This window comes from Euprymna scolopes, chromosome 33 (assembly GCF_053919585.1).
Source record: "Euprymna scolopes isolate OS-2025 chromosome 33, ASM5391958v1, whole genome shotgun sequence".
Lineage (NCBI taxonomy): Eukaryota > Metazoa > Mollusca > Cephalopoda > Sepiida > Sepiolidae > Euprymna > Euprymna scolopes.
In genome coordinates, this window is record NC_136514.1 from 76,520,361 (window position 1) to 76,751,584 (window position 231,224).

General features: G+C 38.6%; 403 non-coding genes across 403 annotated transcripts; all 403 read left to right on the top strand.

Annotated features, from left to right (window-relative positions):
• The first annotated feature begins 73,544 nt into the window (after positions 1–73,544).
• Positions 73,545–73,660, top strand: Trnaf-aaa (transfer RNA phenylalanine (anticodon AAA)). The gene is made up of 2 exons: positions 73,545–73,582; positions 73,615–73,660. It is a non-coding gene; the product is annotated as a tRNA-Phe (tRNA).
• A 97-nt stretch (positions 73,661–73,757) lies between these two features.
• Positions 73,758–73,873, top strand: Trnal-caa (transfer RNA leucine (anticodon CAA)). The gene is made up of 2 exons: positions 73,758–73,795; positions 73,828–73,873. It is a non-coding gene; the product is annotated as a tRNA-Leu (tRNA).
• A 522-nt stretch (positions 73,874–74,395) lies between these two features.
• Trnal-caa (transfer RNA leucine (anticodon CAA)) lies at positions 74,396–74,511 on the top strand. The gene is made up of 2 exons: positions 74,396–74,433; positions 74,466–74,511. It is a non-coding gene; the product is annotated as a tRNA-Leu (tRNA).
• A 520-nt stretch (positions 74,512–75,031) lies between these two features.
• On the top strand, positions 75,032–75,147 carry Trnal-caa (transfer RNA leucine (anticodon CAA)). The gene is made up of 2 exons: positions 75,032–75,069; positions 75,102–75,147. It is a non-coding gene; the product is annotated as a tRNA-Leu (tRNA).
• Positions 75,148–75,243: 96 nt separating this feature from the next.
• Trnal-caa (transfer RNA leucine (anticodon CAA)) lies at positions 75,244–75,359 on the top strand. Its single transcript has 2 exons — positions 75,244–75,281; positions 75,327–75,359. It is a non-coding gene; the product is annotated as a tRNA-Leu (tRNA).
• Positions 75,360–75,455: 96 nt separating this feature from the next.
• Positions 75,456–75,571, top strand: Trnal-caa (transfer RNA leucine (anticodon CAA)). Its single transcript has 2 exons — positions 75,456–75,493; positions 75,526–75,571. It is a non-coding gene; the product is annotated as a tRNA-Leu (tRNA).
• Positions 75,572–75,667: 96 nt separating this feature from the next.
• On the top strand, positions 75,668–75,783 carry Trnal-caa (transfer RNA leucine (anticodon CAA)). The gene is made up of 2 exons: positions 75,668–75,705; positions 75,738–75,783. It is a non-coding gene; the product is annotated as a tRNA-Leu (tRNA).
• Positions 75,784–75,878: 95 nt separating this feature from the next.
• Positions 75,879–75,994, top strand: Trnal-caa (transfer RNA leucine (anticodon CAA)). Its single transcript has 2 exons — positions 75,879–75,916; positions 75,949–75,994. It is a non-coding gene; the product is annotated as a tRNA-Leu (tRNA).
• Positions 75,995–76,301: 307 nt separating this feature from the next.
• Trnal-caa (transfer RNA leucine (anticodon CAA)) lies at positions 76,302–76,417 on the top strand. Its single transcript has 2 exons — positions 76,302–76,339; positions 76,372–76,417. It is a non-coding gene; the product is annotated as a tRNA-Leu (tRNA).
• Positions 76,418–76,513: 96 nt separating this feature from the next.
• On the top strand, positions 76,514–76,629 carry Trnal-caa (transfer RNA leucine (anticodon CAA)). Its single transcript has 2 exons — positions 76,514–76,551; positions 76,584–76,629. It is a non-coding gene; the product is annotated as a tRNA-Leu (tRNA).
• A 95-nt stretch (positions 76,630–76,724) lies between these two features.
• Positions 76,725–76,840, top strand: Trnac-aca (transfer RNA cysteine (anticodon ACA)). The gene is made up of 2 exons: positions 76,725–76,762; positions 76,795–76,840. It is a non-coding gene; the product is annotated as a tRNA-Cys (tRNA).
• An 86-nt stretch (positions 76,841–76,926) lies between these two features.
• Trnal-caa (transfer RNA leucine (anticodon CAA)) lies at positions 76,927–77,042 on the top strand. The gene is made up of 2 exons: positions 76,927–76,964; positions 76,997–77,042. It is a non-coding gene; the product is annotated as a tRNA-Leu (tRNA).
• Positions 77,043–77,562: 520 nt separating this feature from the next.
• Trnal-caa (transfer RNA leucine (anticodon CAA)) lies at positions 77,563–77,678 on the top strand. Its single transcript has 2 exons — positions 77,563–77,600; positions 77,633–77,678. It is a non-coding gene; the product is annotated as a tRNA-Leu (tRNA).
• Positions 77,679–77,774: 96 nt separating this feature from the next.
• On the top strand, positions 77,775–77,890 carry Trnal-caa (transfer RNA leucine (anticodon CAA)). The gene is made up of 2 exons: positions 77,775–77,812; positions 77,845–77,890. It is a non-coding gene; the product is annotated as a tRNA-Leu (tRNA).
• A 96-nt stretch (positions 77,891–77,986) lies between these two features.
• Positions 77,987–78,102, top strand: Trnal-caa (transfer RNA leucine (anticodon CAA)). Its single transcript has 2 exons — positions 77,987–78,024; positions 78,057–78,102. It is a non-coding gene; the product is annotated as a tRNA-Leu (tRNA).
• Positions 78,103–78,197: 95 nt separating this feature from the next.
• On the top strand, positions 78,198–78,313 carry Trnaf-aaa (transfer RNA phenylalanine (anticodon AAA)). Its single transcript has 2 exons — positions 78,198–78,235; positions 78,268–78,313. It is a non-coding gene; the product is annotated as a tRNA-Phe (tRNA).
• Positions 78,314–78,409: 96 nt separating this feature from the next.
• Trnal-caa (transfer RNA leucine (anticodon CAA)) lies at positions 78,410–78,718 on the top strand. Its single transcript has 2 exons — positions 78,410–78,447; positions 78,673–78,718. It is a non-coding gene; the product is annotated as a tRNA-Leu (tRNA).
• Positions 78,719–78,814: 96 nt separating this feature from the next.
• Trnal-caa (transfer RNA leucine (anticodon CAA)) lies at positions 78,815–78,930 on the top strand. The gene is made up of 2 exons: positions 78,815–78,852; positions 78,885–78,930. It is a non-coding gene; the product is annotated as a tRNA-Leu (tRNA).
• A 307-nt stretch (positions 78,931–79,237) lies between these two features.
• Trnal-caa (transfer RNA leucine (anticodon CAA)) lies at positions 79,238–79,353 on the top strand. The gene is made up of 2 exons: positions 79,238–79,275; positions 79,308–79,353. It is a non-coding gene; the product is annotated as a tRNA-Leu (tRNA).
• Positions 79,354–79,449: 96 nt separating this feature from the next.
• Positions 79,450–79,565, top strand: Trnal-caa (transfer RNA leucine (anticodon CAA)). The gene is made up of 2 exons: positions 79,450–79,487; positions 79,520–79,565. It is a non-coding gene; the product is annotated as a tRNA-Leu (tRNA).
• A 96-nt stretch (positions 79,566–79,661) lies between these two features.
• Trnal-caa (transfer RNA leucine (anticodon CAA)) lies at positions 79,662–79,777 on the top strand. The gene is made up of 2 exons: positions 79,662–79,699; positions 79,732–79,777. It is a non-coding gene; the product is annotated as a tRNA-Leu (tRNA).
• A 520-nt stretch (positions 79,778–80,297) lies between these two features.
• Positions 80,298–80,413, top strand: Trnal-caa (transfer RNA leucine (anticodon CAA)). The gene is made up of 2 exons: positions 80,298–80,335; positions 80,368–80,413. It is a non-coding gene; the product is annotated as a tRNA-Leu (tRNA).
• A 96-nt stretch (positions 80,414–80,509) lies between these two features.
• Trnal-caa (transfer RNA leucine (anticodon CAA)) lies at positions 80,510–80,625 on the top strand. Its single transcript has 2 exons — positions 80,510–80,547; positions 80,580–80,625. It is a non-coding gene; the product is annotated as a tRNA-Leu (tRNA).
• A 96-nt stretch (positions 80,626–80,721) lies between these two features.
• Trnal-caa (transfer RNA leucine (anticodon CAA)) lies at positions 80,722–80,837 on the top strand. Its single transcript has 2 exons — positions 80,722–80,759; positions 80,792–80,837. It is a non-coding gene; the product is annotated as a tRNA-Leu (tRNA).
• A 731-nt stretch (positions 80,838–81,568) lies between these two features.
• Positions 81,569–81,684, top strand: Trnal-caa (transfer RNA leucine (anticodon CAA)). Its single transcript has 2 exons — positions 81,569–81,606; positions 81,639–81,684. It is a non-coding gene; the product is annotated as a tRNA-Leu (tRNA).
• Positions 81,685–81,780: 96 nt separating this feature from the next.
• Trnal-caa (transfer RNA leucine (anticodon CAA)) lies at positions 81,781–81,896 on the top strand. The gene is made up of 2 exons: positions 81,781–81,818; positions 81,851–81,896. It is a non-coding gene; the product is annotated as a tRNA-Leu (tRNA).
• An 84-nt stretch (positions 81,897–81,980) lies between these two features.
• On the top strand, positions 81,981–82,096 carry Trnal-caa (transfer RNA leucine (anticodon CAA)). The gene is made up of 2 exons: positions 81,981–82,018; positions 82,051–82,096. It is a non-coding gene; the product is annotated as a tRNA-Leu (tRNA).
• A 518-nt stretch (positions 82,097–82,614) lies between these two features.
• Trnal-caa (transfer RNA leucine (anticodon CAA)) lies at positions 82,615–82,730 on the top strand. Its single transcript has 2 exons — positions 82,615–82,652; positions 82,685–82,730. It is a non-coding gene; the product is annotated as a tRNA-Leu (tRNA).
• Positions 82,731–82,826: 96 nt separating this feature from the next.
• On the top strand, positions 82,827–82,942 carry Trnal-caa (transfer RNA leucine (anticodon CAA)). The gene is made up of 2 exons: positions 82,827–82,864; positions 82,897–82,942. It is a non-coding gene; the product is annotated as a tRNA-Leu (tRNA).
• A 96-nt stretch (positions 82,943–83,038) lies between these two features.
• On the top strand, positions 83,039–83,154 carry Trnal-caa (transfer RNA leucine (anticodon CAA)). Its single transcript has 2 exons — positions 83,039–83,076; positions 83,109–83,154. It is a non-coding gene; the product is annotated as a tRNA-Leu (tRNA).
• Positions 83,155–83,250: 96 nt separating this feature from the next.
• On the top strand, positions 83,251–83,366 carry Trnal-caa (transfer RNA leucine (anticodon CAA)). The gene is made up of 2 exons: positions 83,251–83,288; positions 83,321–83,366. It is a non-coding gene; the product is annotated as a tRNA-Leu (tRNA).
• Positions 83,367–83,461: 95 nt separating this feature from the next.
• Positions 83,462–83,577, top strand: Trnal-caa (transfer RNA leucine (anticodon CAA)). Its single transcript has 2 exons — positions 83,462–83,499; positions 83,532–83,577. It is a non-coding gene; the product is annotated as a tRNA-Leu (tRNA).
• Positions 83,578–83,672: 95 nt separating this feature from the next.
• Trnal-caa (transfer RNA leucine (anticodon CAA)) lies at positions 83,673–83,788 on the top strand. The gene is made up of 2 exons: positions 83,673–83,710; positions 83,743–83,788. It is a non-coding gene; the product is annotated as a tRNA-Leu (tRNA).
• A 96-nt stretch (positions 83,789–83,884) lies between these two features.
• On the top strand, positions 83,885–84,000 carry Trnal-caa (transfer RNA leucine (anticodon CAA)). The gene is made up of 2 exons: positions 83,885–83,922; positions 83,955–84,000. It is a non-coding gene; the product is annotated as a tRNA-Leu (tRNA).
• Positions 84,001–84,096: 96 nt separating this feature from the next.
• Positions 84,097–84,212, top strand: Trnal-uaa (transfer RNA leucine (anticodon UAA)). Its single transcript has 2 exons — positions 84,097–84,134; positions 84,167–84,212. It is a non-coding gene; the product is annotated as a tRNA-Leu (tRNA).
• Positions 84,213–84,942: 730 nt separating this feature from the next.
• Trnal-caa (transfer RNA leucine (anticodon CAA)) lies at positions 84,943–85,058 on the top strand. Its single transcript has 2 exons — positions 84,943–84,980; positions 85,013–85,058. It is a non-coding gene; the product is annotated as a tRNA-Leu (tRNA).
• A 95-nt stretch (positions 85,059–85,153) lies between these two features.
• On the top strand, positions 85,154–85,269 carry Trnal-caa (transfer RNA leucine (anticodon CAA)). Its single transcript has 2 exons — positions 85,154–85,191; positions 85,224–85,269. It is a non-coding gene; the product is annotated as a tRNA-Leu (tRNA).
• Positions 85,270–85,365: 96 nt separating this feature from the next.
• On the top strand, positions 85,366–85,481 carry Trnal-caa (transfer RNA leucine (anticodon CAA)). The gene is made up of 2 exons: positions 85,366–85,403; positions 85,436–85,481. It is a non-coding gene; the product is annotated as a tRNA-Leu (tRNA).
• A 96-nt stretch (positions 85,482–85,577) lies between these two features.
• On the top strand, positions 85,578–85,693 carry Trnal-uaa (transfer RNA leucine (anticodon UAA)). Its single transcript has 2 exons — positions 85,578–85,615; positions 85,648–85,693. It is a non-coding gene; the product is annotated as a tRNA-Leu (tRNA).
• A 96-nt stretch (positions 85,694–85,789) lies between these two features.
• Positions 85,790–85,905, top strand: Trnac-aca (transfer RNA cysteine (anticodon ACA)). Its single transcript has 2 exons — positions 85,790–85,827; positions 85,860–85,905. It is a non-coding gene; the product is annotated as a tRNA-Cys (tRNA).
• Positions 85,906–86,001: 96 nt separating this feature from the next.
• Positions 86,002–86,117, top strand: Trnal-caa (transfer RNA leucine (anticodon CAA)). Its single transcript has 2 exons — positions 86,002–86,039; positions 86,072–86,117. It is a non-coding gene; the product is annotated as a tRNA-Leu (tRNA).
• A 96-nt stretch (positions 86,118–86,213) lies between these two features.
• On the top strand, positions 86,214–86,329 carry Trnal-caa (transfer RNA leucine (anticodon CAA)). Its single transcript has 2 exons — positions 86,214–86,251; positions 86,284–86,329. It is a non-coding gene; the product is annotated as a tRNA-Leu (tRNA).
• A 731-nt stretch (positions 86,330–87,060) lies between these two features.
• On the top strand, positions 87,061–87,176 carry Trnal-caa (transfer RNA leucine (anticodon CAA)). The gene is made up of 2 exons: positions 87,061–87,098; positions 87,131–87,176. It is a non-coding gene; the product is annotated as a tRNA-Leu (tRNA).
• A 96-nt stretch (positions 87,177–87,272) lies between these two features.
• On the top strand, positions 87,273–87,388 carry Trnal-caa (transfer RNA leucine (anticodon CAA)). The gene is made up of 2 exons: positions 87,273–87,310; positions 87,343–87,388. It is a non-coding gene; the product is annotated as a tRNA-Leu (tRNA).
• A 96-nt stretch (positions 87,389–87,484) lies between these two features.
• On the top strand, positions 87,485–87,600 carry Trnal-caa (transfer RNA leucine (anticodon CAA)). Its single transcript has 2 exons — positions 87,485–87,522; positions 87,555–87,600. It is a non-coding gene; the product is annotated as a tRNA-Leu (tRNA).
• Positions 87,601–87,696: 96 nt separating this feature from the next.
• Trnal-caa (transfer RNA leucine (anticodon CAA)) lies at positions 87,697–87,812 on the top strand. Its single transcript has 2 exons — positions 87,697–87,734; positions 87,767–87,812. It is a non-coding gene; the product is annotated as a tRNA-Leu (tRNA).
• A 96-nt stretch (positions 87,813–87,908) lies between these two features.
• Trnal-caa (transfer RNA leucine (anticodon CAA)) lies at positions 87,909–88,024 on the top strand. The gene is made up of 2 exons: positions 87,909–87,946; positions 87,979–88,024. It is a non-coding gene; the product is annotated as a tRNA-Leu (tRNA).
• Positions 88,025–88,119: 95 nt separating this feature from the next.
• Trnac-aca (transfer RNA cysteine (anticodon ACA)) lies at positions 88,120–88,235 on the top strand. The gene is made up of 2 exons: positions 88,120–88,157; positions 88,190–88,235. It is a non-coding gene; the product is annotated as a tRNA-Cys (tRNA).
• A 731-nt stretch (positions 88,236–88,966) lies between these two features.
• Positions 88,967–89,082, top strand: Trnac-aca (transfer RNA cysteine (anticodon ACA)). Its single transcript has 2 exons — positions 88,967–89,004; positions 89,050–89,082. It is a non-coding gene; the product is annotated as a tRNA-Cys (tRNA).
• A 96-nt stretch (positions 89,083–89,178) lies between these two features.
• On the top strand, positions 89,179–89,294 carry Trnal-caa (transfer RNA leucine (anticodon CAA)). Its single transcript has 2 exons — positions 89,179–89,216; positions 89,249–89,294. It is a non-coding gene; the product is annotated as a tRNA-Leu (tRNA).
• A 96-nt stretch (positions 89,295–89,390) lies between these two features.
• Trnal-caa (transfer RNA leucine (anticodon CAA)) lies at positions 89,391–89,506 on the top strand. The gene is made up of 2 exons: positions 89,391–89,428; positions 89,461–89,506. It is a non-coding gene; the product is annotated as a tRNA-Leu (tRNA).
• Positions 89,507–89,602: 96 nt separating this feature from the next.
• On the top strand, positions 89,603–89,718 carry Trnal-caa (transfer RNA leucine (anticodon CAA)). The gene is made up of 2 exons: positions 89,603–89,640; positions 89,673–89,718. It is a non-coding gene; the product is annotated as a tRNA-Leu (tRNA).
• Positions 89,719–89,814: 96 nt separating this feature from the next.
• On the top strand, positions 89,815–89,930 carry Trnal-caa (transfer RNA leucine (anticodon CAA)). The gene is made up of 2 exons: positions 89,815–89,852; positions 89,885–89,930. It is a non-coding gene; the product is annotated as a tRNA-Leu (tRNA).
• A 95-nt stretch (positions 89,931–90,025) lies between these two features.
• On the top strand, positions 90,026–90,141 carry Trnac-aca (transfer RNA cysteine (anticodon ACA)). The gene is made up of 2 exons: positions 90,026–90,063; positions 90,096–90,141. It is a non-coding gene; the product is annotated as a tRNA-Cys (tRNA).
• A 731-nt stretch (positions 90,142–90,872) lies between these two features.
• On the top strand, positions 90,873–90,988 carry Trnac-aca (transfer RNA cysteine (anticodon ACA)). The gene is made up of 2 exons: positions 90,873–90,910; positions 90,943–90,988. It is a non-coding gene; the product is annotated as a tRNA-Cys (tRNA).
• Positions 90,989–91,084: 96 nt separating this feature from the next.
• On the top strand, positions 91,085–91,200 carry Trnal-caa (transfer RNA leucine (anticodon CAA)). The gene is made up of 2 exons: positions 91,085–91,122; positions 91,155–91,200. It is a non-coding gene; the product is annotated as a tRNA-Leu (tRNA).
• A 96-nt stretch (positions 91,201–91,296) lies between these two features.
• Trnal-caa (transfer RNA leucine (anticodon CAA)) lies at positions 91,297–91,412 on the top strand. The gene is made up of 2 exons: positions 91,297–91,334; positions 91,367–91,412. It is a non-coding gene; the product is annotated as a tRNA-Leu (tRNA).
• A 96-nt stretch (positions 91,413–91,508) lies between these two features.
• Positions 91,509–91,624, top strand: Trnal-caa (transfer RNA leucine (anticodon CAA)). Its single transcript has 2 exons — positions 91,509–91,546; positions 91,579–91,624. It is a non-coding gene; the product is annotated as a tRNA-Leu (tRNA).
• Positions 91,625–91,719: 95 nt separating this feature from the next.
• On the top strand, positions 91,720–91,835 carry Trnal-caa (transfer RNA leucine (anticodon CAA)). Its single transcript has 2 exons — positions 91,720–91,757; positions 91,790–91,835. It is a non-coding gene; the product is annotated as a tRNA-Leu (tRNA).
• A 96-nt stretch (positions 91,836–91,931) lies between these two features.
• On the top strand, positions 91,932–92,048 carry Trnal-caa (transfer RNA leucine (anticodon CAA)). The gene is made up of 2 exons: positions 91,932–91,969; positions 92,002–92,048. It is a non-coding gene; the product is annotated as a tRNA-Leu (tRNA).
• Positions 92,049–92,144: 96 nt separating this feature from the next.
• Trnal-caa (transfer RNA leucine (anticodon CAA)) lies at positions 92,145–92,260 on the top strand. The gene is made up of 2 exons: positions 92,145–92,182; positions 92,215–92,260. It is a non-coding gene; the product is annotated as a tRNA-Leu (tRNA).
• A 96-nt stretch (positions 92,261–92,356) lies between these two features.
• Trnal-caa (transfer RNA leucine (anticodon CAA)) lies at positions 92,357–92,472 on the top strand. Its single transcript has 2 exons — positions 92,357–92,394; positions 92,427–92,472. It is a non-coding gene; the product is annotated as a tRNA-Leu (tRNA).
• Positions 92,473–92,782: 310 nt separating this feature from the next.
• On the top strand, positions 92,783–92,898 carry Trnal-uaa (transfer RNA leucine (anticodon UAA)). Its single transcript has 2 exons — positions 92,783–92,820; positions 92,853–92,898. It is a non-coding gene; the product is annotated as a tRNA-Leu (tRNA).
• A 308-nt stretch (positions 92,899–93,206) lies between these two features.
• Positions 93,207–93,322, top strand: Trnal-caa (transfer RNA leucine (anticodon CAA)). Its single transcript has 2 exons — positions 93,207–93,244; positions 93,283–93,322. It is a non-coding gene; the product is annotated as a tRNA-Leu (tRNA).
• Positions 93,323–93,418: 96 nt separating this feature from the next.
• On the top strand, positions 93,419–93,534 carry Trnal-caa (transfer RNA leucine (anticodon CAA)). Its single transcript has 2 exons — positions 93,419–93,456; positions 93,489–93,534. It is a non-coding gene; the product is annotated as a tRNA-Leu (tRNA).
• Positions 93,535–93,629: 95 nt separating this feature from the next.
• Trnal-caa (transfer RNA leucine (anticodon CAA)) lies at positions 93,630–93,745 on the top strand. The gene is made up of 2 exons: positions 93,630–93,667; positions 93,700–93,745. It is a non-coding gene; the product is annotated as a tRNA-Leu (tRNA).
• Positions 93,746–93,841: 96 nt separating this feature from the next.
• On the top strand, positions 93,842–93,958 carry Trnal-caa (transfer RNA leucine (anticodon CAA)). The gene is made up of 2 exons: positions 93,842–93,879; positions 93,912–93,958. It is a non-coding gene; the product is annotated as a tRNA-Leu (tRNA).
• A 96-nt stretch (positions 93,959–94,054) lies between these two features.
• Trnac-aca (transfer RNA cysteine (anticodon ACA)) lies at positions 94,055–94,170 on the top strand. Its single transcript has 2 exons — positions 94,055–94,092; positions 94,125–94,170. It is a non-coding gene; the product is annotated as a tRNA-Cys (tRNA).
• A 96-nt stretch (positions 94,171–94,266) lies between these two features.
• Trnal-caa (transfer RNA leucine (anticodon CAA)) lies at positions 94,267–94,382 on the top strand. The gene is made up of 2 exons: positions 94,267–94,304; positions 94,337–94,382. It is a non-coding gene; the product is annotated as a tRNA-Leu (tRNA).
• A 310-nt stretch (positions 94,383–94,692) lies between these two features.
• On the top strand, positions 94,693–94,808 carry Trnal-uaa (transfer RNA leucine (anticodon UAA)). The gene is made up of 2 exons: positions 94,693–94,730; positions 94,763–94,808. It is a non-coding gene; the product is annotated as a tRNA-Leu (tRNA).
• A 308-nt stretch (positions 94,809–95,116) lies between these two features.
• Trnal-caa (transfer RNA leucine (anticodon CAA)) lies at positions 95,117–95,232 on the top strand. Its single transcript has 2 exons — positions 95,117–95,154; positions 95,193–95,232. It is a non-coding gene; the product is annotated as a tRNA-Leu (tRNA).
• Positions 95,233–95,328: 96 nt separating this feature from the next.
• Positions 95,329–95,444, top strand: Trnal-caa (transfer RNA leucine (anticodon CAA)). The gene is made up of 2 exons: positions 95,329–95,366; positions 95,399–95,444. It is a non-coding gene; the product is annotated as a tRNA-Leu (tRNA).
• Positions 95,445–95,540: 96 nt separating this feature from the next.
• Positions 95,541–95,656, top strand: Trnal-caa (transfer RNA leucine (anticodon CAA)). Its single transcript has 2 exons — positions 95,541–95,578; positions 95,611–95,656. It is a non-coding gene; the product is annotated as a tRNA-Leu (tRNA).
• A 96-nt stretch (positions 95,657–95,752) lies between these two features.
• On the top strand, positions 95,753–95,868 carry Trnal-caa (transfer RNA leucine (anticodon CAA)). The gene is made up of 2 exons: positions 95,753–95,790; positions 95,823–95,868. It is a non-coding gene; the product is annotated as a tRNA-Leu (tRNA).
• Positions 95,869–95,963: 95 nt separating this feature from the next.
• Trnal-caa (transfer RNA leucine (anticodon CAA)) lies at positions 95,964–96,079 on the top strand. Its single transcript has 2 exons — positions 95,964–96,001; positions 96,034–96,079. It is a non-coding gene; the product is annotated as a tRNA-Leu (tRNA).
• A 96-nt stretch (positions 96,080–96,175) lies between these two features.
• On the top strand, positions 96,176–96,291 carry Trnal-caa (transfer RNA leucine (anticodon CAA)). The gene is made up of 2 exons: positions 96,176–96,213; positions 96,246–96,291. It is a non-coding gene; the product is annotated as a tRNA-Leu (tRNA).
• A 96-nt stretch (positions 96,292–96,387) lies between these two features.
• Trnal-caa (transfer RNA leucine (anticodon CAA)) lies at positions 96,388–96,503 on the top strand. The gene is made up of 2 exons: positions 96,388–96,425; positions 96,458–96,503. It is a non-coding gene; the product is annotated as a tRNA-Leu (tRNA).
• Positions 96,504–96,599: 96 nt separating this feature from the next.
• Positions 96,600–96,715, top strand: Trnal-caa (transfer RNA leucine (anticodon CAA)). The gene is made up of 2 exons: positions 96,600–96,637; positions 96,670–96,715. It is a non-coding gene; the product is annotated as a tRNA-Leu (tRNA).
• Positions 96,716–96,811: 96 nt separating this feature from the next.
• Trnal-caa (transfer RNA leucine (anticodon CAA)) lies at positions 96,812–96,927 on the top strand. The gene is made up of 2 exons: positions 96,812–96,849; positions 96,882–96,927. It is a non-coding gene; the product is annotated as a tRNA-Leu (tRNA).
• Positions 96,928–97,234: 307 nt separating this feature from the next.
• Trnal-caa (transfer RNA leucine (anticodon CAA)) lies at positions 97,235–97,350 on the top strand. Its single transcript has 2 exons — positions 97,235–97,272; positions 97,305–97,350. It is a non-coding gene; the product is annotated as a tRNA-Leu (tRNA).
• A 96-nt stretch (positions 97,351–97,446) lies between these two features.
• Positions 97,447–97,562, top strand: Trnal-caa (transfer RNA leucine (anticodon CAA)). The gene is made up of 2 exons: positions 97,447–97,484; positions 97,517–97,562. It is a non-coding gene; the product is annotated as a tRNA-Leu (tRNA).
• Positions 97,563–97,657: 95 nt separating this feature from the next.
• On the top strand, positions 97,658–97,773 carry Trnal-caa (transfer RNA leucine (anticodon CAA)). The gene is made up of 2 exons: positions 97,658–97,695; positions 97,728–97,773. It is a non-coding gene; the product is annotated as a tRNA-Leu (tRNA).
• Positions 97,774–97,869: 96 nt separating this feature from the next.
• Trnal-caa (transfer RNA leucine (anticodon CAA)) lies at positions 97,870–97,985 on the top strand. The gene is made up of 2 exons: positions 97,870–97,907; positions 97,940–97,985. It is a non-coding gene; the product is annotated as a tRNA-Leu (tRNA).
• A 96-nt stretch (positions 97,986–98,081) lies between these two features.
• On the top strand, positions 98,082–98,197 carry Trnal-caa (transfer RNA leucine (anticodon CAA)). The gene is made up of 2 exons: positions 98,082–98,119; positions 98,152–98,197. It is a non-coding gene; the product is annotated as a tRNA-Leu (tRNA).
• Positions 98,198–98,293: 96 nt separating this feature from the next.
• Positions 98,294–98,409, top strand: Trnal-caa (transfer RNA leucine (anticodon CAA)). Its single transcript has 2 exons — positions 98,294–98,331; positions 98,364–98,409. It is a non-coding gene; the product is annotated as a tRNA-Leu (tRNA).
• Positions 98,410–98,505: 96 nt separating this feature from the next.
• Trnal-caa (transfer RNA leucine (anticodon CAA)) lies at positions 98,506–98,621 on the top strand. Its single transcript has 2 exons — positions 98,506–98,543; positions 98,576–98,621. It is a non-coding gene; the product is annotated as a tRNA-Leu (tRNA).
• Positions 98,622–98,717: 96 nt separating this feature from the next.
• On the top strand, positions 98,718–98,833 carry Trnal-caa (transfer RNA leucine (anticodon CAA)). Its single transcript has 2 exons — positions 98,718–98,755; positions 98,788–98,833. It is a non-coding gene; the product is annotated as a tRNA-Leu (tRNA).
• Positions 98,834–98,929: 96 nt separating this feature from the next.
• Trnal-caa (transfer RNA leucine (anticodon CAA)) lies at positions 98,930–99,045 on the top strand. The gene is made up of 2 exons: positions 98,930–98,967; positions 99,000–99,045. It is a non-coding gene; the product is annotated as a tRNA-Leu (tRNA).
• Positions 99,046–99,141: 96 nt separating this feature from the next.
• Positions 99,142–99,257, top strand: Trnal-caa (transfer RNA leucine (anticodon CAA)). The gene is made up of 2 exons: positions 99,142–99,179; positions 99,212–99,257. It is a non-coding gene; the product is annotated as a tRNA-Leu (tRNA).
• Positions 99,258–99,353: 96 nt separating this feature from the next.
• Trnal-caa (transfer RNA leucine (anticodon CAA)) lies at positions 99,354–99,469 on the top strand. The gene is made up of 2 exons: positions 99,354–99,391; positions 99,424–99,469. It is a non-coding gene; the product is annotated as a tRNA-Leu (tRNA).
• Positions 99,470–99,565: 96 nt separating this feature from the next.
• Trnal-caa (transfer RNA leucine (anticodon CAA)) lies at positions 99,566–99,681 on the top strand. The gene is made up of 2 exons: positions 99,566–99,603; positions 99,636–99,681. It is a non-coding gene; the product is annotated as a tRNA-Leu (tRNA).
• A 96-nt stretch (positions 99,682–99,777) lies between these two features.
• Trnal-caa (transfer RNA leucine (anticodon CAA)) lies at positions 99,778–99,893 on the top strand. Its single transcript has 2 exons — positions 99,778–99,815; positions 99,848–99,893. It is a non-coding gene; the product is annotated as a tRNA-Leu (tRNA).
• Positions 99,894–99,989: 96 nt separating this feature from the next.
• Positions 99,990–100,105, top strand: Trnal-caa (transfer RNA leucine (anticodon CAA)). Its single transcript has 2 exons — positions 99,990–100,027; positions 100,060–100,105. It is a non-coding gene; the product is annotated as a tRNA-Leu (tRNA).
• Positions 100,106–100,200: 95 nt separating this feature from the next.
• On the top strand, positions 100,201–100,316 carry Trnal-caa (transfer RNA leucine (anticodon CAA)). Its single transcript has 2 exons — positions 100,201–100,238; positions 100,271–100,316. It is a non-coding gene; the product is annotated as a tRNA-Leu (tRNA).
• Positions 100,317–100,412: 96 nt separating this feature from the next.
• Positions 100,413–100,528, top strand: Trnal-caa (transfer RNA leucine (anticodon CAA)). Its single transcript has 2 exons — positions 100,413–100,450; positions 100,483–100,528. It is a non-coding gene; the product is annotated as a tRNA-Leu (tRNA).
• A 308-nt stretch (positions 100,529–100,836) lies between these two features.
• Positions 100,837–100,952, top strand: Trnal-caa (transfer RNA leucine (anticodon CAA)). The gene is made up of 2 exons: positions 100,837–100,874; positions 100,907–100,952. It is a non-coding gene; the product is annotated as a tRNA-Leu (tRNA).
• A 96-nt stretch (positions 100,953–101,048) lies between these two features.
• Trnal-caa (transfer RNA leucine (anticodon CAA)) lies at positions 101,049–101,164 on the top strand. The gene is made up of 2 exons: positions 101,049–101,086; positions 101,119–101,164. It is a non-coding gene; the product is annotated as a tRNA-Leu (tRNA).
• A 96-nt stretch (positions 101,165–101,260) lies between these two features.
• On the top strand, positions 101,261–101,376 carry Trnal-caa (transfer RNA leucine (anticodon CAA)). The gene is made up of 2 exons: positions 101,261–101,298; positions 101,331–101,376. It is a non-coding gene; the product is annotated as a tRNA-Leu (tRNA).
• Positions 101,377–101,472: 96 nt separating this feature from the next.
• On the top strand, positions 101,473–101,588 carry Trnal-caa (transfer RNA leucine (anticodon CAA)). Its single transcript has 2 exons — positions 101,473–101,510; positions 101,543–101,588. It is a non-coding gene; the product is annotated as a tRNA-Leu (tRNA).
• A 96-nt stretch (positions 101,589–101,684) lies between these two features.
• Trnal-caa (transfer RNA leucine (anticodon CAA)) lies at positions 101,685–101,800 on the top strand. The gene is made up of 2 exons: positions 101,685–101,722; positions 101,755–101,800. It is a non-coding gene; the product is annotated as a tRNA-Leu (tRNA).
• A 96-nt stretch (positions 101,801–101,896) lies between these two features.
• Positions 101,897–102,012, top strand: Trnal-caa (transfer RNA leucine (anticodon CAA)). Its single transcript has 2 exons — positions 101,897–101,934; positions 101,967–102,012. It is a non-coding gene; the product is annotated as a tRNA-Leu (tRNA).
• Positions 102,013–102,108: 96 nt separating this feature from the next.
• Trnal-caa (transfer RNA leucine (anticodon CAA)) lies at positions 102,109–102,224 on the top strand. Its single transcript has 2 exons — positions 102,109–102,146; positions 102,179–102,224. It is a non-coding gene; the product is annotated as a tRNA-Leu (tRNA).
• A 96-nt stretch (positions 102,225–102,320) lies between these two features.
• Trnal-caa (transfer RNA leucine (anticodon CAA)) lies at positions 102,321–102,436 on the top strand. Its single transcript has 2 exons — positions 102,321–102,358; positions 102,391–102,436. It is a non-coding gene; the product is annotated as a tRNA-Leu (tRNA).
• Positions 102,437–102,532: 96 nt separating this feature from the next.
• Positions 102,533–102,648, top strand: Trnal-caa (transfer RNA leucine (anticodon CAA)). Its single transcript has 2 exons — positions 102,533–102,570; positions 102,603–102,648. It is a non-coding gene; the product is annotated as a tRNA-Leu (tRNA).
• Positions 102,649–102,744: 96 nt separating this feature from the next.
• Trnal-caa (transfer RNA leucine (anticodon CAA)) lies at positions 102,745–102,860 on the top strand. Its single transcript has 2 exons — positions 102,745–102,782; positions 102,815–102,860. It is a non-coding gene; the product is annotated as a tRNA-Leu (tRNA).
• An 86-nt stretch (positions 102,861–102,946) lies between these two features.
• Trnaf-aaa (transfer RNA phenylalanine (anticodon AAA)) lies at positions 102,947–103,062 on the top strand. The gene is made up of 2 exons: positions 102,947–102,984; positions 103,017–103,062. It is a non-coding gene; the product is annotated as a tRNA-Phe (tRNA).
• A 96-nt stretch (positions 103,063–103,158) lies between these two features.
• Positions 103,159–103,274, top strand: Trnal-caa (transfer RNA leucine (anticodon CAA)). Its single transcript has 2 exons — positions 103,159–103,196; positions 103,229–103,274. It is a non-coding gene; the product is annotated as a tRNA-Leu (tRNA).
• Positions 103,275–103,370: 96 nt separating this feature from the next.
• Positions 103,371–103,486, top strand: Trnal-caa (transfer RNA leucine (anticodon CAA)). Its single transcript has 2 exons — positions 103,371–103,408; positions 103,441–103,486. It is a non-coding gene; the product is annotated as a tRNA-Leu (tRNA).
• Positions 103,487–103,581: 95 nt separating this feature from the next.
• On the top strand, positions 103,582–103,697 carry Trnac-aca (transfer RNA cysteine (anticodon ACA)). Its single transcript has 2 exons — positions 103,582–103,619; positions 103,652–103,697. It is a non-coding gene; the product is annotated as a tRNA-Cys (tRNA).
• Positions 103,698–103,793: 96 nt separating this feature from the next.
• Positions 103,794–103,909, top strand: Trnaf-aaa (transfer RNA phenylalanine (anticodon AAA)). The gene is made up of 2 exons: positions 103,794–103,831; positions 103,864–103,909. It is a non-coding gene; the product is annotated as a tRNA-Phe (tRNA).
• Positions 103,910–104,005: 96 nt separating this feature from the next.
• On the top strand, positions 104,006–104,121 carry Trnal-caa (transfer RNA leucine (anticodon CAA)). Its single transcript has 2 exons — positions 104,006–104,043; positions 104,076–104,121. It is a non-coding gene; the product is annotated as a tRNA-Leu (tRNA).
• Positions 104,122–104,217: 96 nt separating this feature from the next.
• On the top strand, positions 104,218–104,333 carry Trnal-caa (transfer RNA leucine (anticodon CAA)). The gene is made up of 2 exons: positions 104,218–104,255; positions 104,288–104,333. It is a non-coding gene; the product is annotated as a tRNA-Leu (tRNA).
• Positions 104,334–104,429: 96 nt separating this feature from the next.
• On the top strand, positions 104,430–104,545 carry Trnal-caa (transfer RNA leucine (anticodon CAA)). Its single transcript has 2 exons — positions 104,430–104,467; positions 104,500–104,545. It is a non-coding gene; the product is annotated as a tRNA-Leu (tRNA).
• Positions 104,546–104,853: 308 nt separating this feature from the next.
• Positions 104,854–104,969, top strand: Trnal-caa (transfer RNA leucine (anticodon CAA)). Its single transcript has 2 exons — positions 104,854–104,891; positions 104,924–104,969. It is a non-coding gene; the product is annotated as a tRNA-Leu (tRNA).
• A 96-nt stretch (positions 104,970–105,065) lies between these two features.
• Trnal-caa (transfer RNA leucine (anticodon CAA)) lies at positions 105,066–105,181 on the top strand. Its single transcript has 2 exons — positions 105,066–105,103; positions 105,136–105,181. It is a non-coding gene; the product is annotated as a tRNA-Leu (tRNA).
• Positions 105,182–105,277: 96 nt separating this feature from the next.
• Trnal-caa (transfer RNA leucine (anticodon CAA)) lies at positions 105,278–105,393 on the top strand. The gene is made up of 2 exons: positions 105,278–105,315; positions 105,348–105,393. It is a non-coding gene; the product is annotated as a tRNA-Leu (tRNA).
• A 96-nt stretch (positions 105,394–105,489) lies between these two features.
• Trnal-caa (transfer RNA leucine (anticodon CAA)) lies at positions 105,490–105,605 on the top strand. Its single transcript has 2 exons — positions 105,490–105,527; positions 105,560–105,605. It is a non-coding gene; the product is annotated as a tRNA-Leu (tRNA).
• A 96-nt stretch (positions 105,606–105,701) lies between these two features.
• On the top strand, positions 105,702–105,817 carry Trnal-caa (transfer RNA leucine (anticodon CAA)). The gene is made up of 2 exons: positions 105,702–105,739; positions 105,772–105,817. It is a non-coding gene; the product is annotated as a tRNA-Leu (tRNA).
• A 96-nt stretch (positions 105,818–105,913) lies between these two features.
• On the top strand, positions 105,914–106,029 carry Trnal-caa (transfer RNA leucine (anticodon CAA)). The gene is made up of 2 exons: positions 105,914–105,951; positions 105,984–106,029. It is a non-coding gene; the product is annotated as a tRNA-Leu (tRNA).
• A 96-nt stretch (positions 106,030–106,125) lies between these two features.
• Trnal-caa (transfer RNA leucine (anticodon CAA)) lies at positions 106,126–106,241 on the top strand. Its single transcript has 2 exons — positions 106,126–106,163; positions 106,196–106,241. It is a non-coding gene; the product is annotated as a tRNA-Leu (tRNA).
• Positions 106,242–106,337: 96 nt separating this feature from the next.
• Trnal-caa (transfer RNA leucine (anticodon CAA)) lies at positions 106,338–106,453 on the top strand. Its single transcript has 2 exons — positions 106,338–106,375; positions 106,408–106,453. It is a non-coding gene; the product is annotated as a tRNA-Leu (tRNA).
• A 95-nt stretch (positions 106,454–106,548) lies between these two features.
• Trnac-aca (transfer RNA cysteine (anticodon ACA)) lies at positions 106,549–106,664 on the top strand. Its single transcript has 2 exons — positions 106,549–106,586; positions 106,619–106,664. It is a non-coding gene; the product is annotated as a tRNA-Cys (tRNA).
• A 96-nt stretch (positions 106,665–106,760) lies between these two features.
• On the top strand, positions 106,761–106,876 carry Trnal-caa (transfer RNA leucine (anticodon CAA)). The gene is made up of 2 exons: positions 106,761–106,798; positions 106,831–106,876. It is a non-coding gene; the product is annotated as a tRNA-Leu (tRNA).
• Positions 106,877–106,972: 96 nt separating this feature from the next.
• Trnal-caa (transfer RNA leucine (anticodon CAA)) lies at positions 106,973–107,088 on the top strand. Its single transcript has 2 exons — positions 106,973–107,010; positions 107,043–107,088. It is a non-coding gene; the product is annotated as a tRNA-Leu (tRNA).
• A 96-nt stretch (positions 107,089–107,184) lies between these two features.
• On the top strand, positions 107,185–107,300 carry Trnal-caa (transfer RNA leucine (anticodon CAA)). Its single transcript has 2 exons — positions 107,185–107,222; positions 107,255–107,300. It is a non-coding gene; the product is annotated as a tRNA-Leu (tRNA).
• A 96-nt stretch (positions 107,301–107,396) lies between these two features.
• Positions 107,397–107,512, top strand: Trnal-caa (transfer RNA leucine (anticodon CAA)). The gene is made up of 2 exons: positions 107,397–107,434; positions 107,467–107,512. It is a non-coding gene; the product is annotated as a tRNA-Leu (tRNA).
• Positions 107,513–107,608: 96 nt separating this feature from the next.
• On the top strand, positions 107,609–107,724 carry Trnal-caa (transfer RNA leucine (anticodon CAA)). Its single transcript has 2 exons — positions 107,609–107,646; positions 107,679–107,724. It is a non-coding gene; the product is annotated as a tRNA-Leu (tRNA).
• Positions 107,725–107,820: 96 nt separating this feature from the next.
• On the top strand, positions 107,821–107,936 carry Trnal-caa (transfer RNA leucine (anticodon CAA)). The gene is made up of 2 exons: positions 107,821–107,858; positions 107,891–107,936. It is a non-coding gene; the product is annotated as a tRNA-Leu (tRNA).
• Positions 107,937–108,031: 95 nt separating this feature from the next.
• On the top strand, positions 108,032–108,147 carry Trnal-caa (transfer RNA leucine (anticodon CAA)). Its single transcript has 2 exons — positions 108,032–108,069; positions 108,102–108,147. It is a non-coding gene; the product is annotated as a tRNA-Leu (tRNA).
• A 96-nt stretch (positions 108,148–108,243) lies between these two features.
• Trnal-caa (transfer RNA leucine (anticodon CAA)) lies at positions 108,244–108,359 on the top strand. Its single transcript has 2 exons — positions 108,244–108,281; positions 108,314–108,359. It is a non-coding gene; the product is annotated as a tRNA-Leu (tRNA).
• A 96-nt stretch (positions 108,360–108,455) lies between these two features.
• Trnac-aca (transfer RNA cysteine (anticodon ACA)) lies at positions 108,456–108,571 on the top strand. The gene is made up of 2 exons: positions 108,456–108,493; positions 108,526–108,571. It is a non-coding gene; the product is annotated as a tRNA-Cys (tRNA).
• A 96-nt stretch (positions 108,572–108,667) lies between these two features.
• Positions 108,668–108,783, top strand: Trnal-caa (transfer RNA leucine (anticodon CAA)). Its single transcript has 2 exons — positions 108,668–108,705; positions 108,738–108,783. It is a non-coding gene; the product is annotated as a tRNA-Leu (tRNA).
• A 95-nt stretch (positions 108,784–108,878) lies between these two features.
• Trnal-caa (transfer RNA leucine (anticodon CAA)) lies at positions 108,879–108,994 on the top strand. Its single transcript has 2 exons — positions 108,879–108,916; positions 108,949–108,994. It is a non-coding gene; the product is annotated as a tRNA-Leu (tRNA).
• A 96-nt stretch (positions 108,995–109,090) lies between these two features.
• Trnal-caa (transfer RNA leucine (anticodon CAA)) lies at positions 109,091–109,206 on the top strand. Its single transcript has 2 exons — positions 109,091–109,128; positions 109,161–109,206. It is a non-coding gene; the product is annotated as a tRNA-Leu (tRNA).
• A 96-nt stretch (positions 109,207–109,302) lies between these two features.
• Trnal-caa (transfer RNA leucine (anticodon CAA)) lies at positions 109,303–109,418 on the top strand. Its single transcript has 2 exons — positions 109,303–109,340; positions 109,373–109,418. It is a non-coding gene; the product is annotated as a tRNA-Leu (tRNA).
• A 96-nt stretch (positions 109,419–109,514) lies between these two features.
• Trnal-caa (transfer RNA leucine (anticodon CAA)) lies at positions 109,515–109,630 on the top strand. The gene is made up of 2 exons: positions 109,515–109,552; positions 109,585–109,630. It is a non-coding gene; the product is annotated as a tRNA-Leu (tRNA).
• A 96-nt stretch (positions 109,631–109,726) lies between these two features.
• Positions 109,727–109,842, top strand: Trnal-caa (transfer RNA leucine (anticodon CAA)). The gene is made up of 2 exons: positions 109,727–109,764; positions 109,797–109,842. It is a non-coding gene; the product is annotated as a tRNA-Leu (tRNA).
• A 308-nt stretch (positions 109,843–110,150) lies between these two features.
• Positions 110,151–110,266, top strand: Trnal-caa (transfer RNA leucine (anticodon CAA)). Its single transcript has 2 exons — positions 110,151–110,188; positions 110,221–110,266. It is a non-coding gene; the product is annotated as a tRNA-Leu (tRNA).
• A 307-nt stretch (positions 110,267–110,573) lies between these two features.
• On the top strand, positions 110,574–110,689 carry Trnal-caa (transfer RNA leucine (anticodon CAA)). Its single transcript has 2 exons — positions 110,574–110,611; positions 110,644–110,689. It is a non-coding gene; the product is annotated as a tRNA-Leu (tRNA).
• A 96-nt stretch (positions 110,690–110,785) lies between these two features.
• Positions 110,786–110,901, top strand: Trnal-caa (transfer RNA leucine (anticodon CAA)). Its single transcript has 2 exons — positions 110,786–110,823; positions 110,856–110,901. It is a non-coding gene; the product is annotated as a tRNA-Leu (tRNA).
• Positions 110,902–110,997: 96 nt separating this feature from the next.
• Positions 110,998–111,113, top strand: Trnam-cau (transfer RNA methionine (anticodon CAU)). The gene is made up of 2 exons: positions 110,998–111,035; positions 111,068–111,113. It is a non-coding gene; the product is annotated as a tRNA-Met (tRNA).
• Positions 111,114–111,208: 95 nt separating this feature from the next.
• On the top strand, positions 111,209–111,325 carry Trnal-caa (transfer RNA leucine (anticodon CAA)). The gene is made up of 2 exons: positions 111,209–111,246; positions 111,280–111,325. It is a non-coding gene; the product is annotated as a tRNA-Leu (tRNA).
• A 96-nt stretch (positions 111,326–111,421) lies between these two features.
• Trnal-caa (transfer RNA leucine (anticodon CAA)) lies at positions 111,422–111,537 on the top strand. The gene is made up of 2 exons: positions 111,422–111,459; positions 111,492–111,537. It is a non-coding gene; the product is annotated as a tRNA-Leu (tRNA).
• A 96-nt stretch (positions 111,538–111,633) lies between these two features.
• Positions 111,634–111,749, top strand: Trnal-caa (transfer RNA leucine (anticodon CAA)). The gene is made up of 2 exons: positions 111,634–111,671; positions 111,704–111,749. It is a non-coding gene; the product is annotated as a tRNA-Leu (tRNA).
• A 308-nt stretch (positions 111,750–112,057) lies between these two features.
• On the top strand, positions 112,058–112,173 carry Trnal-caa (transfer RNA leucine (anticodon CAA)). The gene is made up of 2 exons: positions 112,058–112,095; positions 112,128–112,173. It is a non-coding gene; the product is annotated as a tRNA-Leu (tRNA).
• A 307-nt stretch (positions 112,174–112,480) lies between these two features.
• Trnal-caa (transfer RNA leucine (anticodon CAA)) lies at positions 112,481–112,596 on the top strand. Its single transcript has 2 exons — positions 112,481–112,518; positions 112,551–112,596. It is a non-coding gene; the product is annotated as a tRNA-Leu (tRNA).
• Positions 112,597–112,692: 96 nt separating this feature from the next.
• Trnal-caa (transfer RNA leucine (anticodon CAA)) lies at positions 112,693–112,808 on the top strand. Its single transcript has 2 exons — positions 112,693–112,730; positions 112,763–112,808. It is a non-coding gene; the product is annotated as a tRNA-Leu (tRNA).
• A 96-nt stretch (positions 112,809–112,904) lies between these two features.
• On the top strand, positions 112,905–113,020 carry Trnam-cau (transfer RNA methionine (anticodon CAU)). The gene is made up of 2 exons: positions 112,905–112,942; positions 112,975–113,020. It is a non-coding gene; the product is annotated as a tRNA-Met (tRNA).
• A 95-nt stretch (positions 113,021–113,115) lies between these two features.
• Positions 113,116–113,232, top strand: Trnal-caa (transfer RNA leucine (anticodon CAA)). Its single transcript has 2 exons — positions 113,116–113,153; positions 113,187–113,232. It is a non-coding gene; the product is annotated as a tRNA-Leu (tRNA).
• A 96-nt stretch (positions 113,233–113,328) lies between these two features.
• Positions 113,329–113,444, top strand: Trnal-caa (transfer RNA leucine (anticodon CAA)). The gene is made up of 2 exons: positions 113,329–113,366; positions 113,399–113,444. It is a non-coding gene; the product is annotated as a tRNA-Leu (tRNA).
• Positions 113,445–113,540: 96 nt separating this feature from the next.
• On the top strand, positions 113,541–113,656 carry Trnal-caa (transfer RNA leucine (anticodon CAA)). The gene is made up of 2 exons: positions 113,541–113,578; positions 113,611–113,656. It is a non-coding gene; the product is annotated as a tRNA-Leu (tRNA).
• A 96-nt stretch (positions 113,657–113,752) lies between these two features.
• On the top strand, positions 113,753–113,868 carry Trnal-caa (transfer RNA leucine (anticodon CAA)). Its single transcript has 2 exons — positions 113,753–113,790; positions 113,823–113,868. It is a non-coding gene; the product is annotated as a tRNA-Leu (tRNA).
• Positions 113,869–113,963: 95 nt separating this feature from the next.
• Positions 113,964–114,079, top strand: Trnal-caa (transfer RNA leucine (anticodon CAA)). Its single transcript has 2 exons — positions 113,964–114,001; positions 114,034–114,079. It is a non-coding gene; the product is annotated as a tRNA-Leu (tRNA).
• Positions 114,080–114,175: 96 nt separating this feature from the next.
• On the top strand, positions 114,176–114,291 carry Trnal-caa (transfer RNA leucine (anticodon CAA)). The gene is made up of 2 exons: positions 114,176–114,213; positions 114,246–114,291. It is a non-coding gene; the product is annotated as a tRNA-Leu (tRNA).
• A 306-nt stretch (positions 114,292–114,597) lies between these two features.
• Positions 114,598–114,713, top strand: Trnal-caa (transfer RNA leucine (anticodon CAA)). Its single transcript has 2 exons — positions 114,598–114,635; positions 114,668–114,713. It is a non-coding gene; the product is annotated as a tRNA-Leu (tRNA).
• Positions 114,714–114,808: 95 nt separating this feature from the next.
• Positions 114,809–114,924, top strand: Trnal-caa (transfer RNA leucine (anticodon CAA)). The gene is made up of 2 exons: positions 114,809–114,846; positions 114,879–114,924. It is a non-coding gene; the product is annotated as a tRNA-Leu (tRNA).
• A 96-nt stretch (positions 114,925–115,020) lies between these two features.
• Positions 115,021–115,136, top strand: Trnal-caa (transfer RNA leucine (anticodon CAA)). The gene is made up of 2 exons: positions 115,021–115,058; positions 115,091–115,136. It is a non-coding gene; the product is annotated as a tRNA-Leu (tRNA).
• Positions 115,137–115,232: 96 nt separating this feature from the next.
• On the top strand, positions 115,233–115,348 carry Trnal-caa (transfer RNA leucine (anticodon CAA)). Its single transcript has 2 exons — positions 115,233–115,270; positions 115,303–115,348. It is a non-coding gene; the product is annotated as a tRNA-Leu (tRNA).
• A 96-nt stretch (positions 115,349–115,444) lies between these two features.
• On the top strand, positions 115,445–115,560 carry Trnal-caa (transfer RNA leucine (anticodon CAA)). Its single transcript has 2 exons — positions 115,445–115,482; positions 115,515–115,560. It is a non-coding gene; the product is annotated as a tRNA-Leu (tRNA).
• Positions 115,561–115,656: 96 nt separating this feature from the next.
• On the top strand, positions 115,657–115,772 carry Trnal-caa (transfer RNA leucine (anticodon CAA)). The gene is made up of 2 exons: positions 115,657–115,694; positions 115,727–115,772. It is a non-coding gene; the product is annotated as a tRNA-Leu (tRNA).
• A 96-nt stretch (positions 115,773–115,868) lies between these two features.
• Positions 115,869–115,984, top strand: Trnal-caa (transfer RNA leucine (anticodon CAA)). The gene is made up of 2 exons: positions 115,869–115,906; positions 115,939–115,984. It is a non-coding gene; the product is annotated as a tRNA-Leu (tRNA).
• A 96-nt stretch (positions 115,985–116,080) lies between these two features.
• On the top strand, positions 116,081–116,196 carry Trnal-caa (transfer RNA leucine (anticodon CAA)). The gene is made up of 2 exons: positions 116,081–116,118; positions 116,151–116,196. It is a non-coding gene; the product is annotated as a tRNA-Leu (tRNA).
• A 95-nt stretch (positions 116,197–116,291) lies between these two features.
• Trnal-caa (transfer RNA leucine (anticodon CAA)) lies at positions 116,292–116,407 on the top strand. Its single transcript has 2 exons — positions 116,292–116,329; positions 116,362–116,407. It is a non-coding gene; the product is annotated as a tRNA-Leu (tRNA).
• A 96-nt stretch (positions 116,408–116,503) lies between these two features.
• On the top strand, positions 116,504–116,619 carry Trnal-caa (transfer RNA leucine (anticodon CAA)). Its single transcript has 2 exons — positions 116,504–116,541; positions 116,574–116,619. It is a non-coding gene; the product is annotated as a tRNA-Leu (tRNA).
• Positions 116,620–116,715: 96 nt separating this feature from the next.
• On the top strand, positions 116,716–116,831 carry Trnal-caa (transfer RNA leucine (anticodon CAA)). The gene is made up of 2 exons: positions 116,716–116,753; positions 116,786–116,831. It is a non-coding gene; the product is annotated as a tRNA-Leu (tRNA).
• Positions 116,832–116,927: 96 nt separating this feature from the next.
• On the top strand, positions 116,928–117,043 carry Trnal-caa (transfer RNA leucine (anticodon CAA)). Its single transcript has 2 exons — positions 116,928–116,965; positions 116,998–117,043. It is a non-coding gene; the product is annotated as a tRNA-Leu (tRNA).
• A 95-nt stretch (positions 117,044–117,138) lies between these two features.
• On the top strand, positions 117,139–117,254 carry Trnal-caa (transfer RNA leucine (anticodon CAA)). The gene is made up of 2 exons: positions 117,139–117,176; positions 117,209–117,254. It is a non-coding gene; the product is annotated as a tRNA-Leu (tRNA).
• Positions 117,255–117,350: 96 nt separating this feature from the next.
• On the top strand, positions 117,351–117,466 carry Trnal-caa (transfer RNA leucine (anticodon CAA)). The gene is made up of 2 exons: positions 117,351–117,388; positions 117,421–117,466. It is a non-coding gene; the product is annotated as a tRNA-Leu (tRNA).
• Positions 117,467–117,562: 96 nt separating this feature from the next.
• Positions 117,563–117,678, top strand: Trnal-caa (transfer RNA leucine (anticodon CAA)). The gene is made up of 2 exons: positions 117,563–117,600; positions 117,633–117,678. It is a non-coding gene; the product is annotated as a tRNA-Leu (tRNA).
• A 308-nt stretch (positions 117,679–117,986) lies between these two features.
• On the top strand, positions 117,987–118,102 carry Trnal-caa (transfer RNA leucine (anticodon CAA)). Its single transcript has 2 exons — positions 117,987–118,024; positions 118,057–118,102. It is a non-coding gene; the product is annotated as a tRNA-Leu (tRNA).
• A 95-nt stretch (positions 118,103–118,197) lies between these two features.
• Positions 118,198–118,313, top strand: Trnal-caa (transfer RNA leucine (anticodon CAA)). Its single transcript has 2 exons — positions 118,198–118,235; positions 118,268–118,313. It is a non-coding gene; the product is annotated as a tRNA-Leu (tRNA).
• Positions 118,314–118,409: 96 nt separating this feature from the next.
• On the top strand, positions 118,410–118,525 carry Trnal-caa (transfer RNA leucine (anticodon CAA)). Its single transcript has 2 exons — positions 118,410–118,447; positions 118,480–118,525. It is a non-coding gene; the product is annotated as a tRNA-Leu (tRNA).
• A 96-nt stretch (positions 118,526–118,621) lies between these two features.
• On the top strand, positions 118,622–118,737 carry Trnal-caa (transfer RNA leucine (anticodon CAA)). The gene is made up of 2 exons: positions 118,622–118,659; positions 118,692–118,737. It is a non-coding gene; the product is annotated as a tRNA-Leu (tRNA).
• Positions 118,738–118,833: 96 nt separating this feature from the next.
• Positions 118,834–118,949, top strand: Trnal-caa (transfer RNA leucine (anticodon CAA)). The gene is made up of 2 exons: positions 118,834–118,871; positions 118,904–118,949. It is a non-coding gene; the product is annotated as a tRNA-Leu (tRNA).
• Positions 118,950–119,044: 95 nt separating this feature from the next.
• Positions 119,045–119,160, top strand: Trnal-caa (transfer RNA leucine (anticodon CAA)). The gene is made up of 2 exons: positions 119,045–119,082; positions 119,115–119,160. It is a non-coding gene; the product is annotated as a tRNA-Leu (tRNA).
• A 96-nt stretch (positions 119,161–119,256) lies between these two features.
• Trnal-caa (transfer RNA leucine (anticodon CAA)) lies at positions 119,257–119,372 on the top strand. The gene is made up of 2 exons: positions 119,257–119,294; positions 119,327–119,372. It is a non-coding gene; the product is annotated as a tRNA-Leu (tRNA).
• Positions 119,373–119,680: 308 nt separating this feature from the next.
• Positions 119,681–119,796, top strand: Trnal-caa (transfer RNA leucine (anticodon CAA)). The gene is made up of 2 exons: positions 119,681–119,718; positions 119,751–119,796. It is a non-coding gene; the product is annotated as a tRNA-Leu (tRNA).
• A 96-nt stretch (positions 119,797–119,892) lies between these two features.
• On the top strand, positions 119,893–120,008 carry Trnac-aca (transfer RNA cysteine (anticodon ACA)). The gene is made up of 2 exons: positions 119,893–119,930; positions 119,963–120,008. It is a non-coding gene; the product is annotated as a tRNA-Cys (tRNA).
• Positions 120,009–120,104: 96 nt separating this feature from the next.
• Positions 120,105–120,220, top strand: Trnal-caa (transfer RNA leucine (anticodon CAA)). The gene is made up of 2 exons: positions 120,105–120,142; positions 120,175–120,220. It is a non-coding gene; the product is annotated as a tRNA-Leu (tRNA).
• A 520-nt stretch (positions 120,221–120,740) lies between these two features.
• On the top strand, positions 120,741–120,856 carry Trnal-caa (transfer RNA leucine (anticodon CAA)). The gene is made up of 2 exons: positions 120,741–120,778; positions 120,811–120,856. It is a non-coding gene; the product is annotated as a tRNA-Leu (tRNA).
• A 96-nt stretch (positions 120,857–120,952) lies between these two features.
• Positions 120,953–121,068, top strand: Trnal-caa (transfer RNA leucine (anticodon CAA)). The gene is made up of 2 exons: positions 120,953–120,990; positions 121,023–121,068. It is a non-coding gene; the product is annotated as a tRNA-Leu (tRNA).
• Positions 121,069–121,164: 96 nt separating this feature from the next.
• Positions 121,165–121,280, top strand: Trnal-caa (transfer RNA leucine (anticodon CAA)). The gene is made up of 2 exons: positions 121,165–121,202; positions 121,235–121,280. It is a non-coding gene; the product is annotated as a tRNA-Leu (tRNA).
• Positions 121,281–121,376: 96 nt separating this feature from the next.
• Trnal-caa (transfer RNA leucine (anticodon CAA)) lies at positions 121,377–121,492 on the top strand. Its single transcript has 2 exons — positions 121,377–121,414; positions 121,447–121,492. It is a non-coding gene; the product is annotated as a tRNA-Leu (tRNA).
• Positions 121,493–121,588: 96 nt separating this feature from the next.
• Trnal-caa (transfer RNA leucine (anticodon CAA)) lies at positions 121,589–121,704 on the top strand. Its single transcript has 2 exons — positions 121,589–121,626; positions 121,659–121,704. It is a non-coding gene; the product is annotated as a tRNA-Leu (tRNA).
• Positions 121,705–121,800: 96 nt separating this feature from the next.
• Trnal-caa (transfer RNA leucine (anticodon CAA)) lies at positions 121,801–121,916 on the top strand. The gene is made up of 2 exons: positions 121,801–121,838; positions 121,871–121,916. It is a non-coding gene; the product is annotated as a tRNA-Leu (tRNA).
• Positions 121,917–122,223: 307 nt separating this feature from the next.
• Positions 122,224–122,339, top strand: Trnal-uaa (transfer RNA leucine (anticodon UAA)). The gene is made up of 2 exons: positions 122,224–122,261; positions 122,294–122,339. It is a non-coding gene; the product is annotated as a tRNA-Leu (tRNA).
• A 517-nt stretch (positions 122,340–122,856) lies between these two features.
• Trnac-aca (transfer RNA cysteine (anticodon ACA)) lies at positions 122,857–122,972 on the top strand. The gene is made up of 2 exons: positions 122,857–122,894; positions 122,927–122,972. It is a non-coding gene; the product is annotated as a tRNA-Cys (tRNA).
• A 96-nt stretch (positions 122,973–123,068) lies between these two features.
• Trnal-caa (transfer RNA leucine (anticodon CAA)) lies at positions 123,069–123,184 on the top strand. Its single transcript has 2 exons — positions 123,069–123,106; positions 123,139–123,184. It is a non-coding gene; the product is annotated as a tRNA-Leu (tRNA).
• Positions 123,185–123,492: 308 nt separating this feature from the next.
• Positions 123,493–123,608, top strand: Trnal-caa (transfer RNA leucine (anticodon CAA)). Its single transcript has 2 exons — positions 123,493–123,530; positions 123,563–123,608. It is a non-coding gene; the product is annotated as a tRNA-Leu (tRNA).
• Positions 123,609–123,704: 96 nt separating this feature from the next.
• On the top strand, positions 123,705–123,820 carry Trnac-aca (transfer RNA cysteine (anticodon ACA)). Its single transcript has 2 exons — positions 123,705–123,742; positions 123,775–123,820. It is a non-coding gene; the product is annotated as a tRNA-Cys (tRNA).
• A 96-nt stretch (positions 123,821–123,916) lies between these two features.
• Trnal-caa (transfer RNA leucine (anticodon CAA)) lies at positions 123,917–124,032 on the top strand. The gene is made up of 2 exons: positions 123,917–123,954; positions 123,987–124,032. It is a non-coding gene; the product is annotated as a tRNA-Leu (tRNA).
• Positions 124,033–124,552: 520 nt separating this feature from the next.
• Trnal-caa (transfer RNA leucine (anticodon CAA)) lies at positions 124,553–124,668 on the top strand. Its single transcript has 2 exons — positions 124,553–124,590; positions 124,623–124,668. It is a non-coding gene; the product is annotated as a tRNA-Leu (tRNA).
• Positions 124,669–124,976: 308 nt separating this feature from the next.
• On the top strand, positions 124,977–125,092 carry Trnal-caa (transfer RNA leucine (anticodon CAA)). The gene is made up of 2 exons: positions 124,977–125,014; positions 125,047–125,092. It is a non-coding gene; the product is annotated as a tRNA-Leu (tRNA).
• A 96-nt stretch (positions 125,093–125,188) lies between these two features.
• Trnal-caa (transfer RNA leucine (anticodon CAA)) lies at positions 125,189–125,304 on the top strand. Its single transcript has 2 exons — positions 125,189–125,226; positions 125,272–125,304. It is a non-coding gene; the product is annotated as a tRNA-Leu (tRNA).
• A 96-nt stretch (positions 125,305–125,400) lies between these two features.
• On the top strand, positions 125,401–125,516 carry Trnal-caa (transfer RNA leucine (anticodon CAA)). The gene is made up of 2 exons: positions 125,401–125,438; positions 125,471–125,516. It is a non-coding gene; the product is annotated as a tRNA-Leu (tRNA).
• A 96-nt stretch (positions 125,517–125,612) lies between these two features.
• Positions 125,613–125,728, top strand: Trnal-caa (transfer RNA leucine (anticodon CAA)). Its single transcript has 2 exons — positions 125,613–125,650; positions 125,683–125,728. It is a non-coding gene; the product is annotated as a tRNA-Leu (tRNA).
• A 307-nt stretch (positions 125,729–126,035) lies between these two features.
• On the top strand, positions 126,036–126,151 carry Trnal-caa (transfer RNA leucine (anticodon CAA)). Its single transcript has 2 exons — positions 126,036–126,073; positions 126,106–126,151. It is a non-coding gene; the product is annotated as a tRNA-Leu (tRNA).
• A 306-nt stretch (positions 126,152–126,457) lies between these two features.
• Positions 126,458–126,573, top strand: Trnac-aca (transfer RNA cysteine (anticodon ACA)). The gene is made up of 2 exons: positions 126,458–126,495; positions 126,528–126,573. It is a non-coding gene; the product is annotated as a tRNA-Cys (tRNA).
• Positions 126,574–126,669: 96 nt separating this feature from the next.
• On the top strand, positions 126,670–126,783 carry Trnal-caa (transfer RNA leucine (anticodon CAA)). The gene is made up of 2 exons: positions 126,670–126,707; positions 126,738–126,783. It is a non-coding gene; the product is annotated as a tRNA-Leu (tRNA).
• A 308-nt stretch (positions 126,784–127,091) lies between these two features.
• On the top strand, positions 127,092–127,207 carry Trnal-caa (transfer RNA leucine (anticodon CAA)). Its single transcript has 2 exons — positions 127,092–127,129; positions 127,162–127,207. It is a non-coding gene; the product is annotated as a tRNA-Leu (tRNA).
• A 97-nt stretch (positions 127,208–127,304) lies between these two features.
• Trnal-caa (transfer RNA leucine (anticodon CAA)) lies at positions 127,305–127,420 on the top strand. Its single transcript has 2 exons — positions 127,305–127,342; positions 127,375–127,420. It is a non-coding gene; the product is annotated as a tRNA-Leu (tRNA).
• Positions 127,421–127,516: 96 nt separating this feature from the next.
• Positions 127,517–127,632, top strand: Trnal-caa (transfer RNA leucine (anticodon CAA)). Its single transcript has 2 exons — positions 127,517–127,554; positions 127,587–127,632. It is a non-coding gene; the product is annotated as a tRNA-Leu (tRNA).
• A 95-nt stretch (positions 127,633–127,727) lies between these two features.
• Positions 127,728–127,843, top strand: Trnal-caa (transfer RNA leucine (anticodon CAA)). Its single transcript has 2 exons — positions 127,728–127,765; positions 127,798–127,843. It is a non-coding gene; the product is annotated as a tRNA-Leu (tRNA).
• Positions 127,844–128,149: 306 nt separating this feature from the next.
• Trnal-caa (transfer RNA leucine (anticodon CAA)) lies at positions 128,150–128,265 on the top strand. The gene is made up of 2 exons: positions 128,150–128,187; positions 128,220–128,265. It is a non-coding gene; the product is annotated as a tRNA-Leu (tRNA).
• Positions 128,266–128,361: 96 nt separating this feature from the next.
• Trnal-caa (transfer RNA leucine (anticodon CAA)) lies at positions 128,362–128,477 on the top strand. The gene is made up of 2 exons: positions 128,362–128,399; positions 128,432–128,477. It is a non-coding gene; the product is annotated as a tRNA-Leu (tRNA).
• A 1,364-nt stretch (positions 128,478–129,841) lies between these two features.
• On the top strand, positions 129,842–129,957 carry Trnal-caa (transfer RNA leucine (anticodon CAA)). Its single transcript has 2 exons — positions 129,842–129,879; positions 129,912–129,957. It is a non-coding gene; the product is annotated as a tRNA-Leu (tRNA).
• A 97-nt stretch (positions 129,958–130,054) lies between these two features.
• Trnal-uaa (transfer RNA leucine (anticodon UAA)) lies at positions 130,055–130,170 on the top strand. The gene is made up of 2 exons: positions 130,055–130,092; positions 130,125–130,170. It is a non-coding gene; the product is annotated as a tRNA-Leu (tRNA).
• A 96-nt stretch (positions 130,171–130,266) lies between these two features.
• Trnaf-aaa (transfer RNA phenylalanine (anticodon AAA)) lies at positions 130,267–130,382 on the top strand. The gene is made up of 2 exons: positions 130,267–130,304; positions 130,337–130,382. It is a non-coding gene; the product is annotated as a tRNA-Phe (tRNA).
• Positions 130,383–130,685: 303 nt separating this feature from the next.
• On the top strand, positions 130,686–130,801 carry Trnal-caa (transfer RNA leucine (anticodon CAA)). The gene is made up of 2 exons: positions 130,686–130,723; positions 130,756–130,801. It is a non-coding gene; the product is annotated as a tRNA-Leu (tRNA).
• Positions 130,802–130,897: 96 nt separating this feature from the next.
• On the top strand, positions 130,898–131,013 carry Trnal-caa (transfer RNA leucine (anticodon CAA)). Its single transcript has 2 exons — positions 130,898–130,935; positions 130,968–131,013. It is a non-coding gene; the product is annotated as a tRNA-Leu (tRNA).
• Positions 131,014–131,109: 96 nt separating this feature from the next.
• Positions 131,110–131,225, top strand: Trnal-caa (transfer RNA leucine (anticodon CAA)). Its single transcript has 2 exons — positions 131,110–131,147; positions 131,180–131,225. It is a non-coding gene; the product is annotated as a tRNA-Leu (tRNA).
• A 96-nt stretch (positions 131,226–131,321) lies between these two features.
• Trnal-caa (transfer RNA leucine (anticodon CAA)) lies at positions 131,322–131,437 on the top strand. Its single transcript has 2 exons — positions 131,322–131,359; positions 131,392–131,437. It is a non-coding gene; the product is annotated as a tRNA-Leu (tRNA).
• A 97-nt stretch (positions 131,438–131,534) lies between these two features.
• Positions 131,535–131,649, top strand: Trnal-caa (transfer RNA leucine (anticodon CAA)). Its single transcript has 2 exons — positions 131,535–131,572; positions 131,604–131,649. It is a non-coding gene; the product is annotated as a tRNA-Leu (tRNA).
• Positions 131,650–132,168: 519 nt separating this feature from the next.
• Positions 132,169–132,284, top strand: Trnal-caa (transfer RNA leucine (anticodon CAA)). Its single transcript has 2 exons — positions 132,169–132,206; positions 132,239–132,284. It is a non-coding gene; the product is annotated as a tRNA-Leu (tRNA).
• A 305-nt stretch (positions 132,285–132,589) lies between these two features.
• Positions 132,590–132,705, top strand: Trnaf-aaa (transfer RNA phenylalanine (anticodon AAA)). Its single transcript has 2 exons — positions 132,590–132,627; positions 132,660–132,705. It is a non-coding gene; the product is annotated as a tRNA-Phe (tRNA).
• Positions 132,706–133,437: 732 nt separating this feature from the next.
• On the top strand, positions 133,438–133,553 carry Trnaf-aaa (transfer RNA phenylalanine (anticodon AAA)). Its single transcript has 2 exons — positions 133,438–133,475; positions 133,508–133,553. It is a non-coding gene; the product is annotated as a tRNA-Phe (tRNA).
• Positions 133,554–133,649: 96 nt separating this feature from the next.
• On the top strand, positions 133,650–133,765 carry Trnal-caa (transfer RNA leucine (anticodon CAA)). Its single transcript has 2 exons — positions 133,650–133,687; positions 133,720–133,765. It is a non-coding gene; the product is annotated as a tRNA-Leu (tRNA).
• Positions 133,766–134,698: 933 nt separating this feature from the next.
• Trnal-caa (transfer RNA leucine (anticodon CAA)) lies at positions 134,699–134,814 on the top strand. The gene is made up of 2 exons: positions 134,699–134,736; positions 134,782–134,814. It is a non-coding gene; the product is annotated as a tRNA-Leu (tRNA).
• A 1,355-nt stretch (positions 134,815–136,169) lies between these two features.
• Positions 136,170–136,285, top strand: Trnaf-aaa (transfer RNA phenylalanine (anticodon AAA)). Its single transcript has 2 exons — positions 136,170–136,207; positions 136,240–136,285. It is a non-coding gene; the product is annotated as a tRNA-Phe (tRNA).
• A 96-nt stretch (positions 136,286–136,381) lies between these two features.
• Trnal-caa (transfer RNA leucine (anticodon CAA)) lies at positions 136,382–136,497 on the top strand. Its single transcript has 2 exons — positions 136,382–136,419; positions 136,452–136,497. It is a non-coding gene; the product is annotated as a tRNA-Leu (tRNA).
• Positions 136,498–139,134: 2,637 nt separating this feature from the next.
• On the top strand, positions 139,135–139,250 carry Trnaf-aaa (transfer RNA phenylalanine (anticodon AAA)). The gene is made up of 2 exons: positions 139,135–139,172; positions 139,205–139,250. It is a non-coding gene; the product is annotated as a tRNA-Phe (tRNA).
• Positions 139,251–139,558: 308 nt separating this feature from the next.
• On the top strand, positions 139,559–139,674 carry Trnal-caa (transfer RNA leucine (anticodon CAA)). Its single transcript has 2 exons — positions 139,559–139,596; positions 139,629–139,674. It is a non-coding gene; the product is annotated as a tRNA-Leu (tRNA).
• Positions 139,675–140,827: 1,153 nt separating this feature from the next.
• Positions 140,828–140,943, top strand: Trnal-caa (transfer RNA leucine (anticodon CAA)). The gene is made up of 2 exons: positions 140,828–140,865; positions 140,898–140,943. It is a non-coding gene; the product is annotated as a tRNA-Leu (tRNA).
• A 730-nt stretch (positions 140,944–141,673) lies between these two features.
• On the top strand, positions 141,674–141,789 carry Trnaf-aaa (transfer RNA phenylalanine (anticodon AAA)). Its single transcript has 2 exons — positions 141,674–141,711; positions 141,744–141,789. It is a non-coding gene; the product is annotated as a tRNA-Phe (tRNA).
• A 96-nt stretch (positions 141,790–141,885) lies between these two features.
• On the top strand, positions 141,886–142,001 carry Trnal-caa (transfer RNA leucine (anticodon CAA)). Its single transcript has 2 exons — positions 141,886–141,923; positions 141,956–142,001. It is a non-coding gene; the product is annotated as a tRNA-Leu (tRNA).
• A 96-nt stretch (positions 142,002–142,097) lies between these two features.
• Trnal-caa (transfer RNA leucine (anticodon CAA)) lies at positions 142,098–142,213 on the top strand. Its single transcript has 2 exons — positions 142,098–142,135; positions 142,168–142,213. It is a non-coding gene; the product is annotated as a tRNA-Leu (tRNA).
• Positions 142,214–142,308: 95 nt separating this feature from the next.
• On the top strand, positions 142,309–142,424 carry Trnal-caa (transfer RNA leucine (anticodon CAA)). The gene is made up of 2 exons: positions 142,309–142,346; positions 142,379–142,424. It is a non-coding gene; the product is annotated as a tRNA-Leu (tRNA).
• A 96-nt stretch (positions 142,425–142,520) lies between these two features.
• Positions 142,521–142,636, top strand: Trnal-caa (transfer RNA leucine (anticodon CAA)). The gene is made up of 2 exons: positions 142,521–142,558; positions 142,591–142,636. It is a non-coding gene; the product is annotated as a tRNA-Leu (tRNA).
• A 96-nt stretch (positions 142,637–142,732) lies between these two features.
• Positions 142,733–142,848, top strand: Trnay-gua (transfer RNA tyrosine (anticodon GUA)). The gene is made up of 2 exons: positions 142,733–142,770; positions 142,803–142,848. It is a non-coding gene; the product is annotated as a tRNA-Tyr (tRNA).
• A 95-nt stretch (positions 142,849–142,943) lies between these two features.
• Trnal-caa (transfer RNA leucine (anticodon CAA)) lies at positions 142,944–143,059 on the top strand. Its single transcript has 2 exons — positions 142,944–142,981; positions 143,014–143,059. It is a non-coding gene; the product is annotated as a tRNA-Leu (tRNA).
• Positions 143,060–143,155: 96 nt separating this feature from the next.
• On the top strand, positions 143,156–143,271 carry Trnal-caa (transfer RNA leucine (anticodon CAA)). Its single transcript has 2 exons — positions 143,156–143,193; positions 143,226–143,271. It is a non-coding gene; the product is annotated as a tRNA-Leu (tRNA).
• Positions 143,272–143,367: 96 nt separating this feature from the next.
• Trnal-caa (transfer RNA leucine (anticodon CAA)) lies at positions 143,368–143,483 on the top strand. Its single transcript has 2 exons — positions 143,368–143,405; positions 143,438–143,483. It is a non-coding gene; the product is annotated as a tRNA-Leu (tRNA).
• Positions 143,484–143,579: 96 nt separating this feature from the next.
• Trnaf-aaa (transfer RNA phenylalanine (anticodon AAA)) lies at positions 143,580–143,695 on the top strand. Its single transcript has 2 exons — positions 143,580–143,617; positions 143,650–143,695. It is a non-coding gene; the product is annotated as a tRNA-Phe (tRNA).
• Positions 143,696–143,790: 95 nt separating this feature from the next.
• Positions 143,791–143,906, top strand: Trnaf-gaa (transfer RNA phenylalanine (anticodon GAA)). The gene is made up of 2 exons: positions 143,791–143,828; positions 143,861–143,906. It is a non-coding gene; the product is annotated as a tRNA-Phe (tRNA).
• Positions 143,907–144,002: 96 nt separating this feature from the next.
• Positions 144,003–144,118, top strand: Trnal-caa (transfer RNA leucine (anticodon CAA)). The gene is made up of 2 exons: positions 144,003–144,040; positions 144,073–144,118. It is a non-coding gene; the product is annotated as a tRNA-Leu (tRNA).
• Positions 144,119–144,214: 96 nt separating this feature from the next.
• Positions 144,215–144,330, top strand: Trnal-caa (transfer RNA leucine (anticodon CAA)). The gene is made up of 2 exons: positions 144,215–144,252; positions 144,285–144,330. It is a non-coding gene; the product is annotated as a tRNA-Leu (tRNA).
• Positions 144,331–144,425: 95 nt separating this feature from the next.
• Trnal-caa (transfer RNA leucine (anticodon CAA)) lies at positions 144,426–144,541 on the top strand. Its single transcript has 2 exons — positions 144,426–144,463; positions 144,496–144,541. It is a non-coding gene; the product is annotated as a tRNA-Leu (tRNA).
• A 96-nt stretch (positions 144,542–144,637) lies between these two features.
• Positions 144,638–144,753, top strand: Trnal-caa (transfer RNA leucine (anticodon CAA)). Its single transcript has 2 exons — positions 144,638–144,675; positions 144,708–144,753. It is a non-coding gene; the product is annotated as a tRNA-Leu (tRNA).
• A 96-nt stretch (positions 144,754–144,849) lies between these two features.
• Positions 144,850–144,965, top strand: Trnal-caa (transfer RNA leucine (anticodon CAA)). The gene is made up of 2 exons: positions 144,850–144,887; positions 144,920–144,965. It is a non-coding gene; the product is annotated as a tRNA-Leu (tRNA).
• A 298-nt stretch (positions 144,966–145,263) lies between these two features.
• Positions 145,264–145,379, top strand: Trnaf-aaa (transfer RNA phenylalanine (anticodon AAA)). Its single transcript has 2 exons — positions 145,264–145,301; positions 145,334–145,379. It is a non-coding gene; the product is annotated as a tRNA-Phe (tRNA).
• Positions 145,380–145,687: 308 nt separating this feature from the next.
• On the top strand, positions 145,688–145,803 carry Trnaf-aaa (transfer RNA phenylalanine (anticodon AAA)). Its single transcript has 2 exons — positions 145,688–145,725; positions 145,758–145,803. It is a non-coding gene; the product is annotated as a tRNA-Phe (tRNA).
• Positions 145,804–145,898: 95 nt separating this feature from the next.
• Positions 145,899–146,014, top strand: Trnaf-gaa (transfer RNA phenylalanine (anticodon GAA)). Its single transcript has 2 exons — positions 145,899–145,936; positions 145,969–146,014. It is a non-coding gene; the product is annotated as a tRNA-Phe (tRNA).
• Positions 146,015–146,110: 96 nt separating this feature from the next.
• Trnal-caa (transfer RNA leucine (anticodon CAA)) lies at positions 146,111–146,226 on the top strand. The gene is made up of 2 exons: positions 146,111–146,148; positions 146,181–146,226. It is a non-coding gene; the product is annotated as a tRNA-Leu (tRNA).
• A 96-nt stretch (positions 146,227–146,322) lies between these two features.
• On the top strand, positions 146,323–146,438 carry Trnal-caa (transfer RNA leucine (anticodon CAA)). The gene is made up of 2 exons: positions 146,323–146,360; positions 146,393–146,438. It is a non-coding gene; the product is annotated as a tRNA-Leu (tRNA).
• A 95-nt stretch (positions 146,439–146,533) lies between these two features.
• On the top strand, positions 146,534–146,649 carry Trnal-caa (transfer RNA leucine (anticodon CAA)). Its single transcript has 2 exons — positions 146,534–146,571; positions 146,604–146,649. It is a non-coding gene; the product is annotated as a tRNA-Leu (tRNA).
• A 96-nt stretch (positions 146,650–146,745) lies between these two features.
• On the top strand, positions 146,746–146,861 carry Trnal-caa (transfer RNA leucine (anticodon CAA)). The gene is made up of 2 exons: positions 146,746–146,783; positions 146,816–146,861. It is a non-coding gene; the product is annotated as a tRNA-Leu (tRNA).
• Positions 146,862–146,957: 96 nt separating this feature from the next.
• Positions 146,958–147,073, top strand: Trnal-caa (transfer RNA leucine (anticodon CAA)). The gene is made up of 2 exons: positions 146,958–146,995; positions 147,028–147,073. It is a non-coding gene; the product is annotated as a tRNA-Leu (tRNA).
• Positions 147,074–147,169: 96 nt separating this feature from the next.
• On the top strand, positions 147,170–147,285 carry Trnal-caa (transfer RNA leucine (anticodon CAA)). The gene is made up of 2 exons: positions 147,170–147,207; positions 147,240–147,285. It is a non-coding gene; the product is annotated as a tRNA-Leu (tRNA).
• A 95-nt stretch (positions 147,286–147,380) lies between these two features.
• Positions 147,381–147,496, top strand: Trnal-caa (transfer RNA leucine (anticodon CAA)). Its single transcript has 2 exons — positions 147,381–147,418; positions 147,451–147,496. It is a non-coding gene; the product is annotated as a tRNA-Leu (tRNA).
• A 96-nt stretch (positions 147,497–147,592) lies between these two features.
• On the top strand, positions 147,593–147,708 carry Trnaf-aaa (transfer RNA phenylalanine (anticodon AAA)). Its single transcript has 2 exons — positions 147,593–147,630; positions 147,663–147,708. It is a non-coding gene; the product is annotated as a tRNA-Phe (tRNA).
• A 96-nt stretch (positions 147,709–147,804) lies between these two features.
• On the top strand, positions 147,805–147,920 carry Trnal-caa (transfer RNA leucine (anticodon CAA)). Its single transcript has 2 exons — positions 147,805–147,842; positions 147,875–147,920. It is a non-coding gene; the product is annotated as a tRNA-Leu (tRNA).
• A 96-nt stretch (positions 147,921–148,016) lies between these two features.
• Trnal-caa (transfer RNA leucine (anticodon CAA)) lies at positions 148,017–148,132 on the top strand. The gene is made up of 2 exons: positions 148,017–148,054; positions 148,087–148,132. It is a non-coding gene; the product is annotated as a tRNA-Leu (tRNA).
• A 95-nt stretch (positions 148,133–148,227) lies between these two features.
• Positions 148,228–148,343, top strand: Trnaf-gaa (transfer RNA phenylalanine (anticodon GAA)). The gene is made up of 2 exons: positions 148,228–148,265; positions 148,298–148,343. It is a non-coding gene; the product is annotated as a tRNA-Phe (tRNA).
• A 96-nt stretch (positions 148,344–148,439) lies between these two features.
• On the top strand, positions 148,440–148,555 carry Trnal-caa (transfer RNA leucine (anticodon CAA)). Its single transcript has 2 exons — positions 148,440–148,477; positions 148,510–148,555. It is a non-coding gene; the product is annotated as a tRNA-Leu (tRNA).
• A 96-nt stretch (positions 148,556–148,651) lies between these two features.
• On the top strand, positions 148,652–148,767 carry Trnal-caa (transfer RNA leucine (anticodon CAA)). The gene is made up of 2 exons: positions 148,652–148,689; positions 148,722–148,767. It is a non-coding gene; the product is annotated as a tRNA-Leu (tRNA).
• Positions 148,768–148,862: 95 nt separating this feature from the next.
• Trnal-caa (transfer RNA leucine (anticodon CAA)) lies at positions 148,863–148,978 on the top strand. Its single transcript has 2 exons — positions 148,863–148,900; positions 148,933–148,978. It is a non-coding gene; the product is annotated as a tRNA-Leu (tRNA).
• Positions 148,979–149,074: 96 nt separating this feature from the next.
• On the top strand, positions 149,075–149,190 carry Trnal-caa (transfer RNA leucine (anticodon CAA)). Its single transcript has 2 exons — positions 149,075–149,112; positions 149,145–149,190. It is a non-coding gene; the product is annotated as a tRNA-Leu (tRNA).
• Positions 149,191–149,286: 96 nt separating this feature from the next.
• Trnal-caa (transfer RNA leucine (anticodon CAA)) lies at positions 149,287–149,402 on the top strand. Its single transcript has 2 exons — positions 149,287–149,324; positions 149,357–149,402. It is a non-coding gene; the product is annotated as a tRNA-Leu (tRNA).
• Positions 149,403–149,498: 96 nt separating this feature from the next.
• Positions 149,499–149,614, top strand: Trnal-caa (transfer RNA leucine (anticodon CAA)). The gene is made up of 2 exons: positions 149,499–149,536; positions 149,569–149,614. It is a non-coding gene; the product is annotated as a tRNA-Leu (tRNA).
• A 306-nt stretch (positions 149,615–149,920) lies between these two features.
• Trnal-caa (transfer RNA leucine (anticodon CAA)) lies at positions 149,921–150,036 on the top strand. Its single transcript has 2 exons — positions 149,921–149,958; positions 149,991–150,036. It is a non-coding gene; the product is annotated as a tRNA-Leu (tRNA).
• Positions 150,037–150,131: 95 nt separating this feature from the next.
• On the top strand, positions 150,132–150,247 carry Trnal-caa (transfer RNA leucine (anticodon CAA)). The gene is made up of 2 exons: positions 150,132–150,169; positions 150,202–150,247. It is a non-coding gene; the product is annotated as a tRNA-Leu (tRNA).
• A 308-nt stretch (positions 150,248–150,555) lies between these two features.
• On the top strand, positions 150,556–150,671 carry Trnal-caa (transfer RNA leucine (anticodon CAA)). Its single transcript has 2 exons — positions 150,556–150,593; positions 150,626–150,671. It is a non-coding gene; the product is annotated as a tRNA-Leu (tRNA).
• Positions 150,672–150,767: 96 nt separating this feature from the next.
• Positions 150,768–150,883, top strand: Trnal-caa (transfer RNA leucine (anticodon CAA)). The gene is made up of 2 exons: positions 150,768–150,805; positions 150,838–150,883. It is a non-coding gene; the product is annotated as a tRNA-Leu (tRNA).
• Positions 150,884–150,979: 96 nt separating this feature from the next.
• Trnal-caa (transfer RNA leucine (anticodon CAA)) lies at positions 150,980–151,095 on the top strand. Its single transcript has 2 exons — positions 150,980–151,017; positions 151,050–151,095. It is a non-coding gene; the product is annotated as a tRNA-Leu (tRNA).
• Positions 151,096–151,191: 96 nt separating this feature from the next.
• Trnal-caa (transfer RNA leucine (anticodon CAA)) lies at positions 151,192–151,307 on the top strand. The gene is made up of 2 exons: positions 151,192–151,229; positions 151,262–151,307. It is a non-coding gene; the product is annotated as a tRNA-Leu (tRNA).
• Positions 151,308–151,403: 96 nt separating this feature from the next.
• Trnal-caa (transfer RNA leucine (anticodon CAA)) lies at positions 151,404–151,519 on the top strand. Its single transcript has 2 exons — positions 151,404–151,441; positions 151,474–151,519. It is a non-coding gene; the product is annotated as a tRNA-Leu (tRNA).
• A 96-nt stretch (positions 151,520–151,615) lies between these two features.
• Trnal-caa (transfer RNA leucine (anticodon CAA)) lies at positions 151,616–151,731 on the top strand. The gene is made up of 2 exons: positions 151,616–151,653; positions 151,686–151,731. It is a non-coding gene; the product is annotated as a tRNA-Leu (tRNA).
• Positions 151,732–152,039: 308 nt separating this feature from the next.
• On the top strand, positions 152,040–152,155 carry Trnal-caa (transfer RNA leucine (anticodon CAA)). Its single transcript has 2 exons — positions 152,040–152,077; positions 152,110–152,155. It is a non-coding gene; the product is annotated as a tRNA-Leu (tRNA).
• Positions 152,156–152,250: 95 nt separating this feature from the next.
• Trnal-caa (transfer RNA leucine (anticodon CAA)) lies at positions 152,251–152,366 on the top strand. The gene is made up of 2 exons: positions 152,251–152,288; positions 152,321–152,366. It is a non-coding gene; the product is annotated as a tRNA-Leu (tRNA).
• Positions 152,367–152,462: 96 nt separating this feature from the next.
• On the top strand, positions 152,463–152,578 carry Trnal-caa (transfer RNA leucine (anticodon CAA)). Its single transcript has 2 exons — positions 152,463–152,500; positions 152,533–152,578. It is a non-coding gene; the product is annotated as a tRNA-Leu (tRNA).
• A 308-nt stretch (positions 152,579–152,886) lies between these two features.
• Positions 152,887–153,002, top strand: Trnal-caa (transfer RNA leucine (anticodon CAA)). Its single transcript has 2 exons — positions 152,887–152,924; positions 152,957–153,002. It is a non-coding gene; the product is annotated as a tRNA-Leu (tRNA).
• A 95-nt stretch (positions 153,003–153,097) lies between these two features.
• Trnal-caa (transfer RNA leucine (anticodon CAA)) lies at positions 153,098–153,213 on the top strand. The gene is made up of 2 exons: positions 153,098–153,135; positions 153,168–153,213. It is a non-coding gene; the product is annotated as a tRNA-Leu (tRNA).
• Positions 153,214–153,309: 96 nt separating this feature from the next.
• Trnal-caa (transfer RNA leucine (anticodon CAA)) lies at positions 153,310–153,425 on the top strand. The gene is made up of 2 exons: positions 153,310–153,347; positions 153,380–153,425. It is a non-coding gene; the product is annotated as a tRNA-Leu (tRNA).
• A 96-nt stretch (positions 153,426–153,521) lies between these two features.
• On the top strand, positions 153,522–153,637 carry Trnal-caa (transfer RNA leucine (anticodon CAA)). Its single transcript has 2 exons — positions 153,522–153,559; positions 153,592–153,637. It is a non-coding gene; the product is annotated as a tRNA-Leu (tRNA).
• A 96-nt stretch (positions 153,638–153,733) lies between these two features.
• On the top strand, positions 153,734–153,849 carry Trnal-caa (transfer RNA leucine (anticodon CAA)). Its single transcript has 2 exons — positions 153,734–153,771; positions 153,804–153,849. It is a non-coding gene; the product is annotated as a tRNA-Leu (tRNA).
• Positions 153,850–154,793: 944 nt separating this feature from the next.
• Positions 154,794–154,909, top strand: Trnal-caa (transfer RNA leucine (anticodon CAA)). Its single transcript has 2 exons — positions 154,794–154,831; positions 154,864–154,909. It is a non-coding gene; the product is annotated as a tRNA-Leu (tRNA).
• A 96-nt stretch (positions 154,910–155,005) lies between these two features.
• On the top strand, positions 155,006–155,121 carry Trnal-caa (transfer RNA leucine (anticodon CAA)). The gene is made up of 2 exons: positions 155,006–155,043; positions 155,076–155,121. It is a non-coding gene; the product is annotated as a tRNA-Leu (tRNA).
• Positions 155,122–155,217: 96 nt separating this feature from the next.
• On the top strand, positions 155,218–155,332 carry Trnal-caa (transfer RNA leucine (anticodon CAA)). The gene is made up of 2 exons: positions 155,218–155,255; positions 155,287–155,332. It is a non-coding gene; the product is annotated as a tRNA-Leu (tRNA).
• A 96-nt stretch (positions 155,333–155,428) lies between these two features.
• Trnal-caa (transfer RNA leucine (anticodon CAA)) lies at positions 155,429–155,544 on the top strand. The gene is made up of 2 exons: positions 155,429–155,466; positions 155,499–155,544. It is a non-coding gene; the product is annotated as a tRNA-Leu (tRNA).
• A 96-nt stretch (positions 155,545–155,640) lies between these two features.
• Trnal-caa (transfer RNA leucine (anticodon CAA)) lies at positions 155,641–155,756 on the top strand. Its single transcript has 2 exons — positions 155,641–155,678; positions 155,711–155,756. It is a non-coding gene; the product is annotated as a tRNA-Leu (tRNA).
• Positions 155,757–155,851: 95 nt separating this feature from the next.
• Positions 155,852–155,967, top strand: Trnal-caa (transfer RNA leucine (anticodon CAA)). The gene is made up of 2 exons: positions 155,852–155,889; positions 155,922–155,967. It is a non-coding gene; the product is annotated as a tRNA-Leu (tRNA).
• Positions 155,968–156,063: 96 nt separating this feature from the next.
• On the top strand, positions 156,064–156,179 carry Trnal-caa (transfer RNA leucine (anticodon CAA)). The gene is made up of 2 exons: positions 156,064–156,101; positions 156,134–156,179. It is a non-coding gene; the product is annotated as a tRNA-Leu (tRNA).
• A 96-nt stretch (positions 156,180–156,275) lies between these two features.
• Trnal-caa (transfer RNA leucine (anticodon CAA)) lies at positions 156,276–156,391 on the top strand. Its single transcript has 2 exons — positions 156,276–156,313; positions 156,346–156,391. It is a non-coding gene; the product is annotated as a tRNA-Leu (tRNA).
• A 96-nt stretch (positions 156,392–156,487) lies between these two features.
• Trnal-caa (transfer RNA leucine (anticodon CAA)) lies at positions 156,488–156,603 on the top strand. The gene is made up of 2 exons: positions 156,488–156,525; positions 156,558–156,603. It is a non-coding gene; the product is annotated as a tRNA-Leu (tRNA).
• A 96-nt stretch (positions 156,604–156,699) lies between these two features.
• On the top strand, positions 156,700–156,815 carry Trnal-caa (transfer RNA leucine (anticodon CAA)). Its single transcript has 2 exons — positions 156,700–156,737; positions 156,770–156,815. It is a non-coding gene; the product is annotated as a tRNA-Leu (tRNA).
• A 96-nt stretch (positions 156,816–156,911) lies between these two features.
• On the top strand, positions 156,912–157,027 carry Trnal-caa (transfer RNA leucine (anticodon CAA)). Its single transcript has 2 exons — positions 156,912–156,949; positions 156,982–157,027. It is a non-coding gene; the product is annotated as a tRNA-Leu (tRNA).
• A 96-nt stretch (positions 157,028–157,123) lies between these two features.
• On the top strand, positions 157,124–157,239 carry Trnal-caa (transfer RNA leucine (anticodon CAA)). The gene is made up of 2 exons: positions 157,124–157,161; positions 157,194–157,239. It is a non-coding gene; the product is annotated as a tRNA-Leu (tRNA).
• A 308-nt stretch (positions 157,240–157,547) lies between these two features.
• On the top strand, positions 157,548–157,663 carry Trnal-caa (transfer RNA leucine (anticodon CAA)). Its single transcript has 2 exons — positions 157,548–157,585; positions 157,618–157,663. It is a non-coding gene; the product is annotated as a tRNA-Leu (tRNA).
• A 96-nt stretch (positions 157,664–157,759) lies between these two features.
• On the top strand, positions 157,760–157,875 carry Trnal-caa (transfer RNA leucine (anticodon CAA)). The gene is made up of 2 exons: positions 157,760–157,797; positions 157,830–157,875. It is a non-coding gene; the product is annotated as a tRNA-Leu (tRNA).
• A 96-nt stretch (positions 157,876–157,971) lies between these two features.
• On the top strand, positions 157,972–158,087 carry Trnal-caa (transfer RNA leucine (anticodon CAA)). Its single transcript has 2 exons — positions 157,972–158,009; positions 158,042–158,087. It is a non-coding gene; the product is annotated as a tRNA-Leu (tRNA).
• Positions 158,088–158,183: 96 nt separating this feature from the next.
• On the top strand, positions 158,184–158,299 carry Trnal-caa (transfer RNA leucine (anticodon CAA)). The gene is made up of 2 exons: positions 158,184–158,221; positions 158,254–158,299. It is a non-coding gene; the product is annotated as a tRNA-Leu (tRNA).
• A 96-nt stretch (positions 158,300–158,395) lies between these two features.
• Trnal-caa (transfer RNA leucine (anticodon CAA)) lies at positions 158,396–158,511 on the top strand. The gene is made up of 2 exons: positions 158,396–158,433; positions 158,466–158,511. It is a non-coding gene; the product is annotated as a tRNA-Leu (tRNA).
• A 96-nt stretch (positions 158,512–158,607) lies between these two features.
• Positions 158,608–158,723, top strand: Trnal-caa (transfer RNA leucine (anticodon CAA)). The gene is made up of 2 exons: positions 158,608–158,645; positions 158,678–158,723. It is a non-coding gene; the product is annotated as a tRNA-Leu (tRNA).
• A 96-nt stretch (positions 158,724–158,819) lies between these two features.
• Positions 158,820–158,935, top strand: Trnal-caa (transfer RNA leucine (anticodon CAA)). The gene is made up of 2 exons: positions 158,820–158,857; positions 158,890–158,935. It is a non-coding gene; the product is annotated as a tRNA-Leu (tRNA).
• Positions 158,936–159,031: 96 nt separating this feature from the next.
• Trnal-caa (transfer RNA leucine (anticodon CAA)) lies at positions 159,032–159,147 on the top strand. The gene is made up of 2 exons: positions 159,032–159,069; positions 159,102–159,147. It is a non-coding gene; the product is annotated as a tRNA-Leu (tRNA).
• A 96-nt stretch (positions 159,148–159,243) lies between these two features.
• Positions 159,244–159,359, top strand: Trnal-caa (transfer RNA leucine (anticodon CAA)). Its single transcript has 2 exons — positions 159,244–159,281; positions 159,314–159,359. It is a non-coding gene; the product is annotated as a tRNA-Leu (tRNA).
• A 96-nt stretch (positions 159,360–159,455) lies between these two features.
• On the top strand, positions 159,456–159,571 carry Trnal-caa (transfer RNA leucine (anticodon CAA)). Its single transcript has 2 exons — positions 159,456–159,493; positions 159,526–159,571. It is a non-coding gene; the product is annotated as a tRNA-Leu (tRNA).
• A 96-nt stretch (positions 159,572–159,667) lies between these two features.
• Trnal-caa (transfer RNA leucine (anticodon CAA)) lies at positions 159,668–159,783 on the top strand. Its single transcript has 2 exons — positions 159,668–159,705; positions 159,738–159,783. It is a non-coding gene; the product is annotated as a tRNA-Leu (tRNA).
• A 96-nt stretch (positions 159,784–159,879) lies between these two features.
• Trnal-caa (transfer RNA leucine (anticodon CAA)) lies at positions 159,880–159,995 on the top strand. The gene is made up of 2 exons: positions 159,880–159,917; positions 159,950–159,995. It is a non-coding gene; the product is annotated as a tRNA-Leu (tRNA).
• A 96-nt stretch (positions 159,996–160,091) lies between these two features.
• On the top strand, positions 160,092–160,207 carry Trnal-caa (transfer RNA leucine (anticodon CAA)). The gene is made up of 2 exons: positions 160,092–160,129; positions 160,162–160,207. It is a non-coding gene; the product is annotated as a tRNA-Leu (tRNA).
• Positions 160,208–160,303: 96 nt separating this feature from the next.
• On the top strand, positions 160,304–160,419 carry Trnal-cag (transfer RNA leucine (anticodon CAG)). The gene is made up of 2 exons: positions 160,304–160,341; positions 160,374–160,419. It is a non-coding gene; the product is annotated as a tRNA-Leu (tRNA).
• Positions 160,420–160,516: 97 nt separating this feature from the next.
• Positions 160,517–160,632, top strand: Trnal-caa (transfer RNA leucine (anticodon CAA)). Its single transcript has 2 exons — positions 160,517–160,554; positions 160,587–160,632. It is a non-coding gene; the product is annotated as a tRNA-Leu (tRNA).
• Positions 160,633–160,728: 96 nt separating this feature from the next.
• On the top strand, positions 160,729–160,844 carry Trnal-caa (transfer RNA leucine (anticodon CAA)). Its single transcript has 2 exons — positions 160,729–160,766; positions 160,799–160,844. It is a non-coding gene; the product is annotated as a tRNA-Leu (tRNA).
• A 96-nt stretch (positions 160,845–160,940) lies between these two features.
• Positions 160,941–161,056, top strand: Trnal-caa (transfer RNA leucine (anticodon CAA)). The gene is made up of 2 exons: positions 160,941–160,978; positions 161,011–161,056. It is a non-coding gene; the product is annotated as a tRNA-Leu (tRNA).
• Positions 161,057–161,152: 96 nt separating this feature from the next.
• Positions 161,153–161,268, top strand: Trnal-caa (transfer RNA leucine (anticodon CAA)). Its single transcript has 2 exons — positions 161,153–161,190; positions 161,223–161,268. It is a non-coding gene; the product is annotated as a tRNA-Leu (tRNA).
• A 95-nt stretch (positions 161,269–161,363) lies between these two features.
• Trnal-caa (transfer RNA leucine (anticodon CAA)) lies at positions 161,364–161,479 on the top strand. Its single transcript has 2 exons — positions 161,364–161,401; positions 161,434–161,479. It is a non-coding gene; the product is annotated as a tRNA-Leu (tRNA).
• Positions 161,480–161,575: 96 nt separating this feature from the next.
• Positions 161,576–161,691, top strand: Trnal-caa (transfer RNA leucine (anticodon CAA)). The gene is made up of 2 exons: positions 161,576–161,613; positions 161,646–161,691. It is a non-coding gene; the product is annotated as a tRNA-Leu (tRNA).
• Positions 161,692–161,787: 96 nt separating this feature from the next.
• On the top strand, positions 161,788–161,903 carry Trnal-caa (transfer RNA leucine (anticodon CAA)). The gene is made up of 2 exons: positions 161,788–161,825; positions 161,858–161,903. It is a non-coding gene; the product is annotated as a tRNA-Leu (tRNA).
• A 96-nt stretch (positions 161,904–161,999) lies between these two features.
• Positions 162,000–162,115, top strand: Trnal-caa (transfer RNA leucine (anticodon CAA)). The gene is made up of 2 exons: positions 162,000–162,037; positions 162,070–162,115. It is a non-coding gene; the product is annotated as a tRNA-Leu (tRNA).
• A 96-nt stretch (positions 162,116–162,211) lies between these two features.
• Positions 162,212–162,327, top strand: Trnal-caa (transfer RNA leucine (anticodon CAA)). Its single transcript has 2 exons — positions 162,212–162,249; positions 162,282–162,327. It is a non-coding gene; the product is annotated as a tRNA-Leu (tRNA).
• A 97-nt stretch (positions 162,328–162,424) lies between these two features.
• On the top strand, positions 162,425–162,540 carry Trnal-caa (transfer RNA leucine (anticodon CAA)). Its single transcript has 2 exons — positions 162,425–162,462; positions 162,495–162,540. It is a non-coding gene; the product is annotated as a tRNA-Leu (tRNA).
• A 96-nt stretch (positions 162,541–162,636) lies between these two features.
• On the top strand, positions 162,637–162,752 carry Trnal-caa (transfer RNA leucine (anticodon CAA)). The gene is made up of 2 exons: positions 162,637–162,674; positions 162,707–162,752. It is a non-coding gene; the product is annotated as a tRNA-Leu (tRNA).
• Positions 162,753–162,848: 96 nt separating this feature from the next.
• On the top strand, positions 162,849–162,964 carry Trnal-caa (transfer RNA leucine (anticodon CAA)). Its single transcript has 2 exons — positions 162,849–162,886; positions 162,919–162,964. It is a non-coding gene; the product is annotated as a tRNA-Leu (tRNA).
• A 96-nt stretch (positions 162,965–163,060) lies between these two features.
• On the top strand, positions 163,061–163,176 carry Trnal-caa (transfer RNA leucine (anticodon CAA)). The gene is made up of 2 exons: positions 163,061–163,098; positions 163,131–163,176. It is a non-coding gene; the product is annotated as a tRNA-Leu (tRNA).
• Positions 163,177–163,272: 96 nt separating this feature from the next.
• Positions 163,273–163,388, top strand: Trnal-caa (transfer RNA leucine (anticodon CAA)). The gene is made up of 2 exons: positions 163,273–163,310; positions 163,343–163,388. It is a non-coding gene; the product is annotated as a tRNA-Leu (tRNA).
• Positions 163,389–163,484: 96 nt separating this feature from the next.
• Trnal-caa (transfer RNA leucine (anticodon CAA)) lies at positions 163,485–163,600 on the top strand. The gene is made up of 2 exons: positions 163,485–163,522; positions 163,555–163,600. It is a non-coding gene; the product is annotated as a tRNA-Leu (tRNA).
• Positions 163,601–163,696: 96 nt separating this feature from the next.
• Positions 163,697–163,815, top strand: Trnaf-gaa (transfer RNA phenylalanine (anticodon GAA)). Its single transcript has 2 exons — positions 163,697–163,734; positions 163,767–163,815. It is a non-coding gene; the product is annotated as a tRNA-Phe (tRNA).
• Positions 163,816–163,908: 93 nt separating this feature from the next.
• Trnal-caa (transfer RNA leucine (anticodon CAA)) lies at positions 163,909–164,024 on the top strand. Its single transcript has 2 exons — positions 163,909–163,946; positions 163,979–164,024. It is a non-coding gene; the product is annotated as a tRNA-Leu (tRNA).
• A 96-nt stretch (positions 164,025–164,120) lies between these two features.
• Positions 164,121–164,236, top strand: Trnal-caa (transfer RNA leucine (anticodon CAA)). The gene is made up of 2 exons: positions 164,121–164,158; positions 164,191–164,236. It is a non-coding gene; the product is annotated as a tRNA-Leu (tRNA).
• A 96-nt stretch (positions 164,237–164,332) lies between these two features.
• Trnal-caa (transfer RNA leucine (anticodon CAA)) lies at positions 164,333–164,448 on the top strand. The gene is made up of 2 exons: positions 164,333–164,370; positions 164,403–164,448. It is a non-coding gene; the product is annotated as a tRNA-Leu (tRNA).
• A 308-nt stretch (positions 164,449–164,756) lies between these two features.
• Positions 164,757–164,872, top strand: Trnal-caa (transfer RNA leucine (anticodon CAA)). Its single transcript has 2 exons — positions 164,757–164,794; positions 164,827–164,872. It is a non-coding gene; the product is annotated as a tRNA-Leu (tRNA).
• Positions 164,873–164,968: 96 nt separating this feature from the next.
• On the top strand, positions 164,969–165,084 carry Trnal-caa (transfer RNA leucine (anticodon CAA)). The gene is made up of 2 exons: positions 164,969–165,006; positions 165,039–165,084. It is a non-coding gene; the product is annotated as a tRNA-Leu (tRNA).
• An 86-nt stretch (positions 165,085–165,170) lies between these two features.
• Positions 165,171–165,286, top strand: Trnal-caa (transfer RNA leucine (anticodon CAA)). The gene is made up of 2 exons: positions 165,171–165,208; positions 165,241–165,286. It is a non-coding gene; the product is annotated as a tRNA-Leu (tRNA).
• A 96-nt stretch (positions 165,287–165,382) lies between these two features.
• Positions 165,383–165,498, top strand: Trnal-caa (transfer RNA leucine (anticodon CAA)). The gene is made up of 2 exons: positions 165,383–165,420; positions 165,453–165,498. It is a non-coding gene; the product is annotated as a tRNA-Leu (tRNA).
• A 96-nt stretch (positions 165,499–165,594) lies between these two features.
• Positions 165,595–165,710, top strand: Trnaf-gaa (transfer RNA phenylalanine (anticodon GAA)). The gene is made up of 2 exons: positions 165,595–165,632; positions 165,665–165,710. It is a non-coding gene; the product is annotated as a tRNA-Phe (tRNA).
• A 96-nt stretch (positions 165,711–165,806) lies between these two features.
• Trnal-caa (transfer RNA leucine (anticodon CAA)) lies at positions 165,807–165,922 on the top strand. Its single transcript has 2 exons — positions 165,807–165,844; positions 165,877–165,922. It is a non-coding gene; the product is annotated as a tRNA-Leu (tRNA).
• A 96-nt stretch (positions 165,923–166,018) lies between these two features.
• Trnal-caa (transfer RNA leucine (anticodon CAA)) lies at positions 166,019–166,134 on the top strand. Its single transcript has 2 exons — positions 166,019–166,056; positions 166,089–166,134. It is a non-coding gene; the product is annotated as a tRNA-Leu (tRNA).
• Positions 166,135–166,230: 96 nt separating this feature from the next.
• On the top strand, positions 166,231–166,346 carry Trnal-caa (transfer RNA leucine (anticodon CAA)). The gene is made up of 2 exons: positions 166,231–166,268; positions 166,301–166,346. It is a non-coding gene; the product is annotated as a tRNA-Leu (tRNA).
• A 308-nt stretch (positions 166,347–166,654) lies between these two features.
• On the top strand, positions 166,655–166,770 carry Trnal-caa (transfer RNA leucine (anticodon CAA)). The gene is made up of 2 exons: positions 166,655–166,692; positions 166,725–166,770. It is a non-coding gene; the product is annotated as a tRNA-Leu (tRNA).
• An 86-nt stretch (positions 166,771–166,856) lies between these two features.
• Trnal-caa (transfer RNA leucine (anticodon CAA)) lies at positions 166,857–166,972 on the top strand. Its single transcript has 2 exons — positions 166,857–166,894; positions 166,927–166,972. It is a non-coding gene; the product is annotated as a tRNA-Leu (tRNA).
• A 96-nt stretch (positions 166,973–167,068) lies between these two features.
• Positions 167,069–167,184, top strand: Trnal-caa (transfer RNA leucine (anticodon CAA)). Its single transcript has 2 exons — positions 167,069–167,106; positions 167,139–167,184. It is a non-coding gene; the product is annotated as a tRNA-Leu (tRNA).
• A 308-nt stretch (positions 167,185–167,492) lies between these two features.
• Trnal-caa (transfer RNA leucine (anticodon CAA)) lies at positions 167,493–167,608 on the top strand. Its single transcript has 2 exons — positions 167,493–167,530; positions 167,563–167,608. It is a non-coding gene; the product is annotated as a tRNA-Leu (tRNA).
• Positions 167,609–167,704: 96 nt separating this feature from the next.
• Trnal-caa (transfer RNA leucine (anticodon CAA)) lies at positions 167,705–167,820 on the top strand. Its single transcript has 2 exons — positions 167,705–167,742; positions 167,775–167,820. It is a non-coding gene; the product is annotated as a tRNA-Leu (tRNA).
• A 96-nt stretch (positions 167,821–167,916) lies between these two features.
• Positions 167,917–168,032, top strand: Trnal-caa (transfer RNA leucine (anticodon CAA)). Its single transcript has 2 exons — positions 167,917–167,954; positions 167,987–168,032. It is a non-coding gene; the product is annotated as a tRNA-Leu (tRNA).
• A 96-nt stretch (positions 168,033–168,128) lies between these two features.
• Positions 168,129–168,244, top strand: Trnal-caa (transfer RNA leucine (anticodon CAA)). Its single transcript has 2 exons — positions 168,129–168,166; positions 168,199–168,244. It is a non-coding gene; the product is annotated as a tRNA-Leu (tRNA).
• A 308-nt stretch (positions 168,245–168,552) lies between these two features.
• Trnal-caa (transfer RNA leucine (anticodon CAA)) lies at positions 168,553–168,668 on the top strand. The gene is made up of 2 exons: positions 168,553–168,590; positions 168,623–168,668. It is a non-coding gene; the product is annotated as a tRNA-Leu (tRNA).
• Positions 168,669–168,764: 96 nt separating this feature from the next.
• Trnal-uaa (transfer RNA leucine (anticodon UAA)) lies at positions 168,765–168,880 on the top strand. Its single transcript has 2 exons — positions 168,765–168,802; positions 168,835–168,880. It is a non-coding gene; the product is annotated as a tRNA-Leu (tRNA).
• Positions 168,881–168,976: 96 nt separating this feature from the next.
• Trnal-caa (transfer RNA leucine (anticodon CAA)) lies at positions 168,977–169,092 on the top strand. Its single transcript has 2 exons — positions 168,977–169,014; positions 169,047–169,092. It is a non-coding gene; the product is annotated as a tRNA-Leu (tRNA).
• Positions 169,093–169,188: 96 nt separating this feature from the next.
• On the top strand, positions 169,189–169,304 carry Trnal-caa (transfer RNA leucine (anticodon CAA)). The gene is made up of 2 exons: positions 169,189–169,226; positions 169,259–169,304. It is a non-coding gene; the product is annotated as a tRNA-Leu (tRNA).
• Positions 169,305–169,400: 96 nt separating this feature from the next.
• Positions 169,401–169,516, top strand: Trnal-caa (transfer RNA leucine (anticodon CAA)). Its single transcript has 2 exons — positions 169,401–169,438; positions 169,471–169,516. It is a non-coding gene; the product is annotated as a tRNA-Leu (tRNA).
• Positions 169,517–169,824: 308 nt separating this feature from the next.
• Positions 169,825–169,940, top strand: Trnal-caa (transfer RNA leucine (anticodon CAA)). The gene is made up of 2 exons: positions 169,825–169,862; positions 169,895–169,940. It is a non-coding gene; the product is annotated as a tRNA-Leu (tRNA).
• A 96-nt stretch (positions 169,941–170,036) lies between these two features.
• Positions 170,037–170,152, top strand: Trnal-caa (transfer RNA leucine (anticodon CAA)). The gene is made up of 2 exons: positions 170,037–170,074; positions 170,107–170,152. It is a non-coding gene; the product is annotated as a tRNA-Leu (tRNA).
• A 96-nt stretch (positions 170,153–170,248) lies between these two features.
• On the top strand, positions 170,249–170,364 carry Trnal-caa (transfer RNA leucine (anticodon CAA)). Its single transcript has 2 exons — positions 170,249–170,286; positions 170,319–170,364. It is a non-coding gene; the product is annotated as a tRNA-Leu (tRNA).
• Positions 170,365–170,450: 86 nt separating this feature from the next.
• Positions 170,451–170,566, top strand: Trnal-caa (transfer RNA leucine (anticodon CAA)). The gene is made up of 2 exons: positions 170,451–170,488; positions 170,521–170,566. It is a non-coding gene; the product is annotated as a tRNA-Leu (tRNA).
• Positions 170,567–170,662: 96 nt separating this feature from the next.
• Trnal-caa (transfer RNA leucine (anticodon CAA)) lies at positions 170,663–170,778 on the top strand. Its single transcript has 2 exons — positions 170,663–170,700; positions 170,733–170,778. It is a non-coding gene; the product is annotated as a tRNA-Leu (tRNA).
• A 96-nt stretch (positions 170,779–170,874) lies between these two features.
• On the top strand, positions 170,875–170,990 carry Trnal-caa (transfer RNA leucine (anticodon CAA)). Its single transcript has 2 exons — positions 170,875–170,912; positions 170,945–170,990. It is a non-coding gene; the product is annotated as a tRNA-Leu (tRNA).
• A 96-nt stretch (positions 170,991–171,086) lies between these two features.
• On the top strand, positions 171,087–171,202 carry Trnal-caa (transfer RNA leucine (anticodon CAA)). Its single transcript has 2 exons — positions 171,087–171,124; positions 171,157–171,202. It is a non-coding gene; the product is annotated as a tRNA-Leu (tRNA).
• Positions 171,203–171,298: 96 nt separating this feature from the next.
• Trnal-caa (transfer RNA leucine (anticodon CAA)) lies at positions 171,299–171,414 on the top strand. Its single transcript has 2 exons — positions 171,299–171,336; positions 171,369–171,414. It is a non-coding gene; the product is annotated as a tRNA-Leu (tRNA).
• A 308-nt stretch (positions 171,415–171,722) lies between these two features.
• Trnal-caa (transfer RNA leucine (anticodon CAA)) lies at positions 171,723–171,838 on the top strand. Its single transcript has 2 exons — positions 171,723–171,760; positions 171,793–171,838. It is a non-coding gene; the product is annotated as a tRNA-Leu (tRNA).
• Positions 171,839–172,146: 308 nt separating this feature from the next.
• Trnal-caa (transfer RNA leucine (anticodon CAA)) lies at positions 172,147–172,262 on the top strand. Its single transcript has 2 exons — positions 172,147–172,184; positions 172,217–172,262. It is a non-coding gene; the product is annotated as a tRNA-Leu (tRNA).
• Positions 172,263–172,358: 96 nt separating this feature from the next.
• Positions 172,359–172,474, top strand: Trnal-caa (transfer RNA leucine (anticodon CAA)). The gene is made up of 2 exons: positions 172,359–172,396; positions 172,429–172,474. It is a non-coding gene; the product is annotated as a tRNA-Leu (tRNA).
• A 96-nt stretch (positions 172,475–172,570) lies between these two features.
• On the top strand, positions 172,571–172,686 carry Trnal-caa (transfer RNA leucine (anticodon CAA)). The gene is made up of 2 exons: positions 172,571–172,608; positions 172,641–172,686. It is a non-coding gene; the product is annotated as a tRNA-Leu (tRNA).
• An 86-nt stretch (positions 172,687–172,772) lies between these two features.
• Trnal-caa (transfer RNA leucine (anticodon CAA)) lies at positions 172,773–172,888 on the top strand. The gene is made up of 2 exons: positions 172,773–172,810; positions 172,843–172,888. It is a non-coding gene; the product is annotated as a tRNA-Leu (tRNA).
• Positions 172,889–172,984: 96 nt separating this feature from the next.
• On the top strand, positions 172,985–173,100 carry Trnal-caa (transfer RNA leucine (anticodon CAA)). Its single transcript has 2 exons — positions 172,985–173,022; positions 173,055–173,100. It is a non-coding gene; the product is annotated as a tRNA-Leu (tRNA).
• Positions 173,101–173,196: 96 nt separating this feature from the next.
• Positions 173,197–173,312, top strand: Trnal-caa (transfer RNA leucine (anticodon CAA)). Its single transcript has 2 exons — positions 173,197–173,234; positions 173,267–173,312. It is a non-coding gene; the product is annotated as a tRNA-Leu (tRNA).
• A 96-nt stretch (positions 173,313–173,408) lies between these two features.
• On the top strand, positions 173,409–173,524 carry Trnal-caa (transfer RNA leucine (anticodon CAA)). Its single transcript has 2 exons — positions 173,409–173,446; positions 173,479–173,524. It is a non-coding gene; the product is annotated as a tRNA-Leu (tRNA).
• Positions 173,525–173,620: 96 nt separating this feature from the next.
• Trnal-caa (transfer RNA leucine (anticodon CAA)) lies at positions 173,621–173,736 on the top strand. Its single transcript has 2 exons — positions 173,621–173,658; positions 173,691–173,736. It is a non-coding gene; the product is annotated as a tRNA-Leu (tRNA).
• A 308-nt stretch (positions 173,737–174,044) lies between these two features.
• On the top strand, positions 174,045–174,160 carry Trnal-caa (transfer RNA leucine (anticodon CAA)). The gene is made up of 2 exons: positions 174,045–174,082; positions 174,115–174,160. It is a non-coding gene; the product is annotated as a tRNA-Leu (tRNA).
• A 307-nt stretch (positions 174,161–174,467) lies between these two features.
• On the top strand, positions 174,468–174,583 carry Trnal-caa (transfer RNA leucine (anticodon CAA)). Its single transcript has 2 exons — positions 174,468–174,505; positions 174,538–174,583. It is a non-coding gene; the product is annotated as a tRNA-Leu (tRNA).
• A 96-nt stretch (positions 174,584–174,679) lies between these two features.
• Trnal-caa (transfer RNA leucine (anticodon CAA)) lies at positions 174,680–174,795 on the top strand. Its single transcript has 2 exons — positions 174,680–174,717; positions 174,750–174,795. It is a non-coding gene; the product is annotated as a tRNA-Leu (tRNA).
• Positions 174,796–174,891: 96 nt separating this feature from the next.
• Positions 174,892–175,007, top strand: Trnal-caa (transfer RNA leucine (anticodon CAA)). The gene is made up of 2 exons: positions 174,892–174,929; positions 174,962–175,007. It is a non-coding gene; the product is annotated as a tRNA-Leu (tRNA).
• A 96-nt stretch (positions 175,008–175,103) lies between these two features.
• Trnal-caa (transfer RNA leucine (anticodon CAA)) lies at positions 175,104–175,219 on the top strand. Its single transcript has 2 exons — positions 175,104–175,141; positions 175,174–175,219. It is a non-coding gene; the product is annotated as a tRNA-Leu (tRNA).
• Positions 175,220–175,527: 308 nt separating this feature from the next.
• On the top strand, positions 175,528–175,643 carry Trnal-caa (transfer RNA leucine (anticodon CAA)). Its single transcript has 2 exons — positions 175,528–175,565; positions 175,598–175,643. It is a non-coding gene; the product is annotated as a tRNA-Leu (tRNA).
• A 307-nt stretch (positions 175,644–175,950) lies between these two features.
• Positions 175,951–176,066, top strand: Trnal-caa (transfer RNA leucine (anticodon CAA)). The gene is made up of 2 exons: positions 175,951–175,988; positions 176,021–176,066. It is a non-coding gene; the product is annotated as a tRNA-Leu (tRNA).
• A 96-nt stretch (positions 176,067–176,162) lies between these two features.
• Trnal-caa (transfer RNA leucine (anticodon CAA)) lies at positions 176,163–176,278 on the top strand. The gene is made up of 2 exons: positions 176,163–176,200; positions 176,233–176,278. It is a non-coding gene; the product is annotated as a tRNA-Leu (tRNA).
• Positions 176,279–176,374: 96 nt separating this feature from the next.
• Trnal-caa (transfer RNA leucine (anticodon CAA)) lies at positions 176,375–176,490 on the top strand. The gene is made up of 2 exons: positions 176,375–176,412; positions 176,445–176,490. It is a non-coding gene; the product is annotated as a tRNA-Leu (tRNA).
• A 96-nt stretch (positions 176,491–176,586) lies between these two features.
• Positions 176,587–176,702, top strand: Trnal-caa (transfer RNA leucine (anticodon CAA)). Its single transcript has 2 exons — positions 176,587–176,624; positions 176,657–176,702. It is a non-coding gene; the product is annotated as a tRNA-Leu (tRNA).
• Positions 176,703–177,010: 308 nt separating this feature from the next.
• Positions 177,011–177,126, top strand: Trnal-caa (transfer RNA leucine (anticodon CAA)). Its single transcript has 2 exons — positions 177,011–177,048; positions 177,081–177,126. It is a non-coding gene; the product is annotated as a tRNA-Leu (tRNA).
• Positions 177,127–177,222: 96 nt separating this feature from the next.
• On the top strand, positions 177,223–177,338 carry Trnal-caa (transfer RNA leucine (anticodon CAA)). The gene is made up of 2 exons: positions 177,223–177,260; positions 177,293–177,338. It is a non-coding gene; the product is annotated as a tRNA-Leu (tRNA).
• A 96-nt stretch (positions 177,339–177,434) lies between these two features.
• Positions 177,435–177,550, top strand: Trnal-caa (transfer RNA leucine (anticodon CAA)). Its single transcript has 2 exons — positions 177,435–177,472; positions 177,505–177,550. It is a non-coding gene; the product is annotated as a tRNA-Leu (tRNA).
• Positions 177,551–177,646: 96 nt separating this feature from the next.
• Trnal-caa (transfer RNA leucine (anticodon CAA)) lies at positions 177,647–177,762 on the top strand. The gene is made up of 2 exons: positions 177,647–177,684; positions 177,717–177,762. It is a non-coding gene; the product is annotated as a tRNA-Leu (tRNA).
• Positions 177,763–178,070: 308 nt separating this feature from the next.
• On the top strand, positions 178,071–178,186 carry Trnal-caa (transfer RNA leucine (anticodon CAA)). The gene is made up of 2 exons: positions 178,071–178,108; positions 178,141–178,186. It is a non-coding gene; the product is annotated as a tRNA-Leu (tRNA).
• Positions 178,187–178,494: 308 nt separating this feature from the next.
• Trnal-caa (transfer RNA leucine (anticodon CAA)) lies at positions 178,495–178,610 on the top strand. Its single transcript has 2 exons — positions 178,495–178,532; positions 178,565–178,610. It is a non-coding gene; the product is annotated as a tRNA-Leu (tRNA).
• Positions 178,611–178,706: 96 nt separating this feature from the next.
• On the top strand, positions 178,707–178,822 carry Trnal-caa (transfer RNA leucine (anticodon CAA)). The gene is made up of 2 exons: positions 178,707–178,744; positions 178,777–178,822. It is a non-coding gene; the product is annotated as a tRNA-Leu (tRNA).
• A 96-nt stretch (positions 178,823–178,918) lies between these two features.
• Trnal-caa (transfer RNA leucine (anticodon CAA)) lies at positions 178,919–179,034 on the top strand. The gene is made up of 2 exons: positions 178,919–178,956; positions 178,989–179,034. It is a non-coding gene; the product is annotated as a tRNA-Leu (tRNA).
• Positions 179,035–179,130: 96 nt separating this feature from the next.
• Trnaf-aaa (transfer RNA phenylalanine (anticodon AAA)) lies at positions 179,131–179,246 on the top strand. Its single transcript has 2 exons — positions 179,131–179,168; positions 179,201–179,246. It is a non-coding gene; the product is annotated as a tRNA-Phe (tRNA).
• Positions 179,247–179,342: 96 nt separating this feature from the next.
• Trnal-caa (transfer RNA leucine (anticodon CAA)) lies at positions 179,343–179,458 on the top strand. The gene is made up of 2 exons: positions 179,343–179,380; positions 179,413–179,458. It is a non-coding gene; the product is annotated as a tRNA-Leu (tRNA).
• Positions 179,459–179,554: 96 nt separating this feature from the next.
• Positions 179,555–179,670, top strand: Trnal-caa (transfer RNA leucine (anticodon CAA)). The gene is made up of 2 exons: positions 179,555–179,592; positions 179,625–179,670. It is a non-coding gene; the product is annotated as a tRNA-Leu (tRNA).
• Positions 179,671–179,766: 96 nt separating this feature from the next.
• Positions 179,767–179,882, top strand: Trnal-caa (transfer RNA leucine (anticodon CAA)). Its single transcript has 2 exons — positions 179,767–179,804; positions 179,837–179,882. It is a non-coding gene; the product is annotated as a tRNA-Leu (tRNA).
• A 96-nt stretch (positions 179,883–179,978) lies between these two features.
• Trnal-caa (transfer RNA leucine (anticodon CAA)) lies at positions 179,979–180,094 on the top strand. Its single transcript has 2 exons — positions 179,979–180,016; positions 180,049–180,094. It is a non-coding gene; the product is annotated as a tRNA-Leu (tRNA).
• Positions 180,095–180,190: 96 nt separating this feature from the next.
• On the top strand, positions 180,191–180,306 carry Trnal-caa (transfer RNA leucine (anticodon CAA)). The gene is made up of 2 exons: positions 180,191–180,228; positions 180,261–180,306. It is a non-coding gene; the product is annotated as a tRNA-Leu (tRNA).
• A 96-nt stretch (positions 180,307–180,402) lies between these two features.
• Positions 180,403–180,518, top strand: Trnal-caa (transfer RNA leucine (anticodon CAA)). The gene is made up of 2 exons: positions 180,403–180,440; positions 180,473–180,518. It is a non-coding gene; the product is annotated as a tRNA-Leu (tRNA).
• A 96-nt stretch (positions 180,519–180,614) lies between these two features.
• On the top strand, positions 180,615–180,730 carry Trnal-caa (transfer RNA leucine (anticodon CAA)). Its single transcript has 2 exons — positions 180,615–180,652; positions 180,685–180,730. It is a non-coding gene; the product is annotated as a tRNA-Leu (tRNA).
• A 94-nt stretch (positions 180,731–180,824) lies between these two features.
• On the top strand, positions 180,825–180,940 carry Trnal-caa (transfer RNA leucine (anticodon CAA)). Its single transcript has 2 exons — positions 180,825–180,862; positions 180,895–180,940. It is a non-coding gene; the product is annotated as a tRNA-Leu (tRNA).
• Positions 180,941–181,036: 96 nt separating this feature from the next.
• Trnal-caa (transfer RNA leucine (anticodon CAA)) lies at positions 181,037–181,152 on the top strand. Its single transcript has 2 exons — positions 181,037–181,074; positions 181,107–181,152. It is a non-coding gene; the product is annotated as a tRNA-Leu (tRNA).
• An 86-nt stretch (positions 181,153–181,238) lies between these two features.
• On the top strand, positions 181,239–181,354 carry Trnal-caa (transfer RNA leucine (anticodon CAA)). The gene is made up of 2 exons: positions 181,239–181,276; positions 181,309–181,354. It is a non-coding gene; the product is annotated as a tRNA-Leu (tRNA).
• Positions 181,355–181,450: 96 nt separating this feature from the next.
• Positions 181,451–181,566, top strand: Trnal-caa (transfer RNA leucine (anticodon CAA)). The gene is made up of 2 exons: positions 181,451–181,488; positions 181,521–181,566. It is a non-coding gene; the product is annotated as a tRNA-Leu (tRNA).
• Positions 181,567–181,662: 96 nt separating this feature from the next.
• Positions 181,663–181,778, top strand: Trnal-caa (transfer RNA leucine (anticodon CAA)). The gene is made up of 2 exons: positions 181,663–181,700; positions 181,733–181,778. It is a non-coding gene; the product is annotated as a tRNA-Leu (tRNA).
• Positions 181,779–182,086: 308 nt separating this feature from the next.
• Positions 182,087–182,202, top strand: Trnal-caa (transfer RNA leucine (anticodon CAA)). The gene is made up of 2 exons: positions 182,087–182,124; positions 182,157–182,202. It is a non-coding gene; the product is annotated as a tRNA-Leu (tRNA).
• Positions 182,203–182,298: 96 nt separating this feature from the next.
• Trnal-caa (transfer RNA leucine (anticodon CAA)) lies at positions 182,299–182,414 on the top strand. Its single transcript has 2 exons — positions 182,299–182,336; positions 182,369–182,414. It is a non-coding gene; the product is annotated as a tRNA-Leu (tRNA).
• Positions 182,415–182,721: 307 nt separating this feature from the next.
• Positions 182,722–182,837, top strand: Trnal-caa (transfer RNA leucine (anticodon CAA)). The gene is made up of 2 exons: positions 182,722–182,759; positions 182,792–182,837. It is a non-coding gene; the product is annotated as a tRNA-Leu (tRNA).
• A 96-nt stretch (positions 182,838–182,933) lies between these two features.
• Trnal-caa (transfer RNA leucine (anticodon CAA)) lies at positions 182,934–183,049 on the top strand. Its single transcript has 2 exons — positions 182,934–182,971; positions 183,004–183,049. It is a non-coding gene; the product is annotated as a tRNA-Leu (tRNA).
• A 307-nt stretch (positions 183,050–183,356) lies between these two features.
• Trnal-caa (transfer RNA leucine (anticodon CAA)) lies at positions 183,357–183,472 on the top strand. Its single transcript has 2 exons — positions 183,357–183,394; positions 183,427–183,472. It is a non-coding gene; the product is annotated as a tRNA-Leu (tRNA).
• A 96-nt stretch (positions 183,473–183,568) lies between these two features.
• On the top strand, positions 183,569–183,684 carry Trnal-caa (transfer RNA leucine (anticodon CAA)). The gene is made up of 2 exons: positions 183,569–183,606; positions 183,639–183,684. It is a non-coding gene; the product is annotated as a tRNA-Leu (tRNA).
• Positions 183,685–183,780: 96 nt separating this feature from the next.
• Positions 183,781–183,896, top strand: Trnal-caa (transfer RNA leucine (anticodon CAA)). The gene is made up of 2 exons: positions 183,781–183,818; positions 183,851–183,896. It is a non-coding gene; the product is annotated as a tRNA-Leu (tRNA).
• A 96-nt stretch (positions 183,897–183,992) lies between these two features.
• On the top strand, positions 183,993–184,108 carry Trnal-caa (transfer RNA leucine (anticodon CAA)). Its single transcript has 2 exons — positions 183,993–184,030; positions 184,063–184,108. It is a non-coding gene; the product is annotated as a tRNA-Leu (tRNA).
• Positions 184,109–184,416: 308 nt separating this feature from the next.
• Positions 184,417–184,532, top strand: Trnal-caa (transfer RNA leucine (anticodon CAA)). The gene is made up of 2 exons: positions 184,417–184,454; positions 184,487–184,532. It is a non-coding gene; the product is annotated as a tRNA-Leu (tRNA).
• A 308-nt stretch (positions 184,533–184,840) lies between these two features.
• Positions 184,841–184,956, top strand: Trnal-caa (transfer RNA leucine (anticodon CAA)). Its single transcript has 2 exons — positions 184,841–184,878; positions 184,911–184,956. It is a non-coding gene; the product is annotated as a tRNA-Leu (tRNA).
• Positions 184,957–185,052: 96 nt separating this feature from the next.
• On the top strand, positions 185,053–185,168 carry Trnal-caa (transfer RNA leucine (anticodon CAA)). Its single transcript has 2 exons — positions 185,053–185,090; positions 185,123–185,168. It is a non-coding gene; the product is annotated as a tRNA-Leu (tRNA).
• A 307-nt stretch (positions 185,169–185,475) lies between these two features.
• Positions 185,476–185,591, top strand: Trnal-caa (transfer RNA leucine (anticodon CAA)). The gene is made up of 2 exons: positions 185,476–185,513; positions 185,546–185,591. It is a non-coding gene; the product is annotated as a tRNA-Leu (tRNA).
• Positions 185,592–185,686: 95 nt separating this feature from the next.
• Positions 185,687–185,802, top strand: Trnal-caa (transfer RNA leucine (anticodon CAA)). Its single transcript has 2 exons — positions 185,687–185,724; positions 185,757–185,802. It is a non-coding gene; the product is annotated as a tRNA-Leu (tRNA).
• Positions 185,803–186,110: 308 nt separating this feature from the next.
• Trnal-caa (transfer RNA leucine (anticodon CAA)) lies at positions 186,111–186,226 on the top strand. Its single transcript has 2 exons — positions 186,111–186,148; positions 186,181–186,226. It is a non-coding gene; the product is annotated as a tRNA-Leu (tRNA).
• A 96-nt stretch (positions 186,227–186,322) lies between these two features.
• On the top strand, positions 186,323–186,438 carry Trnal-caa (transfer RNA leucine (anticodon CAA)). The gene is made up of 2 exons: positions 186,323–186,360; positions 186,393–186,438. It is a non-coding gene; the product is annotated as a tRNA-Leu (tRNA).
• Positions 186,439–231,224: the final 44,786 nt, after the last annotated feature.

Consider the following 231,224-nt stretch of genomic DNA (forward strand, 5'->3'; position numbering starts at 1 on the left):
TGTATATGTATATGTGTATGCATATGTGCATATGTATGTGTGTATATGTATGCATATATATGTGTATGTGTGTGTATATGTGTATATATCATCTATTTTCCATTTTGTTTGTGTGTGTGCGTATGTGCGTGTTTAAGTGACTGAATACATGTATGTGTGTGTGTGTGTCTAGATTGCGAATCTACCTTATACCCATCTAGATATTCTGTCTTTCTCCATCTTACACGCATGACCATGGGCGCGCACACCCGGGCGCAGACACACACACAAGCACACATATGTGGAAAAAAAATCACAGATCTTGGCCCACCCGCATTCACGCACGTACAGCACACAATTCTTGCCTTAATACACAAGCACACACTGACACACACATACACCCACATCAAAAAAGGAAAGAAAATCATAAAACCCCATAAAAAAACATGTTCCAAATAAACTCAAAACCTCCTCCACCCACTAAATGAACTTAACTCAAACTGATTGAACTTTGGACCAGCAAACACAATCAGTGTTGCCAGTGAAAAATATCTTCCAAAAAGACATTAGCTTAAAAAAAAAACTATATATAAAAATATTTGAAAACAGCTGAACAAGACTTTAAACGCGCTATAAAAATATTTTAAAATATTAAAAAATTATAGAAATCTGAAAAACCTACAATTGTTGATGGTTACACTCTTAAATATACATGTTTTCTGTTGTTGGAACTACACAACCGTCACTTTATATATATATATATATATATATATATATATATATATATATATATATATATATATATAATAAAAATTACAATAAGTTTACCAAGGTAATCAAAATGGTAAACTTAAAATATATTATAAATATTAAAGAGTTAATATTTACAAGTAAAATAAACTCAGCCAGATGTAAAAGCTCAATAAAACCGAAAAGGAAATAGAGCTTATAATATGAACAAATGATTAACAAAGCATGTTAATAGACATCTTCAAAAAGAGTTAAAAACATATTTAATTTTAAAAAATGGAAACACAAGATAAGTGGATAGTCCTTAATCCGCGGAGTTTCGAAGAAATACTCTCCTTCTCATCAGAGGGCAGGAATTGGCAAAATGCAGGATCGGATTTTGCATATAAAAGTATTTTATGAAACTACAAGTAAGTCACAGATCTTACTTGGTTAAAAAAGGGTTAGGTAAGGGGAACAGGAGGCAAAAGAAAAATAATAAAAAGATTTCACATGTGAAGGGTAAAAATCCAAAAATGGTAAAATCCAAAACGGTCGAATTTAAAATTTCAATCCAATGGGTAAATTCCAAATGGTTCAAAATAATCCAAAAGGCAGAGAAACTCCGCGGATTAAGGACTATCCACTTATCTTGTGTTTCCTTTTTTAAAATTAAATATGTTTTTAACTCTTTTTCAAGATGTCTTTTAACATGTTTTATTAATCATTTGTTCATATATATATATATATATATATATATATATATATATATATATATATATATATATATTGGCGATCGGGTTTCGATCCTGGCTTGAGGTAGCTGCTTGTCTAACCGCACTGATGAACTGTGAAACAGCAAAACGGTACTGTACGTGAATGAGTATAATGCTCCCTATCTTAGGTTGAGCGTTTGAGAATTACAATTAGCGTATGACGCGATGCTCTTTGTGTAAACAAATTGAGCTTAGATATTTGGACAATGTCTAAACATTGTTAATTCAATGCCCGCATAGCAGCAACCGTATAGCGCAACGGTTAGAAGCTCCGACTGTTGTGTGGGCGATCGGGTTTCGATCCTGGCTTGAGCTAGCTGCTTATCTAGCCATACTGATGAGCTGTGAAACAGCGAAACTTTACTGTATGTGGATCACACACACACACACATATATATATATATATATATATTAATTTCTACATTAACTGTATAATCCATATATTTTAAATCAAATTTGTAAAATTTCATTATGTTTGTATCTATTCCCAAATTAACAGAACAGCTGCCACAAACATTCCGTTATCTCATTAATATTAGCACATAAACAACAAAAACCTCATATTTAAGATATATAAATGAATAACAAAGTTTATCATTTTATTCACGTCCAAATGAGTTATTTCTTCGATTGAATATAACGTAGACATTTATGTCTTTTTCTTTTCTTATAAGTTTCTTGCATAAATGTACATTCAAATATTTATTCGTGGCGTTGTTTCTTATGGTTAGCTACCACTTGGCCATTGTCTTTGTTTAGAAGTTTCTGTCTCTTACTCAAAGATGCCATTTATTAAATAATATGTCTACTTATACTGTGTAAAGACCTGGCCTACAAAGCATCAAGTGGTCGTGTTGTAATTTCGAAACAAAAAAGTTCTGAAAGAAACTGTTAATTGCCAACACGAAACTAATTGAAAAAAAAAGAACAAATTACCGTTTGACAAACTTTCTGCTTATCTGGCGACACAACTGTGTAATCTTCTATAATATAAATCTCACCTGTCTGTTTAAATGTATGTATGTATGTATGTATGTCTGCCTAAAACTTTCGACAGAGATGACGGGTTTCACGAAATGGATACCGTTTTGAAGCTGAACTATTCGGCCGCAAATATGGAAAAATTGGCTAAAAATAGTCATTCCTTCGCCCTCAATTAGGTACAGTTTTACAGAGAGGGCTCGCTGTTTTCTGCGATATTTTCGAAAGTCATCCTCTCTTTTCGATTGATTGGCCTTAATTTACACATTCGTCACTTCCGGTTTGGTGATGGGCGCAACAGCAAAGACGTCACGTTTTTTTCACGTTTTTTCCTTCTTCGCGGTACGAGTTCGAGCTTGCTTTCCTACTACCACTTTTATTTTTCTCAACACACACCTACAAACACCCGGGCAACGCCGGACACCCAGGCTAGTCCATTATATAAATCTCACCTGTCTGTTCAAATGTAAATGCCGTCGCATAAAAGGTGTTATTTCTACCGCCCGTGACGTCACAACCGCGGTAGCGCATCGCCAAAAGCTTTTTTTTTTTATAGTTTTTATTTCACCTCTTTTTCCTCTTACGAGTAATGGGTTCGAGTTTGCTTACTTCTCCTTTTTCTTTTCTTTTGCGCTCGCAATTTTCATTCTTATTTGCACAAGCAACACCCTTACACATACGTCCACTTTCTTTTCCGCTTTCGCGTCACGAGTTCGAGCCTACCTGCCTACTACAACTGTTTTTTTTTATCTCAACACACAACTCCAAATGTCTGGACAACGCCGAGCACCTAAGCTTGTAATAAAATATATTTTTTTTATGTAAGAAAAAGAAATAAAGTATGCGATACGTACAGATATGTTCAGCCTTCATTGTAAGCTTGACCAACAGAAACAAGAATTGTAATTATGGTCAAAAGTGTCGGTAAAAGGATAAGAGATTGTTATAGAATTTACGAAATGCCTCCACTAAGTTCCAGACTTTTTGTACAGGCATTTAAAATTGTAGCAGACTCTTGAACATTTAATATGTTTTTGCTATACATTTTATGATATGACTGCCCATTTTTTATGATTTCAGGTCTAAGTAAACAGCCACAGTAGGCATTGGGATACACCATACTAAAGCCTGATTGTCACAGGAGATGAATTTAAAAAATGCAATCTGGACACGCGGACATTTTAGAAGAACGATATGCAATAGAATTCTGTTTTAAAGTTCGGAAAAAATGCCGCAGAAACATATGGAATGCTTTATTCTTATTTTGGACAATCTTGCATGAATCGAGCATCAGTTTGTTAGTGCCATAAGAGATTCAAGTTAAGCAGGAAGTCTATGAGGGATAGTGAGAGGTGTGCGAGCAGTAAGGAAGTTAGAACACCGTAGTTGATTAAGCAAATTAATAACTTCATGGATAAGGATCGTAGTGTGTCTATAGAGACAATAGGTGCACAGTCTGATGTCAGTGTGGGAACTGTACGCACAGTTATTTGTGAGGGACTGAAGAAGCGGACGATTTGCGAGAATACACCAGTCCACAATTTCATCTTGTCACAGACCAATAGCTCGAAATTTGCTCGAGATGTGTAACATTACACAGGGAGGAGTATTTTCTATCTTTGTATGTGTTTTTTCTTTATTATTCTTACGTGTCTCATAATATGTGTCCATGTATGTCTATGTATGTGGTCGTGTTACCTCTAGTGTGTGTATATATACATATACAAAGATAAAGTTTCCATACTTTTTTTCTGTTTCTTAATCTTCTCTGATCGATTCTTCCCGTCATTGGTCGATGCTGTAAAGGAGCATCTGACGAAAACATAATGCCGATTTTCTGGCATGGATTACTTCATTTGTCTACGAGTGAACTGGGGGAACCATCGCATTGTTGACTCACTTTTTTGCGTTTATTTCTTTGACCCATTTATGCGTCTAACTCGACACGTCTGTTTCGCCCAAAATTGGAAGTCAGACTTCCCTTGCATTACTTTTCACGTTTTCTTTCACACGAACCGAATGACATTTCAGATGACATCGTCGACTCTAGCTACAGTGTTTGACATACGTCAATAAATTAACCGTTTGAAGTTTTTTTTTTGCACTAACCAAACTGCATAGCAAAATCACAATTTCCAACATGCCGGCGTAATTCGGGATATATTATATATAAATGGATATCAAGACAGTTTCTCGTCCTCCCTATAGCTCAGAGCTTGCTCCCTGTGACTTTTTGTTATTTCCCAAGCTCAGGGAAAACCTTAAGGGCTGTCGTTATCAGACAATTAGGGAAGTGAAAGAGGGAAGTGAAAGAGGGAAGTGAAAGAGGGAAGTGTCATTGACACGCTCACACAAGAGGAATTCCATGGTGTTTTCAGAAGTTTTGGTAAAATTCATTGCAGACGGAGTTTACTTCAAAAAGGACTAGATTTTCATGACCCTGTGGCGCAGTTGATAGAGATGTTGAATCTCTACGGTTCCAGGTGATGATCGTCTGAAGATAGCGGTTTCAATCCTACCCAAAGCCGGCCAGAGGCTTACTTGGCCAAAAACGTGGTGAGAGGACAAAAACTACGGATGGCAGTGATTGCTTAGAATGCAGTTAGGGGAGTCGAAGTTCCTATCCGTCGCGGTTACCACCTGATGAAGGCCAGAGGAATAGTTGGCCGAAACGTCGTGAAACAACAACTAATAAAGATTAGAATAATAGTCCGCAATAAACAAATTAGTATAAAATGTTTTTATTCCATCTTTATCGACATTATATGACGCTACTAATTATCTTCGCTTTCTGTTAACATAGCGCGTACGGCTATATGCTAATGCATGCGAAACTAAATCACCGGCAAACGAAAAAATGACTATAAAAAGGAAAAAGAGGAAAATCACGTGAGAGACGTGGAGCACGGAACGAAATAACGTTCGAGATTATGTGGGTTACGTAACAATGAGGAAATATATTTCGTTGTTACAAAAAGAGGCGAGTTGAATTTTGTTTTAGTTTCTTAGTTTTATTTTCGACTGAGGTTACAACGTGTTACATTTCTTCTACTGGTTGGTATACAAAGAAAGTTCCTTACATGCAGGGAAAACACGAGGGGACGTTCGCTGAGAGTATCTTACACGTTTTATTTTGAAAGAAAATTGATAAAAATCCAGAAGATTGCTAAATAGATATATATATAGAGAGAGAGAAAGCGAAAGATAGAGATAGAGATAGATAGAGAGAGAAAGAGAGAGAGAGAGGGGGAGAAAGAAGGGTCTTTCAGTTAATTATTTAGTTAAGTTAAACTAATTGAAACGGCGACATGCGAACATCGAGGTAAAATTTCGCACTTAGCGATTACCAAAGGTGTCTACACTATTATCTGCAGTTTGTCTTGTATGGCTTCCACATACAAACATATTTGATTTTTTTTTGCTTTCATCAGCTTGAAAAACCTGACGTCATTCGTAACCTCAACTTATATCTCTGTTTTGTCTTACTGACGTGACATCTCATCTTTTTAACCTTCATATCAGCCATCTTTCATTCAACCCTGGCAATGAGTCTATTTTTTCACATTGGAGTCATCATGACATGCACTTAATCTACTGGCTAACCTAATCACCATTGACAAAGGTTCTCTAATATATAACAATTTGCTTCCGTATATATTTCCAAATTAATCTCAACATTTTCCAATCAATAAAGTTTTCCTATCCACTTGCCTTCCTATCTACTCTAAAAAAATAGTACATCTGCCCGCGGATCATAAACTTCCAATTAAGCAAGAAGCGATCATTACATTTGCCTTACGCATAATTATATTCACAGGATGGATGTTGTTTTCCAGTTAAGATCTGTTCTAGTGATTCTTTGCAAATATGTTCATATCTGCCTCAATTTACCCTTGATTTAGTGACGCCATCTATTTGATTAACGTAAACGTACGTATATTGACCGATGAGAAAATAGCAACTATATGTTACTTGCGATTGCATATTTTGGATAGACTGGAAGAACGGTATAATTGTAGAACTATTTACATTAAGCCCCCAAAAGAGTGTTATATAGGGAGCGATAAAACGTGTGATATGTTATATATAGTGGAATAATGAGTGACGTGGTAGATATTCAAAGGACAATATTTTCTTATAACATCTGATATAAACGTATAAATTGTATGTATGTTTGTTTAGCCAGGAGGATACGATATCGACGTATCAACTGAGTCATGTTGTATCAGAGAGTTATCACACGAGTATGTATTACAGTTCATATATAAGAATAATAATATATGCTTTAATCCTTCTTTCTTCGTGAGTTCTTCTCCTTTCCTGCTGAGCTCCGTGACGAACCATGAAATGACCAGCACCATCCAATTGAGACATCTGTTCTTCCTTCTCTAGTGAAACCATAGAACGACACTTTATATTTTTATAATATAAATTTATTTCAGTTGTCTTAAATGGTCTTCACAAAGAGTCTGCTTACGTATCTATATGCTTGTTCTTACAGCCCGCTTCCTGGCTAAAAGTACGTCCATTCACCTGCGTGACTGGACTCCAACTCCCGACTCTTCGACTGACTAAAACTCCCGACCTCTTGACCTCTGTTCCGGTGACGTAACCGATTAATAGACACGTCCCCTTAACATTATCTTTCCGTCACGTACGCCCGTTCAAGGTTGTTTTGTTTATATTAGACCTAGCTAATTTATATAAACATCTTCAGCTAAAACCCATTGCTACACTTTATTCTATAAACAATAAATAACTCCCAATATAAACTATTTTAAGAATATCATTGAATAGATAGTTAAATAGATAGATAGACAGATGGATCGATGATAGCTAATTAACTTTTAACAATGTTAATTACGACTCAATGTCTGGGAGGACAATATTCAGGCAAACGCAATTGATATTAAACTATTGCAACCACAAACACAAGCAACAATGAAGTGACGATGGCTAAGTGTTTAACGACACAGACTGATAACCTGGGTGTGCCAAGTTCGCGCTATATAATCACTTTATCTCAGGGATGTTGGCAACCTTGATGTGGCCTCTTCTATACTTACCTGATATCTTTATATAAAGAATTCAAACTGAAAGGATTTTGGTGAAATTAATACCATCAATAAAATAATCTGATTCATACGAAATGAATGACTGATATCCTCAAACAACAGCAACCACCAATACTACCACTAACAAAAATTGCACCGTTAGGAACAAACATAATATTACAATAGAAAAACGCGAGCATGAAAAGTAATATGGTTAAGCTTAAACATGGAAAAGTAAAGGACTAGTTGTTAAAACTGGAAAAGAAAAGGACAAGATATTCCAGTAAAAAATATAATGAATCTTTAACTTAAAATATTGCAGCATTTAAAATTGATTATATAATGTTAAAAATTGAATTTAAAAACATTCTTAATGCTGCAATATTTTAAGTTATAGATTTATTATAGTTTTATTAGAATATCTTGTCCTTTTCTTTTCCAGTTTTAACAACTAGTTTTTTGTTTTTTCACGTTTCAGCTTAACCATATTACTTTTCATGCTCTCACTTTTCTATTTTAATCCACGAATTTTTCAAGGTTTCCAGTAAATTCACTTGTTCTTTGTTTAATTTTAGTCTTATTTTTAGCCCTTATAAACATACACAATTGTAATAACGATGTACGGCACTCATCTGCTTTCAATAAAATCCCCCAATTATCTCCCTTTCATGCTTTTATTCTCTCTGTTTCACTTGTTATTTTTCTTTTCGCGAGAGCGGTGAATGGGTAGTAACAGTAGTCGCAGAGTCGACGTGGTTGCTATGAAAACCAGTCATAAAAACGTCGCTCACCTCCTTACATATTTTTAAGATTTTGAACATATATATATATATATATATATATATATATATATATATATATATATATATATATATATATATATATATATATCGAAAGAACAACAAAATACATAACTGTTGTTCCTAACATATTGTTTTCAAAAATCAGTTAGTTTTTATTGTTTAACTAGCCTGGTTGGCCGGCGTTGCTCGGGTGTTTGGAGGTGTGTATTTAGTAAAAAGAAAAAAAGGGGTAGTATGCAGGCAGGTTCGAACCCGTACCACAAAAGAGGAAAAGAATGTGAACAAAAAAACGTGACGTCTGTGCCGTTGCGTCTATCGCCAAACCGGAAGTGGCGAAGGTTTAAATTAAGGCTAATCAATCGAAAAGAGGGGATGACTTTCAAAAATATCGGCGAAAAAAGCGACCCCTCCTCGTAGAAATCTGTCCAGTTGAGGATGAAGGAATTAATATTATAAGCCAATTTTTCGACATTTGTCGTTCGAATGGTCGAGCTACAAAGCGGTCCCAATCTCGTGAAAATCCGTCGCCTTTATCGAAAGTTTTATGCAGACATGCATACATTTAAACATACAAGTGAGATTTATATTATAGATGTTAATAGTAGCATTAGTAGTAGCATTAATAGTAGCATTATTAGTGTATTAATAGTCGCCATGTCCGCAAAATTATTCTTACTATTCGTTTAGTATCAGCAGCTTACTCTCTGTCTCCCCCGCTCTCTCTCTCTCTGTCTCCCTCTCTCTGTCTCCCCCTCTCTCTCTCTCTTTAATAGAATTTCTATTCTTGTTCCTGTACTTTAAGTACTTTAATGAAATCAGCTCTTACAAATTCGAAGCATTTGTACAAATGTTCCTGACTAACGCGACACGCAGCAAAGTCCAACTTTTTCACTATAAATGCAAGGCAATTTTCTACTCCAATAATTTTTTTCCTCAAACTGGTCGACTTTGGAATATTCACCCCGTTTACGTTTTTTTTTTTTTGTCGTATTAGCATTCACATACTAACAAACGACACATGCTGATTTCATGATGGCACAAGGTTTAGCGTATATAATTAACAAACTACGGATCTTGGGAAAATCGCGTGGGGCGCAGTCCATCACTGCATTCGTCTCCACGCATATCGGTTTGAATTCAAATCTATAAGAAGATAAAAATATTTTGATTTTCTGCAGTTTTCTGCTGATATTGAATGTTCTGCTAGATTCTATTAATGATAAGAGTCCAAAGCGTCGATATATGAGGTGCCTTAAATAAGTGTCGAGACTTTTTTGTATGCGCAATTTTATTGATAGTACACCTATGAAACTCCAGTTCTATTCGAAGTAATCTCCTTTGGCTGCAATGCACTTGTTGTCCCGTTCCAACAACTTCTGGAAGGCCCCATGTTTCTCTTGTGTGAGCGTGTCAATGACTCTCGTCACAGCCTCTTTCATCTCCTCAATTTGTCTTATAACGACAGCCTCTAGGGTTTAACTTGAACATAGGGAATAACCAAAAGTTACAGTGAGCAAATTTTGGACTACAGGGAGAGTTAGGAACTGTCTTGGTGTCCATCTTTGTCAAATAGTCTGTAACAAGGATGAAACAATCTTGAGAACAAACTTCGCATGAATCGTCCGCATCTTCAGTTCCTCGCGAATAATTGTATGCAAAGTTCCCACATTGACATCAAACTGAACTTTTTGTCTTTATATGAAACAACGATCCTATTACATGAAATTTTTTATTTGTCTAATTAACTTCGGTGTTCTGACTTGCTTATTCCTCGCACACCTCTCATCACCGTACGCAGACTCCCTGCCTTCTATGAATCTCTTATGCTACTCAAAAACTGATGCTGCATCATTGCAAGATTATCCAAAAGCAGTTGAAAGCATTTCATACGTTTCTGTTGCCTGTTTATAAGTTCTAATCAGAAATTCATTGCATATTGCGCTTCTAAAGTGTCTTAACGTCCAGATTTAATTTTGGAAATTAATCAACTGTAACTGTTCATTTGAACCTGAAATCATATAAAAGATATATAACAATAACATACTGAATTTTCAAGAGTCTTCAACAATTTTAAATGTCTATACAAAAAGTTTAGAAACGCCTTGGAGTGGGTTGCTCTTTGTAAAGAGCAACACAGTCGAATCATCACGCCATTTGCCATACCCTATGTCGAAAAAAGTTACATAGTGTAACATAAACATCCCGATGAGTTTTTAAAATTTTATTTGAGAGCATACACGCTTCCAAATTGACAAACACATTTGCCAATCAACATCTTTTCACATTTATTTACGATCACAAATATACGAGAGTAGTTAAAAAAAATAAAACTACCTACTTTTTGTAACTTACAAGGTGAAGAGCTAGGAAGACGGTAGTTACACCATGAAAACAAGCGACATTTTAGTGTTGAAGAATTTATTTCTCTACATAATAACAACTAAACTCAATGCGCTTTGCCACATATAAACGATGGCTGTGCATGGTAATCCGAGGCTCGATTTTTCAGTCGCGGGTAGTCCCCAAAACAAAGCTTCTTGTTTTTTAAACTAAAAACATTGAAGAACTACGAAGACGGGAGTGATATAATTGAAACAAGCGGCGTTTTGTGCCCTAGAATTTTATTTTCTACAAACTAACCATCATTTTCTATTAACTTTAACTAAAAATTCAATGACGTATCTCTGCTTCTAACAGGGCCTGCTTTCTTAGAATCTCACATCGTCCATATCGGCAACAGGGAGATTAAACTTTCAAGTCATTAATGCATACGTTTAATAATCATAAAAATACAATTTGCAATCCCCTTTGATCCATTCGGTCGAAATAAAAAAAATCGAAGACATTACTTTTGAAACGTCCCCTGAAAATAAAAGGTACAACAGACGCCCATGCCTTCAAAAACAAATTAAAAGAAAACCTTTCTTGTTCTATGCTCCCAAAAGCCAAATGGAAGGCGCAAAATAACCGATACTGTTGTAGACCGAACAAAAGTAGATTCTCCCTAACGAGAACAGGGCCTGTCGACCAACCAAGAGACACAAAATCAGGCAGGGTACTCTATCGACAGTACTAAAGCGCTGACACCCCCGCCAACCAACCTAGTCGTAAATATTTATGCGACTTCAGGCGATTTTTCACCGGATACGAACACGTTAGCTACACCGCAACAGGTACCAGTCAAAACGTTATTTTTCCTAGTATTGGAACATTATTTACAGAAAGTTAATGTCACTCAAAGATATTACGTGCAGCAAAATAATAGCACTTAATATGTTTTTCCACAATATGGAACAACTGCGGGGTGTTTTACTCGGCGTCTTTTCAAAATAGACAGTTAATCAGGTTAACAACCCTAGTGGAACCCCTGTGACAATATCGTCTGATGGATTATTACAAGCGGGGTCTTAGGTGAGATTTATTAACACTTAATTACTTGTGGCGACGTTCGAGCAGGAAACGGAAAATCACCGAGCCGTTCACGACCTACCCAAAGAGGAAAAAATGCTGATACATTGTCTGAGGTTATCAGCTTGGGAGGAAGTGTTGTGGGGGGAACTAACCTATGTTACCTACTAATAGACTATTCCAATCTCAATAAATACAGGAAGACTAAGCCGTAAAGTATCAGTCGATATCCGAGAGACAACCTAGGTCGTTCACACCGGCCACCCCTCATATGCTTTGCAATACATGTTGTTACTTTATTTTGACGTTCTGTTTTTCTTTGTAACCCTTTAACAGGGCTATAAAATTTAGTTTATTGATTTATTTTTTTAATAATTAAAGATAAAATCTACACTTTCGTATCTATATGTATATTAAATTAATAACCTCTCATTAATTAATTAATTAATTAATAGCTTTAGTTTCGTATATTTCCTTATTTAAATCTACCGATTAGCACATAGATTAGTTTCTATTTTCTTGTTATTTATATAAATCACTAGAAAAAAAAAGATTATTTAAATCACTTTTAAATTATGTTTAATCTCTAATCATACTAACTCTGCATTTAAATTATATGATTAATCTATAGTGTTCTACATTATTTAAATTAAATCAATTCAAGCATTAAGTTAGTCGAAGAAGAAGGACTCCTGTGGAACTACATTATTCAGTTTCATTTTTTAATCACATTTTATTCTCATTACTAAAAATATGGTCGTATTTTATCATTTCTTAACTTATTAATAACTTAACTTTATTAATAAATATTATCATCACACTATGATCTTTAGGTTATTTAGGTTACTTTTTCACTTAATTTACTTATTATATATATAATTGTGTAGTCTAGTTAAATCTACTATTACCGGTTTGTATTGAAATTAATTATGAATTGCTTTCTTCTTCCTTTAATATATACATATATCGTCAATCTTCATCTTAAAAATTACATTTTCACCCAAAACAAGACACATTGCCACTTTGTCGCAGGGGGCAACTATCAAGGACATAGGCATCAGGGGAACTGTGTAGGGAGTTGGGCAGCAAGATGTCGGCTCACGTTGCACTTGAACTTTTGCATGTCAGTACAGTTGGGGAAGCAGGGACCCGGAAGGGAATTCCAAAATCTAACTGTCCTGGGGAAGAAAATACTGGAGTAGAATGCTCTCTTACATCTAGGGATCTCTATTGTGAAGGGGTGGGATTTAGCTGCTTGTCGGGTTTGTCGGGGGTATTTATGTCGAGGGGCACAAGTGCTTGCAGTTCGTCAGAGCATTCACCGTTAAAGTACTTGTAGAACAGGCAGAAGGGTGCAAAATTTTGTCGATCGGACAGAGGCTGAAGTTCAGATGACAGTTCAGGACCTATCAGATTGGCGACTCTCTTTTGAACCTTGTCTAGGAGCGAGAGACTAGTGGCAGATGCACCAGCCCAAATATGACAACAATACTCCATACATGGGCGAATCGTGGCCCTATAGAGGTATAGGATACTTTCTGGCGTTAGTATCTTTTTAGCACAGTAGAGAGAACCTACCTTCTTCGCAGCGGTCCTGGCGATACTCTCAGTGTAATTGTTCCAACTCATGTTTCCTGTGAGCGTTAGGATGAGGAGTTTAAAAAATGTTCTTTCAGATAAAGAGTCATTGACCATTGCTATTGGTGGTAGAGAAGGTTTCTTGTAATTATTGAAGGAAACAAGTTTAGTCTTGGCAGCATTGAATGTGACAATCCATTTATGTCCCCATTCCACTACAGATCGGAGGTCATCCTCTAGTGTTTCTGCCATTTCTTTAGATATGTGTTCATTTGTTTTCCTGTCGTGTCTGTTATAGAGCGTGGTGTCGTCAGCATATATACCCATCTCACTGGCAATTTTGTCAGGGAGGTCATTTATGAATATTAGGAATAACAGAGGTCCAAGGATAGACCCCTGAGGCACTCTCGCATTTATATCACACTGTTTAGATGTACGACCGTCGAGGACAACCTGGATTTTTCTCTTATCTAAGAAGGATTTAATTATGTTATGTATTCTTCCAGTGATACCATATGATCTGATTTTCCTGAGAAGACCTTCATGCCATACCCTGTCAAAAGCCTTAGATATATCTAGAGCTACCGCCCTACCCTCTCCCCCGCTTTGTCCAGTGACTGCTATATACGTTCTGAGATTACAGTTAGGATGTCTGCTCTGGAACGGGCTTGCCTAAATCCATATTGTTGTTCAATCAGAAGTTTAGCATCTGTAAGATGATGGACTACAGCTTGGTTAATTATGGTCTCAAATATTTTGTCGAAAAGTGGGAGGAGGCTAATGGTGCGGTAATTTACTGGGTCAGTTCTTTCGCCAGATTTCTTGTAAAACTGGTACTACAGGAGCTATTTTCCAGCATGCAGGAAAGTATAAGATTCATTAAGGCATTTGTTGTAAAGTTTGGAGATGATTTGAGCTACTTCGGCTGAGCACTTTTTAAATAGCACAGCCAGGATGAGATCAGGTCCACATGCTTTTGCAGTGTCAAGATTTCTTATGATAGCATGCACCCGAGAAGGGGTTATTTTCAGATCGTCTAGTGTGGCGTCTGTCCGCAAAGGAAAGTCAAGGAGGGGTGGTTAGCAGGATCCAGTGTGGAGTTGAAGGCAAACTGACTGTCAAGCATGTTAGCTTTCTCAGTCTAAGAGCAAACAACCTCATGATTGTTGGATATAGGGGGAATTGTTGATTGCTCATTATTTGCTACACTGTTGTAGATTTTCCAGAAGTCGCGAGTTCCTAATTTATGTGCTTCGATGTGTGTGTGTGTGTTTTTGTGGTTTCTCTCTTAGCTGTCGCTATTTCTTTCTTACAGTTACTTCTGGCTTCTATATACTTCTGCCTGTTTGAACTGGACTTATGTCGGTTAAATTTGCGGCACGCATGCTGCCTTTGCGCTATTTCAGCTGCACAAGTAGAAGTACACCATTGGGGAGAGTGGGGCTTGCTATAAAATTTGCGCGTGGGGAAATGTGCTTCAATTGCCGTTTTGAACCATTCAGTGGTCTCATTTGCACAATGTTCAGCAGGAAGTGAAAAAATATTTTGCCATGGCGCGTTACTAGTGAGATCCCTGATGGCTTCCCAGTCAGCCTTTTTATAATATCTTTTTTTGAGCGGTGGCTCTTCAGTTTTGGTTCTAAAGTTTAGGGCTATTTCAACCATTACCACTGCGCGATCGTCGTCCACAAGTGGGCTGTGGGCATTAGTTACAGTCATCGGGAATTGTGGTCAGAAACAGATCTAGAAGTGATGCGTGTTGTTCTTGCTGATCTGGGAAACGGTTTGGAAACGTAACCATCTGTGATAGGGAATGAAATATAGAGAAGTTATGGGGTGTGGTACCAGCTGCGTCTGTGTGAGTAGAAAATCCAAGCCAGTTGCTGTGGTGGACACTGAAGTCACCAAATGCATGCACTTGTGCGCTAGTGTCGACGGAAAGTGCTGTATCTATACTGTCAGAGACTTTGTTTATTAGGGTACAGTCCTATATCGAGGGGATCGGTAGAGAAAATAAAAGAAGCTAATCTGATGTTGCATGCATAGTCTAAAGCACATAAAGGCTTGATCGTCCGATTCTAGTTTACTTTCTCTAGTCAAGGGGAGGGTGTTTCGAATATATACTCCAAGCCCGTGTATATGTCTGTCAGAGTCCTTACGGCGGAGTGGGAGATATCCAGGCATGTTAAAGTAGTTAGAGAGGATGGAGGAGTGTAGGTTAGTCTCACTTAGTGCTAAGATACCCGGGGTGTTTGTTAGGAGAAATGCTTCAACATCATTTAAATTAGTCTAAGCCCACGGATGTTCGTAAATGCAAGCTTGAAGGGAGAAGGCAGGTTGGTTTTGTTTGAGTTTGGGCCTTGTTTTAGCGTAATTATTTTATTGTACTGTCATCATTTTTTAAGAGTTTCAGTTTTGGTAAGGGGTGATGAACCCCTTACCTAAACTGAATACCAGACATGCAACACAAGCAGACCATCAGTTGTCCTTCCATCTACTAGGATTGTGGCCTCGGAACAGCCCACCGGGGATGAGTGCAGGGTCCCTTTCCATGCGCGACATGGCACTACAAACAACCCAATTTTATACAACTGTTGATGGAGCAGCCGCTCTTAGCGCTACCAAAGAGTTTGGCCGCCTGTACTACCAGTCGGGAACAACAGCCAGGAACTTCCTATCCGGTACCCTCAACCCATCATGGCCAACCCAATCTACTTGTACTAGCATTAGGGAGTAGGGAAAACGGCGTTCATTGCCCTAGTCAGGAAACAAGATCGACCACTGAAGGTCTGTCGACTCCCTGTGATTCGACCTCTATGCCGTGTTAATAAACAAAAAGGAGTATGGAAGCCGGTCGATAGACAGTGCCTATTTACTCCTTAAGCAGTTTAGGTTTGCAGACCGGTGATTTGTTTGAGTCACCAACTCTAGGAAGGTTGTCATCCAAGACTGGAGAGGCCTTCCTCCCCTTAGGTTTAGCTTTCGAGTTTTCCTTCTCCTAGACGGATGACCTGGGAAGATCTACGGGTCCATCAGCACCGAGAGAGGTTTCCCCGCGCCTGAGTCCTAATCCAGGAATTTCTGCGACCCCGCGTTTGTGGTTAATCTTACTGGGTTAGTTTACTGAAAAATTATACTCATCAAAGTGATTACAGGACATTGATATTTCATTGTTTGTTACTGGAGGAGTGAGTGAGTAAGAGTTCATGCAGTGGAAGCAGCATAATTTGCAAACAGGTCTGTTGGCAGGAGTTAACACGGTTTGTGTTTTTAGATTTGGAAAAAATTCCTTTTATTTTTATGTTGGCTTAGGAATAGGATAATGCGTTGCAGAATGGCATGATATTAACTAGAAAGAAATTGTACAAGCTCTGGGTATTTTAGATGGCAGAAGGGTTAAGTTGTATATTCAATAGATACAAGTAACGTCATTTTTGATATGAAGTACATTACATTACAGGTATAATTGGGAGTAAATTATGTCGTATACAGTATGTATAGTACAATAAATAGATATATGGGCAAATTTCCAGTAAATGCGAATATATGGAGATTGTAGGTATTAAGTAGGTTACCATTTCTTATGAAGATATCTTCAGCTTTCGTTTAAAAATAGGAAGTTGCATTTTCTATTATAGAGTATCGGTTCAGTTTTTGTATTTAACATTGGAAAGCTAAGGAAGGGACATCTATTGCTATGTAATATAGACAGTTGTAAATCTAAGTACAGACTGTTGTTAGTAAGTATCTACCTGGATAAGAATAAACTAATGCATGCCTAAGGGGTAGAAATGTACAAATGTTTAGTGATCATGACTTCCAATCGGGCAGCATGCGAAGGTTAAGGGTTGAAAGCTAAGGATGATCATCCAAGCCGGGTGTAATGTATGAGTGTTAGTGGCAGCTTGGGGAGTAGAGCAGATTGTTGGTTTTCAGGAGAGGATTAAACTTACAGAATACCGTAGAATTAATTATTAAAATTTTGAGTGCCAATAAAGTTTAGTTTGAAAAAAGAAAAAGATTTTTTTTTAATTTTAACATGCAAATCAGACATAGGCAGTCGTCTTGGAGGCAAAGTAAATATTGGATATACGTAGCAATCAAGCAGGAGGGATTGTACCGTAATGAGAGAAACTCATACATAGCGCGTCGTAAGTAATAATTGATGCAGTTTGGTCAAGCTCAAAGCATTGTGTATCTATTCAGTAATAGTCCTAGCGAGGTAGCTAATTTCACTGTGAATTTTAGCTTCAAATATAATTGAAAGTAAGACAAACTATATTCGATGGTTTGATTAGCTAGCAAGGAAGCAACATTTTCAATACAAGCAAGCTTATAGCAATAATAGATATTAAATATATTACTTAAATAAAGTCATAACATTATATAATATAAAGAGAGTAATTCCCGTTTTTTATGGCTAGTTTACTTGAATATAGCATGAGTGAGCAGTGTTTTGCCTGTTCGAGTAGTGGTCGAGAGGGGACGAATTTCATCTTAGAAAAGTTGCAAAACAAGAAAATAGAGACAAATAAATAAATAAATATACATAAATAAAACAAGGAAAACAAAAATTAAACGAGGCAAGATGAAATACATTTGTTAAGAGTTAAGATGAATTTAAAAATTAATACTTAACGTCCGTTTTGGTACAATGGTTTGGCGTCCGTTTGTTTTTTGCCGAATGGGCCATGTCTTTTTAGAGAGGAAGAAAATTTCTATTTCCGGATGATTTGTGAACGTGTGCCTATCTATTTATAGAATAATAGTCGTTACGTTCAAGTGTGTAAATATGTTAATTTTATTTATTCATTTTTTTTTACAATTTTTTTTTATTATTTCATTATACGTTACTGTTATTACTTCTATATATTTAATATATTTACTTTCTAGTTATTTATTTATATATTTTTATACTTTTTAATTTTTTATTTCAATTATTCTTTACTTTATTACTGCAAAAACGGTTTACATTATTAATGAACATTTGATTTATCCACATTAACTACAATAATACTTCAAGTTTATAAATATTTGTCTATTTGTTATACTTAATATTCAAATTATGTCTAGTATTTTAAACTTTTATTACATCTTATTAATGTTTTTTACGTCTAGTTTTTCATTACTGATTTATTTTATTATATTTATATGGATACCTTTACATGCATTCGTATATTACCCGTTTACATATACACATAGATTGATATTTAAACGTGTTTTATCATTGGGTACGCCGCACGGCATGTAACGATGCGATAATTCACCTAATAACATTTGATAGACAGTAATCGATAGATATTCAGCCATTACGGTAAAAATGTCATTGAAGGTCAACAATTGTTGAAGGTCAAACGATGACTAACTTATTTTTACGAAGAAATGGCGAATACATTATTTAAAAAAAATGCTTCGGATGCACAAGTCTCGTTATAAATGTATTTATTTTTAAATGTTTTTTTGTCTTTTTATATTATTTACGACTTGAAAAGAAACTGGAATTTTAAGCTCCCCACGATTCCAGAAATTATAAAAGCAAGCGGGCACACGAAAAGAAAAGAAGGATTTATAAAAACCAAACGGCAAAAATATTCGGAGAGCGATGCAAGCAATTACACTTAAAGGGACGGATAGAATCTTAAAATATATCTCGATTGAAGGGACCTTTGTAAAACTCAATATGCCTACCTGTCTGTCTCTCTCCCATTTTCAAATTGCATTTCCTCCACAACGGTAGGTTGTAGAACGATGCGAGACGGCTCAAATGGTTGCCTTTTTGTCGACAGTTTTTTATGGGTCTTTTTGAGGGGTCAAAATTGAAAGAAATTACAATTTGCCAAGAGTGAGTAAATTAAAACTACTGTTATACGCATGCGCAAATCGTCATACATTCACGTTAGTTTATTCTTAATGATGATGATGATGATGATGATGATGATGATGATGATGGGGCACATCAGAGACAGGTCAGAGTGACCTGAGATTGGCAATGATATCTATGAGGTGGATCCACATTTTCCGAAGCTGCCACCGAGCGCAATTGAAGGTCATACTCTCGACCCTTATTCAATGAATGGTCCACATATAAGATGTCTCTCCCCACTCCTACGGCGAGAAAGTATGACACAAGATTCGGAAAGTGGAATTTAAAAAGCCGGTTCCCTAGCGAAAGGACGCTCTGGCTTGTAAAAAATCTTTGATGGTAGCCCAATAGCGGGAAATCATATCCTGAGAGCGTTGCCGTCCTAGAAGTGCACAGGACTATAACTCAGCGAAAAGGAAATAAGCTACTTCAACAATGGCCTAGACACTAATGATTTTGAGGCTGAGAAAAAGCCGCTAATGATGTACAACTATGATTTTTCACTTCATGTAACGTTTAATGTAACGTTTAATGTAACGTTTAATGTAACGTTTTAACGCGAACATCACGATGATATTTCTCTTGTGTTCACTGTCATTGTTTTCTCCTGTGGTTGAAGTCTCCTAACTATCATCTAAAAATCCCCCCCCTTCACTGCGAATCTTTTTCTTGTCTTTTCTTCGTCCTCTCAAAGTCAAATGTCGAAATCCATTTCAAAGTTGACTCAGGTGACTACATGCTTGACGGGACCGTTTCTTTTCTGCCATCTTTTTTCATAAGCATGATAGATGGGATACACATCTTCAATAAACAAAGAACGCATTTTGTTTATATTACTTGTATTGATCGAACTACTGTTTTCATCTTGAGTGTTATTTGTGAAACCTTTCGGTCGGATTGTTCTTCGACCGTCTTCATGAATGCTGGTTGTTGTTTGGAAAATAAAAAAGAAAAGTTACTGGTTCCGTAGTAATTTTTGTATTCTGTGAGTTAGTCTCTGTTTTGTGGTTTTAGTTTCGAATTTGTGAAAAAAATTGGTTGTCAATAGGGGGGACCACTCTAAAAAAAAGATCTGTATAGGATTATCTCCCTTTCATCGCCAAAATTTTAAGGTTGTACAATGTTTTTTTTTTTTTCTATAAGTTGAGGATTCCAAAAGTTACTTAATTTCTAGGTTTGGTCTTTTTAGTAATTTTTCATTTTTTTAGCATATGTGCTGCCTCATTGAGTCAACCGACTCTCCCCTTGAATCCCTGTAATTATTTTGACCTCGTTCCACAAAGGGAAGTGTATTCCTTGTTTTTTTTATATGTGATCAACTAGTCCCGATTTTTCAAAACTCCCCCACCGTGTTACGGCTACACGGTGCTCTTTTAGCCTTACATTTAGGGGACGAATGATCTCACCTTTGCATAGTTTTCTGCATTTGCATAAAATCTCATATACTCATTCTTTTTTGTAATGAGATTTTTGGTCGGGAGTTTAACTCTTACCAGATGATTTTTGAGAGTCGAACAACTCTTGAATATTGTTTTGATGTCATGTGAACTGTGTATTTTTTTCGGACAGGCCCTTTATGTATGGTGTACACATTGGCAAACGTTGCATAAATACCCCTCAAGATGAGAAACAATAGTCCAATCAATACAATTAATATCAATAATCAGCCCTCATATAAAAAATTCAGAATTTTGAGCACATTCTTAATTGGTATTTTCAAAAATATGATCGAAAAGCGAAATCAAATAAAAATAATCGAAATGCTTAAATCGATTAACATATAAGATTGGGATTAAATTCTTTTGCTAACAATCAAGGACACGTCGTAGATAATCGTTCCAAATGTCGTCTCTCACTTTTTATTAAAAAAAGTTGAATAGCTACGAAAACAGAAGCGATACCATAAACACGGGCGACATTTTGTGCTCCAGAGTTTATTTTTTTTTACATAGTCAACACCATTCTCAATGCACTTTTGCCAGCGATGAACGAGAGAATTGATGCTTCGATTGTAAAGTCAGCTCCTGCCGAGGCGGTCCATATTTTCATGGTTACGATTCCGGGTTTGCTGTTAGAGAAATGTCCACGTAATGCGTCTTTTAAAGATCAGAACAAGTGGAAGTCTACCGGCGCTAGGTCGAGGTGAGTGAGACAGCCCCGTTCAGCTAAACATTGACACATACGTGGTCGTCAAATTTGGCATGGCGTTGTTGTGTTGTTAACGTAATGTTTCCCTTTTCTCTGGCCATACACAGGCAATTAAGAACTTCAGCTTTGTCAATTTCTAACGTAACGGTATGAGTTGATAGTCAATCTTAGGTTCAAGAAATCTAGGAGGATTACCTTTTTCCTGCCTTAAAAGACGGTGCACATCACTTTGCCTGCAGGTGTCTGCGATTTGGACTATTTTGCACTTCATCAATTGACGTTTGAACTCCTACGGTAGTTCTACGATATCTCATTGCCAATGGTGATTCGGTCCAAGAATTCATCATTATCGGTTTCCGGATTAAGCTGAGCAGAGTAATAGACGCAAATGTATTTCCAAACAACAAAAAAAACAAAAAAAAACAAACAGACCGAATATATATATATATATATATATATATATATATATATATATATATATATATATATGTTGTGGCGGAACACATTCATTTGCATATGTGGATATTAATTACACATAAATAGGAAGACTTAGGTTTTGGTTGGCTCTTTTTTCCGACTAGTATTTTAATAAATAAAATACTATTAATCGAGGTTACTTTTTATTTAACCTGAATGTAGTTTTTTTTCTTGGAATTTGGAAAACAACCGTTTCTTTCTTTTAGTGTTGTACTTCGCGAGGAAAATATTTTACAGTTTTCCAATGTTCGCTGAATTATTCATTTTTTCCGCTTGAGTCGAACTTCTCTTTAGCGTAAAATCCGTTTTTACAACTATTTCGTTCGTCAAAAACTTGTATTCCTTAGAAACCGCTGCGTTGTACTTTTTTTTAGTGAGTTCTTTCCATTTCTTCGACAAACTGTTATATTTGACGTTCATCCTCGTAGTAACTGTTAAGTTTGCAGGTTGAAACAAGTAACGTAGAAAGCAATACAAATGACGACTCAACAAACAAAGGTAGATCAAATAAGAAGTGTATTAGGAAAAGGTATATTTACAAGATATTTACATAATGGTGTAAAATAAGAAAGTCTTTGCTGGAGAAACATATCTGCTCTCGGCGGCCTTCAGTGGCTTCTGGTGAACACACACTCAGACTAACTAATTCTTCCTATTTATGTGTAATTACTATCCACATATGCAAATGAATGTGTGCCACTACAACAATTATTATTACTATTATTATTATTACTATTATTATTAATATTATTAATATTACTGTTATTATTATTACTGATATTATTACTACTATTATTACTATTATTAATTCTATTATTAATAATATTATTGCTACTATTATTATTACTATTATTATTACTATTATTACTATTACTATTATTACAATTATCATTAATATTATTATGATTACTATTATTATTATTACTATTATTATTACTATTATTATTACTATCATTATTGCTATTACTATTATTATTACTACTATTACTGTTATTATTACTATTTGTATTACTATTATTACTATTACTATTATTATTATTACTATTATTAGTAGTATTATAATTAATAATCTTATTATTATTACTACTATTATTACTATTGTTATTATTACTATTATTATTACTATTATTATTACTATTATTATTATTACTAAAATTAATAATATTATTATTACTATTATCATTATTATTATTACTATTATCATTATCATTATTACTATTACTATTATTATTACTATTATCATTACTATTATTCTTATTACTATTATTATTACTATTATTATTACTATTATTACTATTGCTATTATCATTACTATTATTATTACTATTATTATCATTACTATTCTTATTACTATTATTATTACTATTAGTATTACTATTATTATTACTATTATTACTATTATTATTACTATTATTATTACTATTATTATTACTATTATTCTTATTACTATTATTATTACTATTATTATTACTATTAATGTTATTATTATTATTATTTTTACTATTATTATTCTTATTATTACTACTGTTATTATTATTACTATTGTTATTATTATTACTATTATCATTACTATGATTATTACTATTACAAATATTATTACTATTATTATTACTATTACTACTATCATTATTACTATTATTATTACTATTGTCATTACTATTATTATAACTATTATTATTACTATTAATATTTCTATAATTATTACTATTATTATTGTTGTTATTATTACTATTATAATTACTGTAATTATTTCTATAATTATTACTATTATTATTACTATTATTATAACTATTATTATTTCTATTATTATTAATATTATTATAACTATTATTATTGCTATTATTATTATTATTATTACTATTGTCATTACTATTATTATAACTTGTATTATTACTATTATTATTGTTATTATTACTATTATTATTGTTGGTTTTATTACTATTATGATTACTATTATTATTTCTATAATTATTACTATTATTATTTTTATTATTATTACTATTATTATTGTTATTATTATTATTAATATTATTATTACTATTATCATTTCTTTTATTAATAATATTATTACTAGTATTATTATTAATATAATTATTACTATTATTATCACTATTATTATTACTATTGTCATTACTATTATTATAACTATTATTCTTACCATTATTATTTCTATTATTATTTCTATAATTATTACTATTATTATTGTTATTATTATTACTATTATTATTACTATTATTATTTCTATTATTATTGTTACTATTATTATTTCTATTATTATTAATATTATTACTACTATTATTATTACTATTATTATTATTACTACTATTACTATTATTATTACTGTCTCACCTGGAGCTTTCACACAGATCCACAAACGATATAATTGGAGAACTGTGGTGTTTTCGGGAAGCTGAATGACAACAAGTCTCCCCAGACGTCCAGCTCTCTCCAACTCCTTCGATAGTATTTGCAAATAAATTTGCACCATCGCAACAGTCGCTTACCATTGATTTCTTGCTGGCAGTAGCCATTGCTTTGTACTGGAATTTGAGTGGCACTAAGCCTCCTCAAGATCCCAGTTCTCTTCACACTTGTCCAGAGGAGGTCTGGCCATTGCTCTTTCCTCGGTCTTTCCATCCTCCTTGATCCTTCTCGGCTCTTTTTTATCACTTTTTGTTTGGGGGGGGGCGGTGGTGAAACAATGGAGAGATGCATGATGGTGGGTGTAGACACATGTAGATCTGCAGCTTCAGTGTTCTTCATTCCCTGTAACGCTTCTTCGTTATATTGTCTTGTGTTATTCTCCGCATTCAAGGGTTTTCCTTAATATTTCATTATCGTTAGGAGTTGTATTTTTGTAGCTATTTCTCTGATTCCAATTTCTGACATTATTTTTTCAAGGTTTTTCGGGAGTGCTCCTACTATTATCGGTACTATTTTGATTTTCTTCATCATCCAAATCCCTTTCAACTCTCTGGCTAGTTCTGTGTATTTGCTTCGTTTCTCCTTTTCTTTCATACCCACCCTGTGGTTAGCTGGGACAGCAAAGTCTACGATTTGACAGGATTTCTCTTTATTGTTAATTATTACGACATATGGTCTTCTTGCTTGGATGGGTTTGTCCGTCTGTATTTCCATGTCCCATAGGATTTTGTGGTTCTCGTTTTCGAATGCTGTTGCGGGTTTATGCTTGTACCATTTAGCTGTAATGTAAAATGTAAAAAAAACAACTTCCCATGTTAAGAAGAGCTTTCGGAATATCCCCTCTCAATTTTTAATACGCAATAGTTTTGTTATTTTTTTCAATAACAGATGAATATTTGGGGGGAGCTTGTTTTGTTTTCAGTATTGTTTGGTACTTTGCTCTTTTATTTTCCAATGAATGATCAATATTTGCTGTTACTTACGCACTTACGTTACCGTGATTAAATAGCTGGAGTAAGGGAGGGTGTTTTGTAATTATAATGTACTCTCACCTAACAATTTAATAAGAGAAGTTGAAGTTAAGTTAAAACAAAATTATTTTTTTTAAATATCACGGTAACATAAGTACATAAACACCTAATTGTTTTAATTGTCCTTATTTTTTTAGTTGAAAGTACAGTATGTATTCAAGAAAAAAAAATAGCACAGTGGGTACTGCCGTAAAAAAATACTCAATTTTTATGATGCTAATTTTTTTTTTTCACTGGAATAACATAGGTTGGAGAGGTTGTTTTGTACGTATACTGTACTTTCACTCAACTATTTAATTAAATTAGATATCGTAAAACTCGAAGTAAAAAAAAATACTATTTGAAAAAATAGCGCGGTAACAAAAGTACAGAAACATCTAATTTTTTGTATTCATATGTAAATTGTTAGGTGAAAGTATAGTATTTATTCAAGAAAATAAAAAAAATAGTACGGTGATACTGGCATAAAAAATAATCAATGTTTTAATAAGCAAATGTTTTGTTTGCTTTTTTTATATATTTTTACCACCTGCCCCAGCGTAGTATAAACACCCCCAACCATCCCATGTTAAGAACGGCTTTCGGAATAAACATCCCCCAATCATCCCATGTTGAGAATGGCTTTCGGAATAAACACCCCCAACCATCCCATGTTGAGAACGGCTTTAGGAATAAACACCTCCCAACCTCCTCATATTAAGAACGGCTTTCGAGGATAAATGTTTTTTCCGAAAGCCGTGCTTAACATGGGGAGGTTGGGATATTTATAATACGCTGGGGCTCGTTGTAAAAATTTACCATTTTTTTACAAGAAAATATGTATATTTATTGGTACCCTGTTGTCTTTATTAATAGAAGATGAATATGTTTTTGGTATTTATCAGCATATATTACCTTGCTGAAATAATAATGTAAATAATTAAAGAAATATTGTTTACATACATAAGTACACAACCACCTATTTATGTTTATTTATCCGTAAATTGTTAGGTGAAAGTAGAGTATCTATTTAAAAAAAATAGGTATTTTTGTTTATTTATAGGAAATTGGCACAACACATTTGTTTGTCGAATGTAAGCATGAGCTTATTTTTTATAAGAAAATATTAATTGTTATAGAAACAGTTAGGCGGAAATACAGGAATTTGTTATTTCTAGGACATTTACAAAGTAATGTTCTCTCAGCAAATGTTAGAAAATAACCGACCACCCCCACATCCTAAAAGAAATAGTTAAAAAATTTTGTAAACAGAAAACAATAACAAAATTTTGATTTAGCGTTTTAACATTTGAACAATGATCGGCTTATTCATGTCTCGTATGTTTTTAAAAGAACGTTTCCTTTTTCTATGAGATATTCTTTCATGTACCGTTCCTATCCACTGCTCTCCCCACGAGTATCATAGCAGGAAATACACGTTGCGCCTATACAAAAAAAAGTAGTCATAAGACAGCGCCGTATTTGAATTCAACGTAAGGTGTTTTCTAAGTGTTCTGTAACGTAATCCCCCATTGAGGAGCGTTAGAACTACGCTGAGGAAGCTTGTATTCCCGGGTGACGCCAGATAACCCAAGGATTTAGGATAGAGAAGATTAATATACATATTTTATTTTACGTAAAAATAGATATTGTTTGAAAACCAGAGAAATATATTTTTTATGGCTAAAACTCAACAACAGGAAATGCGAGTATGTTAGACGGACATATTGTACTGGCTGAGTGATGGTTGGTGACCTCGAGGTTATGTGATTTTTAGTCTTGAATGGGGTCTCAGATCGTTGGGGCTTAGCGTAATTTGATTGGCTGCGAAGACTTCCACCCCACCACATCGGGTTGATGCGCTCTAAAATTGAACAGATTGCTCGTTGAATTCGGGGAGAACAGGTCGTATAAACCCGCCGTTCCCTGGGAGAGAGGACCCCTCTCCACCTCATCCATCCGTCAGTCGCTGTCTGTGAAGAGAGTTGAGACTTTGAAAAGAACTTACAAAATCTGAATGAGAACTGTAAAAACATTTGTACATAATTTTTTAATAAGCTTTTGTAGATAGACTACAATCGTTGTCTTTCTTCCTGCCTGCCGCTTCGATATTCGCTTTCAGCATACCAGATTATGTAACAACCTCCGAGGAGCCTAGATGACCACGTGCCGAGATCCAGTGAAATGAGAGTCCTAGCAACCTCCTCGAACGAGGCGTTAGAGTTCGTTTTTACAACAGAATTGCCATTTGGAATAACGGAATCCATAAATTTGGCCAATCAGATCTCGTAAATGTTTGCGGCAGAGAGCAAGGTGCCAATCATTGCGCCCGTGTATTAATAGGCGTGGCGAAAGCATAATGTCTGGTAATGTTCGAATGAAATAAGAGCAGTAGAAGTTCACTGTGTAGTTTTTGCCTCCAGTGAGTAATGGGTCGGGATGAGGACTAATTATTTAGAGAGGGGCAATTATGCGACTCCCTCTAAATGTTGCTTGCATTAAAGAATGACCACGGATGGAACTGAAATAGAAATTTACAGTAGCGATTAAATTGGAAGATGTTTACGCGGATCGATGGAGAAATGATATGCAACTAATGCGGACATACTGTAATTTTATGTGGCGAGCGTGTTTCGAAAACTACAAAGCAATTTTCTAAAATAGAATTTCTGCGGTCAAATTATTATAAATGCATATATATATATATATATATACATATATATATATATATAAGTAAGCGTTCGTGTATGTGTGTGTACAACTCCCAATGACCAATGTGTATACACCTCTCCTGCTCAAGAAATATTAATGCCCATATAAGGATATTTCTGTCAAAGGAGGCATTATATTGCATACGGACTTTCAATACATAGCATTCTTCAAACCACATTTACATTATTGAGTTACGGTCATAAACATATCACATTAAATTAAATCTATTTTAATAATTACCTCGTTGACATTACTTATTCGACATAATAGCATTGTTTCAACTGTACTAATTAAAAAAATATTTATTTTATTTAAACTTCAAGTTATATTTGATTTACCTGATTTTATCTGAAATATGAAACCGTTTTATTTTGAAAGCAAAAACCAGAAAACCGAAAGGGGAAATAACTATGCTAGTTTAATTGAAACGGAGCACGTTATTAAATATTTGTTTTCATTTCGAAATATTATTCTAACCTGAATTATTATTTTTATTTTTAATTCTGAGGAAATTTTTTTTCGCTTATTCTTAATTTTTAAGTAACCTTTTTTATTTGTTAGAGAAAAATAATTAAACCTAATGTCTTCATTTACTTGCAGAGTAAGTCAGACACATGTGAACAAAATCCATCATCCTCTGCTCTTTTTGTTTATAAAATTTAATCGGTGTTGCCCAGGAATTATTATAATGATTATACCATAACAAGTGTGTTTAATTGCCTGCTACACAGATTTTCTTTATAATTTATTTAATATCTTAAATTAAAAATGCTAAAATTTTATGACGTGACCCAGCGTCGTTAAACCCCTAGAAAAAAATGGTCCATGTCAAGTTTCTTTCCAACTCCCCAAAAAACTTGAAAATGACAACTTTTAATGGTAAACGTAAAATGGGCACCCACTTTCCTACCACCTAATAATTTCTTCATATCATAAAACAAATTTAACTGTGATATTCGTTTTCAGCACCACCGAAAACCGGCGCTGTTTTTTTTTACTGAGAGATTCGTTTCTGTTTTCATAATGTATGACGTAAATAATGCTGTCAGTATGCTTACATGAGCAGTTTACAAAAAAAATATATATTTTTTTTGAGGTGGGTATTCAATTATAGAATTTGTATAGTTTTTATCAGGTGCTCCTGTACTTTACTTAACCGCTTCCTAATGTAAACATAATTTTTGTGAAATGTTAAACTGCAGAGGCACCTGTTAACAACTATACTAGTTTTATAATGAAAAAAGAACGAAGAACAAAAGTATTCTTTTGTTCTTCGTTACAAACAGCACAATTAGCGGCCTAAATTATGAGATGAAAAAAATGAACGCATCTCTTAATAAAAATAGAAACAGCACACAATTTTCGGGAGTACTGAAAACGAATATCACAGTAAAATTTGTTTTGTAATATGAAGAAATTACTAGGTGACCAGAAAGGGGTGCTCATTTTACGTTAAATTCATATAGGAAAGCGATCCCCCACTTTTTGAAAAAGTAATTTCTTCATATTTTTAAAACTACTTATCTGCCCCAAATTTAAACGTAATATTCGTTTTCAGCACCACGGAAAACCATCAAAAGTTGTCATTTTAAAGTTTTGGGGGAGTTGGAAAAAAACTTGACATTGACCAAAAAAATTAACACCCGATTTTGTGTGGCCTAATACGGTCAATCAGTCTTTATAAACATTATGGAAGAAGAAATTTTGAAAAAAAGAATTAACATTTTAGCGTGGGTGATAACTTTTCTATTTAACGTAAATGAGCACAAACGTTTTGGCCACAAAGCATTCAACCAGACATGCCATCTCTAGCATTTTTTCAAGTTATGTCTCATAGGATTAGTGCATCTCTTGACAAAGGCTTCCTTTCTAGAGCAATTGCTCTTGACATATCAAAGGCTTTCGATAAGGTATGGCATTAAATCATTTCTCTCCGATAGGCTTATAAGAGTAGTGGTCGATGGACAAAAATCAGAGGCTTTCAGTATTAATGCTGGAGTCCCTCATGGGTCCATCCTGGGCCCAACTCTCTTCCTGATCTACATCAATGATCTCCCAAAACACATACTTAAAGCATTCGTTGACATCTATGCTGATGACACGACCATCTACGGCAGCACATCAAAGGCTGTAAATGACTAAGTTCTCTCTGATTCTCTCTCCTCTGATCTCGAGCGCGTGGTTCAGTTACCTTTAATGCATCTAAAACCAAACTCCTATCTTTACATCATCAACTCTCTGATTCCCATCTGGCATCAATTGAAATGGATATCTCTCGTCTAGGAGAAGCCCCATGTTTTGACAAGCTTCTGGGCTTAACCTTTCCTCCTGATCTGAAATGGAACACGTACATCAAGTCTGTTGCCAAGGTCGCTGGAAAGATGGTGGAATCCTTCTACCGCTCCAGAAGATATCTCACTACTGATGCAATTCTCTATCTATATAAAAGCCAAGTACGTCCAAGGATTGAATACTGCTGCCATATCTGGGCAGGAGCTGCTAAAAACAGCCTATCCTGCCTTGACAGAGTACAAAACAGACTTCGTTGATTAGTGGGGGATGCCCTTTTCTCTACCCTGCAACCTCTCTCCCACAGAAGAGACGTTGCGAGCCTATCTTTGTTTTACCGTTATTTCCATGGGAGATGCTTGTCTGAGTTCCAATCTCTGGTCCCCCCTCGCCAATCTTTTACGAAAAACACCCGTCAAGCTGAAACCACTATCAAAAATTTTCACCACTCTTTATCTGTGCCTAAATCAAAACGTAGATTCCATGAACAAAGCTTCTTTCTTAGAACTGCACGCCTGTGGAACTCTGTTCCGTCTGCCTGCTTCCCACCTGACTACAACCTGGATGTCTTCAAGTCTAACGTAAACAAATTCCTGATGAACCGCCCCCTTAAGTAGACACTTTATTAAATCTTCACACTAACGTACTGCACATGCAATAACCATTATACCTGAGTGGCTTCCGGGCCTTGATAAGTGGTGACCACCTTGTACAAAAAAAAAGTTTGGCGATCGAGGGAGGGACAAAACATGACAAATACAAAAACTTTTGTTTTTTTGTGGTGGTGGGGGCAGGAATTACATTTGAAACATAAAATAACGATAAATTTAATTAATTTTTATGAAACCATTCTGTACTATCACTTAAAATTTTATAAACAGAACGAACCCCAAAATATAAAAAATTCATTTTTTTTTTGGGGGGGGGATTACATTAGAAATATAAAGCTACGAAAAATGTCATTTAATTGTTTTTGGAATTAATTCTTGGTAGATCATTTTTTTTTTCCTTTTTCTTTTTTTTTGCGATCGCACGGGCATTCACTGCTATTTTTATTAGAACAAAAGTTGTAATGATTTATGTTTAATTATCTTTTCTTTGCAGGTGGAAGTCTTTCCAGTGCTCAATACCCGGAGAATAGTTTCTTCTCTTTGTAGCCCTGCTGCTGAAATATCTGGTATCACGTACTTCTTTTTGGGGGCGATTACATTTACATATTTTCATCCGTTCTTTTATTTTTGGTTGTGGGGGGTATCCACGTTGCCCATGATGAAAATGATTAGTATACAGATGTGTTTACAACAGAACTTCATGTCAAGCCAGCCAACGCTGGGTATCTATGCTAGTATATATCTATATATCCATATATCTATCTATCTATCTATCTATATATATATATATATATATATAACGGAGAAATATCTTAGCGACTAATCAAGTCTAAACATAAAATAATAAAATACACTGCCTTTGTGGGTTATTTCTACTACTTCAGATTTCTGATTGCTGTTGTGAGTGTCTGTTCCTTGCTGTGTCGTCACGTATATCGATAATTAGCATATACCACTCTGCAGGAACTAAGAACATGTTCCATAGTCTGTGGTTCTCCGTTGCATAAAGTAGTATATATATATATATATATATATATATATATATATATATATATATATATAAAAGTTACGATAAGTTTACTAAGGTAATCAAAATGGTAAACTTAAAATATATTATAAATATTAAAGAGTTAATATTTACAAGTAAAATAAACTCAGCCAGATATAAAAAGCTCAATAAAACCTAAAAGGAAATAGAGCTTATAATAATATAGAGCTTATAATAATATAGAGTTTTTTGATTCATCCAGCCTAGACAGACGTGTTTCAAATATTATCTCTAGTACTTTTCTTTTAATGATTTGGAATTCATTCCATTTGCGCTTTTTTCCAAGGAACTTTGCCTTTTGAATGATTTTGGACCATTTGGAATTTACCCAGTGGATTGAAATTTTAAATTCGACCGTTTTGGATTTTACCATTTTTGGATCTTTACCCTTCACCGGACTATCCATTCATGTGAAATCTTTTTATTATTTTTCTTTTGCCTCCTGTTCCCCTTACATTACCCTTTTTTTAACCAAGTACTTTGACTTACTTGTAGTTTCATTAAATACTTTTATATGCAAAATCCGATCCTGCATTTTGCTAATTCCTGCCCTCTGATGAGAAGGAGAGTATTTCTTCGAAACTCCGCGGATTAAGGACTATCCACTTATCTTGTGCTTCCTTTTTTAAAATAGAATATGTTTTAACTCTTTTTCAAGATGTCTTTTAACATATTTTATTAATCATTTGGTCATATATATATATATATATATATATATATATATATACTAGCAGGTTGTACGGCATTGCCCGGTCGTAAAATATGGTTAAATATGATATTTTCATTAATACAGGTTCCGTATTTATTATTATATTATATTAGACCCGATATATAGTAATGATTTAAAAAGTTAAAAAAACAACATGACTTGTGCGCCATAATCTAAACTTAAACGCTAAGCTTACGATTTATTTTTTCCTTTGACGTTAATGGTTGTACTATGAAAACAGGTTTACTGTAAGGCTAAAAATTAATACATGAACCAATAGCTATTACATCACGCATGCATATTCGTAATGCCGTCATTCGATCTTCACCTGTCAAATTACATTTTTTTAAATTTTCACACGTTTGTACCGATTTTCCCTGGCTAAAACCCAAATATAACGTTTCGCATACCCTATATATAAAGTTTCATGTCTGTAGACCAAAAACTGACGGGGGAGTTTGGTAGGAAAATCTTTTTAAACAAGTACATACATAGATATATACAGAAAGAGCATAATGTGTTACTATAAACTTTTTACGCAAATATTATGCAAGTATAAATCATGTAGAATATCTGCATGAATATAATTGCACGTAATAGCAGAGGTACCCGGTCGTAAAATACGTTTAAATATAATATTTTAATATTTTAATTCACGAAGAGTTCATATATACTATTACAGTGTCAATTCTCTATCGATTATTATGTATAATGATGGGTAGTGATATTCAATGATTTTTCCACGCACAGTCGGCCGGTGTAGTATCTGTTTCTTTAGCTATTAAGTGTTGGTTTTGTAGCGGTTTGTAACTTCGCATTGAATTACTATCTTGGCATAAACTTGTTAGTTTTTAGGCTTATAATGATTTTCATTGGTTGAATAACGACCAAGTTCTCCCCGATTCTCTCTCCTCTGATCTTGATCACGTTGTACAATGGGGAAAAGAGCGGCTGGTTACTTTTAATGCATCTAAAACTAAGCTTCTATCTTTACATCATCAACGTTCTGATCCCCATCTGGCATCAATTAAAATGAATGGCTCTCGTCTTGGGGAAGCCTAAAGTTTTCACAAGCTTCTGGGCTTGACCTTTATTCCTAATGTTAAATGGAATACGTACATCAAATCTGCTGCCAAGGCCGCTGGAAAAATGGTCGGATCCTTCTATCGATCCAGTAGATATCTCACTGCTGATGCAATTCTCTTTCTATATAAGAGCCGGATACGTCCAAGGATGGAATACTGTTGCCACATCTGGGCAGGAGCTGCTAGAAAGGACTTGTCCTGACTTGATAGGGGTCAAAATAGACTTCGTAGCCTCGTAGTAGATGTCCTTTTCTCTTCCTTGCAACCTTTATCTCACAGAAGAGATGTTGCGAGTTTGTCTCTACTTTATCGTTATTTTCATGTTCGACTGAGCTTCAATCTATAGCCCCCCCTCGCCAAACTTTCACAAGAAACACTAGACTAGCTGAAAGCACTATCAATAATGCCTCCCACTCTTTATCTGTGCCTAAACCTAAACGTAGATTCCATGATCAAAGCTTCTTTCTTAGAACTGCACGCCTGTGGAACTGTCTTCCGTTTTCCTGCTTTCCAGCTGTCTATGATATAGTTGTCTTCAATCCAACGTGAACAAGTGAACAAGTTTCTGATGAGCTGTTACACTTAAGTTAACAAATTTACCGAACTTACTATCGATTACTATATTGTCCTTTTAACTACTGTACACTCTTTGACCCTTATCCTTGAGTGGCCTCTCGGTCTTGATAAGTGGTGACGACTATGTAAAAAAAATTGAATCTTCTCTTATTTCCCAATCTATTAATACAATTAAGCAAAGAAAAGGCTTCTTCCATATTTCTCCCAGTCTGTCGAAAATCATTATTAACAAAAACAATTTAGTTACAGAATAAACAGGAATATCCCCGTCTTAATTTCTTTTATATAATTATTTTACAACCATTATAAAGAGTGTATATGCATATAAATGTTTAATTTACATAAAGACTCCCTTTTTAGTATATATAGCCCTAAATATTCGATCCTTTTATCATTGACAATCCATTCTGAGAAATCCCCCATAAGACGAGCGAAACGTCAAGCCTCTAGGTCCCTCCGCCTCCATTTCATATATCTATAAAAAAAAATTTTTTAAATGGACCTTGCCGTCAATTTCGATATATGAGGTTCCGACACAACTAAGTTGCTCGGAAATCCACACAGATGATTTGTTTATAGTGGTGAAGGCTTTGTGTAGAACCATCTACACCTTTTGGCATTACTGCTAACATCCATCGGTGCAGATAACTGTCACAGGACAGATTATATAGTAGACCGCAGGGTTTTACACCAGAGTTGCCTTCTCCTAGATGCATGTCTTAACGAAGACTGAGGATGTATGTCTCCCAGCGAATGAATGCGCTTCCATATACCAACCTAGAAATTTCTACGACTCGGCGCAGTACATACAGCGCCTAACTTACCAAATGATCACCCATCAGGTACTGGCCAGGCTCAACGTTGCTTAACTTAACTTTGATGATCTGGCGAGAGCCGGTGTGTCAACGTGATTATATATATATATATATATATATATATATATATATATATATATATATATATATATATATTGAGAAGAGCAGAGACGAGTCTTGTTTGTTTCTCTTACAATCCACTTTTTTCTTTTTGGCGATTTTCCGAACATTTTGTTCGAGTGTAAAAAGAAATGTGCCGCATTCTCGAATATATGTATGTAAGGTCTAAGCATTTTTTCTTCTCGAAGGGTTCGTGGTTTTTAACTTTTCGTGTAATCGTCTTCATATCATCAGGAATATGTGTTGGATAAGGAATTATGGGAAGATTTCTTTCAATAGTAGTTAATGGGGGTGCGAACGCGGTTGCTAACAGCGGTGGAGAAGTTGATGTGGTAGGGAAAATTGAGGAGAGCCTGCCTGTTTTAGGGTCATTGGCAGAAACGTGTGAGTGTCGGGGAGGTGGAGGAGTTATGCGAACCATTTGAGTGTATTCTGAAATACGTTTTAGCATTTTGATATAAAAAGCTTCAAGGATTTAAAGTTTATTGACATTCGTTTCGTGGTGTAGTATTTTAGTGTTGTTAACTAGAATTTAAATGAAATTTGAGGGGGCAATGATTTTTTTCTTTCGTGTAAATGTTGGAATATGGCAATAGATTCGACATTATGGCAGGTGGGGCGGCGTGATAATGGTATGGTCGTGTGTCTGACATAACTATTAGTTGCGTTATAGTTATAGGAGTTACAGTCTCTCAAAGGACATTTGAACTGATAGATGACGTAGGTCCGTTGTAGTGGTATAAGCGAAGGAGAGGGATTGTTTTTAATAACTAAGTTTTGGATTAAAACTTTTTTAAAAGTAAATGATGAATTTAATTTTATTGTTGTCTACAGGGGAGATATGTCTATGGATGGTGTTTTTTATAGCTATTTCTTCCAATTTAAAGCCTGGGTGCATTTGATTGCAGTAGAATAGATTGATTGTATTGCAGTTATGGTGTAGTGGGTGTTACTGTTAGTGAGTGTTGTTTAGCTTCTGGAGCATGGAGTGTACGTGTTCATCAACAATTTAATTTGTGAAACCGTTGTTGATGAGGGCTTGTTTAATGTTATTAGTTCGATGAGCAGTATTTTTTGTTGGAAGAGTTAAGTTTTGCTCGGTAGAGGAGGTTTTTGATGATGGCTATTTTGTATCGATGGGGCATTCACTCTTAAAATTTAGAAAGCAAGAATTTTTTCAGGGTTTTTGTGGTTGATAGAGCTAAAAGTATTATTGGGAGTGTCAATAAGAACATCGAGGAAAGAAATTTTGTTATTGACATTTAATTCAACAGTAAATTTGAGTATGGAGTTGTCTTGGAGAACGTCCTTAAGTGTAAAAATTTGTTGGTTGTTATTAGCAAGGAGGAGAATATCGTTTACATAAATAGAGCTAAAAGTATTATTGGGAGTGTCAATAAGAACATCAGGGAAAGAAATTTTGTTATTGACATTTAATTCAACAGTGAATTTGAGAATATCGTTTACATAAATAGAGGGTTTATTAGTGTTGTTAAGTATCATGTTTTCGAGGTGACTTATGTAGAACTCACTGAAGATGGAAGGACGGAACAAGGGGGAACGCATGGATACACTGTCTATTTGGCTGTAAATGTTCCCTATGTGGTCGTAGAAGATAGGAGATTGGGTTTATGGATTTTGACGTTTCAGTATAGGTATCCGGGTTTGTAGTCACCAATGATTTTAGGAAGTTACTGATTCCCGATTTGAGCATTATTTGCAGTGAAGGACTTGTTGATTTGCGTTTTTATTGCATTCGTGGAGTTGTTGCTGATTTTTTGCTGTCATTGAGGATAGTTTGTAGTTTTTCATGGTAGTCGGATTTATTTAATGCTACAAATATATTTATTTTGTCGGCTTTTTTAATCGTGAGGTTGGGATGGTTGCGGAGTTTTAGGTTAATATTAAGTTATAGTTTTGTCTGTTGTGTCGATTTTTAATGGATTCAGCTTAAAGAGGATCGCATAAACCGAGATGGTGATTTTGTTGTCCGCTTCGAGTTGAATGATGTTTTCGTATAATCTCCACTTTTTTTGTTTTGGTGTTTGAACAAATTAAATAAATGGCAGTTTGGTTCGAGGTTTAGAAATATATATATATATATATATATATATATATATATATATATATATATATATATATATATAGTCATTTATAAAATATATATGGCGATAAAGCTACACTGAATATTCGGCGTTTCATCCACTCTAGGATTCCTCAGCCTGAGGAATCCTAGAGTGGATGAAACGCCGAGTATTCAGTGTAGCTTTATCGCCATATATATTTTATAAATTACTAACTAGCTCTACCTACGTATTGAGCACTTTTGAAGTAAATACTTAAAGTTTACGCATAAATCTATACTTTCGTATATTAATTTTATGTGAGTAAATGAAGTAGTTATATATATATATATATATATATATATATTCAGCAGTAGATTTTCTACACTGCAGTGTATTGTGGGTCAAAACATTACGGGGTTGTATGTGAGGCTTGCTCCTGACGTACAACGGAGGATCCTTCAACTAGAGCCGACAATTAATCGATTTGATTGAAAAATGAGCTATTTCACCGATTTCGATGACAATAAAATATGGGAGGGTGAAATATTCGCTGGCCTTCATTCAATCCCGGGCAACGTTGTGTTTCGCTGCCAGCATATAATATATATATATATATATATATATATACATATATATACATATATATATGTGTGTGTGTGTGTGTGTGCGTGTGCGTGTGCGTGTGCGTATGTGTAGAAATCTTAGTTTTCGTTTTTCACTTGTCTGAGACTGGCTATCAAAAATATTTCTTGTGACATAATAGTAAGAGGTCATTTTGTTTCTAATCTCTCCTCATCATTTTACATCATAACCTCAAACGAAAGCCACGTACATTGGCATTCGGGTGAACAATCTGTGAATCATGTTTGGATTTAACATCTATTTGTAATACCTGATTTAAACTGTTGCGACATACGAAGGGCTTGTAGTTTTATATATCATGAGTCTACATGCATTCACGAGTCTGTGTTTTACTATATACATACATAAAATTTCTTAAATACATAATTATTTCATGTTCATGTTTAATGACATAACATGGGATGATCAAATGTACATAAATTCTACATCATATTATAATTAAGTCATTGTATATAAAAATAATTTATAAAACAAACAATAGGCTCTTTACAGTGCAATGTAGATCATTCTGGCGTAAGTTACTGCAGGAAGACATGTAAAGCTCCCTCCTAGTGCACGGTCATGGGTTCCCAACTAGAGCAGCGGTGATTCCATCAATTTCGATGAAAATAAAAATATGGAAGTGTGAAAAATTCGTTGATCATTATTCAATCCCGGGCAACATCGAGATTCCCTGAGAATAACCATCTTGGTCTCTCAAGATTTTGTATTAGGAATCTGTGATTGGATTGTCTTCTAACGCCTATTATGTTTATGCGCTATTTATTGTATATATTTTATGTGTATGTAGTTTTATGGGTATATGTTTTTATGTACATGTTTAAAAAGGATGTGTCCTCTATAGTATTAGACCTAACTGAATGGTTAATTGTAGGTATTGACCATTTCATACCCTCTAAAAAGTTTCAGCAAAAACCTAACAGCCAGCCATGGTTCTCTCCAGAATGTGCTGCTGCCATTGCGCACAGAAATCACTTTTTCCACTGCTTCAAACGTAATAGATGTATGGAAACTAAAGCCGTTTTCAGGACTGCCAGCAACCATTGTAAGAAAGTAATAAGGAACGCAAGAGAGTTGTATGCTCAATCTGTTAAGTCCAAAGTAGCTGAGCAGCGGCTTGGTTCCCACCAGTTTTGGCAAATAGCAAACAGAATCCTGAACAGAAGCGTGTGCTCCATCCCAACTATTATCAATGGACCTGAGGTAATCTCGTCAGCATCAGACAAAGCCAAACTCTTTGTCAAGAACTTTGCAGCTAATTCTACCCTTTGCGACCAAGACCGCCAACCCCCAATATTTCCTCCTGTATCAGAAAACACGCTATGTGATATACGTATATCTGTACGTGATGTTGCCAAGCTAATCAAAAACCTTGATTCCAGTAAAGCAACTGGCCCTGACGGTATTCCAATTATAGTACTCAAAAAACTTCAACCTGAACTAGCGCCCATACTTACAAAACTGTTTAAACGTTGTCTTAAGGAGAATAGTTTCCCATCTCCCTGGAAAATCTCATCAGTATGCCCTGTATTTAAGAATTCAGGTGATCGCTCATCTCCCTCTCAGTACAGGCCAATAAGTCTCCTGTGCGTCATGAGTAAGTTGCTAGAATCTGTGTTAAATACAGAAGTAATCAAACATCTCAACAAAAATAACCTTCTTAGTGACACTCAATATGGTTTCCGTTCTGCTAGATCTACAGCAGATGTCCTTACAGTTATATCGCATAGGATTAGCAAATCTCTCGACGGTGGCAATCTTTCTAGGGCAATTGCTCTTGACATATCTAAAGCCTTTGATAGGGTATGGCATAAAGGTTTACTTCATAAGATCGCTAGCTATGGTATAGCTGGAAAAGTCTTCTCAATTATTAAATCATTTCTTTCTGATAGGTTCATAAGAGTAGTAGTTGAGGGGCAAAAATCAGAAGCTCACAGTATTAATGCCGGTGTCCCTCAGGGATCCATCCTGGGCCCAACTCTTTTCCTGATCTACATTAATGATCTTCCAAATCATATCCTTACATCATTTGTAGACATTTATGCTGACGACACTACCATTTATGGTACCACATCTAAGACAGTAAACGAGCAAGTACTCTCCAATTCTCTCTCCTCTGATCTTGAGCATGTAGTACAATGGGGAAAGGAGTGGCTGGTTACTTTTAATGCATCTAAAACCAAGCTTCTCTCTTTACATCATCAACATTTTAATCCACATTTGTCATCAATTGAAATGAATGGCTCTCGTCTTCAGGAGGCCTCAAGTTTTGACAAGCTTCTGGGCTTGACCATTACTCCTGATCTTAAATGGAACACGTATATCAAATCTGTTGCCAAGGCCGCTGGAAAAATGGTGGGATCTTTCTATCGATCCAGTAGATATCTCACTGCTGATGCTATTCTCTATCTATATAAGAGCCAGGTACGTCCAAGGATGGAATACTGTTGCCACATCTGGGCAGGAGCTGCTAGAAAGGACTTGTCCTGCCTTGATAGAGTTCAAAATAGACTTCGTAGCCTCGTAGGAGATGTCCTTTTCTCCTCCTTACAACCTCTATCTCACAGAAGAGATGTTGCGAGTTTGTCTCTGATGTATCGTTATTTTCATGGAAAGTGTTCAACTGAGCTTCAATCTATGGTCCCCCCTCGCCAAACTTTCACAAGAAACACTCGTCTAGCTGTAAACACTATCAATAATTTCCCCCACTCTTTATCTGTGCCTAAACCTAAACATAGATTCCATGAACAAAGCTTCTTTCTTAGAACTGCACGCCTGTGGAATTGTCTTCCGTTTTCCTGCTTTCCGGCTGACTACAATATGGTTGTGTTCAAGTCTAAGGTAAATAAGTTCTTGATGAGCCGTTCCATATAAGTTATTAAATTTACCAAATTTTCATTACTAATGATTACTATATTGACCAACTTCTACTGTACACTCTTTAACCCTTATCCTTGAGTGGCCTCTGGGCCTTGATAATGTGGTGATGCCTTTGTAAAAAAAAAAAAAAAAAAAAAAAAAAAAAAAAAATGTACATGAATTAAATTTCTTGAATACATAGTTATTCTATGTACATGTTTAATAGTTTTTTACGTGGATGCCGAATCATATTATAACTAATAAGTAGGGCTAGGACAACAGCATATTCTTTTCATTGTTTTGACTCTCGAGTGTGTATCCATTGATATCTTATATGCTTTTATATGTCCTCGGTTGATTAACTATGTCGATCTGTGTCGGATATATACTCGAGAGTCAAAACAATGAAAATAATATGCTGTTGTCATAGCCCTACTAATAAGACAAGATAAAATATTTGAAATTTGCTTAAATTAAAATGTACATAATCTACATTCCTTGAGTCTCTTATGTCAACTAAAACCTTATGCTCGTTTCACGCAAAATGGTACAAAAATAGCCTGAAGCATTCCATACATATCTGAGGCATTTTTCCAAGTTTAAAACGGAGTTGTATTGCATATCGTTCCTCGAAAGTGTTCTAACATCCAAATTTCATTTTTGAAATTCAACCAGCTTTGACAATCAGGCTTTAGTAGAGTGCATTTCAATTTCTGCTGTAGATGTTCATTTAAATATGAAATCATAGAAATCGGTAAGCCGTTTTATAAGATGTATAGCAAAAACATACTGGATTTTCAAGAGTCCACAACAATTTTAAATATCTGTACATACATTTCTGTAAACTTATTGAAGGCACCTCCTAGCCCGTGTATTGTTTTTCTTGGGTCAGCGCGTCCTAGCCTTTTTGTCTCCGAAGCGAACGTGCGGTGCTAGAAGAACGGTTTCCTTGAATCGATTATATGGCTAAGTTTACCGTGCCTTTCGAATTAGGTTCACTCCGTTTAAACAACGCTTTTCTCGTAGAACAGGTTGATGACGAAAGACACGCGTTCTCTCCTTTTCCCTCGCTCTCCCGGCCTCTCTCACACACTCCGTCTCTCTTTTATACACACGTTTGGCGTCTCTCACATACACTCTTCATCTGTCATATACATACACTCTCTCACACGCGCACACACATATTGTCAAACACACTTTTACACACACAATCTCTTCACTCTTCCTCATACTCACTTTCTCTCACAAACCCACACTCTTACACACACTCTCTCACATATACTCTCTTTCCGTCTCCTTTATACACACGCACTCTCTCTCTCTCTCTCAGAAACCAACCCTCTCTGTCTCTTACACAATATGTCTCTCACACAACCACTCTCTCTCACACACACAAATAGACACTCTATATCACACACAAACACTTTCTCTCACAAACACAAACTCTCTCTCACACACTATCTATCTCACTAATACTCTCTCTCTCTCACAAGCTAATTATTCTCTCTGTCTCTCTCTCTCTGTCTGTCTCTCTCTCTGTATATAACACAAATTTTCTCTCTTACATACACACTCTCTATTTCACACACGCACTCTTACAAACACAAACTCTTTTACATACACACTATATATTCTCACTAACAAAAGCACCATCTCTCTCTCTTTCTCTCTCTTAACTTAATATAATATGATTCGCAGTTCATTAAATGCAATAATCCCTTTCTCGTAGTTTATTATTTTAATTTTCTCATCCTTTGATTTCCGTTTGAAAGATGGCAGAATTTCATCAGATGAAAAAAAGGCGTGTAAGATCAATTTCATTAAAAAAACAATTGAAATTATCATTCAAACTTTCTTGTATTGCGCCTTTTTATATTTCATATGTTTTTTTTTTGTGTGATGACGGCAACTCGATTGTTACCGACACGGATTGTCTCTTTAGGTGTTCCCAGTACAATTCATTTCGTTACGTTAAGAAGTTGGGAAGCTCCACGTGTTCATCTCCATTAGTGACCGATAGACAGAATTCCATCTGGAAAAAAATCGGGTAAATCAATCCCAAGAAAATAATCATTGATTCACAGAAATTGAGTGATGATCGTGGTAAGGCGCTCGCGACGTAATGGTGTTTAACTACTAAACTCTCTTATTTTTATTTACTAATGTATTGCTGCTTATAAAGGTCGAAAAGCCACTCGAAGACTATGGTGAATGAAATATTCGGTTGGACAATGAGCAACACGTGTAATGGCCAGGAGTTTATCATTTCGGAATAGCTCGATAAGAATATTCATATGAGACTTGTAAACAACCACATTGTAGTGAGTTGGGAAGCAGCAATCGTGTTCTATGAATAAAAATGTTCCTCGAAAGAACATTTGTTTATGGAAGTTCCGGTTTGTTTAATATACACAGAAAAATAAAGGGGGTGATTATGGCTAAAAGTAGTTATACCAAATCTAGTACGTTCTATATATAAAAAAAATAACATGGGATATTCGCAAGAATCCCTCATGTAAGTATTTGATTTCGTTACAGAAATAATTCTGACAAGAAATGTATCGAGGATTCCAATGTCAACAAGAGAATAATTATTTTTATTCTTTTTTCTTTTTGTAATCAAATGTAAGAGCGAGAGTGACATTAACAAGAGTATAAAACCCTGCCAACGTTGAGCAGTAAATAATATATTATTTTATTTATTATTTTATTTATATTTTCTGTAACCCTTTAGAAAATGATTACATAATTTGTGTATTCGTTATTTTTTGCAGGCTGTTATTCTCATCTTCATAGTAGTCGTTTTTTTATCAGGTTTCAACCAACTCATCCTCTGGCCTTCTTCAGGTGACTACCCGCGACGGGATAGGAACGCAGAGTCTTGTAACAGTATCACCAGTAAGGGGAGAGAATAAGAGAGAACTTGGTCATTTACGGTCTTTAAAGTGTTGCCATAGATGGTAGCATCGACAGCATAAATGTCTACGAATGATCTTAGGATGTGATTTGGAAGATCATTGATGTAGATTAGGAAAAGAGTTGGCCCCAAGATGGACCCTTGAGGTACTCCACCATTAATACTGTGAGCTTCTGATTTCTTCCCATGAACATTTCAGAGAGAAATACTTTAATAATTGAGTAGACCTTTATGCCATACCATAATAAAGGCCTTTGATATGTCAAGAACAATTATCATAGAAAGGAAGTCTCCCTCGAGTGATTTGCTAATGCTATAAGATATAATCATAAGTACATCTGCTGTAGATCTAGCAGAACGGAAACCGTATTGCATGTCACTAAGGAAGTTATTTTTGCTGAAGTGGCTGACTACTTCTCTATTTAACATGGATTCCAGCAACTTACTCCTTACGTACAGGAGATTTATTGGTCTGTACTGAGAGAAAGTGGGTAACCACCAGAATTCTTAAATACGGGGCATACGGATGAGGTTTTCCAGGATGTTGGGAAGCAATTCTCCTTAATACAACGCTTAAAGAGCTTTGTAGGTATGGGGGCTAGTTCTGGTTGGAGTTTTTCAGTACTATAATTGGAATGCTGTCAGGTTGAGTTGCTTTACTGGAATCAAAGATTTTTATTAGGTTGGCAACATCACTCACAAATACTTGTATGTCGCATAGCGTTTTTTCTGATACAGGACGAAATACGAGGGCTGGCGGCTTTGATCAGATTGGGTAAAATTAACTGAAAAGTTCTTGGTAGAGAGTTTGACTTTGTCTAATGCTGACGAGATTACATCAGAGTCATTGACGATGGCTGGAATAGAGCACACGCTTCTGTTCAGGGCTCTTTTTGCCATTTACCAAAGCTGGTGGGGACCAAGCCGCTGTTCAGCTACTTTAGACTTGAAAGACTAAGCATAAAACTCTTTCGCGTTCTTTAATACTCTTTTATAGTGGTTGCTGGCAGTCCTGAAAACGGTTTTAATCTCAGTACATCTATTATGTTGGAAGCACTGGAAAAGATGATTTCTCTGCACAATAGCTGCAGCCCATTCTGGAGAGAACTACTGCTGGCTGTTAGGATTTTGCTGGAATATTTTAAAGGGTATGAGGGGGATTCGGGGCTTCATCATCGTCTGCGCTGTCTTCCGTGACACGAAGGTCGGCGAACCTAAAGCTGAGCATCGCAGTATCACTGTCCGGGTCTTCATCATCAGCAGGAGGGTCAATACTTTGAAGGCTACCACTCTTAGTGTCGTTGTGCGTTGAAGTCGTCATGAACCAGAATGATGGGTCGCTTGTCACGGATTCAATTTCACTATCTTCGTCAAGCGGCAGCTGCGTTTGGAATACTGATCTTAAGTCTTTAATATGACGAGGTACTCCATCAACTCGCACCGCCTGCGGGCTGATCACTTCAGTGACATGACCGGTTCCGTAGCGAGTCGTGCACTAGCCTCGGGATTTTTTAACCCAGACGACATCTCCTTCTTTTATGTTCTTTTGTGGTGGCTCCGGTTCGGGTAGTGAGCTGCTCTTCAAACCTCTCACCCTGACACGGTATGTATGTAGCGCGTTGGCTGGCGCGGTGGAGGGTGAAACATCGTCCTTAGGGGTGACGTTGTACCAATAGACTGCTTCAGGTACCGTACACCCCTTCCGCGCTGCGATTGTCTTAACAGTTCTGTGATTGCGCTCAATAATCCCGTTTCCACTGGGAACATGGGCACACCGAAAACGCAGATGGACACCCCAGCCATCTGCAAACTGTTTAAACGGCTCACTAACAAAAGCGGGGCCATTGTCGGTGAGTATCTCAGAAGGAGGGCCACGCTCGAGGAACACACCTTCCAACTCATGGATAATGGCAGCCGCGTCCTGCCGCCGAAGGGGCCGCCACAATGAAAACCTAGATGGTCCACAGTCGATAAGCGTCAAAAAATGCCTCCCGTTGTAGTGCGTTATGTCCATCGCAATCCTATCCCAATTACGCTTCACACTGAGTATTCCCTTCTTCCACCGGACAGGTGCTGGGTCGATCGATCGGCAGGTGTTGCAGCTTCCCACAACAGATTTCACAGCCCTCCGAGACATAGAGGGGTCAACCAATCTGGCGAAGTAAAGCGTTCGGTTTACACCGGGGTGCCCGCTTTGGCAATGGACATCATTAATATGCTCCGGGCTGAGTCTGTGTCCCACTGCAGCACAATTTACAGGTGCTGACTCGTTCACTTCTTTTGGCAGGTCTAGCCAACGGCGTGGCACTCTGGTCAGACGATCCGCCTTATTCAAACAGGACTGCACCAGTGTCACATCTATGACCAAGTCGTATTCCTTAGTGGTTTCGGTTAGGGTAGCAAGCCGCCTCCGGATCAACATTTCGGCCGACGCCTTTGTTGTCAGACGTGCTTTTCCGTTCAAGGCATTGGTCATCCACCGATGCACACACGTGGAATCCGTGATGATGTGAAGGATTCTAGCCTGCCACTGAAGCGCTAGATTGACTCCTTTCAGTGTAGCATCGAGTTCAGCTAGGTTTATATGCTTGGCGTCATTCTCCGGCCGAAGCCAGCAGGCATCTTCTATTATCCTTCCGTCGACCGCCAGAGCAACGCCAAGGGCAAGTGAGCTGGCGTCTACCCAAACTGTAAATTCACTCCCATCGACGCACCAGCTCCCCCGTACAGGGTCATCATTGGTCACTCTGGCCACAACTTCCACCAGCATGCTTCGCAGGGCAGGATCATGCACCTCATCGTCCCATCCAGTTGACATAGAAGTTGCCCGTCGCTTTATGGCCGCTACAGCCACTCGGAGCCACCCACACACAGGGAAGTGACCCACCAATTTTCCGCAAATGGAAAACCTGCTCCGACGTGTGATGGTAGATGGGATTTCCGGGATTTCACCACTCCTTCCCCATTGAAGGCCATCTGCACTTCCGCTCACCTGCAGTCCGAGCACTTTCGTCGCGTCCTGTTGCCGCTCCGGCTCCTTGCACGACAATCCGAAGTGCTCGAAGTGTTCTTTGACCGCCTAGGCAGGCAGGAGGCTCTCATTGACAAAAATGTCGTCTATATACGACGATGTCGCATGTTGCACCGCTTCATCTTGACGCCGGATCGCCTGCATGATTGCTGTCATGATGTTAGGGGCTACATTCAGGCCGAATCCTAGCCTGGTCAAGCAATAGCGAGTTCCTTTGATCACCACCGTCTGGAACGGCGACAGCGATTTCTCAACACGTATTTGCAAGTACGCTCTTCGCAAGTCCAGTATGGCTGCTTCCGCACCCTGCCGCCGCCACTCCCGTAGTTTATGAGCACAGACATCAGCCCCCGCAGTGTGTGGGTCAACGTATTCATTAAGTTCCCGGTAGGCAAGAACAGGTCGAACTTTCTGCTTGTTCTCTTGTCTGACAGCCATCAGGGGAATTAGCCCCCGCGGGGGCCCGAGCTCATCCTCTGGGTATGGAACTAACCAGCCATTATCCAGCCACACTTGAAGTTCTGCCTCGTACTGCCCCCTAAGCCACGCAGGAGGGGGATACTCTGTAAGTCAATTCCGCAATGACACTGGTGGCTGGTCGCCTGCCCATTTCCAGGACGCTGTCCAAGTGTTTGTGCCCTTATCGTATTCTGCATGGAAGTCGGGCTCATCGAGAGTGACTGCTGCACACATTTGTTTGTTTGGTCGAGAGAAGCTCACATCACCGGCGCCGTTCACAGTAATTCCGCCTAGCTGTGTGATAGCGTCCATTCCAAGGAGAAGGTCATATCCGAGCAGCTCCCCATCGACCACTAACACCGTCACAGCAACCGGAGAGCCATTGCCAATGCTGATATGAACAACGCTGACCCCAAAACACACCAATGAGCCTTGGCCGACAGTAAGTACAGGGATCCTTCGTTTCTTCCATGTGGCGCAATATTCCTTTCGAAGAAGGGTTTGGGTACAGCCGGTGTCAACCAGCGCTGAACGTTCACATCCATCAACTTGAACTGTTACTGCAGGCAGCGCTTTGTTCAATGCCGCGTTGGGGAGGGTGCTAGCGCTGCGGCGTCCTCCCCTTGCCCGTTTCCCGGACAATTCCGCCCTAGGTGGCCTGGATTATTGCATTGGTGACACCGTATTACTTGTCGTGCTCCATAATTAGGGGTGCGCCTTGAACCGCTTTTGCAGTCTCTGGAAAAGTGGTTGGGGCCACCACAGGTATAGCATCGTAGACCCTTCGTTGGCGAGTCCAGAGTGTCAACAGCTGCGGAGACTAGTTCTCGATCGTCTTTCAAGATGTTTCGTGCTCTCGCCAATAACTCCTCCAATCCAATCTCAGTGAGTCTTGACGATGCTCGCAGCAGTCGACTTGCCTCATCCGGAAGTCCCGACAAAAAGGCGCATGCCAATATGCGAGCACTAGCACCGCCGAAGGGAGTGGCAAGCTTTTTCAAGTCCGCCATGTAGACATCCACTGTCCCCCCCCCCGGCCCAAGTCGGCGTTCGGAAAACTGCCTCCAGGCGACAAAAGGGTATGTACCAAATGCCCCGTATAGCGCTTGTGTAATCTGCTCCATGGTCGGATCCTCCCCTAGCTGCTGGTACACGGCATAAGCCCCTTTAGTGAGTCTCAATGGGATAACCATAGCTGGGTCTTTAATCTTGCACAACCGGCAAACGCGCTCAGCCTTTTCCAGCCATTCGACTACCGAGGGACCAGTGGGGGAGCCATCGAATTCCGGAATTAATCTGATGTCAAATTTCTCCATACCAAAGCCGGAATAGCTTGTAATCAGAGTTTTTTTTTTCTGTCTGTTTCGATTTACTCAAAACCGCAGACACCTCGTCTTCTCATGTATCGTTCTCTTCTTCTTCTACTTCTTTCTCTTTTTCTTCTTTTTTCTTCTCAGTCGTCAGAAGCGTTGTCTTTGTCTTGACTACGTTTTTCCTTCTCCCTTCTTGCTCACAGTGACCCGTTTTTATGCTAAGCTGAACTCTCGTGTGTGCGAGAGAACACGAGATTTTGCATGATTACTTCGCAATATTAACCGGCCGCCGCCATCTTGCCATTTTTCTTTGGACGTGCCCGCTTTGCAGAGTGCACACCTCGAGCGTTTGTCAGGTAAGCCCGTCTGTTCGCAATTTATTACACAACTTATTTATACTTTATTCCGTCAGATTTTAAACTTTAGAGGACACATTCCTTTTAAATATCGAACGCAGAGGTAGATCTGATATAAATGTACAGAAGATATCCCCATCGGCCATAGAGTATCAAAATATTGTAGGATGGAGAAGTATGTCTGAGGACTTCATACATTTCTTTTTTTTCTATCTTAAATGATACAACTGAATGGTCAGAAGTTCCTAGTGAAGAAAGAACGGAGAAAAAGGTCTAGGAGACTTGCATAATGACCGTCAGTGTCGGCCACACAGGTAGCTTTGTGAACAATCTTAAGTCATAAGCAATGGAGAAGCCGTGACAGAACCTCCCCTCATCATCTGTCTTTTTTTAGTGGGCTAAGTAGTCCACATTCTGAACATTGAAGTCTCCACAGACGTGAATATTAGCCGAAGAATGAGCAGACAAGATACGATCAATTTTCTCAGATATGTTCTTAAAGATGGTAACTCCACTGTTATGGAGGGTAAATATAAACGCAGAAGTGTGAACAAATGCAAACTGGAAGCACATATTATAATAATATGTCTTCCTTAGAGATGTCCCTACCACATGGACATCCATCTCAAAAGTAGGCATATATTCCATGCTATTGGCGATCTTGGGGGTCAGATTTTAATGTTTTTAGAGTATCCTTTAATTACGAACTAATCCAGGGAAATAGCCGGTTCAATACCAGTTTCGCTTAGAAAGAATAGGTTTGGTTTGGTCTCCTGTAATTGGGTTTCAACCTCTGGAAGAATAGAACGTAGAAGCCTGATGTTAGAGAAGGAGACATGATAGTGGAGGTCTACGTTTGAAATTGGAATTCTGTGTTTAATTGTGCCTTTTTTTCTAGAAACTTTTAATCGTGGGATTTTGGGATTTATGGACAGGTCGACTTGGTTAGAACATGGGCAGAGAAGAAAAGTAAGGGAGAAAAAGAAATGAAGAAATATGTTTGTGGCCCATAATAAGGTAAATCTACAGCAGTTACGCACTAATATGACATCAAGAAACCCTACCAGAAGCTACTGCATGGTCCAGAATACATTCCCCAAATGGCAATACAGCAGCCTCAGTATTTGCACCTGCTGATAGGACGGCCTCCTTAGTAGTTAATCCAAGGTCGAGTCCCTGATTATCAGGCAGATAACGTCAGCCCAGTAGAAACGTTTACCTCCAACACACTTATTAGTGACATGGCTACAAAGATAGACATAGAAACAGAAAATTTCCGATATCTAAGGCGACTGCTCACGCAAAAATACTGCAGACTTAGAATAAAGCTTTTTCTTCTCCCTTTGTCGGAAAAATCATCCTGCAGACTGAGGGACAAATTAAGAGAAGCGAGAGTTACGGAAACTGCCGTTAACGCATCCACAATGCATTGTTTACTCTTCATTATTTTAGTATGGCGCCACTGCTTATCAAGACCAAAAGACTACTCGAGGATAAGGGTTAATGAATGTCAGGTAGATTTGCGGTAACACCTTTATGATCTTTAATGGCGAAGCTTGGGTTGGGTTGGATTATATTAGAACGTATTTACATTTGATTTGAAAATCAGTTAGTCGGTTAGAAAGCTGTCCCGCAGTATTATGTTCCACAGACGAATGTTTTTAGAAAAAAGCTTTGCTCGTAAAAATCTTTGTTTAGTTTTAGATGTCAATAGAAAGTAAGAGAAGTTATGGACAGTTGTTGTAGGTAGACGAGTATTTTTTGCTGAACATTCATTGGATCCGTTTTCTTTTTTATTTTCAAATTCCTCGTCCACTCTGAATAATACCTTATCTAATCTTTCAGGAAATGTGCTTCTTTGTGTAGATCTTATGAGTTAAAATTTCCCTCACGAATTATTTATGGTGATTCTTGCATATTCTCAAAAAAGATATTTTCGGCAAAGATGATTTTCTCCTATTGATCCTGTCTATCCTGTCCGCTAACTCATCGGAAGTCGGTGAAGATGCTTTTATTAGTCGCAAGGTATTTATACTCGCTTGGTCAGACTCAGACATTACTTTGTAACCACCAATCATTGCGTGGATCACTTTTTATTTTGGCGCCATAAATTACGGACTTTTTTTTTCTGGTAGCCATTTCATGCAGCAAATCTGGTTATTCTAAATGGACACGGTTTTAGTTTTGTGCTTGGCGAAAAATACTTGCAACAAAATGAGAATGGAATAAACATAACTTTCATATCAACTCTTTTATAGTTATTAGTGTTGAATTTGGTTATTTTGGTAACATTTTTTATGCTTCAAGTTCTTTATAGCTGCAAATATTTATTCATGGTGCTTGGTTTGGTTGTTTAGTTTTACGGAACGTCTTCACCTTTCACGTGATTAAATGTCGAATCTAATTATTTTTGTAAAAGTTTTATATGGCCCAAGCTTTTTATATCTTCAAATATTTATTCATAGTATTTGGTTTGGTGGTTTTGTTTCACTGTTTTTTTTTTCTAAAGACTTATGCTTTTACTAAAGAAACGTATTTGCAAAGAAATACAATGAGGCAATATCACTTTTGTGGCGTATTGGATCAATGAAAAGTTATTGCGGGTTTCTAAAAAATGTTCAACAAGAACAATTTGGCGGTTTCTTTAATTCGATGCATAAAAAATAAATATTCTCTTTTTGGAAATCGAAATTTAAAATATAAAATACTATATATCTGTCTGTCTGTCCATCTCCATATTTCCAAACTCTATCTCCTTCTAAACTAAAAGTTTCAGAGCTACGCTAGGGGCTTCAAATGACTGGATTTTTTACGGGTCGTTCTGTTAGTTGGTCTTTAGCCGGTTAAAATAGATTTTAAGGGGTCAAAAATGGGTCGACCTGTACATTTCAGTTGACCTATATTATTTTACCCTATATATATTTTCGTCCAAAATTTTCTGTGTATGTCTATTTAGCAGTTTTGTATGGTGCAGAACTCAAATTTAAATACGTAAAAGCCTTGGAGAGTAAAGGGGCTAAATGAGGGGGTGGTCAAATGATGGACGGAGTCATTTCTTTTTTTTTTTTTCGCATGGTGCAGAATCCAAATTTAACCTGCACCGTCTGTTGGTTTTCACCAGGATTTGCCGTCTCATGGGGATATTTGGGGCTAAATAGGATGGAAAAAAAATGCTGAAATTAGTATTTTTTTGTCATGCCTCGTCCACTGTGCTTGATTGTTTTGCTGCTTTTTGCGTCTCTCTTTAACAGAAACGGGATGTTGATTATAAAGTATTCATGTTTTCTACTCCAGATGATTACATATATATATATATATATATATATATATATATATATATAAGTGTCTGTCAGTGTATCTGTGTATCAGTGTGTCTCTGTGTGTACAATTCCCTACGCAATAACTCTGTCAATTTTAAGTCTATAGACTCTAAATTTGATATACAAGGTACTGAGTTTTGGGAAATTCGATGTGATCGGTTATCGGCCAGAAATTTGGCGATTACGGGGTCAAATTTCAACGATTTGACCTTTGAGACCTCTACCAAACTCCTCCGCCAATTTTGTGTCTAAACACTTGAAATTTTAGATATCGATTCCTTGGACAATGATCTAACTTAATAATATTCATAACTGTCATAATAGGGATAAAAGTAAAAAAAAAAAGACCGTTTTTTTTTTTTTTTGGTCAGCATACACCTCCAAACCCCCGAAAAACGCCGGGCACCCATGCTAGTATATATATATAATTAAGATTACAATTTTTTAATACCTATAGACACTAGTGTTTCGTCCCTGCGGGAAAAATCAGTGCAGGGTGAAACGATTACTACCATTCAGGAGATTCGAACTCAACCACAAAGCCGTCTCCATTAGCAAAGAACAAACCCCACGGTCAAACTCAACCGCGAAAAATATCGTTGAAATTGTAACATTTATTTTTTAAATGTCGTAATATCTAGCCGTAGTGATCTAATGATTATGACATTATAATCTATGCAAGCCAGCAAGGAAAGCTCTCTCTCTCTCTCTCTCTCTCTCTCTCTCTATATATATATATATATATATATATATATATACATATATATATATACATATATATATATATATATATATATATATATATATATATATATATATACTAGCATTTCAGCCCAGCGTTGCCCGGGTGTTTGTATGTGCATGTTGAGCAAAAAAAAAAAAGTTGTAGTAGGAAGGCAGGCTCGAACCTGTATCTACATTACTTCCGGTTTGGCGTAACGACAAAGACGTCAGGTTTTTTCCCCGTTCCTTTCGACCTTCGCGGTACGGGTTCGAGCCTGCTTTTCTACTACCACATATATTTTTTTCTGTTCAACGCACACATGCAAACACCCGGGCAACGCCGGACTGAAATGCTAGTACATATATATTTTTGTTTAATCTATAAAAGTGAACGTGTCTGTGTGTCAGTGTGTGTACATTTCCCTACACAATAACTCCGTCAATTTTCAGTTTGCAGACGCAAAATTTGATATACAGGGTTCTGAGATTTTGGAAAATCTTTTTAATCCGTGTTCGGCCAGAAATTTTGCTGTTAAGTTGTCAAAGTTCAACGATTTTACCTTTGAGAACTCTACCAAACTCCTCCGACAATATAGGGTCTAAAAACTTGAAATTTTAGATGTATGTTTCTTGGACATGGATCAAACTTAATAACTTTATTTTAGCCCAAAACAATAAATGTTAAGGGGGTCATAATAGTGGTCAAATTTAAAAGAAATTACCTCTGCGGTCTCTACCAAATTACTCGGACACTTTCTTGTCTAAACATTTGAAATTTTACATAAATGATATTCAGAGATAGCGCAAACTTTTTAATCGATTTGGGTCTAAAATTTGAGCTACGAATATATGTATGTATGTATGCATGTATGTTTGCATGTCTGCCTAAAACTTTCGACACAGGCGAAGGATTTTCACAAGATCAATATCGTTTTGAAGCTCGACCCTTCAGACGACAAATACCGAAGAATTAGCTAAAAACATTAGTTTCTTCACCCTCAACTGGGCACTTTTCTACAGGGAGGGGCGCTTTTTTCTGCCATATTTTCGAAAGTTATCCCTTCTTTTCGATTGTGTAGCCTTAATTTAAACCTGCGTCCCTTCCGGTTTGGCGGTGGTCGTAACAGCAAAGACGTCACGCTTTTCCCCGTTCTCCTCCTTCGCGGCGCCGGCAGCCATGCTAGTATATATATATATATATATATATATATATATATATATATATATATATATGCATCGATATGTCTTTCTAACACATACGTTCTTCATATTTGTGTTAGTGGCACCTGTGGAAATTCCAATGTTCATATGTAATATATTAATGTTGGCATTCTGTAGATAGTCAGTGTAAATGTAGACGCTCTGATATTATTGTAGCTTTTATTGTTAAACCTGCAAAAGTATTTATCTAAGCTAGCACGAACGTCCGGCAAAGACCAGTCGTAAAGTACGCTTTAATATGATATTTTAATTCTCGCAGAGTTCGTATATATTATTATAGTTAATGTTCTGTTGATTTTATACATTATAAAGTTGCGATTTAAAAAAGAAATCCATAAGACTTGGTTGCATCAGCTTAAGTTCCTTCAGCTATAATAGAAACCGAAACACAAATTTATGAAGAATTCTTGATATACTTATTTATATAATAGGTTCCATCAGCTATAATCGAAATCGAAAGGAAAACCTATAAAAAAATTCTTGGTAAAATCATTTATAAAAAAAATAAATGACTTAAGTGTCATCAGCTATAACCGAAGCCAAAATTTATGAAGCATTCTTGGTAAAATTATTTATAAAAAAAGACATGGCTTGAATGACATCAGCTATAATCTAAACCAAAACTAAAACTTATGAAGCATTCTTGGTAAAATTATTTATAAAAAAGACATGGCTTGAATGACATCAGCTATAATCTAAACCAAAACTAAAACTTATGAAGCATACTTGGTAAAATTATTTATAAAAAAAGACATGGCTTGAATGACATCAGCTATAATCTAAACCAAAACTAAAACTTATGACGAATTCTTGGTAAAATTATTTATAAAAAAAGACATGGCTTGAATGACATCAGCTATAATCTAAACCAAAACTAAAACTTATGAAGAATTCTTGGTAAAATTATTTATAAAAAAGACATGGCTTGAATGACATCAGCTATAATCTAAACCAAAACTAAAACTTATGAAGAATTCTTGGTAAAATTATTTATTATAAGTAATGGGAATCCATAACAATTAAACGACAGTCACTCGGATTTAATCGTGACACACAAAATAAATAAGACACACGCTATCCTATTAATATATAGCATTGTTATAAATCGTAAAAACCACGCTCCATTCCTAATAATAACCCTAAGTACGGGTGGTAATACGAAAAATATAACAATTACACGTGATTTTATTATTTTGCTGATAGGTCTTAGAATTAGTCATGAAATTACTAAACTGCTTTAAAAATTATAATGTACCAAAATGGGATAAGTTTACATTATAGTTATATGCACAACTGAACCCCCATTCTAAATTCTTAAATAACTTTTCAGTGTGCTCACACATAATCGCCTACAATGTTTTGTGTGATTTACATGTCAATGAATTTGTTTACAAACTTGTCCATGTTTTCACTTTATCTATTCTATCCAAAGTTTTGATAAACTTGTGAGATTTGTATCTATATTTTCACTTGTGCCAAAATCAAACAAAATATAAGGAAACATGAAATATTTCAAAGGATGTGGTTATCAGACAAAACCAGCACCAGAAAAAAATTCCAAGCATGTTAAATCTTTGATATTAAAGCGTGAAGTCTCTAATTGACACCATATCATTTTCATCAAATAGGCGCGAAAAGCTTTTTAAAATCTCCGATATTTAATAGGCAAGTGAACTCTAGAATATTTACTTTGCTTACAATAAAAACCTAATAAAAACAAATTAAATTAGGTTTGGAAGGTCTACATCTGTGAATGGGCTTTCAAATATGCTTGGAATAACAATTGCCACAGCAGCGAAGGTTTTCTTTGTCCCTAACAAGGTGCCATAAAACTTTAATTAGTTCAGAAGAAGCCGATGGCAGACACTCCAATGTACAGCTGGCACCAATAAAATTTAACCCCCACCCGCTCAGAGCATTTAGTTGTTAAAAAGGGAAAAGAAAAGAACAAAAAATATAATAACTTTTTTTATAACTTAAAATATTGCACCATTAAGAATTTTTTAAAAATTCAATTCATAACATTATATAATGAATACTTAATGATGCAATGTTTTAAGTTATAAATTTATTATATTTTTTGTTCTTTTCTTTTCCCGTTTTAACAACTAGTCCTCTACTTTTCCATGTTTAAGCTTAACCATATTACTTTTCATGCTCGCCATTTTCTATTGTAATTAATATATAGATGCGAAAATTTCTGATCCATTAGGCTGAACATGTAAATATTAATGATACCTTTTTTAAAAAGCCATACTAATGCATATATTGAAAACTAAATAAAAGCCGTTATTAAATTATTAAAGAATTTACGTTCATAATATCAAAAAACACTTCAGAGAAAAAAAATCCATTATTAATTTAAGAAAAGTCATCGTTGCTGTGTAGAATTCCAAGACTAATGAGAATGAACGCAGAAAATGTTTTAGAGACGATTTTCGATCAAAAGACGAGTAATCAAAGACAATCTCTAGTTGAAAATCGGTACGCTGACGATCGAATCTTAACAGAATTAACCAAAATGAATATTCCGTACTTCAATCAACAACCGAACGCAATTCAATTTCTAGGTCAGCTGCAGATGTCAAGTGATTCCACTGAGAAGCACCTCTAGAGTAGTGAGAAGTCTTATCAACATAGATGTTAATCTTCTGAATATTTTCTGGGAGATCATTGATATAGAGAAGACACAGTTTTGAACCTAGAATAGAGCCATACTCATATGGGGAGATAATGAAGAAACACTACTTAAACTTAATCGCTAGCTTAGTTCAGAAATAAAACACCTAATAATATCGTAACTCTGCAGTTTGCGTTAAAACCCAAAATACCATAATCTCTCAAATACTAATTTATTTATTTATTGCGGACTATTATCCTCATCTTTCTTAGTTGTTATTTCACGATGTTTCAGCTAACTATTCCTCTGGCCTTCGTCAGGTGTTAACCGCGACGGGATAGGAACTCCGAATCTCCTAACTGAATTCTCGGCAATTACTGCCATCCATAGTTGTTGTCGTCTCACCACGTTTTGGCCGAGTAAGCCACTGGCCGACTATGATAGAAACCATGATAGAAACCGCTATCTTCAGACAATTCTCACCTGGAAGCGTAAAGATTCAACCTCTCTAGAAACTGCGCCACGGGCCCCGAAGGGGGGGTCAAGGTTGGATTCTTTTGTCTTATAAATCCACGTTTATTTATTATCTGATCTTCCGTGTTCAGGTCCGTACCGAATGGAATTTATTATTGAGATGAGTATTATTTATTAATTTATTCATTTATTGCGAATTATTATCCTCATATTTCTTAGATGTTGTTTCATGACGTTTTGGATAACTATTCCTCTGGCATTCGTCAGGTGGTAACCTCGACGGGATAGGAACTCTGAATCACATAATTGCATTCTCAGCAATTACTGCCTTCCATAGTTGTTGTCGTCTATGGATAGTAGTAATTGCTGAGAATGCAGTTATGGGATTCAGAGTTCCTATCCCGTCGCGGTTACCACCTGACGAAAGCCAGAGGAATAGTTGGCCGAAATGTCGTGAAACAACATATAAGAAAGATGAGGATAATAATTCGCAATAAATAAATAAATTAATAAATTATACTCATCTCAATAATGAGTTTCAATTAAATAATTTCTCTTACTTTCGATTTTTTTTTTGTTTATGAATTTTTTTGCAAACAAATATCGAAATTATTTAATGCAAACGCTGTAAAATTATATTTTTACTGACTCGTATATTTTTAACGTATGGAAACTCTTTGTAAGATTTTTTTTATTTCAGATTTTCCTCGATTAAACCTGTCCCATCGATACACAGAAACAACGACGGCTAGTGAAGTTATTGCGTTACTTAAATATATTTTAAACTATTTAAATTATAAACACTTTATACTTTTTACATGCTTTTGTTTAAATGATTGGTTACGAAAACAGTAAGGATGCAAACATAAGAGGGTAGAGTAAGCTATGTTTGTCCGCATCTAAATTTGAATAATGAATAAGAAAAAATTAACCATCTTTCATCATCAGTATCAGCATCTCCACTACTGAATATGTATCATGATTTATCCAAGGTAATACTTGAACATAACCTAATTGTTCTGTAGCCTGGCTTTTGTCGATAAACGAATTCTGTATCCTGGAGCTCTATTCTAGCAGGTCGCTTGTGGCAGAACGATGACAAAATAACTATTATCGTATCAAGAGGTGATGACTTTTAAAACTGATTTAAATCGTATTTTTGGCACCAGGCTCTGTTATCATTATTCTTGACTTCGCATCTGTGCAGTAGCGTCACGCAGTTATAGGTATAGGCGTAAGCGCTCGAGCGCTAAACCAAGCCACAACTTTAATGTAAATGTACTTGAATTGTTTTTGCTTTATATCTTCCTTGATTAAAAATGGCCTTTGCATCCCGGTGTGACAACTGATGACAAATGCCGAACGATTGACCTCATTACCTTGACAAAGTGATGAGAATGGCGATCAAATAAAACGAAACACTTCAGCATCTGCGGTCTTCATCAGAGCGGCAAACCTTTTGCAAGCAGATACCACGTGAAAAAAAGAAGTAAACTTGTTGAACTTTCCAAAGCTGGTAGAAAAATTTAAAGTTGAGTCAGAAAAATAGGAAAATAGACGTTTTTGATTATTAGTCCAAAGGAAAGGGTCCTTGTGAGGTTTTTTTCATTCCTACGTCGCCAGATGTTGTGGCCTTATTTTAGGGGTTCACAATATCAAACAGGAGAGTCGGTAAAGTCATGTCAACGATTAGGCTGGCATGGAATCTCTGATTAGAGAGTCCAAAATGGCTGCCTTTCACAGCGATGGGAGAGTCCATGTGAAGACAGGAATAGGAGTGTCAGTTACCCAGAACAATTATATAATCAATACTTAATGATGCAATGTTTTAAGTTATAAATTTACTATATTTTTTGTTCTTTTCTTTTCCCGTTTTAACAACTAGTCCTCTACTTTTCCATGTTTAAGCTTAACCATATTACTTTTCATGCTCGCAGTTTTCTATTGTAATTAATATATAGATGCGAAAATTTCTGATCCATTAGGCTGAACATGTAAATATTAATGATACCTTTTTTAAAAAGCCATACTAATGCATATATTGAAAACTAAATAAAAGCCGTTATTAAATTATTAAAGAATTTACGTTCATAATATCAAACAACACTTCAGAGAAAAAAATCCATTATTAATTTAAGAAAAGTCATCGTTGCTGTGTAGAATTCCAAGACTAATGAGAATGAACGCCGAAAATGTTTTAGAGACGATTTTCGATCAAAAGACGAGCCATCAAAGACAATCTCTAGTTGAAAATCGGTACGCTGACGATCGAATCTTAACAGAATTAACCAAAATGAATATTCCGTACTTCAATCAACAACCGAACGCAATTCAATTTCTAGGTCAGCTGCAGATGTCAAGTGATTCCACTGAGATGAACGAGAAGCACCTCTAGAATAGCGAGAAGTCTTATCAACATAGATGCTAATATTTCCTGGGAGAACATTGATATAGAAAAGACACAGAATAGAGCCATACTCATATGGGGAGATAATGAAGAAACACTACTTAAACTTAATCGCTAGCTAAGTTCAGAAATAGAAGACCTAATAATATCGTAACTCTGCAGTTTGCGTTAAAAACCAAAATACCATAATCTCTCAAATACTAATTTATTTATTTATTGCGGACTATTATCCTCATCTTTCTTAGTTGTCATTTCACGACGTTTCAGCTAACTAATCCTCTGCCCTTCGTCAGGTGTTAACCGCGACTGGATAGGAACTCCGAATCTCCTAACTGAATTCTTAGCAATTACTGCCATCCATAGTTGTTGTCGTCTCACCACGTTTTGGCCAAGTAAGCCACTGGCCGACTATGGGCATGATAGAAACCGCTATCTTCAGACAATTCTCACCTGGAACCGTAAAGATTCAACCTCTCTAGAAACTGCGCTACGGGCCCCGAAGGGGGATCAATGTTGGATTCTTTTGTCTTATAAATCCACGTTTATTTATTATCTGATCTTCCGTGTTCAGGTCCGTACCGAATGGAATTCATTATTGAGATGAGTATTATTTATTAATTTATTTATTGCGGACTATTATCCTCATCTTTCTTAGATGTTGTTTCATGACGTTTTGGATAACTATTCCTCTGGCTTTCGTCAGGTGGTAACCGCGTCGGGATAGGAACTCTGAATCACATAATTGCATTCTCAGCAATTACTGCCTTCCATAGTTGTTGTCGTCTATGGATAGCAGTAATTGCTGAGAATGCAGTTATGGGATTCAGAGTTCATATCCCGTCGCGGTTACCACCTGACGAAAGCCAGAGGAATAGTTGGCCGAAACGTCGTGAAACAACATATAAGAAAGATGAGGATAATAATTCGCAATAAATAAATAAATTAATAAATTATACTCATCACAATAATGAGTTTCAATTAAATAATTTCTCTTACATTCGATTTTTTTTTTTTTGTTGTTTATTAATTTTTTTGCAAACAAATATCAAGTTGCACGAAATTATTTAATGCAAACGCTGTAAAATTATATTTTTACTGACTCGTATATTTTTAACGTATGGAAACTCTTCGTAAGAATTTTTTTATTTCAGATTTTTCTCGATTAAACCTGTCCCATCGATACACAGAAACAACGACGGCTAGTGAAGTTATTGCGTTACTTAAATATATTTTAAACTATTTAAATTATAAACACTTTATACTTTTTACATGCTTTTGTTTAAATGATTGGTTACGAAAACAGTAAGGATGCAAACATAAGAGGGTATAGTAAGCTATGTTTGTCCGCATCTAAATTTGAATAATGAATAAGAAAAAATTAACCATCTTTCATCATCAGTATCAGCATCTCCACTACTGAATATGTATCATGATTTATCCAAGGTAATACTTGAACATAACCTAATTGTTCTGTAGCCTGGCTTTTGTCGATAAACGAATTCTGTATCCTGGAGCTCTATTCTAGCAGGTCGCTTGTGGCAGAACGATGACAAAATAACTATTATCGTATCAAGAGGTGATGACTTTTAAAACTGATTTAAATCGTATTTTTGGCACCAGGCTCTGTTATCATTATTCTTGACTTCGCATCTGCGCAGTAGCGTCACGCAGTTATAGGTATAGGCGTAAGCGCTCGAGCGCTAAACCAAGCCACAACTTTAATGTAAATGTACTTGAATTGTTTGTGCTTTATATCTTTCTTGATTAAAAATGGCCTTTGCATCCCGGTGTGACAACTGATGACAAATGCCGAACGATTGACCTCATTACCTTGACAAAGTGATGAGAATGGCGATCAAATAAAACGAAACACTTCAACATCTGCGGTCTTCATCGGAGCGGTAAACCTTTTGCAAGCAGATACCACGTGACGAACCGGAACAAAAAAAAAAAAAAAAAAAAAGGCCAAAGTCGGGAACTTCACCACAAAGAGTGATAAAGAAGGTCTGTTAAACCTAAGTATTTAAAAAAAATGCATTTATTTTTCTAAGGTACATTTAGAATGACTTATTTGTAAACGGGGATAAAATGCATCAGATAATTGAGACACATAATGTAATGGCCCTGCTCTACTTATTATGTGACGTCATATCTTTAAGCAATATATCGACGTTAAAATAAAAGTTGAATAGAAAAAAGCTGATTACCGCCTCCGGTTGTGTTCACTTCCCCATTTAATATTGAAATATTAGACGCCAATTGGACACAAGAATTAATCAAAACAATATCGAAGAGAAGGCAACCTTTTCAGCTTGGATTTGAAACATTAATTAAAAATTAATATAGCATTGGTCTTAAGATGCATATTAATACTTATATTCATATATTACACACACACGCTTCTATATATATATATATATATATATATATATATATATATATATATATATAAAGTAATAGCGTCCGTGTGTGTATTTGTCTGTGTGTACAACTCCCTATGATGAACGAAATATAAAGCATCTATAGCGTGTGTACACCTCTCCTGGTCCAGAAATATTAATGCCCATTGTAGGATGGTATTTATTTGCTCCCCCACCGAGCAAATTAGGCACAAGGCCGATTTTTAAAGTGAGGAGTGAAGGGGAAATGGGGACCAACTCCCCGGGGAGTAGGGGAGCTGGATAGTGACAATTGGTATGAAGGGTTGCCCCTTCATTGACCAATGTCTTATATGTGGGGTCGCCCCCACATATGGTCTTTGCTTGCAGTATCTGCCGGAACAGATGGTATTTATTTGCTCCCCCACTGAGCAAATTAGGCACAAGGCCGTTTTTAATGTGAGGTTAAAACCAGCTCCCTTAAAAGTAGGCAAAAAGGGGGCACTCTGGTTACCAAAAATAATAATTGTCCCAGTATAGAGGGTTTCCCCTCCATTGACTGGTACAAATCATCTTAAGTGCAGTATCTGCCGGAACAGATACTACACTTTGATCCCGGCCCGAAGGCCAGGAACAACCGTCTGGCGTTGGCCAGCTTAATGCCCATTGTAGGATACGTCTGTCAAAGGAGACATTTATTTTTATGTGTAACTTCTAGATATAGCATTCTTCATATCACATATACATCGACTGAGTTATGATCATTAGCATATCACATTAAATTAAATCATTTTAAATAATTATCTCGATTATATTACTTATTCGACATAATAGCCTCGTTAATACTGTACTATTTAAAAATATAATTTGAAATGTAATTATTTAGTTTATTTTCATTTCAATTTATATTTTATTTAACTTAAATTTACTTATTATTATCGTAAATCTGAAACCTTTTAAATTTTCAAACCGGAAAACCAAGGGGAATAACTGTGATAGTTTAATTTTTTGAGCAAGTTATTAAATATTTTCTATAATAGATTTGTTTTCATTTCGAAATATTCTTCTAAGTTGAATTATTATTTTTATTTTTAAATCGGAGGTATTTTTTTCTTTTCGCTTATTCTTAATTTTTAAGTAACCTTTAGGTACTCATGCAGAAAGTGACCTCAGACACCACCTCGCTTTCTCCGGAACATGGCGCCAACAGCCGGAGTAAACCGAGCGTCGCTGAGAAAATTAAGCCTAGCGTCGCCGATCAAAGCATAACAAGAAAAGAAAACCTACCTTAAATTTTAAATTTTATTAAATGTAAAGAAAAATTTTATAAAAATATTTTTTGGTTTGTTTTGTTTTTGCTATATATATATATATATATATATATATATATATATATATATATATATATATATATATATATATATATATTTGGTACTCATGCAGAGAGTGATCCGTGCTAAAATAATAACGTTATTATTTAAAAAGCCATTCTTAACATGGGGAGGGAAGGGTGTTTTGTACCTATTCTGTACTTTAACCTTACAATTGAATAAAAAAAACATATCATAAAACTTTAATTAAACGTGGACATACGATTTAAAAAATAGCGCGGATCACTTTCTCCATTAGCACCATATATTTTTTAGATAAATAATGTTAAAGATTTTTTGGTCAATGTCAAGATTCTCTCCAACTCCCAATAAAACTTTAAAATGACGACTTTTATAGGTTTTTGGTGTTTTTTTTTTGTTTTTTTTTACAAGGTGGTCACCACTTATCAAGGCCCGGAAGCCACGCGGGGATAAGGGTTATTGCGTGTACAGTACGTTAATGTTGAGATTTGATAAAGTGTCTACTTAAGGGGGCGGTTCATCAGGAATTTGTTTATGTTGGACTTGAAGACATCCAAATTGTAATCAGGTGGGAGACAGGCAGACGGAACACGGAAGTTCCACAGGCGTGCACTTCTAAGAAAGAAGCTTTGTTCATGGAATCTACGTTTTGGTTTTGGCACAGATAAAGAGTGGGGGGAAATTTTTGACAGTGGTTTCAGCTAGACGGCTGTTTTTTGTGAAATATCGGCAAGGGGAGACCAGAGATTGGAGCTCAGACGAGCATTGCCATGGAAGTAAAGATAAAACAAAGGCTCCCAACGTCTCTCCTGTGGTGCTGAAAACGAATATCACATTTAAATTTGGGGCATGATATGAAGAAATTACTTTTTAAAAAAAGTGGGGGATCACTATCCTATATAGATTTGACGTAAAATGAGCACTCACTTTCTGGCCACCAAATAATTTCTTAATATCATAAAACAAATTTAACTGTGATTTTCGTTTTTAGCACCCCCAAAAACCGGCGTTTTTTTTTTTTTTAAAACTAAGAGATTCCTTCATTTTTTTTATAAGTTAGGACACTAATAATGCCGTCAGTGAGCTTACATGAGCGTTTTTTTTTTTTAGGTGGGTATTCAATTATAGAACTTGTATAGTTTTTAACAGGTGCTTCTGTATTTGAATTAACCGTGTTTCCGTAAGTAACGTGCCGACATTAACCATTAAACCATTAAAGCAGAATCGTTTAATATTTCACATAAATTCTGTTTACATTAGGGGACTGTAGAGCCCCCTAATGTAAAACAGAATTTTTGTGAAATATTTAACTGCTGAAGCACTTGTTAACAACTATACAAGTTGTATAATGAAAAGAAAAAGTATGTTTTTGTAAACTTAGTGACAGCATAATTAGCGTCCTAAATTATGAGATGAAAAAATAAACGAATCTTAGTAAAAAAAAAAGCACCGGTTTTCGAAGATGCTTAAAATGAATATCAGTTAAAGTTGTTTTCATATGAAGAAATTACTATGTGGCTAGAAGGTGGGTGTTCATTTTACGTTAAATTTATATCGGAAAGTGATCCCCCACTTTTTGAAAAAAATTTCTTCATATCATAAAAAAATACTTATCTGCCCCAAATTTAAATGTGATATTCGTTTTCAGCACCACCGAAAACCTTAAAAAATGTTTTTTGAGGAGTTGGAAAGAAACTTGACATTGACCGATTTTTTTTGTTCGAGAAAAGGTTCAAAGGTAAGTCAAATAAACACTTTTTTTGTGTAAAGTTTTTGTTTTTCAAGAAAAATTGAAAAAACAAATTATCATAGTTTTTTTGAGTGTTATTTTTATTTTTTATTTTTATTTTATTTTTTTTCTCAAGGAAAAACCTGAAAACTAGAAAAATTGAAACAAAACTTGGTGGGATAGATTTTTTTTTCTTTTTTTTCATATTAAAACAGCTATTGTTGTTATTTCCTCAGACCGTTGTTTTATTAATGGTGTGTGTGTGCGTAAATCGTATTCCGCATTCGCGCTGGAGGTCTTTCTGTGTTGCTCGCTCAAACGCCCACAATGGCAATTGTAGGCCTAGATTTGGCAAAAAAAAAAGGTACCAGTCCAGATGATGTAAAGGTTCGGCATGTGGTAGCCTGACACCTCCAGGCATAGCCATCGCTTACCTTTCCTTCTCCACATGATGCACAAGTTTTCATCCGTGCCAGTAATTTTTTTCTTGACAAAAGTCGAGGACCCAAGTCGGTGTTTCTAGCTGCTCACAGGCTGTAAAATTCATGCTTTCTTGTGTTTATTATTTTTCTGGCGTTAAAGTACGAAATGGTGTGCTTTTTTTTTTACTAATTTATTTTCTTTTCTTCCTCTTTCACATTGTCGTCTGCTTCTTTGAATTTTTGACCTCGGGCGAACGCGCGTCGCGTTGAAAACCATCGCGCTACATTGTCATTGGTTCATTTTTACGTTTCGTCAGACGGCTTGATTTTCTCGGCGACACTCGGCTTACTCCGGCTGTTGACGTCATGTTCCGGAGAAAGCCGAGCGTTCGCGGAGTTACATCTGGATAACTCTCTGCATGAGTTCAAACTTATTTGTATTTGTTATTGTTGAGTTATGCGTTTTTTTTGTTACTGTATTCAATAGTTTTACGCCGATATAATTCATCGTTCTGTTTATAATTGTTTATTTTTATATAAAAAAAATTACAGCCGTTGAACTATAAGTGGTTTGTTTGTCATACTTATAGGTAAATGTGCACTGAACAGATGACATAATACTTTAAGTTAAATTCAAATTTTGATATATCTTTTAATTTAAACGCGAAAGAAAACAATTGGGACGCTGAAAACGAACACAGTAAAACAATACGTTGTAAAATGCTCTTATGCTTGTCAACTGGTTAATGTAGATTTATTTGTAAGAAAATTGCGTTAAAATAACTTAAACGTAATACGGAAATGAACGATGTAAAAAAAATGCAGAAACTATTTACAATGTTTTATTTGGATAATTAAAACGCGAAAAAAACCCAAACAATTGGGACGCTAAAAACATACACAGTAATATATTACGTTGTCAACAGGTTAAATTTGATTTATTTGTAAGACAATTGTGACAGTATAGTTGTAATACAGAATAGTTGCACATTATATATTCTAAATAATAGCGTTACTATTTTTAGTGCGCAGGTCAAATTCTGCAAAAGTAGCGATTTATGTTTATTTGTTTACGCTGTTATGGGTTTATGTTTATGTACGCATACGCAGCCGGAAGTCGTAAACCTGATGTTGGGTTACAATACCCGTTACAAGGTCATTTGAGTTTTATAATTATATAGATTTAATATAAAATACATTTTTTTTTACCATATATGATATCACATACATCGCTACAGTATAATTATTACCATAAATCGGTATTTTTTTAGTTTACCGACCCCTCAGCATTTACCTTTGAATTGTTGACTTTTATAAGTTTTGGGGGACGATGAGAACGAATATTGCATTTATTTCTTGCGCATCGATAGTTATTCATATTTGAAGACATTTAGTATCCAACGTAATCACTACAGTTAGGCAAGCAAGATGGCCGCCCGTGCATTTACTAAAAAAACACCAAAAAGAGCCAAACGAGCCAAAATAATGACCTCAGGCATCTTTTCACTTTCTCATGATTGAACAAATAATTATTTTTATGATAAAAAAAGATATTTATTTTCGTTCTTTTGTCACAAACCGATTTTTTATTCTGACACCAAATCTGATAATCAAACCCGTCGCAAATTTAGTGTTTGCATGGTATGAACTCCTGGACCCTGGGACTTTTTGAAGAAATGTTAGTTTCAATAAAGTGGGGGATCACTTTTCTATGATAATTTAACCTAACATGAGCACACACACGTTGACCCCCCCAAAAAAAAACATTTTGTTTATATTGAGGTGGGGGGGGGATGTCGGTAGCGGCCGGGGAATGTTGGGGCGTTGTTGTGATTGTACTATCTATAAATTTTTCCTGTGAAGGTGTGTTTTGCAATGAGCATAAATAAAAGACAAGGTTAGACGTTTAAAACCATTGGCGTAGACCTGACATCAGACTGCTTCGGTCACGGTATGTTCTACGTCTCCATCAGCCGGACAGGAAGTTCAGTAAAAACTCTACATTCTGGCTCCAAATCAAAGAAGCAGAAATGTAGTTTACCTCGAGGCTCTTCAATAAAAAGTTCTACAAAAGGATATAATGAAAAACTGATATGATCTGATTGTGATATGTTTTCAGTATTCAATGTGTTAGATAAGATTTAAGCATCGAGTTGAAATTTACTTCCTTCTTACAACATCCACTTACTGGAAATTTGCCCACAAATCGCGTAACTAAGTGTGCAGAAAAGGACCGTGCGATGCGCGGGTATCTTTGCTAGTATATATATATATATATATATATATATATATATATATATATATATATATATATATATATATTTTTTTTTTTTGCCGGGAGGCTCGTCGTTGCTCGAGATTGAATGGTGATCAACACGTTTCACATTCCTATATTTTTATTGTCATCTGAATTGGTGAAATCGTCCATTTTCTAATTAAATAAATTGCTTGCTTGCTCTAGTTGAGGGCGCATCACATGCCTCTCGCAGTGACTTAGTCCATGATACATTGTAGTGTACATTGCACTGCAGAGGACCTACTTTGGATTTTAGAAAATTACTGTGACCCGTAATGTCAGTATATCTTATAGGTAGCTATAAATAGTGACTATACAGAATTAATGTATTAAAGTGCAAGTGATTATACAGAATTAACGTATAAACGCGCAAAATTCAATGCATGCACTAAAAAAGATGACGACCAGTGAAAACAATTTCGCGCGCGCAAAAAAATTGAATGCGCGCACACGAAAACTAACATGGTTACCGTTTAAAACAATACAGAATACATTGTATAATAAAGGCCTTAACATCATTTCCCTTTGATTAAATGAAAAATCGTTTATATACGAGGGGTGTAATCTGTTGAAAAAAAAAACTGGAAAAAAAACGAAAAGAAAGATAAATAGAATCGAGGGAGTGTGCGTTATACAAGTACACCCTAGTTTAGTGTGTGTGTGTGTGTGTGTGTGTGTGTGTATGTGTGTGTTAACGGCTTTAAAAATATCAAGAAATAATAATTAACTGATTAACTAATATTTAACGGTGGGACTTTTTCAAAGCAAACGTAAAAAATAAGTAAATAAATAAATAAATAAATAAATAAATAAATAAAAAGTCGTCTCCCCACGCACGTTTTGCAGTGTTTCAACGTAATTTAAAATGTTTGGAACTTATGACCCACTTCACCACCATTCCCTCTTTCTGCCTCCATCTCTGCCACCAAACTCGAAAAAAATGCTAACGGTTACATGCCTCCCTACATCGCCAATAAGTTGGGTTTCATTGTACGTTAAATTTTTATAGGAAAGTGCTCCCCCTCTCTAAAATGTTAAATTTTAATTATTAAAAAAAAAGCCTTCTTTTATATAATCTTTAAAGGCCGCTAAAACGTATTAGCAAAAAAAATAAAAAAAAAATAGATTTGGATTTCTTTTAAGGTGGTAAACTACGCTGTCTTAGGTCGTAAAAATAATTTTTTTTAAAATGCAAATTGATCAAGTTTTTTTCATTAGAAAAACATATTTTCTTTGTTTTTTGTTTGAAAAAAATCCCAACTTGAAAAATACAAAGCAAATCTAAAAAAAAAAAAAAAAAAATGGAAAGTCCCCTTCATCCACACACGTTTTGAAGTGTTTCTACATATTTTTAAAATGTTAGGAAAATTTGACCCCACCCACCCCATTTTCCCTTTCTGCCCCCACTCCGCCATCAAACTTGTAAGAAAAATTCTAGCGATTACGTCGCCAGGAAGTGGGATCTCATTTTATATTTGATTCATATAAGTGACCCCCATGCTAAAATGTTAAATTTTAATTATTTTATAAAATTTCCTTCTTTTATATTATCTTTAAAGGGCGTTGAAATGTATTAGCCCAAAAAAGAAGATTTTTATTTCTTTTTGGGTGGTAAACTACGCTGGTTTAGGTCGTAAAAAGAAAATATATTTTTTAAGTATGTAAATTGACCCGGTAGTTTTTTTTTTCATTAGAAAAACATATTTTCTTTGTTTATTTTGTTTGAAAATAATTCTAACTTGCAATGAAAAATACAAATAAAATAATCGTGAATAAATAATTTTGGACACGAAAAACGTAGTTTATTTTAATCAAGTTCTAGTTTTAATGACGCGCATCATGGGTAAATAAAATACTTTTTTAAAAATATGTAGGTGCACCTGAACAATCGGCATTCTCCTTACACTATTTTACTTTCTGTCTTTTTTCAACTATTTATTGGACACTAAGCTACCAGAACAAAAAAATAGAAATAAAAATTTAAAGATTTGGAAGGGGGGTTTAGTTTCATATACAACGTTCTAGTAAGTCGATCCCCCATTTCAGAACCGATTTATAGTCCCGTTGTGATGTTAGCGCCTTCAATACGCACCCCCGCTATTTTATTTAGTTTTCTTTTTTAGCGAATTTTCACTTTGAGAAAAGTTATGCCTGTACCCCGGTCATTATTTTTTTTAATTTATTTATTTACGGCTTTTTAAAAGGTGTTTTAACGGCGCACGCTATATTTTTTTGAATAGTACTGGTCTACCCGTTGGCTCTTAAAGGATAACATTTAAAATTTTCAAAATAAAAATTGAGATTATATTGTCTTTTATTAAGACAATAAAGAAAATACTTTTTTAAGTGAAGAGTGAAAAAATAAAAACTCAGGGATTATTCAGAGCACTAATTAAGATTAAGGAGACCCTACTAATAGCACTATAAAAAACAAGTTTCTACCCCCACCATCTTTGAAGAGAAAATACTTTTTAGATAAAATCTGAAAAAAATTAATCGTAAGAATTCACTGGAGCGCTACTAAAAGCGATGAATATGCTTATAAATATTATTATAGTTATATGTTGTATATTTATATTTAAATCAGTTTTTTATTAACTTACCGGGTTTAAATTACATTTATTTATAAGGACGTTAAAATAAGTTAAAATTAAAATATTGTTGAACTTGTGTATCCTTTGATTAGAATTAGTGGCTTTTAATATCTGACTTAAGATAGGGCGGCCATAAAATAGGTAAACAAACGAATTTTTTGAAACTGGATGTCAGAAACCGGATAGACGGTATTACCGCCCAAGCAAGCTGATCTGAGTTTTATAATTATATAGATTTTATATACAACATCTTAAATTAAAGTTTAAAATGCAAAAGTCCAGCATCATGATTCAATTGTGCTCTAAATAGAAACATTAATTTCGAAAGCGTCATTGTACTATCAAAGGAACTTCTTTTATATGCCCATCCTTACTGCTTTTGCGTTGATAATGGCTCGACTTAAAGTTTAAAATGTAAAAGTAAAGTGTCATGGTGTAATTGTGCTTTAAAGAGAGATATTCATTTCGAACGCGCCCCTGTCATATCCAAGGAACTTCTGTTTATTTTATTTGTCGGGCTTTTCTGCTCGTTTGGTAATAAAACTTATAAAATGCAATTGCGATGTTAGGGTGTGCAAGATGTTAACATTGGTCACTACCGTCTGCTCCTTTTTTATCGAATTATATCGATATAGATTATCGATACTTCTCGAAGATATTCCGATATAATAGTTATCAAATAATATTACCAGATACACATGATGTTAAGACCTTTATTATCCAATGTATTCGAGTAAAATTTCGTAAAAATCGGCCCAGACATTATCAAGAATACAGGGAACGAACTCTCACATACACACTAACATACTCAGATAAAGTTCTTAATATATACTAGCATGGGTATCCGGCGTTGCCCGAGTTGACATAAAGTTCCGTTTTGAACACACCTACTATAATAAATATATTAATCACTTTCATCGTGGGTAACGTCGATACTCCCCCACACATACACAACAATTTCAAAAATTAAAGAACAGATACAAACATATAAATGTAACAGGCCCAAAAAAGAGGTACGTAATTCCATCTCCACCCGGTGAGATTCTTACAATAGTAAAAAACATTTATTTATGGGCGTCCGAAATGACTGCCTAAAAATATGCGAAGGGAATGCGGTATTATATCGGAGCACACTTAAACATTGCCAATACTCTATCTCGTCCGTCTTTGCCGTCGATGGCCGTTAAACAGTCGAACGAAGTAAAATATTCCTAAGGAAATATCCTTATATCGAGAAAGTTCTTACACCTGAAATGAACAGCAGTAAAAAAAAAAAATAAATAAATAAATAAAGATATTAAGCTTTCTTGGAAAATAGATTTTCTCCTGTAATTAATCTAACAATTTACGCTTTTCCCACTCCTGACAACATTTTTACAAATTTTGATATAATTTTATTTGTTGTTAAATTTCTCCCATCACCATCTTATTTATATTGAAGACTGAAGGAGAACCGTTCATATGTCAGGATCACGGAGCGGTCTAAGTTGCCAGACTCAGGGGAATGTGATTCCTTAACTAAATCTATGAGTGTTCTGGTCCACGGATGTGGGCGTGGGTTCGAATCCCACTTTTGATAACATTTTATTTTTTGTTTCAAATTCTCACATCACCATGTTATTTATTTTGACGACTAGAGAAGAAACGTTTATATGTCAGGGTGGCCGAGCGGTCTAAGGCGCCAGACTACAGGGACTGTGATTCCTTAACTGGAACTATGAGTGTTCTTGTCAACGGAAGTGGGCGTGGGTTGCAATCCCACTCCTGACAACATTTTGAAATAATTTTATTTTTTGTTTCACTTTCTCACATCACAATGTTATTAATTTTGGAGACTGGAGAAGAAACGTTCATGTGTCAGGATGGCCGAGAGTTCTAATGCGCCAGACTCAAGGGACTGTGATTCTTTAACAAGAAAAATGAGTCTTCTGGTAAACGTATATGGGCGTGGGCTCGAATCCCACTCCTGACAACATTTTGATATAATTTTATTTTTTGTTTACATTTCTCACATCACCATGTTATTTATTTTAAGACTGGAGAAGAAACGTCCATATGTCAGGGTGGCCGAGCGGTCTAAAGTACCAGTCTCAAGGGACTGTGATTCCTTAACAAGAACTATGAGTGTTCTAGTCGACGGATGTGGGCGTGTGTTCGAATCCAACTCCTGACAGAATTTTAAAAATTTTAATATCACAACTATGAGTGTTCGGGACCCCGGATGTGGGCGTGGGTTAGAATTACACTCCTGACAACATTTTTAACAATTTTGATGTAATTTTTTTTTTGTTTACATTTCTCACATCACCATGTTAGTTATTTTTAAGACTGGAGCAGAAACATTCATGTGTCAGGATGGCCGAGCGGTCTAAGGTGCCAGACTCTAGGGACTGTGATTTCTTACCTTGAATTTGAGTGTTCTGGTCAACGGATGTGGGCGTGGGTTCGAATCCAACTCCTGACAACATTTTTAAAAATTTCGATATAATTTTATTTTTGGGTTAAATTCCTCATATCACCATGTTATTTATTTTTAAGACAGGAGAAAAAAACATCCATATGTCAGGATGGCCGAGCGGTCTAAGGCGCGAGACTAAAGGGACTGTGATTCCTTACCTAGAACTATGAGTGTTCTGGTCCACGGATGTGGGCGTGGGTTCGCATCCCAATCCGGACAACATTTTGATATAATTTTATTTTTTGTTTAAATTTCTCATATCACCATGTGGATAAGAAACGTCCATATGTCAAGATGGCCGAGCGGTCTAAGGCGCCAGACAAAAGGGACTGTGATTCCTTATCTAGAACTATGAGTGTTCAGGTCCACGGATGTGGGCGTGGGTTCGAATCCCACTCTTGACAAAATTTTTACAAATTTTGATATAATTTTATTTTTTGTTTAAATTTCTCACATCACGATGTTATTTATTTTTAAGACTGGAGAAAACACGTTAACATGTCAGGATGGCCGAGCAGTCTAAGGCACCAGACTCAAGGGACTGTGATTCCTTACCTAGAACTATGAGTGTTCTGGTCCACGGATGTGGGCGTGGGTTCGAATCCCACTCCAGACAGCATTTTTACAAATTTTGATATAATTTTATTTTTTGTTTAAATTTCTCACATCACCATGTTATCTATTTTTAAGACTGGAGAAAACACGTTCACATGTCAGGATGGCCGAGCGGTCTAAGGCGCCAGACTAAAGGGACTGTGATTCCTTACCTAGAACTATGAGTGTTCTGGTCCACGGATGTGGGCGTGGTTTCGAATCCCACTCCTGACAAAATTTTTACTAATTTTGATATAATTTGATTTTTTGTTTTAAATTTCTCACATCACCATGTTATCTATTTTTAAGACTGGAGACAACACGTTCACACGTCAGGATGGCCGAGCGGTCTAAGGCGTCTGACTCAAGGGACTGTGATTCCTTACCTAGAACTATGACTGTTCTGGTCCACGGATGTGGGCGTGGGTTCGAATCCCACTCCTGACAACATTTTTACAAATTTTGATATAATTTTATTTTTTGTTTTAAATTTCTCACATCACCATGTTATCTATTTTTAAGACTGGAGAAAACACGTTCCCATGTTAGGATGCCCGAGCGGTCTAAGGCGCCAGACTCAAGGGACTGTGATTCCTTAACTAGGACTATGAGTGTTCTGGTCCACGGATGTGGGCGTGTGTTCGAATCCCACTCCTGACAAAATTTTTACAAATTTTGATACATTTTATTTTTTGTTTTAAATTTCTCACATCACCATGTGATCTATTTTTAAGACTGGAGACAACACGTTCACATGTCAGGATGCCCCAGCGGTCAAAGGCGTCAGACTCAAGGGACTGTGATTCCTTACCTAGAACTATCAGTGTTCTGGTCCACGGATGTGGGCGTGGGTTCTAATCCCACTCCTGACGAAATTTTTACAAATTTTGATATAATTTTATTTTTTGTTTTAAATTTCTCACATCACCATGTTATCTATTTTTAAGACTGGCGAACACACGTTAACATGTCAGGATGGCCGAGCGGTCTAAGGCGCCAGACTCAAGGGACTGTGATTCCTTAACTAGAACTATGCGTGTTCTGGTCCACGGATGTGGGCGTGGGTTCGAATCCCACTCCTGACAACATTTTTACAAATTTTGATATAATTTTATTTTTTGTTTAAATTTCTCACATCACCATGTTATCTATTTTTAAGACTGGAGAAAACACCTGCACATGTCAGGATGGCCGAGCGGTCAAAGGCGCCAGACTCAAGGGACTGTGATTCCTTACCTAGAACTATGAGTGTTCCGGTCCACGGATGTGGGCGTGGGTTCGACGCCCACTCCTGACAACATTTTTACAAATTTTGATATAATTTTATTTTTTGTTTAAATTTCTCACATCACCATGTTATCTATTTTTAAGACTGGAGAAAACACGTTCACGTGTCAGGATGGCCGAGCGGTCTAAGGTTCTAGACTGAAGGGACTGTGATTCCTTACCTAGAACTATGAGTGTTCTGGTCCACGGATGTGGGCGTGGGTTCGAATCTCACTCCTGACCACATTTTTACAAATTTTGATATAATTTTATTTTTTGTTTAAATTTCTCACATCACCATGTTATCTATTTTTAAGACTGGAGAAAACATGTTCACATGTCAGGATGGCCGAGCGGTCTATGGCGCCAGACTCAAGGGACTGTGATTCCTTACCTAGAACTATGAGTTTTCTGGTCCACGGATGTGGGCGTGGGTTCGAATCCCACTCCTGACAACATTGTTACAAATTTTGATATAATTTTATTTTTTGTTTAAATTTCTCACATCACCATGATATCTATTTTTAAGACTGGAGAAAACATGTTCACATGTCAGGATGGCCGAGCGGTCTAAGGCGCCAGACTCAAGGGACTGTGATTCCTTACCTAGAACTATGAGTGTACTGGTCGACGGATGTGGGCGTGGGTTCGAATCCCACTCCTGACAACATTTTTACAAATTTTGATATAATTTTATTTTTTGTTTAAATTTCTCACATCACCATGTTATCTATTTTTAAGACTGGGGTAAACACGGTCACAGGTCAGGATGGCCGAGCAGTCTAAGGCGCCAGACTCAAGGGACTGTGTTTCCTTACCTAGAACTCTAAGTGTTCTGGTCCACGGATGTGGGCGTGGGTTCGAATCCCACTCCTGACAACATTTTTACAAATTTTGATATAATTTTATTTGTTGTTTTAATTTCTCACATCACCATGTTATCTATTTTTAAGACTGGAGAAAACACGTTCACATGTCAGGATGGCCGAGCGGTCTACGGCGCCAGACTCAAGGGACTGTGATTCCTTACCTAGAACTATGAGTGTTCTGGTCCACGGATGTGGGCGTGGGTTCGAATCCCACTCCTGACAAAATTTTTCAAATTTTGATATAATTTTATTTTTTGTTTAAATTTCTCACATCACCATGTTATCTATGTTCAAGACTGGAGAAAACACGTTCACATGTCAGGATGGCCGAGCGGTCTAAGGCGCCAGACTCAAGGGACTGTGATTCGTTACCTAGAACTATGAGTGTTCTGGTCCACGGATGTGGGCGTGGGTTCGAATCCCACTCCTGACAACATTTTTACAAATTTTGATATAATTTTATTTTTTGTTTAAATTTCTCACATCACCATGTTATCTATTTTTAAGACTGGAGAAAACACGTTCACATGTCAGGATGGTCAAGCGGTCTAATGCGCCAGACTCCAGGGACTGTGATTCCTTACCTAGAACTATGAGTGTTCTGGTCCACGGATGTGGGCGTGGGTTCGAATCCCACTCCTGACAACATTATCACAAATTTTGATATAATTTTATTTTTGTTTAAATTTCTCACATCACCATGTTATGTATTTTATAGACTGGAGAAAGCGCGTTCACATGTCAGGATGGCCGAGCGGTCTAAGGCGCCAGACTCAAGGGACTGTGATTCCTTACCTAGAACTATGAGTGTTCTGGTCCACGGATGTGGGCGTGGGTTCGACGCCCACTCCTGACAACATTTTTACAAATTTTGGTATAATTTTATTTTTTGTTTAAATTTCTCACATCACCATGTTATCTATTTTTAAGACTGGAGAAAAAACGTTCACATGTTAGGATGGCCGAGCGGTCTAAGGCGCCAGACTCAAGGGACTGTGATTTCTTACCTAGAACTATGAGTGTTCTGGTCCACGGATGTGGGCGTGGGTTCGAATCCCACTCCTGACAACATTTTTACAAAATATGATATAATGTTTTTTTTGTTTAAATTTCTCACCTCACCATGTTATCTATTTTTAAGACTGGAGAAAAGACGTTCACGTGTCAGGATGGCCGAGCGGTCTAAGGCGCCAGACTACAGGGACTGTGATTCCTTACCTAGAACTATGAGTGTTCTGGTCTACGGATGTGGGCGTGGGTTCGAATCCTACTCCTGACAGCATTTTTATATAATTTTATTTTTTGTTTAAATTTCTCACATCACCATGTTATCTATTTGTAAGACTGGAGAAAATACGTTCACATGTCAGGATGGCCGAGCGGTCTAAGGCGCCAGACCCAAGGGACTGTGATTCCTTACCTAGAACTATGAGTGTTCTGGTCCACGGATGTGGGCGTGGGTTCGAATCCCACTCCTGACAACATTGTTACAAATTTTGATATAATTTTATTTTTTGTTTAAATTTCTCACATCACCATGTTATCTATTTTTAAGACTGGAGAAAGCACGTTCGCATGTCAGGATCGCCGACCGGTCTAAGGCGCCAGACTCAAGGGACTGTGATTCGTTACCTAGAACTATGAGTGTTCTGGTCCACGGATGTGGGCGTGGGTTCGAATCCCACTCCTGACAACATTTTTACAAATTTTGATATAATTTTTTTTTTTTTTTAAATTTCTCACATCACCATGTTATCTATTTTTAAGACTGGGGTAAGCACGGTCACAGGTCAGGATGGCCGAGCGGTCTAAGGCGCCAGCCTCAAGGTACTGTGTTTCCTTACCTAGAACTCTGAGTGTTCTGGTCCACGGATGTGGGCGTGGGTTCGAATTCCACTCCTGACAACATTTTTACAAATTTTGATATAATTTTATTTTTTGTTTAAATTTCTCACATCACCATGTTATCTATTTTTAAGACTGGAGAAAACACGTTCACATGTCAGGATGGCCGAGCGGTCTACGGCGCCAGACTCAAGGGACTGTGATTCCTTACCTAGAACTATGAGTGTTCTGGTCCACGGATGTGGGCGTGGGTTCGAATCCCACTCCTGACAACATTTTTAAAAATTTTGATATAATTTTATTTTTTGTTTAAATTTCTCACATCACCATGTTATCTATTTTCAAGACTGGAGAAAGCACGTTCACATGTCAGGATGGCCGAGCGGTCTAAGGCGCCAGACTCAAGGGACTGTGATTCGTTACCTAGAACTATGAGTGTTCTGGTCCACGGATGTGGGCGTGGGTTCGAATCCCACTCCTGACAACATTTTTACAAATTTTGATATAATTTTATTTTTTGTTTAAATTTCTCACATCACCATGTTATCTATTTTTAAGACTGGAGGAAGCACGTTCACATGTCAGGATGGCCGAGCGGTCTAAGGCGCCAGACTCAAGGGACTGTGATTCCTTACCTAGAACTATGAGTGTTCTGGTCCACGGATGTGGGCGTGGGTTCGAATCCCACTTCTGACAACATTATCACAAATTTTGATATAATTTTATTTTTGTTTAAATTTCTCACATCACCATGTTATTTATTTTTAAGACTGGAGAAAGCGCGTTCACATGTCAGGATGGCCGAGCGGTCTAAGGCGCCAGACTAAAGGGACTGTGATTCCTTACCTAGAACTATGAGTGTTCTGGTCCACGGATGTGGGCGTGGGTTCGACGCCCACTCCTGACAACATTTTTACAAATTTTGGTATAATTTTATTTTTTGTTTAAATTTCTCACATCACCATGTTATCTATTTTTAAGATTGGAGAAAACACGTTCACATGTCAGGATGGCCGAGCGGTCTAAGGCGCCAGACTCAAGGGACTGTGATTCCTTACCTAGAACTATGAGTGTTCTGGTCCACGGATGTGGGCGTGGGTGCGAATCCCACTCCTGACAACATTTTTACAAGTTTTGATATAATTTTATTTTTTGTTTAATTTTCTCACATCACCATGTTATCTATTTTCAAGACTGGAGAAAACACGTTCACATGTCAGGTTCTAGACTCAAGGGACTGTGTTTCCATACCTAGAACTATGAGTGTTCTGGTCCACGGATGTGGGCGTGGGTTCGAATCCCACTCCTGACAACATTTTTACAAATTTTGATATAATTTTATTTTTTGTTTAAATTTCTCACATCACCATGTTATCTATTTTTAAGACTGGGGAAAACACGTTCACATGTCAGGATGGCCGAGCGGTCTTAGGCGCCAGACTCAAGGGACTGTGATTCCTTACCTAGAACTATGAGTGTTCTGGTTCACGGATTTGGGCGTGGGTTCGAATCCCACTCCTGACAACATTTTTACAAATTTTGATATAATTTTATTTTTAGTTTAAGTTTCTCACATCACCATGTTATCTATTTTTAAGACTGGAGACAACACGTTCACATGTCAGGATGGCCGAGCGGTCTAAGGCGCCAGACTCAAGGGACTGTGATTCCTTACCTAGAACTATGAGTGTTCTGGTCCACGGATGTGGGCGTGGCTTCGAATCCCACTCCTAACAACATTTTTACAAATTTTGATATAATTTTATATTTGTTTAAATTTCTCACATCACCATGTTATCTATTTTTAAGACTGGAGAAAACAAGTTCACATGTCAGGATGGCCGAGCGGTCTAAGGCGCCAGACTCAAGGGACTGTGATTCCTTACCTAGAACTATGAGTGTTCTGGTCAACGGATGTTGGCGTGGGTTCGAATCCCACTCCGGACAACATTTTTACAAATTTTGATATAATTTTATTTTTTGTTTAAATTTCTCACATCACCATGTTATCTATTTTTAAGACTGGAGAAAACACGTTCACATGTCAGGATGGCCGAGCGGTCTAAGGCGCCAGACTCAAGGGACTGTGATTCCTTACCAAGAACTATGAGTGTTCTCGTCCACGGATGTGGGCGTGGGTTCGAATCCCACTCCTGACAACATTTTTACAAATTTTGATATAATTTTATTTTTTGTTTAAATTTCTCACATCACCATGTTATCTATTTTTAAGACTGGAGAAAACACGTTCACATGTCAGGATGGCCGAGCGGTCTAAGGCGCCAGACTCAAGGGACTGTGATTCCTTACCTAGAACTATGAGTGTTCTGGTCCACGGATGTGGGCGTGGGTTCGAATCCAACTCCTGACAACATTTTTACAAATTTTGATATAATTTTATTTTTTGTTTAAATTTCTCACATCTCCATGTAATCTATTTTTAAGACTGGAGAAAACACGTACACATGTCAGGATGGCCGAGCGGTCTAAGGCGCCAGACTCAAGGGACTGTGATTCCTTACCTAGAACTATGAGTGTTCTGGTCCACGGATGTTGGCGTGGGTGCGAATCCCACTCCTGACAACATTTTTACAAATTTTGATATAATTTTATTTTTTGTTTAATTTTCTCACATCACCATGTTATCTATTTTTAAGACTGGAGAAAACACGTTCACATGTCAGGATGGCCGAGCGGTCTAAGGTTCTAGACTCAAGGGACTGTGATTCCTTACCTAGAACTATGAGTGTTCTGGTCCACGGATGTGGGCGTGGGTTCTAATCCCACTCCTGACAACATATTTACCAAATTTGATATAATTTTATTTTTTGTTTAAATTTCTCACATCACCATGTTATCTATTTTTAAGACTGGAGAAAGCACGTTCTCATGTCAGGATGGCCGAGCGGTCTAAGGCGCCAGACTCAAGGGACTGTGATTCCTTACCTAGAACTATGAGTGTTCTGGTCCACGGATGTGAGCGTGGGTTCGAATCCCACTCCTGACAACATTTTTACACATTTTGATATAATTTTATTTTTTGTTTAAATTTCTCACATCACCATGTTATCTTTTTTTAAGACTGGAGAAAGCACGTTCGCATGTCAGGATGGCCGAGCGGTCTAAGGCGCCAGACTCAAGGGACTGTGATTCCTTACCTAGAACTATGAGTGTTCTGGTCCACGGATGTGGGCGTGGGTTCGAATCCCACTCCTGACAACATTTTTACAAATTTTGATATAATTTTATTTTTTGTTTAAATTTCTCACATCAACATGTTATCTATTTTTAAGACTGGAGAAAACACGTTCACATGTCAGGATGGCCGAGCGGTCTAAGGCGCCAGACTCAAGGGACTGTGATTCCTTACCTAGAACTATGAGTGTTCTGGTCCACGGATGTGGGCGTGGGTGCGAATCCCACTCCTGACAACATTTTTACAAATTTTGATATAATTTTATTTTTTGTTTAATTTTCTAACATCACCATGTTATCTATTTTTAAGACTGGAGAAAACACGTTCACATGGCAGGATGGCCGAGCGGTCTAAGGTTCTAGACTTAAGGGACTGTGATTCCTTACCTAGAACTATGAGTGTTCCGGTCCACGGATGTGGGCGTGGGTTCTAATCCCACTCCTGACAACATTTTTGCCAAATTTGATATAATTTTATTTTTTGTTTAAATTTCTCACATCACCATGTTATCTATTTTTAAGACTGGAGAAAACACGTTCACATGTCAGGATGGTCAAGCGGTCTAAGGCGCCAGACTCAAGGGACTGTGATTCGTTACCTAGAACTATGAGTGTTCTGGTCCACGGATGTGGGCGTGGGGTCGAATCCCACTCCTGACAACATTATCACAAATTTTGATATAATTTTATTTTTGTTTAAATTTCTCACACCACCATGTTATGTATTTTTAAGACTGGAGAAAGCGCGTTCACATGTCAGGATGGCCGAGCGGTCTAAGGCGCCAGACTCAAGGGACGTTGATTCCTTACCTAGAACTATGAGTGTTCTGGTCCACGGATGTGGGCGTGGGTGCGACGCCCACTCCTGACAACATTTTTACAAATTTTGATATAATTTTATTTTTTGTTTAAATTTCTCACATCACCATGTTATCTATTTTTAAGACTGGAGGAAACACGTTCACATGTCAGGATGGCCGAGCGGTCTAAGGCGCCAGACTCAAGGGACTGTGATTCCTTACCTAGAACTATGAGTGTTCTGGTCCACGGATGTGGGCGTGGGTTCGAATCCCACTCCTGACAACATTTTTACAAATTTTGATATAATTTTATTTTTTGTTTAAATTTCTCACATCACAATGTTATCTATTTTTAAGACTGGAGAAAACACGTTCACATGTCAGGATGGCCGAGCGGTCAAAGGCGCCAGACTCAAGGGACTGTGATTCGTTACCTAGAACTATGAGTGTTCTGGTCCACGGATGTGGGCGTGGGTTCGAATCCCACTCCTGACAATATTTGATATAATTTTTTTTTTGTTTAAATTTCTCACATCACCATGTTATCTATTTTTAAGACTGGAGAAAACACGTTCACGTGTCAGGATGGCCGAGCGGTCTAAGGCGCCAGACTCAAGGGACTGTGATTCCTTACCTAGAACTATGAGTGTTCTGGTCCACGGATGTGGGCGTGGGTTCGAATCCCACTTCTGATAACATTATCACAAATTTTGATATAATTTTATTTTTGTTTAAATTTCTCACATCACCATGTTATGTATTTTTAAGACTGGAGAAAGCGCGTTCACATGTCAGGATGGCCGAGCGGTCTATGGCGCCAGACTAAAGGGACTGTGATTCCTTACCTAGAACTATGAGTGTTCTGGTCCACGGATGTGGGCGTGGGTTCGACGCCCACTCCTGACAACATTTTTACAAATTTTGGTATAATTTTATTTTTTGTTTAAATTTCTCACATCACCATGTTATCTATTTTTAAGACTGGAGAAAACACGTTCACATGTCAGGATGGCCGACGGTCTAAGGCGCCAGACTCAAGGGACTGTGATTTCTTACCTAGAACTATGAGTGTTCTGGTCCACGGATGTGGGCGTGGGTTCGAATCCCACTCCTGACAACATTTTTACAAATTTTGATATAATTTTATTTTTTGTTTAAATTTCTCACATCACCATGTTATCTATTTTTAAGACTGGAGAAAACACGTTCACATGTCAGGATGGCCGAGCGGTCAAAGGCGCCAGACTCAAGGGACTGTGATTCCTTACCTAGAATTATGAGTGGTCTGGTCCACGGATGTGGGTCTGGGTTCGAATCCCACTCCTGACAACATTTTTACAAAATTTGATATAATTTTATTTTTTGTTTAAATTTCTCACATCACCATGTTATCTATTTTTAAGACTGGAGAAAACACGTTCACATGTCAGGATGGCCGAGCGGTCTAAGGCGCCAGACTCAAGGGACTGTGATTCCTTACCTAGAACTATGAGTGTTCAGGTCCACGGATGTGGGCGTGGGTTCGAATCCCACTCCTGACAACATTTTTACAAATTTTGATATCATTTTATTTTTTGTTTAAATTTCTCACATCACCATGTTATCTATTTTTAAGACTGGCGGAATCACGTTCACATGTCAGGATGGCCGAGCGGTCTAAGGCGCCAGACTCAAGGGACTGTGATTCGTTACCTAGAACTATGAGTGTTCTGGTCCACGGATGTGGGCGTGGGTTCGAATCCCACTCCTAACAACATTTTTACAAATTTTGATATAATTTTATTTTTTGTTTAAATTTCTCACATCACCATGTTATCTATTTTTAAGACTGGAGAAAACACGTTCACAGGTCAGGATGGCCGAGCGGTCTAAGGATCCAGACTCAAGGGACTGTGATTCCTTAACTAGAACTATGAGTGTTCTGGTCCACGGATGTGGGCGTGGGTTCGAATCCCACTCCTGACAACATTTTTACAAATTTTGATATAATTTTATTTTTTGTTTAAATTTCTCACATCACCATGTTATCTATTTTTAAGACTGGAGAAACACGTTCACATGTCAGGATGGTCAAGCGGTCTAAGGCGCCAGACTCAAGGGACTGTGATTCGTTACCTAGAACTATGAGTGTTCTGGTCCACGGATGTGGGCGTGGGTTCGAATCCCACTCCTGACAACATTATCACAAATTTTGATATAATTTTATTTTTGTTTAAATTTCTCACATCACCATGTTATGTATTTGTAAGACTGGAGAAAGCGCGTTCACATGTCAGGATGGCCGAGCGGTCTAAGGCGCCAGACTCAAGGGACTGTGATTCCTTACCTAGAACTATGAGTGTTCTGGTCCACGGATGTGGGCGTGGGTTCGACGCCCACTCCTGACAACATTTTTACAAATTTTGGTATAATTTTATTTTTTGTTTAAATTTCTCACATCACCATGTTATCTATTTTTAAGACTGGAGAAAATACGTTCACATATCAGGATGGCCGAGCGGTCTAAGGCGCCAGACTCAAGGGACTGTGATTCCTTACCTAGAACTATGAGTGTTCTGGTCCACGGATGTGGGCGTGGGTTCGAATCCCACTCCTGACAACATTTTTACAAATTTTGATATAATTTTTTTTTTTGTTTAAATTTCTCACATCACCATGTTATCTATTTTTAAGACTGGAGAAAACACGTTCACATGTCAGGATGGCCGAGCGGTCAAAGGCGCCAGACTTAAGGGACTGTGATTCCTTACCTAGAACTATGAGTGTTCTGGTCCACGGATGGGGGCGTGGGTTCGAATCCCACTTCTGACAACATTTTTACAAATTTTGATATAATTTTATTTTTTGTTTAAATTTCTCACATCACCATGTTATCTATTTTTAAGACTGGAGAAAGCACGTTGGGATGTCAGGATGGCCGAGCGGTCTAAGGCGCCAGACTCAAGGGACTGTGATTCCTTACCTAGAACTATGAGTGTTTTGTCCACGGATGTGGGCGTGGGTTTGAATCCCACTCCTGACAACATTTTTACAAATTTTGATATAATTTTATTTTTTGTTTAAATTTCTCACATCACCATGTAATCTATTTTTAAGACTGGAGAAAACACGTTCACATGTCAGGATTGCCGAGCGGTCTAAGGCGCCAGACTCAAGGGACTGTGATTCCTTACCTAGAACTATGAGTGTTCTGGTCCACGGATGTGGGCGTGGGTTCGAATCCCACTCCTAACAACATTTTTACAAATTTTGATATAATTTTATTTTTTGTTTAAATTTCTCACATCACCATGTTATCTATTTTTAAGACTCGAGAAAACACGTTCACAGGTCAGGATGGCCGAGCGGTCTAAGGATCCAGACTCAAGGGACTGTGATTCCTTACCTAGAACTATGAGTGTTCTCGTCCACGGATGTGGGCGTGGGTTCGAATCCCACTCCTGACAACATTTTTACAAATTTTGATATAATTTTATTTTTTGTTTAAATTTCTCACATCACCATGTTATCTATTTTTAAGACTGGAGAAACACGTTCACATGTCAGGATGGTCAAGCGGTCTAAGGCGCCAGACTCAAGGGACTGTGATTCCTTACCTAGAACTATGAGTGTTCTGGTCCACGGATGTGGGCGTGGGTTCGAATCCCACTCCTGACAACATTATCACAAATTTTGATATAATTTTATTTTTGTTTAAATTTCTCACATCACAATGTTATGTATTTTTAAGACTGGAGAAAGCGCGTTCACATGTCAGGATGGCCGAGCGGTCTAAGGCGCCAGACTCAAGGGACTGTGATTCCTTACCTAGAACTATGAGTGTTCTGGTCCACGGATGTGGGCGTGGGTTCGACGCCCACTCCTGACAACATTTTTACAAATTTTTGTATAATTTTATTTTTTGTTTAAATTTCTCACATCACCATGTTATCTATTTTTAAGACTGGCGAAAACACGTTCACATATCAGGATGGCCGAGCGGTCTAAGGCGCCAGACTCAAGGGAGTGTGATTTCTTACCTAGAACTATGAGTGTTCTGGTCCACGGATGTGGGCGTGGGTTCGAATCCCACTCCTGACAACATTTTTACAAATTTTGATATAATTTTATTTTTTGTTTAAATTTCTCACATCACCATGTTATCTATTTTTAAGACTGGAGAAAACACATTCACATGTCAGGATGGCCGAGCGGTCTAAGGCGCCAGACTTAAGGGACTGTGATTCCTTACCTAGAACTATGAGTGTTCTGGTCCACGGATGTGGGCGTGGGTTCGAATCCCACTCCTGACAACATTTTTAAAAAATTTGATATAATTTTTTTTTTTGTTTAAATTTCTCACATCACCTTGTTATCTATTTTTAAGACTGGAGAAAACATGTTCACGTGTCAGGATGGCCGAGCGGTCTAAGGCGCCAGACTACAGGGACTGTGATTCCTTACCTAGAACTATGAGTGTTCTGGTCCACGGATGGGGGCGTGGGTTCGAATCCCACTTCTGACAACATTTTTACAAATTTTGATATAATTTTATTTTTTGTTTAAATTTCTCACATCACCATGTTATCTATTTTTAAGACTGGAGAAAGCACGTTCGCATGTCAGGATGGCCGAGCGGTCTAAGGCGCCAGACTCAAGGGACTGTGATTCCTTACCTAGAACTATGAGTTTTCTGGTCCACGGATGTGGGCGTGGGTTCGAATCCCACTCCTGACAACATTTTTACAAATTTTGATATAATTTTATTTTTTGTTTAAATTTCTCACATCACCATGTTATCTATTTTTAAGACTGGAGAAAGCACGTTCGCATGTTAGGATGGCCGAGCGGTCTAAGGCGCCAGACTCAAGGGACTGTGATTCCTTACCTAGAACTATGAGTGTTTTGGTCCACGGATGTGGGCGTGGGTTCGAATCCCACTCCTGACAACATTTTTACAAATTTTGATATAATTTTATTTTTTGTTTAAATTTCTCACATCAACATGTTATCTATTTTTAAGACTGGAGAAAACACGTTCACATGTCAGGATGGCCGAGCGGTCTAAGGCGCCAGACTCAAGGGACTGTGATTCCTTACCTAGAACTATGAGTGTTTTGTCCACGGATGTGGGCGTGGGTGTTAATCCCACTCCTGACAACATTTTTACAAATTTTGATATAATTTTATTTTTTGTTTAAATTTCTCACATCACAATGTAATCTATTTTTAAGACTGGAGAAAACACGTTCACATGTCAGGATTGCCGAGCGGTCTAAGGCGCCAGACTCAAGGGACTGTGATTCCTTACCTAGAACTATGAGTGTTCTGGTCCACGGATGTGGGGGTGGGTGCGAATCCCACTCCTGACAACATTTTTACAAATTTTGATATAATTTTATTATTTGTTTAATTTTCTAACATCACCATGTTATCTATTTTTAAGACTGGAGAAAACGCGTTCACATTTTAGGATGGCCGAGCGGTCTAAGGTTCTAGACTTAAGGGACTGTGATTCCTTACCTAGAACTATGAGTGTTCTGGTCCACGGATGTGGGCGTGGGTTCTAATCCCACTCCTGACAACATTTTTACAAATTTTGATATAATTTTATTTTTTGTTTAAATTTCTCACATCACCATGTTATCTATTTTTAAGACTGGAGAAAGCACGTTCGCATGTCAGGATGGCCGAGCGGTCTAAGGCGCCAGACTCAAGGGACTGTGATTCCTTACCTAGAACTATGATTGTTCTGGTCCACGGATGTGGGCGTGGGTTCGAATCCCACTCCTGACAACATTTTTACAAATTTTGATATAATTTTATTTTTTGTTTAAATTTCTCACATCACCAATTTATCTATTTTTAAGACTGGGGAAAGCACGGTCACAGGTCAGGATGGCCGAGCGGTCTAAGGCGCCAGACTCAAGGGACTGTGTTTCCATACCTAGAACTATGAGTGTTCTGGTCCACGGATGTGGGCGTGGGTTCGAATCCCACTCCTGACAACATTTTTACAAATTTTGATATAATTTTATTTTTTTTTTAAATTTCTCACATCACCATGTTATCTATTTTTAAGACTGGAGAAAACACGTTCACATGTCAGGATGGCCGAGCGGTCTAAGGCGCCAGACTCAAGGGACTGTGATTCCTTACCTAGAACTATGAGTGTTCAGGTCCACGGATGTGGGCGTGGGTTCGAATCCCACTCCTGACAACATTTTTACAAATTTTGATATAATTTTATTTTTTGTTTAAATTTCTCACATCACCATGTTATCTATTTTCAAGACTGGAGAAAGCACGTTCACATGTCAGGATGGCCGAGCGGTCTAAGGCGCCAGACTCAAGGGACTGTGATTCCTTACCTAGAACTATGAGTGTTCTGGTCCACAGATGTGGGCGTGGGTTCGAATCCCACTCCTGACAACATTTTTACAAATTTTGATATAATTTTATTTTTTGTTTAAATTTCTCACATCACCATGTTATCTATTTTTAAGACTGGCGGAAACACGTTCACATGTCAGGATGGCCGAGCGGTCTAAGGCGCCAGACTCAAGGGACTGTGATTCCTTACCTAGAACTATGAGTGTTCTGGTCCACGGATGTGGGCGTGGGTTCGAATCCCACTCCTAACAACATTTTTACAAATTTTGATATAATTTTATTTTTTGTTTAAATTTCTCACATCACCATGTTACTATTTTTAAGACTCGAGAAAACACGTTCACAGGTCAGGATGGCCGAGCGGTCTAAGGATCCAGACTACAGGGACTGTGATTCCTTACCTAGAACTATGAGTGTTCTGGTCCACGGATGTGGGCGTGGGTTCGAATCCCACTCCTGACAACATTTTTACAAATTTTGATATAATTTTATTTTTTGTTTAAATTTCTCACATCACCATGTTATCTATTTTTAAGACTGGAGAAACACGTTCACATGTCAGGATGGTCAAGCGGTCTAAGGCGCCAGACTCAAGGGACTGTGATTCCTTACCTAGAACTATGAGTGTTCTGGTCCACGGATGTGGGCGTGGGTTCGACGCCCACTCCTGACAACATTTTTACAAATTTTGGTATAATTTTATTTTTTGTTTAAATTTCTCACATCACCATGTTATCTATTTTTAAGACTGGAGAAAACACGTTCACATATCAGGATGGCCGAGCGGTCTAAGGCGCCAGACTCAAGGGAGTGTGATTCCTTACCTAGAACTATGAGTGTTCTTGTCCACGGATGTGGGCGGTGGTTCGAATCCCACTCCTGACAACATTTTTACAAATTTTGATATAATTTTATTTTTTGTTTAAATTTCTCACATCACCATGTTATCTATTTTTAAGACTGGAGAAAACACGTTCACATGTCAGGATGGCCGAGCGGTCAAAGGCGCCAGACTTAAGGGACTGTGATTCCTTACCTAGAACTATGAGTGTTCTGGTCCACGGATGTGGGCGGTGGTTCGAATCCCACTCCTGACAACATTTTTTAAAAATTTGATATAATTTTTTTTTTTGTTTAAATTTCTCACATCACCTTGTTATCTATTTTTGAGACTGGAGAAAACACGTTCACGTGTCAGGATGGCCGAGCGGTCTAAGGCGCCATACTACAGGGACTGTGATTCCGTACCTAGAACTATGAGTGTTCTGGTCCACGGATGTGGGCGTGGGTTCGAATCCCACTTCTGACAACATTTTTACAAATTTTGATATAATTTTATTTTTTGTTTAAATTTCTCACATCACCATGTTATCTATTTTTAAGACTGGAGAAAGCACGTTCGCATGTCAGGATGGCCGAGCGGTCTAAGGCGCCAGACTCAAGGGACTGTGATTCCTTACCTAGAACTATGAGTTTTCTGGTCCACGGATGTGGGCGTGGGTTCGAATCCCACTCCTGACAACATTTTTACAAATTTTGATATAATTTTATTTTTTGTTTAAATTTCTCACATCACCATGTTATCTATTTTTAAGACTGGAGAAAGCACGTTCGCATGTCAGGATGGCCGAGCGGTCTAAGGCGCCAGACTCAAGGGACTGTGATTCCTTACCTAGAACTATGAGTGTTCTGGTCCACGGATGTGGGCGTGGGTTCGAATCCCACTCCTGACAACATTTTTACAAATTTTGATATAATTTTATTTTTTGTTTAAATTTCTCACATCACCATGTTATCTATTTTTAAGACTGGAGAAAGCACGTTCACATGTCAGGATGGCCGAGCGGTCTAAGGCGCCAGACTCAAGGGACTGTGATTCCTTACCTAGAACTATGAGTGTTCTGGTCCACAGATGTGGGCGTGGGTTCGAATCCCACTCCTGACAACATTTTTACAAATTTTGATATAATTTTATTTTTTGTTTAAATTTCTCACATCACCATGTTATCTATTTTTAAGACTGGCGGAAACACGTTCACATGTCAGGATGGCCGAGCGGTCTAAGGCGCCAGACTCAAGGGACTGTGATTCCTTACCTAGAACTATGAGTGTTCTGGTCCACGGATGTGGGCGTGGGTTCGAATCCCACTCCTAACAACATTTTTACAAATTTTGATATAATTTTATTTTTTGTTTAAATTTCTCACATCACTATGTTACTATTTTTAAGACTCGAGAAAACACGTTCACAGGTCAGGATGGCCGAGCGGTCTAAGGATCCAGACTACAGGGACTGTGATTCCTTACCTAGAACTATGAGTGTTCTGGTCCACGGATGTGGGCGTGGGTTCGAATCCCACTCCTGACAACATTTTTACAAATTTTGATATAATTTTATTTTTTGTTTAAATTTCTCACATCACCATGTTATCTATTTTTAAGACTGGAGAAACACGTTCACATGTCAGGATGGTCAAGCGGTCTAAAGCGCCAGACTCAAGGGACTGTGATTCCTTACCTAGAACTATGAGTGTTCTGGTCCACGGATGTGGGCGTGGGTTCGACGCCCACTCCTGACAACATTATCACAAATTTTGGTATAATTTTATTTTTTGTTTAAATTTCTCACATCACCATGTTATCTATTTTTAAGACTGGAGAAAACACGTTCACATATCAGGATGGCCGAGCGGTCTAAGGCGCCAGACTCAAGGGAGTGTGATTCCTTACCTAGAACTATGAGTGTTCTGGTCCACGGATGTGGGCGGTGGTTCGAATCCCACTCCTGACAACATTTTTACAAATTTTGATATAATTTTATTTTTTGTTTAAATTTCTCACATCACCATGTTATCTATTTTTAAGACTGGAGAAAACACGTTCACATGTCAGGATGGCCGAGCGGTCAAAGGCGCCAGACTTAAGGGACTGTGATTCCTTACCTAGAACTATGAGTGTTCTGGTCCACGGATGTGGGCGGTGGTTCGAATCCCACTCCTGACAACATTTTTTAAAAATTTGATATAATTTTTTTTTTTGTTTAAATTTCTCACATCACCTTGTTATCTATTTTTGAGACTGGAGAAAACACGTTCACGTGTCAGGATGGCCGAGCGGTCTAAGGCGCCAGACTACAGGGACTGTGATTCCGTACCTAGAACTATGAGTGTTCTGGTCCACGGATGTGGGCGTGGGTTCGAATCCCACTTCTGACAACATTTTTACAAATTTTGATATAATTTTATTTTTTGTTTAAATTTCTCACATCACCATGTTATCTATTTTTAAGACTGGAGAAAGCACGTTCACATGTCAGGATGGCCGAGCGGTCTAAGGCGCCAGACTCAAGGGACTGTGATTCCTTACCTAGAACTATGAGTGTTCTGGTCCACGGATGTGGGCGTGGGTTCGAATCCCACTCCTGACAACATTTTTACAAATTTTGATATAATTTTATTTTTTGTTTAAATTTCTCACATCACCATGTTATCTATTTTTAAGACTGGAGGAAGCACGTACACATGTCAGCATGGCCGAGCGGTCTAAGGCGCCAGACTCAAGGGAATGTGATTCCTTACCTAGAACTATGAGTGTTCTGGTCCACGGATGTGGGCGTGGGTTCGAATCCCACTCCTGACAACATTTTTACAAATTTTGATATAATTTTATTGTTTGTTTAAATTTCTCACATCACCATGTTATCTATTTTTAAGACTGGAGAAAACACGTTCACATGTCAGGATGGTCAAGCGGTCTAAGGCGCCAGACTCAAGGGACTGTGATTCGTTACCTAGACCTGTGAGTGTTCTGGTCCACGGATGTGGGCGTGGGTTCGAATCCCACTCCTGACAACATTATCACAAATTTTGATATAATTTTATTTTTGTTTAAATTTCTCACATCACCATGTTATGTATTTTTAAGACTGGAGAAAGCGCGTTCACATGTCAGGATGGCCGAGCGGTCTAAGGCGCCAGACTCAAGGGACTGTGATTCCTTACCTAGAACTATGAGTGTTCTGGTCCACGGATGTGGGCGTGGGTTCGACGCCCACTCCTGACAACATTTTTACAAATTTTGGTATAATTTTATTTTTTGTTTAAATTTCTCACATCACCATGTTATCTATTTTTAAGACTGGAGAAAACACGTTCACATGTCAGGATGGCCGAGCGGTCAAAGGCGCCAGACTCAAGGGACTGTGATTCCTTACCTAGAACTATGAGTGTTCTGGTCCACGGATGTGGGCGTGGGTTCGAATCCCTACTCCTGACAACATTTTTACAAAATTTGTTATAATTTTTTTTTTTGTTTAAATTTCTCACATCACCATGTTATCTATTTTTAAGACTGGAGAAAACACGTTCACGTGTCAGGATGGCCGAGCGGTCTAAGGCGCCAGACTCAAGGGACTGTGATTCCGTACCTAGAACTATGAGTGTTCTGGTCCACGGATGTGGGCGTGGGTTCGAATCCCACTCCTGACAACATTTTTACAAATTTTGATATAATTTGATTTTTTGTTTAAATTTCTCACATCACCATGTTATCTATTTTTAAGACTGGAGAAAACACGTCCACATGTCAGGATGGCCGAGCGGTCTAAGGCGCCAGACTCAAGGAACTGTGATTCCTTACCTAGAACTATGAGTGTTCTGGTCCACGGATGTGGGCGTGGGTTCGAATCCCACTCTTGACAACATTTTTACAAATTTTGATATAATGTTATTTTTTTGTTTAAATTTCTCACATCACCATGTTATCTATTTTTAAGACTGGAGAAAACACGTTCACATGTCAGGATGGCCGAGCGGTCTAAGGCGCCAGACGCAAGGGACTGTGATTCCTTACCTAGAACTATGAGTGTTCTGGTCCACGGATGGGGCCGTGGGTTTGAATCCCACTCCTGACAACATTTTTACAAATTTTGATATAATTTTTTTTTTTTGTTTAAATTTCTCACATCACCATGTTATCTATTTTTAAGACTGGAGAAAACACGTTCACATGTCAGGATGGCCTAGCGGTCTAAGGCGCCAGATTTAAGGGACTGTGATTCCTTACCTAGAATTATGAGTGTTTTGGTTCACGGATGTGGGCGTGGGTTCGAATCCCACTCCTGACAACATTTTTACAAATTTTGATATAATTTTATTTTTTTTTTAAATTTCTCACATCACCATGTTATCTATTTTTAAGACCGGAGAAAACACGTTCACATGTCAGGATGGCCGAGTGGTCTGAGGCGCTTGACTCAAGGGACTGTGATTCCTTACCTAGAACTATGAGTGTTCTGATCCACGGATGTGGGCGTGGGTTCGAATCCCACTCCTGACAACATTTTTACAAATTTTGATATAATTTTATTTTTTGTTTAAATTTCTCACATCACCATGTTATCTATTTTTAAGACTGGGGAAAACACGGTCACAGGTCAGGATGGCCGAGCGGTCTAAGGCGGCAGACTCAAGGGACGTTGTTTCTTTACCTAGAACTATGAGTGTTCTGGTTCACGGATGTGGGCGTGGGTTCGAATCCCACTCCTGACAACATTTTTACAAATTTTGATATAATTTTATTTTTTGTTTAAATTTCTCACATCACCATGTTATCTATTTTTAAGACTGGAGAAAACACGTTCACATGTCAGGATGGCCGAGCGGTCTAAGGCGCCAGAATCAAGGGACTGTGATTCCTTACCTAGATCTATGAGTGTTCTGGTCCACGGATGTGGGCGTGGGTTCGAATCCCACTCCTGACAACATTATCACAAATTTTGATATAATTTTATTTTTGTTTAAATTTCTCACATCACCATGTTATGTATTTTTAAGACTGGAGAAAGCGCGTTCACATGTCAGGATGGCCGAGCGGTCTAAGGCGCCAGACTCAAGGGACTGTGATTCCTTACCTAGAACTATGAGTGTTCTGGTCCACGGATGTGGGCGTGGGTTCGACGCCCACTCCTGACAACATTTTTACAAATTTTGGTATAATTTTATTTTTTGTTTAAATTTCTCACATCACCATGTTATCTATTTTTAAGACTGGAGAAAACACGTTCACATGTCAGGATGGCCGAGCGGTCAAAGGCGCCAGACTCAAGGGACTGTGATTCCTTACCTAGAACTATGAGTGTTCTGGTCCACGGATGTGGGCGTGGGTTCGAATCCCTACTCCTGACAACATTTTTACAAAATTTGTTATAATTTTTTTTTTTGTTTAAATTTCTCACATCACCATGTTATCTATTTTTAAGACTGGAGAAAACACGTTCACGTGTCAGGATGGCCGAGCGGTCTAAGGCGCCAGACTACAGGGACTGTGATTCCGTACCTAGAACTATGAGTGTTCTGGTCCACGGATGTGGGCGTGGGTTCGAATCCCACTCCTGACAACATTTTTACAAATTTTGATATAATTTGATTTTTTGTTTAAATTTCTCACATCACCATGTTATCTATTTTTAAGACTGGAGAAAACACGTCCACATGTCAGGATGGCCGAGCGGTCTAAGGCGCCAGACTCAAGGAACTGTGATTCCTTACCTAGAACTATGAGTGTTCTGGTCCACGGATGTGGGCGTGGGTTCGAATCCCACTCCTGACAACATTTTTACAAATTTTGATATAATGTTATTTTTTTGTTTAAATTTCTCACATCACCATGTTATCTATTTTTAAGACTGGAGAAAACACGTTCACATGTCAGGATGGCCGAGCGGTCTAAGGCGCCAGACGCAAGGGACTGTGATTCCTTACCTAGAACTATGAGTGTTCTGGTCCACGGATGGGGCCGTGGGTTTGAATCCCACTCCTGACAACATTTTTACAAATTTTGATATAATTTTTTTTTTTTGTTTAAATTTCTCACATCACCATGTTATCTATTTTTAAGACTGGAGAAAACACGTTCACATGTCAGGATGGCCTAGCGGTCTAAGGCGCCAGATTTAAGGGACTGTGATTCCTTACCTAGAACTATGAGTGTTTTGGTTCACGGATGTGGGCGTGGGTTCGAATCCCACTCCTGACAACATTTTTACAAATTTTGATATAATTTTATTTTTTTTTTAAATTTCTCACATCACCATGTTATCTATTTTTAAGACCGGAGAAAACACGTTCACATGTAAGGATGGCCGAGTGGTCTGAGGCGCTTGACTCAAGGGACTGTGATTCCTTACCTAGAACTATGAGTGTTCTGATCCACGGATGTGGGCGTGGGTTCGAATCCCACTCCTGACAACATTTTTACAAATTTTGATATAATTTTATTTTTTGTTTAAATTTCTCACATCACCATGTTATCTATTTTTAAGACTGGGGAAAACACGGTCACAGGTCAGGATGGCCGAGCGGTCTAAGGCGGCAGACTCAAGGGACGTTGTTTCTTTACCTAGAACTATGAGTGTTCTGGTTCACGGATGTGGGCGTGGGTTCGAATCCCACTCCTGACAACATTTTTACAAATTTTGATATAATTTTATTTTTTGTTTAAATTTCTCACATCACCATGTTATCTATTTTTAAGACTGGAGAAAACACGTTCACATGTCAGGATGGCCGAGCGGTCTAAGGCGCCAGACTCAAGGGACTGTGATACCTTACCTAGATCTATGAGTGTTCTGGTCCACGGATGTGGGCGTTGGTTCGAATCCGACTCCTGACAACATTTTTACAAATTTTGATATAATTTAATTTTTTGTTTAAATTTCTCACATCACCATGTTATCTATTTTTAAGACTGGAGAAAACACCTGCACATGTCAGGATAGCCGAGCGGTCTAAGGCGCCAGATTCAAGGGAATGTGATTCCTTACATAGAACTATGAGTGTTCTGGTCCACGGATGTGGGCGTGGGTTCGAATCCCACTCCTGACAACATTTTTACAAATTTTGATATAATTTTATTTTTTGTTTAAATTTCTCACATCACCATGTTATCTATTTTTAAGACTGGAGAAAACACGTTCACATGTCAGGATGGCCGAGCGGTCTATGGCGCCAGACTCAAGGGACTGTGATTCCTTACCTATAACTGTGAGTTTTCTGGTCCACTGATGTGGGCGTGGGTTCGAATCCCACTCCTGACAACATTTTTACAAATTTTGATATAATTTTATTTTTTGTTTAAATTTCTCACATCACCATGTTATCTATGTTTAGATTGGGGAAAACACGGTCACAGGTCAGGATGGCCGAGCGGTCTAATGCGCCAGACTCAAGGGACTGTGTTTCCTTACCTAGAACTATGAGTGTTCTGGTCCACGGATGTGGGCGTGGGTTCGAATCCCACTCCTGACAACATTTTTACAAATTTTGATATAATTTTATTTTTTGTTTAAATTTCTCACATCACCATGTTATCTATTTTTAAGACTGGAGAAAACACGTTCGCATGTCAGGATGGCCGAGCGGTCTAAGGCGCCAGACTCAAGGGACTGTGATTCCTTACCTAGAACTATGAGTGTTCTGGTCCACGGATGTGGGCGTGGGTTCGAATCCAACTCCTGACAACATTTTTACAAATTTTGATATAATTTTATTTTTTGTTTAAATTTCTCACATCACCATGTTATCTATTTTCAAGACTGGAGAAAGCACTTTCACATGTCAGGATGGCCGAGCGGTCTAAGGCGCCAGACTCAAGGGACTGTGATTCCTTACCTAGAACTATGAGTGTTCTGGTCCACGGATGTGGGCGTGGGTTCGAATCCCACTCCTGACAACATTTTTACAAATTTTGATATAATTTTATTTTTTGTTTAAATTTCTCACATCACCATGTTATCTATTTTTAAGACTGGAGAAAACACGTTCACAGGTCAGGATGGCCGAGCGGTCTAAGGATCCAGACTCAAGGGACTGTGATTCCTTACCTAGAACTATGAGTGTTCTGGTCCACGGATGTGGGCGTGGGTTCGAATCCCACTCCTGACAACATTTTTGCAAATTTTGATATAATTTTATTTTTTGTTTAAATTTCTCACATCACCATGTTATCTATTTTTAAGACTGGAGAAAACACGTTCACATGTCAGGATGGTCAAGCGGTCTAAGGCGCCAGACTCAAGGGACTGTGATTCGTTACCTAGAACTATGAGTGTTCTGGTCCACGGATGTGGGCGTGGGTTCGAATCCCACTCCTGACAACATTATCACAAATTTTTATATAATTTTATTTTTGTTTACATTTCTCACATCACCATGTTATGTATTTTTAAGACTGGAGAAAGCGCGTTCACATGTCAGGATGGCCGAGCGGTCTAAGGCGCCAGACTCAAGGGACTGTGATTCCTTACCTAGAACTATGAGTGTTCTGGTCCACGGATGTGGGCGTGGGTTCGACGCCAACTCCTGACAACATTTTTACAAAGTTTGGTATAATTTTATTTTTTGTTTAAATTTCTCACATCACCATGTTATCTATTTTTAAGACGGGAGAAAACACGTACACATGTCAGGATGGCCGAGCGGTCAAAGGCGCCAGACTCAAGGGACTGTGATTCCTTACCTAGAACTATGAGTGTTCTGGTCCACGGATGTGGGCGTGGGTTCGACGCCCACTCCTGACAACATTTTTACAAAATTTGATATAATTTTATTTTTTGTTTAAATTTCTCACATCACCATGTTATCTATTTTTAAGACTGGAGAAAACACGTTCACATGTCAGGATGGCCGAGCGGTCTAAGGCGCCAGACTCAAGGGACTGTGATTCCTTACCTAGAACTATGAGTGTTCTGGTCCACGGATGTGGGCGTGGGGTCGAATCCCACTCCTGACAACATTTTCACAAATTTTGATATAATTTTTTTTTTGTTTAAATTTCTCACATCACCATGTTATCTATTTTTAAGACTGGAGAAAACACGTTCACATGTCAGGATGGCAGAGCGGTCTAAGGCGCCAGACTCAAGGGACTGTGATTCCTTACCTAGAACTATGAGTGTTCTGGTCCACGGATGTGGGCGTGGGTTCGAATCCCACTCCTGACAACATTTTTACAAATTTTGATATAATTTTATTTTTTGTTTAAATTTCTCACATCACCATGTTATCTATTTTCAAGACTGGAGAAAACACGTTCACATGTCAGGATGGCCGAGCGGTCTAAGGCGCCAGACTCAAGGGACTGTGATTCCTTACCTAGAACTATGAGTGTTCTGGTCCACGGATGTGGGCGTGGGGTCGAATCCCACTCCTGACAACATTTTCACAAATTTTGATATAATTTGTTTTTTTGTTTAAATTTCTCACATCACCATGTTATCTATTTTTAAGACTGGAGAAAACACGTTCACATGTCAGGATGGCAGAGCGGTCTAAGGCGCCAGACTCAAGGGACTGTGATTCCTTACCTAGAACTATGAGTGTTCTGGTCCACGGATGTGGGCGTGGGTTCGAATCCCACTCCTGACAACATTTTTACAAATTTTGATATAATTTTATTTTTTGTTTAAATTTCTCACATCACCATGTTATCTATTTTTAAGACTGGAGAAAACACGTCCACATGTCAGGATGGCCGAGCGGTCTAAGGTTCTAGACTCAAGGGACTGTGATTCCTTACCTAGAACTATGAGTGTTCTGGTCCACGGATGTGGGCGTGGGTTCGAATCCCACTCCTGACAACATTTTTACAAATTTTGATATAATTTTATTTTTTGTTTAAATTTCTCACATCACCATGTTATCTATTTAAAGGACTGGAGAAAGCACGTTCGCATGTCAGGATGGCCGAGCGGTCGAAGGCGCCAGACTCAAGGGACTGTGATTCCTTACCTAGAACAATGAGTGTTCTGGTCCACGGATGTGGGCGTGGGTTCGAATCCCACTCCTGACAACATTTTTACAAATTTTGATATAATTTTATTTTTTGTTTAAATTTCTCACATCACCATGTTATCTATTTTTAAGACTGGAGAAAGCACGTTCGCATGTCAGGATGGCCGAGCGGTCTAAGGCGCCAGACTCAAGGGACTGTGATTCCTTACCTAGAACTATGAGTGTTCTGGTCCACGGATGTGGGCGTGGGTTCGAATCCCACTCCTGACAACATTTTTACAAATTTTGATATAATTTTATTTTTTGTTTAAATTTCTCACATCACCATGTTATCTATTTTTAAGACTGGGGAAAACACGGTCACAGGTCAGGATGGCCGAGCGGTCTTAGGCGCCAGACACAAGGGACTGTGTTTCCTTACCTAGAACTATGAGTGTTCTGGTCCACGGATGTGGGCGTGGGTTCGAATCCCACTCCTGACAACATTTTTACAAATTTTGATATAATTTTATTTTTTGTTTAAATTTCTCACATCACCATGTTATCTATTTTTAAGACTGGAGAAAACACGTTCACATGTCAGGATGGCCAAGCGGTCTAAGGCGCCAGACTCAAGGGACTGTGATTCCTTACCTAGAACTATGAGTGTTCTGGTCCACGGATGTGGGCGTGGGTTCGAATCCCACTCCTGACAACATTTTTACAAATTTTGATATAATTTTTTTTTTTGTTCAAATTTCTCACATCACCATGTTATCTATTTTTAAGACTGGAGAAAACACGTTCACATGTCAGGATGGCCGAGCGGTCTAAGGCGCCAGACTCAAGGGACTGTGATTCCTTACCTAGAACTATGAGTGTTCTGGTCCACGGATGTGGGCGTGGGGTCGAATCCCACTCCTGACAACATTTTCACAAATTTTGATATAATTTTTTTTTTTGTTTAAATTTCTCACATCACCATGTTATCTATTTTTAAGACTGGAGAAAACACGTTCACATGTCAGGATGGCAGAGCGGTCTAAGGCGCCAGACTCAAGGGACTGTGATTCCTTACCTAGAACTATGCGTGTTCTGGTCCACGGATGTGGGCGTGGGTTCGAATCCCACTCCTGACAACATTTTTACAAATTTTGATATAATTTTATTTTTTGTTTAAATTTCTCACATCACCATGTTATCTATTTGTAAGACTGGAGAAAACACGTTCACATGTCAGGATGGCCGAGCGGTCTAAGGCGCCAGACTCAAGGGACTGTGATTCCTTACCTAGAACTATGAGTGTTCTGGTCCACGGATATGGGCGTGGGTTCGAATCCCACTCCTGACAACATTTTTACAAATTTTGATATAATTTTATTTTTTGTTTAAATTGCTCACATCGCCATGTTATCTATTTTTAAGACTGGGGAAGACACGTCCACATGTCAGGATGGCCGAGCGGTCTAAGGCGCCAGACTCAAGGGACTGTGATTCCTTACCTAGAACTATGAGTGTTCTGGTCCACGGATGTGGGCGTGGGTTCGAATCCCACTCCTGACAACATTTTTACAAATTTTGATATAATTTTATTGTTTGTTTAAATTTCTCACATCACCATGTTATCTATTTTAAGACTGGGGAAAACACAGTCACAGGTCAGGATGGCCGAGCGGTCTTTGGCGCCAGACTCAAGGGACTGTGATTCCTTACCTAGAACTATGAGTTTTCTGGTCCATTGATGTGGGCGTGGGTTCGAATCCCACTCCTGACAACATTTTTACAAATTTTGATATAATTTTATTGTTTGTTTAAATTTCTCACATCACCATGTTATCTATTTTCAAGACTGGGGAAAACACAGTCACAGGTCAGGATGGCCGAGCGGTCTTTGGCGCCAGACTCAAGGGACTGTGATTCCTTACCTAGAACTATGAGTTTTCTGGTCAATTGATGTTGGCGTGGGTTCGAATCCCACTCCTGACAACATTTTTACAAATTTTGATATAATTTTATTTTTTGTTTAAATTTCTCACATCACCATGTTATCTATTTTTAAGACTGGAGAAAGCATGTTCGCATGTCAGGTTGGCCGAGCGGTCTAAGGCGCCAGACTCAAGGGACTGTGATTCCTTACCTAGAACAATGAGTGTTCTGGTCATCGGATGTGGGCGTGGGGTCGAATCCCACTCCTGACAACATTTTTACAAATTTTGATATAATTTTTTTTTTTGTTTAAATTTCTCACATCACCATGTTATCTATTTTTAAGACTGGGGAAAACACGGTCACAGGTCAGGATGGCCGAGCGGTCTAAGGCGCCAGACTCAAGGGACTGTGTTTCCTTACCTAGAACTATGAGTGTTCTGGTCCACGGATGTGGGCGTGGGTTCGAATCCCACTCCTGACAACATTTTTACAAATTTTGATATAATTTTATTTTTTGTTTAAATTTCTCACATCACCATGTTATCTATTTTTAAGACTGGAGAAAACACGTTCACATGTCAGGATGGCCGAGCGGTCTAAGGCGCCAGACTCAAGGGACTGTGATTCGTTACCTAGAACTATGAGTGTTCTTGTCCACGGATGTGGGCGTGGGTTCGAATCCCACTCCTGACAACATTTTTACAAATTTTGATATAATTTTATTTTTTGTTTAAATTTCTCACATCACCATGTTATCTATTTTCAAGACTGGAGAAAGCACGTTCACATGTCAGGATGGCCGAGCGGGCTAAGGCGCCAGACTCAAGGGACTGTGATTCCTTACCTAGAACTATGAGTGTTCTGGTCCACGGATGTGGGCGTGGGTTCGAATCCCACTCCTGACAACATTTTTACAAATTTTGATATAATTTTATTTTTTGTTTAAATTTCTCAAATCACCATGTTATCTATTTTTAAGACTGGAGGTAGCACGTTCACATGTCAGGATGGCCGAGCGGTCTAAGGCGCCAGACTCAAGGGACTGTGATTCCTTACCTAGAACTATGAGTGTTCTGGTCCACGGATGTGGGCGTGGGTTCGAATCCCACTCCTGACAACATTTTTACAAATTTTGATATAATTTTATTTTTTGTTTAAATTTCTCACATCACCATGTTATCTATTTTTAAGACTGGAGAAAACACGTTCACATGTCAGGATGGCCGAGCGGTCTAAGGCGCCAGACTCAAGGGACGTTGTTTCTTCACCTAGAACTATGAGTGTTCTGGTCCACGGATGTGGGCGTGGGTTCGAATCCCACTCCTGACAACATTTTTACAAATTTTGATGTAATTTTATTTTTTGTTTAAATTTCTCACATCACCATGTTATCTATTTTTAAGACTGAAGAAAACACGTTCACATGTCAGGATGGCCGAGCGGTCTAAGGCGCCAGACTCAAGGGACTGTGATTCCTTACCTAGAACTATGAGTGTTCTGGTCCACGGATGTGGGCGTGGGTTCGAATCCCACTCCTGACAACATTTTTACAAATTTTGATATAATTTTATTTTTTGTTTAAATTTCTCACATCACCATGTTATCTATTTTTAAGACTGGAGAAAACACGTTCACATGTCAGGATGGCCGAGCGGTCTAAGGCGCCAGACTCAAGGGACTGTGATTCGTTACCTAGAACTATGAGTGTTCTGGTCCACGGATGTGGGCGTGGGTTCGAATCCCACTCCTGACAACATTTTTACAAATTTTGATGTAATTTTATTTTTTGTTTAAATTTCTCACATCACCATGTTATCTATTTTTAAGACTGGAGAAAACACGTTCACATGTCAGGATGGCCGAGCGGTCTAAGGCGCCAGACTCAAGGGACTGTGTTTCCTTACCTAGAACTATGAGTGTTCTGGTCCACGGATGTGGGCGTGGGTTCGAATCCCACTCCTGACAACATTTTTACAAATTTTGATATAATTTTATTTTTTGTTTAAATTTCTCACATCACCATGTTATCTATTTTTAAGACTGGAGAAAACACGTTCACATGTCAGGATGGCCGAGCGGTCTAAGGCGCCAGACTCAAGGGACTGTGATTCGTTACCTAGAACTATGAGTGTTCTGGTCCACGGATGTGGGCGTGGGTTCGAATCCCACTCCTGACAACATTTTTACAAATTTTGATATAATTTTATTTTTTGTTTAAATTTCTCACATCACCATGTTACCTATTTTCAAGACTGGAGAAAGCACGTTCACATGTCAGGATGGCCGAGCGGGCTAAGGCGCCAGACTCAAGGGACTGTGATTCCTTACCTAGAACTATGAGTGTTCTGGTCCACGGATGTGGGCGTGGGTTCGAATCCCACTCCTGACAACATTTTGATACAATTTTATTTTTTGTTTAAATTTCTCAAATCACCATGTTATCTATTTTTAAGACTGGAGGTAGCACGTTCACATGTCAGGATGGCCGAGCGGTCTAAGGCGCCAGACTAAAGGGACTGTGATTCCTTACCTAGAACTATGAGTGTTCTGGTCCACGGATGTGGGCGTGGGTTCGAATCCCACTCCTGACAACATTTTTACAAATTTTGATATAATTTTATTTTTTGTTTAAATTTCTCACATCACCATGTTATCTATTTTTAAGACTGGAGAAAACACGTTCACATGTCAGGATGGCCGAGCGGTGTAAGGCGCCAGACTCAAGGGACGTTGTTTCTTTACCTAGAACTATGAGTGTTCTGGTCCACGGATGTGGGCGTGGGTTCGAATCCCACTCCTGACAACATTTTTACAAATTTTGATGACATTTTATTTTTTGTTTAAATTTCTCACATCACCATGTTATCTATTTTTAAGACTGGAGAAAACACGTTCACATGTCAGGATGGCCGAGCGGTCTAAGGCGCCAGACTCAAGGGACTGTGATTCCTTACCTAGAACTAAGAGTGTTCTGGTCCACGGATGTGGGCGTGGGTTCGAATCCCACTCCTGACAACATTTTTACAAATTTTGATATAATTTTTTTTTAAGTTTAAATTTCCACATCACCATGTTATCTATTTTTAAGACTGGAGAAAACACGTTCACGTGTCAGGATGACCGAGCGGTCTAAGGTGCCAGACTACAGGGACTGTGATTCCTTACCTAGAACTATGAGTGTTCTGGTCCACGGATGTGGGCGTGGGTTCGAATCCCACTCCTGACAACATTTTTACAAATTTTGATATAATTTTATTTTTTGTTTAAATTTCTCACATCACCATGTTATCTATTTTTAAGACTGGAGAAAACACGTTCACATGTCAGGATGGCCGAGCGGTCTAAGGCGCCAGACTAAAGGGACTGTGATTCCTTACCTAGAACTATGAGTGTTCTGGTCCACGGATGTGGGCGTGGGTTCGAATCCCACTCCTGACAACATTTTTAAAAATTTTGATATAATTTTATTTTTTGTTTAAATTTCTCACATCGCCATGTTATCTATTTTTAAGACTGGAGAAGACACGTCCACATGTCAGGATGGCCGAGCGGTCTAAGGCGCCAGACTCAAGGGACTGTGATTCCTTACCTAGAACTATGAGTGTTCTGGTCCACGGATGTGGGCGTGGGTTCGAATCCCACTCCTGACAACATTTTTACAAATTTTGATATAATTTTATTGTTTGTTTAAATTTCTCACATCACCATGTTATCTATTTTTAAGACTGGGGAAAACACGGTCACAGGTCAGGATGGCCGAGCGGTCTATGGCGCCAGACTCAAGGGACTGTGATTCCTTACCTAGAACTATGAGTTTTCTGGTCCACGGATGTGGGCGTGGGTTCGAATCCCACTCCTGACAACATTTTTACAAATTTTGATATAATTTTATTTTTTGTTTAAATTTCTCACATCACCATGTTATCTATTTTTAAGACTGGAGAAAGCACGTTCGCATGTCAGGATGGCCGAGCGGTCTAAGGCGCCAGACTCAAGGGACTGTGATTCCTTACCTAGAACAATGAGTGTTCTGGTCATCGGATGTGGGCGTGGGTTCGAATCCCACTCCTGACAACATTTTTACAAATTTTGATATAATTTTTTTTTTTGTTTAAATTTCTCACATCACCATGTTATCTATTTTTAAGACTGGGGAGAACACGGTCACAGGTCAGGATGGCCGAGCGGTCTATGGACCCAGACTCAAGGGACTGTGATTCCTTACCTAGAACTATGAGTTTTCTGGTCCACGGATGTGGGCGTGGGTTCGAATCCCACTCCTGACAACATTTTTACAAATTTTGATATAATTTTATTTTTTGTTTAAATTTCTCACATCACCATGTTATCTATTTTTAAGACTGGAGAAAGCACGTTCGCATGTCAGGATGGCCGAGCGGTCTAAGGCGCCAGACTCAAGGGACTGTGATTCGTTACCTAGAACTATGAGTGTTCTGGTCCACAGATGTGGGCGTGGGTTCGAATCCCACTCCTGACAACATTTTTACAAATTTTGATATAATTTTTTTTTTTGTTTAAATTTCTCACATCACCATGTTATCTATTTTTAAGACTGGGGAAAACACGGTCACAGGTCAGGATGGCCGAGCGGTCTGAGGCGCCAGACTCAAGGGACTGTGTTTCCTTACTTAGAACTATGAGTGTTCTGGTCCACGGATGTGGGCGTGGGTTCGAATCCCACTCCTGACAACATTTTTACAAATTGTGATATAATTTTATTTTTTGTTTAAATTTCTCACATCACCATGTTATCTATTTTTAAGACTGGAGAAAACACGTTCACATGTCAGGATGGCCGAGCGGTCCAAGGCGCCAGACTCAAGGGACTGTGATTCCTTACCTAGAACTATGAGTGTTCTGGTCCACGGATGTGGGCGTGGGTTCGAATCCCACTCCTGACAACATTTTTACAAATTTTGATATAATTTTATTTTTTGTTTAAATTTCTCACATCACCATGTTATCTATTTTTAAGACTGGAGAAAACACGTTCACATGTCAGGATGGCCGAGCGGTCTAAGGCGCCAGACTCAAGGGACTGTGATTCCTTACCTAGAACTATGAGTGTTCTGGTCCACGGATGTGGGCGTGGGTTCGAATCCCACTCCTGACAACATTTTTACAAATTTTGATATAATTTTATTTTTTGTTTAAATTTCTCACATCACCATGTTATCTATTTTCAAGACTGGAGAAAGCACGTTCGCATGTCAGGATGGCCGAGCGGGCTAAGGCGCCAGACTCAAGGGACTGTGATTCCTTACCTAGAACTATGAGTGTTCTGGTCCACGGATGTGGGCGTGGGTTCGAATCCCACTCCTGACAACATTTTTACAAATTTTGATATAATTTTATTTTTTGTTTAAATTTCTCAAATCACCATGTTATCTATTTTTAAGACTGGAGGTAGCACGTTCACATGTCAGGATGGCCGAGCGGTCTAAGGCGCCAGACTCAAGGGACTGTGATTCCTTACCTAGAACTATGAGTGTTCTGGTCCACGGATGTGGGCGTGGGTTCGAATCCCACTCCTGACAACATTTTTACAAATTTTGATATAATTTTATTTTTTGTTTAAATTTCTCACATCACCATGTTATCTATTTTTAAGACTGGAGAAAACACGTTCACATGTCAGGATGGCCGAGCGGTCTAAGGCGCCAGACTCAAGGGACGTTGTTTCTTTACCTAGAACTATGAGTGTTCTGGTCCACGGATGTGGGCGTGGGTTCGAATCCCACTCCTGACAACATTTTTACAAATTTTGATGTAATTTTATTTTTTGTTTAAATTTCTCACATCACCATGTTATCTATTTTTAAGACTGGAGAAAACACGTTCACATGTCAGGATGGCCGAGCGGTCTAAGGCGCCAGACTCAAGGGACTGTGATTCCTTACCTAGAACTATGAGTGTTCTGGTCCACGGATGTGGGCGTGGGTTCGAATCCCATTCCTGACAACATTTTTACAAATTTTGATATAATTTTATTTTAAGTTTAAATTTCCACATCACTATGTTATCTATTTTTAAGACTGGAGAAAACACGTTCACGTGTCAGGATGACTGAGAGGTCTAAGGTGCCAGACTACAGGGACTGTGATTCCTTACCTAGAACTATGAGTGTTCTGGTCCACGGATGTGGGCGTGGGTTCGAATCCCACTCCTGACGACATTTTTACAAATTTTGATATAATTTTATTTTTTGTTTAAATTTCTCACATCACCATGTTATCTATTTTTAAGACTGGAGAAAACACGTTCACATGTCAGGATGGCCGAGCGGTCTAAGGCGCCAGACTCAAGGGACTGTGATTCGTTACCTAGAACTATGAGTGTTCTGGTCCACGGATGTGGGCGTGGGTTGGAATCCCACTCCTGACAACATTTTTACAAATTTTGATATAATTTTATTTTTTGTTTAAATTTCTCACATCACCATGTTATCTATTTTCAAGACTGGAGAAAGCACGTTCGCATGTCAGGATGGCCGAGCGGGCTAAGGCGCCAGACTCAAGGGATTGTGACTCCTTACCTAGAACTATGAGTGTTCTGGTCCACGGATGTGGGCGTGGGTTCGAATCCCACTCCTGACAACATTTTTACAAATTTTGATATAATTTTATTTTTTGTTTAAATTTCTCACATCACCATGTTATCTATTTTTAAGACTGGAGAAAACACGTTCAGATGTCAGGATGGCCGAGCGGTCTAAGGCGCCAGACTCAAGGTACGTCGTTTCTTTACCTAGAACTATGAGTGTTCTGGTCCACGGATGTGGGCGTGGGTTCGAATCCCACTCCTGACAAAATTTTTACAAATTTTAATGTAATTTTATTTTTTGTTTAAATTTCTCACATCACCATGTTATCTATTTTTAAGACTGGAGAAAACACGTTCACATGTCAGGATGGCCGAGCGGTCTAAGGCGCCAGACTCAAGGGACTGTGATTCCTTACCTAGAACTATGAGTGTTCTGGTCCACGGATGTGGGCGTGGGTTCGAATCCAACTCCTGACAACATTTTTACAAATTTTGATATCATTTTTTTTTTTGTTTAAATTTCTCACATCACCATGTTATCTATTTTTAAGACTGGAGAAAACACGTTCACATGTCAGGATGGCCGAGCGGTCTAAGGCGCCAGACTCAAGGGACTGTGATTCCTTACCTAGAACTATGAGTGTTCTGGTCCACGAATGTGGGCGTGGGTTCGAATCCCACTCCTGACAGCATTTTTACAAATTTTGATATAATTTTATTTTTTGTTTAAATTTCTCACATCACCATGTTATCTATTTTTAAGACTGGAGACAACACGTTCACATGTCAGGATGGCCGAGCGGTCTAAGGCGCCAGACTCAAGGGACTGTGATTCGTTACCTAGAACTATGAGTGTTCTGGTCCACGGATGTGGGCGTGGGTTCGAATCCCACTCCTGACAACATTATCACAAATTTTGATATAATTTTATTTTTGTTTAAATTTCTCACATCACCATGTTATATATTTTTAAGACTGGAGAAAGCGCGTTCACATGTCAGGATGGCCGAGCGGTCTAAGGCGCCAGACTCAAGGGACTGTGATTCCTTACCTAGAACTATGAGTGTTCTGGTCCACGGATGTGGGCGTGGGTTCGACGCCCACTCCTGACAACATTTTTACAAATTTTGGTATAATTTTATTTTTTGTTTAAATTTCTCACATCACCATGTTATCTATTTTTAAGACTGGAGAAAACACGGTCACATGTCAGGATGGCCGAGCGGTCTAAGGCGCCAGACTCAAGGGACTGTGATTCCTAACCTAGAACTATGAGTGTTCTGGTGCACGGATGTGGGCGTGGGTTCGAATCCCACTCCTGACAACATTTTTACAAATTTTGATATAATTTTTTTTTTTGTTTAAATTTCTCACATCACCATGTTATCTATTTTTAAGACTGGAGAAAACACGTTCACGTGTCAGGATGGCCGAGCGGTCTAAGGCGCCAGACTACAGGGACTGTGATTCCTTACCTAGAACTATGAGTGTTCTGGTCCACGGATGTGGGCGTGGGTTCGAATCCCACTCCTGACCACATTTTTACAAATTTTGATATAATTTTATTTTTTGTTTAAATTTCTCACATCACCATGTTATCTATTTTTAAGACTGGAGAAAACACGTTCAAATGTCAGGATGGCCAAGCGGTCTAAGGCGCCAGACTCAAGGGACTGTGATTCCTTACCTAGAACTATGAGTGTTCTGGTCCACGGAAGTGGGCGTGGGTTCGAATCCCACTCATGACAACATTTTTACAAATTCTGATATAATTTTTTTTTTGTTTAAATTTCTCACATCACCATGTTATCTATTTTTAAGACTGGAGAAAACACGTTCACATGTCAGGATGGCCGGGCGGTCTAAGGCGCCAGACTCAAGTGACTGTGATTCCTTACCTAGAACTATGAGTGTTCTGGTTCACGGATGTGGGCGTGGGTTCGAATCCCACTCCTGACAACATTTTTACAAATTTTGATATAATGTTATTTTTTGGTTGAATTTCTCACATCACCATGTTATCTATTTTTAAGACTAGAGAAAACACGTTCACATGTCAGGATGGCCGAGCGGTCTAAGGCGCCAGGCTCAAGGGACTGTGATTCCTTACCTAGAACTATGAGTGTTCTGGTCCACGGATGTGGGCGTGGGTTCGAATCCCACTCCTGACAACATTTTTACAAATTTTGATATAATTTTATTTTTTGTTTAAATTTCTCACATCACCATGTTATCTATTTTAAAGACTGGAGAAAGCACGTTCGCATGTCAGGATGGCCGAGCGGTCTAAGGCGCCAGACTCAAGGGACTGTGATTCCTTACCTAGAACTATGAGTGTTCTGGTCCACGGATGTGGGCGTGGATTCGAATCCCACTCTTGACAACATTTTTACAAATTTTGATATAATTTTATTTTTTGTTTAAATTTCTCACATCACCATGTTATCTATTTTTAAGACTGGGGAAAACACGGTCACAGGTCAGGATGGCCGAGCGGTCTAAGGCGCCAGACTCAAGGGACTGTGATTCCTTACCTAGAACTATGAGTGTTCTGGTCCACGGATGTGGGCGTGGGTTCGAATCCCACTCCTGACAACATTTTTACAAATTTTGATATAATTTTATTTTTTGTTTAAATTTCTCACATCACCATGTTATCTTTTTTTAAGACTGGAGAAAGCACGTTCACATGTCAGGATGGCCGAGCGGTCTAAGGCTCCAGACTCAAGGGACTGTGATTTCTTACCTAGAACTATGAGTGTTCTGGTCCACGGATGTGGGCGTGGGTTCGAATCCCACTCCTGACAACATTTTTACAAATTTTGATATAATTTTATTTTTTGTTTAAATTTCTCACATCACCATGTTATCTATTTTTAAGACTGGAGGAAGCACTTTCACATGTCAGGATGGACGAGCGGTCTAAGGCGCCGGACTCAAGGGACTGTGATTCCTTACCTAGAACTATGAGTGTTCTGGTCCACGGATGTGGGCGTGGGTTCGAATCCCACTCCTGACAACATTTTTACAAATTTTGATATAATTTTATTTTTTGTTTAAATTTCTCACATCACCATTTTATCTATTTTTAAGACTGGAGAAAACACGTTCACATGTCAGGATGGCCGAGCGGTCTAAGTCGCCAGACTCAAGGGACTGTGATTCGTTACCTAGAACTATGAGTGTTCTGGTCCACGGATGTGGGCGTGGGTTCGAATCCCACTCCTGACAACATTTTTACAAATTTTGATATAATTTTATTTTTGTTTAAATTTCTCACATCACCATGTTATCTATTTTTAAGACTGGAGAAAACACGTTCACATGTCAGGATGGCCGAGCGGTCTATGGCGCCAGACTCAAGGGACTGTGATTACTTACCTAGAACTATGAGTGTTCTGGTCCACGGATGTGGGCGGTGGTTCGAATCCCACTCCTGACAACATTTTTACAAATTTTGATATAATTTTATTTTTTGTTTAAATTTTTCACATCACCATGTTATCTATTTTTAAGACTGGAGAAAACATGTTCACATGTCAGGATGGCCGAGCGGTCTAAGGCGCCAGACTCAAGGGACTGTGATTCCTTACATAGAACTATGAGTGTTCTGGTCCACGGATGTGGGCGTGGGTTCGAATCCCACTCCTGACAACATTTTTAAAAATTTTGATATAATTTTATTTTTTGTTTAAATTTCTCACATCACCATGTTATCTATTTTTAAGACTGGAGAAAACACGTTCACATGTCAGGATGGCCGAGCTGTCAATGGCGCCAGACTCAAGGGACTGTGATTCCTTACCTATAACTGTGAGTTTTCTGGTCCACGGATGTGGGCGTGGGTTCGAATCCCACTCCTGACAACATTTTTACAAATTTTGATATAATTTTATTGTTTGTTTAAATTTCTCACATCACCATGTTATCTATTTTTAAGACTGGAGAAAGCACGTTCGCATGTCAGGATGGCCGAGCGGTCTAAGGCGCCAGACTCATGGGACTGTGATTCCTTACCTAGAACTATGAGTGTTCTGGTCCACGGATGTGGGCGTGGGTTCGAATCCCACTCCTGACAACATTTTTACAAATTTTGATATAATTTTATTTTTGTTTAAATTTCTCACATCACCATGTTATCTATTTTTAAGATTGGGAAATACACGGTCACAGGTCAGGATGGCCGAGCGGTCTAAGGCGCCAGACTCAAGGGGGCTGTGATTCCTTACCTAGAACTATGAGTGTTCTGGTCCACGGATGTGGGCGTGGGTTCGAATCCCACTCCTGACAACATTTTTACAAATTTTGATATAATTTTATTTTTTGTTTAAATTTCTCACATCACCATGTTATCTATTTTCAAGACTGGAGAAAGCACGTTCACATGTCAGGATGGCCGAGCGGTCTAAGGCGCCAGACTCAAGGGACTGTGATTCCTTACCTAGAACTATGAGTGTTCTGGTCCACGGATGTGGGCGTGGGTTCGAATCCCACTCCTGACAACATTTTTACAAATTTTGATATAATTTTATTTTTTGTTTAAATTTCTCACATCACCATGTTATCTATTTTTAAGACTGGAGAAAACACGTTCACAGGTCAGGATGGCCGAGCGGTCTAAGGATCCAGACTCAAGGGACTGTGATTCCTTACCTAGAACTATGAGTGTTCTGGTCCACGGATGTGGGCGTGGGTTCGAATCCCACTCCTGACAACATTTTTACAAATTTTGATATAATTTTATTTTTTGTTTAAATTTCTCACATCACCATGTTATCTATTTTTAAGACTGGAGGAAGCACTTTCACATGTCAGGATGGACGAGCGGTCTAAGGCGCCGGACTCAAGGGACTGTGATTCCTTACCTAGAACTATGAGTGTTCTGGTCCACGGATGTGGGCGTGGGTTCGAATCCCACTCCTGACAACATTTTTACAAATTTTGATATAATTTTATTTTTTGTTTAAATTTCTCACATCACCATTTTATCTATTTTTAAGACTGGAGAAAACACGTTCACATGTCAGGATGGCCGAGCGGTCTAAGTCGCCAGACTCAAGGGACTGTGATTCGTTACCTAGAACTATGAGTGTTCTGGTCCACGGATGTGGGCGTGGGTTCGAATCCCACTCCTGACAACATTTTTACAAATTTTGATATAATTTTATTTTTGTTTAAATTTCTCACATCACCATGTTATCTATTTTTAAGACTGGAGAAAACACGTTCACATGTCAGGATGGCCGAGCGGTCTATGGCGCCAGACTCAAGGGACTGTGATTACTTACCTAGAACTATGAGTGTTCTGGTCCACGGATGTGGGCGGTGGTTCGAATCCCACTCCTGACAACATTTTTACAAATTTTGATATAATTTTATTTTTTGTTTAAATTTTTCACATCACCATGTTATCTATTTTTAAGACTGGAGAAAACATGTTCACATGTCAGGATGGCCGAGCGGTCTAAGGCGCCAGACTCAAGGGACTGTGATTCCTTACATAGAACTATGAGTGTTCTGGTCCACGGATGTGGGCGTGGGTTCGAATCCCACTCCTGACAACATTTTTAAAAATTTTGATATAATTTTATTTTTTGTTTAAATTTCTCACATCACCATGTTATCTATTTTTAAGACTGGAGAAAACACGTTCACATGTCAGGATGGCCGAGCTGTCAATGGCGCCAGACTCAAGGGACTGTGATTCCTTACCTATAACTGTGAGTTTTCTGGTCCACGGATGTGGGCGTGGGTTCGAATCCCACTCCTGACAACATTTTTACAAATTTTGATATAATTTTATTGTTTGTTTAAATTTCTCACATCACCATGTTATCTATTTTTAAGACTGGAGAAAGCACGTTCGCATGTCAGGATGGCCGAGCGGTCTAAGGCGCCAGACTCATGGGACTGTGATTCCTTACCTAGAACTATGAGTGTTCTGGTCCACGGATGTGGGCGTGGGTTCGAATCCCACTCCTGACAACATTTTTACAAATTTTGATATAATTTTATTTTTGTTTAAATTTCTCACATCACCATGTTATCTATTTTTAAGATTGGGAAATACACGGTCACAGGTCAGGATGGCCGAGCGGTCTAAGGCGCCAGACTCAAGGGGGCTGTGATTCCTTACCTAGAACTATGAGTGTTCTGGTCCACGGATGTGGGCGTGGGTTCGAATCCCACTCCTGACAACATTTTTACAAATTTTGATATAATTTTATTTTTTGTTTAAATTTCTCACATCACCATGTTATCTATTTTCAAGACTGGAGAAAGCACGTTCACATGTCAGGATGGCCGAGCGGTCTAAGGCGCCAGACTCAAGGGACTGTGATTCCTTACCTAGAACTATGAGTGTTCTGGTCCACGGATGTGGGCGTGGGTTCGAATCCCACTCCTGACAACATTTTTACAAATTTTGATATAATTTTATTTTTTGTTTAAATTTCTCACATCACCATGTTATCTATTTTTAAGACTGGAGAAAACACGTTCACAGGTCAGGATGGCCGAGCGGTCTAAGGATCCAGACTCAAGGGACTGTGATTCCTTACCTAGAACTATGAGTGTTCTGGTCCACGGATGTGGGCGTGGGTTCGAATCCCACTCCTGACAACATTTTTACAAATTTTGATATAATTTTATTTTTTGTTTAAATTTCTCACATCACCATGTTATCTATTTTTAAGACTGGAGAAAACACGTTCACATGTCAGGATGGTCAAGCGGTCTAAGGCGCCAGACTCAAGGGACTGTGATTCGTTACCTAGAACTATGAGTGTTCTGGTCCACGGATGTGGGCGTGGGTTCGAATCCCACTCCTGACAACATTATCACAAATTTTGATATAATTTTATTTTTGTTTACATTTCTCACATCACCATGTTATGTATTTTTAAGACTGGAGAAAGCGCGTTCACATGTCAGGATGGCCGAGCGGTCTAAGGCGCCAGACTCAAGGGACTGTGATTCCTTACCTAGAACTATGAGTGTTCTGGTCCACGGATGTGGGCGTGGGTTCGAATCCCACTCCTGACAACATTTTTACAAATTTTGATATAATTTTATTTTTTGTTTAAATTTCTCACATCACCATGTTATCTATTTTCAAGACTGGAGAAAGCACGTTCACATGTCAGGATGGCCGGGCGGTCTAAGGCGCCAGACTCAAGGGACTGTGATTCCTTACCTAGAACTATGAGTGTTCTGGTCCACGGATGTGGGCGTGGGTTCGAATCCCACTCCTGACAACATTTTTACAAATTTTGATATAATTTTTTTTTGTTTAAATTTCTCACATCACCATGTTATCTATTTTTAAGACTGGAGAAAACACGTTCAAATGTCAGGATGGTCAAGCGGTCTTTGGCGCCAGACTCAAGGGACTGTGATTCGTTACCTAGAACTATGAGTGTTCTGGTCCACGGATGTGGGCGTGGGTTCGAATCCCACTCCTGACAACATTTTTACAAATTTTGATATAATTTTATTGTTTGTTTAAATTTCTCACATCACCATGTTATCTATTTTTAAGACTGGAGAAAGCACGGTCGCATGTCAGGATGGCCGAGCGGTCTAAGGCGCCAGACTCAAGGGACTGTGATTCCTTACCTAGAACTATGAGTGTTCTGGTCCACGGATGTGGGCGTGGGTTCGAATCCCACTCCTGACAACATTTTTACAAATTTTGATATAATTTTATTTTTGTTTAAATTTCTCACATCACCATGTTATCTATTTTTAAGATTGGGGAAAACACGGTCACAGGTCAGGATGGCCGAGCGGTCTAAGGCGCCAGACTCAAGGGACTGTGTTTCCTTACCTAGAACTATGAGTGTTCTGGTCCACGGATGTGGGCGTGGGTTTGAATCCCACTCCTGACAACATTTTTACAAATTTTGATATAATTTTATTTTTTGTTTAAATTTCTCACATCACCATGTTATCTATTTTCAAGACTGGAGAAAGCACGTTCACATGTCAGGATGGCCGAGCGGTCTAAGGCGCCAGACTCAAGGGACTGTGATTCCTTACCTAGAACTATGAGTGTTCTGGTCCACGGATTTGGGCGTGGGTTCGAATCCCACTCCTGACAACATTTTTACAAATTTTGATATAATTTTATTTTTTGTTTAAATTTTTCACATCACCATGTTATCTATTTTCAAGACTGGAGAAAGCACGTTCACATGTCAGGATGGCCGAGCGGTCTAAGGCGCCAGACTCAAGGGACTGTGATTCCTTACCTTGAACTATGAGTGTTCTGGTCCACGGATGTGGGCGTGGGTTCGAATCCCACTCCTGACAACATTTTTACAAATTTTGATATAATTTTATTTTTTGTTTAAATTTCTCACATCACCATGTTATCTATTTTCAAGACTGGAGAAAGCACGTTCACATGTCAGGATGGCCGAGCGGTCTAAGGCGCTAGACTCAAGGGACTGTGATTCCTTACCTAGAACTATGAGTGTTCTGGTCCACGGATTTGGGCGTGGGTTCGAATCCCACTCCTGACAACATTTTTACAAATTTTGATATAATTTTATTTTTTGTTTAAATTTTTCACATCACCATGTTATCTATTTTTAAGACTGGAGAAAACATGTTCACATGTCAGGATGGCCGAGCGGTCTAAGGCGCCAGACTCAAGGGACTGTGATTCCTTACATAGAACTATGAGTGTTCTGGTCCACGGATGTGGGCGTGGGTTCGAATCCCACTCCTGACAACATTTTTAAAAATTTTGATATAATTTTATTTTTTGTTTAAATTTCTCACATCACCATGTTATCTATTTTTAAGACTGGAGAAAACACGTTCACATGTCAGGATGGCCGAGCGGTCTATGGCGCCAGACTCAAGGGACTGTGATTCCTTACCTAGAACTGTGAGTTTTCTGGTCCACGGATGTGGGCGTGGGTTCGAATCCCACTCCTGACAACATTTTTACAAATTTTGATATAATTTTATTGTTTGTTTAAATTTCTCACATCACCATGTTATCTATTTTTAAGACTGGAGAAAGCACGTTCGCATGTCAGGATGGCCGAGCGGTCTAAGGCGCCAGACTCAAGGGACTGTGATTCCTTACCTAGAACTATGAGTGTTCTGGTCCACGGATGTGGGCGTGGGTTCGAATCCCACTCCTGACAACATTTTTACAAATTTTGATATAATTTTATTTTTGTTTAAATTTCTCACATCACCATGTTATCTATTTTTAAGATTGGGAAATACACGGTCACAGGTCAGGATGGCCGAGCGGTCTAAGGCGCCAGACTCAAGGGACTGTGATTCCTTACCTAGAACTATGAGTGTTCTGGTCCACGGATGTGGGCGTGGGTTCGAATCCCACTCCTGACAACATTTTTACAAATTTTGATATAATTTTATTTTTTGTTTAAATTTCTCACATCACCATGTTATCTATTTTCAAGACTGGAGAAAGCACGTTCACATGTCAGGATGGCCGAGCGGTCTAAGGCGCCAGACTCAAGGGACTGTGATTCCTTACCTAGAACTATGAGTGTTCTGGTCCACGGATGTGGGCGTGGGTTCGAATCCCACTCCTGACAACATTTTTACAAATTTTGATATAATTTTATTTTTTGTTTAAATTTCTCACATCACCATGTTATCTATTTTTAAGACTGGAGAAAACACGTTCACAGGTCAGGATGGCCGAGCGGTCTAAGGATCCAGACTCAAGGGACTGTGATTCCTTACCTAGAACTATGAGTGTTCTGGTCCACGGATGTGGGCGTGGGTTCGAATCCCACTCCTGACAACATTTTTACAAATTTTGATATAATTTTATTTTTTGTTTAAATTTCTCACATCACCATGTTATCTATTTTTAAGACTGGAGAAAACACGTTCACATGTCAGGATGGTCAAGCGGTCTAAGGCGCCAGACTCAAGGGACTGTGATTCGTTACCTAGAACTATGAGTGTTCTGGTCCACGGATGTGGGCGTGGGTTCGAATCCCACTCCTGACAACATTATCACAAATTTTGATATAATTTTATTTTTGTTTACATTTCTCACATCACCATGTTATGTATTTTTAAGACTGGAGAAAGCGCGTTCACATGTCAGGATGGCCGAGCGGTCTAAGGCGCCAGACTCAAGGGACTGTGATTCCTTACCTAGAACTATGAGTGTTCTGGTCCACGGATGTGGGCGTGGGTTCGAATCCCACTCCTGACAACATTTTTACAAATTTTGATATAATTTTATTTTTTGTTTAAATTTCTCACATCACCATGTTATCTATTTTCAAGACTGGAGAAAGCACGTTCACATGTCAGGATGGCCGGGCGGTCTAAGGCGCCAGACTCAAGGGACTGTGATTCCTTACCTAGAACTATGAGTGTTCTGGTCCACGGATGTGGGCGTGGGTTCGAATCCCACTCCTGACAACATTTTTACAAATTTTGATATAATTTTTTTTTTTGTTTAAATTTCTCACATCACCATGTTATCTATTTTTAAGACTGGAGAAAACACGTTCACAGGTCAGGATGGCCGAGCGGTCTAAGGATCCAGACTCAAGGGACTGTGATTCCTTACGTAGAACTATGAGTGTTCTGGTCCACGGATGTGGGCGTGGGTTCGAATCCCACTCCTGACAACATTTTTACAAATTTTGATATAATTTTTTTTTTTGTTTAAATTTCTCACATCACCATGTTATCTATTTTTAAGACTGGACAAAACACGTTCAAATGTCAGGATGGTCAAGCGGTCTTTGGCGCCAGACTCAAGGGACTGTGATTCGTTACCTAGAACTATGAGTGTTCTGGTCCACGGATGTGGGCGTGGGTTCGAATCCCACTCCTGACAACATTTTTACAAATTTTGATATAATTTTATTGTTTGTTTAAATTTCTCACATAACCATGTTATCTATTTTTAAGACTGGAGAAAGCACGTTCGCATGTCAGGATGGCCGAGCGGTCTAAGGCGCCAGACTCAAGGGACTGTGATTCCTTACCTAGAACTATGAGTGTTCTGGTCCACGGATGTGGGCGTGGGTTCGAATCCCACTCCTGACAACATTTTTACAAATTTTGATATAATTTTATTTTTGTTTAAATTTCTCACATCACCATGTTATCTATTTTTAAGATTGGGGAAAACACGGTCACAGGTCAGGATGGCCGAGCGGTCTAAGGCGCCAGACTCAAGGGACTGTGTTTCCTTACCTTGAACTATGAGTGTTCTGGTCCACGGATGTGGGCGTGGGTTCGAATCCCACTCCTGACAACATTTTTACAAATTTTGATATAATTTTATTTTTTGTTTAAATTTCTCACATCACCATGTTATCTATTTTCAAGACTGGAGAAAGCACGTTCACATGTCAGGATGGCCGAGCGGTCTAAGGCGCCAGACTCAAGGGACTGTGATTCCTTACCTAGAACTATGAGTGTTCTGGTCCACGGATTTGGGCGTGGGTTCGAATCCCACTCCTGACAACATTTTTACAAATTTTGATATAATTTTATTTTTTGTTTAAATTTCTCACATCACCATGTTATCTATTTTTAAGACTGGAGAAAACACGTTCACAGGTCAGGATGGCCGAGCGGTCTAAGGATCCAGACTCAAGGGACTGTGATTCCTTACCTAGAACTATGAGTGTTCTGGTCCACGGATGTGGGCGTGGGTTCGAATCCCACTCCTGACAACATTTTTACAAATTTTGATATAATTTTATTTTTTGTTTAAATTTCTCACATCACCATGTTATCTATTTTTAAGACTGGAGAAAAGACGTTCACATGTCAGGATGGTCAAGCGGTCTAAGGCGCCAGACTCAAGGGACTGTGATTCCTTACCTAGAACTATGAGTGTTCTGGTCCACGGATGTGGGCGTGGGTTCGAATCCCACTCCTGACAACATTATCACAAATTTTGATATAATTTTATTTTTGTTTACATTTCTCACATCACCATGTTATGTATTTTTAAGACTGGAGAAAGCGCGTTCACTTGTCAGGATTGCCGAGCGGTCTAAGGCGCCAGACTCAAGGGACTGTGATTCCTTACCTAGAACTATGAGTGTTCTGGTCCACGGATGTGGGCGTGGGTTCGAATCCCACTCCTGACAACATTTTTACAAATTTTGATATAATTTTATTTTTTGTTTAAATTTCTCACATCACCATGTTATCTATTTTTAAGACTGGAGAAAACACGTTCACAGGTCAGGATGGCCGAGCGGTCTAAGGATCCAGACTCAAGGGACTGTGATTCCTTACCTAGAACTATGAGTGTTCTGGTCCACGGATGTGGGCGTGGGTTCGAATCCCACTCCTGACAGCATTTTTACAAATTTTGATATAATTTTATTTTTTGTTTAAATTTCTCACATCACCATGTTATCTATTTTTAAGACTGGAGAAAACACGTTCAGATCTCAGGATGGTCAAGCGGTCTAAGGCGCCAGACTCAAGGGACTGTGATTCGTTACCTAGAACAATGAGTGTTCTGGTCCACGGATGTGGGCGTGGGTTCGACGCCAACTCCTGACAACATTTTTACAAATTTTGGTATAATTTTATTTTTTGTTTAAATTTCTCACATCACCATGTTATCTATTTTTAAGACTGGAGAAAACACGTTCAGATGTCAGGATGGCCGAGCGGTCAAAGGCGCCAGACTCAAGGGACTGTGATTCCTTACCTTGAACTATGAGTGTTCTGGTCCACGGATGTGGGCGTGGGTTCGAATCCCACTCCTGACAACATTTTTACAAAATTTGATATAATTTTATTTTTTGTTTAAATTTCTCACATCACCATGTTATCTATTTTTAAGACTGGAGAAAACACGTTCACGTGTCAGGATGGCCGAGCGGTCTAAGGCGCCAGACTACAGGGACTGTGATTCCTTACCTAGAACTATGAGTGTTCTGGTCCACGGATGTGGGCGTGGGTTCGAATCCCACTCCTGACAACATTTTTACACATTTTGATATAATTTTATTTTTTGTTTAAATTTCTCACATCACCATGTTATCTATTTTTAAGACTGGAGAAAACACGTTCACATGTCAGGATGGCCGAGCGGTCTAAGGCGCCAGACTCAAGGGACTGTGATTCCTTACCTAGAACTATGAGTGTTCTGGTCCACGGATTTGGGCGTGGGTTCGAATCCCACTCCTGACAACATAATCACAAATTTTGATATAATTTTATTTTTTGTTTAAATTTCTCACATCACCATGTTATCTATTTTTAAGACTGGAGAAAACACGTTCACATGTCAGGATGGCCGAGCGGTCTAAGGCGCCAGACTCAAGGGACTGTGATTCCTTACCTAGAACTATGAGTGTTCTGATCCACGGATGTGGGCGTGGGGTCGAATCCCACTCCTGACAACATTTTTAAAAATTTTGATATAATTTTATTTTCTGTTTAAATTTCTCACATCACCATGTTATCTATTTTTAAGACTGGGGAAAACACGGTCACAGGTCAGGATGGCCGAGCGGTCTATGGCGCCAGACTCAAGGGACTGTGATTCCTTACCTAGAACTATGAGTTTTCTGGTCCACGGATGTGGGCGTGGGGTCGAATCCCACTCCTGACAACATTTTTACAAATTTTGATATAATTTTATTTTTTGTTTAAATTTCTCACATCACCATGTTATCTATTTTTAAGACTGGAGAAAGCACGTTACCATGTCAGGATGGCCGAGCGGTCTAAGGCGCCAGACTCAAGGGACTGTGATTCCTTACCTAGAACTATGAGTGTTCTGGTCCACGGATGTGGGCGTGGGTTCGAATCCCACTCCTGACAACATTTTTACAAATTTTGATATAATTTTATTTTTTGTTTAAATTTCTCACATCACCATGTTATCTATTTTTTAGACTGGGGAAAACGCGGTCAACGGTCAGGATGGCCGAGCGGTCTAAAGCGCCGGACTCAAGGGACTGTGTTTCCTTACCTAGAACTATGAGTGTTCTGGTCCACGGATGTGGGCGTGGGTTCGAATCCCACTCCTGACAACATTTTTACAAATTTTGATATAATTTTATTTTTTGTTTAAATTTCTCACATCACCATGTTATCTATTTTTAAGACTGGAGAAAATACGTTAACATGTCAGGATGGCCGAGCGGTCTAAGGCGCCAGGCTCAAGGGACTGTGATTCCTTACCTAGAACTATGAGTGTTCTGGTCCACGGATGTGGGCGTGGGTTCGAATCCCACTCCTGACAACATTTTTACAAATTTTGATATAATTTTATTTTTTGTTTAAATTTCTCACATCACCATGTTATCTATTTTCAAGACTGGAGAAAGCACGTTCACATGTCAGGATGGCCGAGCGGTCTAAGGCGCCAGACTCAAGGGACTGTGATTCCTTACCTAGAACTATGAGTGTTCTGGTCCACGGATGTGGGCGTGGGTTCGAATCCCACTCCTGACAACATTTTTACAAATTTTGATATAATTTTATTTTTTGTTATAATTTCTCACATCACCATGTTATCTATTTTTAAGACTGGAGGTAGCACGTTCACATGTCAGGATGGCCGAGCTGTCTAAGGCGCCAGACTCAAGGGACTGTGATTCCTTACCTAGAACTATGAGTGTTCTGGTCCACGGATGTGGGCGTGGGTTCGAATCCCACTCTTGACAACATTTTTACAAATTTTGATATAATTTTATTTTTTGTTTAAATTTCTCACATCACCATGTTATCTATTTTTAAGACTGGAGAAGACACGTTCACATGTCAGGATGGCCGAGCGGTCTAAGGCGCCAGACTCAAGGGACGTTGTTTTTTTACCTAGAACTATGAGTGTTCTGGTCCACGGATGTGGGCGTGGGTTCGAATCCCACTCCTGACAACATTTTTACAAATTTTGATATAATTTTATTTTTTGTTTAAATTTCTCACATCACCATGTTATCTATTTTTAAGACTGGAGACAACACGTTCAGATGTCAGGATATCCGAGCGGTCTAAGGCGCTAGACTCAAGGGACTGTGATTCGTTACCTAGAACTATGAGTGTTCTGGTCCACGGATGTGGGCGTGGGTTCGACGCCCACTCCTGACAACATTATCACATATTTTGATATAATTTTATTTTTGTTTAAATTTCTCACATCACCATTTTATGTATTTTTAAGACTGGAGACAGCGCGTTCACATGTCAGGATGGCCGAGCGGTCTAAGGCGCCAGACTTAAGGGACTGTGATTCCTTACCTAGAACTATGAGTGTTCTGGTCAACGGATGTGGGCGTGGGTTCGACGCCCACTCCTGACAACATTTTTACAAATTTTGATGTAATTTTATTTTTTGTTTAAATTTCTCACATCACCATGTTATATATTTTTAAGACTGGAGACAACACGTTCAGATGTCAGGATATCCGAGCGGTCTAAGGCGCTAGACTCAAGGGACTGTGATTCGTTACCTAGAACTATGAGTGTTCTGGTCCACGGATGTGGGCGTGGGTTCGACGCCCACTCCTGACAACATTATCACATATTTTGATATAATTTTATTTTTGTTTAAATTTCTCACATCACCATTTTATGTATTTTTAAGACTGGAGACAGCGCGTTCACATGTCAGGATGGCCGAGCGGTCTAAAACGCCAGACTCAAGGGACTGTGATTCCTTGCCTAGAACTATGAGTGTTCCGGTCCACGGATGTGGGCCTGGGTTCGAATCCCACTCCTGACAACATTTTTACAAATTTTGATATAATTTTTTTTTAAGTTAAATTTCCACATCACCATGTTATCTATTTTTAAGACTGGAGAAAACACGTTCACGTGTCAGGATGGCCGAGCGGTCTAAGGTGCCAGACTACAGGGACTGTGATTCCTTACCTAGAACTATGAGTGTTCTGGTCCACGGATGTGGGCGTGGGTTCGAATCCCACTCCTGACAACATTTTTACAAATTTTGATATAATTTTATTTTTTGTTTAAATTTCTCACATCACCATGTTATCTATTTTTAAGACTGGAGAAAACACGTTCACAGGTCAGGATGGCCGAGCGGTCTAAGGATCCAGACTCAAGGGACTGTGATTCCTTACCTAGAACTATGAGTGTTCTGGTCCACGGATGTGGGCGTGGGTTCGAATCCCACTCCTGACAACATTTTTACAAATTTTGATATAATTTTATTTTTTGTTTAAATTTCTCACATCACCATGTTATCTATTTTTAAGACTGGAGAAAACACGTTCAGATCTCAGGATGGTCAAGCGGTCTAAGGCGCCAGACTCAAGGGACTGTGATTCGTTACCTAGAACTATGAGTGTTCTGGTCCACGGATGTGGGCGTGGGTTCGACGCCAACTCCTGACAACATTTTTACAAATTTTGGTATAATTTTATTTTTTGTTTAAATTTCTCACATCACCATGTTATCTATTTTTAAGACTGGAGAAAACACGTTCAGATGTCAGGATAGCCGAGCGGTCAAAGGCGCCAGACTCAAGGGACTGTGATTCCTTACCTTGAACTATGAGTGTTCTGGTCCACGGATGTGGGCGTGGGTTCGAATCCCACTCCTGACAACATTTTTACAAAATTTGATATAATTTTATTTTTTGTTTAAATTTCTCACATCACCATGTTATCTATTTTTAAGACTGGAGAAAACACGTTCACGTGTCAGGATGGCCGAGCGGTCTAAGGCGCCAGACTACAGGGACTGTGATTCCTTACCTAGAACTATGAGTGTTCTGGTCCACGGATGTGGGCGTGGGTTCGAATCCCACTCCTGACAACATTTTTACACATTTTGATATAATTTTATTTTTTGTTTAAATTTCTCACATCACCATGTTATCTATTTTTAAGACTGGAGAAAACACGTTCACATGTCAGGATGGCCGAGCGGTCTAAGGCGCCAGACTCAAGGGACTGTGATTCCTTACCTAGAACTATGAGTGTTCTGGTCCACGGATTTGGGCGTGGGTTCGAATCCCACTCCTGACAACATAATCACAAATTTTGATATAATTTTATTTTTTGTTTAAATTTCTCACATCACCATGTTATCTATTTTTAAGACTGGAGAAAACACGTTCACATGTCAGGATGGCCGAGCGGTCTAAGGCGCCAGACTCAAGGGACTGTGATTCCTTACCTAGAACTATGAGTGTTCTGATCCACGGATGTGGGCGTGGGGTCGAATCCCACTCCTGACAACATTTTTACAAATTTTGATATAATTTTATTTTCTGTTTAAATTTCTCACATCACCATGTTATCTATTTTTAAGACTGGGGAAAACACGGTCACAGGTCAGGATGGCCGAGCGGTCTATGGCGCCAGACTCAAGGGACTGTGATTCCTTACCTAGAACTATGAGTTTTCTGGTCCACGGATGTGGGCGTGGGGTCGAATCCCACTCCTGACAACATTTTTACAAATTTTGATATAATTTTATTTTTTGTTTAAATTTCTCACATCACCATGTTATCTATTTTTAAGACTGGAGAAAGCACGTTACCATGTCAGGATGGCCGAGCGGTCTAAGGCGCCAGACTCAAGGGACTGTGATTCCTTACCTAGAACTATGAGTGTTCTGGTCCACGGATGTGGGCGTGGGTTCGAATCCCACTCCTGACAACATTTTTACAAATTTTGATATAATTTTATTTTTTGTTTAAATTTCTCACATCACCATGTTATCTATTTTTTAGACTGGGGAAAACACGGTCAACGGTCAGGATGGCCGAGCGGTCTAAAGTTCCGGACTCAAGGGACTGTGTTTCCTTACCTAGAACTATGAGTGTTCTGGTCCACGGATGTGGGCGTGGGTTCGAATCCCACTCCTGACAACATTTTTACAAATTTTGATATAATTTTATTTTTTGTTTAAATTTCTCACATCACCATGTTATCTATTTTTAAGACTGGAGAAAATACGTTAACATGTCAGGATGGCCGAGCGGTCTAAGGCGCCAGGCTCAAGGGACTGTGATTCCTTACCTAGAACTATGAGTGTTCTGGTCCACGGATGTGGGCGTGGGTTCGAATCCCATTCCTGACAACATTTTTACAAAATTTGATATAATTTTATTTTTTGTTTAAATTTCTCACATCACCATGTTATCTATTTTCAAGACTGGAGAAAGCACGTTCACATGTCAGGATGGCCGAGCGGTCTAAGGCGCCAGACTCAAGGGACTGTGATTCCTTACCTAGAACTATGAGTGTTCTGGTCCACGGATTTGTGCGTGGGTTCGAATCCCACTCCTGACAACATTTTTACAAATTTTGATATAATTTTATTTTTTGTTATAATTTCTCACATCACCATGTTATCTATTTTTAAGACTGGAGGTAGCACGTTCACATGTCAGGATGGCCGAGCTGTCTAAGGCGCCAGACTCAAGGGACTGTGATTCCTTACCTAGAACTATGAGTGTTCTGGTCCACGGATGTGGGCGTGGGTTCGAATCCCACTCCTGACAACATTTTTACAAATTTTGATATAATTTTATTTTTTGTTTAAATTTCTCACATCACCATGTTATCTATTTTTAAGACTGGAGAAGACACGTTCACATGTCAGGATGGCCGAGCGGTCTAAGGCGCCAGACTCAAGGGACGTTGTTTCTTTACCTAGAACTATGAGTGTTCTGGTCCACGGATGTGGGCGTGGGTTCGAATCCCACTCCTGACAACATTTTTACAAATTTTGATATAATTTTATTTTTTGTTTAAATTTCTCACATCACCATGTTATCTATTTTTAAGACTGGAGACAACACGTTCAGATGTCAGGATATCCGAGCGGTCTAAGGCGCCAGACTCAAGGGACTGTGATTCGTTACCTAGAACTATGAGTGTTCTGGTCCACGGATGTGGGCGTGGGTTCGACGCCCACTCCTGACAACATTATCACATATTTTGATATAATTTTATTTTTGTTTAAATTTCTCACATCACCATTTTATGTATTTTTAAGACTGGAGACAGCGCGTTCACATGTCAGGATGGCCGAGCGGTCTAAGGCGCCAGACTCAAGGGACTGTGATTCCTTACCTAGAACTATGAGTGTTCTGGTCAACGGATGTGGGCGTGGGTTCGACGCCCACTCCTGACAACATTTTTACAAATTTTGATGTAATTTTATTTTTTGTTTAAATTTCTCACATCACCATGTTATATATTTTTAAGACTGGAGAAAACTCGTTCACATGTCAGGATGGCCGAGCGGTCTAAGGCGCCAGACTCAAGGGACTGTGATTCCTTACCTAGAACTATGAGTGTTCCGGTCCACGGATGTGGGCCTGGGTTCGAATCCCACTCCTGACAACATTTTTACAAATTTTGATATAATTTTTTTTTAAGTTAAATTTCCACATCACCATGTTATCTATTTTTAAGACTGGAGAAAACACGTTCACGTGTCAGGATGGCCGAGCGGTCTAAGGTGCCAGACTACAGGGACTGTGATTCCTTACCTTGAACTATGAGTGTTCTGGTCCACGGATGTGGGCGTGGGTTCGAATCCAACTCCTGACAACATTTTTACAAATTTTGATATAATTTTATTTTTTGTTTAAATTTCTCACATCACCATGTTATCTATTTTTAAGACTGGAGGAAGCACGTTCACATGTCAGGATGGCCGAGCGGTCTAAGGCGCCAGACTCAAGGGACTGTGATTCCTTACCTAACTATGAGTGTTCTGGTCCACGGGTGTGGGCGTGGGTTCGAATCCCACTCCTGACAACATTTTTACAAATTTTGATATAATTTTATTTTTTGTTTAAATTTCTCACATCACCATGTTATCTATTTTTAAGACTGGAGAAAACACGTTCACATGTCAGGACGGCCGAGCGGTCTAAGGCGCCAGACTCAAGGGACTGTGATTCCTTACCTAGAACTATGAGTGTTCTGGTCCACGGATGTTGGCGTGGGTTCGAATCCCACTCCTGACAACATTTTTACAAATTTTGATATAATTTTATTTTTTGTTTAAATTTCTCACATCACCATGTTATCTGTTTTTAAGACTGGAGGAAGCACGGTCACATGTCAGGATGGCCGAGCGGTCTAAGGCGCCAGACTCAAGGGACTGTTATTCCTTACCTATAACTATGAGTGTTCTGGTCCACGGATGTGGGCGTGGGTTCGCATCCCACTCCTGACAAAATTTTGTACAAATTTTGATATAATTTTATTTTTTGTTTAAATTTCTCACATCACCATTTTATCTATTTTTAAGACTGGAGAGAACACGTTCACATGTCAGGATGGCCGAGCGGTCTAAGGTTTTAGACTCAAGGGACTGTGATTCCTTACCTAGAACTATGAGTGTTCTGGTCCACGGAAGTGGGCGTGGGTTCGAATCCCACTCCTGACAACATTTTTACAAATTTTGATATAATTTTATTTTTTGTTTAAATTTCTCACATAACCATGTTATCTATTTTTAAGACTGGAGAAAACATGTTCACATATCAGGATGGCCGAGCGGTCTAAGGCGCCAGACTCAAGGGACTGTGATTCCTTACCTAGAACTATGAGTGTTCTGGTCCACGGATGTGGGCGTGGGTTCGAATCCCACTCCTGACAACATTATCACATATTTTGATATAATTTTATTTTTGTTTAAATTTCTCACATCACCATGTTATGTATTTTTAAGACTGGAGAAAACGCGTTCACATGTCAGGATGGCCGAGCGGTCTAAGGCGCCAGACTCAAGGGACTGTGATTCGTTACCTAGAACTATGAGTGTTCTGGTCCACGGATGTGGGCGTGGGTTCGAATCCCACTCCTGACAACATTATCACATATTTTGATATAATTTTATTTTTGTTTAAATTTCTCACACACCATGTTATGTATTTTTAAGACTGGAGAAAGCGCGTTCACATGTCAGGATGGCCGAGCGGTCTAAGGCGCAAGACTCAAGGGACTGTGATTCCTTACCTGGAACTATGAGTGTTCTGGTCCACGGATGTGGGCGTGGGTTCGACGCCCACTCCTGACAACATTTTTACAAATTTTGGTATAATTTTATTTTTTGTTTAAATTTCTCACATCACCATGCGATCTATTTTTAAGACTGGAGAGGACACGTTCACATGTCAGGATGGCCGAGCGGTCTAAGGCGCCAGACTCAAGAGACTGTGATTCCTTACCTAGAACTATGAGTGTTCTGGTCCACGGATATGGGCGTGGGTTCGAATCCCACTCCTGACAACATTTTTACAAATTTTGATATAATGTTATTTTTTGTTTAAATTTCTCACATCACGATGTTATCTATTTTTAAGAATGGGGAAAACAAGTTCACAGGTCAGGATGGCCGAGCGGTCTAAGGCGCCAGACTCAAGGGACTGTGAGTCCTTACCTAGAACTATGAGTGTTCTGGTCCACGGATGTGGGCGTGGGTTCGAATCCCACTCCTGACAACATTTTTACAAATTTTGATATAATTTTATTTTTTGTTTAAATTTCTCACATCACCATGTTATCTATTTTTAAGACTGGGGAAAACACGTTCACAGGTCAGGATGTCCGAGCGGTCTAAGGCGCCAGACTCAAGGGACTGTTATTCCTTACCTATAACTATGAGTGTTCTGGTCCACGGATGTGGGCGTGGGTTCGCATCCCACTCCTGACAACATTTTTACAAATTTTGATATAATTTTATTTTTTGTTTAAATTTCTCACATACCATGTTATCTATTATTAAGACTGGAGAGAACACGTTCACATGTAAGGATGGCCGGGCGGTCTCCGCGCCGGACTCAAGGGACTGTTTTTCCTTACCTAGAACTATGAGTGTTCTTGTCCACGGATGTGGGCGTGGGTTCGAATCCCACTCCTGACCACATTTTTACAAATTTTGATATAATTTTTTTTTTGTTTAAATTTCTCACATCACCATGTTATTTATGTTTAAGACTGGGGAAAAAACGTTCACAGGTCAGGATGGCCGAGCGGTCTAAGGCGCCAGACTCAAGGGACTGTGATTCCTTACCTAGAACTATGAGTGTTCTGGTCCACGGATGTGAGCCTGGGTGCGAATCCCACTCCTGACAACATTTTTACAAATTTTGATATAATTTTAAATTTTGTGTAAATTTCTCACATCACCATGTTATCTATTTTTAAGACTGGAGAAAACACGTTCACATGTCAGGATGGCCGGATGGTCTAAGGCGCCAGACTCAAGGGACTGTGATTCCTTACCTAGAACTATGAGTGTTCTGGTCCACGGATGTGGGCGTGGGTTCGAATCCCACTCCTTACAACATTTTTACAAATTTTGATATAATTTTATTTTTTGTTTAAATTTCTCACATCACCATGTTATCTATTTTTAAGACTGGAGGAAGCACGGTCACATGTCAGGATGGCCGAGCGGTCTAAGCGCCGGACTCAAGGGACTGTTTTTCCTTACCTAGAACTATGAGTGTTCTTGTCCACGGATGTGGGCGTGGGTTCGAATCCCACTCTTTACAACATTTTTACAAATTTTGATATAATTTTATTTTTTGTTTAAATTTCTCACATCACGATGTTATCTATTTTTAAGACTGGAGAAAATACGTTCACATGTCAGGATGGCCGGATGGTCTAAGGCGCCAGACTCAAGGGACTGTGATTCATTACCTAGAACTATGAGTGTTCTGGTCCACGGATGTGGGCGTGGGTTCGAATCCCACTCCTTACAACATTTTTACAAATTTTGATATAATTTTATTTTTTGTTTAAATTTCTCACATCACCATGTTATCTATTTTTAAGACTGGAGGAAGCACGGTCACATGTCAGGATGGCCGAGCGGTCTAAGGCGCCAAACTCAAGGGACTGTGATTCCTTACCTAGAACTGTCAGTGTTCTGGTCCACGGATGTGGGCGTGGGTTCGAATCCCACTCCTGACAACATTTTTTACAAATTTTGATATAATTTTATTTTTTGTTTAAATTTCTCACATCACCATGTTATCTATGTTTAAGACTGGGGAAAACACGTTCACATGTCAGGATGGCCGAGCGGTCTAAGGCGCCAGACTTAAGGGACTGTGATTCCTTACCTAGAACTATGAGTGTTCTGGTCCACGGATGTGGGCGTGGGTTCGAATCCCACTCCTGACAACATTTTTACAAATTTTGATATAATTTTTTTTTTTGTTTAAATTTCTCACATCACCATGTTATCTAGTTTTAAGACTGGGGAAAACACGTTGACAGGTCAGGATGGCCGAGCGGTCTAAGGCGCCAGACTAAAGAGACTGTGATTCCTTACCTAGAACTATGAGTGTTCTGGTCCACGGATGTGGGCGTGGGTTCGAATCCCACTCCTGACAACATGTTTACAAGTTTTGATATAATTTTATTTTTTGTTTAAATTTCTCACATCACCATGTTATCTATTTTTAAGACTGGAGAAAACACGTTCGCATGTCAGGATGGCCGAGCGGTCTAAGGCGCCAGACTCAAGGGACTGTGATTCCTTACCTAGAACTTTGAGTGTTCTTGTCCACGGATGTGGGTGCGAATCCCACTCCTGACAACATTATTACAAATTTTGATATAATTTTATTTTTTTGTTTCAATTTCTCACATCACCATGTTATCTATTTTTCAGACTGGAGAAAGCATGTTAACATGTCAGGATGGCCGAGCGGTCCAAGGCGCCAGACTCAAGGGACTGTGATTCCTTACCTAGAACTATGAGTGTTCTGGTCCACGGATGTGGGCGTGGGTTCGAATCCCACTCCTGACAACATTTTTACAAATTTTGATATAATTTTATTTTTTGTTTAAATTTCTCACATCACCATGTTATCTATTTTTAAGACTGGAGAAAGCACGTTCACATGTCAGGATGGCCGAGCGGTCTAAGGCGCCAGACTCAAGGGACTGTGATTCCTTACCTAGAACTATGAGTGTTCTGGTCCACGGATGTGGGCGTGGGTTCGAATCCCACTCCTGACAACATTTTTACAAATTTTGATATAATTTTATTTTTTGTTTAAATTTCTCACATCACCATGATATCTATTTTTAAGACTGGAGAAAGCATGTTCACATGTCAGGATGGCCGAGCGGTCTAAGGCGCCAGACTCAAGGGACTGTGATTCCTTACCTAGAACAATGAGTGTTCTGGTCCACGGATGTGGGCGTGGGTTCGAATCCCACTCCTGACAACATTTTTACAAATTTTGATATAATTTTATTTTTTGTTTAAATTTCTCACATCACCATGTTATCTATTTTTAAGACTGGAGTAAGCACGTTCACATGTCAGGATGGCCGAGCGGTCTAAGGCGCCAGACTCAAGGGACTGTGATTCCTTACCTAGAACTATGAGTGTTCTGGTCCACGGATGTGGGCGTGAGTTCGAATCCCACTCCTGACAAAATTTTGTACAAATTTTGATATAATTTTATTTGTTGATTAAATTTCTCACATCACCATGTTATCTATTTTTAAGACTGGAGAAAGCACGTTTACATGTCAGGATGGCCGAGCGGTCTAAGGCGCCAGACTCAAGCGACGTGATTCCTTACCTAGAACTATGAGTGTTCTGGTCCACGGATGTGGGCGTGGGTTCGAATCCCACTCCTGACAACATTATTACAAATTTTGATATAATTTTATTTTTTGTTTAAATTTCTCACATCACCATGTTATCTATTTTTAAGACTGGAGGCAGCACGTTCACATGTCAGGATGGCCGAGCGGTCTAAGGCGCCAGACTCAAGGGACTGTGATTCCTTACCTAGACCTATGAGTGTTCTGGTCCACGGATGTGGGCGTTGATTCGGATCCCACTCCTGACAACATTTTTACAAATTTTGATATAATTTTATTTTTTGTTTAAATTTCTCACATCACCATGTTATCTTTTTTAATGACTGGAGAAAACACGTTCACATGTCAGGATCGCCGAGCGCTCTAAGGCTCCAGACTCAAGACACTGTGATTCCTTACCTAGAACTGTGAGTGTTCTGGTCCACGGATGTGGGCGTGGGTTCGGATCCCACTCCTGACAACATTTTTACAAATTTTGATATAATTTTATTTTTGTTTAAATTTCTCACATCACCATGTTATCTATTTTTAAGACTGGAGAAAGCAGGTTCCCATGTCAGGATGGCCGGGCGGTCTAAGGCGCCAGACTCAAGGGACTGTGATTCCTTACCTAGAACTATGAGTGTTCTGGTCCACGGATGTGGGCGTGGGTTCGAATCCCACTCCTGACAACATTATTACAAATATTGATATAATTTTAATTTTTGTTTAAATTTCTCACATCACCATGTTATCTATTTTTAAGACTGGAGAAAACACGTTCACATGTCAGGATTGCCGAGCGGTCTAAGGCTCCAGACTCAAGACTGTGATTCCTTACTTAGAACTAAAAGTGTTCTGGACCACGGATATGGGCGTAGGTTCGAATCCCACTCCTGACAACATTTTTACAAATTTTGATATAATTTTATTTTTGTTTAAATTTCTCACATCACCATGTTATCTATTTTTAAGACTGGAGAAAGCACGTTCATATGTCAGGGTGGCCGAGCCGTCTAAGGCGCCAGACTAAAGGGATTGTAATTCTTTACCTAGAACTATGAGTGTTCTGGTCCACGGATGTGGGCGTGGGTTCGAATCCCACTCCTGACAACATTTTTACAAATTTTGATATAATTTTATTTTTTGTTTAAATTTCTCACATCACCATGTTATCTATTTGTAAGACTGGAGAAAACACGTTCCCATGTCAGGATGGCCCAGCGGTCTAAGGTTTTAGTCTCAAGGGACTGTGATTCCTTACCTAGAACTGTGAGTGTTCTGGTCCACGGATGTGGGCGTGGGTTCGAATCCCACTCTTGACAACATTTTTACAAATTTTGATATAATTTTTTTTTTTGTTTAAATTCTCACATCACCATGTTATCTATTTTTCAGACTGGAGAAAACACGTTCACATGTCAGGATTGCCGAGCGGTCTAAGGCTCCCGACTAAAGACACTGTGATTCCTTACTTAGAACTATGAGTGTTCTGGTCCACGGATGTGGGCGTGGGTTCGAATCCCACTCCTGACAATATTTTTACAAATTTTGATATAATTTTATTTTTTGTTTAAATTTCTCACATCACCATGTTATCTATTTTTAAGACTGGAGAAAGCACGTTCACATGTCAGGGTTGCCGAGCGGTCAAAGGCGCCAGCTCTAAAGGGACTGTGATTCCTTACCTAGAACTATGAGTGTTCTGGTCCACGGATGTGGGCGTGGGTTCGGATCCCACTCCTGACAACATTGTTACAAATTTTAATATAATTTTATTTTTTGTTTAAATTTCTCACATCACCATGTTATCTATTTTTAAGACTGGAGAAAGCACGTACACATGTCAGGATGGCCGAGCGGTCTAAGGCGCTCGACTAAAGGGACTGTGATTCCTTACCTAGAACTATGAGTGTTCTGGTCCACGGATGTGGGCGTGGGTTCGAATCCCACTCCTGACAACATTTGTACAAATTTTGATATAATTTTATTTTTTGTTTAAATTTCTCACATCACCATGTTATCTATTTTTCAGACTGGAGAAGGCACGTTCACATGTCAGGATGGCTGAGCGGTCTGAGGCGCCAGACTCAAGGGACTGTGATTCCTTACCTAGAACTATGAGTGTTCTGGTCCACGGATGTGGGCGTGGGTTCGAATCCCACTCCTGACAACATTTTTACAAATTTTGATATAATTTTCTTTTTTGTTTAAATTTCTCACATCACCATGTTATCTATTTTTAAGACTGGAGAAAACACGTTCCCATGTCAGGATGGCCGAGCGGTCTAAGGTTCTTGTCTCAAGGGACTGTGATTCCTTACCTAGAACTGTGAGTGTTCTGGTCCACGGATGTGGGCGTGGGTTCGAATCCCATCCTGACAATATTTTTACAAATTTTGATATAATTTTATTTTTTGTTTAAATTTCTCACATCACCATGTTATCTATTTTTCAGACTGGAGAAAACACGTTCACATGTCAGGATTGCCGAGCGGTCTAAGGCTCCCGACTCAAGACACTGTAATTCCTTACTTAGAACTAAAAGTGTTCTGGACCACGGATGTGGGCGTGGGTTCGAATCCCACTCCTGACGACATTTTTACAAATTTTGATATAATTTTATTTTTTGTTTAAATTTCTCACATCACCATGTTATCTATTTTTAAGACTGGAGAAAGCACGTACCCATGTCAGGATGGACGAGCGGTCTAAGGCCCCAGACTAAAGGGACTGTGATTCCTTACATAGAACTATGAGTGTTCTGGTCCACGGATGTGGGCGTGGGTTCGAATCCGACTCCTGACAATATTTTTACAAATTTTGATATAATTTTATTTTTTGTTTAAATTTCTCACATCACCATGTTATCTATTTTTAAGACTGGAGACGACTGGTTAACATGTCCGGATGGACGAGCGGTCAAAGGCGCCAGACTCCAGGGGCTGTGATTCCTTACCTAGAACTATGAGTGTTCTGGTCCACGGATGTGGGCGTGGGTTCGAATCCCACTCCTGATAACATTTTGATATAATTTTATTTTTTGTTTAAATTTCTCACATCACCATGTAATCTATTTTTAAGACTGGAGAAAGCACGTTCACATGTCAGGATGGCCGAGCGGTCTAAGGCGCCATACTCAAGGGACTGTGATTCCTTACCTAGAACTATGAGTGTTCTGGTCCACGGATGTGGGCGTGGGTTCGAATCCCACTCCTGACAACATTTTTACAAATTTTGATATAATTTTATTGTTTGTTTCAATTTCTCACATCACCATGTTATCTATTTTTCAGACTGGAGAAAGCATGTTCACATGTCAGGATTGCCGAGCGGTCTAAGGCGCCAGCTCTAAAGGGACTGTGATTCCTTACCTAGAACTATGAGTGTTCTGGTCCACGGATGTGGGCGTGGGTCCGGATCCCACTCCTGAAAACATTTTTACAAATTTTGATATAATTTTATTTTTGTTTAAATTTCTCACATCACCATGTTATCTATTTTTAAGACTGGAGAAAACACGTTCACATGTCAGGATTGCCGAGCGGTCTAAGGCTCCAGACTCAAGACTGTGATTCCTTACTTAGAACTAAAAGTGTTCTGGACCACGGATGTGGGCGTAGGTTCGAATCCCACTCCTGACAACATTTTGATATAATTTTATTTTTGTTTAAATTTCTCACATCACCATGTTATCTATTTTTAAGACTGGAGAAAGCACGTTCATACGTCAGGGTGGCCGAGCCGTCTAAGGCGCCAGACTAAAGGGATTGTGATTCTTTACCTAGAACTATGAGTGTTCTGGTCCACGGATGTGGGAGTGGGTTCGAATCCCACTCCTGACAACATTTTTACAAATTTTGATATAATTTTATTTTTTGTTTAAATTTCTCACATCACCATGTTATCTATTTGTAAGACTGGAGAAAACACGTTCCCATGTCAGGATGGCCCAGCGGTCTTAGGTTCTAGTCTCAAGGGACTGTGATTCCTTACCTAGAACTGTGAGTGTTCTGGTCCACGGATGTGGGCGTGGGTTCGAATCCCACTCTTGACAACATTTTTACACATTTTGATATAATTTTTTTTTTTGTTTAAATTCTCACATCACCATGTTATCTATTTTTCAGACGGGAGAAAACACGTTCACATGTCAGGATTGCCGAGCGGTCTAAGGCTCCCGACACAAGACACTGTGATTCCTTACTTAGAACTATGAGTGTTCTGGACCACGGATGTGGGCGTGGGTTCGAATCCCACTCCTGACAATATTTTTACAAATTTTGATATAATTTTATTTTTTGTTTAAATTTCTCACATCACCATGTTATCTATTTTTAAGACTGGAGAAAGCACGTTCACATGTCAGGGTTGCCGAGCGGTCTAAGGCGCCAGCTCTAAAGGGACTGTGATTCCTTACCTAGAACTATGAGTGTTCTGGTCCACGGATGTGGGCGTGGGTTCGAATCCCACTCCTGACAACATTGTTACAAATTTTAATATAATTTTATTTTTTGTTTAAATTTCTCACATCACCATGTTATCTATTTTTAAGACTGGAGAAAGCACGTACACATGTCAGGATGGCCGAGCGGTCTAAGGCGCTCGACTAAAGGGACTGTGATTCCTTACCTAGAACTATGAGTGTTCTGGTCCACGGATGTGGGCGTGGGTTCGAATCCCACTCCTGACAACATTTGTACAAATTTTGATATAATTTTATTTTTTGTTTAAATTTCTCACATCACCATGTTATCTATTTTTAAGACTGGAGAAGGCACGTTCAAATGTCAGGATGGCCGAGCGGTCTAAGGCGCCAGACTCAAGGGACTGTGATTCCTTACCTAGAACTATACGTGTTCTGGTCCACGGATGTGGGCGTGGGTTCGAATCCCACTCCTGACAATATTTTTACAAATTTTGATATAATTTTATTTTTTGTTTAAATTTCTCACATCACCATGTTATCTATTTTTAAGACTGGAGACGACTGGTTAACATGTCTGGATTGCCGAGCGGTCTAAGGCTCCCGACACAAGACACTGTGATTCCTTACTTAGAACTATGAGTGTTCTGGACCACGGATGTGGGCGTGGGTTCGAATCCCACTCCTGACAATATTTTTACAAATTTTGATATAATTTTATTTTTTGTTTAAATTTCTCACATCACCATGTTATCTATTTTTAAGACTGGAGAAAGCACGTTCACATGTCAGGCTTGCCGAGCGGTCTAAGGCGCCAGCTCTAAAGGGACTGTGATTCCTTACCTAGAACTATGAGTGTTCTGGTCCACGGATGTGGGCGTGGGTTCGAATCCCACTCCTGACAACATTGTCACAAATTTTAATATAATTTTATTTTTTGTTAAAATTTCTCACATCACCATGTTATCTATTTTTAAGACTGGAGAAAGCACGTACACATGTCAGGATGGCCGAGCGGTCTAAGGCGATCGACTAAAGGGACTGTGATTTCTTTACCTAGAACTATGAGTGTTCTGGTCCACGGATGTGGGCGTGGGTTCGAATCCCACTCCTGACAACACATGTACAAATTTTGATATAATTTTATTTTTTGTTTAAATTTCTCACATCACCATGTTATCTATTTTTAAGACTGGAGAAAACACGTTCACATGTCAGGATGGCCGAGCCGTCTAAGGCGCCAGACTCAAGGGACTGTGATTCCTTACCTAGAACTATGAGTGTTCTGGTCCACGGATGTGGGCGTGGGTTCGAATCCCCCTCCTGACAACATTTTTACAAATTTTGATATAATTTTATTTTTTGTTTAAATTTCTCACATCACCATGTTATCTATTTTTAAGACTGGAGTTGACTGGTTAACATGTCAGGATGGACGAGCGGTCTAAAGCGCCGGACTCAAGGGACTGTGATTCCTTACCTAGAACTATGAGTGTTCTGGTCCACGGATGTGGGCGTGGGTTCGAATCCCACTCCTGACAACATTTTTACAAATTTTGATATAATTTTATTTTTTGTTTAAATTTCTCACATCACCATGTTATCTATTTTTAAGACTGGAGAAAACACGTTAACATGTCAGGATGGACGAGCGGTTTAAGGCGCCAGACTCAGGGGACTGTGATTCCTTAACTAGAACTATGAGTGTTCTTGTCCACGGATGTGGGCGTCGGTTCGAATCCCACTCCTGACAACATTATTACAAATTTTGATAAAATTTTATTGTTTGTTTCAATTTCTCACATCACCATGTTATCTATTTTTCAGACTGGAGAAAGCATGTTCACATGTCAGGATGACCGAGCGGTCTAAGGCGCCAGACTCAAGGGACTGTGATTCCTTACCTAGAACTATGAGTGTTCTGGTCCACGGATGTGGGCGTGGGTCCGGATCTTACTCCTGACAACATTTGTACAAATTTTGATATAATTTTTTTTTCTGTTTAAATTTCTCACATCACCATGTTATCAATTTTTAGACTGGAGAAAACACGTTCACATGTCAGGATTGCCGAGCGGTCTAAGGCTCCAGACTCAAGACTGTGATTCCTTACTTAGAACTAAAAGTGTTCTGGACCACGGATGTGGGCGTAGGTTCGAATCCCACTCCTGACAACATTTTTACAAATTTTGATATAATTTTATTTTTGTTTAAATTTCTCACATCACCATTTTATCTATTTTTAAGACTGGAGAAAGCACGTTCATATGTCAGGGTAACCGAGCCGTCTAAGGTTCCAGACTAAAGGGATTGTGATTCTTTACCTAGAACTATGAGTGTTCTGGTCCACGGATGTGGGCGTGGGTTCGAATCCCACTCCTGACAACATTTTTACAAATTTTGATATAATTTTATTTTTTGTTTAAATTTCTCACATCACCATGTTATCTATTTGTAAGACTGGAGAAAACACGTTCCCATGTCAGGATGGCCCAGCGGTCTAAGGTTCTAGTCTCAAGGGACTGTGATTCCTTACCTAGGACTGTGAGTGTTCTGGTCCACGGATGTGGGCGTGGGTTCGAATCCCACTCTTGACAACATTTTTACAAATTTTGATATAATTTTTTTTTTTGTTTAAATTCTCACATCACCATGTTATCTATTTTTCAGACGGGAGTAAACACGTTCACATGTCAGGATTGCCGAGCGGTCTAAGGCTCCCGACACAAGACACTGTGATTCCTTACTTAGAACTATGAGTGTTCTGGACCACGGATGTGGGCGTGGGTTCGAATCCCACTCCTGACAATATTTTTACAAATTTTGATATAATTGTATTTTTTGTTTAAATTTCTCACATCACCATGTTATCTATTTTTAAGACTGGAGAAAGCACGTTCACATGTCAGGCTTGCCGAGCGGTCCAAGGCGCCAGCTCTAAAGGGACTGTGATTCCTTACCTAGAACTATGAGTGTTCTAGTCCACGGATGTGGGCGTGGGTTCGAATCCCACTCCTGACAATATTTTTACAAATTTTGATATAATTTTATTTTTTGTTTAAATTCTCACATCACCATGTTATCTATTTTTAAGACTGTTGAAAGCACGTACACATGTCAGGATGGCCGAGCGGTCTAAGGCGCTCGACTAAAGAAACTGTGATTCGTTACCTAGAACTATGAGTGTTCTGGTCCACGGATGTGGGCGTGGGTTCGAATCCCACTCCTGACAACATTTGTACAAATTTTGATATAATTTTATTTTTTGTTTAAATTTCTCACATCACCATGTTATCTATTTTTAAGACTGGAGACGACTGGTTAACATGTCAGGATGGACGAGCGGTCTAAGGTGCCAGACTCAAGGGACTGTGATTCCTTACCTAGAACTATGAGTGTTCTGGTCACCGGATGTGGGCGTGGGTTCGAATCCCACTCCTGATAACATTTTTACAAATTTTGATATAATTTTATTTTTTGTTTAAATTTCTCACATCACCATGTTATCTATTTTTAAGACTGGAGAAGGCACGTTCACATGTCAGGATGGCCGAGCGGTCTAAGGCGCCAGACTCAAGGGACTGTGATTCCTTACCTAGAACTATGAGTGTTCTGGTCCACGGATGTGGGCGTGGGTTCGAATCCCACTCCTGGCAACATTTTTACAAATTTTGATATAATTTTATTTTTTGTTTAAATTTCTCACATCACCATGTTATCTATTTTTAAGACTGGAGAAAACACGTTCCCATGTCAGGATGGCCGAGCGGTCTAAGGTTCTTGTCTCAAGGGACTGTGATTCCTTACCTAGAACTGTGAGTGTTCTGGTCCACGGATGTGGGTATGGGTTCGAATCCCATCCTGACAACATTTTTACAAATTTTGATATAATTTTATTTTTTGTTTAAATTTCTCACATCACCATGTTATCTATTTTTCAGACTGGAGAAAACACGTTCACAATTCAGGATTGCCGAGCGGTCTAAGGCTCCCGACTCAAGACACTGTAATTCCTTACTTAGAACTAAAAGTGTTCTGGACCACGGATGTGGGCGTGGGTTCGAATCCCACTCCTGACGACATTTTTACAAATTTTGATATAATTTTATTTTTTGTTTAAATTTCTCACATCACTAGGTTATCTATTTTTAAGACTGGAGAAGGCACGTTCACATGTCAGGATGGACTAGCGGTCTAAGGCCCCAGACTAAAGGGACTGTGATTCCTTACATAGAACTATGAGTGTTCTGGTCCACGGATGTGGGCGTGGGTTCGAATCCCACTCCTGACAATATTTTTACAAATTTTGATATAATTTTATTTTTTGTTTAAATTTCTCACATCACCATGTTATCTATTTTTAAGACTGGAGACGACTGGTTAACATGTCCGGATGGACGAGCGGTCTAAGGCGCCAGACTCCAGGGGCTGTGATTCCTTACCTAGAACTATGAGTGTTCTGGTCCACGGATGTGGGCGTGGGTTCGAATCCCACTCCTGACAACATTTTTACAAATTTTGATAAAATTTTATTGTTTGTTTAAATTTCTCACATCACCATGTTATCTATTTTTCAGACTGGAGAAAGCACGTTCGCATGTCAGGATGGCCGACCGGTCCAAGGCGCCAGACTCAAGGGACTGTGATTCCTTACCTAGAACTATGAGTGTTCTGGTCCACGGATGTGGGGTGGGTTCGAACCCACACCTGACAACATTTTTAAAAAATTTGATATAATTTTATTTTTTGTTTGAATTTCTCACATCACCATTTTATCTATTTTTAAGACTGGAGAAAACACGTTCACATGTAAGGATGGCCGAGCGGTCTAAGGCGCCAGACTCAAGGGACTGTGATTCCTTACCTAGAACTATGAGTGTTCTGGTCCACGGATGTGGGCGTGGGTTCGAATCCCACTCCTGACAACATTTTTACAAATTTTGATATAATTTTATTTTTTGTTTAAATTTCTCACATCACCATGTTATCTATTTTTAAGACTGGAGAAAAAACGTAAACATGTCAGGATGGACGAACGGTCTAAGGCGCCAGACTCAAGGGACTGTGATTCCTTACCTTGAACTATGAGTGTTCTTGTCCACGGATGTGGGCGTGGGTTCGAATCCCACTCCTGACAACATTATTACAAATTTTGATATAATTTTATTTTTTGTTTAAATTTCTCACATCACCATGTTATCTATTTTTAAGACTGGAGAAAACACGTTCACATGTCAGGAGACGAGCGGTCTAAGGCGCCAGACTCAAGGGACTGTGATTCCTTACCTAGAACTATGAGTGTTCTTGTCCACGGATGTGGGCGTGGGTTCGAATCCCACTCCTGACAACATTTTTACAAATTTTGATATAATTTTATTTTTTGTTTAAATTTCTCACATCACCATGTTATCTATTTTTAAGACTGGAGAAAACACGTTAACATGTCAGGATGGACGAGCGGTCTAAGGCGCCAGACTCAGGGGACTGTGATTCCTTACCTAGAACTATGAGTGTTCTTGTCCACGGATGTGGGCGTGGGTTCGAATCCCACTCCTGACAACATTATTACAAATTTTGATAAAATTTTATTTTTTGTTTCAATTTCTCACATCACCATGTTATCTATTTTTCAGACTGGAGAAAGCACGTTCACATGTCAGGATGGCCGAGCGGTCCAAGGCGCCAGACTAAAGGGACTGTGATTCCTTGCCTAGAACTATGAGTGTTCTGGTCCACGAATGTGGGCGTGGGTTCGAATCCCACTCCTGACAACATTTTTACAAATTTTGATATAATTTTATTTTTTGTTTAAATTTCTCACATCACCATGTTATCTATTTTTAAGACTGGAGAAAGCACGTTCACATGTCAGGATGGCCGAGCGGTCTAAGGCGCCAGACTCAAGGGACTGTGATTCCTTACCTAGAACTATGAGTGTTCTGGTCCACGGATGTGGGCGTGGGTTCGAATCCCACTCCTGACAACATTTTTACACATTTTGATATAATTTTTTTTTTTGTTTAAATTTCTCACATCACCATGTTATCTATTTTTAAGACTGGAGAAAGCACGTTCACATGTCAGGATGGCCGAGCGGTCTAAGGCGCCAGACTCAAGGGACTGTGATTCCTTACCTAGAACTATGAGTGTTCTGGTCCACGGATGTGGGCGTGGGTTCGAATCCCACTCCTGACTAAATTTTTAAAAAATTTGATATAATTTTATTTTTGTTTAAATTTCTCACATCACCATATTATCTATTTTTAAGACTGGAGAAAGCACGTTCACATGTCAGGATGGCCGAGCGGTCTAAGGCGCCAGACTCAAGGGACTGTGATTCCTTACCTAGAACTATGAGTGTTCTGGTCCACGGATGTGGGCGTGGGTTCGAATCCCACTCCTGACAACATTATTACAAATTTTGATATAATTTTATTTTTTGGTTGAATTTCTCACATCACCATGTTATCTATTTTTAAGACTGGAGAAAATACGTTCACATGTCAGGGTGGCCGAGCGGTTTAAGGCGCCAGACTCAAGGGACTGTGATTCCTTACCTAGAACTATGAGTGTTCTGGTCCACGGATATGGGCGTGGGTTCGAATCCCACTCCTGACAACATTATTACAAATTTTGATATAATTTTATTTTTTGTTTAAATTTCTCACATCACCATGTTATCTATTTTTAAGACTGCGGGAAACACGGGCACAGGTCAGGATGGCCGAGCGGTCTAAGGCGCCAGACTGTAGGGACTGTGATTCCTTACCTAGAACTATGAGTGTTCTGGTCCACGGATGTGGGCGTGGGTTCGAATCCCACTCCTGACAACATTTTTACAAATTTTGATATAATTTTATTTTTGTTTAAATTTCTCACATCACCATGTTATATATTTTTAAGACTGGGGGAAACACGGTCACAGGTCAGGATGGCCGAGCGGTCTAAGGCGCCAGACTCAAGGGACTGTGATTCCTTACCTAGAACTATGAGAGTTCTGGTCCACGGATGTGGGCGTGGGTTCGAATCCCACTCCTGACAACATTTTTACAAATTTTGATATAATGTTATTTTTTGTTTAAATTTCTCACATCACCATGTTATCTATTTTTAAGACTGGAGAAAGTACGTTCACATGTCAGGATGGCCGAGCGGTCTAAGGCGCCAGACTCAAGGGACTGTGATTCCTTACCTAGAACTATGAGTGTTTTGGTCCACGGATGTGGGCGTGGGTTCGAATCCTACTCCTGACAACATTTTTACAAATTTTGATATAATTTTATTTTTTGTTTAAATTTCTCACATCACCATGTTATCTATTTTTAAGACTGGAGAAAGCACGTTCACATGTCAGGATTGCCGAGCGGTCTAAGGCGCCAGACTCAAAGGACTGTGATTCCTTACCTAGAACTATGAGTGTTCTGGTCCACGGATGTGGGCGTGGGTTCGAATCCCACTCCTGACAACATTTTTAATAATTTTGATATAATTTTATTTTTTGTTTAAATTTCTCACATCACCATGTTATCTATTTTTAAGACTGGAGAAAACACGTTCACATGTCAGGATGGCCGAGCGGTCTAAGGCGCCAGACTAAACGGACTGTGATTCCTTACCTAGAACTAATAGAGTTCTGGTCCGCGGATGTGGGCGTGGGTTCGAATCCCACTCCTGACAACATTTTTACAAATTTTGGTATAATTTTATTTTTGTTTAAATTTCTCACATCACCATGTTATGTATTTTTAAGACTGGAGAAAGCACGTTCACATGTCAGGATGGCCGAGCGGTCTAAGGCGCCAGACTGAAGGGACTGTGATTCCTTACCTAGAACTATGAGTGTTCTGGTCCACGGATGTGGGCGTGGGTTCGAATCCCACTCCTGACAACATTTTTACAAATTTTAATATAATTTTATTTTTTGTTTAAATTTCTCACATCACCATGTTATCTATTTTTAAGACTGGAGAAAACACGTTCACATGTCAGGATGGCCGAGCGGTCTAAGGCGCCAGACTCAAGGGACTGTGATTCCTTACCTAGAACTATGAGTGTTCTGGTCCACGGATGTGGGCGTGGGTTCGAATCCCACTCCTGACAACAGTTTTACAAATTTTGATATAATTTTATTTTTTGTTTAAATTTCTCACATCACCATGTTATCTATTTTTAAGACTGGAGAAAACACGTTCACATGTCAGGATGGCCGAGCGGTCTAAGGCGCCAGACTCAAGGGACTGTGATTCCTTACCTAGAACTATGAGAGTTCTGGTCCACAGATATGGGCGTGGGTTCGAATCCCACTCCTGACAACATTATAACAAATTTTGATATAATTTTATTTTTGTTTGAATTTCTCACATCACCATGTTATCTATTTTTAAGACTGGAGAAAGCACGTTCACATGTCAGGATGGCCGAGCGGTCTAAGGTGCCAGACTCAAGGGACTGTGATTCTTTACCTAGAACTATGAGTGTTCTGGTTCACGGATGTGGGCGTGGGTTCGAATCCCACTCCTGACAACATTTTTATAAATTTTGATATAATTTTATTTTTTGTTTAAATTTCTCACATCACCATGTTATCAATTTTTAAGACTGGAGAAAACACGTTCACATGTCAGGATGGCCGAGCGGTCTAAGGCGCCAGACTCAAGGGACTGTGATTCCTTACCTAGAAGTATGAGTGTTCTGGTCCACGGATGTGGGCGTGGGTTCGAATCCCACTCCTGACAACATTTTAACAAATTTTGATATAATTTTATTTTTTGTTTAAATTTCTCACATCACCATGTTATCTATTTTTAAGACTGGATAAAGCACGTTCACATGTCAGGATGGCCGAGTGGTCTAAGGCGCCAGACTCAAGGGACTGTGATTCCTTACCTAGAACTATGAGAGTTCTGGTCCACGGATGTGGGCGTGGGTTCGAATCTTACTCCTGACAACATTTTTACAAATTTTGATATAATTTTATTTTTTGTTAAAATTTCTCACATCACCATGTTATCTATTTTTAAGACTGGATAAAGCACGTTCACATGTCAGGATGACCGAGTGGTCTAAGGCGCCAGACTCAAGGGACTGTGATTCCTTACCTAGAACTATGAGAGTTCTGGTCCACGGATGTGGGCGTGGGTTCGAATCTTACTCCTGACAACATTTTGATATAATTTTATTTTTTGTTAAAATTTCTCACATCACCATGTTATGTATTTTTAAGACTAGAGAAAGCACGTTCACATGTCAGGATGGCCGAGCGGTCTAAGGCGCCAGACTAAAGGGACTGTGATTCCTTACCTAGAACTATGAGTGTTCTGGTCCACGGATGTGGGCGTGGGTTCGAATCCCACTCCTGACAACATTTTTAAAAATTTTGATATAATTTTATTTTTTGTTTAAATTTCTCACATCACCATGTTATCTATTTTTAAGACTGGAGAAAACACGTTCACATGTCAGTATGGCCGAGCGGTCTAAGGCGCCAGACTCAAGGGACTGTGATTCCTTACCTAGAACTACGAGTGTACTGGTCCACGGATGTGGGCGTGGGTTCGAATCCCACTCCTGACAACATTTTTACAAATGTTGATATAATTTTATTTTTTGTTTAAATTTCTCACATCACCATGTTATCTATTTTTAAGACTGGAGAAAACACGTTCACATGTCAGGATGGCCGAGCGGTCTAAGGCGCCAGACTAAAGGGACTGTGATTCCTTACCTAGCACTAATAGAGTTCTGGTCCGCGGATGTGGGCGTGGGTTCGAATCCCACTCCTGACAACATTTTTACAAATTTTGATATAATTTTATTTTTGTTTAAATTTCTCACATCACCATGTTATGTATTTTTAAGACTGGAGAAAGCACGTTCACATGTCAGGATGGCCGAGCGGTCTAAGGCGCCAGACTGAAGGGACTGTGATTCCTTACCTAGAACTATGAGTGTTCTGGTCCACGGATGTGGGCGTGGGTTCGAATCCCACTCCTGACAACATTTTTACAAATTTTAATATAATTTTATTTTTTGTTTAAATTTCTCACATCACCATGTTATCTATTTTTAAGACTGGAGAAAACACGTTCACATGTCAGGATGGCCGAGCGGTCTAAGGCGCCAGACTCAAGGGACTGTGATTCCTTACCTAGAACTATGAGTGTTCTGGTCCACGGATGTGGGCGTGGGTTCGAATCCCACTCCTGACAACAGTTTTACAAATTTTGATATAATTTTATTTTTTGTTTAAATTTCTCACATCACCATGTTATCTATTTTTAAGACTGGAGAAAACACGTTCACATGTCAGGATGGCCGAGCGGTCTAAGGCGCCAGACTCAAGGGACTGTGATTCCTTACCTAGAACTATGAGAGTTCTGGTCCACAGATGTGGGCGTGGGTTCGAATCCCACTCCTGACAACATTATAACTAATTTTGATATAATTTTATTTTTGTTTGAATTTCTCACATCACCATGTTGTCTATTTTTAAGACTGGAGAAAGCACGTTCACATGTCAGGATGGCCGAGCGGTCTAAGGCGCCAGACTCAAGGGACTGTGATTCTTTACCTAGAACTATGAGTGTTCTGGTTCACGGATGTGGGCGTGGGTTCGAATCCCACTCCTGACAACATTTTTATAAATTTTAATATAATTTTATTTTTTGTTTAAATTTCTCACATCACCATGTTATCTATTTTTAAGACTGGAGAAAACACGTTCACATGTCAGGATGGCCGAGCGGTCTAAAGCGCCAGACTCAAGGGACTGTGATTCCTTACCTAGAACTATGAGTGTTCTGGTCACCGGATGTGGGCGTGGGTTCGAATCCCACTCCTGACAACATTTTAACAAATTTTGATATAATTTTATTTTTTGTTTAAATTTCTCACATCACCATGTTATCTATTTTTAAGACTGGATAAAGCACGTTCACATGTCAGGATGGCCGAGTGGTCTAAGGCGCCAGACTCAAGGGACTGTGATTCCTTACCTAGAATTATGAGAGTTCTGGTCCACGGATGTGGGCGTGGGTTCGAATCTTACTCCTGACAACATTTTTACAAATTTTGATATAATTTTATTTTTTGTTAAAATTTCTCACATCACCATGTTATCTATTTTTAAGACTGGAGAAAGCACGTTTACATGTCAGGATGGCTTAGCGGTCTAAGGCGCCAGACTCAAGGGACTGTGATTCCTTACCTAGAACTATGAGTGTTCTGGTCCACGGATGTGGGCGTGGGTTTGAATCCCACTCCTGACAACAATATAACAAATTTTGATATAATTTTTTTTTTGTTTAAATTTCTCACATCACCATGTTATGTATTTTTAAGACTAGAGAAAGCACGTTCACATGTCAGGATGGCCGAGCGGTCTAAGGCGCCAGACTCAAGGGACTGTGATTCCTTACCTAGAACTATGAGTGTTCTGGTCCACGGATGTGGGCGTGGGTTCGAATCCCACTCCTGACAACATTTTTACAAATTTTGATATAATTTTATTTTTTGTTTAAATTTCTCACATCACCATGTTATCTATTTTTAAGACTGGAGAAAACACGTTCACATGTCAGGATGGCCGAGCGGTCCAAGGCGCCAGACTAAAGGGACTGTGATTCCTTACCTAGAACTATGAGTGTACTGGTCCACGGATGTGGGCGTGGGTTCGAATCCCACTCCTGACAACATTTTTACAAATGTTGATATAATTTTATTTTTTGTTTAAATTTCTCACATCACCATGTTATCTAGTTTTAAGACTGAAGAAAGCACGTTCACATGTCAGGATGGCCGAGCGGTCTAAGGCGCCAGACTCAAGGGACTGTGATTCCTTACCTAGAACTCTGAGAGTTCTGGTCCACGGATGTGGGCGTGGGTTCGAATCCCACTCCTGACAACATTTTTACAAATTTTGATATAATTTTATTTTTTGTTTAAATTTCGCACATCACCATGTTATCTATTTTTAAGACTGGAGAAAGCACGTTAACATGTCAGGATTGCCGAGCGGTCTAAGGCGCCAGACTCAAGGGACTGTGATTCCTTACCTAGAACTATGAGTGTTCTGGTCCACGGATGTGGGCGTGGGTTCGAATCCCACTCCTGACAACATTTTTACAAATTTTGATATAATTTTATTTTTGTTTAAATTTCTCACATCACCATGTTATGTATTTTTAATACTGGAGAAAGCACGTTCACATGTCAGGATGGCCGAGCGGTCTAAGGCGCCAGACTGAAGGGACTGTGATTCCTTACCTAGAACTATGAGTGTTCTGGTCCACGGATGTGGGCGTGGGTTCGAATCCCACTCCTGACAACATTTTTACAAATTTTAATATAATTTTATTTTTTGTTTAAATTTCTCACATCACCATGTTATCTATTTTTAAGACTGGAGAAAACACGTTCACATGTCAGGATGGCCGAGCGGTCTAAGGCGCCAGACTCAAGGGACTGTGATTCCTTACCTAGAACTATGAGTGTTCTGGTCCACGGATGTGGGCGTGGGTTCGAATCCCACTCCTGACAACATTTTTACAAATTTTGATATAATTTTATTTTTTGTTAAAATTTCTCACATCACCATGTTATCTATTTTTAAGACTGGAGAAAACACGTTCACATGTCAGGATGGCCGAGCGGTCTAAGGCGCCAGACTCAAGGGACTGTAATTCCTTACCTAGAACTATGAGAGTTCTGGTCCACAGATGTGGGCGTGGGTTCGAATCCCACTCCTGACAACATTATAACAAATTTTGATATAATTTTATTTTTGTTTGAATTTCTCACATCACCATGTTGTCTATTTTTAAGACTGGAGAAAGCACGTTTACATGTCAGGATGGCCGAGCGGTCTAAGGCGCCGGACTCAAGGGACTGTGATTCCTTACCTAGAACTATGAGTGTTCTGGTCCACGGATGTGGGCGTGGGTTCGAATCCCACTCCTGACAACAATTTTATAAATTTTAATATAATTTTATTTTTTGTTTAAATTTCTCACATCACCATGTTATCTAGTTTTAAGACTGGAGAAAACACGTTCACATGTCAGGATGGCCGAGCGGTCTAAGGCGCCAGACTCAAGGGACTGTGATTCCTTACCTAGAAGTATGAGTGTTCTGGTCCACGGATGTGGGCGTGGGTTCGAATCCCACTCCTGACAACATTTTAACAAATTTTGATATAATTTTATTTTTTGTTTAAATTTCTCACATCACCATGTTATCTATTTTTAAGACTGGATAAAGCACGTTCACATGTCAGGATGGCCGAGTGGTCTAAGGCGCCAGACTCAAGGGACTGTGATTCCTTACCTAGAACTATGAGAGTTCTGGTCCACGGATGTGGGCGTGGGTTCGAATCCCACTCCTGACAACATCTTTACAAATTTGGATATAATTTTATTTTTTGTTTAAATTTCTCACATCACCATGTTATCTATTTTTAAGACTGGAGAAAACACGTCCACATGTCAGGATGGCCGAGCGGTCTAAGGCGCCAGACTCAAGGGACTGTGATTCCTTACCTAGAACTATGAGAGTTCTGGTCCACGGATGTGGGCGTGGGTTCGAATCCCACTCCTGACATCATTTTTAAAAAGTTTGATATAATTTTATTTTTTGTTTAAATTTCTCACATCACCATGTTATCTATTTTTAAGACTGGAGAAAACACGTTCACATGTCAGGATGGCCGAGCTGTTTAATGCGCCAGACTACAGGGACTGTGATTCCTTACCTAGAACTATGAGTGTTTTGGTCCACGGATGTGTGCGTGGGTTCGAATCCCACTCCTGACAGCATTTTTACAAATTTTGATATAATTTTATTTTTTTTAAATTTCTCACATCACCATGTTATCTATTTTTAAGACTGGAGAAAGCACGTTCACATGTCAGGATGGCTTAGCGGTCTAAGGCGCCAGACTCAAGGGACTGTGATTCCTTACCTAGAACTATGAGTGTTCTGGTCCACGGATGTGGGCGTGGGTTCGAATCCCACTCCTGACAACATTATAACACATTTTGATATAATTTTATTTTTGTTTAAATTTCTCACATCACCTTGTTATGTATTTTTAAGACTAGAGAAAGCACGTTCATATGTCAGGATGGCCGAGCGGTCTAAGGCGCCGGACTCAAGGGACTTTGATTCCTTACCTAGAACTATGAGTGTTCTGGTCCACGGATGTGGGCGTGGGTTCGAATCCCACTCCTGACAACATTTTTACAAATTTTAATATAATTTTATTTTTTGTTTAAATTTCTCACATCACCATGGTATCTATTTTTAAGACTGGAGAAAACACGTTCACATGTCAGGATGGCCGAGCGGTCTAAGGCGCCAGACTCAAGGGACTGTGATTCCTTACCTAGAACTATGAGTGTACTGGTCCACGGATGTGGGCGTGGGTTCGAATCCTACTCCTGACAACATTTTTACAAATGTTGATATAATTTTATTTTTTGTTTAAATTTCTCACATCACCATGTTATCTATTTTTAACACTGAAGAAAGCACGTTCACATGTCAGGATGGCCGAGAGGTCTAAGGCGCCAGACTCAAGGGACTGTGATTCCTTACCAAGAACTATAGGAGTTCTGGTCCACGGATGTGGGCGTGGGTTCGAACCCCACTCCTGACAACATTTTTACAAATTTTGATATAATTTTTTTTTTTGTTTAAATTTCTCACATCACCATGTTATCTATTTTTAAGACTGGAGAAAACACGTTCACATGTCAGGATGGCCGAGCGGTCTAAGGCGCCAGACTCAAGGGACTGTGATTCCTTACCTAGAACTATGAGTGTACTGGTCCACGGATGTGGGCGTGGGTTCGAATCCCACTCCTGACAACATTTTTACAAATGTTGATACAATTTTATTTTTTGTTTAAATTTCTCACATCACCATGTTATCTATTTTTAAGACTGGAGATAACACGTTAACATGTCAGGATGGCCGAGCGGTCTAAGGCGCCAGACTCAAGGGACTGTGATTCCTTACCTAGAACTATGAGTGTTCTGGTCCACGGATGTGGGCGTGGGTTCGAATCCCACTCCTGACAACATTTTTACAAATTTTGATATAATTTTATTTTTTGTTTTAATTTCTCACATCACCATGTTATCTATTTTTAAGACTGGAGAAAACACGTTAACATGTCAGGATGGCCGAGCGGTCTAAGGCGCCAGACTCAAGGGACTGTGATTCCTTATCTAAAACTATTAGTGTTCTGGTCCACGGATGTGGGCGTGGGTTCGAATCCCACTCCTGACAACATTTTGACAAATTTTGATATAATTTTATTTTTTGTTTAAATTTCTCACATCACCATGTTATCTATTTTTAAGACTGGATAAAGCACGTTCACATGTCAGGATGGCCGAGTGGTCTAAGGCGCCAGACTCAAGGGACTGTGATTCCTTACCTAGAACTATGAGAGTTCTGGTCCACGGATGTGGGCGTGGGTTCGAATCCCACTCCTGACAACATTTTTACAAATTTTGATATAATTTTATTTTTTGTTTAAATTTCTCACATCACCATGTTATCTATTTTTAAGACTGGAGAAAACACGTCCACATGTCAGGATGGCCGAGCGGTCTAAGGCGCCAGACTCAAGGGACTGTGATTCCTTACCTAGAACTATGAGAGTTCTGGTCCACGGATGTGGGCGTGGGTTCGAATCCCACTCCTGACAACATTTTTACAAAGTTTGATATAATTTTATTTTTTGTTTAAATTTCTCACATCACCATGTTATCTATTTTTAAGACTGGAGAAAACACGTTCACATGTCAGGATGGCCGAGCTGTTTAATGCGCCAGACTACAGGGACTGTGATTCCTTACCTAGAACTATGAGTGTTTTGGTCCACGGATGTGTGCGTGGGTTCGAATCCCACTCCTGACAGCATTTTTACAAATTTTGATATAATTTTATTTTTTGTTTAAATTTCTCACATCACCATGTTATCTATTTTTAAGACTGGAGAAAGCACGTTCACATGTCAGGATGGCTTAGCGGTCTAAGGCGCCAGACTCAAGGGACTGTGATTCCTTACCTAGAACTATGAGTGTTCTGGTCCACGGATGTGGGCGTGGGTTCGAATCCCACTCCTGACAACATTATAACACATTTTGATATAATTTTATTTTTGTTTAAATTTCTCACATCACCTTGTTATGTATTTTTAAGACTAGAGAAAGCACGTTCACATGTCAGGATGGCCGAGCGGTCTAAGGCGCCAGACTCAAGGGACTTTGATTCCTTACCTAGAACTATGAGTGTTCTGGTCCACGGATGTGGGCGTGGGTTCGAATCCCACTCCTGACAAAATTTTTACAAATTTTAATATAATTTTATTTTTTGTTTAAATTTCTCACATCACCATGGTATCTATTTTTAAGACTGGAGAAAACACGTTCACATGTCAGGATGGCCGAGCGGTCTAAGGCGCCAGACTCAAGGGACTGTGATTCCTTACCTAGAACTATGAGTGTACTGGTCCACGGATGTGGGCGTGGGTTCGAATCCCACTCCTGACAACATTTTTACAAATGTTGATATAATTTTATTTTTTGTTTAAATTTCTCACATCACCATGTTATCTATTTTTAACACTGAAGAAAGCACGTTCACATGTCAGGAATGCCGAGAGGTCTAAGGCGCCAGACTCAAGGGACTGTGATTCCTTACCAAGAACTATAGGAGTTCTGGTCCACGGATGTGGGCGTGGGTTCGAATCCCACTCCTGACAACATTTTTACAAATTTTGATATAATTTTTTTTTTTGTTTAAATTTCTCACATCACCATGTTATCTATTTTTAAGACTGGAGAAAACACGTTCACATGTCAGGATGGCCGAGCGGTCTAAGGCGCCAGACTCAAGGGACTGTGATTCCTTACCTAGAACTATGAGTGTTCTGGTCCACGGATGTGGGCGTGGGTTCGAATCCCACTCCTGACAACATTTTTACAATTTTAATATAATTTTTTTTTTTGTTTAAATTTCTCACATCACCATGTTATCTATTTTTAAGACTGGAGAAAACACGTTCACATGTCAGGATGGCCGAGCGGTCTAAGGCGCCAGACTCAAGGGACTGTGATTCCTTACCTAGAACTATGAGTGTACTGGTCCACGGATGTGGGCGTGGGTTCGAATCCCACTCCTGACAACATTTTTACAAATGTTGATACAATTTTATTTTTTGTTTAAATTTCTCACATCACCATGTTATCTATTTTTAAGACTGGAGATAACACGTTAACATGTCAGGATGGCCGAGCGGTCTAAGGCGCCAGACTCAAGGGACTGTGATTCCTTACCTAGAACTATGAGTGTTCTGGTCCACGGATGTGGGCGTGGGTTCGAATCCCACTCCTGACAACATTTTTACAAATTTTGATATAATTTTATTTTTTGTTTTAATTTCTCACATCACCATGTTATCTATTTTTAAGACTGGAGAAAACACGTTCACATGTCAGGATGGCCGAGCGGTCTAAGGCGCCAGACTCAAGGGACTGTGATTCCTTACCTAGAACTATGAGTGTTCTGGTCCACGGATGTGGGCGTGGGTTCGAATCCCACTCCTGACAACATTTTTACAAATTTTGATATAATTTTATTTTTTGTTTAAATTTTTCACATCACCATGTTATCTAGTTTTAAGACTGGGGGAAACACGGTCAGAGGTCAGGATGGCCGAGCGGTCTAAGGCGCCGGACTCAAGGGACTGTGATTCCTTACCTAGAACTATGAGTGTTCTGGTCCACGGATGTGGGCGTGGGTTCGAATCCCACTCCTGACAACATTTTTACAAATTTTGATATAATTTTATTTTTTGTTTAAATTTCTCACATCACCATGTTATCTAGTTTTAAGACTGGAGAAAACACGTTTACATGTCAGGATGGCCGAGCGGTCTTAGCCGCTAGACTCAAGGGACTGCGATTCCTTACCTAGAACTATTAGTGTTCTGGTCCACGGATGTGGGCGTGTGTTCGAATCCCACTCCTGACAACATTTTTACAAATTTTGATATAATTTTATTTTTTGTTTAAATTTCTCACATCACCATGTAATCTATTTTTAAGACTGGGGGAAACACGGTCACAGGTCAGGATGGCCGAGGTGTCTTAGGCGCAAGACTCAAGGGACTGTGATTCCTTACCTAGAACTATGAGTGTTCTGGTCCACGGATGTGGGCGTGGGTTCGAATCCCACTCCTGACAACATTTTTACAAATTTTGATATAATTTTATTTTTTGTTTAAATTTCTCACATCACCATGTTATCTAGTTTTAAGACTGGAGAAAACACGTTCACATGTCAGGATGACCCAGCGGTCTTAGCCGCTAGACTCAAGGGACTGTGATTTCTTACCTGGAACTATGAGTGTTCTGGTCCACGGACGTGGGCGTGGGTTCGAATCCCACTCCTGACAACATTTTTACAAATTTTGATATAATTTTATTTTTTGTTTAAATTTCTCACATCACCATGTTATCTATTTTTAAGACTGTGGGAAACACGGTCACAGGTAAGGATGGCGTAGCGGTCTAAGGCGCCAGACTCAAGGGACTGTGATTCCTTACCTAGAACTATGAGTGTTCTGGTCCACGGATGTGGGCGTGGGTTCGAATCCCACTCCTGACAACATTTTTACAAATTTTGATATAATTTTATTTTTTGTTTAAATTTCTCACATCACCATGTTATTGATTCTTAAGACTGGGGGAAACACGGTGACAGGTCAGGATGGCCGAGCGGTCTAAGGCGCCAGACTCAAGGGACTGTGATTCCTTACCTAGAACTATGAGTGTTCTGGTCCACGGATGTGGGCGTGGGTTCGAATCCCACTCCTGACAACATTTTTACAAATTTTGATATAATTTTATTTTTTGTTTAAATTTCTCACGTCACCATGTTATCTATTTTTGAGACTGGGGGAAACACGGTCACAGGTCAGGAGGGCCGAGCGGTCTAAGGCGCCAGACTCAAGGGACTGTGATTCCTTACCTAGAACTATGAGTGTTCTGGTCCACGGATGTGGGCGTGGGTTCGAATCCCACTCCTGACAACATTATTACAAATTTTGATATAATTTTATTTTTTGTTTAAATTTCTCACATCACCATGTTATCTATTTTTAAGACTGGAGAAAACACGTTCACATGTCAGGATGGCCGAGCGGTCCAAGGCGCCAGACTCAAGGGCTGTGATTCCTTACCTAGAACTATGAGTGTTCTGGTCCACGGATGTGGGCGTGGGTTCGAATCCCACTCCTGACAACATTTTTACAAATTTTGATATAATTTTATTTTTTGTTTAAATTTCTCACATCACCATGTTATCTAGTTTAAAGACTGGAGAAAACACGTTCACATGTCAGGATGGCCGAGCGGTCTAAGGCGCCAGTCTCAAGAGACTGTGATTCCTTACCTAGAACTATGAGTGTTCTGGTCCACGGATTTGGGCGTGGGTTCGAATCCCACTCCTGACAACATTTTTACAAATTTTGATATAATCTTATTTTTTGTTTAAATTTCTCACATCACCATGTTATCTATTTTTAAGACTGGGGGAAACACGGTCACAGGTCAGGATGGCCGAGCGGTCTAAGGCGCCAGACTCAAGGGACTGTGATTCCTTACCTAGAACTATGAGTGTTCTGGTCCACGGATGTGGGCGTGGGTTCGAATCCCACTCCTGACAACATTTTTACAAATTTTGATATAATTTTATTTTTTGTTTAAATTTCTCACATCACCATGTTATCTATTTTTAAGACTGGAAAAACACGTTAACATGTCAGGATGGCCGAGCGGTCTAAGGCGCCAGACTCAAGGGACTGTGATTCCTTACCTAGAACTATGAGTGTTCTGGTCCACGGATGTGGGCGTGGGTTCGAATCCCACTCCTGACAACATTTTTACAAATTTTGATATAATTTTATTTTTTGTTTAAATTTCTCACATCACCATGTTATCTATTTTTAAGACTAGAGAAAGCACGTTCACATGTCAGGATGGCAGAGCGGTCTAAGGCGCCAGACTCAAGGGACTGTGATTCCTTACCTAGAACTATGAGTGTTCTGGTCCACGGATGTGGGCGTGGGTTCGAATCCCACTCCTGACAACATTTTTACAAATTTTGATATAATTTTATTTTTTGTTTAAATTTCTCACATCACCATGTTATCTATTTTTAAGACTGGAAAAAACACGTTCACATGTCAGGATGGCCGAGCGGTCTAAGGCGCCAGACTCAAGGGACTGTGATTCCTTACCTAGAACTATGAGTGTTCTGGTCCACGGATGTGGGCGTGGGTTCGAATCCCACTCCTGACAACATTTTTACAAATTTTGATATAATTTTATTTTTTGTTTAAATTTCTCACATCACCATGTTATCTAGTTTTAAGACTGGAAAAAACACGTTCACATGTCAGGATGGCCGAGCGGTCTACGGCGCCAGACTCAAGGGACTGTGATTCCTTAACTAGAACTATGAGTGTTCTGGTCCACGGATGTGGGCGTGGGTTCGAATCCCACTCCTGACAACATTTTTACAAATTTTGATATAATTTTATTTTTTGTTTAAATTTCTCACATCACCATGTTATCTATTTTTAAGACTGGAAAAAACATGTTCACATGTCAGGATGGCCGAGCGGTCTAAGGCGCCAGACTCAAGGGACTGTGATTCCTTACCTAGAACTATGAGTGTTCTGGTCCACGGATGTGGGCGTGGGTTCGAATCCCACTCCTGACAACATTTTTACAAATTTTGATATAATTTTATTTTTTGTTTAAATTTCTCACATCACCATGTTATCTAGTTTTAAGACTGGAGGAAACACGTTCACATGTCAGGATGGCCGAGCGGTCTAAGGCGCCAGACTCAAGGGACTGTGATTCCTAACCTAGAACTATGAGTGTTCTGGTCCACGGATGTGGGCGTGGGGTCGAATCCCACTCCTGACAACATTTTTACAAATTTTGATATAATTTTATTTTTTGTTTAAATTTCTCACATAACCATGTTGTCTATTTTTAAGACTGGAGAAAACACGTTCACATGTCAGGATGGCCGCGCGGTCTAAGGCGCCAGACTCAAGGGACTGTGATTCCTTACCTAGAACTATGAGTGTTCTGGTCCACGGATGTGGGCGTGGGTTCGAATCCCACTCCTGACAACATTTTTACAAATTTTGATATAATTTTATTTTTTGTTTAAATTTCTCACATCACCATGTTATCTATTTTTAAGACTGGGGGAAACACGGTCACAGGTCAGGATGGCCGGTCGGTCTAAGGCGCCAGACTCAAGGGACTGTGATTCCTTACCTAGAACTATAAGTGTTCTGGTCCACGGATGTGGGCGTGGGTTCGAATCCCACTCCTGACAACATTTTTACAAATTTTGATATAATTTTATTTTTTGTTAAAATTTCTCACATCACCATGTTATCTATTTTTAAGACTGGAAAAAACACGTTCACATGTCAGGATGGCCAAGCGGTCTAAGGCGCCAGACTCAAGGGACTGTGATTCCTTACCTAGAAGTATGAGTGTTCTGGTCCACGGATGTGGGCGTGGGTTCGAATCCCACTCCTGACAACATTTTTACAAATTTTGATATAATTTTATTTTTTGTTTAAATTTCTCACATCACCATGTTATCTAGTTTTAAGACTGGAGAAAACACGTTCACATTTCAGGATGGCCGAGCGGTCTAAGGCGCCAGACTCAAGGGACTGTGATTCCTTACCTAGAACTATGAGTGTTCTGGTCCACGGATGTGGGCGTGGGTTCGAATCCCACTCCTGACAACATTTTTACAAATTTTGATATAATTTTATTTTTTGTTTAAATTTCTCACATCACCATGTTATCTATTTTTAAGACTGGGGGAAACACGGTCACAGGTCAGGATGGCCGAGCGGTCTAAGGCGCCAGACTCAAAGGACTGTGATTCCTTACCTAGAACTATGAGTGTTCTGGTCCACGGATGTGGGCGTGGGTTCGAATCCCACTCCTGACAACATTTTTACAAATTTTGATATAATTTAAGATTTTGTTTAAATTTATCACATCACCATGTTATCTAGTTTTAAGACTGGAGAAAACACGTTCACATGTCAGGATGGCCGAGCGGTCTAAGGTTCCAGACTCAAGGGACTGTGATTTCTTACCTAGAACTATGAGTGTTCTGGTCCACGGATGTGGGCGTGGGTTCGAATCCCACTCCTGACAACATTTTTACAAATTTTGATATAATTTTATTTTTTGTTTAAATTTCTCACATCACCATGTTATCTATTTTTAAGACTAGGGGAAACACGGTCACAGGTCAGGATGGCCGAGCGGTCTAAGGCGCCAGACTCAAGGGACTGTGATTCCTTACCTAGAACTATGAGTGTTCTGGTCCACGGATGTGGGCGTGGGTTCGAATCCCACTCCTGACAACATTTTTACAAATTTTGATATAATTTTATTTTTTGTTTAAATTTCTCACATCACCATGTTATCTATTTTTAAGACTGGGGGAAACACGGTCACAGGTCAGGATGGCCGAGCGGTCTAAGGTTCCAGACTCAAGGGACTGTGATTTCTTACCTAGAACTATGAGTGTTCTGGTCCACGGATGTGGGCGTGGGTTCGAATCCCACTCCTGACAACATTTTTACAAATTTTGATATAATTTTATTTTTTGTTTAAATTTCTCACATCACCATGTTATCTAGTTTTAAGACTGGGGGAAACACGGTCACAGGTCAGGATGGCCGAGCGGTCTAAGGCGCCAGACTCAAGGGACTGTGATTCCTTACCTAAAACTATGAGTGTTCTGGTCCACGGATGTGGGCGTGGGTTCGAATCCCACTCCTGACAACATTTTTACAAATTTTGATATAATTTTATTTTTTGTTTAAATTTCTCACATCACCATGTTATCTAGTTTTTAGACTGGAGAAAACACGGTCACATGTCAGGATGGCCGAGCGGTCTAAGGCGCCAGACTCAAGGGACTGTGATTCCTTACCTAGAACTATGAGAGTTCTGGTCCACGGATGTGGGCGTGGGTTCGAATCCCACTCCCGACAACATTTTTACAAATTTTGATATAATTTTATTTTTTGTTTAAATTTCTCACATCACCATGTTATCTAGTTTTAAGACTGGGGGAAACACGGTCACAGGTCAGGATGGCCGAGCGGTCTAAGGCGCCAGACTCAAGGGACTGTGATTCCTTACCTAGAACTATGAGTGTTCTGGTCCACGGATGTGGGCGTGGGTTCGAATCCCACTCCTGACAACATTTTTACAAATTTTGATATAATTTTATTTTTTGTTTAAATTTCTCACATCACCATGTTATCTATTTTTAAGACTGGAAAAAACACGTTCACATGTCAGGATGGCCGAGCGGTCTAAGGCGCCAGACTCAAGGGACTGTGAGTCCTTACCTAGAACTATGAGTGTTCTGGTCAACGGATGTGGCCGTGGGTTCGAATCCCACTCCTGACAACATTTTTACAAATTTTGATATAATTTTATTTTTTGTTTAAATTTCTCACATCACCATGTTATCTATTTTTAAGACTGGAGAAAGCACGTTCACATGTCAGGATGGCCGAGCGGTCTAAGGCGCCAGACTCAAGGGACTGTGATTCCTTACCTAGAACTATGAGTGTTCTGGTCCACGGATGTGGGCGTGGGTTCGAATCCCACTCCTGACAACATTTTTACAAATTTTGATATAATTTTATTTTTTGTTTAAATTTCTCACATCACCATGTTATCTATTTTGAAGACTGGAAAAAACACGTTCACATGTCAGGATGGCCGAGTGGTCTAAGGCGCCAGACTCAAGGGACTGTGATTCCTTACCTAGAACTATGAGTGTTCTGGTCCACGGATGTGGGCGTGGGTTCGAATCCCACTCCTGACAACATTTTTACAAATTTTGATATAATTTTATTTTTTGTTCAAATTTCTCACATCAACATGTTATCTATTCTTAAGACTGGGGGAAACACGGTAACAGGTCAGGATGGCCGAGCGGTCTAAGGCGCCAGACTCAAAGGACTGTGATTCCTTACCTAGAACTATGAGTGTTCTGGTCCACGGATGTAGGCGTGGGTTCGAATCCCACTCCTGACAACATTTTTACAAATTTTGATATAATTTTATTTTTTGTTTAAATTTATCACATCACCATGTTATCTAGTTTTAAGACTGGAGAAAACACGTTCACATGTCAGGATGGCCGAGCGGTCTAAGGCGCCAGACTCAGGGGACTGTGATTCCTTACCTAGAACTATGAGTGTTCTGGTCCACGGATGTGGGCGTGGGTTCGAATCCCACTCCTGACAACATTTTTACAAATTTTGATATAATTTTATTTTTTGTTTAAATTTCTCACATCACCATGTTATCTATTCTTAAGACTGGGGGGAAACACGGTAACAGGTCAGGATGGCCGAGCGGTCTAAGGCGCCAGACTCAAAGGACTGTGATTCCTTACCTAGAACTATGAGAGTTCTGGTCCACGGATGTTGGCGTGGGTTCGAATCCCACTCCCGACAACATTTTTACAAATTTTGATATAATTTTATTTTTTGTTTAAATTTCTCACATCACCATGTTATCTAGTTTTAAGACTGGGGGAAACACGGTCACAGGTCAAGATGGCCGAGCGGTCTAAGGCGCCGGACTCAAGGGACTGTGATTCCTTACCTAGAACTATGAGTGTTCTGGTCCACGGATGTGGGCGTGGGTTCGAATCCCACTCCTGACAACATTTTTACAAATTTTGATATAATTTTATTTTTTGTTTAAATTTCTCACATCACCATGTTATCTATTTTTAAGACTGGAAAAAACACGTTCACATGTCAGGATGGCCGAGCGGTCTAAGGCGCCAGACTCAAGGGACTGTGATTCCTTACCTAGAACTATGAGTGTTCTGGTCCACGGATGTGGGCGTGGGATCGAATCCCACTCCCGACAACATTTTTACAAATTTTGATATAATTTTATTTTTTGTTTAAATTTCTCACATCACCATGTTATCTAGTTTTAAGACTGGGGGAAACACGGTCACAGGTCAGGATGGCCGAGCGGTCTAAGGCGCCAGACTCAAGGGACTGTGATTCCTTACCTAGAACTATGAGTGTTCTGGTCCACGGATGTGGGCGTGGGTTCGAATCCCACTCCTGACAACATTTTTACAAATTTTGATATAATTTTATTTTTTGTTTAAATTTCTCACATCACCATGTTATCTATTTTAAGACTGGAAAAAACACGTTCACATGTCAGGATGGCCGAGCGGTCTAAGGCGCCAGACTCAAGGGACTGTGAGTCCTTACCTAGAACTATGAGTGTTCTGGTCCACGGATGTGGGCGTGGGTTCGAATCCCACTCCTGACAACATTTTTACAAATTTTGATATAATTTTATTTTTTGTTTAAATTTCTCACATCACCATGTTATCTATTTTTAAGACTGGAGAAAGCACGTTCACATGTCAGGATGGCCGAGCGGTCTAAGGCGCCAGACTCAAGGGACTGTGATTCCTTACCTAGAACTATGAGTGTTCTGGTCCACGGGTGTGGGCGTGGGTTCGAATCCCACTCCTGACAACATTTTTACAAATTTTGATATAATTTTATTTTTTGTTTAAATTTCTCACATCACCATGTTATCTATTTTGAAGACTGGGAAAAACACGTTCACATGTCAGGATGGCCGAGTGGTCTAAGGCGCCAGACTCAAGGGACTGTGATTCCTTACCTAGAACTATGAGTGTTCTGGTCCACGGATGTGGGCGTGGGTTCGAATCCCACTCCTGACAACATTTTTACAAATTTTGATATAATTTTATTTTTTGTTTAAATTTCTCACATCACCATGTTATCTATTCTTAAGACTGGGGGAAACACGGTAACAGGTCAGGATGGCCGAGCGGTCTAAGGCGCCAGACTCAAAGGACTGTGATTCCTTACCTAGAACTATGAGTGTTCTGGTCCACGGATGTAGGCGTGGGTTCGAATCCCACTCCTGACAACATTTTTACAAATTTTGATATAATTTTATTTTTTGTTTAAATTTATCACATCACCATGTTATCTAGTTTTAAGACTGGAGAAAACACGTTCACATGTCAGGATGGCCGAGCGGTCTAAGGCGCCAGACTCAAGGGACTGTGATTCCTTACCTAGAACTATGAGTGTTCTGGTCCACGGATGTGGGCGTGGGTTCGAATCCCACTCCTGACAACATTTTTACAAATTTTGATATAATTTTATTTTTTGTTTAAATTTCTCACATCACCATGTTATCTATTCTTAAGACTGGGGGGAAACACGGTAACAGGTCAGGATGGCCGAGCGGTCTAAGGCGCCAGACTCAAAGGACTGTGATTCCTTACCTAGAACTATGAGAGTTCTGGTCCACGGATGTTGGCGTGGGTTCGAATCCCACTCCCGACAACATTTTTACAAATTTTGATATAATTTTATTTTTTGTTTAAATTTCTCACATAACCATGTTATCTAGTTTTAAGACTGGGGGAAACACGGTCACAGGTCAGGATGGCCGAGCGGTCTAAGGCGCCGGACTCAAGGGACTGTGATTCCTTACCTAGAACTATGAGTGTTCTGGTCCACGGATGTGGGCGTGGGTTCGAATCCCACTCCTGACAACATTTTTACAAATTTTGATATAATTTTATTTTTTGTTTAAATTTCTCACATCACCATGTTATCTATTTTTAAGACTGGAAAAAACACGTTCACATGTCAGGATGGCCGAGCGGTCTAAGGCGCCAGACTCAAGGGACTGTGATTCCTTACCTAGAACTATGAGTGTTCTGGTCCACGGATGTGGGCGTGGGTTCGAATCCCACTCCTGACAACATTTTTACAAATTTTGATATAATTTTATTTTTTGTTTAAATTTCTCACATCACCATGTTATCTATTTTTAAGACTGGAGAAAGCACGTTCACATGTCAGGATGGCCGAGCGGTCTAAGGCGCCAGACTCAAGGGACTGTGATTCCTTACCTAGAACTATGAGTGTTCTGGTCCACGGATGTGGGCGTGGGTTCGAATCCCACTCCTGACAACATTTTTACCAATTTTGATATAATTTTATTTTTTGTTTAAATTTCTCACATCACCATGTTATCTATTTTTAAGACTGGAAAAAACACGTTCACATGTCAGGATGGCCGAGTGGTCTAAGGCGCCAGACTCAAGGGACTGTGATTCCTTACCTAGAACTATGAGTGTTCTGGTCCACGGATGTGGGCGTGGGTTCGAATCCCACTCCTGACAACATTTTTACAAATTTTGATATAATTTTATTTTTTGTTTAAATTTCTCACATCACCATTTTATCTAGTTTCAAGACTGGAGAAAACACGTTCACATGTCAGGATGGCCGAGCGGTCTAAGGCGCCAGACTCAAGGGACTGTGATTCCTTACCTAGAACTATGAGAGTTCTGTTCCACGGATGTGGGCGTGGGTTCGAATCCCACTCCTGACAACATTTTTACAAATTTTGATATAATTTTATTTTTTGTTTAAATTTCTCACATCACCATGTTATCTATTTTTAAGACTGGGGGAAACACGGTCACAGGTCAGGATGGCCGAGCGGTCTAAGGCGCCAGACTGAAGGGACTGTGATTCCTTACCTAGAACTATGAGTGTTCTGGTCCACGGATGTGGGCGTGGGTTCGAATCCCACTCCTGAAAACATTTTTACAAATTTTGATATAATTTTATTTTTTGTTTAAATTTCTCACATCACCATGTTATCTAGTTTTAAGACTGGGGGAAACACGGTCGCAGGTCAGGATGGCCGAGCGGTCTAAGGCGCCAGACTCAAGGGACTGTGATTCCTTACCTAGAACTATGAGTGTTCTGGTCCACGGATGTGGGCGTGGGTTCGAATCCCACTCCTGACAATATTTTTACAAATTTTGATATAATTTTATTTTTTGTTAAAATTTCTCACATCACCATGTTATCTATTTTTAAGACTGGAAAAAACACGTTCACATGTCAGGATGGCCGAGCGGTCTAAGGCGCCAGACTCAAGGGACTGTGATTCCTTACCTAGAACTATGAGTGTTCTGGTCCACGGATGTGGGCGTGGGTTCGAATCCCACTCCTGACAACATTTTTACAAATTTTGATATAATTTTTTTTTTTGTTTAAATTTCTCACATCACCATGTTATCTATTTTTAAGACTGGAGAAAACACGTTCACATGTCAGGATGGCCGAGCGGTCTAAGGCGCCAGACTCAAGGGACTGTGATTCCTTACCTAGAACTATGAGTGTTCTGGTCCACGGATGTGGGCGTGGGTTCGAATCCCACTCCTGACAACATTTTTACAAATTTTGATATAATTTTATGTTTTGTTTAAATTTCTCACATCACCATGTTATCTATTTTTAAGAGTGGGGGAAACACGGTAACAGGTCAGGATGGCATAGCGGTCTAAGGGTCAAGACTCAAGGGACTGTGATTCCTTACCTAGAACTATGAGTGTTCTGGTCCACGGATGTAGGCGTGGGTTCGAATCCCACTCCTGACAACATTTTTACAAATTTTGATATAATTTTATTTTTTGTTTAAATTTCTCACATCACCATGTTATCTATTTTTAAGACTGGAAAAAACACGTTCACATGTCAGGATGACCGAGCGGTCTAAGGCGCCAGACTCAAGGGACTGTGATTCCTTACCTAGAACTATGAGTGTTCTGGTCCACGGATGTGGGCGTGGGTTCGAATCCCACTCCTGACAACATTTTTACAAATTTTGATATAATTTTATTTTTTGTTTAAATTTCTCACATCACCATGTTATCTAGTTTTAAGACTGGGGAAAACACGGTCACAGGTCAGGATGGCCGAGCGGTCTAAGGCGCCAGACTCAAGGGACTGTGATTCCTTACCTAGAACTATGAGTGTTCTGGTCCACGGATGTGGGCGTGGGTTCGAACCCCACTCCTGACAACATTTTGATATAATTTTATTTTTTGTTTAAATTTCTCACATCACCATGTTATCTAGTTTTAAGACTGGAGAAAACACGTTCACATGTCAGGATGGCCGAGCGGTCTAAGGAGCCAGACTCAAGGGACTGTGATTCCTTACCTAGAACTATGAGTGTTCTGGTCCACGGATGTGGGCGTGGGTTCGAATCCCACTCCTGACAACATTTTTACAAATTTTGATATAATCTTATTTTTTGTTTAAATTTCTCACATCACCATGTTATCTAGTTTTTAGAATGCGGGGAACACGGTCACAGGTCAGGATGGCCGAGCGGTCTAAGGCGCCAGACTCAAGGGACTGTGATTCCTTACCTAGAACTATGAGTGTTCTGGTCCACGGATGTGGGCGTGGGTTCGAATCCCACTCCTGACAACATTTTTACAAATTTTGATATAATTTTATTTTTTGTTTAAATTTCTCACATCACCATGTTATCTAGTTTTAAGACTGGAGAAAACACGTTCACATGTCAGGATGGCCGAGCGGTCTAAGGCGCCAGACTGAAGGGACTGTGATTCCTTACCTAGAACTATGAGTGTTCTGGTCCACGGATGTGGGCGTGGGTTCGAATCCCACTCCTGACAACATTTTTACAAATTTTGATATAATTTTATTTTTTGTTTAAATTTCCCACATCACCATGTTATCTATTTTTAAGACTGGGGGAAACACGGTCACAGGTCAGGATGGCCGAGCGGTCTAAGGCGCCGGACTCAAAGGACTGTGATTCCTTACCTAGAACTATGAGTGTTCTGGTCCACGGATGTGGGCGTGGGTTCGAATCCCACTCCTGACAACATTTTTACAAATTTTGATATAATTTTATTTTTTGTTTAAATTTCTTACATCACCATGTTATCTAGTTTAAAGACTGGAGAAAACACGTTCACATGTCAGGATGGCCGAGCGGTCTAATGCGCTAGACTCAAGGGACTGTGATTCCTTACCTAGAACTATGAGTGTTCTGGTCCACGGATGTGGGCGTGGGTTCGAATCCCACTCCTGACAACATTTTTACAAATTTTGATATAATTTTATTTTTTGTTTAAATTTCCCACATCACCATGTTATCTATTTTTAAGACTGGGGGAAACACGGTCACAGGTCAGGATGGCCGAGCGGTCTAAGGCGCCAGACTCAAAGGACTGTGATTCCTTACCTAGAACTATGAGTGTTCTGGTCCACGGATGTGGGCGTGGGTTCGAATCCCACTCCTGACAACATTTTTACAAATTTTGATATAATTTTATTTTTTGTTTAAATTTCTCACATCACCATGTTATCTAGTTTTAAGACTGGAGAAAACACGTTCACATGTCAGGATGGCCGAGCCGTCTAATGCGCTAGACTCAAGGGACTGTGATTCCTTACCTAGAACTATGAGTGTTCTGGTCCACGGATGTGGGCGTTGGTTCGAATCCCACTCCTGACAACATTTTTACAAATTTTGATATAATTTTATTTTTTGTTTAAATTTCTCACATCACCATGTTATCTAGTTTTAAGACTGGGGGAAACACGGTCACAGGTCAGGATGGCCGAGCGGTCTAAGGCGCCAGACTCAAGGGACTGTGATTCCTTACCTAGAACTATGAGTGTTCTGGTCCACGGATGTGGGCGTGGGTTCGAATCCCACTCCTGACAACATTTTGATATAATTTTATTTTTTGTTTAAATTTCTCACATCACCATGTTATCTAGTTTTTAGAATGCGGGGAACACGGTCACAGGTCAGGATGGCCGAGCGGTCTAAGGCGCCAGACTCAAGGGACTGTGATTCCTTACCTAGAACTATGAGTGTTCTGGTCCACGGATGTGGGCGTGGGTTCGAATCCCACTCCTGACAACATTTTTACAAATTTTGATATAATCTTATTTTTTGTTTAAATTTCTCACATCACCATGTTATCTAGTTTTAAGACTGGAGAAAACACGTTCACATGTCAGGATGGCCGAGCGGTCTAAGGCGCCAGACTCAAGGGACTGTGATTCCTTACCTAGAACTATGAGTGTTCTGGTCCACGGATGTGGGCGTGGGTTCGAATCCCACTCCTGACAACATTTTTACAAATTTTGATATAATTTTTTTTTTTTTTTAAATTTCCCACATCACCATGTTATCTATTTTTAAGACTGGGGGAAACACGGTCACAGGTCAGGATGGCCGAGGTGTCTAATGCGCTAGACTCAAGGGACTGTGATTCTTTACCTAGAACTATGAGTGTTCTGGTCCACGGATGTGGGCGTGGGTTCGAATCCCACTCCTGACAACATTTTTACAAATTTTGATATAATTTTATTTTTTGTTTAAATTTCTCACATCACCATGTTATCTATTTTTAAGACTGGAAAAAACACGTTCACATGTCAGGATGGCCGAGCGGTCTAAGGCGCCAGACTCAAGGGACTGTGATTCCTTACCTAGAACTATGAGTGTTCTGGTCCACGGATGTGGGCGTGGGGTCGAATCCCACTCCTGACAACATTTTTACAAATTTTGATATAATTTTATTTTTTGTTTAAATTTCTCACATCACCATGTTATCTATTTTTAAGACTGGAGAAAGCACGTTCACATGTCAGGATGGCCGAGCGGTCTAAGGCGCCAGACTCAAGGGACTGTGATTCCTTACCTAGAACTATGAGTGTTCTGGTCCACGGATGTGGGCGTGGGTTCGAATCCCACTCCTGACAACATTTTTACAAATTTTGATATAATTTTATTTTTTGTTTAAATTTCTCACATCACCATGTTATCTATTTTTAAGACTGGAAAAAACACGTTCACATGTCAGGATGGCCGAGTGGTCTAAGGCGCCAGACTCAAGGGACTGTGATTCCTTACCTAGAACTATGAGTGTTCTGGTCCACGGATGTGGGCGTGGGTTCGAATCCCACTCCTGACAACATTTTTACAAATTTTGATATAATTTTATTTTTTGTTTAAATTTCTCACATCACCATGTTATCTATTTTTAAGACTGGAAAAAACACGTTCACATGTCAGGATGGCCGAGCGGTCTAAGGCGCCAGACTCAAGGGACTGTGATTCCTTACCTAGAACTATGAGTGTTCTGGTCCACGGATGTGGGCGTGGGGTCGAATCCCACTCCTGACAACATTTTTACAAATTTTGATATAATTTTATTTTTTGTTTAAATTTCTCACATCACCATGTTATCTATTTTTTAGACTGGGGGAAACACGGTAACAGGTCATCATGGCCGAGCGGTCTAAGGCGCCAGACTCAAGGGACTGTGATTCCTTACCTAGAACTATGCGTGTTCTGGTCCACGGATGTGGGCGTGGGTTCGAATCCCACTCCTGACAACATTTTTACAAATTTTGATATAATTTTATTTTTAGTTTAAATTTCTCACATCACCATGATATCTAGTTTTAAGACTGGAAAAAACACGTTCACATGTCAGGATGGCCGAGCGGTCTAAGGCGCCAGACTCAAGGGACTGTGATTCCTTACCTAGAACTATGAGTGTTCTGGTCCACGGATGTGGGCGTGGGTTCGAATCCCATTCCTGACAACATTATTACAAATTTTGATATAATTTTATTTTTTGTTTAAATTTCTCACATCACCATGTTATCTATTTTTAAGACTGGGGGAAACACGGTCACAGGTCAGGATGGCCGAGCGGTCTAAGGCGCCAGACTTAAGGGACTGTGATTCCTTACCTAGAACAATGAGTGTTTTTGTCCACGGATGTGGGCGTGGGTTCGAATCCCACTCCTGACAACATTTTTACAAATTTTGATATAATTTTATTTTTTGTTTAAATTTCTCACATCACCATGTTATCTAGTTTTAAGACTGGGGGAAACATGGTCACAGGTCAGGATGGCCGAGCGGTCTAAGGCGCCAGACTCAAGGGACTGTGATTCCTTACCTAGAACTATGAGTGTTCTGGTCCACGGATGTGGGCGTGGGTTCGAATCCCACTCCTGACAATATTTTTACAAATTTTGATATAATTTTATTTTTTGTTAAAATTTCTCACATCACCATGTTATCTATTTTTAAGACTGGAAAAAACACGTTCACATGTCAGGATGGCCGAGCGGTCTAAGGCGCCAGACTCAAGGGACTGTGATTCCTTACCTAGAACTATGAGTGTTCTGGTCCACGGATGTGGGCGTGGGTTCGAATCCCACTCCTGACAACATTTTTACAAATTTTGATATAATTTTATTTTTTGTTTAAATTTCTCACATCACCATGTTATCTATTTTTAAGACTGGAGAAAACACGTTCACATGTCAGGATGGCCGGGCGGTCTAAGGCGCCAGACTCAAGGGACTGTGATTCCTTACCTAGAACTATGAGTGTTCTGGTCCACGGATGTGGGCGTGGGTTCGAATCCCACTCCTGACAACATTTTTACAAATTTTGATATAATTTTATGTTTTGTTTAAATTTCTCACATCACCATGTTATCTATTTTTAAGAGTGGGGGAAACACGGTAACAGGTCAGGATGGCATAGCGGTCTAGGGCGCAAGACTCAAGGGACTGTGATTCCTTACCTAGAACTATGAGTGTTCTGGTCCACGGATGTGGGCGTGGGTTCGAATCCCACTCCTGACAACATTTTTACAAATTTTGATATAATTTTATTTTTTGTTTAAATTTCTCACATCACCATGTTATCTATTTTTAAGACTGGAGACAACACGTTCACATGTCAGGATGGCCGGGCGGTCTAAGGCGCCAGACTCAAGGGACTGTTATTCCTTACCTAGAACTATGAGTGTTCTGGTCCACGGATGTGGGCGTGGGTTCGAATCCCACTCCTGACAACATTTTTACAAATTTTGATATAATTTTATTTTTTGTTTAAATTTCTCACATCACCATGTTATCTATTTTTAAGAGTGGGGGAAACACGGTAACAGGTCAGGATGGCATAGCGGTCTAAGGCGCCAGACTCAAGGGACTGTGATTCCTTACCTAGAACTATGAGTGTTCTGGTCCACAGATGTGGGCGTGGGTTCGAATCCCACTCCTGACAACATTTTTACAAATTTTGATACAATTTTATTTTTTGTTTAAATTTCTCACATCACCATGTTATCTATTTTTAAGACTGGAAAAAACACGTTCACATGTCAGGATGGCCGAGCGGTCTAAGGCGCCAGACTCAAGGGACTGTGATTCCTTACCTTGAACTATGAGTGTTCTGGTCCACGGATGTGGGCGTGGGTTCGAATCCCACTCCTGACAACATTTTGATATAATTTTATTTTTTGTTTCAATTTCTCACATCACCATGTTATCTAGTTTATAGAATGGAGAAAACACGTTCACATGTCAGGATGGCCGAGCGGTCTAAGGCGCCAGACTCAAGGGACTGTGATTCCTTACCTAGAACTATGAGTGTTCTGGTCCACGGATGTGGGCGTGGGTTCGAATCCCACTCCTGACAACATTTTTACAAATTTTGATATAATTTTATTTTTTGTTTAAATTTCCCACATCACCATGTTATCTATTTTTAAGACTGGGGGAAACACGGATACAGGTCAGGATGGCCGAGCGGTCTAAGGCGCCAGACTCAAGGGACTGTGATTCCTTACCTAGAACTATGCGTGTTCTGGTCCACGGATGTGGGCGTGGGTTCGAATCCCACTCCTGACAACAATTTTACAAATTTTGATATAATTTTATTTTTTGTTTAAATTTCTCACATCACCATGTTATCTAGTTTTAAGACTGGAAAAAACACGTTCACATGTCAGGATGGCCGAGCGGTCTAAGGCGCCAGACTCAAGGGACTGTGATTCCTTACCTAGAACTATGAGTGTTCTGGTCCACGGATGTGGGCGTGGGTTCGAATCCCACTCCTGACAACATTTTTACAAATTTTGATATAATTTTATTTTTTGTTAAAATTTCTCACATCACCATGTTATCTATTTTTAAGACTGGAAAAAACACGTTCACATGTCAGGATGGCCGAGCGGTCTAAGGCGCCAGACTCAAGGGACTGTGATTCCTTACCTAGAACTATGAGTGTTCTGGTCCACGGATGTGGGCGTGGGTTCGAATCCCACTCCTGACAACATTTTTACAAATTTTGATATCATTTTATTTTTTGTTTAAATTTCTCACATCACCATGTTATCTATTGTTAAGACTGGAGAAAACACGTTCACATGTCAGGATGGCCGGGCGGTCTAAGGCGCCAGACTCAAGGGACTGTTATTCCTTACCTAGAACTATGAGTGTTCTGGTCCACGGATGTGGGCGTGGGTTCGAATCCCACTCCTGACAACATTTTTACAAATTTTGATATAATTTTATGTTTTGTTTAAATTTCTCACATCACCATGTTATCTATTTTTAAGAGTGGGGGAAACACGGTAACAGGTCAGGATGGCATAGCGGTCTAAGGCGCAAGACTCAAGGGACTGTGATTCCTTACCTAGAACTATGAGTGTTCTGGTCCACGGATGTGGGCGTGGGTTCGAATCCCACTCCTGACAACATTTTTACAAATTTTGATATAATTTTATTTTTTGTTTAAATTTCTCACATCACCATGTTATCTATTTTTAAGACTGGAGAAAACACGTTCACATGTCAGGATGGCCGGGCGGTCTAAGGCGCCAGACTCAAGGGACTGTGATTCCTTACCTAGAACTATGAGTGTTCTGGTCCACGGATGTGGGCGTGGGTTCGAATCCCACTCCTGACAACATTTTTACAAATTTTGATATAATTTTATGTTTTGTTTAAATTTCTCACATCACCATGTTATCTATTTTTAAGAGTGGGGGAAACACGGTAACAGGTCAGGATGGCATAGCGGTCTAGGGCGCAAGACTCAAGGGACTGTGATTCCTTACCTAGAACTATGAGTGTTCTGGTCCACGGATGTGGGCGTGGGTTCGAATCCCACTCCTGACAACATTTTTACAAATTTTGATATAATTTTATTTTTTGTTTAAATTTCTCACATCACCATGTTATCTATTTTTAAGACTGGAGAAAACACGTTCACATGTCAGGATGGCCGGGCGGTCTAAGGCGCCAGACTCAAGGGACTGTTATTCCTTACCTAGAACTATGAGTGTTCTGGTCCACGGATGTGGGCGTGGGTTCGAATCCCACTCCTGACAACATTTTTACAAATTTTGATATAATTTTATTTTTTGTTTAAATTTCTCACATCACCATGTTATCTATTTTTAAGAGTGGGGGAAACACGGTAACAGGTCAGGATGGCATAGCGGTCTAAGGCGCCAGACTCAAGGGACTGTGATTCCTTACCTAGAACTATGAGTGTTCTGGTCCACAGATGTGGGCGTGGGTTCGAATCCCACTCCTGACAACATTTTTACAAATTTTGATACAATTTTATTTTTTGTTTAAATTTCTCACATCACCATGTTATCTATTTTTAAGACTGGAAAAAACACGTTCACATGTCAGGATGGCCGAGCGGTCTAAGGCGCCAGACTCAAGGGACTGTGATTCCTTACCTTGAACTATGAGTGTTCTGGTCCACGGATGTGGGCGTGGGTTCGAATCCCACTCCTGACAACATTTTGATATAATTTTATTTTTTGTTTCAATTTCTCACATCACCATGTTATCTAGTTTATAGAATGGAGAAAACACGTTCACATGTCAGGATGGCCGAGCGGTCTAAGGCGCCAGACTCAAGGGACTGTGATTCCTTACCTAGAACTATGAGTGTTCTGGTCCACGGATGTGGGCGTGGGTTCGAATCCCACTCCTGACAACATTTTTACAAATTTTGATATAATTTTATTTTTTGTTTAAATTTCCCACATCACCATGTTATCTATTTTTAAGACTGGGGGAAACACGGATACAGGTCAGGATGGCCGAGCGGTCTAAGGCGCCAGACTCAAGGGACTGTGATTCCTTACCTAGAACTATGCGTGTTCTGGTCCACGGATGTGGGCGTGGGTTCGAATCCCACTCCTGACAACATTTTTACAAATTTTGATATAATTTTATTTTTTGTTTAAATTTCTCACATCACCATGTTATCTAGTTTTAAGACTGGAAAAAACACGTTCACATGTCAGGATGGCCGAGCGGTCTAAGGCGCCAGACTCAAGGGACTGTGATTCCTTACCTAGAACTATGAGTGTTCTGGTCCACGGATGTGGGCGTGGGTTCGAATCCCACTCCTGACAACATTTTTACAAATTTTGATATAATTTTATTTTTTGTTAAAATTTCTCACATCACCATGTTATCTATTTTTAAGACTGGAAAAAACACGTTCACATGTCAGGATGGCCGAGCGGTCTAAGGCGCCAGACTCAAGGGACTGTGATTCCTTACCTAGAACTATGAGTGTTCTGGTCCACGGATGTGGGCGTGGGTTCGAATCCCACTCCTGACAACATTTTTACAAATTTTGATATCATTTTATTTTTTGTTTAAATTTCTCACATCACCATGTTATCTATTGTTAAGACTGGAGAAAACACGTTCACATGTCAGGATGGCCGGGCGGTCTAAGGCGCCAGACTCAAGGGACTGTTATTCCTTACCTAGAACTATGAGTGTTCTGGTCCACGGATGTGGGCGTGGGTTCGAATCCCACTCCTGACAACATTTTTACAAATTTTGATATAATTTTATGTTTTGTTTAAATTTCTCACATCACCATGTTATCTATTTTTAAGAGTGGGGGAAACACGGTAACAGGTCAGGATGGCATAGCGGTCTAAGGCGCAAGACTCAAGGGACTGTGATTCCTTACCTAGAACTATGAGTGTTCTGGTCCACGGATGTGGGCGTGGGTTCGAATCCCACTCCTGACAACATTTTTACAAATTTTGATACAATTTTATTTTTTGTTTAAATTTCTCACATCACCATGTTATCTATTTTTAAGACTGGAAAAAACACGTTCACATGTCAGGATGGCCGAGCGGTCTAAGGCGCCAGACTCAAGGGACTGTGATTCCTTACCTAGAACTATGAGTGTTCTGGTCCACGGATGTGGGCGTGGGTTCGAATCCCACTCCTGACAACATTTTTACAAATTTTGATATAATTTTATTTTTTGTTTAAATTTCTCACATCACCATGTTATCTAGTTTTAAGACTGGGGAAAACACGGTCACAGGTCAGGATGGCCGAGCGGTCTTAGGCCCAGACTCAAGGGACTGTGATTCCTTACCTAGAACTATGAGTGTTCTGGTCCACGGATGTGGGCGTGGGTTCGAATCCCACTCCTGACAACATTTTTACAAATTTTGATATAATTTTATTTTTTGTTTAAATTTCTCACATCACCATGTTATCTATTTTTAAGACTGGAAAAAACACGTTCACGTGTCAGGATGGCCGAGCGGTCTAAGGCGCCAGACTCAAGGGACTGTGATTCCTTACCTAGAACTATGAGTGTTCTGGTCCACGGATGTGGGCGTGGGTTCGAATCCCACTCCTGACAACATTTTTACAAATTTTGATATAATTTTATTTTTTGTTTAAATTTCTCACATCACCATGTTATCTATTTTTAAGACTGGAAAAAACACGTTCACATGTCAGGATGGCCGAGCGGTCTAAGGCGCCAGACTCAAGGGACTGTGATTCCTTACCTAGAACTATGAGTGTTCTGGTCCACGGATGTGGGCGTGGGTTCGAATCCCACTCCTGACAACATTTTTACAAATTTTGATATAATTTTATTTTTTGTTTAAATTTCTCACATCACCATGTTATCTATTTTTAAGACTGGAGAAAGCACGTTCACATGTCAGGATGGCCGAGCGGTCTAAGGCGCCAGACTCAAAGGACTGTGATTCCTTACCTAGAACTATGAGTGTTCTGGTCCACGGATGTGGGCGTGGGTTCGAATCCCACTCCTGACAACATTTTTACAAATTTTGATATAATTTTATTTTTTGTTTAAATTTCTCACATCACCATGTTATCTATTTTTAAGACTGGAAAAAACACGTTCACATGTCAGGATGGCCGAGTGGTCTAAGGCGCCAGACTCAAGGGACTGTGATTCCTTACCTAGAACTATGAGTGTTCTGGTTCACGGATGTGGGCGTGGGTGCGAATCCCACTCCTGACAACATTTTTACAAATTTTGATATAATTTTATTTTTTGTTTAAATTTCTCACATCACCATGTTATCTAGTTTCAAGACTGGAGAAAACACGTTCACATGTCAGGATGGCCGAGCTGTCTAAGGCGCCAGACTCAAGGGACTGTGATTCCTTACCTAGAACTATGAGTGTTCTGGTCCACGGATGTGGGCGTGGGGTCGAATCCCACTCCTGACAACATTTTTACAAATTTTGATATAATTTTATTTTTTGTTTAAATTTCTCACATCACCATGTTATCTATTTTTAAGACTGGAAAAAACACGTTCACATGTCAGGATGGCCGAGCGGTCTAAGGCGCCAGACTCAAGGGACTGTGATTCATTACCTAGAACTATGAGTGTTCTGGTCCACGGATGTGGGCGTGGGTTCGAATCCCACTCCTGACAACATTTTTACAAATTTTGATATAATTTTATTTTTTGTTTAAATTTCTCACATCACCATGTTATCTAGTTTTAAGACTGGGGAAAACACGGTCACAGGTCAGGATGGCCGAGCGGTCTTAGGCCCAGACTCAAGGGACTGTGATTCCTTACCTAGAACTATGAGTGTTCTGGTCCACGGATGTGGGCGTGGGTTCGAATCCCACTCCTGACAACATTTTTACAAATTTTGATATCATTTTATTTTTTGTTTAAATTTCTCACATCACCATGTTATCTATTTTTAAGACCGGAAAAAACACGTTCACATGTCAGGATGGCCGAGCGGTCTAAGGCGCCAGACTCAAGGGACTGTGATTCCTTACCTAGAACTATGAGTGTTCTGGTCCACGGATGTGGGCGTGGGTTCGAATCCCACTCCTGACAACATTTTTACAAATTTTGATATAATTTTATTTTTTGTTTAAATTTCTCACATCACCATGTTATCTAGTTTTAAGACTGGGGGAAACACGGTCACAGGTCAGGATGGCCGAGCGGTCTAAGGCGCCAGACTCAAGGGACTGTGATTCCTTACCTAGAACTATGAGTGTTCTGGTCCACGGATGTGGGCGTGGGTTCGAATCCCACTCCTGACAACATTTTTACAAATTTTGATATAATTTTATTTTTTGTTAAAATTTGTCACATCACCATGTTATCTATTTTTAAGACTGGAAAAAACACGTTCACATGTCAGGATGGCCGAGCGGTCTAAGGCGCCAGACTCAAGGGACTGTGATTCCTTACCTAGAACTATGAGTGTTCTGGTCCACGGATGTGGGCGTGGGTTCGAATCCCACTCCTGACAACATTTTTACAAATTTTGATATAATTTTATTTTTTGTTTAAATTTCTCACATCACCATGTTATCTATTTTTAAGAATGGAGAAAACACGTTCACATGTCTGGATGGCCGGGCGGTCTAAGGCGCCAGACTCAAGGGACTGTGATTCCTTACCTAGAACTATGAGTGTTCTGGTCCACGGATGTGGGCGTGGGTTCGAATCCCACTCCTGACAACATTTTTACAAATTTTGATATAATTTTATGTTTTGTTAAAATTTCTCACATCACCATGTTATCTATTTTTAAGAGTGGGGGAAACACGGTAACAGGTCAGGATGGCATAGCGGTCTAAGGCGCAAGACTCAAGGGACTGTGATTCCTTACCTAGAACTATGAGTGTTCTGGTCCACGGATGTGGGCGTGGGTTCGAATCCCACTCCTGACAACATTTTTACAAATTTTGATATAATTTTATTTTTTGTTTAAATTTCTCACATCACCATGTTATCTATTTTTAAGACTGGAAAAAACACGTTCACATGTCAGGATGGCCGAGCGGTCTAAGGCGCCAGACTCAAGGGACTGTGATTCCTTACCTAGAACTATGAGTGTTCTGGTCCACGGATGTGGGCGTGGGTTCGAATCCCACTCCTGACAACATTTTTACAAATTTTGATATAATTTTATTTTTTGTTTAAATTTCTCACATCACCATGTTATCTAGTTTTAAGACTGGGGAAAACACGGTCACAGGTCAGGATGGCCGAGCGGTCTAAGGCGCCAGACTCAAGGGACTGTGATTCCTTACCTAGAACTATGAGTGTTCTGGTCCACGGATGTGGGCGTGGGTTCGAATCCCACTCCTGACAACATTTTTACAAATTTTGATATAATTTTATTTTTTGTTTAAATTTCCCACATAACCATGTTATCTATTTTTAAGACTGGGGGAAACACGGTCACAGGTCAGGATGGCCGAGCGGTCTAAGGCGCCAGACTCAAAGGACTGTGATTCCTTACCTAGAACTATGAGTGTTCTGGTCCACGGATGTGGGCGTGGGTTCGAATCCCACTCCTGACAACATTTTTACAAATTTTGATATAATTTTATTTTTTGTTTAAATTTCTCACATCACCATGTTATCTAGTTTTAAGACTGGAGAAAACGCGTTCACATGTCAGGATGGCCGAGCGGTCTAATGCGCTAGACTCAAGGGACTGTGATTCCTTACCTAGAACTATGAGTGTTCTGGTCCACGGATGTGGGCGTGGGTTCGAATCCCACTCCTGACAACATTTTTACAAATTTTGATATAATTTTATTTTTTGTTTAAATTTCTCACATCACCATGTTATCTAGTTTTAAGACTGGGGGAAACACGGTCACAGGTCAGGATGGCCGAGCTGTCTAAGGCGCCAGACTCAAGGGACTGTGATTCCTTACCTAGAACTATGAGTGTTCTAGTCCACGGATGTGGGCGTGGGTTCGAATCCCACTCCTGACAACATTTTTACAAATTTTGATATAATTTTATTTTTTGTTTAAATTTCTCACATCACCATGTTATCTAGTTTTTAGAATGCGGGGAACGCGTTCACATGTCAGGATGGCCGAGCGGTCTAAGGCGCCAGACTCAAGGGACTGTGATTCCTTACCTAGAACTATGAGTGTTCTGGTCCACGGATGTGGGCGTGGGTTCGAATCCCACTCCTGACAACATTTTTACAAATTTTGATATAATTTTATTTTTTGTTTAAATTTCTCACATCACCATGTTATCTAGTTTTAAGACAGGAAAAAACACGTTCACATGTCAGGATGGCCGAGCGGTCTAAGGCGCCAGACTCAAGGGACTGTGATTCCTTACCTAGAACTATGAGTGTTCTGGTCCACGGATGTGGGCGTGGGGTCGAATCCCACACCTGACAACATTTTTACAAATTTTGATATAATTTTATTTTTTGTTTAAATTTCTCACATCACCATGTTATCTATTTTTAAGACTGGGGGAAACACGGTCACAGGTCAGGATGGCCGAGCGGTCTAAGGCGCCAGACTCAAAGGACTGTGATTCCTTACCTAGAGCTATGAGTGTTCTGGTCCACGGATGTGGGCGTGGGTTCGAATCCCACTCCTGACAACATTTTTACAAATTTTGATATAATTTTATTTTTTGTTTAAATTTCTCACATCACCATGTTATCTAGTTTTAAGACTGGAAAAAACACGTTCACATGTCAGGATGGCCGAGCGGTCTAAGGCGCCAGACTCAAGGGACTGTGATTCCTTACCTAGAACTATGAGTGTTCTGGTCCACGGATGTGGGCGTGGGTTCGAATCCCACTCCTGACAACATTTTTACAAATTTTGATATAATTTTATTTTTTGTTTAAATTTCTCACATCACCATGTTATCTATTTTTAAGACTGGGGGAAACACGGTCACAGGTCAGGATGGCCGAGCGGTCTAAGGCGCCAGACTCAAGGGACTGTGATTCCTTACCTAGAACTATGAGTGTTCTGGTCCACGGATGTGGGCGTGGGTTCGAATCCCACTCCTGACAACATTTTTACAAATTTTGATATAATTTTATTTTTTGTTTAAATTTCTCACATCACCATGTTATCTATTTTTAAGACTGGGGGAAAAACGGTCACAGATCAGGATGGCCGAGCGGTCTAAGGCGCCAGACTAAAGGGACTGTGATTCCTTACCTAGAACTATGAGTGTTCTGGTCCACGGATGTGGGCGTGGGTTCGAATCCCACTCCTGACAACATTTTTACAAATTTTGATATAATTTTATTTTTTGTTTAAATTTCTCACATCACCATGTTATCTATTTTTAAGACTGAAGACAACACGTTCACATGTCAGGATGGCCGAGCGGTCTAAGGCGCCAGACTCAAGGGACTGTGATTCCTTACCTAGAACTATGAGTGTTCTGGTCCACGGATGTGGGCGTAGGTTCGAATCCCACTCCTGACAACATTTTTACAAATTTTGATATAATTTTATTTTTTGTTTAAATTTCTCACATCACCATGTTATCTATTTTTAAGACTGGAGAAAACACGCGCACATGTCAGGATGGCCGAGCGGTCTAAGGCGCCAGACTCAAGGGACAGTGATTCCTTACCTAGAACTATGAGTGTTCTGGTCCACGGATGTGGGCGTGGGTTCGAATCCCACTCCTGACAACATTTTTACAAATTTTGATATAATTTTATTTTTTGTTTAAATTTCTCACATCACCATGTTATCTATTTTTAAGACTGAAGAAAACACGTTCTCATGTCAGGATGGCCGAGCGGTCTAATGCGCTAGACTCAAGGGACTGTGATTCCTTACCTAGAACTATGAGTGTTCTGGTCCACGGATGTGGGCGTGGGTTCGAATCCCACTCCTGACAACATTTTTACAAATTTTGATATAATTTTATTTTTTGTTTAAATTTCTCACATCACCATGTTATCTATTTTTAAGACTGGGGGAAACACGGTCACAGGTCAGGATGGCCGAGCGGTCTAAGGCGCCAGACTCAAGGGACAGTGATTCCTTACCTAGAACTGTGAGTGTTCTGGTCCACGGATGTGGGCGTGGGTTCGAATCCCACTCCTGACAACATTTTTACAAATTTTGATATAATTTTATGTTTTGTTTAAATTTCTCACATCACCATGTTATCTATTTTTAAGACTGGGGGTAACACGGTCACAGGTCAGGATGGCCGAGCGGTCTAAGGCGCCAGACTCAAGGGACTGTGGTTCCTTACCTAGAACTATGAGTGTTCTGGTCCACGGATGTGGGCGTGGGTTCGAATCCCACTCCTGACAACATTTTTACAAATTTTGATATAATTTTATTTTTTGTTTAAATTTCTCACATCACCATGTTATCTATTTTTAAGACTGAAGAAAACACGTTCACATGTCAGGATGGCCGAGCGGTCTTAGGCGCCAGACTCAAGGGACTGTGATTCCTTACCTAGAACTATGAGTGTTCTGGTCCACGGATGTGGGCGTAGGTTCGAATCCCACTCCTGACAACAATTTTACAAATTTTGATATAATTTTATTTTTTGTTTAAATTTCTCACATCACCATGTTATCTATTTTTAAGACTGGAGAAAACACGCTCACATGTCAGGATGGCCGAGCGGTCTAAGGCGCCAGACTCAAGGGACTGTGATTCCTTACCTAGAACTATGAGTGTTCTGGTCCACGGATGTGGGCGTAGGTTCGAATCCCACTCCTGACAACATTTTTACAAATTTTGATATAATTTTATTTTTTGTTTAAATTTCTCACATCACCATGTTATCTATTTTTAAGACTGGAGAACACGCTCACATGTCAGGATGGCCGAGCGGTCTAAGGCGCCAGACTCAAGGGACTGTGATTCCTTACCTAGAACTATGAGTGTTCTTGTCCACGGATGTGGGCGTGGGTTCGAATCCCACTCCTGACAACATTTTTACAAATTTTGATATAATTTAATTTTTTGTTTAAATTTCTCACATCACCATGTTATCTATTTTTAAGACTGGGGGAAACACGGTCACAGGTCAGGATGGCCGAGCGGTCTAAGGCGCCAGACTCAAGGGACTGTGATTCCTTACCTAGAACTATGAGTGTTCTGGTCCACGGATGTGGGCGTGGGTTCGAATCCCACTCCTGACAACATTTTGATATAATTTTATTTTTTGTTTAAATTTCTCACATCACCATGTTATCTATTTTTAAGACTGGAGAAAACACGTTCACAGGTCAGGATGGCCGAGCGGTCTAAGGCGCCAGACTCAAGGGACTGTGATTCCTTACCTAGAACTATGAGTGTTCTGGTCCACGGATGTGGGCGTGGGGTCGAATCCCACTCCTGACAAAATTTTTACAAATTTTGATATAATTTTATTTTTTGTTTAAATTTCTCACATCACCATGTTATCTATTTTTAAGACTGGGGAAAACACGTTCACAGGTCAGGATGGCCGAGCGGTCTAAGGCGCCAGACTCAAGGGACTGTGATTTCTTACCTACAACTATGAGTGTTTTGGTCCACGGATGTGGGCGTGGGTTCGAATCCCACTCCTGACAACATTTTTACAAATTTTGATATAATTTTATTTTTTGTTTAAATTTCTCACATCACCATGTTATCTATTTTTAAGATTGGAAAAAGCACGTTCACATGTCAGGATGGCCGAGCGGTCTAAGGCGCCAGACTCAAGGGACTGTGATTCCTTACCTAGAACTATGAGTGTTCTGGTCCACGGATGTGGGCGTGGGTTCGAATCCCACTCCTGACAACATTATTACAAATTTTGATATAATTTTATTTTTTGTTTAAATTTTTCACATCACCATGTTATCTATTTTTAAGACTGGGGAAAACACGTTCACAGGTCAGGACGGCCGTGCGGTCTAAGGCGCCAGACTCAAGGGACTGTGATATCTTACCTACAACTATGAGTGTTCTGGTCCACGGATGTGGGCGTGGGTTCGAATCCCACTCCTGACAACATTTTTACAAATTTTGATATAATTTTATTTTTTGTTTAAATTTCTCACATCACCATGTTATCTATTTTTAAGACTGGGGAAAACACGTTCACAGGTCAGGATGGCCGAGCGGTCTAAGGCGCCAGACTCAAGGGACTGTGATATCTTACCTACAACTATGAGTGTTCTGGTCCACGGATGTGGGCGTGGGTTCGAATCCCACTCCTGACAACATTTTTACAAATTTTGATATAATTTTATTTTTTGTTTAAATTTCTCACATCACCATGTTATCTATTTTTAAGATTGGAGAAAGCACGTTCACATGTCAGGATGGCCGAGCGGTCTAAGGCGCCAGACTCAAGGGACTGTGATCCCTTACCTAGAACTATGAGTGTTCTGGTCCACGGATGTGGGCGTGGGTTCGAATCCCACTCCTGACAACATTATTACAAATTTTGATATAATTTTATTTTTGTTTAAATTTCTCACATCACCATGTTATCTATTTTTAAGACTGGGGAAAACACGTTCACAGGTCAGGATGGCCGTGCGGTCTAAGGCGCCAGACTCAAGGGACTGTGATTCCTTACCTAGAACTATGAGTGTTCTGGTCCACGGATGTGGGCGTGGGTTCGAATCCCACCCCTGACAACGTTATTACAAATTTTGATATAATTTTATTTTTTGTTTAAATTTCTCACATCACCATGTTATCTATTTTTAAGACTGGGGAAAACACGTTCACAGGTCAGGATGGCCGTGCGGTCTAAGGCGCCAGACTCAAGGGACTGTGATTCCTTACCTAGAACTATGAGTGTTCTGGTCCACGGATGTGGGCGTGGGTTCGAATCCCACTCCTGACAACATTATTACAAATTTTGATATAATTTTATTTTTTGTATAGATTTCTCACATCACCATGTTATCTATTTTTAAGACTGGGGAAAACACGTTCACAGGTCAGGATGGCCGAGCGGTCTAAGGCGCCAGACTCAAGGGACTGTGATATCTTACCTACAACTATGAGTGTTCTGGTCCACGGATGTGGGCGTTGGTTCGAATCCCACTCCTGACAACATTTTTACAAATTTTGATATAATTTTATTTTTTGTTTAAATTTCTCACATCACCATGTTATCTATTTTTAAGATTGGAGAAAGCACGTTCACATGTCAGGATGGCCGAGCGGTCTAAGGTGCCAGACTCAAGGGACTGTGATTCCTTACCTAGAACTATGAGTGTTCTGGTCCACGGATGTGGGCGTGGGTTTTAATCCCACTCCTGACAACATTATTACAAATTTTGATATAATTTTATTTTTGTTTAAATTTCTCACATCACCATGTTATCTATTTTTAAGATTGGAGAAAGCACGTTCACATGTCAGGATGGCCGAGCGGTCTAAGGCGCCAGACTCAAGGGACTGTGATTCCTTACCTAGAAATATGAGTGTTCTGGTCCACGGATGTGGGCGTGGGTTCGAATCCCACTCCTGACAACATTTTTACAAATTTTGATATAATTTTATGTTTTGTTTAAATTTCTCACATCACCATGTTATCTATTTTTAAGACTGGAGAAAGCACGTTAACATGTCAGGATGGCCGAGCGGTCTAAGGCGCCAGACTCAAGGGACTGTGATTCCTTACCTAGAGCTATGAGTGTTCTGGTCAACGGATGTGGGCGTGGGTTCGAATCCCACTCCTGACAACATTTTTACAAATTTTGATATAATTTTATTTTTTGTTTAAATTTCTCACATCACCATGTTATCTATTTTTAAGACTGGAGAAAACACGTTCACATGTCAGGATGGCCGAGCGGTCTAAGGCGCCAGACTCAAGGGACTGTGATTCCTTACCTAGAACTATGAGTGTTCTGGTCCACGGATGTGGGCGTGGGTTCGAATCCCACTCCTGACAACATTTTTACACATTTTGATATAATTTTATTTTTTGTTTAAATTTCTCACATCACCATGTTATCTATTTTTCAGACTGGAGAAAACACGTTCACATGTCAGGATGGCCGAGAGGTCTAAGGCGCTAGACTCAAGGGACTGTGATTCCTTACCTAGAACTATGAGTGTTCTGGTCCACGGATGTGGGCGTGGGTTCGAATCCCACTCCTGACAACATTTTTACAAATTTTGATATAATTTTATTTTTTGTATAAATTTCTCACATCACCATGTTATCTATTTTTAAGACTGGCGAAAGCACGTTCACATGACAGGATGGCCGAGCGGTCTAAGGCGCCAGACATAAGGGACTGTGATTCCTTACCTAGAACTATGAGTGTTCTGGTCCACCGATGTGGGCGTGGGTTCGAATCCCACTCCTGACAACATTTTTACAAATTTTGATATAATTTTATTTTTTGTTTAAATTTCTCACATCACCATGTTATCTATTTTTAAGACTGGAGAAAACACGTTCACATGTCAGGATGGCCGAGCGGTCTAAGGCGCCAGACTCAAGGGACTGTGATTCCTTACCTAGAACTATGAGTGTTCTGGTCCACGGATGTGGGCGTGGGTTCGAATCCCACTCCTGACAACATTTTTACAAATTTTGATATAATTTTATTTTTTGTATAAATTTCTCACATCACCATGTTATCTATTTTTAAGACTGGCGAAAGCACATTCACATGACAGGATGGCCGAGCGGTCTAAGGCGCCAGACATAAGGGACTGTGATTCCTTACCTTGAACTATGAGTGTTCTGGTCCACCGATGTGGGCGTGGGTTCGAATCCCACTCCTGACAACATTTTTACAAATTTTGATATAATTTTATTTTTTGTTTAAATTTCTCACATCACCATGTTATCTATTTTTAAGACTGGAGAAAACACGTTCACATGTCAGGATGGCCGAGCGGTCTAAGGCGCCAGACTCAAGGGACTGTGATTCCTTACCTAGAACTATGAGTGTTCTGGTCCACGGATTTGGGCGTGGGTTCGAATCCCACTCCTGACAACATTTTTACAAATTTTGATATAATTTTATTTTTTGTTTAAATTTCTCACATCACCATGTAATCTATTTTTAAGACTGGAGAAAACACGTTCACATGTCAGGATGGCCGAGCGGTCTAAGGCGCCAGACTCAAGGGACTGTGATTCCTTACCTAGAACTATGAGTGTTCTGGTCCACGGATGTGGGCGTGGGTTCGAATCCCACTCCTGACAACATTTTTACAAATTTTGATATAATTTTATTTTTGTTTAAATTTCTCACATCACCATGTTATCTATTTTTAAGACTGGAGAAAGCACGTTCACATGTCAGGATGGCCGACCGGTCTTAGGCGCCAGACTCAAGGGACTGTGATTCCTTACCTAGAACTATGAGTGTTCTGGTCCACGGATGTGGGCGTGGGGTCGAATCCCACTCCTGACAACGTTATTACAAATTTTGATATAATTTTATTTTTTGTTTAAATTTCTCACATCACCATGTTATCTATTTTTAAGACTGGCGAAAGCACGTTCACATGACAGGATGGCCGAGCGGTCTAAGGCGCCAGACTCAAGGGACTGTGATTCCTTACCTAGAACTATGAGTGTTCTGGTCCACGGATGTGGGCGTGGGTTCGAATCCCACTCCTGACAACATTATTACAAATTTTGATATAATTTTATTTTTGTTTAAATTTCTCACATCACCATGTTATCTATTTTTAAGATTGGAGAAAACATGTTCACATGTCAGGATGGCCGAGCGGTCTAAGGCGCCAGACTCAAGGGACTGTGATTCCTTACCTAGAACTATGAGTGTTCTGGTCCACGGATGTGGGCGTGGGTTCGAATCCCACTCCTGACAACATTTTTACACATTTTGATATAATTTTATTTTTTGTTTAAATTTCTCACATCACCATGTTATCTATTGTTCAGACTGGAGAAAACAAGTTCACATTTCAGGATGGCCGAGCGGTCTAAGGCGCCAGACTCAAGGGACAGTGATTCCTTACCTAGAACTATGAGTGTTCTGGTCCACGGATGTGGGCGGTGGTTCGAATCCCACTCCTGACAACATTTTTACAAATTTTGATATAATTTTATTTTTTGTTTAAATTTCTCACATCACCATGTTATCTATTTTTCAGACTGGAGAAAACACGTTCAAATGTCAGGATGGCCGAGGTGTCTAAGGCGCCAGACTCAAGGGACTGTGATTCCTTACCTAGAACTATGAGTGTTCTGGTCCACGGATGTGGGCGTGGGTTCGAATCCCACTCCTGACAACATTTTTACAAATTTTGATAAAATTTAATTTTTTGTTTAAATTTCTCACATCACCATGTTATCTATTTTGAAGACTGGAGAAAACACGTTCACATGTCAGGATGGCCGAGCGGTCTTAGGCGCCAGACTCAAGGGACTGTGATATCTTACCTAGAACTATGAGTGTTCTGGTCCACGGATGTGGGCGTGGGGTCGAATCCCACTCCTGACAACATTTTTACAAATTTTGATAAAATTTTATTTTTTGTTTAAATTTCTCACATCACCATGTTATCTATTTTTAAGACTGGAGAAAACACGGTCACATTTCAGGATGGCCGAGCGGTCTTAGGCGCCAGACTCAAGGGACTGTGATTCCTTTACTCGAACTATGAGCGTTCTGGTCAACGGATGCGGCCTGGGTTCGAATCCCACTCCTGACGACATTTTTAAAAATTTTGATATACTTTTTTTTTTGTTTAAATTTCTCACATCACCATGTTATTTAATTTGAAGACTGGACAATAAACGTTGATATGTCAGGAAGGTCGAGCGGTCTAAGGTGCCAGACTCCAGGGACTGTGAGTCCTTACCTTGAACTATGAGTGTTCTGGTCCACGGATGTGGGCGTGGATTCGAATCCCACTCCTAACAGCACTTTTAAAAATTTTGCGTTCGAATCCCACTCCTGACAACATTTTGATATATTTTTTTTTTGTTTAAATTTCTCGCATCACCACGTAATTTAATTTGAAGACTGGAGAAGTTATGTCTTTATGTCAGGATTGCCTAGTGGTCTAAGACGCCAGACTCAGGGTAATGTGAATCCTTTACTAGAACTATGAGTGTTCTTGTCCACGGATGTGGGTTCGAATCCCACACCTGACAACAATTTTGACATAATTTTTTTTTGTGTAAATTTCCCACATCACCATGTGATTTATTTTGAAGACTGGAGAAGAAACGTTCGTATGTCAGGATGGCCGAGCGGTCGGAGGCGCCAGGGCGTTGGTTCGAATGCTACTCCTGACAACATTTTGTAAAATTTTGACAGTAATTTGTTTTTTGTGTACATTGCTCACATCAACATTTTATTTATTTTGAAGACTGAAAAAGAAGCTTTCATATGTCAGACTCAAGGGACTGTGATTCGTTAACAAGAACCATGAGTGTATTTGTCCGCAGATTCTGGCTTGGGTTAGAATCTCACTCCTGAAAACATTTTTTTTAAATTTTACTTAAATTCCTCCCATCAGCATTTTATTTATTTTGAAGACTGAAATAGAACCGTTCATATGGACGGATGGCCGAGCGGTCTTAGGCGCTAGTCTGTAGGGGCTGTGATTCATTTCACTAGAACTATGTGTGTTCTGGTTCACGGATGTGAGCGGGGGTTCGAATCCCATGCCTGACAAAATTGTTTTAAATTTTGATATAATTTTTTTTTTTTTTACTTTTCTCAGCACATAATTTTATTTATTTTTATACAGAAAAAGAAGTGTCCTATTTTGTCAGAATGACCGAGCGGTCTAAGGCACCAGACTCAAGGGACTGTGATTCCTTTACTAGAATTATGCGTGTTCTCCTCCACGGATGTGGGCGTGGGTTCGAATACCACTCCTGAGAACAATGTTTTATGTAATTTTGTTTGTTGTTTACTTGTCTCACATCAGCATTTATCTATTTTGAAGAGTCCTTATGTCAGGATGGCCGAGTGGTCTAAGGCGCTACACTCCAGGCCTGTAATTCCCTTACTAGAATTGTGAGTGTTCTGATCGTCAGATGTGGGCGTTGGTGCGAATCCTACTCCTTACATGTTCTATTTTTTCAGGATGGCTGAGCGGTCTAAGGCGCCAGACTCGATGGACTGTGATTACTTAAGAAAATCAGTGAGTGTTCTGGTCCACGTATATGGGCGTGGTTTCGAATCCCACTCCTTACAAGATGTTTTAAAATTTTGATATAATTTTTTTTTTCGTTTACGTTTCTCACCACAGCATTTTGTCTCTTTTGAACACTGATAAAGTGCAATGCATGTGTCAGGATGGTCGAGCGGTATAAGGGGCCATACTCAAGGGACTGTGATTCCTTAACTAAAACTATGAGTGTTCTGGTCCACGGATGTTGGCGTACATTCGAATCCTACTCCTGACAGCATTTTCTTAAATTTTGGTATAATTGTATTTTAAAAAAATACACACGCATTTTTCTAATTTGAAGACTAAAATGCATCTTACTCCCGACGTCCTTTTTATTGTGGTAATTTTTTTGGATGGTTTTCTTAATTTTCTCACGCATTTTATCTAATTTGAAGACAAAAATAGCAAAGTTCATATGTCAGGACAAGCGAGCAGTCTAAGGCGCCAGACTAAAGGGAATGTTATTCGATAACTAGAACTACGAGGGGCGTGCATTAAGTAATGCCTCTGACCCGCTTCCCATAGTAGTAGAGCAAAGAAACTTGGCACAATTATTGGTCTTTCTCTACATAGGAACCACCCAGAGTCATGCATTTCTCCCATCGTTTGATGCAGCTCTGGAGACTGTTTTTTTGGAACACCCTAGGTTGCTCCTCTAACCACGACGCGACTTCAGAAATCAAGGCTGCACCATTGGGGAAACGCTTTCCTTTCAAAAACAACTTCAGGGCTTGGAAGAGCTGAAAGTCAGAGGGTGCAAGGTCAATAGAGTAGGGAGGATTTCATAGCCACACGCCCGTGCTTCTTATCTGCCGACATGCGAGTTGTGAACCGATTGATTTTGGTAGCTTCGCTTACTTTCCTCAAAAGAAGAGCATAATAGGCTCCTGTAATTGTGGTACCCTTTGCCAGGAAATCTATCATCACTACACCGTCCTGGTCCCAGAAGACTGTGGGCATGGCCTTGCCAGCGGAGGGCTTCACCCTGGCCTTTTTTGGAGGTGGTGAGTCTAAGTGCTTCCACTGCATTGACTGGGCTTTGGTCTCTGGATCATAGTACGGGACCCAGCTTTCATCCTGTGTAATCTGTATTTTGAAAAACTTTGACTCACCTTCTTGGCATATCTCCAAATTAATTCCTGAGCACTCGACGCGTGATCGCTCCTGGAATGTTGTAAGCAACCTGGGAATCCATCTGGCAAACACCTTATGCATGTGCAAATGGTCATGAATGATAGTTTCCACAGACCCTGTACTAATCTTGACATCTTAGGCTATTTGGCGAATAGTAAAGCGCCGATCTTCGAAAATGGCAGCCTCAGCTTGACGGACAGATGCCTCATCGATGGCAGAATGGGGGCGCTTAGGTCTGGGAGCTGTTTTCACAGACTTCCGGCCATGTTTAAATTCACGATTCCAGCGTTTTACAAGGTCATATGATGGAGAATTATCACGATAAGTTTCTTTCATTTCATCAAAAGTCTCCTGTGGTGTGCGTCCTTTAAATACAAGAACCGGATCACTGCTCTATATTCAACAGGCGCCATTTCACACCTGACTCAGTTCAAACACCTGTAAAACAGAAACCACAATTAGTTCAGAGCTGTAATTTGCCACATAACACATAGAGATATAAATCATTGCACATGCAAAATTTCAGGTAGATCAGACAATTGGAAGTGGGTCAGGGGCATTACTTATTGCACGACCCTCGTATGAGTGTTCTGGTCCACTCATGTGAGGGAGAGTTCGAATCGCACTCCTGACAGGATTCTTTTTGAATTTGTGTAAAATTTTGTGGTTTTTTACTTATTTTTCATTCGCATTTAATCTTGTTTGAAAGCTTAAAGAGCAATGTTCATGTGTGATGGCCGAGCTGTCTAAGGCGCCAGATTCAAAGGTCTGTGATTGCTAAACAAGATCTGTGAGAGTTCTGGTCCACAGTATTTCTTTTAATTTTGGTAAAATTATATTGTTTGTTAACTGATTTTACACACGCATTTTATCTAATTTGAAGACTAAAAAGAAAAGTCGATGTGTCAGGATGGTCGAGCAGTCTAGGGCGCCACACTCTAGGGACTGTGATTCTTTAGCTAGAACTATGGATGGGAAGAGGTTAAAGTCAGAGGGTGCAAGGCCAGGAGAGTAGGGAGGATTTAATAATCACACGCCCGTGCTTCTGATCTGGCGTGTGGGTTCGAATCTCTCACCTTACAGCATTTCTTTTAATTTTGTAAGAAGAAAATTTTTTTTTACTTAATGTACAGTTTATCTAATTTGAAGGATAATCATGCGAAGTTCGTTTGTCAGAATAGCCAAGTGGTCTAACGCGCCAGATTTAAGGGAATGGTATTCCTTAACTAGAACTATAAGCGTTCTGGTCCACGGGTTTTTGGCGTGGGTTCGAATCCCACTCCTGACATTTTTTTTGTTTAAATTCGACTTAAAATTTTGTAAAATTTTATAGTTTAGTTGTTTTTTTTTTCTTTTTCTTTTTTTTTTTTTTTACCTACGCATTTGGTCTAATTTGATGGCTTAAATGGCAAAGTACATGTGTCAGGATTGCCGAGCGGTCGAAGGCTCCTGACTCAAAGACTGTGATTCTTAACAAGAACTATTTGTTTTCTGGACCATGGATGTGGTCCTGGGTGCGAATCCTACACCTGGCATGATTTGAAAAAAAATTAAACTATAATTCTTGTAACATTTTATTGTTTATTTTCTTATTTTACGGACGAATTTTATCGAAATCCAAGGCAAAAAAATGTAAAAGATCCTGTGTCAGGTTGCCGAGATGTCTAAGGCGCGAGTTCCAAGGGTCTGTGATTCTTTACCTCAAACTATGAGTGTTCTGGTCACCGGATGTAGGCATGGGTTCGAATCCCACTCCTGACATAATTTTTGAAAAATTCAACTTCAATTTGTGTCAATATTTTTTTATATTCTCGTTTTACATACTAATTTTTTCTAATTTGTATACTAAAATAGCAAAATGTATTGTTTCCTTTATTATTATACGTAATCATTTGATTATATTTGTTGACTTAAAAAGCAAACTCATGTCCATATTAAAGGAATGATATCAAAATAATGTAGTGTTAATTGATATATGCAATAGTAAATTTCTCTCTTATATAAATACCAGTAATTATATATCGGAAATTTAATCCTACCTGGATAAAAACGTTGAATACGCAATAGAAAGTAGAGCTACTCATAAGAGAAAGAAAATTAAAACTGTATTTCTCAAAAAATAATTTACAAAATCTTTATTCCACAAAGTTTCAAAGAATGCTATTCTCGCTATTCTTCTCATCAGAGGACAGAAATAAATCAGCAAATTATATTTGTTGCAATGTTATAATTTGCTGGTTTGGCATTATGTGAATCTGCAATTTATTATAATCATACATTTCCAAGAAAAACAAGGAAAAAACTATTGGATATGTAACACAAGAAAAACTATATAAACCAACTGCACATAATATTTCAGCTTGTATGAAGATGCTCCTAAGGTAATCCGATTGGCGAAAATAGTTCTTTAGAGAGAATGAGGGCCAATATAAATCCAGTGTTATGTTAATAGTCCGGTTGGAAAGTTTTCAAACCAGCTGAAATAATGGATTTTTTTTCGGATAGTGCAGTAGTCCAAAGAAAAGTTGATATCCACTCAAGTTGGATCGAGAAATAAAAAGAACAGGAACATAGTCTGTCATCTTTCATTGTTGGCTTAATAAGAAAGGCTGATTTCACAATAATTAAAAAAAAAAAATTAAGATCAGCCTAAAAAAATTGATAAACAAAAATAAGGTCAGCACGTAAAAGTTTGTATTTCTCTTACCGGATATTCCCGAGACAGACCGAAAGAATTCTTTCTGCAATTCGATCTCGATATTGGCAAAATAAGGGCAGGGAGTGAGAATTAGATAGTTTTTAGCGTGGCAAAATCTTCGTTGATTTCTTTCTGACCTCTGATGAGAAAAATAGCAGGAATAACTTTCTTTGGAACTCCTCGAAATAAAGACTGTGTAAATTGTTTTTTTTAGATTATTCAGTCGATGAATAAATTTTGATTGTAGATTTCAACTGACAGTTTTAATTTTCGTTCTCTTATATATATATATATATATATATATATATATATATATATATATATATATATATATATATATATATATATATATATATATATATATATATATATATATAGTAATTTATAAAATATATATATATTTATAAAATATATATGACGATTAAGCTACACTGAATATTCCGCGTTTCATCAACTCTTAGACTCTTCAAGCTAGAGTGGATGAAACGCAGAATATTCAGTGTAGCTTAATCGCCATATATATTTTATAAATTACTAACTAGCTCTGCCTACGTATTGAGCACTTTTGAAGTAAATACTTAAAGTTTACGCATAAATCTATACTTTCGTATATTAATTTTATGTGAGTAAATTAAGTAGTTATATATATATATATATATATATATATATATATATATATACATATATATATATATATATATATATAAATATATATGTATAATTTCAAGGTATTCACATAAAGTTTTGTGAGGAGAAATATTGTGCATATCAAATTTCAATATATGCTTCGACAGTGCTTAATACGTGAGCAGAGCGAAGTAGTAATAACGTAAAATATTTGACAATTAAACAACACAGAGGCTTCCGCATTTGCTCATCCTAGGAATTAACTTCGTATTACTAATTTAATGCATTTAAGCCTGGTGATTCGTTATATGGATGGAACGCGAAAACAGTCTGTTTAGCTTAATTGCAATATATATTTTCATTACTTCATATACATATGTATGCATATATATATGTGTGCGTGTGTGTGTGTACAATACACATATATGTGTGTATGTGTGTGTTCATGTGTGCGTGTGTGTGTCTGTCTAAGTATCTCTATGTGTTTTTATGTATGAGTTCGATTTTCTGTCAGGACTAAAAATATATGTACAAGATACTACACTTGAACTGAGGTAATCAGGTACAGTTCGAGCTCGAAACTTTTTAAATAGCGTGTGATTGATTTTTAGCGATTCACAATTGATTTCTCAGTCCTAAATAACTTTCAATGTCTTGCTATATAAGAAAATCGTCAGTAATCGGCACGTATCTTTTTGATCCACCATATTTGATTACAGATACATTCTAATGCAGATACTTGGATATATATATATATATATATATATATATATATATATATTCTACTCTTCACCTGACTTCCATTAACATGAAATCATCCCCCCCATTCTCTCTGCTTCACTATTTTTTAACTTTTACCATGTAAACTCTATGACTTACTCATAGTTTCATTAAATACTTGACAAGCAAAATCCGATCCCGCATTTTGCTATTTCCTATCCTCTGATGAGAAGGAAAGTATTTCTTTCGAAATTCCGCAGATTAAGGAAAATCCACTTAATTTGTGTCGCCATTTTGAAAATTAAACATGTTTTTTTTTTTTAACTCTTCTTAAAGTGTTTTAACATGTTTTATTAATTCTTTGTTCTTATTATAAGTTCTATTACGTATTTGGTTTATGGAGCTTTTACACCTGGTTAAGATGACTTTATAAATATTAAGCCTTTAATATTTATGATATACTTTAAGTTTCCTATTTTGGATTATCTTTGTAAACTTAATTGTAAAAGTATATATATATATATATATATATATATATATACATATATACATATATATACATATATATATATATATATATATATATATATATAGAGAGAGAGAGAGAGAGAGAGAAAGATCCAGAAAACAATATATATATATATATATACACACACATATATATATATATATATATATATATATATATATATATATATATATATATATATACTAGCATGGATACCCAGCGTTGCAAAGGTCGACATATACTAAGAATATTGAGCAATTTTTCATGATTATATGTAAACTCTATCGTTACCTCAACAAAAATTTCGAAAATAAAGAACGAATGTAATGTAATCCCCTCCAACTCGGAAAAAGAAAAAGTACTTGACAAACTCTCCACTAGATATTTCGGTAGAAGGGATACGAAGAGAAGCTATTCTCCGGATATTGAGCACCATTTATGATTATATTTCAGTTTAAACGAATTTCTTTTATGCTACCTCAGTCTAGAAAGATTTGTTCAACGGTTTATTGCAACGAAAACAAAGTGTAAATAATTCGGATTCAAAAATACCTGCGTAGAATTTGTGTTTACCGAAATACACGTTTTTATTTTATAAAAATGATGAGGTATGACTCGTTGTGTGATTAAAAGAAAAACATTAGCAGTTACGATGTAAAAGAATGTGAAGAAAAAAAACTAGTAAAAAAACGTAAATGAAAGTTTTTTGTTTTTGTTTTAAATAAAGAATCGTAGTTGAATTGGATTGTTTGTTTATTTTAAAAAAAAAATCCGGGTTTGTATTACTGTACACATAGATTCGAAAAAGTTGTCAAGAAACAAATATATAACAAATAAATGTTATCAAAGGCAAGATAAGTTACTTTTCTACCAAACTGGATATATTTTTCGTGTTTTTATTCAATGTAACATGTTTATTCAGCTCGAAAACCATACAGTGTTTACCGATGTATTGGAACATTCAAGATGGCGTCTGATTCTCTCTTTAACACGGTAAATTAGGGAAAAGGTGTTAGAAATAAAAAACCGGATAAAATACCGTTAAAAACTCGCTCAATATATGTTACCGTGACATAGGTTGACATATATTCGGCGGGTTTTTAATAGTATTTGTATAGTTTTTTATTTATAACACCTTTTCCCAAACTTACGGTGTTAAAGAGGGTGTGAGGCGCCATCTTTAATTTTCGAATACATCGGTAAACACTGTATGTTTTTCGAGCTGAATAAATATGTTACATAAAACACAAAAAAATATATCCAGTTTTGCAGAAAAGTAACTTATCTTGCCTTTGATAACATTTATTTGTTATATATTTGTTTTTTTGACAACCTTTTCGAATCTATGTGTACAGCAATACAAACCCAAAAATCCACTGGACCACAACGGCCATCCCCTTAAAGTACCTTGCAAATTGAAACCAGATGACTCACATTTTCCAATTCTGTTTTTGCAGAATCTGTATTAGTTGTCATTAGTGAGATTCTGATCAGTAATGCTTTTCGAAATGTTGCAACAAATGTTTTCGTCATCTCTATAAATGTTAAACAATGATCATACAATTGATTTAGGAATTCATGAAAATAAAAAAAGAACGTTTACACCAAAATTGGTCCCTGAGGCACAGCAGCACTGTATACTATGTGTTTCAGGCGTATGTCCATCAATAACTAATTTTATTAACCTATCAGGTTTAATAGCCTAGAAGGAATTTTCAGACATTCTAGAGGTAGCAAGTTTGTGAAACAGACCTTTATACGAAAATTTACCAAAGGCTTTTGATACGTCGAAAGCTATAGCTCTATAAACAAAGCCTCGTCAGTCATTTACTAATTCTGTGTGATATTACAGTCAGCACATCAACGACTGATATAGTTGGATGAAATGCATATTGGTTGTCAATTAATAGACTGTTCTTGGGTGATTTATTACAGATTAAAAAAACTTACTCATGGCGTTTTTTTTACTGTTCTTCACCCAAAGCAAGACATATTGTTACTTAGACGTAGGGACTACTATTTTGGGACCATATCTACGGGGATACTATGTAGAGAGTTGAGCAGCAAGATGTTTGTTCTAATTACATTTAAACTTCTGTGTGTCAGTAGAGTCAGATAAGCAGAACCGGAAGGAACTTCAAAAGTCTAGTAGCTTGAGGCAAGAAACTATTATAATAAAAGCCTTTTTGGTCAGATAAGGACCTCAATGGTGAAGATGTGCGAGTTTCCTGTTTGGGGGTTTTCTCCACACTTATAACTTAGCAGAGGGCGCCAGTGTTATATGCTCAAAGCACGTTTCATTAAAATACTTGTAAAAGAGGCACACTGCTTTAATGGGTTGAGCTTCCTCGATAGTGCGAGATCCTTTAGATATAAGCTAAACGGGTGTTCACTGATATAAGAGTTCGAATCTAGGTGTATCCGGAATTATGGAACAATCGGGCAGAGTCAACAGCTATACTGGTCACCCAAATAGCTCACATATTACAATAGTTTGGCTATAATCGATCCGTGCGAGAACAGGGTCGGCTCGTCGCTTTTGGGTCTTTCACTTTCCACGCGAAATGTTTACAAAATGACACTCTGACTTGATATTGGCGATCCTGGAAGTCAAGGCAAATTAACACCGAAAGCTATACAGAAAAAAGGACGATCAACTCCTCTGGTCTGTTTCTATGCAATAATTATATTGTCAAAACAGATAATTACAAAAAACAAAAACAAAAAAAACATGAAAAATATACAATGCCATTACAACAAAAGATGGTTAAAAATATATTTGACGGGTGTAAAGCCAATAGTCCGTTAGAGAAATACCCTGTTCGTAGATTACGTTTACATACGCGTAAACAGTTAACTAGAAAAAAAACCCAAGTTTTGTTTTGAATAGCGGCCACTGTCTTGTTCAATTATTAGCAATATGTCAGCTCGTATTCCTCTCTCTCACTTTCTGAAATACACTTTCTTTCTCTTTTCTTTCAAAGTCTGCAGTCAGCTACAGTTATCAAGGCACGGGTGGTTTATAGTAAGATGTGATTTCTTCTTGTCAGGCTGCAGCCAGAGCGGTTTTACGGATTCGACTCTTTTTTTTACTCTCGTTCGACTGTCAAGAACTTCTTACTGTTACTTTGGAAATTTTCTCGTGCACGTCATTTTATAATTGGGTGACCAGGGTGGGGGGTTCGGACGCTCTCAGGCGTACACTTTAACCAATGGGAAATCGCCCAGTCATGCGTATGCTCGTCCCTATTGGTCGATTACCAATCTTACGTAAGCATCCACCGTGAGTAATTTTCCATCAAGAATCTAGGGGTCATCGTCACCCAAAGCTCAAACCAAAACAATATTCCAATACTATTGCCCAGTATATCATTCGTTCATTGGCACAACAGTATAAGTATTAAATTGTTATTAACTCACACCCGTTTATACGCAGTTACTTTCCATTGTTTCTAACTTGGGTCAGTAACCTGCTAGGAGGAGCCAGTAGGGCAATCGGGAACTGCTCGGTATTATTCACACGATAAAAGCTTGGACTTAGCTCTATTATAACAATTATTACTATTTAATCCCATCTCACAAGGGTTGAATCACATAGATTAGAATCTCTTTTTTGATTTCTGTCTACGAGGGAGAGGCCAGCTCAGATGTGGCAATAATAGCCCCTGCATGAATTTTGGTAGATTTATAAAAAGTATAGGACAATCTTTTGTTGTGTCATATTGTTTTATTTCTGGAACAGTTTCTATATGGCCAGTTAGAGTTTGTCGTTCATGTGGAGATTTTCTTTAACCTTCGTTCGATAATCTCAGGCTTCCTATTAATTCCGATTTTTTCTCGTGTTTTTCTCAAAATTCTTTGAGACTGTTCCTAATGTTCTTACAATTATTTTTAATATATTAATGTTCTTCATGTTGGATATTCCTTTTCAGTTCTCACGGTAATCCCGCATATTTAGTTCATTTTCATGTCTCTTTTGTATTCACTATGTGAACTGCTGGGACGACAAAAATCATTTTCTTCGTTCCTTTCCATGTATTAGTCCCCTTTTCTTCGTTCCTTTCCATGTATTAGTCCCCTTTTCTTCGCTCCTTTCCATGTATTAGTCCCCTTTTCTTCGTTCCTTTTCATGTACCAGTCCCCTTTTCTTCGCTCCTTTCCATGTATTAGTTCCTTTTCTTTGTTCCTTTCAATGTATTAGTCCCCTTTTCTTCGTTTCTTTCCATGTATTAATCCCTTTTCTTTGCTCCTTTCCAAGTATTAGTCCCCTTTTCTTCGTTCCTTTTCATGTATTAGTCCCCTTTTCTTTGTTCCTTTCCATGTATTAGTTCCTTTTCTTTGTTCCTTTCAATGTATTAGTCCCCTTTTCTTCGTTTCTTTCCATGTATTAATCCCTTTTCTTTGCTCTTTTCCATGTATTAGTCCCCTTATCTTCGTTCCTTTCCATGTATTTTTCCCTTTTCTTCGTTCCTTTCCGTGTATTAGTCCCTTTTCTTCGTTCCTTTCCATATATTTGTCCCCTTTTCTTTGTTCATTTCCATGTATTAGCCCCCGTTTCTTCGTTCCATTCCATGTATTAGCCCCCTTTTCTTCGTTCTTTTCCGTGTATTAGTCCCCTTTTCTGTGTTCCTTTCCATGTATTAATCCCTTTTCTTCGTTCCTTTCCATGTATTAGCCCCCTTTCAAAACAAAAAAAACATGAAAAATATACAATGCCATTACAACAAAAGATGGTTAAAAATATATTTATCTTTTCTTCGTTCCTTTTTATGTATTAGTCCCCTTTTCTTCGTTCCTTTCCATGTATTAGTCCCCTTTTCTTCGTTCCTTTCCATGTATTAGGCCCCTTTTCTTCGTTCTTTTCCGTGTATTAGTCCCCTTTTCTGTGTTCCTTTCCATGTATTACTCCCGTTTTCTTTGTTCATTTCCATATATTAGGCCCCTTTTCTTCGTTCCATTTCCATGTATTAGTCCCCTTTTCTTCGTTCCTTTCCATGTATTAGTCCCCTTTTTTTTGTTCCTTTCCGTGTATCATTCCCCTTTTCTTCGTTTCTTTCCATGTATTTGTCCCCTTTTCTTTGTTCTTTTCCATGTATTAGTCCCCTTTTTTTCGTTCCTTTCCATGTATAAGTCCCCTTTTCTTCGTTCATTTCCGTGTATCAGTCCCCTTATCTTCGTTCCTTTCCGTGTATCAGTCCCCTTTTCTTCGTTGCTTTCCGTGTATCAGTCCCCTTTTCTTCGTTCCTTTCCATGTATTAATGTGACGGGACACCGGACGGTGCCGGGTGTCCCGTTCATCTAGGTGAAGATAAGAATGCTTATGGCGGGGGGGGCGTGCTGATACTGTGTCAAAGATTAAGACAGGCGTTTATGATATGTTGGGAGGCATGATATCTGTTTTAATGGCGGAAAAAAAGGAGATTATTTTTCTAGTTGGATCTGGTTAGAATGAGTTTTAACTAACGTAATTGATTCGGACAGTCTCGAGAATTGGGCTCCAAAATGTCTGCTCGGAAATCGGGGACCCGTGGTGTTTTAACTCAGAGACCACCAAGCTAGTTTGACAGATATGTTCACAAAACAATAGAGAAAGGGAAAAGTATAAGAAAATAGAGGGATAGAAAAAGAAATTCACAAGAGAAGAAAGAGGGGGGAATAGAAGATAATGGAGAAAAGGAAGGAAGATGCTTTTGATATAAACAATGATCGCCTACTCGAAAAAGGAGATATAGAAGGGTTTTTGGCAGTCTTTGGCTAGCGAGCGAAGCGTACACATCGGCTCTCGCCCCGTCTGGGGTGAGGCAGGGGCAGAAATCTCAGTAAGGACTAACTTAAAAAGATCTTGTTCTTAGCTAGAGAATTAACCTGAAATCTCAAGTACCTGCATCACGAAGCGCGGATAACGAAAACATGACTTTAAACAAATGTAGAATGATTGCAAATAATTATTTTATTTGGTTTAAACGAAAATGACCTCAGAGTTTTTTCTTTGTTTTTCGATTGCCGGCATAAGTGAAGATGCAGTTTATTTCAGGTATGCCCTGACGCCAGACGACGAAGACACCGACACGAAACCAGATTGACGCCCGAAGAGAACAATATTGCCACACGGACTTGGGGTCATGCACGTTTAACGTGCCTTGAGCAGCGGAGGTATGTTTTCCAGGGACCAGTGCGAGACTGATCACGCTGGAGGGGTCCACCACTAGACGACGCAGGCCCGGGACATCGTTCTCGTTACAACGTGATGCGCGTGACGCCGACCGTTACATTAATCCCTTTTCTTCGTTCCTTTCCATGTATTAATCCCCTGTTCTTCGTTCCTTTCCATGTATTAGTCCCCTTTTCTTCGTTCCTTTCCATGTATTAGTCCCCTTTTCTTCGTTCCTTTCCATGTATTAGTCCCCTTTTCTTCGTTCCTTTCCATGTATTAATCCCTTTTCTTCGTTCCTTTCCATGTATTAATCCCTTTTCTTCGTTCCTTTCCGTGTATTAGTCCCCTTTTCTTCGTTCCCTTCCGTGTATCAGTCCCCTTTTCTTCGTTCCTTTCCATGTATTAATCCCTTTTCTTCGTTCCTTTCCGTGTATCAGTCCCCTTTTCTTCGTTCCTTTCCATGTATTAGTCCCTTTTCTTTGTTTCTTTTCCATGTATTAGTCCCCTTTTCTTCGTTCCTTTCCATGTATTAGTCCCCTTTTCTTCGTTTCTTTCCGTGTATCAGTCCCCTTTTCTTCGTTCCTTTCCATGTATTAATCCCTTTTCTTCGTTCCTTTCCGTGTATTAGTCCCCTTTTCTTCGTTCCCTTCCGTGTATTAGTCCCCTTTTCTTCGTTCCTTTCCATGTATTAATCCCTTTTCTTCGTTCCTTTCCATGTATTAATCCCTTTTCCTCGTTCCTTTCCATGTATTAATCCCCTTTTCTTTGTTCCTTTCCATGTATTAATCCCCTTTTGTTCCTTTCCGTGTATTAGTCCCCTTTTTTTCGTTTCTTTCCATGTATTTGTCCCCTTTTCTTTGTTCCTTTCCATGTATTAGTCCCCTTTTCTTTGTTCCTTTCCATGTATTAGTCCCCTGTTCTTTGTTCCTTTCCATGTATTAATCCCCTTTTCTTCGTTCCTTTCAATGTATTAGTCCCCTTTTCTTCGTTCCTTTCCATGTATTAATCCAATTTTCTTTGTTCCTTTCCATGTATTAGTCCCCTGTTCTTTGTTCCTTTCCATGTATTAATCCCCTTTCTTCGTTTCTTTCCAAGTATTAGTCTCCTTTTCTTCGTTCCTTTCCATGTATTAATCCCCTTTTCTTCGTTCCTTTCCATATATTAGTCTCCTTTTCTTTGTTCCTTTCCATGTATTAATCCAATTTTCTTTGTTCCTTTCCATATATTAGTCTCCTTTTCTTCGTTCCTTTCCATGTATTAATCCAAATTTCTTTGTTCCTTTCCATATATTAGTCTCCTTTTCTTTGTTCCTTTCCATGTATTAGTCCCCTGTTCTTTGTTCCTTTCCATGTAGTAATCCCTTTTCTTCGTTCCTTTCCAAGTATTAGTCTCCTTTTCTTCGTTCCTTTCCATGTATTAATCCCCTTTTCTTCGTTCCTTTCCATGTATTAGTCCCCTTTTCTTCGTTCCTTTCCATGTATTAATCCAATTTTCTTTGTTCCTTTCCATGTATTAGTCCCCTGTTCTTTGTTCCTTTCCATGTATTAATCCCCTTTCTTCGTTTCTTTCCAAGTATTAGTCTCCTTTTCTTCGTTCCTTTCCATGTATTAATCCCCTTTTCTTCGTTCCTTTCAATGTATTAGTCCCCTTTTCTTCGTTCCTTTCCATGTATTAATCCAATTTTCTTTGTTCCTTTCCATGTATTAATCCCTTTTCTTCGTTTCTTTCCATGTATTAGTCCCCTGTTCTTTGTTCCTTTCCATTTATTAATCCCCTTTCTTCGTTTCTTTCCAAGTATTAGTCTCCTTTTCTTTGTTCCTTTCCATGTATTAGTCCCCTGTTCTTTGTTCCTTTCCATGTAGTAATCCCTTTTCTTCGTTCCTTTCCAAGTATTAGTCTCCTTTTCTTCGTTCCTTTCCATGTATTAATCCCCTTTTCTTCGTTCCTTTCAATGTATTAGTCCCCTTTTCTTCGTTCCTTTCCATGTATTAGTCCCCTTTTCTTCGTTCCTTTCCATGTATTAATCCCCTTTTCTTCGTTCCTTTCAATGTATTAGTCCCCTTTTCTTCGTTCCTTTCAATGTATTAGTCCCCTTTTCATCGTTCCTTTCCATGTATTAATCCAATTTTCTTTGTTCCTTTCCATGTATTAGTCCCCTGTTCTTTGTTCCTTTCCATGTATTAATCCCCTTTCTTCGTTTCTTTCCAAGTATTAGTCTCCTTTTCTTCGTTCCTTTCCATGTATTAATCCCCTTTTTTTCGTTCCTTCCAAGTATTAGTCTCATTTTCTTTGTTCCTTTCCATGTATTAATCCCCTGTTCTTTGTTCCTTTCCATGTATTAATCCCCTTTCTTCGTTTCTTTCCAAGTATTAGTCTCCTTTTCTTTGTTCCTTTCCATGTATTAGTCCCCTGTTCTTCGTTCCTTTCCATGTAGTAATCCCTTTTCTTCGTTCCTTTCCAAGTATTAGTCTCCTTTTCTTCGTTCCTTTCCATGTATTAATCCCCTTTTCTTCGTTCCTTTCAATGTATTAGTCCCCTTTTCTTCGTTCCTTTCCATGTATTAATCCAATTTTCTTTGTTCCTTTCCATGTATTAGTCCCCTGTTCTTTGTTCCTTTCCATGTATTAATCCCCTTTCTTCGTTTCTTTCCAAGTATTAGTCTCCTTTTCTTCGTTCCTTTCCATGTATTAGTCCCCTTTTCTTCGTTCCTTTCAATGTATTAGTCCCCTTTTCTTCGTTCCTTTCCATGTATTAATCCAATTTTCTTTGTTCCTTTCCATGTATTAGTCCCCTGTTCTTTGTTCCTTTCCATGTATTAATCCCCTTTCTTCGTTTCTTTCCAAGTATTAGTCTCCTTTTCTTCGTTCCTTTCCATGTATTAGTCCCCTGTTCTTTGTTCCTTTCCATGTAGTAATCCCTTTTCTTCGTTCCTTTCCAAGTATTAGTCTCCTTTTCTTTGTTCCTTTCCATGTATTAATCCCCTTTTCTTCGTTCCTTTCAATGTATTAGTCCCCTGTTCTTTGTTCCTTTCCATGTATTAATCCCTTTTCTTCGTTTCTTTCCATGTATTAGTCCCCTGTTCTTTGTTCCTTTCCATGTATTAATCCCCTTTCTTCGTTTCTTTCCAAGTATTAGTCTCCTTTTCTTTGTTCCTTTCCATGTATTAGTCCCCTGTTCTTCGTTCCTTTCCATGTAGTAATCCCTTTTCTTCGTTCCTTTCCAAGTATTAGTCTCCTTTTCTTCGTTCCTTTCCATGTATTAATCCCCTTTTCTTCGTTCCTTTCAATGTATTAGTCCCCTTTTCTTCGTTCCTTTCCATGTATTAATCCAATTTTCTTTGTTCCTTTCCATGTATTAGTCCCCTGTTCTTTGTTCCTTTCCATGTATTAATCCCCTTTCTTCGTTTCTTTCCAAGTATTAGTCTCCTTTTCTTCGTTCCTTTCCATGTATTAATCCCCTTTTCTTCGTTCCTTTCAATGTATTAGTCCCCTGTTCTTTGTTCCTTTCCATGTATTAATCCCTTTTCTTCGTTTCTTTCCATGTATTAGTCCCCTTTTCTTCGTTCCTTTCCATGTATTAATCCAATTTTCTTTGTTCCTTTCCATGTATTAGTCCCCTGTTCTTTGTTCCTTTCCATGTATTAATCCCCTTTCTTCGTTTCTTTCCATGTATTAGTCTCCTTTTCTTTGTTCCTTTCCATGTATTAGTCCCCTGTTCTTTGTTCCTTTCCATGTAGTAATCCCTTTTCTTCGTTCCTTTCCAAGTATTAGTCTCCTTTTCTTCGTTCCTTTCCATGTATTAATCCCCTTTTCTTCGTTCCTTTCAATGTATTAGTCCCCTTTTCTTCGTTCCTTTCCATGTATTAATCCAATTTTCTTTGTTCCTTTCCATGTATTAGTCCCCTGTTCTTTGTTCCTTTCCATGTATTAATCCCCTTTCTTCGTTTCTTTCCAAGTATTAGTCTCCTTTTCTTCGTACCTTTCCATGTATTAATCCCCTTTTCTTCGTTCCTTTCAATGTATTAGTCCCCTTTTCTTCGTTCCTTTCCATGTATTAATCCAATTTTCTTTGTTCCTTTCCATGTATTAGTCCCCTGTTCTTTGTTCCTTTCCATGTATTAATCCCCTTTCTTCGTTTCTTTCCAAGTATTAGTCTCCTTTTCTTCGTTCCTTTCCATGTATTAATCCCCTTTTCTTCGTTCCTTTCAATGTATTAGTCCCCTGTTCTTTGTTCCTTTCCATGTATTAATCCCTTTTCTTCGTTTCTTTCCATGTATTAGTCCCCTTTTCTTCGTTCCTTTCCATGTATTAATCCAATTTTCTTTGTTCCTTTCCATGTATTAGTCCCCTGTTCTTTGTTCCTTTCCATGTATTAATCCCCTTTCTTCGTTTCTTTCCAAGTATTAGTCTCCTTTTCTTTGTTCCTTTCCATGTATTAGTCCCCTGTTCTTTGTTCCTTTCCATGTAGTAATCCCTTTTCTTCGTTCCTTTCCAAGTATTAGTCTCCTTTTCTTCGTTCCTTTCCATGTATTAATCCCCTTTTCTTCGTTCCTTTCAATGTATTAGTCCCCTTTTCTTCGTTCCTTTCCATGTATTAATCCAATTTTCTTTGTTCCTTTCCATGTATTAGTCCCCTGTTCTTTGTTCCTTTCCATGTATTAATCCCCTTTCTTCGTTTCTTTCCAAGTATTAGTCTCCTTTTCTTCGTACCTTTCCATGTATTAATCCCCTTTTCTTCGTTCCTTTCAATGTATTAGTCCCCTTTTCTTCGTTCCTTTCCATGTATTAATCCAATTTTCTTTGTTCCTTTCCATGTATTAGTCCCCTGTTCTTTGTTCCTTTCCATGTATTAATCCCCTTTCTTCGTTTCTTTCCAAGTATTAGTCTCCTTTTCTTCGTTCCTTTCCATGTATTAATCCCCTTTTCTTCGTTCCTTTCAATGTATTAGTCCCCTGTTCTTTGTTCCTTTCCATGTATTAATCCCTTTTCTTCGTTTCTTTCCATGTATTAGTCCCCTTTTCTTCGTTCCTTTCCATGTATTAGTCCCCTGTTCTTTGTTCCTTTCCATGTATTAATCCCTTTTCTTCGTTTCTTTCCATGTATTAGTCCCCTTTTCTTCGTTCCTTTCAATGTATTAGTCCCCTGTTCTTTGTTCCTTTCCATGTATTAATCCCTTTTCTTCGTTTCTTTCCATGTATTAATCCCTTTTCTTCGTTTCTTTCCATGTATTAATCCCCTTTTCTTCGTTCCTTTCCATGTATTAGTCCCCTTTTCTTCGTTCCTTTCCATGTATTAATCCAATTTTCTTTGTTCCTTTCCATGTATTAGTCCCCTGTTCTTTGTTCCTTTCCATGTATTAATCCCCTTTCTTCGTTTCTTTCCAAGTATTAGTCTCCTTTTCTTTGTTCCTTTCCATGTATTAGTCCCCTGTTCTTTGTTCCTTTCCATGTAGTTATCCCTTTTCTTCGTTCCTTTCCAAGTATTAGTCTCCTTTTCTTCGTTCCTTTCCATGTATTAATCCCCTTTTCTTCGTTCCTTTCAATGTATTAGTCCCCTTTTCTTCGTTCCTTTCCATGTATTAATCCAATTTTCTTTGTTCCTTTCCATGTATTAGTCCCCTGTTCTTTGTTCCTTTCCATGTATTAATCCCCTTTCTTCGTTTCTTTCCAAGTATTAGTCTCCTTTTCTTCGTTCCTTTCCATGTATTAGTCCCCTGTTCTTTGTTCCTTTCCATGTAGTAATCCCTTTTCTTCGTTCCTTTCCAAGTATTAGTCTCCTTTTCTTTGTTCCTTTCCATGTATTAATCCCCTTTTCTTCGTTCCTTTCAATGTATTAGTCCCCTGTTCTTTGTTCCTTTCCATGTATTAATCCCTTTTCTTCGTTTCTTTCCATGTATTAGTCCCCTGTTCTTTGTTCCTTTCCATGTATTAATCCCTTTTCTTCGTTTCTTTCCATGTATTAGTCCCCTGTTCTTTGTTCCTTTCCATGTATTAATCCCCTTTCTTCGTTTCTTTCCAAGTATTAGTCTCCTTTTCTTTGTTCCTTTCCATGTATTAGTCCCCTGTTCTTCGTTCCTTTCCATGTAGTAATCCCTTTTCTTCGTTCCTTTCCAAGTATTAGTCTCCTTTTCTTCGTTCCTTTCCATGTATTAATCCCCTTTTCTTCGTTCCTTTCAATGTATTAGTCCCCTTTTCTTCGTTCCTTTCCATGTATTAATCCAATTTTCTTTGTTCCTTTCCATGTATTAGTCCCCTGTTCTTTGTTCCTTTCCATGTATTAATCCCCTTTCTTCGTTTCTTTCCAAGTATTAGTCTCCTTTTCTTCGTTCCTTTCCATGTATTAATCCCCTTTTCTTCGTTCCTTTCAATGTATTAGTCCCCTGTTCTTTGTTCCTTTCCATGTATTAATCCCTTTTCTTCGTTTCTTTCCATGTATTAGTCCCCTTTTCTTCGTTCCTTTCCATGTATTAATCCAATTTTCTTTGTTCCTTTCCATGTATTAGTCCCCTGTTCTTTGTTCCTTTCCATGTATTAATCCCCTTTCTTCGTTTCTTTCCAAGTATTAGTCTCCTTTTCTTCGTTTCTTTCCATGTATTAGTCCCCTTTTCTTCGTTCCTTTCCATGTAGTAATCCCTTTTCTTCGTTCCTTTCCAAGTATTAGTCTCCTTTTCTTCGTTCCTTTCCATGTATTAATCCCCTTTTCTTCGTTCCTTTCAATGTATTAGTCCCCTTTTCTTCGTTCCTTTCCATGTATTAATCCAATTTTCTTTGTTCCTTTCCATGTATTAGTCCCCTGTTCTTTGTTCCTTTCCATGTATTAATCCCCTTTCTTCGTTTCTTTCCAAGTATTAGTCTCCTTTTCTTTGTTCCTTTCCATGTATTAGTCCCCTGTTCTTCGTTCCTTTCCATGTAGTAATCCCTTTTCTTCGTTCCTTTCCAAGTATTAGTCTCCTTTTCTTCGTTCCTTTCCATGTATTAATCCCCTTTTCTTCGTTCCTTTCAATGTATTAGTCCCCTTTTCTTCGTTCCTTTCCGTGTATTAGTCCCCTTTTCTTCGTTCCTTTCCATGTATTAATCCAATTTTCTTTGTTCCTTTCAATGTATTAGTCCCCTTTTCTTCGTTCCTTTCCATGTATTAATCCCCTTTTCTTCGTTCCTTTCAATGTATTAGTCCCCTTTTCTTCGTTCCTTTCCAAGTATTAGTCTCCTTTTCTTCGTTCCTTTCCATGTATTAATCCCCTTTTCTTCGTTCCTTTCAATGTATTAGTCCCCTTTTCTTCGTTCCTTTCCATGTATTAATCCAATTTTCTTCGTTCCTTTCCATGTATTAGTCCCCTGTTCTTTGTTCCTTTCCATGTATTAATCCCCTTTCTTCGTTTCTTTCCAAGTATTAGTCTCCTTTTCTTCGTTCCTTTCCATGTATTAATCCCCTTTTCTTCGTTCCTTTCAATGTATTAGTCCCCTTTTCTTCGTTCCTTTCCATGTATTGATCCAATTTTCTTTGTTCCTTTCCATGTATTAGTCCCCTGTTCTTTGTTCCTTTCCATGTATTAATCCCCTTTCTTCGTTTCTTTCCAAGTATTAGTCTCCTTTTCTTCGTTCCTTTCCATGTATTAGTCCCCTGTTCTTTGTTCCTTTCCATGTAGTAATCCCTTTTCTTCGTTCCTTTCCATGTATTAGTCCCCTGTTCTTTGTTCCTTTCCATGTATTAATCCCCTTTCTTCGTTTCTTTCCAAGTATTAGTCTCCTTTTCTTTGTTCCTTTCCATGTATTAGTCCCCTGTTCTTTGTTCCTTTCCATGTAGTAATCCCTTTTCTTCGTTCCTTTCCAAGTATTAGTCTCCTTTTCTTTGTTCCTTTCCATGTATTAATCCCCTTTTCTTCGTTCCTTTCAATGTATTAGTCCCCTGTTCTTTGTTCCTTTCCATGTATTAATCCAATTTTCTTTGTTCCTTTCCATGTATTAGTCCCCTGTTCTTTGTTCCTTTCCATGTATTAATCCCTTTTCTTCGTTTCTTTCCATGTATTAGTCCCCTTTTCTTCGTTCCTTTCCATGTATTAATCCAATTTTCTTTGTTCCTTTCCATGTATTAGTCCCCTGTTCTTTGTTCCTTTCCATGTATTAATCCCCTTTCTTCGTTTCTTTCCAAGTATTAGTCTCCTTTTCTTCGTTCCTTTCCATGTATTAATCCCCTTTTTTTCGTTCCTTTCAATGTATTAGTCCCCTTTTCTTCGTTCCTTTCCATGTATTAATCCAATTTTCTTTGTTCCTTTCCATGTATTAGTCCCCTGTTCTTTGTTCCTTTCCATGTATTAATCCCCTTTTTTTCGTTCCTTTCAATGTATTAGTCCCCTTTTCTTTGTTCCTTTCCATGTATTAATCCAATTTTCTTTGTTCCTTTCCATGTATTAGTCCCCTGTTCTTTGTTCCTTTCCATGTATTAATCCCCTTTTTTTCGTTCCTTTCCATGTATTAGTCCCCTGTTCTTCGTTCCTTTCCATGTATTAATCCCCTTTTTTTCGTTCCTTTCAATGTATTAGTCCCCTTTTCTTCGTTCCTTTCCATGTATTAGTCCCCTGTTCTTTGTTCCTTTCCATGTATTAATCCCCTTTCTTCGTTTCTTTCCAAGTATTAGTCTCCTTTTCTTTGTTCCTTTCCATGTATTAGTCCCCTGTTCTTTGTTCCTTTCCATGTAGTAATCCCTTTTCTTCGTTCCTTTCCAAGTATTAGTCTCCTTTTCTTCGTTCCTTTCCATGTATTAGTCTCCTTTTCTTCGTTCCTTTCCATGTATTAGTCCCCTTTTCTTTGTTCCTTTCCATGTATTAATCCTCTTTCTTCGTTCCTTTCCAAGTATTAGTCTCCTTTTCTTCGTTCCTTTCCATGTATTAATCCCCTTTTCTTCGTTCCTTTCAATGTATTAGTCCCCTTTTCTTTGTTCCTTTCCATGTATTAATCCCCTTTCTTCGTTCCTTTCCATGTATTAGTCCCCTTTTCTTCGTTTCTTTCCATGTAGCATCTGTCTACATCGTTTTCCAGTGTAATGCATTATGATCAGTTGATCAACATGTCAAGGTCTTTTTCCTCGACCTATGAATTGTCCAGAGTACTTTATTAGCGATAATGCCCACGTGTGCATCCTTTACTTGGACTTTGCTGTGTAGTTTTATAAGTTTATTGTTTTTCGCACTTATTTCTGTAGATTTGATGGTGTCTGCTTACAGAACTCTTAAAGTAGTTGTAAGTGTCCTATTCACTGAACGGGCTTATCTCCTCTTGGTTGTGCAGTGTCTTGTATTCTGATGTCTTTAGTTTTCTCATTTTCATGCCCAGTAATGATCATATTTTCATTCCCAACTCTATTCAAATGTTCTAATTTAATATTTCGGTAACGTTTATCAGCTATTGAAGTCTCTCTTAGCCTTTTGCAAACAGCTCAAGATTATCCATATATATGATGGGGTTCATACTTTATTTTCTGTCTGTAAACTTGTATCTGTGTTACATTTCCGTATTATTATTATTATTAGTAGTAGTAGTAGTAGTAGTATCGTCATCATCATCATTTTTATTATTATTATTATTATTATTATTATTATTGTTATTGTTATTATTAGTATCGTCATTATTATTATTATTATTATTATTATTATTATTATTATTATTATTATTATAGTAGTCTTAACCTTTGGATGTTTTAGTTGGATTTTCTTTCTTGAACATCAAAATCAATTTCTTTGACTTTAGACATTCAAGCTGAATAAACACGATCACCTTACTCAACAGGCAAGCCATTTGCAAAATTATAACTTTGCAAATCACAAAAAAAATTTTCTTGTCAATCTGATTAAGCCATTTATGGTGGCTTTTTTGTTATGATCCCAAGCTTTTCAATTGCAATTGGAATCACCTTGACTGTCGTACAACGAGGTGTTCTTTATCTTGTCCACTTCCAATATCCTCAAATACTTGTAACCTCTATCGATGTCAACATTCTTTATCAGATCTGCTGTTGGAAGTTCAAGGCCATCTGAATGAACTAGTTTGATTCTTTTCATCACTAGAATAGCACATTTCGAGATGCCAAATTTTATTATTATTATTATTATTATTATTATTATTATTATTATTATAGTTGTTGTTGTTGCTGTAGAGAGTACCGCAAAAAGACACGATCCCATGGGACTCCGGATATATGTAAGATGGTTGGGATGAAGTGTGCTGGAAAGTGGTTTGAAGAGGTGCCTGATGAAGTGAGAACAAGTGAGGATGGAAAGGTAGAGGTATGGTGGGACAAAAGTGTCATAACGATCAAGCAATTGGAACATAATCGTCCGGATTTGGTTGTCATGTACAAGGTCTCAAAAAACTGGCAGATTGTAGACTTTTCAGTACCATGGGACAGGAATGTGAGAGAGAAGGAGAATGAAAAGTGGATCAATTATGCTCCATTGGCCTTAGAGATAAGGCGTATACACGGGGTTAAAACACAAATAATCCTGGTCGTAGTTGTTACTATAGGAGTAGTATCAAGTCGGCCGGAAAGACACTTGAAAAAAAACTACAAATCCCGATGCTTTAGGCGGCCTTCAGACCTCTTATTTTGTAGGTACCACCAACATCCTTGGGAAAACCCTTATTCTTTGAAGCTCCTGGCTTGGAGCCGGAATTGAGGGAAATCCTCTTGAAATGAATCCAATCTCTTTCCAGGGGGACGTTGATAAACGCAATCAGAATTTATTATTATTATTATTGTTATTATTATTATTATTATTATTATTATTATTGTTGTTGTTGTTGTTATTATTATTATTATTAATATTATTATTATTATTATTGTTGGTACACTAGGAGTAGTATCAAGTCGTCTGGAAGGATAATTGAAAAACAATACAAATCCCCGATGTTTAAGGTGGCCTTCAAACCCCTGCAATTATAGGTACCACCAACATCCTTAGGAAAACCCTTGATCTTTGAAGCTCCTGGTTTGAAGCCGGGATTAAGGGAAATCCTCTGGAAATGAATCCAATCTCTTTCCAGGGAGACGTTCATAAACGAAATCAGAATTATTATTATTATTGAGGCTTCATTCAAACGAGACTTCATTCAACAGACAGGAAATCGTAAAGAAATGATTATATCAAACGCAGTAGGATGTAATTATATATCCGCATATTTTGACATGCTGAAACTTTGTTTTACTTAAGATGTTATTTAGTTCAAAGTAATTTTTATAACACACGAGAAAAATGGGCACCTGCTGCGATTTTAATGGAAACCTCTTCAGACAAGGCATGAAAACTCTTGATGTAAGAAACTATAATTGATTACAGTTCTGATTTTTTTTGATGACGTGTGAATGTTTATATTGTTTACATTAATCCGAAGTAAGTTTACATGAATTAAAAAAAGATAATTTAGGATTTCAAGATTACTAACAAAAAATTTCAAGATTACTAACAAAAAAAAAAAAAGATTACTAAAAAAAAAAAATTACTAACAAAAAATAAATGTTATATGGAAAGCTTCCAGCTAGGAAGACAGCAATTATCCCCCTTTGTCACAAATATTGCTCCTGGAGTGGGAGATGTAAATGATAATTTAAGGGAAGCGATGTTTACTAGGCTGCCTAAAGTAAATCTATATGCCCACCTCTTATTTATTATTAACTGTTGGGGGGCTATTCAAGAAAACAATAGTAAAAATCAATTATCCTGTCACTTAAGCAAGACCTGCATGAAAATTGGAATAAACTGGGGCATTGATGATTTGTATTATTATATTTTCGATCGTTAACGACTATGAATTTATTTACTCATAGCTTCAAAAACTTTATGTACATCAATTTCAAATAAATATGTCACTGTGCTATTCTATTCTATTTTTACGTATGAAAAAAAATCTTATAGATTTACGAGGGACGTGCAATAAGTAATGCCCCTGACCCACTTCCTATAGTAGTAGAGCAAGGAAAATTGGGACAGTTGGGACGGTCTTTCTCTACATAGGAACCACTCAGAGTTATGCGTTTCTCCCATCGTTTGATGCAGCTCTGGAGACCGGTTTTGTAGAACACCCCAGGTTGGTCCTCCAACCACGACGTGACTTCAGAAATCAAGGCTGCGCCATCTGGGAAACGCTTTCCTTTCAAAAACAACTTCATGGATGGGAATAAGTGAAAGTCAGAGGGTGAAAGGTCAGGAGAGTAGGGAGGATGGGTGATGAGTTCATAACCACACACCCGTGCTTCATATCTGGCGAGATGCGAGTTGTAGACCGGAGCGTTGTCCTGCAGGAGGAAGGTACCTTTGCTGATTTTGCCCCGCCTCTTGATTTTGATAGCTTCCCTTACTTTCTTCAAAAGTGAAGCATAATAGGCTCCTGTAATTGTGGTACCCTTTGCCAGGAAATCTGTCATCACTACTCCGTCCTGGTCCAAGAAGATTGTTAGCATGACCTTGCCAGCGGAGGGCTGAACCCTTGCCTTCTTTGGAGGTGGTTAGTCCAAGTGTTTCCACTGCATTGACTGGGCTTTGGTTTCTGGATCATAGTGATAAATCAAGCTTTCATCCTGTGTAATCAGTCTTTTGAAAAACTTTGACCCATCTTCTTGGCACATCTCCAAATTCATCCTCGAGCACTCGGCGCGTTGTCGCTTCTGGAATGGTATGAGCAACCTGGGAATCCATCTGGCAGACACCTTATGCATATGCAAATGGTCATGAATGATAGTTTCCACAGACCCTGTACTAATCTTGACATTTTGGGCTGTTTGGCAAATAGTAATGCGCCGATCTTCGAAAATGGCAGCCTCAACTTGACGGACAGATGCCTCATCAATGGCAGACTAGGTCCGGGAGCTGTTTCCACAGACTTCCGGCCATGTTTGAATTCACGATGCCAGGTCATATGATGGGGCATTATCACGATAAGTTTCTTTTATTTCATCAAAAGTCTCCTGTGGTGTGCGTCCTTTCAAATACAAAAACCGGATCACTGCTCGACATTCAACAGGCTCCATTTCACACCTGACTCAGTTCAAACACCTGTAAAACAGAAACCACAAATAGTTCAGAGCTGTAATTTGCCATATAACCCGTATAGATAGAAATCATCGCACATGCAAAATTTCAGCTAAATCAAAAAACTGAGAGTGGGTCAAAGGCATAACTTATTACAGGTCCCTCGCATTTGTATAACAGTATTAGTATTCAATTGTTACTGTCAATTCACACCCGTTTTAGCTGTACTTATTCTCCATTCTTTTTTTTATTTGAGTCAGCAATTTGCAAGGGAAGCCAGGAAGGCAATCGGGAACTGCTTGGTAGTATTCACATAATAGAAGCTTGGACTAAAGTCTATCATAACAATTATTATTGTTAAATACGTTCACACAAGGTTGGGTCACATATATAAACAATCTCTTTTTGGACCATGTCTTAGACTAGTTAAGATGTGGCAATAATAGTCCCTGCATGAAAAAATGGTAAATTTGAAAAAGTTAGAGTTTGTCGCTCATGTGGAAAGTTTTTTTTTGTTTTTACCATTCGTTCCATAATCTCAGTCTTTGTATTAATTCCGTTTTTTCTCAAAATTCTATAAGACTGTTCCTAACGTTCTTACAATTATTTTTATTAATTGTCTTCATGATTTCAATTATCTGGGAAAGCCGCATATTTATCTCGTTTTCATGTCTCTTTGATCTTCACTTTGTGAACTGCTGGGACGACAAAATCCACAATTCGACAGGGTGTTTTTCTTGTTAATTTTTATAACGCCAGGTCTTCTTGCTCGGATGAGTTTATTTGCTGTACCTCCACATCTCAAAGGATTTTGTTTTCTTTCTTTAGTATTTTGTGCGGTTTGTAGTTGAACCATTTTTTACATGTTCATGGTGTAGTCGTTTGCAACGTTCCCAGTGCACTTCATTTTCCATGCAGAGTTGCCTGTCCTTTATATTCCTGGTTGCTTCATTAACTTATCTTCATATTAATACGATAGAGTTCGTGTTCGTTTGTTTGTCAAGCTTGCACCCGGGTCGTTTAATTGTTATGTTCTTCTATTTCTTGTCATAAATAATGTTACCAAGAATTCTTTATAAGTTTGGGTTTCGGTTTCCAGTGTAGCAGATGGCAATTAAATAATCTATTTTCTTAATAAATAATTTTATCAAGAATTCTTCATAAGTTTTGGTTTCGGTTTCGATTATGACTGAAGGAATTCACGTTATACACACACACACACACACACACACATATATATATATTCATGAGTTTTTAATTCGGTTTCAATTACAACTAATGCACCCAAGTCATATGGATATTTTTTTTTTTTTGAAATCGAAACTTTATGACATATCAAAATTGCTAGAACAGTAACTCTATAATAATATATACAAAATCTGCAAGAATTAAAATATCATATTTAAGCATATTTTACTACCGGGCTTTACCGGGTGTTCGTGCTAACTTAGTTAAATACTTTTGCAGTTTTAACAAAAAAGCTACAATAATATCAGAGCATCTCCATTTACACTGAACATCTACAGAATGCCAACATCAATATATTACATATAAATGAGTCCCCTGTGAAATTTCCACAGGTCCTGCTAGTTTCTATTATTATATATTCGGTCGTTGACCAGTATGACCTCATTTATCCATAGCTACAAAAACTTCACGTCAATCAATTATAAATTAATATTTAACTGTGCTATTGTTTTCATTCTATTCTATTTTTGCTACGAAAAAAAAAATCAATATTTGTCCGTTTATTTTTTTCTCATTAAGATGAGGGGAATCGGATTTTGGTGCTTGCGCGCGCGATTGTAACAAATACGTCAGAAAGTCAACGATTCCATATTTTGTTTTGTCTCCAGTTGGCATTTCAGTGCAAGAGAACAAACTTGCATGTTTTGTTTTCTTACATGCTATTTTAAAAACAACTAACGACAACGATACTTTTTGCTTCACATTGTTAAAACTAGCAAGCCGCTCGGCGTAACCCGACGTTGCCCGGTGTTCAAATGCGTGTAGATATGATATTTTAATTTATGCACATTACATATTCATTATTATAGAGAAAATTCTCTACTGATTATCACATTGTACCCATTTAATGTTAGTGATTTTAAAAGTTAAAAAATATGACTTGAGTGCGATCAACTAGAATTAAAAACAAAATATATTATTATATATATTATTGTATTATTTGGACTATTATTCTCATCTTGGTTTTTTTTTACAACGTTTCGAACGATGCAACCTGTCTGTCTGTCTGTCTCTCTCTCTCTATCTCTCTCTCTCTCTCTCTCTCTCTATATATATATATATATATATATATAGGGTGACCCCCCCCCCCCAAAAAAAAACGGGCTCCGTGTACACTTTATGTGATATCTCTATTATTTGTTCACTGATTTCCCTTATTTTACAGGACATGGCAGAATCAACGATCCTGAGTACACCAAGACCCCAGTGGGAGCTGGGACAAAGAATACACTTTGTTAAATTTTACTACAAGTCAGGCTCGTTTAAGAAAACCTAGGACAGTTTCATGCGTCAGTTCGAATGTGAAAAGGCGCCATTCAAAAGCAAAATTCAGAACTGGGCAGACAACTTCGAGAAGTATGGGATCGTAGAGAACCTCAACGCTGCCAGAGAGAACCGTCCGAGCAACTCGGGCCGTCCCAAGAAGCGAACAGCAGAGCCCGAACCGCTCTGTGCGTAAGCAAAGTCAGTCCCTCGGTATGTCCCGTGAGACTTACAGGAGAGTGCTGGTGAACGATATCAAGGCTTACCCATACAGAATACAGACGCTGCAGAGCGTTACAGCCTCAGATAAGAAGCAGAGGAGGTCTATGGCAGTCAAAATGCTCTAGAAGATCGAGGAGACACCAAGTTTCCTTAACCTTCTTTGGACCTCAGATGAAGCCCACTTCCATCTTGCTGGAAAGGCGAACTCCAAGATAAATGTCTTCTGGGGGTCCTCCAGACCCAATGAAGTAGCCACCAAGCCCCTTCACTCTCCTAAGTGCACGGTGTCGGCTGCAATCTCGGCAAGAGGCAACATCGGACCAGTCTTCATCGAAGAATCTTGCGCAGCAGTGACAGTCACCAAGGAGCGGTATGTGGAGGTCCTCAAAACCTTCAAGAGCGAGCTCCAGACCCTCTACCCGTCGCTCATGAGCAAGTTCTGATTCCAGCAGGAGGGAGTTAGTTCTCACACCTCAAACCTGTCCCGAGATTGGCTGAAAGAGAACTTCGGAGGCCGAGTGATCAATCTGAAGACTGATTTTGAGTGGGCACCCCATAGCCCGGACGTAAGCCCCCCAGATTTTTTTCTTTGGGGCTATCTTAAGGACAGAGTCTACGCAGAGAAACGCAGAACCATCACGGAACTCAAGGAAGCCATCAGGGAGGAGCTGAGAGCCATTACCAATTCGGTCTGTAAGAACGTCATGGACAACTTCGTGCTGCGCCTCAAGAAATGCACGGAGCTAAATGGAGGCCATCTAGAACATATGCTGTAGAACGGAGAAAAAGAAGCCAAATACCCTAGTGTTTTGATGTGATGTTTTGAATATAATAAAATAGTTTTTTTTGTTTTTTTTTACACAGTGATCACCACGTATCAAGGCCCGGAAGCCACTCAGGGAGAAGGGTTATGACCAAAATTTCATTTCATTCTGACAAAACACTAAGAAACGGGCCTAATTAGAGTTGGGGCCCGTTTTTTGGGGCCACCCTGTATATAAATGACGTTGTTGGTGAGTGTTCAGAAATAATTTACCAAACTCCTTACTGAGTGTTTGCTCTACAGAGTGGAAATTTGATAGATAGGGTATTTTGACATGTAGAACAATTTTGATTAGGTTTTAAGTTGACAAAAATTACTGCTAAAGAGTAAAAATCGAAAAAAATGACCTTGTCAGAAAAATACATTGCTCCTGCAAAACGAAACATTCATAGCTCAAAATCGATAAGTGTAATCTTTCTAATCCATTTTCCGTATCTTAGGCAATAAAGATGCTGGAGAGATAATTAACGACTGAGGCTGAAACGCAAAACGTTCTGGCTTTAATTCTAACGGATGGCAGCACAATCATATTTGTTTTAATGTTTGAAACTATTACTATATATTTGGTATAATATAATAATCAATAAAGAATCGCCTAAATACGAAGTTTTATGAATTAAAACATATTTATGCTTATTTTACTTTTACGATCGGGTATCACGGGTGGCCTGATTGTGTGTATATATATATATATATATATATATATATATATATAATTTTTCTTGTAAAATAGAAGAAATAGCCAGACGTGGTTTTATCCACCGTTCAGCCACTACATAAAAATAACATCCCAAGGGAATTTTACCAAATTATAGCCAAAGATTTTCCGCAAGATAGTAAACTAAGTAAGATAATTAACAAAAACTCTGTTAAGCTATCATTTTCAACGTCTGATAACTTGATAAATACCATAATTTGCTCAAATAACACAAAATTAAACACACTTTTGAAAAATAGAGATTGGATAGAAAATGAATCTCACAATGTAAAAGAATGTAACTACCGCGACCCTACTGAATGTCCAATTGGAGGGCTGTTTAACTGCAAACGTAGTATAGAAATGCGAAGTTATGACAAATAATGAAACTAAAGTATATCTGAGCTAATCTCTGATAATCTGAGCTATAATCTCGGCCGGCACCTTCAGAGATTACACATTTTTATATATGGCTGTCTGAGATGGCGCTACTCCGTTCTCTCTGATGTCCAGCCTAGACTAGAATCTCCCCAAATCTACATGTCATCACGTGTCTCATTATGTGTTTTATTACGTGTCTCAGATCAACAGAACCGGAACTTCTTTAAAGACAAATATCGTAATAACTTAGCATCGTTTAAAAATGAAACTGAGAAAGATAATAACACCACAAATAACGAAAACAACAACAATGTAGATAAAAATGAAAACAACAGTAGAAAGGATCATAACAATAGTGACAACTACTGTTACTATAACGGAAATAGAAACAGAACGAACAGTAATAACGAAAACAACCAGAGAAAACAAAGAAAACCTCAACCACTTTAGCAGTATGGATTAAAGAATTAAAGAAAAATTAAACTGAATATGAATTAAGATGGTCAATAATTGATAAAAGGGAAAAATAGTAACCTAGCAAATCGAAAAAATGCAACCTATGTATATTAGAATCATACCAAATACTAATATCAAAAGAAAATTATTAAACAAACGACTAGATGTAATCCACGGTTGTTTGCACAGAAACAGATATTTAATTTCACACACTAGAGCAGATTAGGAAAATAAACGAAACGTATAACATAAGGAAATATAAAAGATGCAAGGGAGGTAATCCTAGATATAAAAAATGATTCCATGAGAGTGACCCCCCTTTAAACAAAAGGATAGAATACGAATTCAAACACCAAGCAAAACAGGAATGTTAAAATAAACACGCATAAATGTAGAAATAACATGATATAAAATTATATGATAATTAGAAAAACAAATAGAAAAAAGGGGAAATTAAAACAAAAATAAATAATTAATAAATGAAAAATAAATAAAAATACGAAAACGGTAAACTATCTTCACATAACACCAAAAGATGGAGGAAGTGAGGAGGCATAGCTTTGGAATTTTTTTTTACCCGAATACGATGTTCAGTCTGTTAAAAATATACATTTTGTTGTATAAATCTAATGGATAAACATCTGAAGAAGTTGGTGGGGACAGGATATTTTTATGGACACATAAATCGTAAAATTACCTACCCATTAATGAAACAGCTGTAATGGAAAAAATGCAGGAAATAAACGGTTATAAAAAAAAGTAAGTCTTTGAATTATCAACAAAATTTTACACTATGTATATATATATATATATATATATATATATACATAGGAAAAACGATTTCAGCAGACTGCTTTATTGTAAAAAAAATTCAAAATAAGAGTGTGATATTCATTATTTTATTTTAAGAACGTTAAGATTAGATAAATCGTAGATTTCGGTCCCATATCAATCTGTCTTCAACCGATCTTTGCTGAAAAGGAATATGGGAACCCAAAACGGTTTCCTATTATCAGATTTGAAACCGACGGTAGCCATGACATGTACACTTTCTTTAAATTAAAATAATATATATATATATATCACAAAATCTAAGGCACTGTATTTTCGTTTCATGATGTTGTGCAAGAACGTGTATGCTTTTTTTTAAGATTTGATTTGAAAAATAAATCACTCTATTTTACTAAATGTTGAGCTGCTATGATTTCGTAGTTGTTGATTGTTTTATATGGATTTCTATTTAAGCCGTATATTTCTATGTAGACAAAGGTTATTCAACAACGCGAAATGATTTTCTATACCTAGCCCTTTTTTATTTTCTCGATCTGTCAGATAATCCATCCCGTAATTCCGTTGAAAAAAATCCACGTTAACACATCTGTATTATTATAAATTTCAAACATTGTAAATATTAAATAAACATACTATTATGATATGTTTTAAATGATTGTCATAGCTTCCTCTGCTTCCTTTGTTCCAGCTCTGTTGACTCGTTGGCCTTGTGGTATTCATGTTTTTTGATAGCTTATTGTAATACACCTTATTATTTCAGTAGCTTCTTTTCAAGTACTACCGGTCTGTATACCTGTAGTTTTACCATTTTGTATTTATTTCCTATTTATATACGCTGTCTCTTAAAGAGTTGAATCAATCTGTATCCCATGTCTTTGTGATAAACATGTTTCGTTCTTGTTAGATATCAGCACTAAGTAGTTTCCTGCATTGTCAGAAGCAATTTTCTATAAAAAATTATTTTGTGAAAACCTACGGTAAAACGATGTTGAATAGTAGCTTTGACACGATATAAGTGAGAAAAAGATTTTCTGAAACAATGATTTATCACGTTATTATCACAATTGATGAGGTGTCCATCTTTTGAGTGTCAAGATTCTTTATAAGCTGTTGACGATAACAATTAGCAACTGTATTGTTTTAGGAAACCTTGTACAGACGCTTTATTTTAAATTTAAACAGAACAGTTTATGCTGCTCCGGTTCACTTCAATTAACGTTTGAATTTAAACGTAACCGTCCATGCTGTTACGATATTGATGTAGCTGACACTACATCAATTGATGCAGCTGGCACTACATCAATTGATGTTACGTTGTGTTATGAATATGTTCTATCACGACGTGCATGTTGAATAGTGGGTTTTATCTTTTTTCTGTATATTCATGTACGTGTAAATGCGTGTATGTATACGCATAAATATCGCTGGATTGTGCGTTGGTTATTGGCTGAGTCAGCGAGCCTACATCACTGATGTAAGCACATGGAAATATTTGTCTGTGTAAAATCTGGCCAATCAAACTCTGAGTGATCTGATTTAATTCTGTTAAAATGATCGCAGAGAAAAATGGTTTCTACGGCTACAATATTGCATTCGTAACAGTAACCCTGTATTTGTATAAAAGTCAGATACGTCCTGAAAATCAGTACTGTTGCCACCTCCAGGGAGATTCCCGCTAGAGTATTATCTCCTGTTTGACAAAGTACAAAATAGGCTACAAAATAGAGTGAGCGATATGATATTCTCATCCCTACAACCTGTGTTATGCTGTGTGTATGAATATGCATATGAATACGTTCTATAACGACGCACATGTCGAATAGTGGGGTTTTATATTTTATCTTTATATTCATGTACATGTAAATGCGTGTATGTATATATACGTCGTATCATTTAGTTGATCGTCTAGTGTGTATATTTTAACATTCATGCAACAGTTCTAACAGGAAACGATTGACGTGGACGTATCGAAACAGTTGTAGACAAACTGTTCTTTTTAACAGATGTAAATAACACAACACATGACTGAATTATTTACGAACATTTATTTTCATGATCCGGCCGGCATCTTCAGAGATTACACTTTTATATCTTGGCTGCCTGAAATGACGCCACTCCGTTCTCTCTGATGTCCAGCTAACGATAGACTAGAATCTCCCCAAATCTATATCTCATCACGTGTCTCATTACGTGTCTCATTATGTGTCTCAGATCAACAGCTGACGTTACCCCAATCTAGTTAATTGTTTATACAAACCAAAAATAATGTTTACATCTATTTTCTATTTTCATATTCCTTTTGCGATATAATTATATGTCAATCATTTTTCCGAATTTAAATGTTTATTTTTCTCATCATAATAATTGATCAAGCGACCTGTCGTCGCCCGAATCAATTATTATTATTATTATTATTATTATTATTATTATTATTATTATTATTATTATTTTTATTAATAATAATAATAATAATAATAATAATAATAATAATAATAATGTTTGGACCCTTGGTCTGCTTGCTACAGTTAACACAGATACTACGCTATGATCACAGCCCAAATGGTCACAGCATTACATTGATACAGTACATTGATGCAGCTGAAACTAAATCAATATCGATTAAATTAGCTCCTGTGAAATTTTAACAAGGTAATAATTATTGCAAGCCACAATAACTTTAATCTGAAAACTAAATAACTCCCATAGATAGATGGCGTACAATTGCGGACGGATAGTATCAGATTAAACGAGAAACAAACTAGAGCCGAATGATCAAGAATGACGTCACATCTTCGAGCTGACAGAAACACATTTTTTAAAATCAGTCTCTCCGTGGAAGCCGTACGAATGAGACACCACGAATAATGTATAAACAATTTACGCGGAATTTGCCTCGTGCGTCACCTATAGCAGTAAATTAGAAATTTTAGTAAGGAATACTCAGCGAATATCTCCTTGTGTCTCCTTTCCCCCGAAAAAAACAACTTATTGTTATACCAATCACAAAGTGACAATTGAAAGCAACGACTATAATAAACACTTTATTTGTTATTGAAAATGTTACAAATGCAATCACAAAACCTTTCTTGTAAATTATGACACTTTTTTTACTTTCCAAAATATATTTTATTCATATATGTCCTCGAGGGAGACACCGTTTTAGATGCTACCTTCTGGTACATATCGAATTTACTTACCCAATGAAAAAAGTGGACCGGATTATGAGTTGAATAATCATTTTTTCATTACCGTTACTGTTGGAATTCTCTCCCCTTAATAGCGTAATGGTTGATAAGTATATATAATTGCGTTTTAGATGCTACCTTCTGGTACATATCGAATTTACTTACCCAATGAAAAAAGTGGACCGGATTATGAGTTGAATAATCATTTTTTCATTACCGTTACTGTTGGAATTCTCTCCCCTTAATAGCGTAATGGTTGATAAGTATATATAATTGCGTATCGAGTTTCGCAGCAAATATTTTCCCAGTGATCATTGAGGAATATTAAATCGATAACCTGGGGGTTAATGCTATCGTTATAGCAATTACGGGATTGATGTGAGAAACGGATTCGGAATTGACCAATTTAGGGTGTTCTGAAACTCGTTATTTGCTAATTTTTACTGAATTCCATAATTCAAATCCTTCAGCCTAAAATTTACACTTCAAATTAATTGAAACAGATACATAGAATATAATGCTGTGTAGAAAAGTAAGCTCCATTTACTGTGCTAGAAAATTTTTACACCTGTCGGTATCCTTCCTTTAGGTTTGCTATCCTTATAGATGACTATCTTCTTTTAGTGAGACTGCCGATTTTTAAACAGTCCGATCCTGGTACGGTTACATACAGGCATGTGAAGGATATGCCGTCTGGAGGAGGGATGGCCTGACGAGCATGCATCTTTGCACACTTCACTGTGTGGTCCTGTATTCGCGGCTCATCAATACAACCCACTCTCTGTAAGCAGATGGAGAACCATACATCCTGGCAGGAAGCAGGTTTCTCTAGTCAATAGGAGTTTATTCGACATCTCTTCAGTGATCTCTTAATATACTCTTTGAAACGATTCCTCTTCCCACCGGCACTACGTCGGTCTTGGAGTAATTGACCATAGAGTATTCTACCCGACAGTCTGTGACTGAGCATTAAAATGATGTACCCCAGCCTTTGCGTGCGGATCTCTGTCCCTCTATGTGATGCCAAGGATCTTTTAGAGACATCTTATACAGAAGGTGTCCAGACTTTTCATATCAGTCTATATATCTACAAATCCACTATCTGTCCATGCATGTAGTATTTTGGTTACATTTCAATCGTCTCACCCGTTTCTGCATGGCGTCCGCGCAACCTAATTTCCATTTTCTAGTATGTACCTTACGCAACTTATTGTGCCTGTTCCTATGTCACCTTATCTAACAGATGAATGTTTTGAATAGTTGCAGTGTTATGTTCCTGGTAGTTTCAGAAATAAAAGGTGTCACATCGTAACATAAACTGACGAAACAATCTGAAACTTTCTCCTCGACCTCATATTTATACATAACATAAATAAGAATAAATAAGTAGACGACATTGCTTATGCTGGTGCAAAAATATAAGTCCAATCTACTGTGCTAGAAACCTTCTCACACACTGCCAGCTTCCTACTTCTCTAAAAAGCTATTACATGTTTATGCATGAATGATTGTTGTCACATGCGGGATAGGGCACACACCAGTAGTCATAACCTCCTACACTGAGTTTAAACAGAACTAATCTAATAGATCGTACACAGTTGACCTACCTTGAAACTCTGTCCCATCTCCGCAATGTTGCATCCAAGCGCTTGCTACAGAAGTACATGGGGGGAACGATAAAATTGTCGCTATATAAAAAGGCTTAAAAAAATTTTTTTTTTACAGTGATCACCACTTATCAAGGCCCGGAAACCACTCAGGGATAAGGGTTATTGCAAGTACATTACGTTAGTGTGGAGATTTGATGAAGTGTTTACTTAAGGGGGCGGTTCATTAGGGATTTGTTAACATTGAACACATCCAAGTTGTAGTCCGGTGGGAAGCAGGCAGACGGAACAGAGTTCCACAGGCGTGCAGTTCTAAGAAAGAAGCTTTGTTCATGGAATCCACGTTTTGATTTAGGCACACATAAAGAGTGGGGGAAATTTTCACAGTGGATTCAGCTAGACGGGTGTTTTTCGTGAAAGATTGGCGAGGGGGGACCAGAGATTGGAACTCAGACAAGCACCTGCCATGGAAATAACGATAAAACAAAGACAGACTCGCAACGTCTCTTCTGTGGGAGAGAGGTTGCAGGGTAGAGAAAAGGGCACCCCCCACTAAGCCACAAAGTCTATTTTGTACTCTTTCAAGGCAGGATAGGCTGTTTTTAGCAGCCCCTGCCCAGATATGGCAGCAGTACTCCATCCTTGGACGTACTTGGCTTTTATATAGATAGAGAATTGCATCAGTAGTGAGATATCTTCTGGAGCGGTAGAAGGATCCCACCATCTTTCCAGCGACCTTGGCAACAGAATTGATGTACGTGTTCCATTTCAGATTAGGAGTAAAGGTCAAACCCAGAAGCTTGTCAAAACACGGGGCCTCACCCAGACGAGAGCCATCCATCACAATTGATGCCAGATGGGGATCAGAGCGTTGATGATGTAAGGATAGGAGTTTGGTTTTGGATGCATTAAAGGTAACCAGCCACATCTTCCCCCACTGAACCATGCGCTCGAGATCAGAGGAGAGAGAATCAGAGAGAACTTTGTCATTTACAGCCTTTGATGTGTTGCCGTAGATGGTCGTGTCATCAGCATAGATGTCAACGAATGATTTAAGTATGTGTTTAGGGAGGTCATTGATGTAAATCAGGAAGAGAGTTGGGCCTAGGATTGACCCCTAAGGGACTCCAGCATTTATATTGCAGGCCTCTGATTTTTGTCCATCTACCACTACTCTTATGCGCCTATCGGAGAGAAATGATTTAATGATTGAGAAAACATTTCCAGTTATACCGTAGCTGGAAATCTTGTGAAGTAGACCCTTATGCCATACTTTGTCGAAGGCCTTTGATATGTCAAGGACAATTGCCCTAGAAAGGACTACATGACTTAATCTCTGTTTTATGAAAACAGGTTTGTTTTTTATTGCAAATTATTTACTAGTTTGGAATTTGCAGTATTGCCATTTTTGAAGACATCCTAAGTGCGATAGGAGCGTGCTATCATGTCTGAAAGTGAGACGTTGTTCAACAAGCACGATCGAAGATGCGCCGTTGTACAACATTTTCTCTACCAATCAAAGTTATGACAACAGAACCATTGGCAGCACCATCAAAATGCAAATCCGTACGGTTCAATACGTACGGGCACAGCTCAATGACGTTTCCGGCTACGGTTATAGGCTTTGGTGTGGTTTCAAGTTGACGCTACTTTATACAATTTCACATCTTTGGCTGCGAAGTCAGCTGTAAACCAACACGAAAGTGTATCTCGATATTTTAAAGAATGTGGTGATCTTCTGGTGCAATCAAGTGTCCATTGGCAAACCTTATGTGTAGCAGCAGGATTAGGCGCCAAGTCCAAAGTGACCCATGCTTGACTTCAAAAGGAGTGATACGACTTTGTACCCTTCTCTGACTGCCCCCTCCTCCACACGCCTGAACCCGCTCGACTACTTCATTTAATCATACATCGCCAACATCACCAACATGACCTCCCACAACACCAAATCAGCCTTATCGCTGCCATCTGCCGAATACTCGCTGAGCTCCAGCCAGCGCTTGCGAAAAAGCCATACTCCCAGTTCTGGACCCGTATCTAGGCGGTGGTTGAGGTTAAAGGTGGCTACATTAAATAGATGTCAGCTCTATTACATAATCAAATTACCCGCATTGATTTTTTCGGTAAAAGTTTTAAATCAGTGTGGTGTTGTTTTCTGTAGGGTAACAACTTTATCATCTCACCCTGTACTACAATGGAATCTGCTTCGACGAACTCGTTATTCTGGCGCCCCTCGACACAAAAAACCTTGAACAATCTGTAAATCAACTAATTCTCATCAATTGACATCCGGCTTCCTGATGCTAGATTTCTTTCTATTCTAAGAACTTCTTTATTAATATTCCTTTGCCGCACTCTGTTCCCCTGACTCTGCCAGCATACAGACATTTAAACGTAATGTGAACAAACATCTCGCTGCAAAACTCCCCGCTTAGAATGAGTTCGATAAATGCACCCATTAATTAAACTCTCAGTTGCAATTTGGCTTATTGAGGGTGAATTTAACGTAAAAAAATATATCTGAACCATTTTTCTCGTATCAAGATTTTCAGCTAAAAATAGCAACCGATTCAGGATTTCATAATACAGGAGATGGCAATAGCATTTATATTCTGTTTACATCACGACAACGACTGTAATGATTCTTGAGGACTTCGTATTATTTATATGGAGCTGAGAGATATTCTGAAACACTGAGTGCATCACGCTGATGATGATGATGATGATGATGATGATGATGATGATGATGATGATGACGATGACGATGATGATGATGATGATGATGATGATGATGATGATGATGATGATTCTTTTTACACCATGAGGGGAGAGTCATTACTTAATGATGGTGGGAACGAGATAGTTCTTCTAAGATGATATATAGAACACAATTACCTTTTTCCTTTTGTTCGAATGGCGACAGACGAAGAGAAAGTTTACAAATATAGACGATTCTTTATTCATACCAGCTGGGGATTATGATGGTCAGGGATTCAAGCCTTTACGACTACATGGTCTCCTCTTTCTCCCTTCGCCTCCCAGAAGCATCCGCTCTCACTAAGTCGCTCTCCGACTTTCCTCTCTGACTCTGACTCTTACTGTCTCTAACTTCGAACCCTGTCTCAGTATATTGGGAATCTCCTTTCTTGATGACTTCAGAGGCGTGGTCAAACAGTATGACTCCCTCACGTTTTAAAATACACGTGCGCGTTGCACATGCATTTACACGCTTCTGGTTAACAAAGAAATTCATAAATTAATTGTTTCATTTATAACCTATTTATTTCAATATATAACCTATTTATCAATCATTGTTTCTAAATAAACTGCATTGTTCATAAATAACTCTGACATAAATAATATGCAAGAAGAATGAAAATCGTTCTACATTCCTAGGATTTCAATATGTGTTGGTTTTTTACTTTTCTTACTGGTTTTTATTCTAACCTTTTCCAAATCTCATTTTCAACCTATCTAGTTTGCTCTTTTACCTACTTTTTTATAACATTGTTTTATGTCTAGCTTACAAGATTTAAACCTATTTGACAGCTCAACTTTCAAACATTACATTTTACCATTAACAAGCAACATAGATTGAGGACATTGCGAAGGTTGCTGTAAAGAAGGTAAATCTCTCTATCGTGATAAAATATTACTTAAGTCTGAGAATATCCTTTATCGATTATTGTTGCTACATATGGGCTGGTGCATCTTCCACTTGCTTCTTCTTCTTAGATAGTGTCCAAAAATAATCTCTAAGCTAATATCTACGCACTATACACCAAGCTTCAAACCCTCTTCCGTCGCCGGAATTTTTCATCTTTGTATCTGTTTTGCAAGTATTTGAATGGAATGTGCTTAGATATGTGCGTATCAACCGTGGCTCCCCGACGTACACACTTTTAATTAACCCGATAAACAAAAAAATCTTACCCTTTACTGTTTAAGTTCCTAAAGGCTCGATAGCTTTTTTCTTCGTATTGCTACACTTTCAAGTTCTATCCGCATTTCCTGCTTCTCTGACATTCAGAATTTTTAATGAAATTTGAACATATATTTCGTTCATCCTCTCACATAGTCCATAGCAAACATTGTCGAAAATTATAAATCTTTCTATCAAAGTCGTAATATTCTTTGCTTAAAGTGAATAAGCGAAAGACACTAAAAACTAAAAAAACAACTTTCAAGTGCTTGATGTATTTGGATTCCGTGCACAAATCGTTAAATACCCTCGTCGTCGTCGAAACGAAGTTCTCCTTCTCCCCAGATAAAGCTATACTCAGATGCTAATGGTTATAAAAAAGGGTCATTACAAAAAAAAAAAAAACACTTGAAGAAGACATCATAAATACAAATAACTTTCGACTGCGTGGGAAAAACTGAAATAAACAGACAGATAGCTTGTTCATACATATCGATCGCTCTGTGCCTTCTCCATTGACGACAGCGTTCAAGACACGTCCTTTCTGCTTTAAGTATCACTTTATACAAGGCAGAAATGTTCCATCTTTTTGCATGGACTTGGGTTCTGGGGTGACCTATATTAATTTTAAATATCACTAACATTTTCTAATTTAAATATGGTCCTCGTTATGTAACATCTATAATATAAATGTCACCTGTCGGTTTAAATGTATGTATGTATGTATGCATGTATGTATGTATGTATGCCTAAAACTTTCGACAGAGGCGACGAATTTTCACGACATTGTTTTGAAGCCCGACCCTTCGGACGACAAACATCGAAAAATTGGCCAAATATATTAATTCCTTCACCCTCAACTAGGTACTTTTCTACAGGGAGGTATCGCTTTTTCGCCGATATTTTCGGAAGTCATCCTTTTGTCGATTTTCTAATCTTAAGTTAAACCTACGTCCCTTCCGGTTTGGCGATGGACGTAACAGCAAACACGTCACGGTTTTTTACGTTCTGTTCCTCCTTCGCGTTACAGGTTCGATCCTGTCTGCCTACTACCACTTTTTTCCGTTTTTGCTCAGCACACATCCCCAAACACCCTAGCAACGCAGACTAGTCGTTTATATAAATCTCACCTGTCTGTTTAAATGTATGTATGTATTTATGTTTGCCTAAAACTTTCGACAGAGGTCACGGATTTTCGCAAGATTAGTATTGTTATATTGTCGGACGATAAATATAGAAAAATGAGCTTAAAACATTAATTCCTTCACCCTTAATTGGCCACTTTTCTAAAAGGAGGGGTCGCTTTTGTCGCTGATATTTTCGAAAGTCATCCATTCTTTTCGATTAAGACTACTCGCCTTAATCTTTGATTAAGGCTACTCGCCTTAATCTTTTAAATTAAGGCTATTCGCCTTAATCTAAATCTTTGTTTTGGCGACGGATTCAACGGCAAAAACGTCACGTTTTTTTTTTTCACGTTCTTTTCCTCCTTCGCGGTACGGGTTCGAGCCTGCCTGTCTGTTACCACTTTTTTGTGTGTGCTCAGCACACACCTTCAAATACCTGGACAACGCAAGGAACCCAGGCTAGTATCGTTATGAAATACAATACGTAAATAATATGTAAATTCGTATAATTATTTGAGAATATATCATTTCTGTTGGCCGCATCAGTTTTTCACGGTCTTTTTACAATCGCGTACGTAAAATTAGAACTATTAAACAAGTACAGCACCCAATGGCTCTCACGAATTCAAGTTGGCCGAATAAATCGTTGCATCATCCCAATTCATAAGAATGTACTCTACTAATAGCTATTCTATTGTTACATTTAATATCAAAACAATTAGTGTTTTATACATGTAATTCCCAAATACGTTTCAAATTTGAACCTTCAAATAGGTCAATGTGGGAATTATACCTGGAGAAATTGCAAAGATCCTACCAACACCCACGTTTAGCTTATTTTTTTATATATATATATATTTCTACTGATTTTAGCATAACCGACATGGTTGCCGATGCATTCGTACATATATTGTTTTGTAAATAAGAAAACGTCAAATTATTTAGGATTATGTAAAAATGTTTGACGTATTGGGTGAATGTGGTATTTTTACGATTGAAACTAATTTAGCAAATAGACAAGAGAATTATAGCCGTCCTTCATCTTACTCCACTCAGTGTTGGTACTGTGCGGCATTTTATTTTAGAAAGAAAATTTACCATGCTGTAAACTTTTTGAAAAGAAAACATTAAAGGTAATTAAAATCTGGTTGAGATACAGTATAAGACCTTCATTCAAATCTTAAGCAAAACATTCAAATCTTGTCCGTTACAAATGTACTTTTAAGCACCGGTGACACTGCCGGGAATTCCAACGAGGCTACCTAAGCAATATTGTTTCATACAAAGTGGTCCAGGGCACTTGTTACAAATAACACTTTTCTGTCACATCTACAAGAAGGAACGATTCCAAACAGTTGAAGCTTGCACCCGATACGCGGAGGATATAGTAGTTTGGTGTGCAAGCAATGAGTCGACTAAATATGCTCCCTACTTGTTAACTGCTAAATAAATTATAGGCCCTGGATATGCCCTAAAACTAAATCCGATGGTGAGGCCCCAGCTTGCGGGCCTTGCGGAGTGTGGAGCCACCCTTTAATTGCCATTACTCCCAGGTCCACTCTGACCCGGAGTGGTAGTACCTGTTAGGGTCCCAACTATGGGTTAAATAGAATCCGACTTAAAAAACAAATATACTCCATTAAAAACCGTTCCTCAAAATTACTACATTCGGCATTAAATAAGCTGAAAAAGGTTGATACGCCGTAAAACAAAAACAACCAACCAACCAAATAAAGAAAAGATAAATTTGTAATTATACATAAGTAATATTGATTTATTATTTAATTGGAATTCATTATTGAGATGTGTATTATTTATTAAGTTTATTTATGGCGGGCTATTATCCTCATCGTTTCTTAGTTGTTTCACGATGTACCACCTGACGACGGCCAGAGGAATAGTTGGCCGAGACGTCGTGAAACACCTAAGAAAAGATGAGGATAATAGTCCGAAATAAATAAAATTAATAATATTTATTTGTTTACTCATATTATAAGTGTTTAATACTATATAAGTACTTGCATTAACTAATGGTTTGTTACTGGTTGGTTGGTTGGTTGTTTTTGTTTTACGACATATCAACTCTTTTCGGATTATTTAATGCCGAACCCAGTGATTTTGAAGAAAATTGTTTTAATAGAATATATAGTTGGGACGCTAACAGGTACTACAACTCCGGGTCAAAGATGACCTGGGAGCAATGGCAATTAAGGGGTGGCTCCATAATCCCCAAAGCCCGCAAGCTCGGAACTCACCATCGGATATAGTTTTAGGTCATATCCAGGACATACTGGTTTGTTATTATATAAGGTTGTATTTTCTTTTATGGGTCTTTCTACGAATGATTTTTGTCTGCGTGCAGTTTTGTATATAACCTTGGTATTAGTAGTTAATATTTATCTATTTATCCATCTGCTATAATATAAAAAAAAAACATTGTGTGTGTGAGTTCGTTCCCTATAGACTCCGCAACAAAAAAACACAAATGTGTGCTTGATGATGAAGTACATCGTTAAAA